The sequence below is a fragment of the Macrotis lagotis genome, chromosome X, assembly GCF_037893015.1.
Source record: "Macrotis lagotis isolate mMagLag1 chromosome X, bilby.v1.9.chrom.fasta, whole genome shotgun sequence".
Lineage (NCBI taxonomy): Eukaryota > Metazoa > Chordata > Mammalia > Peramelemorphia > Peramelidae > Macrotis > Macrotis lagotis.
In genome coordinates, this window is record NC_133666.1 from 392124727 (window position 1) to 392336408 (window position 211682).

The 211682-nt window shown below is 35.0% G+C and overlaps 2 protein-coding genes, 1 long non-coding RNA gene and 1 pseudogene across 10 annotated transcripts; 1 reads left to right on the forward strand and 3 right to left on the reverse strand.

The window, feature by feature from the left end:
* Nucleotides 1-7993: 7993 nt before the first annotated feature.
* LOC141497299 (uncharacterized) lies at nucleotides 7994-51109 on the reverse strand. 2 transcript variants are annotated; one of them, XR_012471283.1, is made up of 5 exons: nucleotides 50958-51109; nucleotides 44308-50067; nucleotides 32252-32374; nucleotides 31683-31853; nucleotides 7994-27418 (listed from the first exon to the last, which is right to left on the reverse strand). It is a non-coding gene; the product is annotated as an uncharacterized LOC141497299 (long non-coding RNA). The 2 variants fall into 2 exon arrangements; XR_012471284.1 differs by lacking the exon at nucleotides 44308-50067.
* Nucleotides 51110-77055: 25946 nt separating this feature from the next.
* Nucleotides 77056-144104, forward strand: SNX16 (sorting nexin 16). 7 transcript variants are annotated; one of them, XM_074204753.1, is made up of 9 exons: nucleotides 77304-77403; nucleotides 79315-79784; nucleotides 84853-84939; nucleotides 87713-87861; nucleotides 93827-93896; nucleotides 107091-107227; nucleotides 108896-109012; nucleotides 141317-141395; nucleotides 143940-144104. In XM_074204753.1, exons 1-9 carry the CDS (start codon nucleotides 77352-77354, stop codon nucleotides 144012-144014), a joined length of 1236 nt encoding a protein of 411 aa, XP_074060854.1. In that variant the 5' UTR covers nucleotides 77304-77351; the 3' UTR covers nucleotides 144015-144104. The 7 variants fall into 7 exon arrangements, 6 of the variants coding, with proteins under 6 accessions (XP_074060856.1, XP_074060853.1, XP_074060854.1 ...); XM_074204754.1 differs by lacking the exon at nucleotides 143940-144104 and adding an exon at nucleotides 142566-142784; XR_012472136.1 differs by lacking the exons at nucleotides 141317-141395; nucleotides 143940-144104 and adding exons at nucleotides 109784-109939; nucleotides 113630-113711 and having other exon boundaries at nucleotides 77305-77403.
* On the reverse strand, nucleotides 130394-131387 carry LOC141501089 (small ribosomal subunit protein eS4-like; annotated as a pseudogene).
* Nucleotides 144105-148149: 4045 nt separating the features above from the next.
* CHMP4C (charged multivesicular body protein 4C) lies at nucleotides 148150-199361 on the reverse strand. The gene is made up of 5 exons (XM_074207861.1): nucleotides 198958-199361; nucleotides 156647-156824; nucleotides 154431-154545; nucleotides 151475-151628; nucleotides 148150-151247 (listed from the first exon to the last, which is right to left on the reverse strand). Exons 1-5 carry the CDS (start codon nucleotides 199145-199147, stop codon nucleotides 151186-151188), a joined length of 699 nt encoding a protein of 232 aa, XP_074063962.1. The 5' UTR covers nucleotides 199148-199361; the 3' UTR covers nucleotides 148150-151185.
* Between the last annotated feature and the right edge of the window lie 12321 nt (nucleotides 199362-211682).

Here is a 211682-nt window from a genome sequence, read left to right on the forward strand (position 1 = left end):
TTAAAAGAGAAAAGGAAGGAAACTATATCCTCCTAAAAGGTACCATAGACAATAAAGTGATTTCAATACTGAATATATATATGCACCCAATAGGACACATCCATATTCTTAGAGGAGAAGCTGAAAGAACTACAGGAAGACATAGACAGCAAAACTCTACTAGTGGGAGACCTCAATCTCCCACTAACAGATCTAGAGAAATCAAATCATAAAATAAACAAGAAAGACGTTAAAGAGACAAATAGATTCTTAGAAAAACTAGATATGATAGAATTATGGAGGAAATTGAATGGGGATAGAAAGGAATATGCCTTTTTCTCTGCAGTACATGGCACTTATACAAAAATTGACCATGTACTAGGGTATAAAAACCTACTGACCAACTCAGAAAGGCAGAAATAATGAATACATCTTTCTCAGATCACAATACAATAAAAATCATATGCAATATTGGGCCAAGGAGATATAGACCCAGAACTAATTGGAAACTGAATAACTTCATTTTAAGGAATGAGTGGATCAAACAACAAATTATAGAAAGAATTAATTATTTTATCCTAGATAATAACAATAATGAAACAACATAACAAACCCAATGGGATTCACTCAAAGCAGCTGTCAGGGGATATATTGTATCTGTAAATGGTTATATGAATAAAATAAAGAGGAAAACAATTAACTAAATATGCAACTAAAAAATTAGAGAAAGAACAAATTAAAAATCTCCAATTAAACACCAAATTAGAAATTCTAAAAATTAAAGGAGAAATTAATAAAATTGAAAGCAAAAAAACTATTGAATTAATAAAAAAAAACCAAGAGTTGGTTTTATGAAAAAAACAATAAAATTGATAAACCTCTGGTCAATTTGATTTAAAAAAGAAGAAAACCAAATTGCTAGCATCATAAATGAAAAAAGTGAATTCTCCACCATTGAGGAGGAAATTAAAGTAATAATTCAGAATTATTTTGCCCAACTCTATGCCAATAAATTTGACAATCTAAGTGAAATGGATGAATATTTACAAAAATATAAATTACCCAGGTTAAATGAAGAGGATATTAAATACCTAAACAACCTGATCTCAGAAAAAGAAATTCAACAAGCCATCATTGAACTCCCTAAGAAAAAATCTCCAGGGCCTGATGGATTCACAAGTGAATTATACCAAACATTTAAGGAGCAATTGGTTCCAATTTTGTATAAACTCTTTGGAAAAATAGGGGAAGATAAAACTCTGCCTAACTCTTTCTATGAAACCAATATGGTGCTGATACCTAAACCAGAAAGATTTAAAACAGAGAAAGGAAATTATTGACCTATTTCCCTTATGAATATAGATGCAAAAATCTTAAATAAAATCTTAGCAAAATGATTACAACAAATTATCACTAGCATAATACATTTTGACCAAGTAGGACTCATCCCAGGAATGCAGGGTTGGTTCAATATTAGGAAAACTGTTGGTATAATTAATTATATCAACAACAAACCTATCAGAAATTATATGATTATATCAATAGATGCTGAAAAAGCTTTTGAAAAATACAGCACCCATTCCTACTAAAAATTCTAGAGAATATAGGAATAAATGGACTGTTCCTTAGAATAATAAGCAGTATCTATCTGAAACCATCAACAAGCATTATATTCAATGGGGAGAGGCTAGAGGCATTCCCAATAAGATTGGGGTGAAACAAGGATGCCCATTATCACCACTATTATTCAATATCATATTAGAAATGTTAGCTTCAGCAATTAGAGAAGAAAACAAAATTGAAGGAATTAGATTTGGGAAGGAAGAGACTACTGGAAACTATTGGAAACAATTAGCAATTTTAGCAAAGTTGCAGAATATAAAATAAGCCCTCATAAATCCCCAAATTTTCTATATATGACTAGCAAGATACAGCAGGAAGAGCTAGAAAGAGAAATCCCTTTCAAAGTAACCTCAGACAATATAAAATACCTAGGAGTCTATTTGCCAAGACAGACTCAGAAACTTTTTGAAAAAAATTATAAAACACTTCTCATACAAATTAAATCAGATTTAAATAACTGGGCAAACATCAATTGCTCACTGATAGGTAAAGCTAATATAATAAAATGACATTTTTATCAAAACTAAACTACCTGTTTAGTGCCCTACCAATCAAAATTCCAAAAACTTACTTTAATGACTTAGAAAAAGTTGTAAGTAAATTCATATGGAGAAATGAAAAGTCAAGAATTTCCAGGTATTTATGAAAAAATGTGCAAAAGAAAGTGTCTTCACCCTACCTGATCTAAAATTATATTAAGCATCAGTCATCAAAACTGTCTGGTTGGCTAAAAATAGAATGATGGACCAGTGGAACAGACTAGGTGCAATAAGCAGGAAACGATTATAGTAATCTGCTATTTGATAAACCCAAAGAGTCTAGCCATTGGGATAAAAACTTTCTCTTCAATAAAAACTGCTGGGAAAAATTGGAAGTTAGTATGGAAGAAACTTAGATTAGACCAACACCTTATACCCTATACCAAGATACGATACAAATGGATACAAGATTTAGACAGAAAAAACAATACTATAAGCAAACTAGAAGATTAAGGACTGGTTTACCTGTCAGATCTATGGAAGGGGAAGCAGTTTATGACTAAGGAAGAGGTGGAGAACATCACTAAAAACAAACTAGATGATTTTGATTACATTAAATTAAAAAGCTTTTGCACAGACAAAACCACTGTAACCAAGATCAAAAGAAATGTAGTAAACTGGGAAACAATCTTTACAACTAATGATTCTGACAAAGGACTCATTTCTAAAATATACAGAGAACTGAGTCACATTTTTAAAACAAAAAGCCATTCCCCAATTGACAAATGGTCAAAGGATATACAAAGGCAATTTACAGAGGAGGAAATCAAAGTGATTCATAGTCATATGAAAAATTGCTCTAAATCATTACTTATTAGAGAAATGCAAATTAAAGCTTCTCTCAGGTACCACCTCACACCTCTCAGACTGGCCAATATGACCAGAAAGGATAATGATCATTGTTGGAAGGTTTGTGGGAAATCTGGGACACTATTACATTGTTGGACGCATCCAACATTTCTGGAGAGAAATTTGGAACTACAACCAAAGGGCAACAAAAATGTGCATACCCTTTGATCCAGCAATACCGCTACTGGATCTATACCCTGAAGAGATGATGAAAAAATGGTAAAAACATCACTTGTTCAAAAATATTCATAGCACCCAGTATATGTATGTCATGGAACACTATTGTTCTATTAGAAACCAGGAGGGATGGGAATTCAGGGAAGCCTGGAGGGATTTGCATGAACTGATGCTGAGTGAGATGAGCAGAACCAGAAAAATACTATACACCCTAACAGCAACACGAAGGTGATGATCAACCTTGATGGACTCACTCATTCCATCAATGCAACAATCAGGGACAATTTGAGGCTCTCTGCAATGAAGAATACCATCTGTATCCAGAGAAAGAACTGAGGAGTTTGAACAAAAACCAAGGACTATTACTTTTAATTTAGAAAAAAAAACTGATATCCTATTGTCTGATCTTGCTATCTCTTATACTTTATGTTTCTTCCTTAAGGATATGATTTCTCTCATCACATTCAATAAAGATTTTATAAAAAATAATAAAAAAGAACAATGTTCTTTAATTCATTTCATTAAATGTTTTCATTAACTCTGAAAACATAAATTATTTAATTATTTCCAGGTGTATTTCAGTATCATTTTGAACCAAAGCAAGAATGGGCTATAACTAGCATAGTTACCAGGAACATCCACATCACTGAAGATGCAAATCCATAAAGGATCAAAGAAAGAACAAGAAGTAAGTATCATCATTATACCCTTAACACCTTTAAGTCACTAATCTAAACAAAAGTTCTAGATAGATAAACAGATAGATAGATATTTTATATAATTACATTATATATGTTAAACTTAAGCATAAAGTTGGATATGATGAAAGAATTGAATGTCTCGAGAAGCTCAATTCTCAATCATCCTCATCCTTGCATAAATGAACATGTCTTGACATTCCTTTCTCCCACAATTCCTTTAAAGCAGATTTTAATAGGAACTCATTTCAGAATCCATGGGGTGACCAAAATATCTTTGGCTTCATGTTTTAATGTGCATTGTCTAAGTATATAATAAAACATTACTCAAATATAGAAGGGATCTATAAAAAAGTCACAAACACATATCACAATTTTCTAACTTTGTCAATCAGTCTTAGGAAAATACCAGAGACAAAAGGTTAAATGATATTTCCAGACTGGCATAGCTAGCAAGTATCAGAAGTGGGATCTGAAGGGAGTTTACCTTAATCCATGAATGAAGATGTATACATTTTGCCATGCTACATTATACTAACCATAATCAACCACAAAAAAATACATTTTTTCCATTTTTCTTAACTCCTAAAATAATTTAAAATTAATTATTTTACATTTTCCTATACAGATTTTTTCATTTTATTACACTATTCATAAACATGCTTTTTAAATGTCCAAGTGTGTTTATAAATTGGTTTTTTTTCTGTTGAAGATTGATTGGTAAATAATGCAATATAAAAAATTCTATCTTCATATAAATGTTTCCTAAAATTTAATGTTAACAAAAACTTCCAATTATCAGAAATTATAATGAATTTAAATCATCAGCAAAATGATATTCATCCAAAAAGATTAAAAACCTTATGTCTGTTCTGTGAAAAAGATTAAATCTTTGGATATGCCTCTCTAAGTGGTGATATATTATCTTCCCTCAAAACTTGGTAAAAATGATATATTTTCTTCTGTCTTTGTATATCTCTGTAAATTATTTTATTCTTAAATGGACTCTCTAGTGTCTTTTAAGATTGTTTCAGTACTATTATTTTTTCTGTTCTCTTTGTAATCATAAATATTTGTAGCATTCAAAAGGATGAAATCATGGCACATTCTCAAAATCTAATGATAATTTCATTGTCCTCTATCCAGGTATGCTCTTTTTATTCGTTTAAAATGTTATGGTTTGTAAGGAAAAATTCTTCCTAAATAAAAATACAGATGCTTCAGTAATTTCATCATAGCTCTCTGAAATATATTTTAGTTATAAAAATAAATGAAAGAAGCTAGAAATTATAATGCAATTCTTTAATGAATGTATATACATATGTGTCTACTAACCAGATATACTCAGAATTTGTCTTTTATCTAAATATAAAGGAATATATCAAAGATAATTATGTATTTGCATCATCTTAATTTAAATTTCCCATTAAATAATTCTAACAATATCCTTTACAACTTATACTACATAATAAAATAGTACACTGAAGATAAAAAATCTCCCAAATTTTAATTTCTATAATTTAAACAGAGGAGTTAGCCCTTCTAATTGTGAAACTAGACCTTTAAATGAAACAACAAATCTGATAAACTGAATCATAAATTCAGACTTGAGTCATGTAGTTCATCCTGCTCACAGAGTAGAAGAAGAAGATAAGAGATTAAGCAACTTGCCCAAGGTCATAAATGTATTAAGCAGCAGAAGCATGTTTAGTATTTGGGTCCTCATACTTTGCTTTATACAACCCTACCTTTGATTTTCAATTTGAATGATGACTGGTGTCATTACATTCTATTATATCTCATCATGGATGATCACAAAAATATCTTCATGGAGTATATTTCCAATGTCACTAAATATTAACTGAATTATTTCTCCTCTAGCCTCAATATCTAACCCCTAAAAAGTGGGTTGAAAGATGTTTTATCATGTATACTCTCCCTCAAAAGATTTGTGAAAGTAATCTCCTCTCAGCACATGATATGCTTTAATCCAAGACCTTCATTTCCCTAACACTAAATTAGATGTGTGGTAAGTGGTGGTAGAATTGATATTGACTCCAGAATGGACGCCAGGTTCATGTGGAAGGATACATATATAGGTATCTAAGTTTATGCTTCTATCTAAAACTGTGTCTCAGTAACATAAGAGGTAGATTGCTGAACTTGGCTTTAGGAAGATAGAAGTTTGAATCCTAACCTAGAAATCTGTGTTAAATCTGAACAAATTGAGTAATCAATCAACAAGTATTTATTGAGTATGTACTTTGTGTCAGACACTGTGCTAGCAGCTGGGGAGAGATGTACAAAAAAAAAGAAATAATCCCACCTCATAAACAGTTTACATTTCAATGGAGGAGACAATTATATATGCATATATACACATATTTTTATATGTATCATATATTCAAATTTATACACATATATATCTACAGAATAAGGTTAACAAATACAAACATAACCAAAGTAGGTAAATGCAAGGTAGTTTGCAGGGAAGGCATTAGCAGATGGATGAATAAGGAAATATGAAGCTGTGCCTTAAAGAGAGAATGGCTATGAATGGAAATAAGAACTACCTTCTTAAACATGGAGAATGACCAGGGCAAAAGTACAAGAATGGGAGATGTGTTATGTGCAAGGACCAAAGAGGTCAGTTTAGCTAATGGCAAAGTGTAAAAGCAGAAGTGATGAAAAATGCCAAATTGACAGAATAGATTGGGGTCAAATTGTAAATGACTTTAAAAGCTAAATAGAAGAGTTTATATTTTAACCTAAAGACAATAAGAAAATTAGAATAAGAAATTGTAAAGGGAGTTACATGGTCAGAACAGTGTTTAAGGAAAATTAGTAACTCTACCAATTAATACCTGGATATAGGAGTGGTGAAAGGCTTAAGGCAGCAAAATAATTAAGAACAATAAGGAGGCTGTTGAAATACTCTAGGTGAGAGGTGATGAAGACCTGAATTAAGGCAATAGTTATGGGAGTGGAGAAAAGGGGGTAAGATATGAGAGATACTGTATGCTAGATAGAAAAAGGACAATTTAGCAACTGATTGAATGTATAGGTTAAGGACAAAGAAAAGTCCAAAATAATGCCAAGATTATGAACTTGTAAGACTGGTACTATTTTTGTCAGAAAGGGATGAATCTAAAAGAGAAGAGGAATGTGGAGGAATGATGGAATATATTGAATTCAATTTTGGATATGGTAAGCTTAAAATATATCTGGGACGTCCAGTTTGAAATGTCCATTAAGTCACTGGCCATCACTGAATATCAGGAATAGCCTGAGGATAGATGTATAGATCTGAAAATCATCTCCATAGAGATGATAATGTAACTGATAGGCACTGATGAGTTTACCAAGACAGAAAATATGGAGGAAAAAGAGAAGACAGAATGAAACAATGACTTACTCTCTTCAGACATATCATCATTTGTAAACATGGGATAACAATAGTGCACACACACACACAAACTCACACATACAGGTAATAAACTATAATATATAATCCTTAAAGCTCTTTACAAATTTTCACTATTATACATTGATATAGATATAATCATTTATCATATTGGTCATTCAGCAGATTTTGTTGTTGTATATTGTTGATGACCAGCAACTACATAATCAATAATATAATTGAAGCTCACTGAAAGCAGACACTTATATTTTTGTCTTTGTCTTCTAGGCTAGCATAATGCCTGATATAAAAAATATTTATTGATTGGTTTGTTGATTATATTTTCAAACCAGCTGAATACTACTATTTCCCCATTACAGGATTTTTGAAATGAATTTATTTTTTCTAGTCAAATTAAAAAATTATTTTTCAATTATTCAATTTATTTTAGTGACCTATTCTTTCCAACTCTTATCTACATAAATGAACATTGACCACAATGGTAAATCTACATATTGTTTTATGTTGGTTCTTGTAACTTTATTTTAATTTTCTATTTACTCACCAATTTTATAACTTTATGCATTTGCTCTAGGAATATATATATATATATATATATATATATATATGTGTGTGTGTGTGTGTGTATATATATACACATATATATATATATATATAATTCTTATCATGATAAATAAGTTTTTAGAGATTCTGACTGTGACAAAAGGCACCAAAAAAGAAAGGAAAAAATAGAAACTTCAAAGATCATATACAGTGCTCCAGATATATAAAAATCTAACAGAAATATAGAACTAAAAGTCATTTCCCAAAGTGGTCAAAAGATATGAACAAATACTTCTCAAAAGAATTCTCCAAAACAAAATAATAAGACAAATGCAGATCAAAAGAATACTAAGGTTTCACCTCATGCCCAGAAAATATGACAAGAGATGGAGAAGTTATGATAAGCATATAAATATTTTGTTGATCAAGCTATAAATTAGTACAACCATTCTGAAATTAAATTTTTTTATATTCTTTTTGCAAGCATTTATATCTCTCTCTTTCATACTACCCTCCCACCTAAACTATGAAATACAATATATCTTTAGATTAGCAAAACAAATTCCTACATTAAACATGTTCAAAAATATATGTCTCCTTGAAATCATTACTTCTCTAGCAGGAGATGAGTAGTATGTTTGGTCTTCAAGTCTCTGGACTTGTATTCTAAATGAGCATAAAAACATAAAAAAGAATATGAAATATTTAAAAATGAAAGAAATTTTGGAATTATGCAAATAAAGTAACTAAAAGTGCCATGCCCTTTGACATGGAGATTTACTCCTAGGCATATACCCAAAGAAGGAAATAACAACAATAACAGATCTTCACCAAAATATTTATAGCAATACATTTTGTAGTTTAAAAAAACAAAACCTGGAAACAAAGTAGATGTCTATCAACTAGGAAATGCCTAAACAAATCATTCAAACATAATGAAATAAAATTGTACAGAGATGATATGATAAATATAGAAAAGAATGGAGACATTTATATGAATTGATAAAAAATAAAATATGAACATACACAATTACTATAACAATGTAAGCTTAAAAATAATAGTGAATGCTAGAAAATATGGGAAATAAACATGGTTCCAAAGAAGAGATATGAGGAGATATTTGTCCCAACTTCTTTACAGAAGTTAGGTTCCATGAATGTAATATCTTATAAATGTGTTGATTAATTTCAACTAAATTTTTTTCCTTTTTTTCTTCATATTTTTCAAAAAAAATCTGGTTATAGGTGATGGTTCTCTAAGAGGGGAAGAAAAAAAGAATATAGAGGAAATTTAAATGTAAATGATAAAGATATCAATGAAAATTTATTTATATTTAAAATATTCTCAGCCTCAAAGAACCCTGTCACCCTTAGGATCCATAATATGAATGACAATTTCATTATGCAATTGCTCTGATAACTAAAGCTACTCAGATGAGAGCACAAGAGAGATGAGAGGCAGCCACTTAGTTTCAGGCAATTTGATAGCTGATAATAATCAGTCAAAAGGATTATGGTTTGTGGGCAGGACTCAGGAACCTGGATGAAATCAAAATGGTCCTACAGGAACTGGGTCATGGGATAGGCTAGCAATTTGCTGCATTAAGCACAGGGATCCAAGTCAGAGAACTTGGTAAGAGTTAGAAATCCCAGTTTCCACAATCAATGAAAAAGATCAGAGTGGGACAAGTAGCAAAGGTGAATATATACTTAAGCACTAAATTATGATACAGAGATGCTCACACATTGATCTTGCCATCAACTATGTGTTCTACTTCCATGATCAACAATTCTGAAATTCCTTTATCTGATCATAAACTCATACCATACCATCTCTCCTTATGACATTCAGTAAACCTGAATCCACTCTTTGTCTTAATCATAAATTCTGATCCTTCCATTCTATTTTCCCAGGCCATCATTCATCTTCTCACTTTACTTTCCTCCTTTCTTAATCTCAACACTTTAACCAGTTCAACTCTACACTATTCTCAACTTGCTTGCCCTGTCTCTTCTCACACTTAACAAAAACCCAATCATGTATTATTTTCATTATCTACCTCCTCCACTACCATTCACTTGCTATTCAGTGGAACTAGAAAAAAATCATTTAGTTGCACTGATTTTGGCCCCTATAAATTTGTTATCTAATTTAGTTAGATCCTCACTTCAGTAAGATAATACTTCTACTCTTCCTTAATTCATTATCCCCAAAGAGACTTTTCTAAACTTTGTTATAAACTCCACAGTTCTCCTTATCATCCTCTTCTTCTAATCTCTCAACTGAGGATCATAACTCATGCTTTATCAAGACTTCTTCTTTCTCTATATATCAGAATCCCTTGACATCTGGATCCTCTGTTCTTAATTCCGATCTCTAATAATGAGAAAGCCCTTTGATCCAACTCTCTCCCACCTTTTCTATCATCCCTTCTACTATTTGGAAAAGTCTCCTAATTTGTATTCCTGGATCAAATGTTTTCTTACTCCAATCTATTCTCTTCATAGATGTCAAAATGATTCTTCTAAAATACTGACCATGTGCCTCCACCACTCAGCAAATTCCAATAGTTCCCAATTAGCTCTAGAATGAAAAAGAAAGTCTACTTGATATTCAAATCTCCTCTCAACTTGATACCAACTTACTTTTTCAGATTTATCAAATATTACATTCCTTCATGCACTTCCAATAACCTACTTCATCTCCTTTCTTCATGTTTTTTTTAAGATCATTTCCCAACAAGCTGCATTTCTGGACTTCATGCTCTCCAAAATCTCATTTTGCAAAATGAAATCAAATTTGAAACACATCTTAGTAACTTCTGTCCCTAAGATCCCTCTGCAAATATGATTGAAGAGAGTAGAGGGTGAGTATTAGAGAGCTCCTCCCAGATCATCCACCATTTAAGAGGGTGCCTAGGACATTCACCTCATCATTTCATACTGAGGGACTGCAGGACTTCATTACAAATCTAAACCAAGGACATTCCTCCCCTCCTTCCCAACTCAAAGATTTTCAGCTTATTTTTAAGTATTTTCTCCCCCATGATCTTGTCAGTTCCTTGAAGAAAGAGACTATTTACAACTTACTTTGTATCTTTAACCTTCAGCATGATGCCTGGAAAAAAGGTAGGTACTTTATTAGTAATGAATTGGTTATTCTTCATTCCCGAAATGTTTTCACTCCTTATCTTCCTCTTAGAATCCAGAATTTCCTTCAAAATTCAGCTCAAGAAAAACCATCTGGGTGAAGACTTTCATAACTCTACACCTAATTGTATACTCTCCACCAAAAATTGCCTTGTACCTCTTTTGCATATATTTTTATTTATATATGTACATGTTTGCTCAACACCCTCCACATTAATATTTATGATCTTTAAGGGCAGATACTGTGTTGCTTTCATCTCTGTAACCCCCCCCCACCATCTTGACATTTAATACATGCTTGTTGACTAATTTACTAATTAATTGATTCTGGAAGTTATTGTACCTTTTTGCTATTCTCTAAGATCGTTCCCACTTTCATAGGGAGGAATGCTATTTATAGGTAAGAGGTAGGTAGTGTCAACTGAAGCTGTACCTTATTTGGAGATTCCATAATTATTTAATGAACAGCATAACTAGTCAAAGAGGGGAAAAAAGCAAGAGATAGTGAATGCATTGAGGAAGAGCTCAACATGAATAGACCTAGCAATCCACAAATCAAGGACCGTAGGTTTAAAGCTGGAATGGATATCAAGTAATCTGCTCCTAGTTCCTTGTTCTAAAATATTAAGAAATTAAAAATCAGAGAAATTAAGAAACTTATTCAATCAGGGTATGACCACTATCCCAATTCCATAAACTCAGAATATAGCTTGTGTATAGCTAATTATCACAGAAGTGAGTATGAGTCCTCAGAACTGGTATAAGAAGTCCAGATGAGACAACCTGTAGTTTACCCCCATAGAAAATGTAGAACACATAGGAGACCATAAAAAAATCACAACAATTCTTGCTATATTTTTTCCATGGGGTCCTATAATCCCTCCCAGAATCTTAGAGTCACCCTGTGGCTTGCACTCTAAAAAAAGTAATTTGGAAATCAGGAGAAACTTGCTATATTTTTTTCACTGATGGTTACTGTGTAGTCCCTCCATCTTATTTTTTCCTGTTCATTAATTCTCTCATATTCCTTTCACTCTATCCCTCCTCACAAGAGTTTTACTTCTGACCATCCCTTCTGTCAATTTACTCTCACTCCTATCAACATTCTCTTGTCTTATCCTTTTCCCCTACTTCCCTGTAAAATAAATTTCTATTACCATCTGAATGTGTATCTTCTGTAAAAGCTCTTTTCTGTATATTTTATGTTTTCCCATTCTACCTCTTCCTTCCCCCTTCTCCCAGTATATTCCTCTTTGTCAACACCATAATTTTATTTTTAGATATCTCATCATTTTTAATTATCATCACACCCTTTAATTTTTTTTAAATATTACAGATCATAGTCGACTCTTACCTGTAATCTCTATGTATACTATCTAACTGCCCTAATAATGAGAAAGTTCTTAAGAATTACAAGCATCAACCTTTTTAAGATCATTTCCCACCAAGCTGCATTTCTGGACTTCATGCTCTCCAAAATATCATTTTGCAAAATGAATGCAAAAAAAAAGAATGTAAACAGCTTAACCTTCTTGAATGCCTTATGATTTCTCTTTTCTCTTTACCTTTTTCTCCTCTTGAGTCCTCTACTTGAAAATATAATTTCTATTCTTCTCTGGTCTTATTATCAGGAATGCTTGAAAGTTCTCTCTTTAACTGAGTCAAATTTATTTAAAAAAAACTATTCCTCAATTGAGAAATGGGCAAAGTATATGCAAAGGCAATTTACAGATGAGGAACTCAAAGCTATCCATAATCATATAAAAAATTGCTCTAAACCATTATTGATTAGAGAAATGTAAATTAAAGCAGCTATGAGGTACCACCTCACACATATCAGACTGGCCAATATGACTAGAAAGAACAATGATCAATGTTGGAATAGAAGTGGGAAATCCGGGACACTAATACATTGTTGGTAGAGCTGTGAACTCATCCAACCTTTCTGGAGAGCAATTTGGAATTACACCCAAAGGGCAATAAAAATGGGCATATCCTTTGATCCAGTAATACCACTATTGGGTCTATACCCTGAAGAGATCATGAAAAAGGGTAAAAATATCACTTATACAAAAATATTCATAGCAGCTCTGTTTGTGGTGGCAAAGAATTGGAAATTGAGTGAATGTCCATCAATTGGGGAACGGCTGAAAAAATTGTGGTATATGTACATTATGGAGCAATATTGTTCTATTAGAAACCAGGAGGGATGGGAATTCAGAGAAACCTGGAAAGATCTGCATGAACTGATGCTGAGCAAGATCTGCAGAACCAGAAGAACACTGTATACCATAACAGCAACATGGGGTTGATGATCAATCTTAATGGACTTGCTCATTCCATCAGTGCAACAATCAGAAACAATTTTGGGATATCTGTGTTAGAGAATACCATCTGTATCCAGAGAAATAATTGAAGAGTTTGAAGAAAAAAACCAAGACTATTCATTACCTTTAATTTTTTTTAAAAAACTTAGGTAATTTTGCTATCTTTTTTTCCTTATGGATATGATTTCTCTCTCAACACATTTAATCTATGTAAGGGGTTAATAGACAGAGTACATGGCCATGAGGAGTTCATCCTGAGAGTCATGAGACTGGGGACAACAGGAATGTCCATACCAGAGTGCTCTGAACTCAGGAAGGAGCTCTGGCCCTTCTCTCTGTTTGTTCTCTGCCTTTCATCCTTATCTTGTTTAAGATTCTCAGGAAGGAGTTTTGGTCCTTATTCTCTCTGCCTTTCATCCTCATCCTGTTAAAGCCAGGATACACACCTTTTGTGGCATGCCCATTACTCTTTCACAGTGCCTGGAGATGAGGGATACTGATAACAGGGACTAGGCTTATATATACCCTTACTCAACTATGTGAGTTAGAGATGTAGAGATGTAGAGATGTAGTGTCCTGTTAATAAAACCTGTTACATATCTCTCCTGGTTGAACTCTCACTATTGAACATGCAGGTCCTGTCTGGCGGCACCACAATGACCTTGGAAAAAAGGTATGACCTGACTGCCCAAAAGGAAAAGTCAAAGGACTTTTCAAATCTAGATCAATGTATAGCATGGAAACAATGTAAAGACTATTAGACTGCCTTCTGTGGGGGGGGTTGGGGGAGGGAAGGAAGATTAGGGAAAAATTATAAAATTCAAAAATAAATAAATAAAAGGGAAAAGAAGAAAATTCTCTTTCATTAAATAGCCATTTTTTTACCCTGAGATTATACTCTGTTTTGCTGGATGGGTGATTCTTAGTTTTAATCCTAGTTACTCTGCCCTCTGGAATATCACATTCCAAGCCTTCCAATACTTTAATGTAGAATGTGCTCAATTTTGTGTTATCCTCACTATGACTTCTAGCTGCTTACAATATTTTCCCCTTCACCTGGGAGCTCTGAAATTTGGCCATAATATTCTTGGGAGTCTTTATTTTGGAATCTCTTTCAGGATTGGTAGATTCTTTCAATCTATTTTACCCTCATCTAGGATTTCAGGGCAGTTTTTCTTGCTTATTCTTGAAATATGATATCTAGGTTGTTTTTTAATCATGATTTTCAAGTATTCCAATAATTCTTGAATCACCTCATTGCAATCTGTTTCATAAGTCAATTGTTTTTCCAATAAACTTTCATAAATGATTTCATTTTGTTATTTTGCTTTATGTACCTTGATGTTTCATTAAGTCATTAGTTTCCACTTGCCCAAATATAATTTTTAAAGAATCATTTCCTTCAGTGAGCTTTTGTGCCTCCTCTTCCATTTGGTTAATTCTGCTTTTTAAGGAGTTCTCTTCAATGGATTTTTGTGCCCCTTTTATCATTTGGTTTATTGCTTTTTTAAGGTGTTATTTTATTCAGTGTTTTTTGTGCCTCCTTTAACAAATTAACTTTTTTTATAGTTTTCTTGTTTCATTTTCATTTCGTTTCTCAGTTTTTTCTCTACCTCTCTTATTTGATTTTTAAAATTCTTTTTGAGTTCTTCTAGGAATTCTTTTGGGAGCTGAGATTAATTCACATTTTTTGAGACTTTGATTGTAAATGTTTTGATTTTCTTGTCTTCTTCTGAGTTAGTATTTTAATTTTCCCCTATGATCACAGGAAATTTTTTGTTGGTTGTTTGTTCTTCCAGTCTATTTCTTGAAGTTTGACTTTACATTAAATATGGACTCTGCTTCCAGGTGAAAGGGGCACCATTCCAAGTTTCAGATTTTTTTTGCTGTTTTCAGAACTAGTTGTGGGGGTATGTAAGTTCTTACTTCTTCCAAGATGTATGCTCTGATTCTAAAGTTCCTATTCTCAATCTAATAGGAACTCACAGTCTAATAAGTTTTGTTCAACAAACAAAAAAAATGGTATAAGCAGCTATTAACAGAATAAATTGAGAATAGTCTCAGCTAAAATTAGGGAGGACTAGAAAAGGTGTCTTGAAGAAGGCAGGACTTTAGCTGAAACATAAATAATCATTATTCTACTGGTTTTTGTTCTGGTGGGTTAGTGACTACAAGTACTCTTTTCTCCCTAGAACTGTGACCTGGGCCCCCACTTCACTGTGGACACAGGCTCTGGTGCTAATGATCCTCCTCAACCTGGGACAATGACCTGGCCCCATGTATAGATAGTGCAACAGAGTCCCACATCCAGTGCCAGCAAAGAAATGCCTGTAATTTCCTTCTGATCAGTTGTCCAACCCTCTTACCATCTGTGGGCAGAGAACTCCAGTCACCCCCCAAGACCTGCTGCTGACTTTCTGGGGCACATCCTATACTAGACTGCATTCCACTTTCACCTCACCGTGATGCACCTTTTCTATCAATTTTCTAAATTTTCATGGTCTAGAAAAGTATTTCATTCTGCCCTTTTCCTGGTTCTTATTCTCCAGAACTCATTTTGAGGTGTTAATTTCTTTTTAGGTTTTTGCTAGGCAAATGGGGTTAAGTGGCTTGCCCAAGGCCACGCAGCAAGGTAATTATTAAATGTCTGAGGCCAGATTTGAACTCAGGTACTCCTGACTCCAGGGTCAGTGCTCTATCCACTGCGCCACCTAGCCACCCTTTGAGGTATTATTTTTAAATTGTTTGGAAGGGAATTTTGGGAAAGGTGAGGCGAGCCCCTGTTTATACTTCTCCATCTTGGCTCTACCCTCTACCCCAGGCATTGATTTTCAATGAATTTGTACCATATATATTTTAGATATAGCCTAAATTTTTTCCCCATAACATAAGGATGACACACCAGATAATTCAGTCCAATATTCTGCATCTTGCAGCAGTCCTGAAAGAGGATTAAAAGGAAATTTGATTTGGAGTAAGGAGACCTTACTCTGCCATTTACTTGCATGTTTGACTTTAGACAAGTCACTTAACTTTTTGGCCTCAGTTTCCTCATAGGCAAAATTAAGTAAGTACACCTTATAGCTCTACATTTATGACACTGTGATCATAGGCAAATGATTAAAAGGCACTGTATATAGTCTTGGACATGTCTAACTGCTCCCTAATATAATTAGCCCATGGATATGCCTAAGCCCTTTTAGACTCACTTTGTATTTTCAACAAAAGGAACCTCTCAGAGAAACAAATTCCATATATTTATTCTCTATTATTATACTGTCTGGTACTTATGGAAATGTTATTAACCTATCTACCACAAAAGACTAATATTTAATCTAATTATTTTTCTCAAAAAATGTGAGAACACAAAGACATTTTAGAACTATTAATTGGATATACACCCTATTCATTTCTCAGGTAATGTTTATTATTGTTGTTGAAAATGGTGAGATCTTATATAAGATTAACATATAACTTGCTAGACTGTATTTAGAGTTAATTAGTTGGCTTCAAAGTGTTTACATTGTAAAATTCATTATTTTTTAGTTTATACTACCTGACCCAGTCCTTATACTAAAAATAAAAAATAAATCTTTGATGTTTCCCTTTTCAATCCAATTTTTTTGAAATAAAGGTAAAAGTCTAAGGATATTTCTCTACCTTCAGCTATAAGTGCTGATGATGGGGTCTGGAGAAATAGTCAATGACAGGTCAAACTGAATGATAGAAAGTAGCAATACACTGCTAAGAAGGGGTGGGGGGGGTTGGGGGAGGAGGAAGACCTCACTTGTTTTTGTGTCATGTTTGATAGCCAGTTGGGCAAATATAGAAAGTATTGGTTGACAAGAATATATTATTATGTGAAAGCCATTAGAGCTGAAAGGAGGAAAATGTATACTTGAAAAAGGAAAAACTATTAATTGAACAGCTGACAAAGTCAGTGCAGTGTTAGCAATGGATATGTTCAGAAAAAGTACTGTCAGCAAAGTTATATAATCATTATGAAACGTTGGGGATTAGTCTTGATGATTTGATGACATATCACATCCCTTGCAGACTTCACCTCCCAAGCAAACATTCAATTTTCCTGAAGGTTAAGATGACCTGTGTCTGATGACTACGATAGAAAACAAGACTATGGGACTGTCAGTTGACAACTGACCACACAATTCTTATCTGTTATAGGAAAAATTCACTGAGGATACAGACAAGCAATATAGTATTAAGAGATTATTCAAAGGAGCAGAGTGTTTGATCTAACAGACCTATTTTTCAGGGAGGAAATTTATTAAAGCTTCATTATCAACAATAATAATAGCATTAAATATTTTTTGAATACCAATTTTGTTCAGGCCATTTTTTAGGAACTAGTTACATAAAAAGATATGAAATAATTGCTACTGTATACTATACATATCTTTATATGGATAGTCAAACAACGACAGTAAATGTCAATCAGTTATTCAATCAGCATTTATTAAGCTCCTTCTGAATGCCAGGTACTTCACTAAGCACCATGGATACAAAGGGGGGAAAAATAGTTCCTATTTTCAATCTAATAAGTTTTGTTCAACAAACAAAAAAATGGCATAAGCAGCTATTAACAGAATAAATTGAGAATAGCCTCAGGTAAAATAAGGGAAGACTAGAAAAGGTGTCTTGAAGAGGGCAGGACTTTAGCTGAAACCTAAAGAAACTAGGGAAACTAGGAGGAAGAGATAAGCAGAGAGTTCCAGGAACAGAGGACACCTTCGCTCAGTGTGAAGATGGAGTGTTCTATTGGAGGAATGGCAAAGAGGCCAGTATCAGCAAATTGCAGAATGGAGGGATAGAGGGGTTGGGGAGGGGGAGTTGGAGAGAAAACCAAAGTATAAGAAGATTAAAACAGATTAGGAAGCATTTTATATTTGATCCTGGCGGCAATCGGAACACACTGGAATTTAGTGCCTTATTTCTGATTCAATGATAGAACAAAAATGAAGTACTTGTATCTTAATATTTAACAAAGGACATTTACTTTACCCTAATTAAAAAAGTGAGCAGTTAGGTGGTGCAATGGATAATGTGCATGGTCTAAAGTCAGGAAGTTTCATCTTCCTGTGTTCTATTCTGGCTTCAGACACTTTTAAGCTATATGACCCTGAGTAAATTACTTAACCATTTTTGCCTCAATTCCTCATCTATAAAATGAGCTGGAAAAGGAAATGGCAAACCATTCCCCTTTGCCTAGAAAAGCCCTAAATAGGATCCTGAAGAGACAGACACACCTAAATAGGGTCCTGAAGAGACAGACACACACAAAAATAGGAGCACTTAACTTCTCTAATCAATAGCCAACTCATCTCCATCTGAAAACACACCTGACTCTAGGGCTGGTGCTCTATCATAATAGGTAATTAATGTAGTCTCAAGCACTCACCAGTCAAAGAGACAATGACTACATGTGGCTAGGACCGTTTATGCCCCTAGACCAGAAAAACTGTATGATGAAACAGGCCAGTAGGGTTGCATGGGTGGAGGAATCTGTGTCAGGGTCATTGGTTCTATAACATACCACACCTTGGTGGCAAGATACAAATGAGCTAAAGCATTGGTGTCAAACAGATAAAAACAAGGACCATTAATCTGTACAAAATAATCCCTATGTCTACATATTGTTTTAGTTTTAAAGGAGAATATAATTAATGTTTCATTATATTTTTATTTATTTTGTTATATATTTCCCAATTACCTTTAAATCTGATTCTAGTCATACTCAGAAGCATAGTGGACTGCATGCAGCCCAAGGGTAGTGTGTTTGACACCTATGTTCTAGTATCCTTTCACTATTTAGGGAAGTAGTAGGAGGGGAAAAAGAAGAAAGGAAGAAAAAACAAATAGAAACAAAATATGAATGTGGAATCTAGACCTTCCTTCCCCACTTTGCAATTTGGTTTTAAGATATAGTCCAGGAGTTCCATTTGAATCTTTATGGGCTTTATTAAAGTCTGGTTTTCCAGAGTTCTACTTCAAGAAATCATACATGAAACTATATGGAATAAAAGAGTTAATTGTCTTCAGATACCTACTAGCAATTAAATTCCAGGAAAGTCACTAGACCCCCATTTGCCTTAGTTTCTTCACCTACAAAATGAACTAAAGAGGAAAAAATGACAAACTTCTTTAGTATCTTTGCCAAGAAAACCCCAGATATGGTCAGGAAAAGTCAGATATGACTAAATAACAATAGGAGTGATTGAATTTCTCCTGTAATCATTTCAGTTTTCTGTGGGGCCCAACCATAGTTAGCTCTTTCTCCAGGTAGAGAGTCATTGTCCTCCCTTAGGGAGTAGGGTTAGGAAAAGCCAATCCAGAGCCAATTCCTCAGTCGGATTTTTTCTCCAGTATCATAGCTTCTAGATCAGAGATCTAACAGGTTCCCTGGTTCCCTAGGAATCTACCACCTCTAGGAAAGTTAGGAAGAAAGGAGTCTAGTTGGTCTTCATACTTCCAGTCTCAGTGGGTTCCTAGCTGGGGTCCCTCAGTCCTACTCCCACCAGCAAAGATACCTAAACAGCCATTAGTTCCACTGGCTGCCCTCAAAAGTTGAAGAGTTCTTTCTTTCTTTTTTTTAGATCTTTGCAAGGCAATGGGGTCAAGTGGCTTGCCCAAGGCCACACAGCAAGGTAATTATTAAGTATCTGAGGCCAGATTTGAACTCAGGTACTCCTGACTCCAGGGTCGATGCTCTATCCACTGCACCACCTAGCTTCCCAAGTTCTTTCTTTTGCTGCTGAATATAGACAATTTACTTTCTGAATGATTATACTGGCAGTCCAACTTTTGCTACATCATCAACAATCTTGTTCTTAGCACTTTCATTACCCTCCTGGGCAGCCTCTTCCACCACCTACCAATCTAATCCATCTGTTTGAATTGCTGACCATCCCATAGAGAGGGCTCCCCATGATCAGGAGAACTTTAGCCACAAAGTGTCAAAGAGTATTCTTCCATCAAGACATACCACAAGCCTCCATATTTGCTAGGGACTACCTCCAACTTAATCACACTGTAAGTAATGAAGTCATCTATCTCTCATGCCAACCTGCAAAGGCTATGTCAAATATTGTAGGCAGGACTCTAGTCTCTTCTTTCATGTTAAGATATTGGGAAAAAATTAAGTCATAAGTCACTCAACATTTAACAAAGTAAATTTACTTTCCCCTACTACAGCAAGGATATGCAACAAGGATACAATGGCAATTCCCTTCTTGGTACATGGCTAGCCTCATCTCCATCTGCAAAGGTATTTGGCTTGTTAATCATCAGGATATGATGACTCATTGGTCTTGGGCACCCATCAAATCCAAGAAGCAGTGACTATATGCTGCTGGAACTTTTTATATTCCCAAATCAAAAAACTGCATTAAAGAAGTTGGACCCAATCTGGCTGCATGGGGAAAGAATCTGAGTCAGGAAATGTGGAGAATGAAATGGAGTAGACTGAGATTGGAAATATAAAGACCAACTAGACTCATTTCTTCCTGACTTGCCTATTACAGTTAAAGGCATCACCATCCTCCTGGTCACCAGGACCATAAAAAGGGTGATAGCTATGTCTGAGGAGAGAAGTGTATATATGAGAGATGCTATAAAGTAGAAACAACGGAACTTGATAATCAAGTGGATATTGATGGGGAGGGGGTCAAAGACATTGAGGAGTCAAGGATGAAACCTAGGTTATGAGCCCACATGACTAGGAGGGTGATGATACTTTCAACAGTAATAGGGAAGTTAGAAAGAAGGGAGAATTGTGAGAAGGGGAAGAATTAAATTTTGGACGTGTCTATCACTAAGTTATCTATGGAACAAGCTGTTCAAGATTTTTTTAATTAGAATTTGAAAGAGAGAAGCAGCTAGGTGGTGCAGTGGATAGTGCACCGGCCCTGGAGTCAGGAGGACTGGAGTTCAAATTTTACCTCAGACACCTATTACCTGTGTGATCTTGAACAAGTACTTAACCCCATTGTCTGGTGGGGGGGGAAGAATTTGAAAGAGAGAGTGGGGCTAGAAAAATAGATCCTAGAATTATCTGCAGAGATGAAAACTGAAAACAGGGGATCTGATAAGATAATCAAGTGACAGTTTAGAGAGAAAAGAAAATAAGATTGAAGACAAAACCTTCAGGGTTCCCATGTTTAGCAGATGTAATTTGAATGAAGATCCAGTAAAGTAGCCAGGAAGTGGTCAGATAAATAGAAAAACTAAGAGAGAACATCATGAAAACCTGGAGAGAAGAGAATATAAAGAAGAGTGTGATTGACATGGGGAAAAGGCTGCCCTAAAAAGTCAAGAGGATTAAAAAATTAAGAAAAAGTAATTAGATTCGTCAATTAAGAGACAATTAGTAACTTTGGAGAGAGGAATTTTGCTTCACTGATCATATCAGAAGCCAAACTGAAGAGTTAAGAAAAGAATTAGAGGAAAGGAAGTGATGGCACCAATTGTGAATGTCCTTCTCAAGGAGTTTAGTTACAAAAAAAAATAAATGTAGGACTTTCAGGCAAGCATTCCTAATTTAAAAAAAAAGACCAGAACTATGTAGAAACTTTGAAGTGCAAACATGGGAGATAAGAGAAACCTAAAAAGGTAAACATAAAGGAGCAATCATAAGGACTAATAAAGGATAAATTGTTTGGAGATGACATATCTGTCCCCTGAATACCCTATCATCATCAAGGGTCATGGAGGGATAATAATTAGACATGAGAGCCTAGGAATGATTCCATTATATTTTGATGGTCTTAAAGGAAGAATGGAAAAAGAAGAAAAAAACACTATACAGGGGAACTAAGAGGACATAATCAGAGTATTCAAATAGAAGCCTACACAAAGGAAGAAGAAAGGGAAGGGGAATGGGTGACACTTGAATTATCTTCATTTGAGTCTATAAAAGAAGAAAAGAATGAATGAATTCATATACCCAGAAATATATTTCACTCAACAAGTAAATGGAAGAAAAGGGAAGAAGGGAGAGGGAAGAATAAGAGGAAGGCTAGATTAAGGGAAAGAATAGTCCTAAGCAAAATAAACTCTAAGAAAGTACAAAAATATTTATAGATTTTTTTTGCAGTGGTAAAGAATTAAAAACTGATGAGGTGTCCACCAATTGATCTCATAGTTGTTCAACTGGGTCTGACTCTTCATGATTGCATTTGGAGTTTTTGTTGCAAAGACACTGAAATAGTCTGCCATTTCTTCTCCAGATCATTTTACAGATGATGAAACTGAGGCAAATAGTGAATTGTCCAAGGTCAGATAGCTATTAAGTACCTGAGACCAGATTTGAACTAAGGTTTTCCTGACTCAAGGTCTGGCACTCCATTCACATGTGCCAACTAGTTGCCCTTGAAAACTCTCCTCCATCTCCCTTTTCTGCATTTACACTGGCTGTACCCCATGTCTGGGATGTACTCTCTCAACTATGACTTTTAAAAAATCCTATTTTTCTTCAAAGTTCTGCTCAGAAGTTGCCTTCTACATGAAGCCTTTCCTGATTCCCTCAGTTGCTAGTTTTTTTTTTTCCCACAAAATCACCTTGTATATCTATCATTATATTCCTATATGTGTGCATATGATCTTTATGATCTTTTCTGGCTTGATTGCAAATTCCTTGGAAACATGGATTGTATCATTTTTGTCTTTGTTTTATCTCCAGCACCTAACACAGTCAGCTAAAATCCAACTTCTATATGAAGCCTTTATTAATGCCTCTTAATTCTAGAGCCTTCTCTTTGTTGATTATTTCCTACTTATCCTGTGTACAGCTTGTTTGCACTTAGTTGCTTGCATGTTGTTATCCCCATTAGATTATGTGCTTCCTGAAGGAGGGAGTTGTCTTTTGCCTTTCTTCATACCCCCAACTTTTAGCACAGTTCCTTAAACATATGCTTAATAAATCTTCATTCCCTTACTGCTAAACAATAATATATGTTTAGGAACAGTTAAGAACAGTGAATAGAACACTGAGCTGGGGGCAAGGAGGATGGGAGTTTGAATCTAACCTCAGAAAGAATCTAACCTACTAACTGTGTAACCTTGGGCAAGTCACTTAACCCTGACTGCCTCATATCCAGGGTCATCTCCAGCTGCCTTGATTCATATATGGCCATGGGACCCAGATGTCTATGGAGGAGAAAACGACCCCCTCTTTTAAATTCAACCCATGTGTTTGTCATGGCATCACCTCCCTGATGTCATGATCTTCATCAAGAATGAAGGCTGAACATCATCATCATCATCAATATGTGCTTAATAAATACCTAGAAAATAATTGACCTAAAATTTCATCAATGGGAATAATCCCCCTACCACTGTAGAATGCAGCTGTGGCTGAAAAATTCTTTACCTGGAAGGCAATATGATGATGTCCTTCTAAACTTCAATAGACTGGTCCTTGGAAAACATATACATATATATATATATGTATATATATATATATATACATCAGTAGAAGTTTACTTAAAAATATGCATATATCACTAGAAGTTTACTTAAAAAAATCTATATTTGACTTTCTGCATCTTCTCTACTTATCCCTTCAAGTTAGCATTGCAAATCTTTCCTCTTTCACAGAACTTCTAGAAAAAGCTGCCTACACTTTCTCTTTTCTCATTACTTCACAGACTTTTGCAATCTAACTTCTCACTGCATTTCTCATTTAAAGCTGTTCTCTCCAACCTTAGCAATCATCTCCTAATTGCCAAAGTCAATGGCTTCATCCTCTTTTGATTTGTCTGAAGCATTTGACATTGTTAAACCACATCCTTAATTTCTCTGGGTTTTTGTAATATTATTCTCTCCTGGTTTTCCTCTTAGTCATTTGGACACTCTTTTTCAGACTCTTTAGAAGATCTTCATATGTGTCCTGACTAATATCAATGAGTGTACCCCAGGACTCTGTCCTATGTATTAAAACTTTACTCTCTCAATGATCTCATCTACTCCCATGGGTTTAAGCATCATCTCTATGCAAATGACTCCAAAACATATATCTAATCCTAACCTCTCTCCTGATTTCTGTTTCTATATCACCACATCATCAATTGCCTATTGAACATCTCCAACTGGAACTTTCCTAAGTATCCTAAACTCAACAAAATAGGCAAAGGATAGAGAGAGCCTAGAGTCAGGAAGGTCTGAATGAACATTTATTAGCTGTGTGACCTTAGCAAGTTACTTAACCTCTGTTTGCCCAAGTTTCCTCAATTATAAAATGGGAATAATAATAGCATCTACTTCTCAAGGTGATTGTGAGATCATAGTTGTAAAGTACTTCATATAGTGTATGGCAAATAGTTGTTCCTATTCTTCAACTGTTTTCTGTTCTTTCTGGTTCTCTTGACTCAGTCTGGGGTTTTCTTGTCAAGGATACTGGAGTGGTTTGCCATTTTCTTCTCCAACTCATTTCACAGATGAGGAAAATGAAGCAAACAGGGTTGTGTCTGGCCCAGAGTCATACAACAAGTAAGTCTCTGGGGTCAGGTCTTCCTGATCTATCTTGTGGTATTGAAAAAAGATTCAAGTTTCTGGGTAATTTAATGATTTTATTAATATTGTCAGCATTTTAATAAAAAGGATGGTTATTTGGCAGTCTCTTATGTCAAAGACTAAAAATCATGGTTATCAGGTTCACAGATTTATGTTTTTTTAAAAAGTAGGCATTTCTAAAGGGGGGAGAACCAACTAGATTTGGTTAACATATAAATGAAAAAATGAAAATTATGATGAAGACTTGGACCTGAACTTTGACTACATTTATGTCTTAAGTTACCTCAGGCAATCTATTCAAAGAATTTATCCCCACCCAAACCTGACTGCAACACAAGGGCTGCCCCACCTGGAAAATTAGCTCAACATTCAGAGACTAGTTTAGTTAAAATAAGGATAAAAGAAAAAGGGGAAATCTGAATCTCCCCAAATCATTTCTATCTACTACACTACCTAGATGTCCACCAATATAAAGTTTAGCTTTTATTATTAGCTATTATATCCAAAACAATTCATTGTCCTCCCCCCCTTCTCTTTTCTGATTTTTATTGAAGGCACTGCCATCTTTCCAGTCTCCCAGGTCTTCTCCCTGGGCCCTTAAATCCAATCAGTTACAAAAACTTATCAATTCAGGAGCTTGATTAGTTGGGAGGACCTGAGTTCCAATTAGAAGAACCTGAGTTCAAATCCAGACTCATACACTTAATTACCTAGCTGTGTGTCCTTGGGCAAGTCACTTAACCCCCATTTCCTTGCAAAAAAATTATCAATTCTCCCTAGATCATATCTCTCATGTCTCTTCTCTCCACTCACAGAACAACTACACTAGTTCAGACTTTCATCACTTCTCCCCACGTTATTCCTTTAGTCTCCTAACTTGTCTCCCTGCCTCTAGTCTCTTTCTTCTCTAATCCATTCTCCATTTACTATTGATGCACAGGTCTTAAAGGGTATAACCAACTCTGTCACTCTCCTCCTCAAGTTCTAGTGTTTTTGTATTAACTCCTTGATCAAATATCATCTTCTCCACTTGATATCAAAAGCAAAGTCCTTTACCATTGACCCCAGATTACCTTTGCTGTAATCTTACACATCACTCTCCTCAATACATTCTATCTTCCAGTCAGATTGGCTCACTCCCTCTTTCCCATGCAGACAGTCCATCTCAAATCTCTATACTTTGGCATAAACTATGCCCTATGCTTGTAATGTACTTCCTCTTTAACTCTGACTTATAAAATCCCTAAAGAAATTAGGCCCTTTTACTTGAACTGACTCTTTAAGCTCCCATCACAGTGCTCTGGGAAAAATTATTTAAAGTCTGGACTTGGTTCATTTCTAGGGTGTTTTCAGAAAGGAAGTGGTAGAAAAGTATTGAGTGTATATGCTTTATCAAGTATAGAAGAACTATTTCATCTACCCAAAAGAAATGTGTAGTACAAAGACTCACAAATAAAGATAAAATACTTAAAACAAGATAAGAATGACTTTTAACTACTGATACCCTAATCTGGAAGATTGAGATTTAAATCATCAAAATATAAAACATTTTATAAGACCCCTAAAGAAACATTTTTCATTTTTGTCTTGACTTTGTGCTATCCAAATAATTTTCTCCTGAGACATATTTTCTATTCATTTCTTCTTCCCTCCTATTTGATTCTCTGCCTGCATGGCTTTGGCTCCTCCTACTCATGAAACTGGATCAGAAACTGGACATGTGCTCTTGACAATAGACATTGTAGAATACAAAAAACTTCCCTGTCATCATCAAGCAGCTCAGACCAAGGGAAGTAGCATCTCTACACCTCCTGAATGTACAAAATTACCTCTAAGATAAGTCACATACATATTGAGGATTGCTATTCCATCAACTATACTGAAGAAAGAAATAAAAGAGGCAGTCAGGGGTTCAAGGCCCCCAGCTCAGGTTTGCCTATACAAGTGATTTTAGCTGCTACATACTTGAAATTTATCAGGGTTTTTTTCCTGAAGTAGGTGAAGGATGCCAATCCTATTTCCTATCTCTCTAGAGACATACTTAAATAATCCTTATGTATCTTCATGTGAGAGAGAGAAAAAGAGACAGAACCAAACAGAGAGAGGCAGAGGACCCACTGAGTCATTTAACATTCCTGCTCAGTGATAAATAATGGGATTGCTTTGTCATCCTGCATTACCTGGATGCATCAGTCATGAGCTTTTTCACCCAAAGCAGTCATAATGTAGGCTCAGAACACATGGTTTAAATTCTCAATTCCAATCCCTGGTACATTTTAGCAAAATGTTTTATTTTGTTTTATGTTATTGTCTTAAAACCAACTACTAGTACCTTTGCCTTTCTATCTGCAAAAACCTTGCATTTATTTTTTATGTGTAAGCAGCTGGTGGTCCAGGGGAAGTGGGCAGGCAAAACTGTCGATCATACTCCCAGTCAACAGACATATTGAGTATGGTTCATGGGATCTGCTTCCCTCATGCACTGCTCTTTCATCAGGGATGCAGCTTTCTTAGCAGCTCACTTCTGTCTTTGACAGACAAAGTTTGTGCTTCAAAACCCAGCATGACAAATGGCACTAACTGAAAAAAAACAGAGGTGAAAGGAATATGATTAAGTGTGCCCTTCAAAATCTGTTGTTCTTACAGCTCATGATTTACTATGGATTTTGAATCTTTTATCAGGCTTCAATAATAACTCCCCACTTTGTTTAATTGTTCTAAATAAGCCCCTGAGTTCACTCTAAAACAGTAATTTCATTTCTTTAAAACAAAGAACACTCTCTTCTACTTTATTTCTATAAACAACAACCAAGCCATAATACAACTTTGAATTTCTATTTAAATATTTTATTATCTTTCTGCTAATGTCCAGCAGAGTTCACTGTGGAAGACAGTTGGAATGAGGAGTATCCTTGCCCTTTGGATGAATTGAATTTCATTTCCACCCTACCCGGGGCTGGTTGAATATGACCTTATCTACAAATTTCTATTTCCCTCCTTCTCTCTTGCTATGGGGAATAGAGAAAAAAACAAAATACCAGTACCATGAGACTTATCAGCTCTTGAGAATTTCTCATGAGAATTTTAGAATAGAGCAGGGCATAGCTGATATTTGAATCATCCTTACCACCCCAGCTCAGGACTCCCTAAACTACTCCTACACTTCGGTTTCCCTGACTACAACTCAAAAGTCCTACTTATTATGGCAATCACTTCTTCCCTCCCACTTGATTCTCTGCCTGCATGGCTTTGGCTCCTCCTACCCATGATATTTTACCTCAAGTTCTGGATCTGAATAGCATGTTCCCCTGACCAATTCTGAAAGATCCCAGGAGTCTAGGGAATATACAGAAGGAGACTATCTCCCAGCAACCAATCTTATCTCCCTCTTCTTGTTCTATGTCCAAACCTTTCAGTAGAACAGCAAAGGGTGTGTTAGATATTATATATTTTTAATTAGATGATAGGCTATATATATAGATATATATGCATGTATGTATGTATATATATATATATATACAGAGAGAGAGAAAGAGAGAGAGAGAGAGAGAATCCTGTCTTTCTGTCTCTCAAATTCAATAAAGATCCTTGAGGACAGGCACCATTTCATTTTTATTTTTGTATCCTTAGTTCCTAGCACAATGACTGACAAAGAGTTGGTTCTTAATAGATGCTCATTGATCATTTGATTGATTGAGGGCAGTTTGCAATAGATATTGAGTAATCACTACAGAAATTCATGTGAGTATACCTTTATACATGCTGACTAATAACATTATAGATTATTAGCTTCCAAGTCTAAATTACCTACAAAACTCCTAATCTATTATTTTATCAAATTTTAGTTTCTATTGCCAACTACTCCAACTTTTTGCTTATAATTGTTGAAATGGTTCTCAAAAATGGGAAGCACCAATCAGTGATTTAGATTTCTAAACAATTCACATTTTACATTTTCTCAAATGTGAAACTAAGAAGCAAGAGTAATAGAGTTTAAAAATTATATCTGGCATACTTATTTGCATGGTCCAGTAACTAGCAGAAGGAAAATGGAAACTGAATGAAAGCTTTAGTAATTGTTTCTAACAATTTGACCCAGATAATTTGTGCATTCTCTCAGGGTTAAAACTGGGTGGCACCTCACCATATTCCAAACACACCCCATACCTCTTGCTCCTTATATATCTTTTTGAGAGGAAAAAAAATTGGAAATGTTCTTTTCCACAAATCATATATGAGGAAAGTAAATATAATATACTTTTACTTTAAATTATTAATTTTATACCTTTTCAGGTATAATATGGTTAATAGTTATGCATAAAATAAAATACAACCAGAAAAACTTTAAAAATATAATCTTCATCTTCTTCCTAGTGAATAGAATAGCCAAGACTTTTAATTGGATTCATCTCAAATATTCCTAAAACAAAGAATTTCCTTGAACCAACTGCATATTAAATCCATTTAGTAGGGAAAACATTTGATTTACACAATGTAAAATTATATGAGTCCTTATTCTCTGCTAAGTTAATTTATATCTAAGAGTGGGCCACAGGCTAATGCTAGAAAATAACTGAACAGTGTCTTCTCTATTGCTTCTGTAACATTCTGAGAAGAAAGATTAACTCTGCAGTGTATAATAAAAAAGTCACTTTTAAATCATCTATTCCAGCAGAAAGAAAAATGCTATTTTTCCTACTTATATCTTTCTCGTTATATAATGAGGTCATTATGGCAAGAAAATGATTCCTCAATCCAATTGCCTGAAATCTCTGTCATAATAATTTGATTTAGATTGTAAAGAAATAACTATAGCCTGACTTTTCAATTAATACCATTTTTTTTCACTTCCCAGTCGCTTCCCTCCCCATCATTTCTTCCAAAACTCATTACAAACCAAATAATTTTATTCAGTCTAAGCAACTTCTAAAAACACAACCAAAAGTCACACTATAATTGTCAAGTTTAACACTCCTCGTTATAGTTTTATTTGAACATGTCATACAATTCCATTGAAGAAGTGCCCAAGTCCCTCTTTTCTTTCAGTTGAAAAATGTGCTACAGAAATAAAAATAGATTTAGTGTAGTGAGGATACTGTTAGATTGAATTTTGTAAGACCCAAATGCATGTATAAAGCATGGCTAATGCCATGGGAAATTGGAAAACTAATCCCCCAATCTCATACATGCAAAGATGATAAAAGCTAAAGGATTTATCAGGTGCCTACTATTTGTCTGGTATTAGGTGCTGGAGATACAAAGATACAAAATGAAACATCCTACCCTTAAGTAGTTTGTATTCTTACAGAGAAGACAATGTACCTACATTAGGATAGCTAGGACATGTCCAAAGCAGCACAAGATTACCTTAGAAGGGAAAGCACTAGCAGCTGAGGATACTACCTACCTCCTTAAGAAGATGATGCTTGAGCTGAATCTTGAAGAAAGGCAATGACTCCAAGAGATAAAGTAAGGAAAGAAATAACTCCAGTATGACAACTCTTGCAAAAGTACAGAGATAGGACATCAAATCCAATTAATGAAAACCAACAAGTATATATGGCTGGAGGGAAGTGATATATTAAGGAGATGAGAGCTCAAAATGCCAAACTAAGAAGTCTATATTTGATCCTAGGATGATAAGAAGTCTTAGGGCTTTACTAATAGGTAAGAAGTATGATCAAATCATAGAAAATCATTTTGACAATTTTGTGGATGATGGGTTAGAATAGCAAGAGGCTTGAAGTAGAGAAACCAACTAGAAGATTATTTCACCAGATAAGAAGTGATTGGGCTCGATGAATAGAAGTAGAGAGGAGATTGAATGGATGGATGGATGGATGGATGACAGATAGATGGATGATGCATGGATTTTGTGGAGATAGAAAGGACAAGACTGCAATAAAAATGCCTAAAAGCATAAAACCAAGCATTGATCTCTGGGATATTTCACTATAATCCATTCCATCTTATCTCCAGCCAAATTTGATATCAGATCACTAATTACTGCTCTCAGACATCAATCAATCAGTTCCAAATCCATTGTACCATGATCTAGCCCATATAGTTCCATCTTTTCTACAAGAAAAAATAAGAGATGTTTTGCTATCTTTTTCCTAAAATCCAGATAAAGCATATCTACATTATTTCCCTAATCTACCAATTTAGTAACCATATTGAAAAGGAAAATAAATTAGTCTGGCTTTAACCCAGAAATACCACTAGTTGATCTGTTTCCAAAAATGATTAGAGAAAAAAGAAAAGAAGCTATATTTTCTAAAATATTTATAGCAATTTTCTTTGTGGTGGCAATGAAGTGGAAATTGTGGGGAATGCTCATTAATTGACTGAACAACTTGTGGTATATGATTGTAATGCGATAAGAAATTGTGGGTTCAATGATGTTAGAAAAACATGAATAGATTTGCATGAAATAATGAAAAGTGAAGTGATATTATATGTTTCTGATGTATTCTGGTTCATTGTAAACACCATTGTTTCTCTAAATGTTCATTAATCAGCTTTTTAATGATGCAGACTAGTATTTTCCAAGTAATTAAAGTCAAACTCAGTGGCCTCTAGTTTTCAAATCCAAGTCTCTCCCCACATTTGAAAATTGGGACTTCCAGGAAAGATGGCAGAAAGAAACCAGGCACTGGCTTAAACTCTCCTGGCTTTTCCTCAGAACTAACATGAACTAAGCCCCTTAACAGAATTTGGATAGAACTCATAGAAGAACTGGAAGAACATCACACAGCTAGGTGTCCCAAGGGAGCATAGGAGAACCAGGGATAGAGAGCAGAGAGCCAGGGCAGGGATGAAAGAGTGAGTCGGGGGAACTAACCTGTGAACAGTGGTGGAAGCTTTGCCTGTGTATGGGGCAGGGGGGATGAAAGAGCTCCATCATGGCAGTCAGACATCAATCCAATCATCTAGGCTTGTCTGGAATACCAGGGCCAAGAGCCCCCATGTTTTCAAAAAAATCCCCATGTTTCCAGTTGAGATCCCTCCATTCCTGTGGGAGAAAATGACTCTTACCAGTACAAACATAATAACAGACTCCCCCCCCCCCATCCCCCTTGGCACTGGTGTGAGTAGCAGATCTCCCTCCAGTGCTGAGTGAGAATTAAATAGATTAACTATATAGCCTAAGGACCCAGCCTACATTGTTCAAGGATAACCCAGATACTGCTGCCCCACCCTCTACCACCCCAGGACTAGGGAGAGGGCTACTAATAATGATCACAGACACTCTAAAGGAAGCTTCTGGCATCCCCTACTGGCCAGCCCACTTGGGGTTACTAAGTCTAGTGAGCAAAACCTCTGGGGACACAGACACCAGAAGTCTGTGAACAGCCCTCCCCAATACAAGATCCTAAGAAAATGCAAAACGTAGGGTGCATTGAATGTTACCTTGAAGACAAGGATTCTAACTCAGAGAGAACTAGAGCATCAGAGGAGAGTATGAATTGGTCTCCATCCCAGAAAGACTTCTTAAAAGAGATGAGAAAGGAGTTTAAAAATCAATTGGAAAAACTGTGAAAAGAAATGCAAGAGAAAATTAACACTTTACAAGAGAAAATTAACTTGCAAGAAGAAAACAAAAATACAATTGCACAAGTGCAAAAAAGAAAATAATACTCTCAAAACCATAGTTGGGCAAGTGGAAAACTCCTTCAAAAATAGCATTGATCAATTGAAAAGGAGTTGCAAAAGGTAAATGAAGAAAAATCTTCTCTTAAAAAAAGATTGGAATCTGTGGAAATTAATGACTTCATGAGACAACTAGAATCTAATAATCAAAACCAAAATATCAAAAAAATAGAAGAAAATGTAAAATACCTTATCGGTAAAACAGTTGAATTGGAGAATAGATCCAGAAGAGACAATTTAAGAATCACTAGCTCCCTGAAAACATTGAGGAGGGGAAAAAAAGCCTGGACTTCTGAAGGAGAATTGTCCTGATTTCATGGAGTCAGAGGGCAAAAGAGTTATTGAAAGAATATATCAGGGTGGCTAGGTGGTGCAGTGGATAGTGCACTGGCCCCGGAGTCAGGAGTACCTGAGTTCAAATCTGACCTCAGACACTTAATAATTACCTAGCTGTGTGGCCTTGGGCAAGCCACTTAATCCCATTTGACTTGCAAAAAAAAAGAAAGAAAGAAAGGAAAGAATATGTTGATCCCTTCCTGAAAGGGATCACAAAATGAAAGCACCAAGGAATATTGTGGCCAAACTCCAGAACTATCAGATAAAGAAGAAAATCCTGCAAGCAGCCAGAAGGAAACAATTTAAATATGAAGGAGCCACAAAGTAAGGATTACACAGGACCTGGCAACATCAACTTAGAGGGATCAAAGGGCCTGGAATATGATATTCCAAAGAGCAAGGGAGCTTTGAATTCAGTCAAGAATTCACTATCCAGCAAAACTGAGACTTCTCTTTGGAGGAAAAGATGGACATTTAATAAAATAGGAGACTTCCAACTTTTCCTGATGAAAAGACCAGAGCTAAATAGAAAATTTGAACCTCAAACAGAAGACTCAAGAAATACATGAAAAAGGTAAAAAAAGAGAAAAGAAAAAAACTTATCCAATAAGATGAAACTGGATATATCACCATCTAGGAGAACCATTCTCATAACTTCTGAGAATTGTAACTCTATTAGAGAGAATATTCTTAGCTAGAAGTGAAGGACACTCATGACTTGTCCATGTCTCTGATAGAATGATTTGAAAATAATATCTCCTTTAAAAGGGGAGATAGTAAAGAGACAGGAGGATGGAGGAGATTGAATGGGGTAAATTACATTACATGAAGAAGTGCAAAGAACCTATTGCAATAGAGGAGAAGAAGGGAGGAGGTGCCAATTGCCTGTATCTTATAAGATTTGGCTCAAAGAAGGATGAACACACACACACACACACACACACACACACACACACACACACACACACTCAGTTAAGTTTAGAAACTTCTCTTACCTATCACATATTAAGAGGGGAAAGGGAAAGGGGAGGAAAAAGAGGAACTCACAAGGCAGGGAAGGAAGAAAGGGTGAAGGGAGGGAAAGAAAGAGGAGGGGTTTGGATAAAAGTGGACAAACATGGTGAAGGAAGTGACAATTCAGAAGCAAAATACTGGAAAATGGGAATAAGAGGGAAATACAAACAGAGGGAAAATAGCATGGAAGGTATTGAAGAGTTAGCAAATAACTTTGAATGTGAATGAGATGAATTCTCCCATAAAACATAAATGAATAACAGAGTAGATTAAAAACCAGAATCCTACAATATGCTGCTTACAAGAAACTCATTTGAAGAAGAGATACATATAGAGTAAAGATAAAAGGTTGGAGCAGAATATATTTTGCTTCAGCTGAAAGTGAAAAAGGCAGGAGTAGCAATCCTTATCTCAAAGCAACTGCTGTAATAGAACTCATTAAAAGAGATAAGGAAGGAAACTATATCTTCTTAAAAGGTAACTTAGACAATGAAACAATTTCAATAACAAATATGTATGCACCAAGAGAGGAAAAGATGAATGAGTTACTTAAACCGCAAAACTCTACTGGTGGGAGATCTCAACTTCCCTCTCTCACATTTAACCATAAAATAAACAAGAAAGAAGTTAAGGAGGTAAATACAGTGTTAGAAAACCTTGACATGATAGACTTTTGGAGAAAATTGAATGGGGATAGAAAGGAATGTATACCTTTTTTTCTGCAGTACACAAAAAAATGATCAGATATTAGGGCAAAAAACCTCATAGTTAAATGCAGAAAGGCAGAAATAATGAATATTTCCTTTTCAGACCACAATATAATAAAAATCATGTGTAATAATGGGCCATGGAGAGATAGACCTAAAACTAATTGGAAATTAAATAACATCATTTTAAAGGATAAGTGGATCAAATAAAAATTATAGATAGAATTAATAATTTCCTCCTAGACAATGACAATAATGAGACAGCATACCAAAACTTATGGAATACAGCCAAAGCAGTTATTAGGGTATATATTATATCTCTAAATGCTTACATGAATAAAATAGAGAAAGAAGAAATCAATGAACTAACCATGAACTAAAAATAATAGAGAAAGAACAAATTAAAAACTCCCAATTAAATGCCAAATTAGAAATTCTAAAAATTAAAGGAGAAATTAATGAAACTGTAAGCAAGAAAACTTGAACTAATAAATAAAACCAAGAATTGGTTTAATAAAAAAACAATAAAAAAGATAAATTTTTGGTTAATTTGATTAAAAAAACAAAGAAGAAAACCAAATTTCTAGTATCATAAATGAAAAAGTGAACTCACCACCAATGAGGAAGAAATTAAAGTAATAATTCAGAACTATTTTGCCCAACTGTATGCCAATAAATTTAGTAATCTAAGTGAAATGGATGAATAATTACAAAAATATTAAGTTGCCCATGTTAAAGGAAAAGGAAATTAAATACCTTAATAACCCTATCTCAGAAAAAGAAATTCAACAACTCATCAATGAGTTCCCTAAGAAAAAAATCTCCAGGTTCAGATGAATTCACAAGTGAATTCTATCAAACATTTAAGGAATAATTGGTTCCAATTCTATATATAAACTCACTGGAAAAATAGGTGAAAATGGAACTCTACCTAATTCCTTTTATGACACCAATATGGTGCTGATACCCAAACCAGGAAGAGTCAAGACAAAGAAAATTATAGACCAACTTCCTTGATGAATATAGATGCACAAATCTTAAATAAAATCTTAGCAAAGCAATTACAGCAAGTTATCACTAAAATAATACTTCATAACCCAGAATGATTTGTTCCAGGAAGGCAGGGTTGGTTCAGCAACAGGAAAACTGTAGTATAATTGACTATCAATAACAAATCTAACAGGAATCATATGATTGTCTCAATAGATGCTGAAAAAGCCTTTGACAAAATACAGCACCCATTCCTACTAAAAAGACTAGAGAGATAGGAATAAATGGATCATTCCTCAGAATGATAAGCAATATCTATCTGAAACCATCAACAAGCATTATATGCAAACAAGATAAGGTAGAGGCATTCCCAATAAGATAAAGGGTGAAACACTACTATTCAATATTGTATTAGAAATGTTAGCAAAGCAGTAAGAAGAAAAAAGAAATTGAAGGAATTAGAATTGGGAAGGAAGAAACAAAAGTCTCTCTCTCTTTGCAGATGCCAATAGATAACTCAAAAAAATCATCTTTAAAAACTCCTGGAAACAATTAGCGATGTTAGTAAAGTCACAGGATATAAAATAAAATCACATAAATCCTCAGCATTTCTATATGTAAAAATGACAATTCTACCTAAATTAAACTACTTATTTAGTGATACCAATCAAACTTCCAAAAAATTACGTTAATGAGCTAGAAAAAAATTGTAGCTAAATTCATATGGGGAAACAAAAGTCAAGCATATCAAGGAATTTAATGAAAAAAGTGCAAAAGAAGGTGGCTTAGCCTTACCAGAGCTAAAATTATATTATAAAGCATCAGTTATCAAAACTGTCTAGTACTGCTAAGAAATGGAGTGGAATAGACTAGGTACAAAAGAGACAGCAGGAAATGATTATAGTAATCTGCTGTTTCATAAACCTAGAGTCCAGCTTCTGAGATAAGAACTCACTCTTTGATAAAAACTATTGGGAAAACTGGAAGTCAGTATAGCAGAAACTTGGATTAGACCAATATCTCATACCCTATACCAAGATAAGATCAAAATGGGTGCAGGATTTAGACATAAAAGACAATAATATAAGCAAACTAGGAGAAACAGGAATAGTTTATCTATCAGATCTATAGAAAGAGGAGCAGTTTATGACCAAGGAAGAGATAAAGAGCAACATAAAAAAGAAACTGGATTACTTTGATTACATTAAATTAAAAAAACTTTTGCACAAACAGAACCACTCTAACCAAGATCAAAAGAAATTGAGTAGTAAATTTAGAAACAATTTTTATAACTCTTTCTGAAAAAGGACTCATTTCTAAAATATAGAGAGAGAGAACTGAGTCAAATTTATAAAAAAAAAAAAAAAAGCCATGCCCCAATTGAGAAATGATCAAAGGCTATGCAAAGGCAATTTGTATATGAGGAAATCAAAGCTATCTATAGTCATATGAAAAATTGCCCTAAATCATTACTGATTAGAGAAGTGCAAATTAAAGCATCTCAGAGGTACAGCCTCATACCTCTCAGTTTGACCAATATGACCAGAAAGGACAATGGTCAATGTTGGAATGGATGTGGGAAATCTGGGACACTAATGCATTGTTGATAAAGCTGTGAACTGATCCAACCTTTCTGGAGAGCAATTTGGAATTGTGCCCAAGGGGCAATAAAAATGTGCATACCCTTTGATCCAGCAATACCTCTACTGGGTCTGTACCCTGAAGAGATCATGTACAAAAATATTCATAACGGCTCTGTTTGTAGTGGCAAAGAATTAGAAATCCAGGGGATGTCCATCAATTGGGGAATGGCTAAACAAATTGTGGTATATGTATGTGAATGGAATACTATTCCTCTATTAGAAATCAGGAGGAAAGGGATTTCAAAGAAGTTTGGAAAAAATTTGCATGAATTGATGCTGAGGAAGATGAGCAGAACCAGACACCCTAACAGCAACATGGGGGGTGATGATCAATCTTGATGGACTTGCTCACTCCATCGGTGCAATAACCAAGGACAATTTTTTGGGTATCTGTGATAGAGGGTACCATCCGTATCCAAAGAAAAAAACCTGGGGAGTCTAAACAAAGACCAAAGACTATTACCTTCAATTTTTAAAAAAATTGTCTTATGTTCTACATAATTTTGCTATCTCCACTATTTTATTTCTTCCTCAAGAAAATGTTTTTTTTTCCTCTCAACACATTCAATTTTGATCAATGCATAGCATGGAAAAAAATGTAAAGATGATCAGATTGACTTCTGGGGGGGAGGGGAAAGGAAGGGAGGGTGGAGAAAAAAATTGTTAAATTCAAAACCTTACAAAAATACTATTGTATATAATTGGAAAATAAATAAAATATTGATATAATAAAAACAAAAAAGAAAATTTGAATAACATTTGCCCTTCTACTTGGCACCTCTTCACTCTACTTGATCTTTCAAATATCACTGACAATGAAACTTCAAAGCAGATTCTATCATTATCAGGGACAGTTGTTCTTCATTCTCAAAGAGGATCAAAATGATATCACTATGTGGGAGTGAAGGTACAATGTGGCATGCATGTGAACTGAATTTGAATGAGTGTGAAATCACCAACCCCACTTTCTCCTTCAGAGCTATCTGGGTCCAGCTATGAATCAGGATGTCTGCAGATAGCCCTGGATATTAGGCAGTGTTAAGTGTCTTGTCCCAGGTCACACAATTAATACTGTGTGCTAGTAGTTGTCAGAGACCAGATTTGAACTCAACTTAAATTCTCATCTCCTGACTTCAGACTCAGCATTCTACCCACTGCACCATCTAGCTGTAGAGTGTAGTTTATTAGACCAGTACAAGCTTGGAATGAACATGGGTTGGGCACAAATAGTTTATAGGAATATTTGAGGTGGAGATGTCTCTAAATTTGCATATCTCACATTTCTTTTGAGCTACTACAATTCTGCTTTGCCCAAGCATCCTTTTTAAGTATTTTATCTCTTCCTCCTCTCTCCCCTCCCTGAGACAATAAACAATCAAATATAAGTAATAAATGTGTAATTAATTGTAACATTTTCATATTAGTTATTTTGTACACAACTCGATTAACAAAAGAAAATGAAAAATAGCATGCTTCAGTCTACATTCAAACAATATCAGTTTTTTCTTTGTCTTGGATCATTGTATTGCTAAGAATGACTTAGGTCATTCACAGTTCTTTATCAAACAATCTGGTTTTCATTGTGTATAATGTTCTCCTGGTTATGCTCAGTTCAACTCATATTAGTCTTTCCAGGTTTTTCCAAAATCATCTTGCTCATCGTTTCTTAAAGTACAATAACATTCCATTATAATCATACACCACAGTTTGTTTAACCATTCCTTCAATTTCCAGTTCTTAGCCACCACAAAAAAGGCAGCTATAATTTGAAAACATGGGTCTGTTTTCCATTTTTTAAGATTTCTTTAAGATACAGACTTAGCAGTGATATTACTGGATCAAAGGGTATCCAATTTTATAGTTCTTTTGGCATAGTTCCAAATCCAGAATAGTTGGATCAGTTCACAACTCCACCACTAGTGCAGAAGTGTCCCCAGTTTTCCTACATTCCCTCTAACTTCTAACATTTTTCCTTTTTTTGGTCACATTAATTAACCAAAGCATGAAGTGGTACTATACAGATCTTTTATTTTGCATTTCTCTAATGAATAGCAATTTAATGCTTTTTTTTTCCTATATGACTATAGCTTTATCTGAAAACTGCTTGTTCACACCTTTTGACCATTTTTCAAATAGGGAATGTCTTGTATTCTGTACATCCCCCAGAAAGTATACTCCCAAGGAAAAAACTTATCCATAGTATTTAAAACTTTTCCATTTTATGTATTTAACTGATGGTTCCACATATGAATGTTGCGGTGCTGGTTGGTACAGAATCTGCATTACTGGGTCAAAATGAACACAAACAGAAGAGAATCAATCTTCATTGCATCTCATATATTTGAGAAATGAAGCCTTAATCAGATATTCTTGTTGCAAAAAAAATTTCCAGTTTTCTGCTTTCCTTCTAATTTTGGTTACACTGGTTTTGAGCAAAAAAATTTTCTTAATTTTATATAATCAAAATTATTTTACATTTTATAATGCTCTCTGGTCCTAAAGTTTCCTTATCCATAAATCTGCCAGATAAACTATTCCTGTGCTCTTAATATGCTCATGAATCATGCTTTATATGTAAATCATATACCCATTTTGATCTTATCTTGGTATACAATGTGAGATGCTGGTATACAATGTGCCATACTGTTTTTCAGTTTTCTCAGTTTTTGTCAAATAATTCATTTTTATTTCTTCTTTTTTTTTAAGATTCCTTTTTTTTTGAAAGGCAATGGGGTTAAGTGGCTTTCCAAGGCCACACAGCTAGGTAATTATTAAGTATCTGAGGCTGGATTTGAACTCAGGTATTCCTGACTCCAGGACCGGTGCTCTATCCACTGCACCACCTAGCCGCCCCATTAGTTTCTATTTCAAAAGCTTGGATCTTTGTGTTTATCATAAAATTACTATGGTAATTTACTATAATGTAATTTGTATCTAATCTATTCCAGTAAAAGATTGTTTTTATTACTGTCATATAGTTTGACATCTGGTACAACTAGACCACCCTCTTTCCTTTTTTCATTCATTACCTTGATATACTTGAGCTTTTGTTCTTCCAGATATATTTTATTTTTCCTAGCTCTATAAATTTTTGAAAATTCTCAATGCCTATTCTAATTCCTTTCTTTTCTTATTAAGCACCATGCTTAATGTGCTACTGTCCTGTGCCATTGTCTTATAATCAATTACAAAGTTCTTCAGTGACCAGCCTTATATCACTTGCCTCTATACTCCATGTGAACTTTTGCTTTGTTCATGTAAGTTCTCCATAAAATAGAATCTTAGCCAACACATATTTGTCATTGGAGCAATGTGGCCAGCCCATCAGAATTGTACTCTCTGCAAGAGAGTTTGAATGTTTGGCAATTCAGCTCAAGAAAAGACTTCAGTGTCTAGTACTGGTTATCACAGGCATAAAACAAGATCAGCACAATAGCTCTGTAGACCTTCAGTTTAATAGTCAATCTATACTTCTCTCCCACACTTTACTTCTGAGTATCCTAAACACTGAGCTAGTAATGTATTCACCAATATGTACAACCCCTGGAAAGTATACTCCCAAGGAAAAAACTTATTCATAGTATTTAAAATTTTTCCATTTGTTCTAACTGATGGTTCCACATATCGATGTTGTGGTGCTGGTTGGTGGAAAATCTGCATTATTGAGTCAAAATTAGCACAAGCAGAAGAGAATCAATCTTCATTGCATCTCAGCTTCACAGGTTGCATTTAGTGCATGATCTAATATAGTATTCATGGATGCAGTTCATCTCAACCAAGCAACTAGAAGGGCAGTTTAAGTGTTCTCTTATTTATCAAGGGAAGAACTATCACCTTTTTTGTACTATGTTTCCCATCCAAAGTTTTTACCATTCAAAATTATGTTTTTATTAATAAGATGTGTACTTTTTCATTGATATCCATCATACTTAGAAAATTCTCCCTTGTCTTTACCTCCTGGATTCCATGGCTGCTTTCAAGACCCAGCTCAAATCTCCACTCAAAGACCAACAGTAGTCTTTCCCAGATGCCCTCAGTGTCTTCCTTCTGAGATTAATTCTCATTTACATTGGATATATACAGGTGGACAGGGGATAGAGTACTGGACTCCAGTCACAAAGATCTGGACAGAAACCTTTGAACAACATAAGACCAATTCTGGGTTTTGTTTATACTGGATAGATTACTTGGCTACTAGGCTGAGTTGGTTTCTTCTCCTGCACTTCTCTTTACCACAAAGAGTCTGACTATGAAATTATCTCCTTCTTTGAGCCACACTCTCTACATCTATCTTCAGTGCTCTCTGCTCTCATATAAATGTCTGCTGGTACTTTCTGTCCAGTGAGAGGTTCAATGGAGAGACAAGGTATATAAAAGGGTAAGTGTTCTAGCAGAGGAATAAAAAGAGACCAAAAACTTCAGAAGGAGATGGGGTAGGTTAAGGATTTGAGGTAGTGGATTCCAAATTAGAAATGAGATGTGTCTAACAATTGACAAGGGATGAGAACAGGGGATTAGTGGATACAAGGTTACAGCAGAAACTGTGGGGGGAATGGAGCAAAAATGGGAAAAAAAGAGAAAAGGTAAGGGACAGGAGATGGTAGTAGTGTTGTTATTTAGTTTTTTTAATAATGTCAACTGTGACTCCATTTTCTTGGCAAAGATACTGGAGTGGTTTGCCATTTTCTTCTCCAGTTCATTTTACAAATGAGGAAACTAAGGAAAACAGAACTAAATGACTAGTCCAGGGTCCCACAAGTATTAAGTGTTTGAGGCCAGATTTCTGACTCCCAACCTAGTACTCTATTCTCTACACTAGTTATTAAGAGGAACAAATTAGTTGTGAGAAGGGGCCCAGGGGATTTATCAGGGTCCACTAAACTGAACTTCCCAACTGAAAGTAACATGTATTTCTCTAATTGACGTAGCACAGTTTTTCATTTTTGAACTTTTACATTCCCCCTTGTATAATAGTTACAAATATCTTATAATGCCACTTATGAACTTGAAAACTTTTCAGAGGAAAGAACATTCTATTCATCTTTTTATCTTCTGCCATCACCATACTCCACCATCTCAATATGCTTCCACCCCTAGAACATGTACAGTGCCTTATACATACTATACAGTCAACAAATATTTGAAATGTATTGGGTAAGGTTAGCATCACCATCAGACAAAGCACTCTGGCTCTGACTTCAAAGAGAGACCAGATTAATCTTGGAGAGGGGAGTGGACAGAGAGAAAAAGGGAGTTTGTGGAGAGGGGTGTTTGCAACCTAAACTCAAATATGTGTCAGGTTTTTTTCACAATCCACAGCTGGTAAACCAAAATAGAAGCCCTAGAAAAATCTCTAAATAAAGTTTAAGCATGGCTCATGCCCTTTTTGAGAACGGTCCCTTCTCAAAAAAGTATTCACTGTTCAAAGTAGGTATCAAGTCTAGGAGTGCTATTTATTTCCTTCTATCACAAAAGAAATGTTTACAACACACAAAACTCATAGTACACATTAATAAATGCTTATAACACAAGCAATATCCTATCACACCTACTATGCTTTTCCAGGAAGTTTAAAAAACAAATTTTCATATGATTGTGAAGCAATGTTTCATATTCATCTCAGACTTGTATTGTCTGAGTAACTCTATAATTCTTCTGGCTAGCCATACATCCTTCAAGTTTGCCAGTGGTCATCTTCATCATTTCAGGAAACATATATCAGTGGGAAACTAGCACTCATAGTCTCTGGAAATTTCAGTCTCTCTAGTCATTGATTAATGTGGAAAAGTTCATTCTCAGGATTGTCCTTCTGGTTTCAAGGAAAGAAACAAAATAGAAGAGACAAGTCTGATACTGCTGTTAGGCAAGTCCATATTCTTGCTGTCATGTGTGTAAGTTGTAGGTGCCATGGATAGTCCAAAGGAAAACTGGTGCAAAAAAAAGGAAATCAAAAAGAGGGGATGGAACCTTTCTATAGATCTTATAGCTTCCTGAAAAGACTGTTTTGCCTGGTTCAGCCATCATTTATCTTCATACAACCTTCCAGTCCCAAGATCACATGGAAACCAATCAGTGTTTGCTATACCATCTCAGCAAAATGAGGTGACTGTCCCTCAACAAGGGGTCAATTCAAATGACTGTCCTGATAGAATCAGAATTCATTCAAGGTCAGCTCCATAGGTCCTTCCTAGACCTGTTATGACCAGATGAATCTGCAATGGCAAAGGAAATTTTAGCAGCAGTTGTTCTAAGTGTGATCATTCGTACATAAGGACTAATTTCATGTATATGCAAGTTAAAAACAGACTGTATTATAAAGTAGAAAGGACCTATCATTCAATCAAAGAAAACTTCCTTGAAGACCAAATATTCCAAAGACAACTCAATTAAGAAAGAAGAGATTGCTTAAGAGTACTCATAGATGCTTAGACAAGATAAAAAAGCTAACTATTTCAATGATTAGGGAACTTCAGTGATTGAACTATTTTAAAGGATTTATGTTAGCATCTGAGATTTTTTAATGTCTGAAAACATAAGCTAGGCATTTTAGAACAAATGTGAATTATTACAAATATTAACTCGTTAATGTGAAATTCAGTGTTGTTGCCACCAGATGGCTCTTTATAGTCTAATATACTGTCTACCATTTGAAACCTAGTTAAGAGTAAGTTCTATTGAAGTAAAACTATTAAAAAAATTAATAATAGTCAAAAAGTTGGTAAATCCTATTGAAAAATTCTCTTGTCAATAGTATAGAAATATAAAAGTAGTAAATTTATTCAAAAAATTTGGTCCCTAGAGAAAAGTGCCTCCCCAAACAACTGCCTAGGTTCTGTCACTACTTTCCTAACAGATTTGGAAGGATTTCTATTTTTACTTCTATAGTAATCCTTACCCAGATCTTCATAAAAGTGCAGAACACATCCCCTGCTTAAAAACAAATCATACACACACACACACACACACACACACACACACACACACACACACACACACACACACACACACACAAATTGTTTACATGTAGAAAAAAATAGTGAGGTTTAAACTATCATTTTAAAAGACAGATCATAAATGAAGTTACACATTCAACTTAAAACAATATTTCATCTGAGTCCCAGTTCACCTCTCAAGTAGGGCAGGCATCCCTATGGTCTTATTCTTTGACTTCCAGTCCTGTCTTCTTAGCTCACCCTTACAAGCTACCTCCAATCAAAAACTGTTTTTAGTTCCCAGGTCTCTAGAAATTCAAAATCCTTTTGTGTTAGAACTCAAGGAAAACATTAGCCTGAGGTCAAAATTGTTCTGAGTCCTGCCCATTCAAGTAAACCTTCTTAAAGCTGAACACACCTTGAATGAGATTCTGAGCACAAAGCTTGTTTTTCATGCTTTGTCACTTCAACTAGACACTTCTGTTCCTCTTTTAATAATTTTTTTGCGGGGGGGAGGGTAGGACTAGACTTATCATTCCCAGAGCCTCTTTGACCAGGGCTTTCTGACTTTTTCTCTCCTCATACTATTTCTCCCTTCGCCTATAAAGCCCATATCATTCTTCTCATCTCCTCTTGCCTTACTGGGCCAGCCCTTGAAATCACCTTACCATCATGACATCAGATCTGTGGCCTTTGTCAAGAAAGGGGCATTTTTTTTAACTACATCTAAAGCACAGTCAAAAAAATGCAGTTTTCAAAAGAACTATTTTTTATTATTTATTATTTATTTATTATTTAAAAATCTCAAAAATACATTTTTAAGACAAACTTTTTTTAAGACAATTTCATGTAATCCCTATTGGCAGTAAACTCCCAGGACATTGACAATACCAGTATGATTAAATTTCTCTTTTCTTGCAAAGAACACTATACTTCATTCCATCCTTAGGTTCTCTCCTCCAACTAGGGCTGTATATATATATATAATTAAAATACCTCTGTCAGTTGATTTTCTGGCAATAGAGCTGTTAGAAGAAAGATAACAAACATCCATGTTAATTTAGACCTTTTCAAAAACTGCTTGTCCCATCCATAACTAAAATCTATATTTTATTAATGCATTCAAATCATCCATGTATGTCTTTAATTTAAAATTCCTCAAAAATCTTAACACTTCCATATTAATTTTTAAAATTTGAGTCTTTATTTAAAAAATAATAAGATGTATTGAAAATATATTCTTACCAGAAATAACTGATATTCATTCAGAGGAGATTCTCATTAAAATTAGTTCTGGGTGATATTAAGGCAGGCAAGAAGAATTTACTAAATATTTACTAGCAGCTGGGACAGACTTCCTGGATGGAGTCAAGATAGTAGCAGAAAGCTAACAAGTATCTACTGGCATACAACAGCAAATTTTCAGCGTTGCAGGGGCCTTGGAATCCATTCAATCCACTCAGATTAACCATCTCAACAAGATTTTTAAAATGCTAAACAAATATATAATATCTTCAAATAAAGCTGATTATCTTATGGTAATGAATGGCTCCAGTGAAGTCAACCTCTTGAAAACAATTCTATGAAACTACCAAATAAATACTTTACCAAGCTAGAAAAAATTCATCTGGAGAAACAAAAAGGCAAGAATAGCAAGGGAACTGATGAAAAAAATGTAAAGGAAGGTGGCCTAGTTCTACCAGATCTCAAACTATACTATAAAGCAGCAGCATCAAAACTGCCTGGTACTGGTTAAGAAATAGAGTAATGGATCAGTGAATTAGGGAGGGTTCAAAAGAAACTGCAGTAAATGACTACAGCAATCTACTATTTGACAAACCCAAAGACATCAGCCTCTGGGATAAGAATCCACTACTTGACAAAAATTATTGGAAAAACTGGAAAATAATATGGCAAAAACTAGGCATAGATCCACATCTCACACTCTATACCAAAGTAAGGTCAAAATCGGCACAGGATTTAGACATAAAGATCAATACCATAAAATATTCTTTCTATCTGATCTATGGAAAAGGGATAAACTTATGACCAAACAAGAATTAGAGCACATTATAAACTGCAAAATGAATGATTTTGACTATATTAAATTAAAAAGGTTTTGCACTAATAAAATCAATCCTGCCAAAATTAGAAGAAAACTGGAAAGCTGGGAAACAATCTTCACAACCAGGAGTTCTGATAAAGGTCTCATTTCTAAAATATATAGAAAGAATTGCATCAAATTTATAAGGTCACAAGTCATTCCCCAGTTGATAAATGGTCAAAGGATATGAATAGACAGTTTTTAAATGAAGAAATTAAAGCTACATATAAGCATATGAAAAAATGCTCCAAATCACTATTGATTAGAGAAATGCAAATTAAAACAACAATGAAGTTTCATCCCACACCTATTAGATTAGCCCAGATGAGAAAAAGGTAAGATGATCAATGTTGGAGACATTATGGGAGGATTGGGACATTGATGCATTGCTGATGGAGTTGTGAAAGGATCCAACCTTTCTGGAGAGCAATATGGAACTATGTTCAAAGAGCAATAAAACTTTTCATACACTTTGACCCAGCAATTCCAATTCTAGGACTATTTCCAGAAGAAACTTTAAAAATGGGAAAAGTCCTACATATTCCAAAATATTCATAGAAGCTCTTTTTGTAGTGGTAAAGAATTGAGAATTGAGGGGAAATAGCTAAACAAGTATATGGTACATGAATACTATGGAATATTATTGTTCCATAAGAAAAAATAAATGGTCTGACTCTAGAGAAGCATGGAATGACTTACAGAATCTGATGCTGAGTGAAGGGAGTAAAGTCAAGAGAACAATTTACACATCATCATTATGAGATGAACAACCTTGATGGAAGCAACCCCTCTCTGCAGTCCAGAGAGCTAGGACAACAGTATTTGATAGATTATGGACTATATTATCCCCAACCAGAGAAAAAAAAACAAAACAAAATACACAGAAAAAAAAACACCCCTACCGAATCTGATGAACACTTTATAAAAATTATCTCACGTATCTCTTTCCCTTAATCCTAATTCCTCATGCCAAAAACTACTAATTTGTAAATTTAACAAAATATGTATGCAAAATGCTAACCTGACTGTTCCCAACTGGGGGGGGGGGGGGGAGGAAGGAAGGGTGTAAGGAAACTTTCTAACTTGGAAATATACATGTACAAGTGGATGAAAATAAATTTAAAAAAAAAAGAAAAAATAAGAAAACAATTCTTTGGGTTTATAAAATAAATCAGCTATACACACACACACACACACACACACACACACACACACACACAAACACACACACAACATACAGTTTTTAAAAACGAAACTGCTTAGTAAAGGCAAGTCATTCCCCTAAAGAATCTCTGAAGCATCAAGTATTGGATTGTATTGAAAGTATTAGGTATATATTTATTACTGGAAATAATTTCAAAAATTATTAGAAATATAGTTGTTTAAAATTTAGTCAAAAAGGAAAAAAGAAAACTACTTCAATTGTCCTTAAATTCAAAGAAATATATTTTTGATAGAAAGTAACAAAATATATTTTACTTACAACTGAATAAATTCATTAAAACAAAATCATCCTAACCTTTCCCACAGAGTTGATTCTTTTATGGTGGAATAAGTACAATGTGACTATACCAAAAACAATACCAAAAACAATAGCATTTTATGTCATGAATTTTTAAAATAACTAAGAATGCTAAAATACATTATCAAAAACTTGATTTTTGGACTATATGTCAGAAGAATAGGGTTCTAGTCCCAATCAGCCAACCACTTCTAGTAAATAAATGATAAAATATGTAAACTGAACATGTCACTTAGGTTAGAGGTCCTAAAACCAAAACCAATGGTCACTTTGGGACTATTTTGAAACCTCAAAATCGAAAACACAAAGCTAGATATTCAAGTCCCTCTTAGCTCTAAAATTCTATGATTCTTTTTTTTAAAAGATGCTTAATCCCATAGTTCATAATTCCAAGCCATAGTTACATCTCAAACTCAATATAATGAAGTTAGATCTCATTATCTAGCCTTTGAACTTGGAAGGTAACACCACTCTTTCAGGCACCCAAATTTTTCAGCCTCAGAATCATCCATGACTCCTCACTCTACATCATCCCACATTTCCAAACACCTATAGAACAAATTGAAGCAGTGTCCAAGAGAGACAGAATCTCAAGATCAGGAACCTCTACCCATTTAACAGATTTTTGTTTCTGCTAATTCACAACTCTCTACCATCAAAATAATCATTAAACATTTATTTTGTGTAAGGCACTGTGCAAGTTAATTGTTGTCCATTGTTCAGTCATGAACTCTTCATGGCCCAGGAATCTCAGCATGCCAAGCTTCTACCCTCCATTGCCTTTCAAAGTCTGCTCAAGTTTATGGACATTGTTTCCATGTTCTCATGACATTGAGCTCATCCTCTGCTGCTCCATTTTCCTTTTGCCTTCAACCTTTCCCACATCAGGATCTTTTCCTGTTCTGCCTTCTCATCCTGTGGTCAAGGTATTTGAACATCTTCAAAACTTGATTTTCCAGTGAATAGCATGAATTTCTTTTAGGTTTTGACTGCTGCCCAAGGCTCGGAAGTCTTTCCCAGCACCATAATTCAATTCTATCTTGGTTCCTCTCTAGTGCTGTCCCTAGTGCCCTGGCTACCACACATTCCCAATACATCATCCACAAACAGCAAGAAGTGTGACAGTGGTGGCACAAAACAAGGGCCTACCAGAAGTTGCCAAGTTTGGCCAGGTTTACTGGAATCCATCCCTTCTACTTAAATGCTAATAAACCAGTTAGCTACTTTTCATATTGCAATTGGCCTCTTTTGCCTCTAATGTCTCCCCCTTCCCCAACTATCCTCCAATTAAGTAATTTTCCTAAAGCAGAGATCTATGTCACTCCTCTGCTTGATAAACTCTAGTACTCATTTCCTCTGGCATCAAATATAATCAATTTAGTATCTAAAAATCTTGGCCCCTTTCTTGCTTTCTTGTTTTCAAGGCTCTTTTCATTACCTGCCTCCATACATTAATGCAATGAAGCCATATTCACCTGACTGTTCCTGTTTTTGCCCTGGCTGTTTTCCATTCCTGGAACACTACTTCTCATTTCAACCTCTTAGCACTGTTTTGCTTGACTGATACCAAGTGCTATAACTTTGTGAAATGAAGAGGTAACACTATTGGAGACAGAATAAACTAGGCTACAAACCTGAGAATTTGAGGCCAGGAACTAGTCTAGTCCAGAGTTTGTGTAGCCAGGCCCAATGGGAAATGAAATCTGGAAAGTGATCTTCAAGCTTTGAATTTCAGTCTAGCAATGAATTACCTGGGAGCTGAGACTTTTGTGTCTTACTAGGAAAGGAGCAGCATTATCATCAATGCCACATTTGAAGATAAAGGTGGTGGGGCAAATGTTTGGTAACATCTGTTGGACTTTTCCCCAGGACCTGAAGTGCTATATGGTAAAGTATACCCTGATTCTAATTTGTATTTTGACTCTTACTATATCTTTCAGTAAATATCTCTTTGTAAAAACTAATGTTAATTTGATATCAATAATGATGGAGAGATATTAGCTGATATTAATAGAACTGAGATAATAATCCTGGCAGGTAATATTAGGGAGAATCCAAGTTGACAGAGGCTCAGAACAATAGCATTAGAAAAATACCATGATATCTTTAGGTTACCTTTAGAGTCTGTGAGGAGCACCTGACCTTCTGTGGTTTGAGAAGATGAATACAAATAATTTTTCAGTCATTTCAATTGTGTCTGACTCTTCATGGCCCCACTTGAGGTTTTCTTGGCAAAGATCCTGGACTGCCATTTTCTTCTCTAGCTTTTATTACAGATGAGGAAACTGAGGCAAACAGTTAAGTGACTTGCCCAGGATCACACAAGGACTAAATGTGAGAGACAGATTTAAACTTGCATTACTGAATCCAGGCCTAGGGCTCTATCCACTGCACCACCTAGCATCATTAAGTATACAGCCTACAACTACAAAATTCTTCAAATTCTTTGACCCAGTGACATACCACTAGGATCATATCCTAAGAATCTTACTGACATAGGAATGGCTAAAAAAACTAGGGTATATAAATATAAAAGAGTATTTTGTTCTATTAAAAAAAAAGAAAGTGTGAATATACAAAAATATTAAGAAAACAAAAAATCTAAAATATTAACTACAAGTATTTAAATTATAACAATAATGGTAACATCAACAATATCCATTAAAAATTATGAAAACTGTCTAGGCAGAATCATGGAAACAAAAGTAATTTTGTAACTACCTTGTTAAACAAAAAAAACCATTTCTAAAACCATAATGAAAATGGTTTCACTTGAGTTTTTTATTTCTTGCTTGTATATTTGAATGTTTGTTGATAGTTTCCAAGTTTTTAATAAAAATATAAAATTTTTTAAAATAGGATTTATAAGAGGGGAAATGGGAAAAAAAGATGTGGGAAACCACATAAGTAAAAGTATGGAGGTAGGAAAAGATTATGTCTAGGGAAGAGAAAATAGGACGAATGGTATAGTTGAGGTTTTTTTAGAGGAGTAGGGCAAAATAAAGCTATCTTTAAGGGTATTATGACCCCTAAAGTTAGGGTTTAAGCAAATGATACCATAGTTTTCCTGAGTCTATTAAGTATTCTTTTTGAATGAACTCAAATCCATTAGTTTATCTATTTAGATACTTGCTTACAGCAGCTGAGTCAAGGTGGTGATTAGAATCAAAAAAGAACAAGCTCCTCACTAAAACTTAAACTAGATCTAGAAAACTCACCAGAACAAATCTTCATGAGGAAATCAAAACGAAAATCACAGAGTCATGTGTCCAGTCCAGCTCAGTAAAGACAGAGGTCTGCTGACACTGCAAGGTTGTATCAGGAGTGCAGTGGACAGAGAAATCCAGTACCCAAGAAAAGGTTATTTATTCACCAGATCAAGCAAAGGTCTCAGACCCTTACCAGGACATCCAGATAAACACATGGAGCAACTCAACAGGGGCAGGGATTTTATGGATCACTACCCACTTCTAGGTCATAGGTCAAGCATATATATTAAGAAGGCAATCTTCATCTAGTTGAGCTTAAGTGTTCCTGGGTGTAAGGAAGTCCTAAGCAGTGTACAAATAAAGATTCAGAAAGAAGCAGAGACAGAAGGGTTCTAGAATGACTAACTTCTGTGTTCTATCACTCTGAACTAACAGAGCTTCCCAACTGAGTGATAAGGGCTGCCATCCAAATTGTTTTTACATTTAAGTTTTGAGTTCCAAATTGTCCTTTTCTCTTTCTTCCTGCCTCACTGCAACATAAGAAATCTGATATAGGTTGTATATGTTCAGTCATGTATAATATATATTTTTGATGGGGAAAAAACTCAAGGCAATAGTTTCTCGAGATATTTTTTATCATGAGTCCTTTGGATCATTGCATTTCTGGGACTAGCCAAGTCATTCACAGTTAATTATTATACAATATTACTATTAAAAACTACATACAATGTTCTAATTCTGTTTATTATGTATCACTTCATATCCTTCCATGTTTTTCTGAAATCATCCTGCTTGTCATTTGTTATAACAATATAATATAATTTTCCATTACAATCATATGTCAAAACTTGTTAAGCTATTCTTCAATTGATGAACATCCCCTCAATTTCTAATTCTTTGCAATCTCTGGGATACAGACCCAATAGTGATTATTGCTTGTTCAAAGAATATGCAAAGTTTTATAGACCTGTGGACATAGTTCCAGACTGATTTCCAGAACTGGTAGAATCTGTTAACAATTCCATCAAAAGTGTACATTTTCCCCACAGTTTTCCCATATCCCTCCTACCTTTATCATTTTCCTTTTCTGTCATAATAGGTGGTAACTTGAGTTTTAATTTTCATTTCTCCAACATAAATTTAGAACATTTTTTAGCTAGCTTTGCATTTTTTAATCTGAAAACTTCCTCTTCATATTTTTTTACCATTTATCAATTCAGAAATGACTTATTTTATTATAAATTGACTCTGCTCTCTCTATAAAATTTTCTCCCAGTTATCAGAGATGCTTGCTATAAAAAATTTTTGCCAAGTTTCCTATTTTCCTTTTAATTTTGGTTGTCTAGGTAAATATTCCATGCTCTCCTAATTTGCTGATGGTATCCAATGTGAAAATCATGTACCCATTTTGAACTTATGCTGGCATTTAGTATATGATGTCGGTTTATACCTAGTTTCTGCCATACCATTTTCAGTTTTTCCAGCAGGTTTTGTCTCAAAGCAAAATACTTGATTACTATAGTCATTTACTACAATGTATTATAAACCTAATCTATTCCACTGATCCATCATTCTATTTTTAAGCCAGTACCAAAAAGTACAAGCAATATTTTATTGCTCAAAGGAACTTAAAGAACTAAAACCAGGGTGGGAAGCAGGTAAACCCTGATCACTTTGGTAGCACGGAAAGGATGGTAGGTCTCTATCCTAAGATGTCCCTGAAAGTAGGAATAGCACAAGTATGTACCTCAAGTATCAACAGAGCCCTCCCAGACCTTCTCTTAAAAAATACATTGAGCCAAGTCCTAACATTAAAGCAAAGTCAAAAAGTATACTTGAAGGATGAGCAAACCAAAAAAGATCTTAACACATACAACCCCACAAAAAGTGGTAAAACAGATGAATACTCAAGACACCAGCAGCCTAAATGAAGAAAATTACCCCAAAACATCTACAAGCTTAAAAAAACGCCAATGTGAGCACAAATTCAAGAGGGTATTTAATTAGGCATAAGACTTGGGTGTGGTTCTATTATGTCTTGATTTTAAGAGAAAAATGATACTTCAAGTTCTTCCAATTAGGAGTGGGACTTTAGCTCATGTCCTTCCTTGTAATGTTTTCCTCACCCTGAAAAATAAAACTTTTGTTTGATACCTGACTCTCCTGTCTCAAGCCTGCTCTATTTGGCTCTGGCCATTCCAAGGTAAGAGACTAGTTCCAGTTTGATTGACAGGATCAAGAGAGAGATCTCTAAAAGTAGTAACTCAAGTTTGAGTTAAGTGCATTCTGCAGATGAGAGATTGTCTTTGTATAGGCATGGAGAGAAAAGATGAAATATAGATTGTAGGCCAGGGTTTATTCAAACTAGTTCAATGAATCGGCTCATATTTAAAATGCAAAATGCTCTACAAAATTTGACTACAAAATTCATTTAAAAACTTTATTAATAAAAATAAAAAATTATTACTATAATTAAAAATAACACTGACTCAGATAAAAAACTACTCTCCTCTGCCTCTTTATTCAGCACAGAAATAAACAATGCCAGGTCAGAAAGGTATTCCATTCAAAAGACAAGTATTTACTGAAATAATCAAAATTTAAAAGTTCACTACCAAGATTGACAAAGGTGAAAGAATAGAAGAAATCAGTATAGTCCAGGTCCTTTTAACAACTACTACAACAAAGGAAGTACATAAAAACAAGTAATAATTAGATACATAATCAAGATGTACATGGAGAAGATTATATAAAAAAGGAGGAAAAGATTCCCTTTAAGAATCACTTGAATTTCACTTCTATCTGAACTGATCTGGTCTAAGGGGAGTAAACCAGACTCAAACATGTGAATACAAAAAAAAAACTTTAATATAGGAATACATTAAACTCAACAGAAAGAGAATGGAGAAAAAGGGAAACTATGAAGACTAAATGAGAGAGGGATAAGTGAAGCAAAATAAATTCAGAGACTAGATTTTGAAAAAGGATTTAAAAGAAGACAAAAATAGGTAAGAGCATGTGATTAAGGTTTGAGGGAGGTTAAGAGGGACAGAGGGACAAGGAAGTGTAAGCAGATTTCATCAAAGCTTTGATACTGACCATATTCCTCCTCATTATTTTTTTTTGTAAAGGAGAGCAGTAAACAAAAAGAAGGAAAAGAATAAAAGTATACTTAACAATCACAACAATAAGTATGATTGGAATAAACTTACTCACAAAATGGAAAAAGAAGAGAATAGATTAGAAAGAAGAATCTAATATGTTATTTACCAAAAAAAAAATTTACCCACAAATATGTCAAGGCAACAGCAAAAATAATAGATTTGCTTAAAAGATAAAAGAGAAACTACATTTTGCTGAAAGGTACCAAAGACAAAGTAATTTCAATATTTAATAACATATGTGCAGCAAATGGTATAGCGTCAAAATATTTAAAGGAACTAAACTATATATATGGAAAAATGATAGTAAATCTGTACGGGGGTATGGGGAAGAGGGGTATTCCCCAATGTTATCTCTTTCAGACATAGATAAATCTAACCAAACAGTAAAGAAAAAAGCTTAGCATCTAAATAGAATTTTAGAAAAACAAGAAGTGATAGATTACTGAAAAGATATAGAAAATAATATCCCTTGTCACTTCATGGGACAGTTACAAAAAAATTATCATTTACTAGGGCATAAGAAAAAAAAGTAAAAATATTAAATACATCCCTTACCACAATGCACTAAAATGGGGGGAGAGCACTGCAAAAAGGATTAAAAAGTAATTAGGGATAATTAACTCTAAAGAATTGGTCAAAGAACAACTCTTAATAATTTCACTAAAAATGACAAAAATGAGACAAGATACAAAATTTGGGAAGATAAATTGCCCTAATCCTTAGGGGAAATTTTATATTTATAAACATCAACAAAAAGACAAAAATAGATCTCAAATTGAGCATGTAATTTTTAAAAAATTAGACATTACAAATTTTTTAAAAACACTGAAATAGTAATATTAAAATTTAAATAATAAAATTTAAAAAGCAAAATAATGAATCAATAAAAATTAATTTTTTAGCAAGTAAATATGTGTGGGTATGAAACATTTGTATATACATCAATAACAGCATTTTAAAGATGACAGCTTTGAAAACCCTAAAAACTATTGCAAATAACTAACAATTTTAGAAAATTGATGAGGAAACCTAGCACCAACCTCAGAGGAACCAAGAATGAGCATATACTTTTAGAGATGGTCAATGAGGGAATTTGTTTTGCTTGAGTAAAAATATGGGTTACAAGGGTTTGTTTTTTTCTCTTTTTTTCAGTTCAGGAAGAAATGTGAGAGGACAAGAAACTAATGCATGTTAATCAAAAATAAAAGGAAATAAAATTGAAAGTTTTACGTTTAGTACTTCCAATGTTTTTGTGAGCTCATCAATGTTAGTATTCACTCTAGTGGCAAAATTATAATCCATCTATACCTTCTCATCCTACATAATATGATTTACTGTTATTAAAACAATACCAAAAGATAAAATAGAAGGTACCAAAATTATTAGTTTGCACCATTTGGAGATTTAAAGGGAAGGAAAATGTAAAATCCTCATAGGATAAAAAGACAAGGATGGACGATTTTTGGTCTACACCCTTAGAGAAAATTCACATAAGTGATGTAATAGCTCCATGGAAGTACAAAAACTGGTTATTTTTATTTTTACATCAGCTCATTAGAATTATTTATCATTGTAGCTGAAATATGAGTAAAATATCATTAATTTCATTTCAAAAGCAAGCAATAGTCACATTTTTTGTATTTTCAACCTTTCTTTTAAGAGTTGAGATAAGGAGATGAGAAACACGTGAATCTTCCTCTCATCAGACTTGTCTTAAAGTTAATTTACACACATACTCAGTTAACTTGAAAAACATCTTACCTTTCAAAAGGGGAAAAGGGGAGAAGAGGAGAGGGGGATGGAGACAGGGAGGGGGAGAAAAGGGGAAACTAATAGAAGGAAGGGAAGGGAAAAGAGAAAAAGTGAAAGGGGAGGGGTGGATATAGAAGGGCAAACACTAAAGGGGGTGGTATTCAAAAACAAAATACTGGGGAATATGGATAAAGGGGAAAAAGAGGAAAATACAAACAGAAGGAAGATAGCATAGAGGGCAATAAAGAGCTAGTAATTATAACTTTGAATGTGAATAGGATGAACTCTCCCTTAGTAAGCAAATAGCAGAGTAGATTAAAAACCAGAATCCTACAATATGCTGCTTACAAGAAATTCATTTGAAGCACAGAGATACATATAGAGTAAAGGCAAAAGAGTGGAGCAAAATATATTTTGCTTCAGCCAAAAAAGCAGGGCTAGCAATCCTTTTTTCAGACAAAGCAGCTTCAAAAAGAGATAGCTTTAAAAGAGATAAGGAAGGAAACTATATCCTCCTAAAAGGTACCATAGACAATAAAGTGATTTCATTACTGAATATGTATGGACCATATAGGATAGCACCCAAATTCTTAGAGAAGCTGAAAGAACTATAGGAAGACATAGACAACAAAACTTCACTAGTGGGAGACTTCAACCTCCCACTCTCAGATTTAGAAAAATCGAATCACAAAATAAACAATAAATTAAGGAGGTAAATGGATTGTTAGAAAAACTAGATATGATAGACTTATGGAGGAAATTGAATGGGGATAGAAAGGAATATACCTTTTTCTCGCAAGTATATGGCACTTATACAAAAATTGACCATGTATTAGGGCATAAAAAAAACTTAATGATCAACTGCAGAAAGGCAGAAATAGAAATAGTGAATACATCTTTCTCAGATCATAACACAATAAAAATTATATGCAATATTGGGCCAGGGAGATATAGACCCAGAACTAATATAGAAACTGAATAACCTCATTTTAAAGAATGAGTGGATCAAACAACAAATTATCGAAAGAATTAATTATTTTATCCTACATAATGACAATAATGAAACAACATACCAAAACCTATGGGATTCATTCAAAGCGGCTGTCAAGGGATCTATTATATATCTTTAAATGCTTACATGAATAAATTAAAGAAAGAGGAAATCAATTAACTAAATATGCAATTAAAAAACTTAACAAATTTAAGACCCCCAATTAAATGCCAAATTAGAAATTCTAAAAATTAAAAGAGAAATTAAGAAAAGCAAAAGCAAAAAAATTATTGAATTAATGAATAAAACAAAGAGTTAGTTTTCTGAAAAATCCAATAAAATTGATAAACCTCTGGTCAATGTAATTTAAAAAAAAAAGAAAGAAGGGACAGCTAGGTGGTGCAGTGGATAGAGCACTGGTCCTGGAGTCAGGAGTACCTGAGCTCAAATCCGGTCTCAGACACTTAATAATTACCTAGCTGTGTGGCCTTGGGCAAACCACTTAACCCCATTTGCCTTGCCAAAAAAAGGAAAGAAAGAAAGAAGAAAAACAAATTGCTAGTATTATAAATAAAAAAGGTGGACTCACCACCAATGAGGAAGAAATTAAGTAATAATTCAGAATTATTTTGCCCAACTCTATGCCAATAAATTTGACAATCTAAGTGAAATGGATGAATGTTTACAAAAATATAAGTTGCCCAGGTTAAATGAAGAGGAGATTAAATACCTAAACAACCCTATCTCTAAAAAAGAAATTCAACAAGCCATCATTGAACTCCCTAAGAAAAAATCTCCAGGGCCTGATGGATTCACAAGTGAATTCTACCAGACATTTAAGGGAACAATTGGTTCCAATTCCATATAAACTCTTTGGAAAAATAGGGAAGATGGAACTCTGCCTAACTCTTTCTATGAAACCAATATGGTGCTGATACCTAAACCAGGAAGAGTTAAAACAGAGAAAGAAAATTATAGACCTATCTCCCTGATGAATATAGATGCAAAAATCTTAGGACAATTACAAGTTAACACTAGGATAATACATTTTGACTAAGTAGGATTCATCCCAGGAATGCAGGGTTAGTTCAATATTAGGAAAACTGTTAGTATACTCAATCATATCAACAACAAACCTATCAGAAATTATATGATCATATCAATAGATGCTGAAAAAGCTTTTGACAAAATACAGCACCCATTCCTACTAAAAACACTAGAGAGTATAGGAATAAAAGGACTGTTCCTTAGAATAATAAGCAGTATCTATGTGAAACCATTAACAAGCATTATGTTCAATGGAGAGAAGCTAGAGGCCTTCCCAATAAGATCAGGGGTGAAACAAGGTTTCCCATTATCACCACTACTATTCAATATCATATTAGAAATGTTAGCTTCAGCAATTAAAAAGAAATTGGGGCGGCTAAGTGGCGTAGTGGATAAAGCACCAGCCTTGGAGTCAGGAGTACCTGAGTTCAAATCCGGTCTCAGACACTTAATAATTACCTAGCTGTGTGGCCTTGGGCAAGCCACTTAACCCCATTTGCCTTGCAAAAAAAACCTTAAAAAAAAAGAAAGAAATTGAAGGAATTAGAATTGGAAGGGAAGAGACAAAACTCACACTCTTTGTAGATGACATGATAGTATACCTGGAGAATCCCAAGAAATCATCCAAAAAACTACTGGAAACAATTAGCAATTTTACCAAAGTTGCAGGATATAAAATAAACTCTCATAAATCCTCAACTTTTCTATATATGACAAGCAAGATACAGTAGGAAGAGCTAAAAAGAGAAATCCCATTCAAAGTAACCTCAGACAATATAAAATACCTGGCAGTCTATTTGCGAAGGCAGACTTGGAAACTTTTTAAAAACAATTACAAAATACTTCTCACACAAATTAAATCAGATTTAAATAACTGGGCAAACATCAACTGCTCATGGATAGGTCAAGCTAATATAATAAAATGACAATTCTATCAAAACTAAACTACCTTTTAGTGCCCTACCAATCAAAATTCCAAAAACTTACTTTAATGAGTTAGAAAAAAGTCGTTTAAGTAAATTCATATGGAGAAATAAAAAGTCAAAAATTTCCAGGGATTTAATGAAAAAAAAGTGCAAAAGAAGGTGTCTTAGTCCTACCTGAACTAAAATTATAAAGCATCAGTCATCAAAACTGCCTGGTATTGGCTAAGAAATAGAATGGTGGACCAGTGGAATAGACTAGGTGCAAAGCAGGAAATGATTATAGTAATCTGCTGTTTGATAAACCCAAAGAGTCTAGTCATTGGGATAAAAACTCTCTCTTCAATAAAAAGTGCTGGGATTAGACCAACACCTCACACCCCTTACCAAGATAAGATCAAAATGGATACAGGATTTAGACAGAAAAAAACAATACTGTAAGCAGGACTAGTTTACCTGTCAGATCTATGGAAAGGGAAGCAGTTTATGACTAAGGAAGAGATGGAGAACATCACTAAAAACAAACTAGTTGATTTTGATTACATTAAATTAAAAAGCTTTTGCACAGACAAAACCACTGTAACCAAGATCAAAAGAAATGTAGTAAATTGGGAAACAATCTTTACAACTCATGTTTCTGACAAAGGACTCATTTCCAAAATATAAAGAGAATTGAGTCAAATTTAAAGAGAAAAAAGTCATTCCCCAATTAACAAATGGCCAAAGGATATGCAAAGGCAATATACAGAGGAAGAAATTAAAGCAACCCATAATCATATGAAAAATTTCTCTAAATCATTACTTATTAGAGAAATGCAAATTAAAGCTTCTCTCAGGTACCACCTCACACCTCTCAGACTGGCCAATATGACCAGAAAGGATAATGATCATTGTTGGAAGGGTTGTGGGAAATCTGGGATACTATTACATTGTTGGTGGAGCTGTGAACTCATCCAACCTTTCTGGAGAGCATTTTGGAACTATGCCCAAAGGGCAACAAAAATGTTTTGATCCAGAAATACCACTACTGGGTCTCTACCCTGAAGAGATGATGAAAAAGGGTAAAAACATCAATTGTACAAAAAATATTCATAGCAGCCTGGTTTGTGGTGGCAAAGAATTGGAAATCAAGTAAATGTCCTTCAATTGGGGAATGGCTTAATAAACTGTGCTATATGTATATCATGGTACACTATTGTTCTATTATAAACCAGGAGGGATGGGAATTCAGGGAAGCCTGGAGAGATTTGCATGAACTGATGCTGAGCGAGATGAGAACCAGAAAAACACTGGACACCCTAACAACAGCATGGGGGAGATGATCCACCTTGATGGACTCACTCATTCCACCAGTGCAACAATCAGGGACAATTTGGGGCTGTCTGCAATGGAGAATACCATCTGTATCCAGAGAAAAAACTGGAGTTTGAACAAAGACCAAGGACTATTAACTTTAATTTAGGGGGGAAAAAAACTGATATCTTAATGTCTGATCTTGCTATCTCTTATACTTTATGTTTTTCCTTAAGGATATGATTTCTTTCATCACATTCAGTTTGTATCAGTGTATGCCATGGAAAACAATATAAAGACTGGCAAATTGCCTTCTGTGGGGGGGTGGGGGAGGGAAGTAATATTAGGGGAAAATATAAAACTCAAAATAAAATCTTTCTAAAAAGAAGAGTTGAGACAAACTTTGAGGAGGAATAAGTTTGGCAACTAAAGACAACCTACATATTCAAATGTGAAAAAAATTACCTTGTATTAAAATTTGAAAAAAAAAAAGGAAATTCCATTTGGTTTCCAAGATATATATGAACAATTGATATTTGAGTATGTAGATACATGTATATGTGACTAACTACAAAATGCATAAAATATCTGGGAATAGATTCCAAAGTGCACAAAAGGCTTGCAAAGATTTAATTACAAAGTGTTCCTTAAAGAAATAAATAAATCAAATAGCTAGAAGAATATTCTTTGCTCATGGCTAGATTATGCCAATTTAATAAAAATTACTATAGCGCCAAATTTACACTTTTAATGCTATATCAATCAATTTATCAAGGGGACACTTTAAGAATTTAGCAACATAACAAAAATCATTTGGAAAAAATGCTCTAGACTATCAAGGAAAATGTTGCAAAAAAGCAGGGATGAAGGGGCGATAACAGCACATCCAAACCTCTGATTATATAAAGCAGCAGTCATCAAGACTATCTACCATCTGGTATTAGATTAAAAATACAAAGATAGGTCAATGTAACAGACTAGTTGATCAGGATTAAGAAACAACAGAACTCAATGATCCAGTGTTTAATAAAGTGGAAAAAATAAATTACCTAGGGAAAAACCCCTACTTGATACTACTGGCAGAAATTAGGTTTAGACCAACATCTCACACACTATATTCTAAAGGGATACATTTCCTTACTGTTTAAAGATAATAAAAATGTCTTATAACAGGTCATATGCCTCTCACAGCTACAGTGGGGAGATGTATCCTTAACAAAAATGAGGCAATTACATAAAATAAAATAACCAATTACTTAGTGAAATTGAAAAGTTTTGGCACAGACAAAATTAACACAACTAGGATAAAAAGTGAAATGACAAATGTTTAATATGTTTTAAGTATCATCCACATCACCTAAAAAAATCAAAAATGAATTTAGTGAAGTTGTTATATAAGGTACCATGATGTTGTTTGGCCCTCATTTTCTTTTTTTCTTTTTTTTTTAAGGTTTTTGCAAGGCAATGGGGTTAAGTGACTTGCCTAAGGCCACACAGCTAGATAATTATTAAGTGTCTGAGGCTGGATTTGAACTCAAGTACTCCTGACTCCAGGGCCGGTGCTCTATCTACTGCGCCACCTAGCAGCCCCTGGCCTTCATTTTCAAAGAGACCAATGATACCAGAAGATAATATCTTGACTTGTTCATTAATTAGTTTTAAGTGAGGCAGAGTTGTAGGCCTCTACTTCTCTTTTTCAGAGTCACTGAAGTCCAGTGGCAAGACAAGTAAAAACATCTGGTGATGGCCTGGGATGCAGTTTGATATAGGTTTCTAGTCTGACCAGTGTTCCACAATACATGCCTTAGCTGCCTTCATCGTCACTGGAAAAAATTCTTTCTCAACTAATAATAGGCTGAAGAGTCTTCACATGTTTGGAGTAGCCATCCTAACTCACCTAGGTTTGAAGCTTGTTGGTTACCCTCAATCTATTGAGATTGTTTAATGGGTTTGGGCCTACTACAGTTTCTTGTAGCCATAGGTGAGAGTTGAGCACCAGGTGGATAGTTTAGATGAGCAGCCCTGAAAAGAGTTTGCCTAGCCCTCACATGGAGGGCTGGAGTCATTCAACACTATCAAGATATCTTAAAACTTGTACATTTTGAACCTTTTGAACTTGAACCTTTGAACCTACATTTTGGCCTTAACACTGAAATTGTGGATTTCTTGAGCTTAGGAATGCTGAGCTACATGGGCCTTATGATTCTGTCTTGGCACTACATTCAGTATTACTAGAGTGAGCACAAAGGTGTGGGAAAGCAATCAGGTTGCCAAAGGAGGGTGTTAACATGAGCAGTATGGAAAATAGAGCAAGTCAAAACTCCCATGGTGATAAGTGGTTATACCAGTGAGAAGCTCATGTACTTCCACAACATGGGCAAAATAGGGAGATCTACTTTAAAATTAAAAATAAACAACAAAATGGAAATAACAAATAACTTACTGCATTGTTTTAAGTATCAAATGAATGAATGAAAATACATTTGTTAATTGCTTACTATGTTCCAACCTTTGTACTAAGGCACTAATATGTGTTATATATACTCTAATTGCTACTAGACCTCCAGGGCAGATGGACAGGTCTTAAGTCCTAAAGTATTGTGGTGGAGCAGATGGTGAGGCCCAGAAGATCTTAGATAAGTAGATAATAGTGCTCAACAACTTTTAGATCACAGAAGAAAGATAAGGTCAGGAAGATCTTGAGTGGCTGTTGTAGGACAGATGGTAATCTGTCTATTCTACCTCATCAAAAGGATTAAAGTTGATTGTCATCCTAGCTCCATTAGCAGTCAAGTCAAAGAGGAAAGGTTAAGTCACTTGTACCTATAGTAAAGTGCCTTTCCAGTTTTCAAGTACTACATAAAATTACATTAAAATATTCCATTCAAGCAAAATTCAATAACCTTTTCTTCACTCCACATTTTCCTTGACCTTTATACAGGATTTGATGCTATTGATGTTACCCCTTCCTGGGTGCTCTAATTTCCCTTGATTTCTGTAACACTATTCCCTCCTGGCTTTATTAATCTCTCCTCACTCACCAAGTTATCCTCCAAAGTTTCATCTTAGTGCCTCTTCTCTAAATTCTATCCCTTAAGTGATCTCATTCTATTCTTAATCACATTTACACAGATAATCCCCAAAATTCTCCCTTGAATTCCTCCCTCTCCATCTCCCTCCCAACTTCACTATTTCAACTAATACCACAAAATCACAGTATCTCAGTTTTGGAAAGAAGTCATATAGCTGAAAATCACCTCAATAATATGATATGTGTTGTATAATATCCTAAAGGATAAGATATCTTTTATTAGTTTTTATAAGAGGCATTTTCCCATCCCACTTCAATTGATATAGACAAAGGAGACTCAGAATATAATCACAAAATGTCAAGTATAAAGCAAGAGTAAAGTCATTTTTCTACCACCTTTAGATCAATGTATGAATAAATTTCTTAGTTTAATAAGGTGATCAAATTGATACAATAGGATTTGAAAGATAATCAAACTGCTATTTGGTCATTTGAATGAAGGCAACATAACACAAATCTAGTAATTGCCTTCAATCACATAGTCTAGGCTTGTGTTGTGGAGAAGATCCTTGTGCCTACATCAGAATGCCAACAAAGGGATTTTGTTCCTCCTCACTCCATTAGCCCCATCATCAGAATTATTGGATCAATTGGAGATACTATGGAGTATAGATATACTCTAGAAAAGCAAAATGGGTAAAGAGTCAACTTCAGAGAAAGTAATCCCTTTATTTAATTTTTTTTTAGATTTTTGCAAGGTAAATGGGGTTAAGTGGCTTGCCCAAGGCCACACAGCTAGGTAATTATTAAGTGTCTGAGACCGGATTTGAATCCAGGTACTCCTGACTCCAAGGCCGGTGCTTTATCCACTACACCACCTAGCTGCCCCTAAAAGTAATCCCTTTAAAGGAGAAATAAGATTTGGACTATGGAAGAGAAGATGGGCATACCTCACTTTACCGCACTTTGCTTTATTGCCCTTTGAAGATGTATGTTTTTTATATATTGAAGGTTTGTGATAACCCTGGGTCAAGCAAGTCCATTGGCATCATTTTTTCAACAGCATGTGTTCACATCATATCTCTGTCACATTCTGATAATTCTTACAGTATTTCAGACTCATTATTTTGCCTGTTTTGGTGATCTGGGATCAGTAATCTTTGATATTACTATTGTAATTGTTTTAGAGCACCATGAACCACATTCATATAAGGTATCACACTTAATAAAGGTGCTGTGTATTCTGACTGATTCTCCCTACAAACCATTCCCTGCTTTTCTCCCTCTTTTTAGGTCTCCCTATTCTCTGAGACAAAAACATTGAATAATATTACAAAGACTTAGCTAATAAAGCAGCAGCAGGATTTGAGAGGATTGACTTTAAATATGGAAGCTCTGTGGGTAACATTCAATCAAACATCACATGCTACAGAGAATGGATATGGCAAATTTCACTTATGTCTTATTTTAAGAAATTGCCACAGTCACCTCAAGCTTCAGTAACCACCACCCTGTGCAGTCAGCAGCCATCAACATCTAGGCAAGAGCTTTCACCAGCAAAAAGAGTATAATTTCCTAAAGGTTCAGATGAAAGTATTTTTAGCAACAATATTTCTAATTAAGGTTTTTAGACATACTCTTGCATGCATAATAGACTACAATATAGTATAAATATAATTTTTTCTGGGAAAGCAAAAATTTCATATGACTAGTCAGTCTTATTACAATATTTGCTTTATTATTATAGTCTTGAACCAAACATCCTATAACTCTGAAGTGTTCCTGTAGATACCAGGAGCCTTGCTGGCTAACCCAGCTAGCAAATATGCTGCACACAAGGTGGATAAATGAAGACACTTCACTTTCTTCATCTTTAAGATGGAGATACCTATTAATATCAATCTCACCAGGGTGTGTGAAGCTCAAATGAGATAATGTTCTTAAGTTGCCATATTTGGATCTAGAAGCAACTTTAGCAGTTATCTAGTCTAACCCTTCAACAGATTATTCACAAAAACATCACAAGAGTTAGGATTTGAACCCAAATCCTTGATTCTGAATCCAGCACTCTTTTATATACTAAGCATCTAGCAGAGCAAAGTTAGTGCTTAAATGCTTCTAAATTAAATGAAATTGAATCTATGAATATAACAATCTTATCAATCAAGGGGGGAAAATAATCTTGTTTCCCATGAGAAGGCATAAAAATTCAAAAATTTTCACACAAGTCCAATGGTTTTTTGGGGTTTTTTTGTTTTTGTTTTTTTTTTTTTTGGCAAGGCAATGGGGTTAAGTGGCTTGCCCAAGGCCACATAGCTAGGTAATTATTAAGTGTCTGAGGCCAGATTTGAACTCAGGGACTGCTGACTCCAGGGCCGGTGCTCTATCCACTGCACCACCTAGCTGCCCCAAGTCTAATGTTTTCATGAAAATAGCTTACTAAGAACAACCTTCTTTGCTGATTAATAGAATTTGTCAAAATAGTGACACGAAGTTTTGCCCAACTCCTCTTGCAGAATATTTTTAAATTTTTGGAGCAAAAACATTTGTTTTACAATTCCTTTACACTTCATGATGATGAAAATTTAGATTTAGCTTATATTATTATATGCAAATTATCAGTAACTTTTGATAAACTCAAAAATATTATCTTTGTGATAAATTTCTTCACTGAAGCACTGAAAGCTATAGAAATAGCAGGTTTATGGATATTAGAGCAGGAAAATGATAACAGCATATCTAAATCTTCTTAAATTCATGAGCAATATTTATCTCACTTTTCCATTGGGTATGAAAATTTGCATGTAGATTGTTATGTCCCTTTAAAAAAGGATATTCCCTTCACCAAGTTTGCAAAATTTTCCACTTCTTGTCCTTTATAGTTAAACTTTAACACTAAAATTAAGTACCTAGTACAACTCTGGTCAAGTGAGGTAATCTTTTAAAAAAAATAATACCTGATCATTTTACTCTTCCAATTATATCTCTCAGAAATTTTAAAAAAATATAAAATTCCCAAATTCTAACACAAATAATAATTTCCAATGACATTTTTAACATTTATCTTTCTTAAACTCCATGTTCATTTGCTACTCCCTGACTCAAAAAACTTCAAAACTTTCCAAGTTCTACCACATCAATCAATAACATTAATAAAAATAACAATAGCTAGTATTTCTAGAACACTTTAAGATTTGCAAAATGATTAACAAATATTAGCTCATTTTATCTTCATAATAACCCTGGAGAAGGAGGTGCCACATTATACCCACTTTACAGGTGAGGAAACTGAGACTGACAGAGATTAAGTGACTTGCCAAGTGTCTGAAGATGAATTTGAACTCAAATCTCCTGGACTCCAGGCTAGCTCTCTATTCATATACTATTTAGTCTGCTATGAGCCAGGCTCTATGCTCTACACAGCAGATAAAAGCTCTGTATTTAACAAGTATATGTTATATTAAGGAAGGCAACATGTACGTAATGAGGAGAGACTATCCATATCAATTCAATTGGCCTACTAACACTTTCTTTTTCTTTTCTTTTTTTTTTTAGGTTTTTGCAAGGCAAATGGGGTTAAGTGGCTTGCCAGTCACACAGCTAGGTAATTATTAAGTGTCTGAGACCAGATTTGAACCCAGGTACTCCTGACTCCAAGGCCAGTGCTTTATCCACCACCTAGCCGCCCCTGGCCTACTACACTTTCAAGATTCTATATCACCTGAGACCACCTTCCAAACTAACTTTGTCACTACTTTTCAGCAAAAAACTCTCTTTCTCCTTTACCCAGATTGGTCAAATTATCTTGTATACTTATATTTCTACTTCTGCATTGTTCCCCTTGTCAGGCATACACTGCAAATCAGTCAAGCCAGCTCAAGTAGTAACTAACTCTTCACAAAAACTTTCCTAACAATATCTTCATTCATTCAACAGATATATACAGGCTGTCTGCTTTGTGCAGCTAGATAAACTCAGGAAGACCTAAATTCAAATCTAGCCTCTAATGCTTATGTGTTACCCTGGACAAGTTACATAAACTTTTTGCCTCACTTCCTTCATCTGTAAAATGGGGATAAAAAGAGTACCTGCTTCCCAGGGTAGTTGTTAAGGTGCAAATGAGATCATTACAGAGCTCCTGGCACATAGTAAGCACCATATAAATGTTAGCTGCTATTATTACATTGTGATAACAGTACTACAGACATGTGTATAAGAAATGGTGTTGCCTAAATGGATGAGAGTAAAGAACTTTCAGATTGACTGGAGTGATGATCAGCACTCTTATGAAAACCTAAAGGGAAATAGGAGTCCTATACATGTCCTTGCTTTGCTCACTATTTTTAGTTATGCCTTAAATTGCATCCTTATGAAATATATAGATAAGATAAAGTTGTGAGAAGTAATCAATACAGAAATTTGATACAAAAAAGACCTCAAAAGGCTAAAACAGTAGACTTTTAAAGCAAACCAGATGAAATATAATAGGCATAAATCTATAGTCTTGCACTTTCATTCAAAAAAAATCAATTGTACAAAAGGAAAGATGAGAGAAACAGGAGAGTTCAATTGAACTTTATAGAATCAAAGAATCTTTGATTGAAAGGGATCCCAGAGATCATCTGATCCAACTGTCCTGAAAAAGTACCATGCTCTAAATATGCCCAATTAATGATTTTCTATTATTGATGTGAAGATAGTCAGAGAGAAAATTACTTCCTCTCCAGATACTTTGATTCATTTTTTGATAATTATAATTTTTAGGAAGTTTTTTTTTAGATCAGTCTGTAATCTGCTTCTATGTAAAACTTTACCCAGTATTCCTAGTTTCATTCTGTATAATCCAACAGAAAAGTCTGATCCTGTTGAATAAAAATTTGTCTTCCATGTGACAATTCATCAAATAATTGAAGATAACTAGAATGCCCCCCTTAAGACCTCTCTATTTTAGTCGATAGCTCAGTTACTTTAACAAACTCTTCTGTAACATGAATGCTATATATTCTATATGTTGGAGACATATCTCCTGATTGTCATAGTGTCTTCTGAACCCAGGATGCTGCAAATAGTATATCAGAGAGAGAGAGAGAGAGAGAGAGAGAGTTAAGTCTGAGGACAAAGAAATAGATCTCCATGGAGCCAGTCACAAGCATATAGAACTAGCAGTCCAATTAACATGTTCCATGTTTCCCCAAGGTGAAAATCACAGTCTCATCAGGGATTAGATAGGCTAAATCCCAGCCAATTTAATTCCTCTATTATACCATTGATGCCAAGTCTTTCACCATCTTGGTTGCCTTTGAGTGCTCTCCAGCTTATCAATGTCTTTCATAAAATATGATGTCCAGAATTGAAAACAATATTCCAGGTGTGATTTATTAGGACATAATACAATAAGGTTATTACTTCCTGGACACTTTGCCTCAAAGTATCCTAATTTGGGTTTTGGTTTTGGATAAGTTACACTACTGATTATAATAATGACCTTTAAATCTAAACCTCAAAATCTTGGTCAAATGAGCTGTTGTCTAGCCACTCCTCCTCTATCTTATCCTTGTAAAATTGATTTTTGAAATCCAAAGGAATCACAGTAGATTTGACCCAACACTCTGGTTTTTTAAGTATATTTCTTATTCTTTTAAGTACTTTTTGTTTCAAACAAACTTGTCTGAAATCTGTCACCTGTGCAGGACATTTCATCTCCTACTTCTGGACAGGGAATGTTTTGTGTCTTTACTCTCTGCCTCTTTGTAATGTCTACCTTCCTTCAAAGTTCAGCAAAGACTCCTCAATTAGACCTTTTCTTTTCCATAGTGCTCATTCCTTATTAATTTGAACATACTTCATAATTACTAAACTTATTTGTACCATCCCATGGCAAAGTTCGTTCCCTGAAGGTGGGGACTCTTTATAGTTATACATAGAGATATGCCTATATAGAAATTTACTCACTAGGAATTCACTATACCATCGTAATCACAGGTCAAGGACAAAAAAATAAATCACAGTATGTAATACAATTCCTTAAATATAGTAGGCCCTTAATGTCTTGAAATTGAATTTATTTTAATTTGGATCATGCTTGCCATTCAGTGTTTTTACCATCTAGTTGTGAATCAGTCACAAATCTAATACATATCCTATGTCTTTTTCCACATCATTGATTTTTTAAAAATAATAGAATAAGGTCAATGACCTATCTCTTGAATACTTCACAGGATACTTCCTTAATAAACCAGTGGCAGGAAATGTTCGACCTGCAGGCCATATGTGGCCTTCAAAATCATTTGGTTTGGTGCTGCCATGGCATCCACAGGAATTTTTCAGGGGTGAATTAAATGTTTGACCAAATAGAGCAGACTAATTTTAAGTTGATAAATTTGTCTGGCCTACAAATAATGTTATATCCAAATGATTCTTGGCGGAAAAGAAGTTCCCCACCCCTGTACTAAACTGACAAAAACCTGCTTTCTCACCTTTTCACTTTGCCTCCCCAAATAAATAAAAAGATTATCAACATGTAAGGTCATGAAAAGCATTTCAGCATTGGCAATGACAATTATTAATAACTGTTCTGGGTCTAGCAATTCTATCAGTTCCAAACTAATCTAGTTTGTTGTCTAATCCACTCTTTTCATATTTTATCATAAAAATAGACACACTTTTCCTAAAATTCCAATAAACTACAGCTTTCTGATCACTTATCAATCTGGTAATCTTGTTTTAAAAAAAAGGATAACTGTTGTCCTGGCACAATCTGTTTTTCATGAAATCATACTAAATCTTTGTGATCACTTCAGCCTGTTCCACATATTCACAAATCATTCTTTAAAGATGATTTTCTATAATTTTGCTAGAAATTAGAGTCAAACTTCTTCACTAGAGGCAAATAAATGGTTCAACGAATAGAGTGCTGAGCCTAGAGTCAGGAAGACTACATTGAAATCTGGCTTCAGACACTGTGTGACCCTGGGAATTACTTAACCTCTGCCTGCCTCAATTTCCTCAACTGTAAAATGGGGATAATAGCACTTCCTTCCCAGTATTGTTCTTAGGATCAAATGAGATAACAATTGTAGAACATTTAGCCTAGTGCCTGGCACAGAGTAGGTGTTTAGCATGTTTCCTCTCCTGATTGGTCTCCCAAATTTTTATCTCTTCAATTTTGTGAAAACTTGGATATTTTATTTTCTTCAAATCTTCCTATAAACTTTCTATTTCATCATCTTTCAATAACAACAAACAATAGTTCAAGAATCCCATATGCTAGGGTGGTTAGGTGGCACAATGGATAGAGCACTGGTCCTAGACTCAGGAGTACCTAAATTCAAATCCGGCCTCAAACACTTAATAATCACCTAGCTGTGTGGCCTTGGGCAAGCTGCTTAACCCCACTGCCTTGTTAAGGAAAAAAAAAAAGGAATCCCATATGCCACTTCTTTTAGCATCCAAGGACGCTTTTACTTGATCAGAGCCATTTGGTACTGGAGTTAAGTATCAACTCCTTTTAGACACTTTTCCTCTCCTTGGTCAGGAAAAAAACAAAAATTGAGTATTTTGCTTTTTCTCTAGTAATTATTCCATGGACTCAAATACTAGTCATGGGGCAGCTAGGTGGCGCAGTGGATAAAACACCGGCCCTGGAGTCAGGAGTACCTGGGTTCAAATCCAGTCTCAGACACTTAATAATTACTTAATAATTACCTAGCTGTGTAGCCTTGGGCAAGCTACTTAACCCCATTTGCCTTGCAAAAACCTAAAAAAAAAAAACCACTAGTCATATCCTAGATTCACATTATATTGCTGTTCATCAGTTGACCAATTCAAGACACCATTGACTACAGTAAATGAAGCCCTTCTATCCTCCACTATTCTTCTGAAGTCTGTCCAAGCTCATCTTCATTGCTTCCATAATACTAACCATCTTATTCATCTTTTTGTCTTTAATCTTTCCCAGCATCAGTTCTTTCCCAGTTAGTCCTGTCTTCTCATTATTTTGCCAAAACAAGCTTCAGCTTTTGCATTTCTTTCCAATGAATAGTCTGAATTAATTTAAGTATTGACTAATCAATCTCCTTGCTTCCCAATAGATTCAAAAGTCTTCTCCTGCACTACAATTCAAACACATTAATTCTACATTGCTTAGGTTTCCTTATAGACCATCCCTCATAACCATATATTGTTACTAGAAAAACCATTGATATGACTAGATGAACCTTTGTTGGCAAAGTGATGTCTGTCCTTTTTAGTATACTGCCCAGATTTGCCATAGCAAGTATCTTTTAATTTCATGGTTGCAGACACTGTTTGCAATGATTTTTATAATATAAAATCTGACACTGCTTTCATTTCTTCTCCTTCTATTTCCAGGGAGTGAAAGGACTTGCCATGATCTTATTTTTTTTTAATCTTAAACTTCAAGCTTTTCACATTCCCCTTTTTCACCTTCACCAACAAGTTTCTTAATTCTTTTACTTTCTACCACCAAGAATGGTATCATCTACATATCTGAGATTATTGATATTTCTACTGGCAACCTTAATTATACATTTGATTCAGCCAGTCTGGCATTTATGAGCTATGCTAAAAAAGGTGACAATATACAAATGTCACATTTCTTTCCCAATCCTAAACCAGTCAGTTGTTTCATGTTTGGCTCTTGACTGTTGCTTCTTAACCCACATATGGGTTCTTCAAGAGACTCTCATCTCTTTGAGGATTTGCCACCTTTTGTTGTGATCCACATAGTCAAAGATTTTAGTGTAGTCAATGAAGCAAAAGGTTTTGTTTTTGCTTCAACTTTCTTGCTTTCCCATAATCCAGGAAGTGTTAATTTGATCTCTAGTTCCTCTGCCTCTTTGAAAACCACCCTTCACTTCTAAGAATTCTTGGTTCAAATATTGTGGAAGCCTAGCTTGCAAAATCTTAAGCATAACTTCTTGATATGTGAAATGAGGGCAATTGTTTGGAATTTTGACATTGCCCTTCTTTAGAACTGGTTATGTAAACGGATCTTTCCCAATCCAGTGATCAGTACAGATTTTTCCCCATTTGCTGGCAAGTTGAGCACAACAACTTTAACAGCATCAACCTGAGAATTTTAAATATTTCAGCTGGAATTCTATCACTTTTGGTCTTATTATATAAAATAGGCTTAAAAAATGTTTTGTCTTTTAAGTTTCCTAGCTAGTTTTATACCATTGTTACAGGATTATGTCATACTTTTATTTATCTTCTGTAATTTGCTCTTCTATCTTCTGTAGATGGCTTTTGAAAAACTAGATTTATAAATTTCCTGTGTAACCACATTCTCTTTTAACAGCTGCCCCCTTTTCCTTATCAGAATTATTTTACTAACATTGATGTGAGATAGTGTTGTTGAGACAGGCTATCAATTCCCTTCTTCTGGCCTCTACTCTTTATGAACATCTATATTCTTTTCCTTTTCTAGCTCATTCTCTCTGGGGATAGTTTTCTCTCAAAGATAAATTCCTTATCTCAGTACCTCAGGCAAAACATGGTTTCTCTAGCAGTCAAGAGAAAAATAGGAAAATAAGTAGTAAAATACCCAGGCTTTTTTTGCATGTCCCATCTAGCTCACACCTCCTTCCACCATCACACACCCCCCCCCCCCCGCCCAAAATGCTCATTCCCAGAATAGCCAAGTTCATTTTTTCCTTGCTTTGGGAAGTTATGAAATATGATTAATTTTGCTTTGTTTGGTCTGAGCTCCCAGCTTGGATTTTCTCTGGCAAATTCTATACTACACTTATGAAATCTATTTCTTTTTCTCCTTCCAAACAATGCTGTTTCTCCCCATTCCCAGTGTTTCACCACCCCTCCTTTTTGGAGTCCATACTCTGAGTAATGAAACACATAGATCAGCAATGCATTGGTTAACCATAAAAAATGATTTTAAAACAAAAGTCCTACAGAAAGAAAACTTTCTTTATAAAATCAGAGAATGGGGAGCAAGTAAACCTCTACCCTTAGAAGAAACATTGGGGAAAGAAAAAGAGAAATAAGAACTTTATTCTTAGCTGTCTTTTAAGAGAAAAGTTATTTGTTCTATTTGACTATGGAATAGTCAAGTTTATCTAGTCCATTATCTTGATATCCCAGCCTTCTTTCAGGGCTCCCTATCTCTGGAATGGTCTTGTCTCACCTCCCAAAAAGGCAAGTAAATCACAATGTACCAGGAATAGTGACATTATCTGCTCATAGGCACTTGCTTTCTGGCCAGCTCATTCAAAAAGTTGCTTCTACCCTTTTTTTCTAACTCTTAAGGTTGGAGGATGATTTTTCAGTCAAAAACAGATATAATCAGTCCGAGGCAGAACTGCTTAAGGGCATAGGAAGGGAATGTTGGGAGATTCCATTTTGCCCAGAAGACATCTATATCCATCATGTCTCCTTGGAAAAATTTCCTTTAGTTTCTTGTCCTCCATGGGATATTCCCCTTATATAACATATATCCATGCCAACCAAAATATATTTACACTAAACGCTGTGAAATCTATTCTCCCCAAATCTAGAAAATATGTAAAATAATGCCCCACTTTTTTTTTCTCTTTTTCAATTATACATTTTTATTATAGGGGTAGCTCAGAGCCTGAAAAAGTTTGAGTCAAGTCATAAAGAAACCAGCACGATTCAGGGCAAGAACAATGCTCCCCCACCAAGTGTATCCACCCAGAGCTTTTTTTTCTTCATCCTGATCCCATTCATTTTCTTAGAAGACCAAATAAATTTTGTAGTAGAGAAAACTGAGGATAATGGGTAAATGTTGGTATTCAGACAGCCTTTGGTGGCTTATTGGAAGCCTCTAAAGTGATGCTGAATGAGTGCAATTAGACACCCTAATCTAGAATCAGATAAAGGGTATAGTCATAGATATAAGGTCTCCATGAACAGAAACTTTGGCACTGTTTATTTGGCAGGCTGTTTTATATTCCAAAGAGCTTGATGTCTGGGGGGGGAAAAAAACCAACTCCTTTCAGAGAATTAACAGCTATTATAGTCAAGTTCTGAAAACTGATAAATTATTCCTAGGGGGAAGAAATGCTACTAAGTATCTTTCCCCCTTAATTCTGTGTCTGAGGACCCAGTCTTTCAAAAAAAAAAAAAGGCTGCAATTTAAACCCCTGGTTTTATGCCAAGACAGACAGGAAAACCTGCTCATTCTTTTACAGAGAAAAGGCTGCATCTTAACCAAGGGTTTCAACTGAAACTAGAAGGGAGGAATAACATCCATCTAATGCCCAAGAAAACCACATCTGGAAGCACTGCTGGACCAAAAAAGCACAAATCCAACAGAAATCTGGAGAGTCTGTTAGGGAGTAACACAAGGCAGAGACTGCACCCCACACAAGACCAGGGAGGGAAGGGTCTGAAGAAGCATAATGATGACATCCTCAGAAGATGTCAGCACTCCTATCATATTGTATGGTTGTTGTCCCTCTTATCCTGTATACACACTGATCATGTTTTCCACAGGTGTACCCCTCCACACATGACCCTTCACCTATGTCTCTATTGTTATATTTATGAGTTAAGCCCCAAGTTTATGGTAGGATTACATTTATCACTTTTGCTAGTTCATCAAGTAAATTAATGGAAAAAGCATTTATTAAGTGCTTACTATATGCCAGGCATTATGCCACATGTTTGAAATAGTAATATTAAAAAGACAGTCCCTGCCTAAAGGAGCTCACATTCCAATTGAGCCATACAACCTCTCGACCCTAGTTCAGAAAGTTATTGGGAGGGAAGAGATTAATACACCCCTTCTAAGAATATTGATGAAGTTTTACTTTGGTCTGATATCATGGTTCTGCAAAAAGAATAGAGCTGGGGAGAGTGAAAGAGAGATAGTAAGAAGTGAGAAAGTACCTATCAAAAAGATGGCCAGGGTATAAAATGTGCACATTGCCTAAAATAGGAAAGATACTCATCAATTAGGACAGCAGAGTCCCAGGCTAGGAATTCTGGGGTAGAACTTTAAAGCATGGTTGTCTGGTCTGGTTGGCAAATGAAGCAACTCAGAAAGCAAGTGCTTCAATTAATTGCACCCTCTGGATGAAACTAGTAAAATGAACCCATTATTGGGGACTCTAAGTTATAGTGCAGACTTATAGAAGGCCTTGAATCTGGCTTAACTAGATGATGTACAATTTTGGGTTAACACTGAATGTTCTACTGGCTCTGCCTCCAAGTTGAAGAAGTTCCAGCAGGTGCTGTATTACACCTAGATGAAAAGTGTGAGTAAAGGAAATTCTGCCCCAGCTATAAATTCCTCCTTGTTGGTGAGGTTCAGAACCAGAAGAGAAATTCTCCTAATTAACCTCCCCACATTTTGAAGGATGAAATTATCATTAAGGCAAATAAAAAAAATTACTCTGCTTTTTGGCAGATTTTTTACTGACATCAATATAAAGTCCCCTCATCACTATTATCATCTTTCCCATCAGACATGTGAAATTGTTTTTTGAGCTCATCTATTTCTGTTTGGGAGATCTGTAGTACACTCCAGTGTTACATTTTCTTCTCCTTCCTTCACATGTTCATCATCATACTTCCTACCTCACTCAACCCCCTTTCTGGATTCCCTCGCCCACTTTATCCAATATTTTTTCCCTTCTGACTCTGGAACTATCCAATCCTTTCATGTACCTCAATACACAAAATCGCATGAATCTCCATGCCGTTAAATTTGTCTCTTCAAATCCAGTTCACTATGCCTCTTGGCCATATTTTGTGTGTGGGTTTATGAATGGCTTCTTTCTTGGATTTTGTCTCCTGTGAATTTGTAGATTTCTACTATTCTTTCTACACTTTAACAACTCTCTGCACCATCTGGCTTAGTAGTAGTTACAGGTAGGCCATCTTCCCCATACCCCTTCCTTCTCTATAGATCTGCAAGACTACGAGAAAATCTATTCTTTATCAGAACTTGTAAGGGGCGCTGCATTCGTGGCTGGCAGCCCGTCATTCCTATCAGCGGAGCCTTAATTCAGAAATCCATTCTGAATCCACCACCTTAAACACCTCCCGTTGAAGGTTTGCGACTTTACCCAGCTAAAAGCTATTCGAGGCTCACAACAGCCGCAGGAGTAGACGCTACAGAGATTACTCCCATTTTACAGATAAGGAAACAGGTTCAGGGGTGCTTAGAGACTTCTTCCATGGATGCGTGGCCTGTAAAGGTTGCCTATGGGATTCTCATAGCTTGAGGTGTGGCAAATCTACTCATTTCAATGGACGGCAATTTTGATAGGAAACAGCGATAATGTGCTTAACAAGCAAAGAGAGAGTTAACGTGGAGATGACCGTCACTTTCCTATTTCTTTCCACTCCCTCCATAAGTTAGAATGAATGAACATGGAGCATATACATATATATAAATATATATTATATATATGTGTGTGTGTGTGTGTGTGTGTGCGTGCTCCCGGACGGTCGCATCACCTCACACTCCATCTGTCCCAAACAAAGCTCGGCATCCCCGCCTCGGCTGTGGCTAGGGGGCCTCGGCCTGGCTCCTGCTGCCCTCACCCACACCCAGGTTAGGGGGTTCTCCCTCCACCCGTCTCTTCCCGCTCCCCCCCCCCCCCCCCCCGTCTTCATCTCCGGTGTGAAGCTTCTTGCCCTTAAGCTTCCGAATCCGCGGCGAGCCTTCCGGCGGGGTGGCGCGGCCGCCAAGGCCAGGGACCCCGCACAAGAGCGCCCGGGAGTCCTTATGGCACGTAGGTGGGGCACGAGGGCGAGTGCCGCGCTGCCGCGGGGCACCTTGGGAACTGTAGTCTTCCGGCGGCGGTTTGGGAGACGCGCTCTGCGCTCCCGGAGGCTCGCAGTCCCACAAACAAACGTAGTCGGGAGCCCCGCCCCGCGGACCTGGGGACGCCGCAGCGAGGGGCGGCCCGAGCGCCAGGGCTCCCTCCGGTGTCCCGCCCAGCCGGCCCCGGGGCTGCGGCGGCCCGAGAGGCCCGGAGCCGGAGGGCGGCGAGGCGCGGGCGCGGGGGGAGCCGGCCGAGGTCACGGGAGGTCGCGGGCGCCGCCGCCCCAGCGGCCGTTTAACGGTCGTGAGGAAGGAGCGGCGCGGCCCCTCGAGGTACGGAGCGGGACGGGCGGGGCGCGCGGGGCGCGCGGGGCCCGGCCTCGGCCCGGGACGGGCCCCGTGCCTACGGGGGGTGGCGGCGAGGGATGGCCCGACCTCGGGCCGCGGCTCCGCGGGGGCTGGGCCGCGGCTTCGCCGGTGAGATGGGGCAGCCCCGGGGGCGGGTCTCGGGGGAGACGGAGAGGAGCGGCCGGGCCGAGCGGGGGCAGGCGGGGCCGCGAGGGGCCGCTGCCCGGGGCTCTGGCGCCCCAACCCCCGCGACTGTAAGCCGCCCGCGGCCGCAGCCCGGCCTTGTCCGGCTGCGTCTGTGTGGGAGGGTGTTATGTAACCGGAACTGTGTCTTCTGTGTGTGTGTGTGTGTGTGCGCGTGTATATATGTATATATGTGTGTATGCACATATATATGTAACCGGAACTATGTCTTCTGTGTGTGTGTGTGTATATATGTATATGTGTGTGTATACACATATATATGTAACCGGAACTGTGTCTTCTGTGTGTGTGTGTATATATGTATATGTGTGTGTATACACATATATATGTAACCGGAACTATGTCTTCTGCGTGTGTGCGTGTATATATGTGTGTGTGCGTGTACATGTGTGTATATGTGTGTATATGTGCGTATATATATAACCGGAACTGTATCTTCTCTGTGTGTGTGCATGTATATATGTGTGTATATGTATGCGTGTATATATACACGTATATATGTAACCAGAACTGTGTCTTCTCTGTGTGTGTGCGTGTATGTGTGTATAGGTGTGTGTATGTATATGAGTGTATGTATATATGTGTATATACATATATGTAACCGGAACTGTGTCTTGTCTGTGTGTATGCATGTATATGTGTGTGTGCATGTGTGTGTGTGTGTGTGTGTGTGTGTGTGTGTGTGTGTATATATATATATATCCGGAACTGTATCTTCTCTGTGTGTGTGCATGTATATGTGTGTATATGTATGTGTGTGTGTGTATATATCCAGAACCGTGTCTTGTCTGTGTGCATGTATATGTGTGTGTGCATATGTGTGTATATATATGTGTGTATATATGCATATATATAACCAGAACTGTGTCTTGTCTATGTATGTGTGCATGTATACATGTGTGTGCATGTATGTGTGTATATATGTATGTATATAACCAGAACTGTATCGTGTGTGTGTGTGTGTGTGTGTGTGTGTGTGTGTGTGTAATAGATAGATGGATACATAGCTAGATATCTGGAACTGTATTTTGTCTGTGTGTGTATACATATATATAATATATATAATACATATATAACCACAACTGTATCTTGTCTGTGTGTATGTATGTATATGTGTGTGTATGTGTTGTGTGTGTATGTGTGTGTATAAAACTGGAACTGTATTTTGTTTTGTGTGTATATACATATATATATATACATAATACACATATATGTGTGTGTGTGTATAACTGGAACTGTATTTTGTCTTTGTGTGTGTGTGTGTGTATACATATATATATAACTAGAACTGTATTTTGTTTGTGTGTGTGTGTGTGTGTGTGTAAAACTGGAACTGTATTTTGTCTTTGTGTGTATATGTACATATATATTAAATGTTCCCAGGCACTCAAGAAAAGAAAAATAATGGAAATCATATATTCATGAAGTCCCTTCACTTTGGTACAAAACAAAAATCAGTGAAAAGAATTTATCATATTTAGTATAAAAGAATTTATATGCTGTTTCTCTCTGTGTTTATGTAAAGTTAAATCAGATAAAACTATCAGAAGCCTGGAATCAACAATTAAGCCCTAAAAAAGGGAAAAGGGAAAGTTATTAGTACTTGCTGTGAATTAAGATTTTTGTGGCTTGACTAATAGAGTAAGATCTTGAATTTATATAGCAAGGTGACCTTGAAGTCTTTCTGAGAACCAGGGAGGAGTTTCACAAGGCATAATCCCCTAATCAAACAATTGACTATAAGAATCAGGTGTGTTATTTTTCAGGAAATACAGATCTTCCCAAATTAGTGTTCACCTATTAATCATTTAATGTCTGATTTTTTATTATTTCTAGACTTTGAATTCTTGAGAAGAAAACAATGGCATCTATATTACTTTCTCTTTAATTGGGTGCGAGTTGATAGATTTGCTGCAGTATTCCTAAAAAGGATGGCAACTCCTTATGTCCCTGTGCCTATTCCTGTAGGAAATTCTTCTTCGAATTTTACTACAAACAGAAGCCAAAGAAGTTCTTCTTTTGGAAGTATTTCAACAAGTTCAAACTCTTCCAAAGGCCAACCAGAAGACTCCAATGTGGGTAGTTACAAAAAGACAACAATGCCAGATCAAATGGACAGCAACTCATCTAACTGTAGCAGTCCCCTTATTAGGACTAAATTTACAGGTATAGAATCTTCCATTGAATATTCTGCTAGGCCAGTAGAAAATGAAGAACAAAGTACAGAATCTGTGAACTGGGAAGAAAGACCCTCTACACCTACTATACTGGGTTATGAAGTGATGGAAGAAAGGGCTAAATTTACTGTAAGTATTGAGAATACTTGAGAAAACATATATTGGGGCACCAAAATCTCAAAAATAGTTTCATTAAACTATACCATTTTATTTCTTAGAAAGTTTATGTATAGGTATGGATTCAAGATGATAATTATTCCCTTGCTTTAAATGAATTACAAAATGATGCTATAATCAGTCTGTGCTTTTTGGAAATTAAATATTTATTGAATTTTCCAAAAGTGTAGTGTATATTCTTCTAAATGGAACTGATATTGTTAATTTTCTTTTGTTTGTTCTTGGTATAATTGAATACATTAAATCCATAATTTTACTAGTGTGGGTATTGTGTTGATTTGCACAAATCACACCATCTTCTTGCTTTATCATAATACATCTTTCCAAAAAGACTCAACATATTAGAAGCTTTCTTCTGGTTTAGTAATATTTCATGACTACCAGGAATGCACTCAAACTGTCAATCTGTTATCCCTCACTTTCACTATGGAATCAGCTACTTCTCTCTGGTCATATATATGAGAATAATTTTGATAACCCTACTAAATCTGATCAGTATCTGGTCAGCTAATTGTCGTTTAGTGTGTTTTAGTGGTTATACTAGTGGATGAAGTAAAATAGGATCAAGTTTGAGTGAGTTCTGATAGTAATGCTGTTATGATAAGAGTTATAATTAATAAACTATATTTATTTTGATGATAATATCCACGTATGGATGATTATAATTGTTATATTTATACTATAGAATTATTGTTTGTTATTTAGGCCTATTTTAACCAATGTTGGGATCCTACATGCAGGTCAGAAATGACATTGCTGCAATGTCTAGTTGCCATTCATGATTTTTTCTTGCCATTGGTCTTAATCCTCTCTTGCTATGAAAAAGACCCTGAAGTCTGAAGAACATTAGCTTAAATCAGTATTCAGACACTTATTAGCTGAGTGACCCTGGGAAAGTCACTTGACCCACTTTGCCTCAGTTCTTCATCTGTAAAAAAACTAGAAAAGGAAATGTGCTTGTTGAAGTGTTTAAAGTTTATTTTAATATTAGATAATATAAAGTCAGGTCATAAAGAGTTGGACACAGTTGAAAATGATTGACTATACACATTTCCAAAAAACTCTGTACTTGTTATCTAGAGACTTTCTATTTCCATCTCTTTAATTAATGTGGCCAAATAGTTTAGTTATTTTCCATTGTATAATGAAATCTCCCTCTGCCTCTCTGAGATGTTATAAAATAAAGTAGAGAGCATGCTTAAAGAGGAAGGCAGGGAGGAGAGAACTATAAAAGTTCTTCAGGCATTACAGAAGAAACTTACCTTTCATACACTTGAGTTGTACCACCAAAAATGTAGAGTAACAGGGCAGGGTATCCGGAATCAGGGCAGAGGAACCTTCTGTTTGATGAGACCTATCACATATGATTGTTGTGAAAACCAAATAAGATAATAAAGATAATACTTAGAGAAAAGTATAATTTAAATTTAAGATTATATTTTGTACTTCATTGACTGATCAATTTCTGTACTTCCTCTGGTGAAAAAAGTCTTATAAACTCTTCCTTTCCTATAAATCTTCTATCCAGTGTCTTGGAGACTTTTCTTCTGAGTAAATAATTAAGTTCCCTTAGTAGTATACCAACTGATTTGATCATTTGGAAAAGGATATCATATTTTGTTTATTAACAAATTAATGTTCATAGTCTTAAAAAGTTATTTTATCACTTTTAGTACCACTTAGCTGTCATCACTATAGGTTGAAGAGGGATACTTAGAACCTAGGATCCTTTCTATGCTACCAGATGTCATTTCTAATTAGGACTTATTATTAAACTTATATTTATATAAAAATGAAATAGCTCTGTAAACTAGAGGTAAAATGAAATGAAAGGATGAGATAAGGAATTGGAAATCATAAAATAATATCCCAATATTTTTACTTGTGAAGATTCTGACAAAGAAAGTATTTGAAGCTTTTGGTTTCATTTTTTCCCCTTTCTGTCCTCCAGGATGAGGTTCACTCCCATATTTCAGTTTTTGCTTTTGACTCTCCTTTGTGCCAATAGATTGGACATCTATCCTAGATCTCACCTTACTGGCGTCATCTCACTTAGTTTTTTTTATCTGAACTTTTAATATGAAGTTTGGTTTTTTAATATTTTGCTAACTGCATTTCAAAATAATTGATTTCCTTTGTAGTAATTTGTATTTTATTGAATGCACTTTAAAACATTCTGAAAGAGGTTCATGTTTTCCCACGCTGTCAAAGGTGAATAAAAGATTAAGAACTCTTGATCTGACTCTTTTGGCCCTTTCCCTTAAGCCTCTACCCATCCTTGACCTGAATCCAGGCTTTTCAGGAAAAAAAAGAGAGAATAAGTACTACAGTAAAGTGGGGTTAGATATGAGAGTAAGTCATTGAACAGGCCATTGTTGAGGAAGAGAAAAAAGCAGTGGAGGAAAAAAAATAGAAAACTTTTGATAACTTATTACTACAGATAACTAATAAAAAGCTATGGTAACTGATTTAAAATTTTGAATTAGCTTCAAGTAACATAAATAACATTTACTTGGTAAGGATTAAAAGACTTTTTTGCTACTCCAAATCCCATTATACTCATCCTACATTAGAAGATGTGAAAGAAATGGAAATATAAATCACTACAAGCCTTCTTTTGAGAAATGCTTTCAATTAGGATTTTAATTCTTTAGCAAATATATTTTACTGTAAAAATAACCCCAGGAATTGAAAAGTTGAAAATACCTGGTTCCTGTCCCCAAGAACCTCATAGTTTGACAGGGCAATCATCACCCAATGTAGTATGATAGAACCATAGACTCATAGTTTGGAGACACCTGGATTCCAAACCCACCTCTGGCACTGTAACCATTTGTAAATCACCTAGATTCTGGTTATTTCATTTGCTTGTTGAAATGTTTAAAATTTGTTTTAATATTAAATAATATAAAGGAGATCTGGAACTAGAAAATTCTACCTCATTATCTGGCTCCCATTTTAATTAAGTTCAGTGTTAGAAATTCAAAGGAATTTATACCAAATAATTTGGTGTAAGTTGCTTACACAGATGGGTGAACTGCTGTAGTGTTCTCAGTTTTCTGCCTCTGGTAGAGAATTTCTTCCTTCTGGTAGAGAATTGAATAGCCCTGAAGAAAGACTTCCATGACAAAATGTGGGAATAGTCAGTGTTTGGAAGGATTAATTGGTAAGACAGACATGCTAATAGTTGATAAAGTTGTGATTTAGCACAGGTGTTCTGGAAAGCAATTTGAAATTATACAAAGTGACATAACTATCTTTACTAGTGCTGTCAAATTCAAGTAGAAATGGTGGCCACGGGGCAGCTAAGTGGCATAGTGGATAAAGCACCGGCCCTGGAGTCAGGAGTACCTGGGTTCAAATCTGGTCTCAGACACTTAATAATTCCCTAGCTGTGTGGCCTTGGGCAAGCCACTTAACCCCGTTTGCCTTGCAAAAAAAAAATGGTGGCCACTAGTCTTTACATAATAGAATCCCTGCAGGTCGCACATTGACTTAGTTTTTGAATGTCATTCTATGTTTTATTGTATTTTTGTTTAAGTATTTTTCAATTATATTTTAATCTACTTAGACAGTTCTTAGGAGAGTTGCTGGTCCTTTGATCCAGAGATTCCACTTACGGGGCATATGGCACAAGGAAACAATTGAAAAAAGAAATTCTCCATATTAAACTAAAATATGTATAACATTTTTGTGGTAGCAAAGAAATGATAATAAAATAGATCCAATTAGAAACAGCTAAGTAAAATATGATGAAAATCAAAGCATAAAAAACTTCATGAACTGATTCAAAGTAATCAGATCCAAGAATATAATATATTCAAAACAATACGCTTTACATTTATATTGATGGAGATAATGTAAACAGAAAGACAACCATAATAATCAAAATGAATATTGAAAAATTATAAAGAACAAATATGACCCCAAAGAAGAAACAAAATTATGAAAGCACCTTCCTCTGTTTACAGAGGTGGAATGTCCATAGGTGTTGGACATTGCTTATGTTGGCAATATTTTTGATGTATTGATTAGTTTGGCTCATTTTTTCCTCCAATTTCTCTTTTCTTTAAAAAAATTATTAGAGGGGAGGATATGGGGGAAATCTAGATGTTATAAAAATTGAATGTAACAGTACAAATTTGTCTTTTAAAAGGAAAAAAGGGAACTCTTATGATGGAAGGGAAGATGCAAAGGGCTACCATTTGTATAGTTGTAATTTGTATCATTGTAAGATGACTGTAAATAAAGAATTCTCTGACAATAGATTTAGAGGACAAAATTTTCCTTTTATTCAAATAACATAATATTTTTAAACTTACTTTTTTGTTTAAAAGTTTTAAATAATAGTTTCTGAAATTGTAAATTTGATTTTTATTTTGTTGATGAAATATTTTGCAATTTGATTACTGAGTGACATAGATTTCTCCTTTGTAGGTTAAAAATATTAATTTCTTAAGTATACTTCCATTGTTTCTAAGGCTCCAGGTTTATTTTAAATATTGAAATGTTATTTGAAAACATAGGTGGTTGGAAAGTTTTGAAATTATATTGTTTCTTTCATAGCTGCTCCAAGCATCACTAGTTTTGGGGTTTTTTTAAATCATTAATTTAAATAATGCTGACCTACAATACTAGAGTTTGCTGTTATTAGCAACCTGGGGCTAAAGTGAGCTTAAATTTTCCCTTTTTTATTTTTTGCCCCTTTATTAGCTTATAGACAACACTTGAAGCAGTTAATGACTGACATAGAAATAATGCATCCATAGTGTCATACAATTTTAGAAATAGACTGTTTCCTCCAGGACTTTACTATAGATAACAAAACTAGAAAATTTTCCCAAAACTAAATAGTTTTAGACCTGAAACCAGTACTCACTTTTCCTCCTGTGTTGTACACCAAATTTTCTATTAATTTTAACAACTAAACCTTAGATTTAACATTTTATACTTTTGAAATATATGCTTTCATTAAATTTGTACTTGGAAATTTCATATCTGTGTACTATTTCACATGCAGGTATATAAAGTACTAATAAGAAGAAGCCCAGAAGAAAGCTGGGTAGTTTTCAGAAGATATACAGATTTCTCTAGGCTGAATGACAAAGTAAGTAAATTAAACTGGTGAATCACCTGAAACTTAGTTGTAACTTACTGTGACTTGTCTTAGAGTTGCATCTTTAGTTTACTTTTACATTTCTTTTTTAATGCTAATGAGCAAATTCAAGTGAGTCCTTTGCTATGGAAAATAAATGTTGGCTGCCTCAAATTTTGCAGAAGCTTCTTTTTGTCTTTATAATAAAATATATAGTATTTTTTTTAATGGGTTTGCAAGGCAAATGGAGTTAAGTGGCTTGCCCAAGGCCACACAGCTAGGTAATTATTAAGTGTCTGAGATCGGATTTGAACTCAGTTACTCCTGACTCTAAGGCCGGTGCTCTATCCACTGCACCACCTAGCCACCCCAATATAGTATTTTAACTTCTCATTATGTTTCCACTGGTTGCAGTTTAGCACCACTTCATTTTCACTAAATTTTGACAGTAGAGGCATACTAGAATTGTCTAAAATAAGCAATATAAGACCTGTTTGAATAACAGTTGGCTTTTTACTTACAGTCAAAAAAAGAGTATGAGTCTAAATTAGTTAGTGCCCAGAGCTAATGGAGACTGTAATCCTGAAAAATTTCCTCACCAATTGGAATGTCGAAGGTTGCTATAAGAAGTTGAAAGCAAGGCCCTTAGTTCATATACACTAACATATATTTGGTCAGAAACATTTTTTTTTCCTAATTCAGTTCTCTTTACTTACTCCCTGTTACACTTAAAAATTACTTGGAAGGTAACTTGGAAGATAGTAGAAAAATGCCTATCATCCAAACTTTTGGGTCACTTTAACCAGCTGGAAATTGTATTTTAGCTACCAGGAAGATCTTAATCATTGAATATGTCTTATTTCAGATGAATACTTATATCTCCTTCAAAATCTAAGACAAAAGATAGAATTTTGAAATTCAAATTATTTTAGAACATTTGAAGCACTCTGACTTAGAATCTTAACATTCCTTTCTGTATGTATTTTAGCACTGGTATTAAATAAGTTGTGAACTAAAGGAAATGTTTAGTATATCGGGAACATCATCTGTTCTGTGTGATGTTTCATTACATTTGTGAATTTCAGTAGTATTTTAAAGGCTCAAGTTTTGGAACTAGAATTTTGTCCTATTGAGGAAGGAACAAAATAATTTTTGTCATTACTAGAAATCTTAATATAAAATTGAAGATTTAATCCTAAACTTTCTTGCACAGTTGCAATAATTTTATAGTTATAACTTGATAAAACAGACCCATTTGAAAGCTATTTAATCTTTTTCATATTTATTGTCCATTTCCTTTCCATGGCTTACCCAGTATTAAATGTTTAACCCTTTATCTCTATCTGCAGAGTACCTTTAATCCTAAGCAAATTCAGATTTCAACAGAATCTTGAAGAAATTAGTATAATTTAAAAACAATAAAAACCACTTGTTTCCCTACCATAGACATACAATATTAGTGTTACCAGTTAGTTAAATAATAGGGAATCTTTCAACAGGATTGCCTATTTTTTTTTCTATTATAACATCATTTTGTCTGCGAGGGACTTTAAAGAACTCCATATAACTCATAGAGATTGGGGAATTCTTCTTTATTCTGCTGGCTGACAGATCAAAGGGTCAAACAACCTTTTTGTTCTTCTGTTTAAAAAATTAATCCACAGGTTTTCCTTAGTTCATGTGCCCAACACTGTTCTAGTCGCTTTAGAAGGTAAAGAACATTTATAAGACATGGCTCTTAGCTCCAAGAAACTTATTTTGTTGTAGAAATAATGCATTAACATAATGAGAAACAACAAATAAAATGAAAGCAAAGCAGGATGGGGTAGAATGACACAGGCTTTTATTTCTTATTTATTTTTTAGGTTTTTGCAAGGCAAATGGGGTTAAGTGGCTTGCCCAAGGCCACACAGCTAGGTAATTATTAAGTGTCTGAGGCCGGATTTGAACTCAGGTACTCCTGACTCCAGGGCCAATGCTCTATCCACTGAGCCACCTAGCCACCCACTGCGCTACCTAGCTGCCTAGACACAGACTTTTAAATACAAAGGAGCAGGAGGTCAACATAGAAAAGTTTAGAGGAAAGGAAGTTATGAATTCTACACTTAATATAAAGTACCAGCATATTTAAACTTTTTAGAATTGAGGTTAAAAAAAATCCTTATTCTGTTATTTTGTAACTAGTTTTATGATTCATTATGGAAACTTAAATGTATGCATTTTTCATACATTTCCTCAACATATTTGATCAAAATATAGAGGTCTAAAAATTTGGGAATATGCTGAGTATCAGTATTGACAGAAAATGACATAAATTGTCCAATATACAAAACTCAGCCTTTTTCAAGAGTTCATAGATTTAAAACTATAAGGGACCATAGAGATCACCCAGTCCATCCTCTCATTTTACAGATGAGGAAATCAAGGCCTGGGGAGTGTAAGATTTTTCTGATTTAATACATTTTCAGGGGTGAGATTTGAATTCCCATGTTCTCTGACTCCAGAACCAATACTCTTTCCTTTATATCATGTTCCTTATAAAATTTTCTTATATTATATATTCATATCTTTGTCTGATCTTGTTTTAAATTTTGCTTTCAAGAATTTTTACTTTGAAGTTCTTACTAACTTGAACCATTAATTACATTACCTAGGTGTAATAATGAGATTTGATAAGTTTTAATTCTGTAATTGAGCATATTTGATCTCATAGATTAATCCACATTTAAAGTCTTATTGAATACTTTTTAAATTCCTTTTTTTCTGGATTATGTTCTTTTTTCAGTTAAAAGAAATGTTTCCAGGCTTTCGACTGGCTCTTCCACCAAAACGCTGGTTCAAAGATAATTACAATGTTGATTTCTTAGAAGATAGACAGTTGGGACTTCAGGCATTCCTACAGAATTTAGTAGCTCACAAAGACATTGCTAACTGGTATGTAACTTCTTAAAGAAATAAAACTTATTAAAGAAATAAAACTTATCGGGACGGCTAGGTGGCGTGGTGGATAAAGCACCAGCCTTGGAGTCAGGAGTACCTGGGTTCAAATCCAGTCTCAAACACATTACCTAGCTGTGTGGCCTTGGGCAAGCCACTTAACCCCATTTGCCTTGGAAAAAAATAGAAAGAAAGAAAGTAAACTTATTAGAGGCATCATAATAGCCAGAAATACCTCAAAGGTTAAATGAAGGAGTTTTCAAAGTTTAAAAAAAAACTCTTTAAAAAAAGTATAGAATTTCAGTAGCCCAAGTATAATCATTATTTGTGTCAATGACGAAGAATTGCTTCCTTCTTTTGGGGAATGAATTTATCTATGAAAGCTGGAAAATAGAAAAGCAAAAATACAGCACTCTAAGAAATTGATTAAACTATGTAACATTTTTGACATGTAAATTCGTAATGGAAATTTGGATTACTGTTGTCCATAGAGACTTTGCTTCAGTATTTTAATAAAAATACTAAATGAAATTTTTTTTATGTATAAAAGAAGACTGAATACAAACTGTAAAAGTAAAGGGCATACTATTTGAGAGAACATAATTAGGTTTTTCATTTTCTCTGGACCTTTTAGTAAAGTTAATCATGCTTAATGTTATTGCAAGCCAAATACTCTAAAGTTTTGAGATAGAAAAATATAAAAATGGAAAATAATTTTGCAATAGTGAGGATTTTTTTTTAGGTTTGGTTTTTGTTTTTTTTTTTTTTTGGTTTCTTTTGCAAGGCAGTGGGGTTAAGTGGCTTGCCCAAGGCCACACAGCTATGTAATTATTAAGTGTCTGAGGCCAGATTTGAACTCAGGTACTCCTGACTCCAGGGCTGGTGCTCTTATCCACTACGCCATCTAGCTGCCCCAATAATGAGGATTTAGAAAAGGAGATTTATATATAATTTCTTAACTTCTGATCAATAATTTATTATGTAAAAATAGTTCTTGCCCTCAGGGAGCTTACAATTGAGCATGGAAATCAAGTTTCTGTATAAGTATAGACAATGTACAAACACAAGGAGCTAAACGAAACCTTGGAGAAGAAGGTACTAACATCTCTCTGTGGGGAACAAGAATAACTTCAGGCATGTAGTACTTGAGTCAAATCTTTAAGACAGCCAGAGATTCCAAGAGGTGGCAGTGATGAGGTAGACCATTTGAGGTATAGAAACAGAGGAGTTCACTGGAGATTAAGAGGAATTCTATACATTAATAAAATCACTCCTAGGCTCCTAAAAACCCTCCTCATCTCCCAAAATATCCAAGGAGATCTTAGTATTAGAATGTAAGGGAGAGATTTCAAAGAAAGAAATGGACAGAATTTGGCTGTTTGATAAAGGAATAAAGGTATTAGGCCCAAGCAATCAGAATAGTTGGTGGTACCCTGAAAGAACTGGGGAAAATATCTATGGTAGACACAAAATGTTACTTCTGATCCCAATTGTCAAATGAGACTACAGAAGCAACAACTATGAACTTAAAACAATTTTATACCATATAATTTTTTTGTTCATTGATCTCAAGGTAACAAACAACAAATCTTATTTTGCATCAGACCCTCAGTTAGGAATACATTCCAGTCTTTGGTAATGATAACTAATAATGTTAGGTAAAAGAAAACCTATTTTTCCTGATAGTTCTCTAGAGAAGAATTAGAAAGTGCTTGAGTTATCAAATTCCATCAGCAATCCCTGATTGCCCCCATTAGGGGAATTATTGTTCTGCAAGTAGATTATGAATCTCAGCATTACCCTGCTTATCATCAGAAAATTCATTGCCCTTCTTTTTAAATAGGAAAATACTTTAAAATAAACAAAAGGGATAAATTGCAGAGTAAAGACAAATCTTAAAGACTTTCAGGAGTCAATGTAAAAAGAGATGAACTTCACTCATAGGTTCCTTTCTCTATTGATTTATGAGATCATATTTAAAGAAGAGATCTTCTAAATTTAATTGTTTACCCTGTATCTTGACATACAATTTATCTCATTTGAATGCTAGGCCAAATTCTTATTCTTCCAGTAAGAAGTAGATTTGAGTCAGTTTCATTGCAAGGATTTTCAATACCTTTTATCTCTCTAGGGTATGAATATTTCCCTTAAGGAATACATATTTAGCTAGGCTTCCACTGCATATAACATTTTCTCCTTCTTTTCCCATCTCTCCCTTTCTTCTCTTTTTTATCCCCTCTATCTCCCCCCCCCCCCCAATTCCTCCTCTGGGCATCATGCTATCTATACTGGCTGTATACTCTCTCTTGTTTTTCCTAGGAACTTTCCATAACTCCTGGCTCTTGAGAGCTCTACACTCCATCCTGAACTTTATGCCCTTTTTATAATGACATGTTTTACTCTCTCTTTTTGTTTTTCCCTTCCATTGGCCTGAAATTATTTCACTGACTAACTTCTCTTATCATTCTAGGCTAGCATTAGAGCCCAGTTTCCCTAGAAAGTCCAGTGTTCTGGATAGCAAGCACCTTCATTTCTTGATCCACATTATATCATTCTTTTCCAATTGTCTTACTGTGTATAAATGGCTTTCTCAACTTTTTCAACTCCTAGGTTCCAAATTGGCTCTTCGTTCTCAATTAAATTTTTGTTTCTAGTCTGAGGGATGCCTGAGACATCTCAACTTTATACATCTTCTGAGAAATAAACCACTTTGAGCCTAGTGAATAATTTTCCACTTCACCAAGTTTTCTTAACCTCCAATGAGAGTGGTTTTTGAGTATTCTAGCATCATGATTTTATGTCACTGAAAAAATATCCTCTCTAAAAATAAAAATCAGAAGTACATATATGTATGTTTCTGTAAAGATAGAGAATAATAGGAAATTTCTACTAAAAATAAAAAAGAGTATTCTTTTTTTTTGTGGTTCCCTCCAACAGTATGCCAGTACATATTTTGTTATTTAAATGAAGTGTATAAATATTGACTGAATTAAAAAGGTTGATTTGTGCAATCCCTCTTTCCATATTGCCTTATTTTCCAGAATAGAGTTTAATTTTAGAACAGGGAATGATGGTTAATTATTAAAATGGCAGTAGTTAACATGGAAAAAAATCTTGAGTATATGGACCATATAGAGTTTTTTAATATCAGCATAACAGTAGATTATGACTTCATCATTTTTTTGAGTTTGAATGATTACAACATTGTTTACCCTCACATACTGTACACGCCAGTCAAACTGACCTACTTGCTGTTCTTATTACTTGACTCTTTGCACACATACTGTTCACGGTACCTGTAATGATTTCCCTCCTTTGCCTCTTGAAATTCTTCCAAGATTCAGCTTTTTTTGCACAATTCTTGATGCTTTCCCCCCTTCCATGAAAAAAAAAGTTACTTTATTTTATATTATGTGTGTCATGTGACTTAACTGATCATGTTGTTATTCCAATGAAATGTTACCCGAGGACAGGGTAACTCACTCTTTTAAGGACAATAGATTCTTATTAATGCTTGTTGGAAGTGATATCCAATAAAGGATCTTCCAGCCTCTAATAGAAGACCTCCAGTAAGTAAAAATCCACTGTTTTCCAAGTCATCCCATTATACTTCAGTATTGCACTATTAAACTCAAAACGAAATATAAAAAAACCAAGGTTTTCCCAATCTTAGTGGCTTCTCTGTTCAAAAACTGAGTTATTTATGCCTTTATAGACCTTTAAAGCGATTTGTAATCTGCTAGTAGTAGTTATATTTTCAGTGCTGCTACTTCTAATACATCATTAATTAATAAAAATGATAGCCCTAAAGAGAGACCTTCAGTATTTTGGATAAACTTTTTGTTGAGAATCTTATGTAAAAACATGGCCAAGATTCACCCAGTCTATCAATAAGCATTTGCCAGTCATTCTGCTAGACACCAGGATTACAAAAAAAAAAAATAGTCCTTGCCTTCAAAGAGCAGTATTATCTGCACAAATACAGGAGAGTACCTACATCAATAAGGTGATGGATCTGTTTTAAGTTTTGAATTAATGATGACTGCTGGCATCTGTAGCCTTCTGTCTTATAAAAAAACCTATCATTACATATATTACCATTTGAACAACTATTTGAAGTAGCCACTGCAAATATTTTCAAGGAAACTGTCAGGCAGATGATAAGTGATTTGGTAATGTATTTCCTTTATTAATAATGTTTCAATTACAGAATTTCTTTTAAAAGAAGATTTCTATTGAATTTAAACTTCATCAGACTTGATCATAGACTATTCTTCTAGAATCTTGGAATGAAAACTTGATGATGAACAGTTAAGACCCATTTTCCAATTAGATATTAATCAAAACTGAAAATAAGACAACTCTAGTGCAATTAAAGGGAAACTATTATTTGATTTCACATAATTCATTAGGATCCTATTTGAACCTTTTTTAACATTGGAGCTCTGATTTCATAGGCACAGGAAACTTTTTAGCTACCTAAGACATTTGACAGTGACCACCAAGTATTTTGATCAGTCCTTCATCAATAGAAACAATTTTAAGCATGTATTCCAAATAAGTGTTTACTTAATTTTAAATTATTATGTGCTGATAATTATAAAACATACACAAAAATAAAAATTCTAAAAGGAAGAATTAAAGATAAAATCATTTAAATCCTAGAATCAGTAAGAACACTTGGAGTTTAAGTAGGTGAATAAAACAGTCTCAGATCTATGTGGGAAGATGAGTTGGAATGGGGAGATAATAATTGAGGTATGGAGACTTAATTAGAAGACTATTATAGTTGTGTAGATATAAGAGCTACATAATCTGACTGTATGAGTAGAGAGAAGTGGACAGAGGCAAGAGATATATAGAGTATAAATTACAAGATTTGGTAACTACTGTAATTATGTGGAATGAGCAAGGTTGACACCAAGATTGGGAACCTGAGTGACTAAAAGCATTATGTTGCCCTCATCAGAAATAGGGAAGTTCAAAATAGGAGTGAACTTAAGAAAAAATATTATGTAAATCCTTCCCATGCATATTGCAATTTATCCATGTTTGTTTATGCTGTCCAACTCACTCTATCCTAAATTAAAAGAAGGGAGCCCCCTAGGAGCCAAAGCCCATCTTCTAAAAGAAGTCTGCCAATAAGCAAAGTTACCTATCATAAGCAAAGGAATCTGAAAGGTAAGGGTGAGAAATTTTCCAATGCTGCTTCCATAACTGCTATGGGGGTCTCTATAATATTAAGATTATAACTGGGCAATGCCAAGTACAAAAGTGGAGAGATCAGGTCATTGGACAGTGGAGGTATGGGTTAAGTGAAGGATTGTTGAGGGATAAGTGCATCAAGACCTCAAAATCAGGATAAATGGGTTCAAATTTTAACTCCTGACACTGACCGTTTCCCTAAGTAAGTCATTTAACCTCTCATTGCTCTAGGCCACTTTCTTTTAGATTATAAATTGCAGAACAGTTATTGAACTTGACTCATTGAAGGCATTTCTAGAGTAGGAACTCCCTTCACTAGTAAAACCCACAGGTCTGGACCAATCTTCTCTATAGTCCTTGGTTCAGCAAGCATTTCTGAATAGATTACTGTGCTTGGCACTAGGAACAATTACAAAGTTTAAATGAGAAGGATTGTCCCTATGGATGTGGAGTTTGTAGGGGGATAATTAAGATACAAATACAGATGATTCTCAAATATATTTATCAGATAATATATCTTGGTTACCAATATGTTCTATGTCTGGTTTAAGGAGGAAGGTTTTCATTTGTATAAATCTGCTTACTTTTTTAGGAATATATAGTATAAAAAGAATGATCTGAAATAAATTGCATTATGCCATGATACATTTGAGTGTGTGTATGTGTGGATAAATAAAATATGTTTGCTGCAAAGTCCATTTTTCTGTATGAATTTTAGAATACTCCATCTAATAAGTTTATCCTTTTCTTTGAAAAGCCTTGCAGTAAGAGAATTTCTTTGTCTTGATGATCCACCAGGTCCATTTGATAGCCTAGAAGAAAGCAGGGTAAGTATTGTATTATATGTCACATTGGGGGAAAAAACGAAAAATAAGAACACTGACCATATTGTCCTTAGACTAGTCTGAAAGAAATGTGCCAAAAAACAGAATATTTTGGCTTTTCATTCTTTTATTGTGGTGTTAGGTTTTCACAAAACAATTTATTGTTCAAGTCATTGGACTATCTCTTTTAAAGAACGTTCATAGATCTATTCAAGTATATAAAAGTGTGCACTTAAGTTCAAAGAATCAACTATACCAGATAAGGGGAGATGTAGCTAAATTGAAATTTATGATAAAAAATATAGGGGTTCTAGTAGCCTACAAGTATAATGAGCAAACTATGGAATACAAAGTCATTTGTTCTTGAAAAAACAAATTGAAAGAAATTGAACATCAGAAGCACAGGAAGGTAGTCCCTCTATCCTGATCATCCAATATATTTGCCACTCCATTCAGTGTAGTATATCCAGTTAATTCCCTAGCACTCAGTGTTTTCATGGAGAGATGTGGATGTTGTAGATAGGATTTTTATTTGGGTAGAGCAAGTAAGGTCCCTTCCATCTTAAAATTCTATGATTCTAAGTAGAAAATTAATAACAATTGACCAGATTTTTTTAAAGCATATGCAATGTGCTGAATTCTGTGCCTGTTCTCAAGGAACTTAAATTTTAATGGGAAAAACAAGTACAGCTATAAATATATGGAGCACAAATTCAAAATGGATAAATATAAAAAGTTAAATACAAGGAATTGTTAAATACATGGAATGCATAAATATAAAAAGTTAAATACACGGAATGGGGACACTAGCAATTGGGTTAGGTGCAAGAATCATTAATAGCTTTATGCAGAGGATGATGTTTGATCTACTTAAAGGGAAAAAGAAAACATTCTTTGAGGTAGAGATAAGGAAAAAATATATTTCAAGTATGGGAAGAGATGGCTAGTGCAAAGGTGTTGAAGAAGGCTCGTAAGTGAAAAACATTGAAGGACTGTATTTGAATCACAGAATATAGGACTAGCAATCATATACAGTGAGGCTAAAAAGATAAGTTAGGTTCAGACTACAAAAGATTTTTAAAACTAAACAAAGGAGTTTTTATTTCATTACAGAAGCAATAGGGAGTCACTACAATTAATTGTTTAGGGGGAGTCATGTGGTCAGATATGCACAGAAGGAAAACTACTTTTGTGACAGCATATGTAGAATAGATTGAAATTGTGAGAGACTAAGGCAAGGAAACCAATTAGAGGACTAATGAAATATACTAATGGAGACATGATGAGGACTTAAAACAATATGATAGCTGTGTGAGTGGAGTGAAGTTGGATATGGGAGATAATATGGAGATAGACATATTAAGATTTAACAAGTGATTGAACTTGGAACTGAAGTGCAATGAAGAGTCCAGGATAGCAAGATTACAATCTTGTGAGAGTGGAAAGATGGAGGAGCCAAGATGATGGAGTAAAGTTGCCCAGGCTCTCCTCTCCAAATACTTTTGAGGGGGGTTATTTTTTTTTAACAAGACGTTGGGGTAAGTGACTTGCCCAAGGTCACACAGCTAGGTAATTATTTAGTGTCTGAGGCTGGATGCTCTATCCACCACACCACCTAGCTGCTCCAAATACTTTTAAATAAGACTAAACAAATTCTAGAGTAGTAGAACTCACAAAAAAGATGGAGTAAAACAATTTTCCAGCCGAAGACAACATAGAAGGTTGACTTGCCAGCATAGACCCCAGTCCTAGAAAACCAGGCACAGGCAGCAGGGTGACAAATCCAGTGGTTTCTAGCCCTTTCAGCTCATAGACATCAAAGACAACTTAGAAAAGATCTGCCACAGCTGGGTGAGAATGGAGCACAGTCCAACATAAGCCTGGGCCTTGCAAACTAGAAGCAGGCCTTGGGAGCCATTGAATCAGCAACAGCTGTTTCCAAAACTCCCACCCATGGATGGTAAAGGAGTCAAACACTTCATCAGAAGGAGATTACAAGGTCTCTTTGCTAGCACTGAGCTTTGCCCATACTTGGATTCGGGTTACAGTCCCAGGGGAGAGAAGGAGCACTAGCATACCAGAGCTTGCTGGCTACAAGGGAGCTGAGACCATCCTCAGAGTTCCTAGGTTGCTAAAAAACAGAGTATAAGCCAGTAGAATAGTAAACACCTCTCCTTAGATCATACCACCTTGGAAGAACTGTACAAAACCCCAGAAGCTTGGGACAGTTTGCCCTACACCCTGAAAACAGAGCCCTACTTTAACAAAGAGTTACGATGAAGTCATAGACTGAAGAAATGAGCAAACAATAGAAAATTACTATGGTGACAAGGAAGATCAAAACACTCTCAAAGCTCTTACATCCAAAGCCTGAAAAGAAAATACAAATTGATCTCAAGTCAAGGAAAAGCAACAGGATTTTGAAAATCAAGAAAGAGAGATAGAGGCAAATTGGGAAGAGAAATGAGAGAATGATACAAGAAAATTATGAAAAACAAGTTAACATCTTGATTAAAGGGGCAGCCAGGCGGCATAGTGGATAGAGCACCAGCCCTGGAGTCAGGAGTACCTGAGTTCAAATCTGGCCTCAGACACTTAATACTTAGTTGTGTGGCCTTGGGCAAGTCACCCCAATGCCTTGCGAAAAAAAAACTAAAAAAAAATCTTGGTTAAAAAAACTACTGAAGAAAATATATCTAAAATTATACCTAATTATAAAAATATCTAAAATATACCAGATTAGGTCAAATGGTAAAAGATAACAAAAAGCCAATGAGGTAAAGAATGCCCTAAAAAAAGTAGATTTGACCAAAAATCAATCCTTAAAAACTGGTATTGGCCAAATGTAAAAAGAATTATAAAAGCTCACCGAAGAAAATCATTCTATAAAAATTAGAATTGAGCAAATGGAAGCTAATGACTTTATGAGAAATCAGGATATAATAAAAACAAACCAAAAAGAATGAAAAAACAGAAAACAATGGCCTGTTTTGTAAAGAAAGTGAGTTATCCACAATTGATCATACTATAGTACTACTGTTACTTTTACACAATACATTTCACTTTGTATCAGTTCACGCAAGTCTTTCCAAGTTTTTCTGAGACCATCCTATCCTGCTCGTCATTTTTTAATAGCAGAATGGATTCCATCATAATCATATACCATAATTTGTTTAGCCATTCTCAGACTGATGTGTATCCCTTTGATTCCCAATTCCTTGCCACCAGAAAAGAGCTATTATAAGTAATTGACCTGGAAAGTAGATTCAAGAGAAAGAATTTTTAAATTTTAAATTTTAAAATTTTAAAATTATTGGAAAGCTCTGAACAAAAGAAGAACCTATACATGTCTTTCAAAAAATTGAGGAAAACTGCCCTATATTCTAGAATCAGAGGATAAAATAGAAATTTAAGGAATCCACTGGTCAACTCCTGAAAGAGATTCTAAAATGAAAACTCCCAGGATTATTATAGCAAAATTCCAGAGCTCTCAGGTCAAGGAGAAAATATTGTAAACAGCCAGAAAGAAATAATTCAAGTAGCATGAAATAAGTCAGAGTAACACAAGATTAACAGCTTCTACATTAAAGCATCATAGTACTTGGAGTATAATATTCTGAAAGACAAAAAAGTCTGGATTATAACCAAGAATCAACTATCCAGTAAAATTGAGCACTCTGTCAGGGGAAAAGATGGGCATTTTGTGAAATAAAGACTTTGAAACTTGCCTGATTAAAAAACCAGAGCTCATAAGAAAATTTGATCTTTTTTTTTTGACAAGGCAATAGGGTTAAATGACTTGCCCAAGGTCACCAATTAAGTGCAATGAGGCAGGATTTGAACTCAGGTCCTCCTGACTCCAAGGCTAGTGCTCTAACCATTGTACTACCCTAGATGCCCCAAAATTTGATCTTTTAATTATAAGACTCTAAAGAAGTATATAAAGATAATCAGGAAAGGGAAATCAAAAGGGACCTAATGAAGTTGAATTCCTATATGTAAAGATGGTACTGTTAACTCATAACTTTCTCTTTATTAGAGCTGTAGAAAGAATATATATATAGACAGAAAGGGCACAGGTTTGCGTTGACTATGAAGAGATAATACCTAAAAACTTAAATCAAGTACTGAGAGAGGAATGTCCTGAAAGAAAAAGGGGGGGGGGTAGAATGAGGTAAATTATATCACAAAAAGAAACAAAAAGTTTTTACAGTAGAGAGGAAAAGGAGGGAGATAAGCAGGAATGAGTAAACCTTAATCTCATCAAAATTGACTCAAAGAAGGAATAACATACAAAAATCAATTGGGTATAGACCTCTATCTTACCATTGGGTAAGGAAAGAGGATAAGAAAAGGGATGGGAGGGGGAAGGTTTAGGGAGAGAATAGTCAAAAGCACAACATTTTTGAGGAGAGAAGAAAATAGAATAAACTGGGATGGGAGAAAATAGAATGGAGAAAATTACAGTTAGCAATAGTAACTTAAAAAATTTGAAGCACGTTTTTCTGATAAAGGTCTCGTTTCTCATGTAGAAAACTGAATCAAATTTATAAAAATAAAGAGCCATTCACTAGTTGATAAGTGATCAAAAGATATCAATCCTATCTGCAGTCATAAAAAATATTTCTAGCTCACTATACAAATTAAAACAATTTTGAGGTATTACCTTATACCTATTACATGGTATAATGTTGGAGGGGCCTTAAGGAAGATGAGACATTAATGTTCTGTTGGAGTTGTGAACTAACTCAACCATTCTATAGAGCAACTTGAAACTATGCTCAATGGCCTATAAAAAGCATGCATTCCCTTTAAATTAGCAATGCCACAACTAGGCCTCTATACCAATAGAGATGAAAAATAAAAAGGAAAAGGACCTATATATCCAAGGATATTTATGGTAGCTCTTTTCCAGTATCAAGGAACTGAAAATTGAGGTGATGCACATCAGTTTGGGAATGGTTGAACAAATTATGATATGTGATATGTGATATGTGATTATGATAAGTGGAATCTGTTCTGTAAGAAATATTGAGCAGGATGATCTCAGAAAAACCTGGAAATGGAATGATACAAAGTGAAATGTATTGTGTAGAAAGTTACAGCAGTATTGTAGTAGGATCAACTGTATATGGCTCATTTTTCTCAGAAATACAGTGACCCAGGACAACTCTGAAGGACTTAATGACAAAAAATGCAATTTGATCTGTGTTTTGTTTCACAACATGCTTATTGGGGAAATGTTTTGCATGACTATATATTTATAGCCTATATCAAATTGCTTGCTTTCTAAGTGGGGAGGTTGAGGGATGAGAAAGGAGGAAAGAAGAGAATTTGGAACTTAAAGTTTAAAAAACTAATATTAAAAATTATTTCTACTTGTAACTGGAGGAACATAAAATACAAATAAAAAATTCAAGAAAAGAAATAGAAGAGGCAAGGGGTAGCAAAAGAGAAAGATGATGGGTTTAAATTTGTATGCATTGAGCTTGTTAACTTCAAGACGTGGAAGTTTGAAATATCCAAAACACAGTTGGTGGCTTGAGATTGAAACTCGAGTATTTAGATCAGTAATACTGACAGTTTAGAGGAAAGAGTGGAGGGCATAGGACAGCAACTTGGAGAGTACTATCCACATTTAGAGAATGTGACTTGGATAATGAACCAGCAAAAGAGATTAAGAAAAGGCTAGACAATTGGTAGGAAAGAAGAGAGTAATAGTATTAGAACCCAGAAAGGTAAGAGTATTCAGGAGTCAGGGTGGTCAGAAGTGTTAGAGGCAACAGAGAGGTCAAGGATAAGAACTAAGAAAAGATCATCAGATTTGGTAACTTTGGAGAGAGAGCAGTTTCAGTGGAAACCAGAATGGAGAAGTGAAAGCAATGAGCATAGATAACTTTTTCTAGGAATTCAGTTTAAAATCGAAGGGAGCACCATCATCTCTCTCTTTGGAATTGCTAGTGTTCTTTATCAAAAGTCCTTCAGAGTTGGGGCGGGGGGTGAGGGGTTATGTTTGCTTTTACAACATAATTTTCATAATGTTTTTCAAGACTACATATTTTTAACCTATATCAAATAACTTGCTTTCTTAATGAAGGGGATTGGTATGAGGGAGGGGGAGAATTCAGAACCTGAGGATTTAAAAGTGAATGTTGAAACTTGTTTTTGCATGTAACCAGGAAAAAATAAAATATAAAATGTGAAAGGGAAAAAGCAAAGGGGAGTGCATATAGGATTGAGGAAGAATGAGTCCAGTAAAAGTTTGAGAATATGTTTTGTTTTTAAGGCAAAGGGAGACCTGGATGTCACCTTCTAATTAGGGAAGTGAAACACTTGTCAGTAATGGTGAAATCAAATGTTTGGCCATAGTTGTGTGAGATTGAAGTAAAGTGATAGGGGTAATTGGATTTAAGGAGACTGAAGAATTGGGAATTTGAAGGAGTCTGTGGATATTAGTTTACTAATATTAGTAAATATTGGGAAAAGAGGAAGGTATGGTGAGCCCAGTGCTAAATTTGAGAAAGGAAAGGAGACTGCCCTGGGGAGTGGTCTTTGCTAGGCATCATAATTCAGATTGGGTCTTATAAAAGGGGGAAGTAAATATCACTTTAAAAATAACAAAATTTTACTTAATTTCTCTTTTATATGCAGTATTTCCTGGTACCTATATAGGTACATAATAATGGACATTGATCACAACAATAAGTTTTAATTGCTTGTCCCTAGTGTGACTCAAGTTACTTTAACTGACGTCTGTCTCAGTGACACTTATCTTTAAACAATAGCTAGATTCTCAGAACAGATTTAGTAATAATAGAGTATCTGGGTAAGTTGCACATCTAAAATGGTCATTCACCTAATTGTAAATGCAACTCTTTTCTCAATGTTTTACATGTTTGAAATGGACTATACTTAATTGGTAGATGGCCCAGGTTGCTGTTCTACATCAGCTGCAGTGGATCACTTAGAGCCCCAGTATCTAACAAACAGCCTTTTTACTAAAACCTGTTCCAGTGCCCACAGGTTGCTTTCCAGGTAGTTACAAAGAAGCTTAGAAAGGTAAAAACAAATAAAAGCTGCTGGCAAGGAGGTGACTCCCTTCTAAGTGTTAAGAACAAACTGCCTTCATATTATTCTTGTCCAAACTATCCTGTCTCAGACTCCCCCACCCAAAAACAAAGTTAATTCCAATTGCCTCAGAACTTCCAGCATTCTGGGGTTGTGGGAGTGCTCACTTAGCCCTCCCAGTTCCACTAGTTTCTTGACCAAATAAGCAGGGGTTGGGTTTTTGGATGTTTTTGGTTTGGGGGTTTATACAGTAGAACTATTTATTTAAATTCATGAATTTGATATATTTTGCATTGTTATAAATTATCAAATTTTATTAGAAAAAGTTAGGAAGGCTCTTATAGCCAGCATTCTTAACATTGAGTTGTTGAACTTTAAATAATTTTTATAACTGTATTTCAATATATTTGATTTCTTTTAAAATTCCTATACTTTGCCTTATGCATTTAAAAAACTGTGTTCTGAGAAAGGGTCCATAGGCTTAATTCATAGGTCAAATGGGTCCTTGATGCAAAAGTTAAGAACTACTCTGCTCTAGAAGCCACCAATCTGTGCTCCTTCTCCTCTCTCTCTCTCTCTCTCTCTCTCTCTCTCTCTCTCCCCCCTTCCCTTTGCCCTCCCTTCTCTCTCCTCTCCTCTCCTCTTCTCTTCTCTCTCTCTCTCTCTATCTCCCCCCCATTTTAAATTTTTAGAGATGTTTCTGAAGACTCATGTTGTACTAGATTTCAGAATCCTTTATCTACTTTATGATAATGTGGAAATTGTCATGCAGACCATTGATTAATTGATTCTGTAATGCAGTTCCTAATGTGGCTGTTCAAAATTTTTCAATTCCCACACCATCCCCTTAACCCTGTTCTCTCAGCTGAGAATTTTGCCTCATACTTTAAAAAATTGAGAACATTGGCCATAAGCTCTGTTTTCCCATTCTCTGCATTTCAAAACTCCTTTCTTGTCATGTTCTCTTTTTTTTCTCTTCACTTTTACTCCAGTATCCCTGAAAAAAAAAGTCAATCTTCTTATGACCTAGACCAACACTATTTACTAAGACTTTCTTCCCTTTCTTTTTTCACTCCAATGTCTGCTTCTATTATTTCCTTTTTTACCCATCTCACATAAAGTGGTGGTCATTCCCTTTGCCAAGGCAAACTCCTCAGCATGCCCCTTTGGTCCATTCTTTCCCATCTTCTCCAGGAAATTTCTCTCTCCCCAATCATCAGTGTCTCCTTTGTCCACTGACTGCTTCCCTACTATACAAATCCACCCCCATCCCTGCCATCTTATAAACCTTTACTTGGTCCAACCATCCTCACTAGCTATGGTCTTATATATTTTTGCAATAAACATATCAAGATATTTGATAAAAAAAAAAAGCATTGAACTAAAAACTGTAGAATCTAAATGCAGAGCAAAGCATACTATGTTGAATTTTTTTAATTTCTTCTATGTTTTTTCCTTAATCATGGTCCCCCCACCTTGGTTCTAATTCTTCTTTTATGTGGAAATCAAAAGCTTGCAAAAACGATGAATGTAGAAAACTACCTTTATATGTAATTGGACAAAATAAATTTTAAATTTTTTTTTAAGTATTGATTTCCTTAGAGGTCATCTCCCTTTGAGAAAAATATCAAGTATCATCTATGTCAGTCATAGATAGCTTTTTTAAAAATTCCAAAATGAAGTTTAAACTTAACTAAAAGATCTTTGAAACTAATACTAACTGAAACTAACTTTTGAAAACTCCAAGAATCTTTCTTCTTATTCCTGTGTGCATGAATAAAATTAGACTTTCATAATGAACAATAACTTTATATAGAAATAATATGTTTAAGACTTATGTTTTCTTCTGAAGTTGTTTAGTAAGCTTAACTCTTTATAATAGCAGCTATTAATAGAAAATAAAGGTTTAACTTCAGTCCAGGGCAGATCACTTTTATTTCAAATTTCAAATTGGCAGAATACAAATTAATGAGATTTTGCTGTGTCATTTTATTTAATTTTGTAGAAAGACATTAAATTTAAGAAACTAGTTTTGGCAGGTTTTTGCACTTTAATATTGGCTACATAAGCAATTTTCTATTTTCATGAGAGTGTTACAGGTATTAATGTAGATTAAAAAATGTTTCCTAATTAAATATGGCCTTGAGATATTAGGGATAATAAATAGAATAGTATCTCTCTGTCTTAGACAATTATTTCTCTGTAATGATTTTGTTCCACTACTAATTCTATTGAAATAAATAAAAATCTTTGGTACCAAAAAATAGGCCATCCTTATACCTTCAGAGAGGTCTGCAAATATGGTTATATGTAACCTTGGCATCAATTTCTCTGCAAATGTATAAATACAACTCATTTTTGTAGCACTTTAAAGTTTGAGGAAAAAAGTCAGAAAAATATTACATTATTATTTATATGGTACCCTTCAAAAACCATTATAAGATACATGTGTATAATAGCTAGCATTAAATAGTGTTATACATTTGACTTGATTTGAGCACTCTGAGGAAAATGCTATTATCTCTATTGGACATATGAGGAATTTAAGACACAGAGATTTTATTTAGTAACTTGCCCAGCAACATTCAGCTAGTAAATATCTAAGGTGGGATTTGAACTTCCTGACTGTTAAGTCCTATGCTTTAATCCACTATACCACCTAACTACCATATGTGTGTGTGTGTTTGTGTGTGTATATGTGTGTGTGTGTATGTGTATGTGTCACATACAATCACTGTTTTTATTCTGCATCTTCATTTAATCAAAATGCAAAATAAATAGTGGTAAAATAATAACACAGTCAAGAGTAAATTTCTTCTCTCTCAAGTGACCACTCAATATATGAAACACATTACATTTTATCTCTAAATTCAGTTAACCATTAGTCATCTTCTGTAGCCTGTAATACCTAGTTGGGTAGCAGCCTTGTCTAGAATTGTTAGCTATAATTATTTATGATTTCCATTATGGTCAGTTCTGCTTTTGTTCTTTGTTAATAATTTCGGCTTCCAAGAAACTATGTTGGATTTTTCACATTGCAGAATATTCAGTAGTTTCAAGATTGTTCTGGTTTCTGAAACCTGGTGACTCAGCTTCCATGAGTAAAAACCCTATGTATGGTAACCCCTTTGGCAAGCAATGAAGTTGGAGTCCTAGCAATCTAAATTATAGAAGTAGGGCAGTCCAAATAAAAAGTAATGAGCATGGGCTTTATATCAGTTTGAATCCCTCTGTTAATGGAGCAATGTCCTCTATTCATTTGTAGGAATGAATTATTTGTAATCATTTCTTTTTATTAGGTTAGTCAAGTGTATAATAAATTTTATTTATGAACAGATCATCATTAGTACAGAATCACTGAAAGGGAATTTTCTTGAGGAACTTATTTGCATAGGTTCCATCTACTATCATTCTCTTAGCTCCTAAAGCAGATGTGTCCAATCTGCAGGGACCGGGTCTTCAGAATATCATTTGTTGTGGTGTTCATTAGTGGCGTGGGTTGCAACAAATTCATGAATGGGTATTGAATTCTGCATGTGGCCCTTGAGAGGTTTTTGTTGAATAGGGTGGCCCAGAAGAGCTAAAAGATTGGACATTCTGGTCATAAACCCACCATAATGAAACTGGTATTTCTAAAAGTTGCACCACATCATGATGATTTTTTTGCCTCTCGAAATAAGTATTTTTTAAACTATTTATATGTGTCAAACACTAGATTTGTTGCTAGGGTTACAAATATAGACAGTCCTTGCTCTCAGGAAACTATTTTGTAGGAAAGACTATAAGGGCATGGGGGTGGGAGGAAGTATTGAGGATATAATAAATGCAAAATAATGGGGAGAATATATATTATCAGTTGTAAAGAGAAAAACCTCCTTTAGAAGGTAGTCCTTGAGATGAATTTTGAAGGAAACTCAGAATTCTGAGAAATATGAGCTGCTTGGGGGTAAGGAGGTAGGGTGAAGAGTGATTAAAAGGTGGAGGGCATCCTATGCAAACAAGGAGATAGAATGACATTTATGAAGGATAATGAGATGAACAGCTTAGATGAACTATAGAATGTGTGAAGGGAAATAATGTATAACTAAACTGTAAGCTTAAGTAAGTTGTAGCTAGGTTGTGAATGGCTTTGATTGCCAAGCAGAGAAGTTAGTATTTCTACTAGTGATCTGAAGCCTCTGGATTTTGGGAAGCAACATAGTCATAATCTTTGATTTAGGAAAATATCTTCAGAAGCTGTATGGAGAATGGATTGAAGTAAAGAAAAATATTAGCAGGGAAATAAAATTGGAGGCTATTACAAGATGATAAAGCCTATCCCTTGGTGGTAAGCAAGAGGGGAAATAAACTTAATTGGCTATGACTTTAAAGTTTAAACCCAGGAAGAATGGTGGCAACTTGGAGAGAAATAAAGAAGTTTGGAAGAGGGACAGATTTTACTAGAAAGATAAAAAAAATCCAATAATTGTAAATTAAGTCCATTTTATTCCCAGTGTTAAATAATACATAAACATAAACAATTTCTGTTATCATTTTTCTACAAAATCAAAAACTGCCTTGGTGAATTTCAGGATAGAAAAGAAATCCTGGTTTTTAGGTTCCCATACTATAAAGAACAGTCTGTGTAGAGTGTAGGCTTGAAGAGCAAGGGACTTTAATCTTCATTTATACCATCGGTGCCCAATATCTTGTATACATAGGAATCATTTGAAAGGTGGTTGAACTGGCAGTTTAAAAGAAAATCAATCTGATAATAAATTTGTGAATTTGACTTAATAAATTTGTGAATTTGACTTACATTATTTTAGCGCAATTTTTTATTGGACCTTTTGAATAAAAACAAATTAGCAGTTGTGAACAACGAATTATCTGTGTTTTAAACATTCGTTTCTTGTCCAAAAGTCTCTCCCTCTAATCTGAGAGTAAAAATGTGAAAATCTGCCTTTCTTGGAGAACAGAAAACCTGTCCGATTATCTTTCTGATAGCAACTGTAAATCCCATAGACATCCCAGAGAGAAGAATTTCATGTTTGTTGAAAATCTCTGTAAGCTTCCTCAGTGATGATTACTGACTAGAGACTTGAGGGAGAAATCCTGTATTTAGGAAAGAGAACTGTAAATATACTGTGGCTTCATTGGCTGCTGCTAATCATCCTGTGAGCCTTTGAGGATTCCCTATACATATGTGTCCTAAGATCTCTGGGGGTTGGGAGGACAGGGACAGAAATGATTCAAATCCCACCTCCTACCCTCACCATGCATATGCATTTTGGCTAAAGAGCTTAGAAGATTTTTTTTTTAAGTCATTGATTGGTTGCCAGGCTCTGGGCTACATATTGTAGAAATAAAGTGAACAGTGAAGAAAACAAACTTACATTTATGGGGGGGGGGGGATAAGATGAATGCATCATTTAATAGGCTTATGTAGAACTATTAAACTTGTCTGTTAATCAAATCTCTGTACTTTCTTAAGATCAAACTCTGGGGGCTAGCATATGTAATTTAATTCTTTATTAAGTCTAAAACTCATATTTGATATTTGTCCACAGTTAACAGTAGAGGAAGATTCAAATAAAAAGAAACAGTTTATATGTATTCTGCTTCAGTATGATTTTATGAAAAATTATACATTTTTAGAAATATTTTGTAGCTAATATTTGAAAGATGAAAGTATGATATTTGAGTAAAATATTGGTTTGTAATAGGTTGTGTTCCTAGTTAAAAACTACGTTACCCACAAGATTAGTGACAAATTGCATATAACATAATAGGAAGAATATTGCAGTCAAGTAATTTTCCTTTCCAAGGAAAGAAACTTTATCTTGAAGATACTATAAACTGGGGTGTTTCAGATATAACTAGTATCAAGAATAGAACATATAATATATATACTTGGTATATAATGGCATATAATATATACCATTTAGCATGAAAGAGAGGAGAACATGTTGATTTCCCCTTATATATTTCCCTTGTTTTAATGGGGGGGGGGGGGGGTTGGTCAGACCAAAAACTGAATAAGTCTGGATTGCCTACTGTTTTTAAATTATCCACATTACTGGTTCTTCTCATTTTTGTATCTTATTAGACAGATTTATTTATCTCCTTTCCCAATCTTTTTTTTTTAAGGCTTTCTGTGAAACTCTAGAAGAAACAAACTATCGATTACAAAAAGAACTACTTGAACGACAAAAAGAAGTAGAATCACTGAAGAAATTGTTAAATGAGAAACAACTTTATATAGACTCTATAGAGAACAGAATTAGGTATGTTATAATGTCATGCATTGTTAGTTAATAGTATTTCTTTCTTTTTTTTTTTTTTTTTGCAAGGCAAATGGGGTTAAGTGGCTTGCCCAAGGCCACACGGCTAGGTAATTAATTATTAAGTGTCTGAGGCTGGATTTGAACCCAGGTACTCCTGACTCCAAGGCCGGTGCTTTATCCACTACGCCATCTAGCCTCCCCATTAATTAGTATTTCTAACGTTCTTTTTAAATTTCTCTTTGTAATAAATACTTATTTATGACTTGAAAAGATAAGCTTAAAAGTATATCTCCAGTTCTGAACATCATAGTTGGAGTAAATTTGCCAGGATGTGTATTCCCATTGTTGCTTACTTATTGGAACCTGTTATAAAGCAGGACTGTCCAACGTTACTTTTAAAAGTTTTCATTGAAACAATAGACAATATATTTTGATTCACCATTTTAGTGAGAGCTCTGCAGTAGCTGGGCTCCATTTACTAAAGCATTTAGTAAACCCACAGGGGGCTGTATAAAATAGCACTGTAGGCTGTATTTTGGACAGCCTGCTATAGAGTTTTTAAAATTCTAGATTTCCTTTAAATACTAAAAAGACTCTTGGGATGTTGCTTTTGATGGGGTATTTTGAGTGCAGTTTCTGCTATCCCTAGCTCCATGTAACTTCTCTTAGGCTTTTAAAAAATATTCCTTTTATTCTGAACTTGACAAAAATTTGCAAACATGGATTTATATGAAACAGTAAATTTCTATTATATTCATTTTGATTTTAAAGATTTTAAAGATATTTCACAAGTTAATTAACTGCCTAATTTATTATTGGTTCCTTCCTTCTTCCATATATTATGTAAAGTTTAATTGACACTCTTTTCTCCTTTTTTGTTGAACATCACTACCACTACATACTTTTCTCCTCTTTTCAAAACCCTCGGAAAAGAGGGGGGAAAATTCTCAAATGCCTATGGTTTTCTTGATAATGCTAATTATGGTTTAATAATCCATAAATTTCTATAATCATATAATGTCATACCTATTCAAGGTAAAGGGACAATTCTCAATGATTTTCACTAGAACATCTCCATTAATTTCAAAACCAAAATAAAAGAATTAAAGAGAAAAAAAATCTTTCCCTTGGGTTAATGGTCACAGTTAAATTTCTAGGAACCTTTGAAAAATATAAACATTCCTCCTCTACCCCAAACACACATTTTGTAAAATTACCATTTTAGCTTTATATAGCTGTACTCCATGATAATGGAAAAACTGAAGTCCTTTATTCTTGCAGTTCTTGGAATCTTGATGCTTTTTTTAAGCCCTAAGAGCTTAGAAAAGATACTAATATTTTACTACACTATTTTAAGAAATTGTAATTTTAAAAATGAGTAAATGGCATAATTTATTTTAAAAGGTTTCAATTCCAAATTAAGTTTTTCAATATACACATTCAGAAAATGACTCTTATTCTTAATAGAAAAAAATCTTGAGTGTGAAAAATATGGAATCCCATTTGAAACATAAAGGAGGATACATTTCATAATCATGTTTCTGTTTTTTAAACCTTTAGACAATTATTGCTGAAGATTATTATTTTTTGTTTTGCAACTGAAACTATAAGGACATTTTAAATATCAATAGAAATAAACTGGCTTTCATTGTCAACTTATTTTATTAGGTTATTGTCTTTAGAACATGAAGAAACTCTTAGAATTTCAGGAGAAGGTGAATGTATCAGAAAGATAGACTCTTCTGCAATTGAAGCAGATCAAGATACCTTGGGTGAAAAAAACAGGTATGTATATTCTATATAATATAACATGGCCTTACTAATTTGAAATTATTAAAGGGAGGTGATTATAAGTTGTAGAAGATGGTAGAATTCAACATTTTGTAAGAGTTTTCCAACAAGAACAGCAAATGGAGGACTGAAATGATGTACAGAGTGTAAGTGATATATGCCCTTATGCCAAGGCCATCTGACTGCAGCAGTCAAAATGAATGTTGGTTTCTCTCTTAGAAAACCTAAAGGGGATCTCCCCAGATTGACAAGGAAAATGAATTGTTCCCTTTAAAAAGAAAAATGGCTTTGAGGGGAAGAGAGTAGTCAGTCAGTTGGTTGACAAGCATTTATTTAGAATTTAGCATATGCGAGGCCCTGTACTAAGCATTGGGGATACCAGAGAGAGAGAGAGAGAGGAGAGAGAGAAGGAAAAGGCAGTTCTTGCTCTTCCAGAGATCACAATTTAATAGGGGAGACAACAAACAATTATATACAAATAAACTCTGTATAAGATAAATAACAAGGAATTAAGAGAGAGAGAGAGAGAGAGAGAGAGAGAGAGAGGAAAAGGACTGGAATTAAGATAGATTTGGGAAATGTTTCTATAAAAGATGGTATTTTATTTGGGACTTAGGGAAGTCAGTAGGCAGAGATGAGGGACAGCCACTGTTTGTTGAAGATTGTGGTGAGGAATAAGTTGTGAGAAAACTGAAAGGATAAAAAGAGGCTAGGTTATTAAAGGATTTGCATACCAAACAGAAAATTTTGTATTTGATCCTGAAGGTGCTGGGGAGAATCATTGCTTTGATTATGATTTGAGAATCATCAGGTTATAAACATGAATTGTATGAATCTCAAAGAAGAAATTACTGAACGATGGAAGTAGAAGGAGAACTTGCAAATATTACTAGGGAGCAAGGACCTGAAGAAGCAAAAGAGGTATCTTGATCTGTGTGTTAGGAGATTATAGGATACAAGTATATCATAAAGGAGAAACATTTGGATTTAAGTAGCAAAAATAAGTCTTCCCTCAAAAATAGGGAGCTGAACTTTCAGAAGTAGCAGTTGATTGTTCTCCAATGAATGCTGACTTATTTCTACAGGTGGTTATCAGATGAGAGATCATCCAGTAAGGGTCAGAAGAAGAAGAAATAAAAGTAGTGGTAGTTAGTGATACCCTGCTGGAGGGGTTTGCTGTGGTATTCCTTGATCTGATGATAGCCAAATAGTTACTGTCTTCCTGAAGCATGAATATAAGGTATAACTGAGTAATATCTCAAGATCTCTCAAGCCAGATGACTACTACTTATACTTTATTGGTTCTGACGGATATAAATGATGCTATTGCCAAATGAAATCTAGAAAATGTTAAAGATTATGTAGTTTTTGGAAAGAAACTTCAAATATACAAGTGTTTCTGAAAAGAGGAATAAAGATTCAGCAACAGTAATAACTGATATTGATAAAGTACTTTAAAATTTACAAAGCATTTTACACACATCTCATTTGCTCTTTGTATCTGCACTAAAGTAATAAGTCTGAGATCTGATGATCCCTGTGGGAGACTAAAGTAGGGTGGAAATATAGGTCATGGGGGGTGGCTAGGTGACACAGTGGATAGAGCACCAGCCCTGGAGTCAGGAGTACCTGAGTTCAAATCTGGTCTCAGACTCTTAATAATTACCTAGCTGTGTGGCCTTGGGCAAGCTGCTTAACCCCATTTGCCTTGCAAAAACCTAAAAAAAAGAAATATAGGTCATGGGAATTGAGGTTGATGAACTGGTAGGAAAAACCATTGTGTTCAAAAGGATATTAATGTTAATCTTAGAACATGAAGAAATACTTGAATTTCAATAGAAATTTCAATATGGAAAGCAGTTTTTGGAATGGAAAGAAAGACTTCAGATATTCATGTCCTTGAAAAAGAAAGAAGAGATGAGAGCCAATAGTTGGTAGCAACAAGGATTTGGAAAAATTGGTGGAGTGGACCAAAGGAAAGATTTGCTGAGTTATTAGAGCAGAAGAATCTGAAAAATATCTATGAAGTATAAAGAATAAGCCTACTTCTGATCCAGTGTGTCATGGATATAAAGAAGCAACTAGCACCAGCTCAAGATGCCAAAAATAAAATTTCTTGTAGAGAAAGTCATGGAAAGAGTATAAAAGGAAGAGATGCAGGGTGCAGGAGGGGAGGGGTCTTGTGTTATATCAATTGAGTGAAAGTTCTAGACAGCAAAATGGAAGGGGAAAACAAGAGAAAAAAGGACTGGGAAATTGGTAGTGCTAACCTGGAAAAGAATGAGAGTTCAGGGACAAGTGGCAATGAAAAGAGATTTCTGAGAATTCTGAATCAAGTTTTCCAGGGGAACAGGAAGTGGAAATTTGCTAGGCCAAAGGTAAGAGAAAGTATCAATTGATCAGGGGATGGAAGAATAAATGGATAATGGCTTTAGGAAGGTCATGTAGAAGAAGTCATTAATCCCAAGCATTATGCAGCTGGTCTAGCCAATTCATTCTTGTTTCTTCTCACTGATTGTATGATTATAGGCATGTCACTTTCCTTGAGTCCAGTTTTCTTCAAAATGAGGTCACCAGCCTGGATGATTGCTAATATCTCTTCTAGTTCTGTATCCAGTATTTAATATTTTTTTATTCTGTTAAGTAATTTAGAAATAGTGAAATTTCATGAATTTTGAATTTTTGATAATGTGAATGTAGCTGGTTTGACTTTAGGTTCCTTTTTTTTTTTTAAGATTTTTCAAGGCAGTGGGGTTAAGTGGCTTGCCCAAGGCCACATGGCTAGGTAATTACTAAGTGTCTGATGTCAGATTTGAACCCAGGTACTCCTGACTCCAAGGCCGGTGCTGTATCCACTGCGCCACCTAGCCACCCCTGGGTTCCTATTTTTTAATGGTTTTTAAAGCAAATTAATTGAGGATGAGAGGAATTGTATAGGCTGCTAAGGAGAATGCCAGCAGTACTTCTATAAATTCATTTACAGATAGCTAGCCATACCCTTACATATAAGCTGCTTTCAAATTGTGATTATTCATTAAGATAAGTAACTTAAATTTTAATAAGATAAAACTACACTAAGACTTTTTGAACATTATATCTGAAGAGCTGTACTCCAACAGCAGTCTTGGAAAAAGTTTGGTGATATTTAAAAAGTTTGAGAGACATAGTTTGTGGGTAATTTAGTCATTGTATTAATAATAGCATGGTCATTTGGCCATCTCTCTTAGACCAAAAGCCCTGCATGGTGATGGATCACAGTTTATATGCTCTTGGAAGAATGGATGTTCCTGAGGGTTGACAATGAAATCTGGTTAACAATTAATGAGAAAATGAATGTTAGAAGGAAAATCTTGGGGAGTATGTGACTTCAATCACCCAAATCTTGGTCATATCATCTATATCTGACACAAAGGAGACATAACATTTTCCCAGACCTGAATAAAAAAACACAATAAACAGGAATCCATTAGCCTAAATTTAGATTTTCTTTTTATTGTCTGATCAGATCTTGACCTGGGTAAATCTATGAGGAAGTAGAAAAGGGGGAAAAAAACCTTAGTTCTGATAGAATAATAAGTTATTTATGATTTTCTTTCTTTTTGGATCAGTAAATAGTTTTTTTCTGCAATAAGGAAAAAATTTTCTTAAAAATTTTTAAGCAAGTTTCTTAGCAAATATTTTTTCAAAAATAATAAGGTAAATACCAGCTCAATCTTTTCAGATTGTCATAAATTTTGCTTTGAAGGTATCCAAACAGACATGATTTTACTGTATTTTGGGCTGCAGAGAACATAAAGGTTATAACATTTTAATATTAATATCCATTATTTTTATTCTTTTGGGGGGTTTGGGTTTTTTTGTTTGTTTTTGGAAGGCAATTGGGGATTAAGTGACTTGCCCAAGGTCACACAGCTAAGTAAATATTAAGTGTCTTAGGCCATATTTGAACTCAGGTCCTCCTGACTCCAGGACTGGTGCTCTATCCACTGGTAGAATTGAAGAGAAGAGGATGGCAACCAGTATAGTCTGTAGAAGCTTTAGGAGCAGGGTCTGTCCAGCAGAATATTATCCTTCACGTGGTGATCACTAATTAAGAACTATAGTTCTTTTTCAGGCCAGATCTAGCTTGTAAATCATAGCCTTCCTATCACAAATATAACTCCAGATTAGAATTTAAGAATTAGAATTTGAGTTGGTTTTTAATTTTGGCTCAGACTTTTGTTAGTTTTATAAATCTGGACAAGTCACTTGCCTGTGTCATGTGAATTTTATAATAGCAGTCACCCAGCCTACTCCAGAAGAATTCTGAGGAGATAACATTGAGATATTAGAGAAGACAAGGTAATATTAATATTTTGGTGGCAATAATTAAAAAGTCTAAGAAAGTGCTTTGTGATAACTGGACAAATATGACTAGTTACTGTTAACTCAAGTTATTTTTACAGGTTAATAAACTTAAAAATTGCTTTCACAGCAGTGAATATGTGGTATAATTTTGTACTGTCTCTTAAATGTGGTAAATATTTTTTTGGACAGTTTCAATAAAAATTTTAAAAGTGATAAGAACATATTTTGAATTCATTCATTAGATAAGTTTTGCTATTGTTCTAGATCTGATAAGATTCCCAAGGTTGGCTGGAGTGATTGTGAACCTGAAAATTCAGTAACTGAAGTGGAGGTAGCTGAAGTGGCCTATGCTGCTGAAGAAGAGTAAGAAATCAGCATCAGCTGCCATAATCTTTGGAGATTTAGCAATTTGGACTGGATTATGTATTAGCAAAAACTTTTTTCTAAAATAGAACAGTAGCTGTAAAGCAAAAAGGATGCACATGTGAAATGTTTACATAAATAAAATCATAACTTATTGGCATAGGAAATATATTCAATGCTGCTTTTGATTTGCTTTTATCTAGTCTTTATATTTAATATATTAAAAAGGTCTGGTTAGGATTATATTAATCTAGACCCATATTCTTAAAATACTGTACATACATAATTATGATATTATTGCCAGTATGCTTTAAGCTATATGTGTATGTATATAACACACATATATAATCACCAATAATATTAGACAGGTGGAAATTTATTAATGTGTCAAGCATATTTATTTCTGTCTTATACATTCTTTTTAATTGGTTAAAATAAGTTAATGGAATTTTTTAAATAAAAGAACTATTTAAATTAAAACATTGATTTTTTAAGTACCTTAACTTTTTTAAATTTAATTTTATTTAGTGCACTAAAAAAAGAAATACTTTTAAATATCAAATTAAAAGTACCTGAAATAGTTATGATTGACTTTAGGGTTCTTGGAAGGGAAGTAGTAAAACGGTAATTATAAAACAATTAATACATTGCTATCTAGATATTTTATTTACACCCCTTATAATTCTGTATTGCATGTTTATTTTTCACTCAATGCTTTTTCTCTCATTCTTGAGCTGTAGATATGTTTGCCTTTTTTCCCCCAAATACTACCTCTTCTTGCTAATTAAGGTATGTTATTTTGAAAATGTATTGTAGATTACCTAAAAATAACTGATTTATAATCAAAAGAGAAAGCCATACTTTCTGCCTTGTTAATAACTAGGTTTGTTCCTGATTGCAGTGCATTTTTATTTCATTGTAGCTAAGATGTTTGAGTGCATTATAACCTGTTTTTTTCCAAAATGTATTTATTTAACCAAGTGATGCACTTTACAATAATTAAAACTCCTTTGTGCCAAGTTGATTTCATTAGAGAGAGGAGTTAGGAAAAAAAAGATTATGTAGTGCCTTTGATATTTAGCTATTTCAGAATTCTTAGAATTCTGTGGATTTAAGATTTATTTTGTCCCTCCCATTAGTTATTGGAAGTGCCTTTGTTTTCCCCCCAGTGAGAAGTTGTTAAATAGTTGTTGTCAATACTGTTTTGCTTAATGCTATTAATGCTGGCATGACTGTGCTGCAAAGTTTGAAAAACAAGTTAATGGATTGAGCTGTGTACATATATATCTATATATCTATATCTATATCTATATATATATATAGTTAGGTGTGTATTTTTTCTAGATAAATAAAGTTGTGACTCCATTTTTGTAACCTTTTATCATTTTCTCTCTGAAATAGATGGTTATTTCAAATTCTAATAACAAATATTTTCAAGAAATAAAATGGTGTTCATCTTTGACTTCAGTTAGAACATACTTGGGTTGTTCTCATTTAGAATTAATCTAATTTAAGTTTTTTGTGGGAAAAAAAACAAGCATTTATTAAGTTCCTTTTATCTTCAAGGCATAACAAAAATTAACAGGTTTCTTCAGATTGCCAAAATTCAAAGTGTTGACCCAGGAGAAGGAAGTTTGGTACAACACTTGACCCAGCAGGTCAAGAAGATTGTTGATATATCAGAGGACAGAAAGTGACAGATGAACCTGTTTGGTTCGATTTTTTGGTTTTTAATTTTTTTTTTTTTTGGTTTTTGCAAGGCAATGAGGTTAAGTGACTTGCCCCCATAGTTACACAGCTAAGTAAATATTATCTGAAGTCAGATTTGAACTCATGTCCTTCTGACTCCAGAGCTGCCACTAGCTGCCCCAAAGGGGCTTATTTTGATCAACTTGCATCTCCAAATCTTTCATCTTTTCTTTGGGTTATATGCTTTCTCTTGCCTATGAGCCTAGCTATCACTGTAATCACTGGCTGGGTCCACTATTCCTATCCAAACTCAGCTATACCACTTAGACCAATGGGCTTAGACTTCTGGATCTAAACTGTTGAATCAGCAAGTCATCCTTAACAAATTTTCAGTCACTTTATTTAATTTAAAGGATTTTGTTTTCATTTTCATTAATACAATCCTGTTTACTGATAGAATTTGATATGCTGTCTGAGAAAACAAATAGAGATGGGGCAGCTATCTTAAAACATTATTGAAGTGGGCTGCTAGGTGGCACAGTGGATAGAGCACCCTGAAGTCAGGAGTACCTGAGTTCAAATCCAACCTCAGGCACTTAATAATAGCCTAGCTGTGTGACCTTGGGCAAGTCACTTAAGCCCATTTGCCTTAAATAAATAAAAAAATTTAAAAAAATAAAATATTCTCTAAGTAAAGAGAAGTTTAAGGGTGGTAGAAGAACTGGAACTTTTCTTTAAAGATTAGAAGGGAAGATAATTCCTGAAACTGTAACAAACAATAGTATTTTATTCCACAAGTAGAAAAACTGTGATGCCATTAAAACCATCCCAAAACATTGTCTTTTTAAATGTGCTTAGTTAAGTAAATTCAAGTGTTTCTTTTTCCCTTTTAAATCTTTGTAGTCTTTTATATGATTGAAGGGGATCTCAAAAACAGTAGACACCTCAAGGAAGAACTATATTAAAGTAGTCTAACCAGCAAGCTGGTTAGGTGGTACAGTCCAAAGAATGCTAGTCCTAGAGGCAGGAAAACTCATCTGACCTCAGACACTAGCAATATGTAGCACTGTGACCCCTGGGCAAGTCACTTAATCCTGTTTGCCTCAGTTTTCTCATTTGTAAAAGGAAATGGAGAAGGAAAGGACATACAGTCAAGTGGACTGAACCAGTAGCAGCATATTTAAGACTTCCAGGGAAGATATTCTACAATCTTTTAACATATATCTAAAACTTTTTATAAGGGGATTTTCCTGAATATTATTATTCTCTGAAGAAAGGATAAGTATTATTGAAATGACTGTAGTGGAAGTTTAATCACTGAATCCAATCCTTAATTATATGTAATTTTGCCACTTATATGAAGCTAGGAACTCTGCTTCCAGTAAAGTCATGACCATTTAATCTGAGATATTGCTATAAGAGGAGAGCCTAGAATATGTGTTTCTATTAATATAGGATCTTTATTCTTTAATTTTCAATGAAGATAATTAATTTGGAAGCTGGTTTTGATGGTTGTCCTTATCTCAAAGTCCTTAAAGAGGACCAAAATGACACTTTGACAAAAAAGTTGCAGTGTGCCTTATTATGGCTAATCAGACCAGTCAGAATTAGGAATAGTCTACTATGGTCAGGCACAAATAGGCCATGTTAAACAGTTGGGGTGGAGTCTCTAAATCTGTGTATCTCACATTTCTTTTCAGCTATCACAATTCTGCTTTACTCATAAAACACAGCACTTTCTCTGATGAGGCCATGCTGTACTGGGTGGTCCTGTGTCAGTATCTCCCATGTCCCACAGTCAGTTCCAGGGTTGTATCACTTTTTCTGTCCACCATGTGAATACTTGCCCTGTGTGGGTTCTTCATAAAAAAGTCTTTTTGGCAAGCATACATTTGGCATTTGAACAATGTGGCCAGTCTATCAGAGTTGGACTCTAGGTAGAAGAGTTTGAATGGTTGGCAGTTTAATTCAAGAAAGTACCTCAGTGTCTGGTATCTTATCTCACCAAGTGATCTTCAGAATCTTCCTAAGACAATTCAAATGAAATTCATTCAAATGAAAGTTTCCTGGCATTGCACCTGTATACTGTCCAGATTTCACAGACATAGAACAATGAGGTCATCACAGCAGCTCTGTAGACTTTCAGTTTGGTAGTCAGCTTAATACATTACTCTTCTCTTTCATACCTTCCTTCATCTGACCCCTTCCTTTTGATCCTCCCAAACACTGAGCTAGCTCTGACAATGCATGGGTCAACCTCATTGTGTACATCCCTAGAAAGTATTCTACCAAGGTAAGTGAACTCATCCACAGTATATTCAGAACATCTCCATTTGCTATAAATATGAATGGTGTGATGCTGGCTGATGAAGTACCTGTGTTGGTGATATTAGACAAAAATTAGCACAAGCAGCAGAGAATCAATCCATCTTTGTTTCATCTCAGCTTCAGAGGCTCCATTGAGTGCATAATCATTTGCAAACAAAAAATCATGTACCAACACTCCCTGCACTTTAGTCTTGACTTACAACCTTTTCAAGTTGAAGAATTATCAAAGTATTGTAGCTGACCTTGATGCTGGTTTGTCCTCATTGAAGGCATTTGATAACATGGCTGAAAATATGTTTAAAAACATGGAAGCGAGTACAAAGCCTTGTTTCACTCCATTGGTGAGAGCAGGCAATCTTGCCATTATGAAATTGATGTACATCCTTATTAGCCACCTGAGACCCAGCAGTTCAAGAGATAAACTTAGTGATGGCTCTGAGTGATTGGGAACAACCATTGGGAGCCAGCCTTCAGTTATTGAGACAGTGACATATCTGAACTATACTTCCTTTGGATGTTAACTTGATGGGTCCAATGATACCTAAAAACTGAATTGTCTGAGCTCACTCACCCCACAGACCAAGGTAGTAAAGAATGTGAAGCAGAGGAGGAGGGGAAAAATGTTTGTACTTATTTCTGTATTATAAGTAAATATTCCTTTGTAAAAGCCAATTGATATTACTAGCTTAGAGTAAGACATTAGTCACTGAGGGCTAATAGAGGAATATGCCTAGAATGGAGGCTTGAGCCAATGACAGATAGCCTAACTTTTCATGGATACTAATAGAACCATAAAATGGAAAGTAAAGCCAGTCTTGCTTTTGAGAGAATGAGAGCAAAGAAAGCCTGTTCACTTCATTAAACTGACATATTGTGCTAAATTAGATATATCTGGAAAAAATCAAAGAAAAAATGCTGTAAGTTGCAGAACAAAGGCACTCCATTCCAGATTCATACAAATAATGTCCTTTAGACAGTAATTCTTAGTTTTTCCAAGTTAAGACAATGTATCACTGGTTCACAAAGTAACTTCTTAATCTGATTGACTTAGCAATTATGCAGATTTGCATAATTATATATATTATATATTATATAATTATATATAATATATTATATATAATTATATATATTATATTATATAATTATATATATATTAGATCATGCAATATATAACTAAGGGTTATAAAAAAACTTTAAGCCTATATTGAAAACAATGGGGAAAAAAATCAAAGAAAGCAAAGGACTATTTCTCAGAGTGATTAGGATAACTGATAAAAAAGGAAAAGTATTGCTATTTTGTTTCCGCCAGGGAAAAATGTTTGAACTTGAAAGAGAATAGGAAAAGAATATCCACTTATTAATTGCCTATTTTGTGCTAGGCACTGTGATAAGCACTTTACAAATTTTACAATAACCAAGTGAAGTAGGTAGTTTGGCTCCTATTTTAGAGCTGAGGAAGTTATAGGGTCACACAACTAATAAGTGTGATATTGGATTTGAATTCAGGTCTTCTTGACTCTAGATATGGCACTTTATTCATTGCACCACCAAGCTAAAGATAAAAAGTGTAGATTGAAATCCAATTGAAGAAAGCACCTACCTACTCTAGCTTCTGAAAATCATAGCTAATGAAAGAGGTGCTACAGGTCTGAAAATGAACAAACCTCCAGATTTTCAAAAGAGAAGAGGGCAATTTAGCTTGACATAATTCCTGGTAAAATTCTAGAATATATTATTAAAGGAATGGTTTCTGAGCACTTAAAAAAAAGAAACACAAAGAGTCAGAACAAGTTCACCAAGAACAGATTGTGCTAAACTTTTTTTTTTTTAGTTATTGACCTCATATCAGGAGCATGCTTTTAGACATAAGACTTAAAGCAAAACATTTGACAATGTTTCTTACACTTTTTTTGACTAGAAAATAGAGTTGGAACGGGAAGGGAAGGGAGGGAATAGAGCATCCCTGTCCAGAAGGAGCTTATGTTCCATAGGTGTGGAAGACTTAAAATACAGGTAAAGTAATGGTTTTGGGGAAAAATAACAAATATTATGCTCGTTTAAATAGTGTAGTTACAATATAAGCATAGTACTGCAGGCCTTTGTAAGGAAAAATCCTTTTATAGTCTGATGACTTTTTCAAGATACAAAACTATTCTTCCACTTCAGGAAAATAATTATACAATTCCAATGAAAGACCCAGAAGCCTGACAAACTGTTCTTAGACTACTAGAGTAAGAAGCAACTACAAGAACATCACAGCCCCTAATAGTTTCAGACCCTGAGATTTTCTCATTAAAAAATAAATTGAATGAAAGACAAGAAGTCTTAGATATTAATACCTTTAAAAGTATCTTTCCCTCAGAAACAAAGTAAAGATTTGAAATGACATTCTGACAAGATGATTAGCTCACCTTTGTCATTTAACATGTTGATATCAGATGCCTTTGATAATTTGTCATATTCATCTAAATCCAAGTGGACAGTTTCAGAAAAGTTCCACCCCCACCATGATGCCATTTCTAACCTGATTTTCTTGGGCTAAGCCATGGCACAGACATCCAATAATGAACATGTAATTGTTGAATTTTCTTCCTGCTTGTATTGAACCTTCAATTGGAAGAGTCCCAGAGACCTCTATCCCTGGATATCTGGATAATGAATTATTATACTCCTTTATGAAGCTATGATATTCAACTCTTTGCATCCTTTAAGTATAAATAGGCTTGTATATTTTGGCAAACATTTCACATGACCTAATATATCTACCCATAGCAAATAATCCTTTCACTTAAGAATGTTTGGGCTAAACATATTATGTTTCTCATTTAATGTTATACTAAATAACAGAAACTGGATTATCTTACCTGTGGGGGGGGGGGGGCGGTTAACAAAAGGAAATTAGCAGGTAGACAAATAACCTGCCCATGGGTATGTGAACTTTCCATGCAGTTGCATTTCTTTTTCCTTCCTGAACATTTTCTGATTTTGATCTGTCAGAATGGAGCACATTTTATTCTTTTTTCCTCTCCTTTGATGTGAATCACTAGACATCTTTTCTGTGGAACAGACCCCTTGGTTTACATTGGCAATCTATCTGGGACTCAGATCAAACACTTTAGAGAGCTTCTTAAAAAAAAATTCAGGGAAGACAAAAGATTACAAGTTCTTACCTATGATAATACCAAGGTGTTTTCACAGAACTCTGGGAAAATAAATGGCTTCTCTGACTAGGGATGCCAGTACAGGTCCACACATCTGGTCCACAAAAGCCTCATTTTTGTTAGATGGAAAGAGAATACTAACAATATAAAGTATCCAACAACAAAGCTTATTTTCCATGATTTTCCACTGAAGGGTGGAAAAGTTTACTTTTCTCATCTTTATTTGCTGTCTCATTTTTTGGGTCTCATTCTACATTCCCCAAAACAGTCAGTGCCTCTAAGACTTCCACCACCAAAGATTTGCCTTTGGAAAATTATTAACCCTGCATTGCTTATTGATCTGACAGACTCACCATAAAAACTCAAAGAATGTATTTGCACAGTTTCCTAAAGAATTGAAGCAAGACTCAGAGGTACATGACTGAATCTCTGTACTATGGTGACAGATGCTATGGAAATATGTGGATGAGACCAGGTGTTTCAGCTAATTGACTCCTAAGTTCTATATGCAATTAAATAGCTCTGAAGTTTGGGTGTATCTTTCCCTCTTCAGGAAACAAGAAAAAGTTCAGCCATTTTTCATTTCAATTTAACAATGCTTAATATTCTGAACACTTCCCTAGTGTTATCACCTTAGCAACTAGCCAAGAATGGATGGAGTAAGGTAAAAGGGTGAAGGTGGGAGGCTGAAACTAGAGATTAGAAAAGTCATGGTAATTAAAATAACTTCGTAGAGTTTTAAAAAATCTTTACAATGCTAAAAGATAAGCCTAAGTAGATAGTTGTTGACATCATTTTCATTAAAATCTTCTAAGAAAAGGCTGAATTCTTATTTGAGTGCTCTCTAAGATAGGCATAAAGTCTATGTGAGACAGGCAATCTAGCTATATGGACCATTTGCAAGTTAGTTCTCTGTAACCTGTAGAATAATTAGTTAAATGCATACATTTATCTTGAATATCTTGTATTACCTCATCAGTTAATGTCATCAGAAACTGCAAATGGAAAATAAACTGAACCAAGAATTCAGTTATAATAATATGAGTTGGGTTGCATTGGGATATCATTTAACTTTTTCAGTAATCTCAAATTGTCCCTTGAATCCAAAGCACACCTTTTTTTTATTTACTATCATTATCCCCTTTTAAAAAAAATTAATATTTTATTTGTTTTCCAACTCCATGCCAAGGTAGTTTTCATCAGTCTTTTTTTTTGCAAGGTTTTGAGTTTTACATTTTTCTCCCTCCCTGCCTCTCTTCTCTTCCCCTCCCCTGACAGAAAACATTCTTAATATAGGCTCTACCATATAATCATCAAAGCACATCTTTTAACAATAATTTCCCAGTAGTAATATGTGACTTCATATAATAGATCAGCACAATCTTAGAAAAATAAATGTGTTAGTGACTCAAAAGTCAGTGATGCATATTAGTAGGCCATGGCATATTACTTTTAAAAATATAGATTAAAAATATATCCGTTGTGTTTATTTCATCCTGATTTCCTCCTCTGTTGTTCTTCCTCTTTCCAGGGAGAATTTTAGAAAAGAAAAAAGAGAAATAGAAAAATTTGAGCTAAACTATTTAAAATGTTTACAAAATTTCACTTTATACATAATATTTTACATTCATGACCCTTCACCTCTGCAAAGGAAGAGAGATGGGTCTTTAATTCCTCTTGAAGTCCAAACTTGTTTATTCCCCTTTAATTTTGCCACATTCATTTTTTATAATTTTTTGGTGGTTGTTCTTTCCATTTACATTGATTTAGTCATTGCATATTAGTTTCCTGACTCTGCTGACTTTACATTGCATCAATCCAGAGGAGTCTTTCCATGCATCTGCATTCATCATGTTTTTGTTTCCTATAGCACAATAATTATTGCATTATATTCGTGTACTAGAACTTGTTTAACTATTCTCCAATCTATGGACATCTACTTCACAATTCTTTGCTAGCATAAAAAACTGTTGCCATAGATATGGTTGTATTGTCATTCAATCATTCCCATCCTGTCTGATTCTTCACGATCCCTTTTGGCAAAAATAAGGGAGAAGTTTGCTATTTCCTTCTTCAGCTTATTTTATAGATGAAGAAACTGAGGCAAATAGGTTAAGTGCCCAAGGTCATACAATTTGATGTTTGAGGCCAGATTTTAACTCAGGTTTTATCAATCCCAGGGTCAATACTACCCACCAAGTTGCCTTAAATATGGCTGTAGCATATTACTAATGTAGCTTAAGCATATTACTTACCTGTAAAAGTAATATAAAACAACTGGAAATGGAATTTGATCTATCATATAAGAGAGAAGAATAACAAATGGTCAACCTAAATTTTGTACTGGTGCCTTGTTACAAACAACATGGTCCAAAGGATTCCAGTGGTCTTACAAAGGTAGAGAACTCAAAATTAGCTTTATTTATACAGCCTTTATTTAAAAATGAAATGAGTTACAAGTTAACCTTTGCAAGGTGATCATACACAGCAGAAGCAGAGCCATATACAATGTTTAGAACACTAGTCCTGGAGTCAGGAGTACCTGAGTTCAAATCCAGCCTCAAAAACTTGATACCAATTGTGTGACCTTGGGCAAGTCTCTTAATCCCACTGTCATGTCAAAAAAAAAAAAAAGCAGAGCCACAGAACTCTGAATCTTGAAGATACAAAGTCTGCACTAGGAACTTGGGTCAATACAAGTCAGGATTTCTGTTAAAGCCAAGGATCTCAGTTTTAGGGGAACTTTAAATTCAAGTACCTAGACTATGCCAAGGCACTAGTGATATGTTCAGATCAAGGGAAGCCAGAATAGCACTCAGTCTACTGCTTGTACCTCCATAATAACTGGTATTCATAAAATGTTAAAGAATCAGAAAAACTTAATTTCATTATAGAAAATGCCAGACAGAAGTCATGCAGCAACAGGGTTTAATTTTTCAGTGGAAAAGACATTTTCCCTATACTGCATCATTTGATGATCTTGCCAGATTCACCATCACGATGCAGAGAACGTGTTTGCAAAAGTTATCTCCAAAGACAGATGTTAATGGTTCTTAGTTTCCTGAAGAATTGAAAACAAGACCCAGAAATACCTGGCAGAATCACTGTATTATGGTGACAGCTGCTGTAGAAATATATATACATGATCCCTGGTGTCTCATTCAGGTAATTGGTTCTTAATTGCATAATATCTATTGAGGCTTTATTCAAAAATATAAATGGATTATGACCATGGAATCTCAGAGTTAGAAGAGGCCTAAAAGGTCATATCTAAAGCTACTTGAACACAGTAGGGTAGAAAAATAGGAGCCTTGGAAAAGTGATCACTCCATTTTAGAATCCATAATCAAGAAGCAAAGGACATCAATAGATCAATCTGACATGTACCTAAATAATGGGAGAGCAGAATTCAAAGGATTCAGAAAAATAAAAGGGAAGATCCCAGGAACTAAAATTGAACAGGAATTTTGGTCCTAAAGGAAGAAGAAGAAACTTGAAAAGGAAGTTCTGAAAACAAAAAGAGAAGCAATTCTGATGCAAAAGGAAAAAAAAAGATTGACCAAAAATGAATTATATAGATAGATGCACAAGAAATTCAGCAATAAACCTAAAATTTTTAAAGATTCACACAAAGGCAGGATACTGAAAATAAATACAAAAGCATGATACATCCTGTTAGAAAACATCAGAATTATAAAAGCTTAAGTTGACCTGAAGCTGGTAAAGAAAGCTAAAAATTATACACACACACACACACACACACACACACATACATACATACATACATATATATATTCACTACCTGAATACTTCCACACTGTCTAACCTGCTGACATGCCTAGTTTAAAGCTCCAGCCCAGTAAAAATACAGTTAACCTTAAATTATTAAAGTCTTTAATTCTATTATTGTCACATATAAATAAGAGGCATACTTTAGTCTTTATTTGATAGACTTCACATGAAGGGGAACCTACTATCTCATGAGACTCTTAGTTCCAAACAGTGGCTCTGGGTATGTGGAATAGTGATAGTATATAACAGAGATAGGGAAGAGTTATTCAGCTCTAATTATGCTTCTGTTTTCTTTGCCAAGGGAGTGATCTTTGAATTCAAAAGGCCTTAATAAAGAATGGCTAATGAAGGCAAGATGCCTTAGATAAGTAGGAAGATAAAAATTCTGAAATGCTTCCTAAAGAGGTGCATCACCAAGCCCAATCTGGGTCTTGAAAAAAGATAGCAGATATGAAGGCTGAACCATTGACTGTGATCTTTGAAAAATCATGACAAAATTATTTAAGGTCTTCAAGCAGAGGTTGTAAAACCAATCTGAAGGCATGTCATAGACAGTATGAGTTGTACCTTGCCAGAAAATAATTGTGATTTTCATATTGATTAATATATATATGTGTGTGTGTGTGTGTGTGTGTGTAATGAATTTTTTAATAATAATTTAGTTTCTAGAGATTCTTTTCACAGGTAGAGACTGACCCTGGAAAAAGGTGAAAACAAAATAGCTAGATTAATTTACTTTAAATCATGACAAGTCATATAATCTTTTGCCTGGATTAAGTTAAGTGAGTAGATATAATCTGCATTGTACCTAAACAAAAATAATAATGTATGCCCAAGATGATAGAATCAATTTAGCTATTCCCACAGGACTTGAGGACACTTGTGTTGTCCTACTTGGATGGTCAGATCTATATTATAGTTGTATTGTCCCAAATGGGGAACATATCCTGGGAAGATCACATAAACCCAAGATTGTTCTATGATCTACTTTCTTCCTCCCTTCCCACTTGTAATCATGTCTATTTTCTCTACCTGAACTTTAGCAAGGTGAAGTTCCAAAGGAGGAGTAATCCCATGACTTGCAAATTGGTTCCTTGCAAAGAAAGTAATTAATATATCACTACTTGAATATAGTTCTAATTATTGGAAAGCTTCCTTCCACCAATAAATCCATGGGAGAGGAAAGGAAAAGGAAGAAGGAGGAAAAGTGAAAAAATTTATGTGGTAACTACTTTATTATATATTTAAAAGGAATAGCAAGTTGTACATAATAGATTTTCAGTTTCACGTGCAATCCTCTTTTTTAATTATATTTTATTATGAAAATGCTTGTTTTATTCCATAAATTAAAAATAAAATTTAAATTTTTAAAAATTCAAATCCACTTCTCCACTCCTAGCTCTTCCCCCATGGGACCAAAAATAACAAATTAATCTCTCTTCATTAAACATGAAAGTACAATGAAAATATGATCTTGGACAATTTGAATAATTTTGTTTTAATCAAAAGGAACAGAATAAGTCAATGGAGTATATTTGGGGTGGGAGAGGGAGAAGAGATAACATTTTAGAATAAAGTGTATTCATGGAGGAAATCTTAGGAAGTATAACAGGAAGGTATAGATGGTCACAGCTGATATAATTGTTGTATGTCCATCCTAGGTATTTGTGAGTAACCACAAAAGACCATTAGGATAACAGTCCTATGTGGAAAAAAGAAACATAAAAGTTTTTGTAATCAGAAAATGCTATAAATCACCTAAAATCTAGGTCCTAGACAAAAAAAGAAAAAAGTGGAGTTTGGTAGAAAGATCACAAACTTGACCCAGAAGCATGATCAGATAGTCATAGGAGATTTTAATTATCCAGACAGTTGCTGGAGTTCTTTGTGTCACAAATAGAAGATCTATCACTAAAGACTTGCCTTGGTGAGATTTTCATCATTGACAGTGAGGAAGGAACCAATAAGGAAAATTTCTATTCTAGGTCTGATTTTTTTAAGGCATGAAAATCTGGGGAGAAATGATTCAGTCTGAGAGTCTGTGATAAAAGAAAGGAAATCTATATACCATGACATACACCCTAGATTTTAGAAAAATAAAGTTCAAAAGATTTAGAGAAATTTAAAAATTATACAAAGCAGAGGGATGAATTATGAGAAGTAATATTCAGATAGGGAAATACCGGAGTTTCTAATTAGGGAAACCCAGTCTCATACAAAATAAAGAAAACAAAACAACCTATGTTGGTTGGTGAGTTTCCTGTGTATCCAAATTAATGTCTTCAAACAAATCCCATTTTTTTCCACCTCATTGGAATTGTTTTTCTTTGTGTCTTCAGAATTTCATTTTGGATTACTCTCTCTCCCATCCCATAGGTTGTTTTGTTTTCTTTATTTTGTATGAGACTGGGTTTCCCTAATTAGAAACTCCGGTATTTCCCTATCTGAATATTACTTCTCATAATTCCATCTCTCTATAATTCACCCCTGCTAAACCTCAAATCTCTTCACCTTAATTCTGTCTAAAGTTGTTTTGCTAGCTGAGACTTCACACTCTCCATTCTCAGTACAATAGTTAGCCTCTTAAATGCTATACAATTCTCTGTTCTCAATTCCTTCGCTCCTTTGTCCTTTTAATATCATTCATTCCTGGATTACTCATATCATTCATAGCCTCTACTCCTATTCAGGAGCTACTAAATATAGCTGGAGGAAGTCACTATATATTACAGAGTCCTATTATCCAATCTTAACTGAGCCTTCATTGCAAAAGAATAGTCTTTCTATTCTCTACCCTATATTTTTCTCTACATACTTTATATTTTCTTTACATACAGAAGCTGTTCTAAATCTTTGTTTTCCTACTCAGTCCTCAGAAGCTTCCCTCTCCCTTTCCATCTCAGCTTGGCTTTGACTTTACTGAAAAAAATGTGTAGTGTCCTATTTAAATGCCCTCTTTTGCCCTTCTTGTCATTTTAAAAATCCTTAATATTATATCCCATTCTTTCCTCCTTCCCCCCAATCTCTGATAAAGATATAGCTCTTTAATTTGTCAAGGTCAGTCCCTCTACATGTACCCTCACTCCCATCCCTTCCCATCTTGTCCAGTCCATTGCCCCCATAATCATTTCCTTTTCTCTCAAATCTTTAATCTCTCCCTAATAATTGCTTCTTTCCCTATCACCTTCAAATATACCCAAGTCTTCTCCAATTCATTATGCCTTACAGTCCCCTCAAGTTATAATCCTAACTCTCTTCTCTCAAACTTTATAAAGTTGTTTACAGTCACCATTTCTCTTTCCTTCTTTCTCACTCACTCCTCAGCCCTTTGCAAGCTATCTTCCAAATTCATCCTTCAACTGGAACTACTCTTTCCAAAGTGACCAGTGATCTAATTGCTAAATATAATGGTCTTATTTTATCCCTCAACGTGCTAAACCTATCTACTACCTTTAACAACTGACAATTCTTTTCTGATTACTTTATTCTTCATTCTGATTCTCCTTCTACCTATCAGAATATTCCTTTTAAATGTTTTTTTGTTAATCCATATTAGTCCCTATTGACCAATAGTGCTTGGCAACTTTCTCTATTAGGCACTTTCCTTTTCTCCCTCCATACACTCTTTTGGTAAAATCTTCAACTTCCATAGATTTAACTATCATTTCTTTATATATGATTCCCACATCTAAACAGCCAATTCCAGTCTCTCTCTCCCCTGAGCTTTAATAGCGCATCACAAATTATTGAACATTTCAAACAGGGTGTCCCAAAGACATCTCAGTATGTTTAAAACTGAACTCATTATCTTTTCCCAAAAATTCACTTCTCTTCCAAACTTTTGTTTTTTGTCAAAGGAACTAATTTATCTCTCACTCTTTTTCTTGCCACTTAGTCAACAAGTTGCCAAAACATCTCTTGCATCTGACTCTATATCTCTCTTCAGTCTCATTTCCCACTCCTAAATTAATCTTTCCTCTTAATCTTTCCTCAAGTCTCTCTCCACTTCATTTGAACCTCTACAGAGCTGCCAAAATAACTTTCCTTACCTATAGATCTAGATTAATTCAGATAGTTACTGTTGCCTCTAGAATAAAATATAATTCCTCCATTCAACTTTTAAAACCATTCATAATTTTACCTCAGTCTATCTTTCTAATCTCAGTGGACTTTAGTCACCTTCCTGCACTCTGTAACCTGACAGACTGACTTTTTCTATGTTGCTCAAATATTAGTCATACCCATCTCACTTCCACCTCATAAAATCATTATCTTCTTTCAAAATGCAGCTCGAGAAGCATCTTAAGTATGAAACTTCTAAGTTATTGCCTTACAATCCAAAATATCTTGTATTTAACTTCTTTTTATTTATTTGTATTTATTCTTTTTACTCTACATTTTTATATGTCTTCACTGTTCCCTCAGTTAGCATGTAAGCTCTTTGTAGGTATTCATTATATTTATATCCCCAGCATCTAACATGGTGCCTGACACATAGCAGGAACTTCATAAACACTTGATTGATTGGGAAAATGTGCAATGGATGATATCATAATGGGGAAGTAGCAGGATGAAAAATTGGATGGATGACCAAACTCAAACTTTGGTTGTTAATGATTCAATATTAATGTGTCAGGAAGTATCAGTTAAATGCCTCAGAGATCTGTGCTTGGAACTTTTAACAGTTCCATCAATGATGGGGAAAAAAAGCATAGATTGTATGTTTATCAAATGACACAAACTTGGGAGTGACCAATAGAATCACACTAGATGATAGAGTCAGAATCCAAAAGGACCTTGACAAACTAGAGCACTAGACTGACTTTAATAAGATGAAATTTAATAGGGATAAATATAAAGTCTTACACTTGGATGAGGAGGCATAATTAAACAGCACTTATTCTGAAAAAGATCTATATGTTTTAAAAACCTGGGTGCTCATCATGATGTAGTAATCAAAAGAGCAAATGCTACCATAAGTGAGAAATAGTATCCAAGAATTACAGTTATGATGCCATATATTCCACATTCATCAGACTTTATATGCAGCATTGTGTTTAGTTCTGAGTACTTACAGATTAAGGACACTGAAAAGCTGGACAATCAGGATGGTGAAAAGCCTTGAATTCATGTCATATGAGAATCAATTGAAAGAATTTAGCATGTTTTTCCTGGAGCAAAGAAGACTAAAGAGGATCATAATAGAGGTCTTTGAGTATTTGAAGGGCCACTCTCTGACCATTCTGCTGGTTCTATTAGAAGGAGTACATTTAGATTTGATGTCAGAGAGAACTTCCTAACAATTAGAAGTGTCTAAAAGTATAATGGGCCACCTTGAGAAAAGGTTGATTCCCCATCCTCCAAGATTTTTTTTGTTTGTTTTTTTCTTTTAAGTTTTATTAATATCTTTTGTTTTAACATCAGCCATTTTGCAATATTCCTCTCCCCATCCTCCAATCACAGTGAGATTTCCCATGTAACAAGTTAAGCAAAACCAATAGAGGTACATCTTCCACGTCATTTTATGCAACAGTCATACACAAAGTACTCTAATTCAAGGAAAGAAGAAAAAAAGCATTATGGCTTGTTCAATATTGCTTTATAAAAATGAGCTGTTTAAGATTCTTATTTTTTGGTGTAATTTATGTATTTGTAGGATAATCATTTTAAAAACTGAATTTAAAAACATTGAAAACCTACAAATTCTCTCATGATTTACAATCATTTAGCCACTGCTCTGCTTAGCTGCCAATCTCTTATCTCTCTCCTCAGCAATTGTAAGACGGATACCCTTTCCTCTGGGAAGAGAGATCCAAGGCTTATTACCTTTGCCAATAACAAAAATGTTTGAAAGCCTAGTGGCAAAACTATTGCCATTGGCATCTTTTACATGAACAACATCAAAAGAGCCACGATGTTTCTCCCTATTTGTAATCATACCAATTCGATGCAAGTTGGCTCCACCGGTCACCATACATAGGTGTCTAGTATCAAACTTAATGAAATCAGTGATTTTGCCAGCTTCTAAATCAATCTGAACTGTATCATTCACTTTGATGAGGGGATCTGGATAACAGATAGTGCAGGCATCATGGGTCACCAGATGGGGAATACCCTTTGTACCCACAAAGATTTTTCTCACTTTGCATAACTTATATTTAGCCTCCTCAGCTGTGATACGATGAACAGCAAAGCGTCCCTTTGTGTCATATACCAAACGGAAATGTTCCCCTGTCTTCTCAATGCTAATGACATCCATAAAACCATCAGGATATGTGATATCAGTGTGGACCTTGCCATCAATCTTGATGAATCGCTCCATGCAGATCTTCTTTACTTCATCTCCAGTAAGGGCATATGAGCCTGTTTCTCAGGAAGATGATGAGGGAGAGACATTCTCTCAACTTGTGGGGACCTGTAGATGGTCTTGGAGCAAATACTCCTGTTAACTTATCCAGCATCCAGTGCTTTGGAGCTGCTACACATTTCAGATGTTTCTTGGGACCACGAGCCATGGCTACACTAAATCTGGGATAAAGCAGGAAGTTTACTCGACTGCAGGTAGGGTCGGGGACTACTTAATGGCTGTGTTTGGCCACGTCACTTTAACCCTCTGGGCCTCGGTGCCTTCTCCAGAAGCACTACCGGCCGGTCCCAGGGCCGCGTGGCAAGAGGATCCTCCAAAATTTTTAACAGAGACTAGATTATCATTGGTTGGATTTATAGCAAGGATACTTATTTGTCCCTTCCAATTCTCAAATTCTTTGATTCTATGACCCTTACAACTCTTCAGATCCTCAAAGAAACATCTTCTATACTTATCCATCAAGTCGTATATTATCTGAGCTAATTATCTATGAATCCTTCAATCAATCTTCCTGTCATATGATTTTGAGACCCTTTGCCAACCTGATCACCTTTCTCTTGAAGCTTTTCAGCTTTGCAATGTCCTGATCAAGAACTGACTATAAAACTCTGCATTTGATCTAACCAAGGATAGCAGAATGATCATCTCCCTAATCCTGGACATTATACCTACCTTAATACTATCTGAGATCTCATTTGCTTTCTTATATGCCAGCTCACACCAGTAAATCATATTGAATTTTGGTGTCCTGACACTCCTAGTTCTTTTTTTTAAATGCAGTACTATACCACATTTATCCCTTGTACATGTGAAATTGATTTCTTAATCCTAAATATAAAACTTTACAGTTGTCCCCAGTAAACTTCATCTCAGAACATAAAAGTGTTCTAGGCTATGTATCAATCCTTTTTGGATCCTTAATATCATTTAAATCAATTTGATGAGTATCTGTATGGAGTACTTTCTGTGAAATAAGACACTATGCTAGACTTCTTTAAAAATAAAATTAAACAGACCTTGCTCTCGGAAAATTTACATTCTATCAGGGAAAAGCACCATGTACATAGATACAGAATATTTGATAAATAAATATAATGTAAATTCAAGGGAGATGTAAATATTAGCATTTGGAGTATCAGGGAAACCCTTAGCGGGGTAGTGAGAAGGCAAAGTGGATAGAGCACCAGCCCTGGAGTCAGGAGAACCTGAGTTAAAATTTGACCTCAGACACTTGATAATTCCCTAGCTATGTGACCTTGGGCACTAAATCCCATTGCCTCAAATAAATACAATTAAAAAAAAAGGAAAACCCCTAGGAAGGAGCACTTGGGCTGAGGATGGTTCAGAGGAATATATTTCACTTCAACAAGATAATCTGTGCTAAGGAGATGAATACATATTTGTATGTATAAGAAACAATAAGTAAATCAATTTTATTAGAATATAGAATGTATGGTATAGAGGACTGTAGTAAACTTGGAGCTAGACAATAAAGGACTTTCTTGCCAATAGAGGAATGTTTTTGTCTGCATGAATAGCATGAGAAACTGTCAAATGCTCGTTAAAAATCTAGGAAGACTATCTATGAAATTTTCTTGATTTTTTTTGTGTATAGTAACTGAAAGACAGTGCGTGTGTGTGTGTGTGTGTGTGAGAGAGAGAGAGAAAGATTGTGTGTGTGTGTGTGTGTGTGAGAGAGAGAGAGAGAGAAGGAGGAGAAGGAAAAAAGAAAGAATAAAGTCAATCTGCTGCAACCTATTTTTAAAGAAGCCATATTGGTCTTTGTGATGACTATTTCATTAACTATCCCTTTAATAACATATAACTCATACATATATAAGCCCTTCTCCCTCTTGGATTCTAGGGTTGCCTCTGAGGGGCATGTTTTTCCTATATTCTTTTTGCTCAAGTTCCCATTTCAGTATGTTTTCTCTAATTATATACATTACATACACTATACAATTAGTATCTTCCCCATATCACTGAAAAGTAGTTTGAAAAGTAATAGCCACTATTATTTAAAGCAAAGAAGAAAACATTTGGTTTATTGCTGAGCCAGATCCTGGCGTGCATACTAAAGTTCCCAGTAGAAACGGTTGTCCTATTTTCCTTTCTTTGACCATGAGGTGTAAAGATGATTGAATTCCAAAAGAATAGGGGAGGGGGAAGGGGGAAACCACTCTTCCCCCTCACGCCCAAAGTCCCAGCAGGCTTGCTCAGCTTTCTAAGACAATCCTTTGTTGAGGATAGGGCCTCCCTTTGTTTGTATCTTTTGTCCTTTGGTACATGATCTTATGAGAGTTGACAAGGTCAGGGTAGCAGAAGTCTAGTGATGGTGGTCCATGTTAGAGTTTGCCAGCAACAATGATGCACAAGTGTAAGCCCAAGGAATAACTTGCTTGATCCAGCCCATTAGTAAATCAACGTGGTAGCTGCGATGTAGTGCCTTACAGAAAGATCTAGACTAGGGCAGCTAGGTGGCATAGTGGATAAAGCACCGGCCTTGGAGTCAGGAGTACCTGGGTTCAAATCCGGTCTCAGACACTTAATAATTACCTAGCTGTGTGGCCTTGGGCAGGCCACTTAACTCCATTTGCCTTGCAAAAACCTAAGAAAATAAAAAATAAAAAAAGAAAGATCTAGACTAACTATACCCATTCAGAAGTTAACTTGTTTAGCCAAGTGCTTTGTAGAATCCAATTTAAGTTTGAGCCCAGTCTCTCTAAGACCCAAAGTGGTATAGAAGAGAATGTGTCCTCTTGGGGTGCTGTTTCTAGATTTATATTCTTCTTCTATAAAGAAATCAGCCTAAGTTTCTTCTAAATGAAAGCATTGTGGACTAGATTCCTTTTCAGTTATAAAGTGAATAAAATATCTGGATATAATAATTCTATAATAAGAGAAATTATTTCAAGATAATATAGTGATTATATAGAGTTAGGAATACTGACATGCTAACATTTAAAGAGTGTGTTCAATGAAAGAGGTCAAAACCAGGTGGGGAAATTCCAGCTTCCTCTTTCTAGACTATCTTTTCAACAAAGATTTTTTTGTTATTAGACATTGTTACATTTTTTAAAAAGTAAAACAAATGATTACAATTGAACTTCCAAAAACAGCAGGATTAAGCAACAAAGGGGAAGAAAGTTATTTTAGGAAGCTAAAATGGTTGCAGCTGAATAGTTAATTCTTGAGAATTTTTTCCAGGGATTTTCTTCTCTTGACTTTTTCTCACTTTCAACTGTCACTATTGATTTAATGTCTCCTCAAAACATAAAAAGCCAATATGAAGTCAGCACTTTGACACCTTGAATGTATGTTTAAGATATAAAATAGACACTTTAGTTTATCATTCTTTCAGTATCTCACAATCCACTTTTCCCCTTCTCAAGTATGTGTAGAATGAAAATTTCACAAACTTTAGGGTTTATGGGCCATTATCTCCTAATTTCTTCATCAGTGCTATTATAGAGATCAGATCTATTTACACATGCACATGCCTACATACTCCTTCACCACTACTACCACCACTAATAACAATCAAATAAATGGAATTTAATTTTGCAACATTGCCATAAGTAAATATAGCTCACTACTTGTATAGCTGTTTTCACTCACATCTGTTCCTTTTTTAGAAAAAGTCTCACTATTCATTGTGAATAGGAAAGAAAAAATCAGTTATGTCACATTTTTTATACTTTCTTTTGCAGCATGGATTGAATCCCATAGAATATATTTGGGGAAGGACCTGCAGTATCCCATAGAGTGTGGACTGAGTTGCCCTGGCCAATCAGGAAAACATGTTCTTACCTATGAAGGACTTGTCATTTTGGGACATGAAACAAACCATGGATGATCTGTTAGTCCCCAAAGGAAGGTACTTTGACTTCTGCCTTGCTCTCCTATCTACCCTCCAGAAGGCAACACAATGTAACTCTGGGACATCTGGTGAAAGATAGAGAGGAATGATTTTTTTCCACCCAGACAGCTTGGCAAATACCTGCATGTGGCAGTGAAAGAGGTTTGCTCAACTAGACAAGCTTAAACCTGGACTCTGGATATGTTCTAGTTTGTTTTTATTTGCCTGATCTTGGGATACTGAAGAGCAATACCAGATGAGTTTCTCTAGCCTTCCAGGCAGTCTTTGAAGTTCCAGAAGTCAAGAGATCCTGAGTCAATCAATTAACAACTATCAATAAGTATTTTTAAGAACTTTTGTGAGCTAAAAGCTGCAATAAAGTATAAGAAATGAATTTGTGAGCTAAGAGCTGCAATAAAGTATAAGAAATGAAACAGGACCTACTCATAAAAAGCTTATGTTCTAATAGAGGAAAAAAACAAGTATACATAAACACATATATGCTAACAAAACAAAGGAAATACAAATATATACAAAATAGTGACATTGTAGTTTAGTATGGAAGCAATAGTTGTTGGAGAAAGCAAGAAAGGCTTCACCTAGAAGATGGTTCTTGAGTCATATGATGAAAGAAGAAAGGGCCTTCATGAGGTAGAGGTAAGGAAGGAGTATATCCCAAGTATCTGGGATGGTGAGTGACAGACTGACTAACCAAGATAGGCTATGGAGGGTCATGTAGGACAAAGATAAAGGAGCTCAGTGAATATGGATCTCAGAGTGAGGAAGGAGGAGGAGGAGGAGAACAAGGCTCCCCCATGCCCCCCCACTAGAAAAATAGGTTGAGGCTAGACTGAAGAGGGCTTTAAAAGCTAAATAGAAGAATTTATATTCAACTACTGGAATCATATAATCAGGTCTGTGTGTGTAAAGAAAATTACTTTGGCAGCTATGTGAGGATGTACTGAATAGTCAGAGTTTTGAGATAGGGAGATCACTTCGAAGGCTACTGCAATAATCCAGGGTGAAAAGTAATTAGGACCTGAAGCAGTAGTGTACTGATAAATGTTGAACAACCCCATATCATTGAGTGGGTTGAGATTCAGATTCTATCTAAAAGACTAGGGTCTTGAAATCTCTGATCAGCAGGCATTGTGTATGGTTTGGTTGTAAATGACCTACCATGTCCCCTGGAATGTAAACTCATATGTATGCAAATTCCCATCACCTAACACAGGGCTTGGCAGATAAAAAACACTTAATAAATACTTGTTGACTGACTGATTAATATCATATGTGCTTTATATATGATTGCTGAATGATACAATAGCTCTTAATGTATGTATACTCAGCTGACTAACCTAGTAGGCACTTTAATAAATGCTTGTTGAAGGACATAATAGATTTTAATAAATACTTGCTGAAAAATTATCAACTATGATTCCAGAGGACCCATAATGAAGAATGTTTTCTCCCCTCCTCCTGACGTGTAGAATGAGACACACACACACAGTGCTGGACATAGATGATATGGAAATTTTTCTTTTTTTTGCTTAGCTATGATTATTTGTTGTAAGTGTTCTGTTTTTTTTTTAATCTCCCTCACTGTTGGGGGAGATGTGAGGAAGAAAAAACTAAGTGCTTGAAAATGAAAAATAATTACAAATAAAATTAATAATAAATGCTTATTGATTGACTAATTGATGTCTTTAAGAAGCAACTTCAAGGAGACTGGAGACTATACTGCTCTTCTAGCATAGACTGATTCAACATCACTAGTGTTCTTTGTTATCTTTGGAATCCAAGATAAGGACCTTGGAGAGGTATTTCTCTAATCCCATTAGAACTATGATTCTTCCAGTCTATGAAAGAGGAAAAGGGGAAGAAGGAAAGCCCAGAGAAAGAATCTTGTATAGATCAGATTAGAGAGGAAATTAAATGATGAAACAAGCCTTGGAATTCACTTTCCAAAGACCCTTGTGTCTCCCCTAACTAGAATCTTCTATTTCTTTCAGACTTACCCTCTTAGAATTTATACTTGAGGAATATATACATAGTTCTGATCCTCAGGAGATAAACATACTAATCAGCAGAGAAACTAAGAAAACCATTTTCCTAGCACTTTCTGGTTTTGTCCCTATGAGAATGGTAGCCAACTCGTTCCTTGTCCTATAAAATCTATAAGTCTCAGACACTGTGACGAGTTCTCAGATGACTGAGAAAAGTAACTGGTTTTAATTAACAAATTCTTAACATTAATATATCACTATGGAACAGGGAAGATGAATTTCCTCACTTAAACTCTGCTCCAACTTCTATGATGGCCAGATCTTTATATTATATAGTATATGTATATATATATATATATATATGTATATATATATATATATATAGAGAGAGAGAGAGAGAGAGAGAGAATTAATTTTTGACAATCGTTTCTTTTTTAGTCTCAAGGGTACGAGAGAGGCTAAATATGGACTCATACCGAATATCTTGTTTAAAAGTGGGGGAGGCTATTTAATTAGATATCTAGAAGATTCTGTCCAGGTTGCTGTCAAATGCTAAGAAAAACTGCACTTCATAATTCCCTTGTTGGTGTGAACCTCAAATGTTACACAATTTAATTCAATTTAAAAAAATGTGTTACTCACCTTTAACTTTCAAGCTATGTCCAAGGCCATAGGGATACAGAAATGAATAAAAGTTAGTACCTTTTCCTGGAATTTGTTATTGTTATTATTGTTGTTGTTGCTGTTTTCTGTGATACCATGACTTGCAAGTGAGTTGGATTTAAGTGAGGGAAGGATTCTGTAAAGGCTTCTCTGTAGTTACTTTATAGGCAATGTGACTTTCAATATATCTGTATGAACTTCTTATACCCAAAGATGGTAGTAGCAATCTGAAGAAGAATGTACTTTCCTTACCTAATAGATAGCATGTAAGATGGAAATGAGGAAGACATAGGTTCAAATTCTACCTCAGACACTTACTTGCTGTATAACCCTAGGCAAATAATAACATGTCTCAGTTTCCTCATTTGTAAAATTTAGTTAGAACCTATCTTTCAGGATTGCTGGGAAGATCAAATAAAATATTGAATATAATGACATATATAATCGCACATCTTCAAAGTTTAAATTGCTTTATAAATGTGACTGTATAAGAATCACAGCACCTGGAAATAATTTTATTGATCAGGAAAGGAGTTGGGAGAAGTATGTAGATGATCATGCCTGTGCATAGAGGTCATAGGAGTTAAAAGTTTGAAGGTCTAGAATATTAGAAGAGTTGGGGTGGAGAAAACTGTGAGCCAATTCTGAATTTATTGGTGAGAAGGAAAGGGGAATGAAGATTCATAGCTAATAGCAACAAGAATTTAGGCAATAGTTGTTGAGAGATCACAGAAAGTGGAAATCACTGTAAGAAATTGACTTCTCCCCCTGAGAAGTAGACCTGGGCTTCATAGCATGGGACAGGATCAGGTAGCTTTGAGGATATAGTGTCTTTAGGAGAAAGTGTTGATGGACCCCAGAAGACAGAAAGAAAGGTGAGCTATAGGACAAAGAGCAGTTTAACAACAGAAGACCAGAGCTAGGACTGAATTTACTTTAGTGGGATTAAGAAAGTACCATCCCACATACACCTCACTTCAACCTCTCCTGTGACATATTTGTAACTTGAGTTAATCCCTTTCCCTGTTATGTTGGTCCTAGCTCTCCTTGTCAGTCACTCATCCCCAGCTTAGTAAGAAAGACATATCATGTGCCAGGGATGCCTTCTTATGTTAAGAGAAATCGTATATAACAACCAGGAAAATACTCACCATGTGTCTTGACCATGGCTAAATAACTGATTAGCTAGTCATGCTTCTTCAAAGAAAACTTGAAACACTTCATTCACCTAAATGAGCCCAAGGCTGGGTTAAATGTTTAGAGTGGTTGACAATGAGGAAAAATGCTTGGTGTCCCCAGCTTCCTAAAGTCTCATACCACTAGCACTCTACCAGGTTGGTAGAGAAGAGATGCAAGTCCCCAGGATCTCATTTAAATCTTTCTATATCTTTGTAACCTGACTTGCTTGTGCCAAGATGCATGAGTGAGGCTTTGGAGATAAAAGCCAGCCTTCCAAATCATGAACTGTTTCAGAATCAGGTAATCCTGGCAGTCTGTCTTGTTCCCCCAGTTTGTGCTCCTTGATAAAATACCATTTTTCATTACTAAGGTTTTCAATTAATGAGATGCCCATTGCTATCAATTTCTCTTTAAAAAGTTCAATTTACAACTAAAATTTTAGTCAGTTTACTCTTCTTTTTTATACACTCACTATACAGTGAATTCAGAGCCCCACCTAGAGGACAACAGGGTCCTTTTACACTTAATAGATTTTTTTTAAAAAAATACACACACACACACACACACACACACACACACACACACACACAAACAGAGCCAGCAATGTCAGCTGTAACAAACTCAAGGTCCCCAAACCTGAGCTGTTATCATTTATATTTTATAGGTTTGGCTGACCTAAGGTAACTTTATTCCAAAGAGGCTTACCTTAAAGAGCTATTTCACTGCAGAATATTTGCTTCCTGAAGTGAGATGGATCCATATAGTTCCTTTGTGCTATTTATCTTCCAAATGAGTATTTCTTAAATGATGTTTTGCACTCCCCGAACCCCCCACCTCACTCCAGTTACTCACAGGATAACTGAAAATTTATTCTCATTTCATCTTTAGAGAAGCAAATAGGTTCTTGAGCAAGTATGGTAACTTGCATCACTTGGGAATCAAAAGAGTCATGAGATTTTAGAGTAAAAAGGAAACAACAATTATTTCATTCAACTCATTCATTTAAAAAATGAAGAAACTGAGGCTCAGAGAGATTAAATGACTTGCCTAAGGCCAGACTGGTAATAAGTGGCAGAATTGTGGCTGGAACCATGTCTTTTAACTCTGAGTGTTTGATTTAACTATTGAAGAGAGGCAACTTGACAAAAGAGAAAATAGACTGCAAATCTCAGCAATATTGCTAGTTATTCGTTTTTTTATCTTAAGAAAATCATTTAAAATCTCTGGGCCTCAGTTTTCTGTTCTATAAATTGAAAAAGTTGAAACTATGTGATCTCATTTGGATATAATTGCTGTTAGCCTATATTTAAAATTATAAACTTTTCAGTCTGTTGCTATACAATTGTGATTTGAATTTCTTTTACCTTTACTTTTGTACCTACATCTTATTCATCTTTTGTGTAAATTGAGGGATTCATCAATGGAAACCCAACTCTCATGAGTATGGGTGATGAGCTTAGCCAGATGTAATATCCCACAGAGACTTCAGAGCATGTGGCTGAGTTGGAATGGGGTGCACATTTGACTCTAAAGGGTACTATCAGGTCATAAACAATCCCTCTCTCCTGCCTGGCTACATTCAAGTGAGGAGTCAATAACTGCTATATAACTACATTCAAGGAGTCATGCTTTCATTGGCCAATCCCCTCGTTAAATTAAAATAAACAGAGTTGAAATAGATAAAATTTATGGTGCCTTCCTGTTCCATGATTCCATAGCAAGACAATTTTCTTGAGAAGGCATAAGTCTAGAAGGTTCTTAACTTTTTTAATGTCATGGACCCCTTTGGCAATCTGGTGAAGCCTAGGGGAACCCCTTTTTAAAATAATGTTTTAAAATTCATTTTAAAGAATTAATGATAAAATAGTTATGAATAATTTCTTTTAAAATAAGTTTATAGACTCTAGATTAAGAACCTCTAGTCTAGAGTAAGAAATTTTATGGATCACTTAACTAATAGAAAGAGGATTTAAAGCTGTAAAAGATGATATGGTTTTCCATATATAATCATTTTAGTGGGGCTGAGAGGTGGTGATGTATCAGGGGTGGGGCACTTTTATTCTGTCAATTACCATTTGGATATTTATTAATCATCCATGAGCTATATTTTGTTAAATATTTAATTCACTCCTAAAAAGCTCCTAGATTTATTTAAATTTGAGTCCCCTTCCTGCCCCACCCCCCTTCTTAGGCTGCCTTGGCAATAACAGAATAATACATCCAATGTCCTTGTCCCTGAAGTATATAGTGTGCTGGACCTAAAGTCAGAAAGACTCATTTTCCTGAATTCAAATTCAACCTTAGATACTTATTACCTGTGTGATCCTAGTCAAGTCACTTAGCCCTGTTTGCCTCAGGTTTCTTATCTGTAAGATGAGCTAGAAAAGGAAATGGTAAACCACTAAAGAACCTTTGTTGAGAAAACCCCAAATGAAGGGATCACAAAGAGTTGGTCATGACTGAAAAACAACTGAGACTAATAAGGTTTTCTCATTTCTCACTCAGTGCTACTCCAACAGACCCTTCTTAATTCTTCCCCTCTAGAGCTACAAAGAAGTTTTTTATTTGCAGTGGATGGCGCAAAGGAGCAGTGGCCACCAAGACTTTTCTGTTTTCAGTCCTTGTGAGTATGACTGAATGTGTGAGTAAAAGAAATAAGATGAGAAAAATGCCTTTAGAAAATCCTAAATATAATACAAATACCCAAAAGAAAATAAATAAGGTGTTGAGGCTGCCAACAGCCCTGTCAGCTAAGACCAATCTTTTGCTTTCTTGTTCATCCAACCTCATTTTGATCTCTTCTTTCTTTACCCTCTAACCTTCAGCCTATCCACATTCTAAATTAAGTTCTAGTTCACCACAGGGACATGACCACACACATACATAAACGCATCCTTTCTACTCTCCAAAAGGTGGTAGAAAGAAGGGGAATTCCTCTGAAACCTTCCCCTCACTATTGGAAAAACATGGTCTATCTGGAGAGGGATTGTGGGGTGAGGGAAGGGGTTACTTCCCTCCCCTTCTTTCCTGATTGGCTTTCTCAAAACTTTGCTCAAATTGTCTGTGATGTATCTGTGACTCTGTATCTTTTTTATCTGTAAACTCAGGTATTTGGATTCCCTTCCAAGGATAAAAATTGTAACCCATCTGACATCTTATGTAATTCTGGACCCTATATTCCCATAACTGCCATATAAAGTTCTAGATACTTTCCTTGCTTTCCAGAGGGTAACAGTGGATCCCTTCGACTGTCCTCTTGTTCCCAAAATGTGAACATGCCTTCTTTTCTGCTCAAATATTTGATGTAATTCTTTATTCTAGTTCTTTTAAGTCCCTTGTTTGTTAAATGCCAGAGTCTACAGAACCCACTATGTGTTGGTCCATTGTTTTTTATGTGATATTCATTTTTAATTCTTCAGATATTATAGTATTTCTTGCTTTGCATCCCTATAACAATACAATTGATATTGATATTTAAAAAGTCCTTTTTTCTGGAAGAAATCTGGAACCAGTAGAGGAGTGTTGCCATTTCCTGAAGACAATTTTCCTCCTGTTTAATGCTGAGTCCAACTCATTGGTCATGTATCTGTCTAAGATACACTTGGAGTCCCCAAAATTCTGGTTGACTAAAATTTAATACACTAAGACTTTTTGAGATGGCCTATTTAAACTGTTGGGCAAGCTCTATAAACTGATTAGCTAATCATATGTCACAATCTTAATCATGTATAATCAATCTTCTTCCACTTCTTTATTTTTCTTCCATGGATTACTATAAAATTCTTTTGAGAAGTTATGGATCACTTTTAGGAAACTGTACAGTGTTCCAGGGCTTTCTTCAAATTAGATATTACCACCTACAAACAGGAACATCTGGAAGACCCTGTTGGATTCTGCATTGACTCTCCTTTATCATAGTAGTGAATATCTTTGGCCCCTGTTTTATAACCTACCTCATATTTAAGATTATAAGGTAAACAAACAAATTTCGATCTGTAGTTAAATCTTTCAAGGAATCTTAAATACTTTTGATGTATGGATGGAAAGCATCATGTTACAATGTAGTATTTTCTCTATCAAATAATTAAGTAATTATATTATTAAATTAATTTATTATTTATTAATTAATTATTAATGTATTATTAAATTAAATAATTAAAATAATAAATAATGAATATAGTGGAATTGTATGTTCTCTATATCAGCAATATCAAACTCAACTAGAAACAGATACAAAAGGATCACTATTGGCTTCATATTGACTTAGAAAACCACATTAGCTATATTCTTTAGTATTTTCATTTATTAGGTTAAACATTTCCCATTTGCATCTTAATCTAGGTCCTGGGGTATTCAAGGAGCTGGGTTGATAGCAGCATCTTTGACATCTCTATTTTGTATTTTTAGTTAATAGTGAGATGGTAAAGATATAGTCCACTTTGTTATACCACTTATTAAGTGATTTTTTTTTAGTTTTGTTTTGCAAGGCAAATGGGGTTAAGTGGCTTGCCCAAAGCCACACAGCTAGGTAATTATCATTAAGCATCTGAGGCCGGATTTGAACTCAGGCACTCCTGACTTCAGGGCTGGTGCTCTATCCACTGCTCCACCTAGCTGCCCCTGTTATACCACTTATAAAAAGCCTACTATTCTATATTAATGTTCTCAACTCTCATTAAATATCATATAAATGGGAAAGTAAACATACATTCTGCAGTTGCTGATTAAAAGAAGCAAACTTTTTCAGTATTAAGTTTTTTATACTTTTGATAAGTGGTTATCATTCATATACCTTTTGTATTGGTCTTTTGAATTGGTCCCTCAATGCCATTTCTTCTAGATATTTTGCCTAATTCAGTCTTTCTTCACATCTCTTTCCATAACATACATGGAACCATGTGGTGACTAATATCCTCAAAAGTGAAAAATAGTTGTAAAAAACTTTGCATATATCTTCAGTTTTTCTTGTTTGCTCTCCTTCTATTTTCATTCTTAAACTCCATCAACATGTTTTTGATTAGTTGATTCTCTGACCAAGTTTTCTTTAAATTGACTTTACCCTTCATTGCCTATTTATTAGGCAATATTTTTCCAATAAATTATCTTCTCCAAAAGATTCTACAAACAAGTTTCTGTAATTCATAACTACCAGACTCACTTTTTCCAGGCCATACTTGAAATAGCAGATGAAGTCTCCAGAATGAGGCTATGCTTCTCCCTCAGAGTTCTAGAGGCAACATAGAGTAAGTACTTAAGGATTTTTTTCTAGAACAATTTCTCATTGGAAGGGCCCCCCATTCCAATGTATTACCCCCAATATCAGTTACCAGTTCTATTTCCTCAATATTAATGATTTCTAATTAGAATAAATTAGCTTCTAAAAAAAGAGATATTTTCTTAAAAATTATCACAAGAACTGAAGCATAACAAGCTTCCAAACTATGTTCTCATCTCATTAAATCTGGGCATGAAACAGCAATCAACCACCATTAGATTTTTAGTTGGCATTAATAACTTAACTCCATAAGTGCTTACATTTTAGGAGGCATATTATTTCCAAATGCTTAATTATTGTGTGGTTAAATCTTATGTTTGCCATAGGGATTTATTTTCTCAAAAAGGAAAGATTTTTCTTCCTGAGCATTCATTTTGGTGGATAATATGAAAATAAAAACAGTAATAGAAAACATGTAAATAGTGCTCATTTTGTGCCAAGTATTTTTTGAAATATTATCTCATTCAATTCTCACAATAACTCTGGGACATAGGTGCAATTATTATCCCCATTTTCTAGATTCAGATAGAGGTTACTTGCCCAAGGTCACACAGCCAGCAATTATCTAAGCCCAAATTTGAACCCAATTGTTCTTGACTTCAGATCCAAAGCTGCCCTACCTAACTGCTTCATAAATATACATATATGTGCAGATCTGTATATGAATGAGCAAATAGCAGAAAGAAAAATTGTTAGTTTAAGAGGACCAAAGGAGATTAAGAAGAATTTATAGAGCAATGAATGGGATAATGACCCTCAAAATCTATGGTCATTCAAAAAAATATGTTATTCAGTGCTCCTAGCTATGAATGCACAAATAGTACATGTTATATTAGATGACTTACATCTTTCATACCTTAAAAACCTTGTCTGGTATGCTGGAATTAAGATAAAGAAAATCCCCATGCCTTTTATAAGGGACTGTTACTCTTCTAGTATCACAAAACATTGTAGGGTAAATTGTAAATAAATTGAAATATTTGAGTAAATTGTAAATACTTAGTTGAGAAGAGTTTTAGGGAGTCACTTATAAACAGATTCTTGTTCCCTCTAAAACATCTGTAAAGCTCTCTCCCAAATAACAGCTCTATAATTCTTCCAATGGATTTCCTCTTTCCATAAAATGGAAACTTCTTGAGGGAAAGGACTCTCATTTTTAACGTTGTATATCTAACACCTGGCACATAATAGAAGTTTAATGAATGCTTGTTGATTGATAGCCTGATTAATGTAAATTCAGATGTTTTCTCCTGAAAAGGGAGTGTCAAAGGGATTTCTGTACAACATGAAAAAACTGTTCCAAAATCAGTCAAATGATGAACAAGTGAGTGCAAAGTAGGAGAAAGATTGACACTATTTTCAAAAGCAATACTCCATAGAACAAAGTTGCTCTCTGTGCTAAATAAAGGGAGGGAGGGTGATGTCAGGAGAGGAAGTACTGACACTTCATCAGACACTGAATCCATTTCATCCCCAGGGCTATGATGTACTGAAATGATGGGAGCTTGATTTAGCACAGTTTTCTATGGGCTATTTTTTAAATGGCAGCCTTCTTGCAAGGACGGCTAACTCTAACACATTCATCCAATTTGTTTTAATGGAGCACATACCCTTGTCCAGTCTAAAACATTTGCCACTTTAATTTCATATAATTAAGAGCCAAACTGTCTCAGTTCCAGCTCTTATCAAGATTAGAGAACTTGTATCTGAATGTCACCCTGTCACTAGCCAGTATGTCACATTGCAAAGATAAACTGAGCAAGAAAGCAGACTTCATTTATCTAATCATCTAGGAAGGAGTTTATTCATCTATAAAATGTAACTTTAAGGTAATTATATTGATACAATTTTTTAAACAACATATCAGTATTTATATTTAAAATTGAGCTTTTTTTTTCCCCCTTCAAAGTAAATACACTTATTGCAGTAATTCTTTGGAATTCTTTGTGAAGCCTATGGGATCATAGTTTTAGTTATAAGGGACCTGAAAGGCAATCAAGTACAAATTCCTCATTTTACAAATGAGAAAAGTGAGACCTAGAAGTAGCTTGCTCAGTCACACAGTAAGTATTTTGCTTGTTTGGGTCAGCTTCCCAATGGACCAATTTCTCTTTGGTACCAACCTATAAACTTTGCCTTCAGTCCCAGGACTTTCACTTTTCATTAATGTTGAAACTTCTTTATCAATAAACTTTACTTGAGGCACCAAGCCTCTAAGCATTCAGGATCCTCAAGTCCTCTTGAGGTCTTAGACTCAGAGATCTACCTCCACCCAGCTCCTAATTCTGCTTCCCCTTTGCATGCCATTGTTGTCATCCCCAAAACTGGATGATTAATCCTAACATCTGTTCTCTTCTCTTCTTCTATTCCCTTCCACACATTATCCAGACCACAAGTTTTTCTTTAAGTCAATCAATCAATAAACATTTACTAAGAACCTATGTGCCAGACATTTTGTTAAGTATTGGAGATATAAATATGAAAAGGAAGAAACAATCCCTGCCTTCAAAGAGCCTACAATCTAATGGGAAGAAGACAATGCACAAAAAGGATGGTTGAGTTCCTCCATGACCAGAGAGAACTTTCTGGCATTGAGGTGAAGGACAAATATGCTAAATGTAACCCAGCAAAGATTTAGTTGGGGAAGTAAGAAAAACTATGGAACATTTACAGAGCTGCTCCCAGTCAATACTGAAGGACTCTAGCACTTTAGGGATAAAGAAACTATCCCCTTATTGACCACTGAGTTGATTCTGTGTTTCTTTACTTTTTTTCCCTTTCTAGCTTTTCATTTAAGTGTCTACACATGAGTTTGACCTGAAAGAAAAATCGACGAGACACAGTCACTAGTCAATAGATTTTTTTACTTGCAATGTAAAGGAGGTGCACAAAGAGATAGGTTCTCGAGTTTTCATTGAACTTGATTTTCCTAGAAGATTTTTATACAGAAAAGTAACAAAATCAATGGAAATGCTGGTTGTATTCTGATTAACTCCACTAACAAGATACAAGAATACATAAAAGCAAATTCACAGCTGAGAAACATCTTTAAAAGAAATGGGTGATAAACAGTATTCACAAACTGAACAGGACATAGACCGTAGCTAATAAAGGCAATTAACTATTAAAAAAAAATTTGTTCTTTACTCAGGGTTAATTGCCTAAGACTCTCCTCATTGGTGGGAAAAATAACCACAGCATGCTGCATTAGTGCAGGCAGAATTGGTGGAGCCTGGGAAAATAAAGGTCTTCTTGCTTCTAACTCTGAGAACTTGTTTTCAGGCTCTCTTCAGAAAAAAAATCTCCTGGAGGGCAAGAAGAGCTTTGGGAGGAAGTCAACATGCTTTCAACATATCAATAAATCTGATTTCCAGCTTGCCTCCCTATAAGTTTTAGGGAATTTTCCATTGAGTGAGGTCCAGAACTCGTAAATTTGAGCGGAAATAGCTTGCTCCAAAGGGAGACCTCATTCACTCTGTGTAGTATCTGGTATTTCTAATCCATATAACTTCTCTCATTTGTTTACTTTTGCTTTGTATATATAGATTTATTTCCAATTAACTGCTTGTGAAGGTCTTAGTGTAAATGGCATTTGTTGAGAAGGTAGTCAAGCCTTCAGATCTTCCCTGTTAAATAATAGCAACCAAGAAAGTGACTTGAACTTAAAAATCATTTCTCTTGGACTAGAAATATTTCATGGAGTAGAAATATATAATTCTAACTTCCTATCCCCTTTAAGTAACAGCATTATGATTCCAGTCTCCTACTACCTCTAGTCAGGAGTCAAAGACTTCCTTGGAGTAAGCTAAGTGAGTTTCCAGAAATATCTCTTCACACATCCCTGGAAGTCACATTTAGAAAACCTATGTGGACATAAGCATAACCCATCTGGGTAACACACATATACAGTTCAAAAAGCATATAAAATATAGAGAAATTTCTTGGTTTTGTTCATATATATATATATATATATATATATATATATATATATATTATTATACTTTTTTTCAACTTTCTTATCAAACTCCAGGAGTCTTGATTTCTTGAAGCCAAAATAGAAGTACTTAGGCTAAAATTTAGCTAAACTTTATATTTATATTTAACTTTATATTTAGCTAAACTTTCTAGAGACTATGAATGATGGAAATGAGGATATGCAAATTTAGAAATGATACATCAAAAGATAATTAAAAAAGTAAATAAAACTACTCAGGTTCAGACTAGATTGTGGTTATCTTCTTGCCTATTCTATCTACCTACTTCTTTCTGGGTTTGGATCTGTGATCCCCTGTAGCTATAGTGAGATGATTTTTTTATGACCTCAAATTTCATCTTCTACCTCAAAATGTCCCTTTAATTTTAGATTTTCCTGCCTCATTTAGTCATTCTAAAAATTCAGACACATGGGGCTCCACTCTTTATTGCTCAGACAACTAAAAATGTTTTTGTCCCTCCACTTCAAAGAAGAGGAGCTAAAAATATCTATCATATATACTTACTTTTCCACACCTCAAATATAGAATAAACCACCACTCCAAAAATGCACAAGGTTGAACCTGCCAAGCTTGTAGACTTTTCATCAAAGCCTGTGACAGTTTCTGAATTTCCTTACTGATAGCAAACTCATTCTTTGAGGGAAAGTTTTATTGTTGTCATCTTCCTTGTTATTAGATATCACCTCTTGCCTGTCAGTGTGCTTGCTTTGATCAATGACCCCTACTTTATAATTTCTAATATTCAATACCGGAAAGGCACATTACCAGACTTAAAATTGTATGTCAAACAAGAATAAACAAATGTTGAGTCTGAGGGACTTTCCTACAATTAAAGTTTATGGCCCTTATGAAAGTTATTTCATCTTCCAAGAAATCTTTATTTCTAGGTAGCTGTTATTCCAATTGTTTGAGGTTGTTTAATTCAGGAAATAACAGAAAGACAGACAGATAGATAGACAGAGAGATGGATAGACAGACAATCAATAAACATATATTTTAATCAGTTATAATTTATCTCCCCAAGTTTGCTTTCTACAATATTACATTTTCCTTTTGAAAAAATAAGTATTCTTATTCATTTTCAAAATATTTTCTAAGTTCTCCCACTTCAAACATACATCCCTGCCATAATTTCAGAACCAGAATAGTTGGATTTGGAAAGATCTTAGAGAATCTTACTCTATCTATATTTCCCAGAATTGAGAACCAAAAATCTCAAAAACAGTGGAAAGGCAATATACTTCCTTGCTGGGTCTCTCTCTCTCTCTCTCTCTCTCTCTCTCTCTCTCTCTCTCTCTGTCTCTCTCTGTCCCTCTCTGTCTCTCTCTCTCTGTCTCTTTGTCTCTCTGTCTCTTGCTCTCGCTCTTGCTCTTGCTCTCTCTCTCTCTCGGGGTGCATTTGACCACTCCATGAGCAAGCTAGCAATAGCAACATACAGTGGTCTACCTTCTCCATGGAGACATCCTTGATCTCTCTGCTCAGTCAGCAACCTTCTCCTCTTCCAAGACTTAGAAAAAACTTTGCTCTGCTTTGTTGTTCAGTAGTTTTCATTGTGTCCAACTCTTCTTGACCCAACTTGAAGTTTTCTTGGTAAAGATACTGGAGTGGTTAGCCATTTCCTTTTCCAGCTCATTTTACAAATGAGGAAACTCAGGCAAACAGGGTTAAGTGATTTGCCCAGGGTTACACAGCTAGGATGTGTTTGAAGCTGGATTTGAAATCTTCCTGACTTTAGGCCTGACACTATATCTACTGCACTACCTAAATTCCTCATCTCTATAATAAGACTATAAATTTCATAAGATCAGGGACCACATTTTATTTAAATGTCATACGTTCCTATCTCTTAACACAGTGTTCTGTATATAGTGTTTACTAAATACCTTTTTTTTTAAAATGAAGCATAATGTATAATCTATATCAAATTGCTTGCTGACTTAGGGAAAGGGGAGAAAAGGGAGAGAGAGAAAATGTGGAACTCAAAATTTTACAAAAAATAAATATTGAAAACTATCTTTCCATGTAAATGGAAAAAATAAAATACAAAAATAAACAAAATAAATAAATGAAGCATAGTTGAAGGTTTCTAACTAATAGGTGAAAAAGAACCTTGTGTATTGTGAAATTTTTGTGAATGAGATGTTTTAGATTGCAGAATATCTGCCTATGTGCTAATGGGGGTAAAAGGGAGGAGAATTTTTTTTCAATGTTTGTAAGGATAAATTAAGTCATTGTGTCACACAAATATGAGGGGATATTATGCTCAATAATGTATTAATGATCCAACCACATCTAGAATGACATCACTTACTATGTTGTCTATAAAACATTAGCAATTTTTACAAATAAAAATATAAAGTTTAATATATTCTTTACACAAATTGTTTTTATTTATATAGATTTTTCTTTTCTTATATTTACAAGAACTATGTTATAAACCTAAAACCAATTTACAAGCATGAACCAAACAGGAAAGGACAATCACTAAACTGAGATACCAAAACATTAATGGTGCTCAAGTGGACTGTAAACATTAATGTAACTCCCCAATTACCTAAATCACACTCATGAGAACCTGGTCTAATAGTAGTCACTAGTAATGATTTCAACCACTTCAAACATGTACATTGCCTAATTTCAAACCTAAATGACATATTAAAAGTGAATTTAAATAATCTTTTGTTTCTAAACTAATAAAAACTCAAGCCTAATTAATATGTGGACTATATTGGAATTATATCTAAGACATATTCACTAATGCTTTTAATGATTGCTATACTTCAGACTTTTTTTAGCAGACACCTCAAATATATACATATGTATGTTACATATATATACCCATGCACAAATACAAACGGAATAGTAGAAATAAAACAATTTACTTGGCAGTCCTGATTACATTATTCTTACACCACTTGCAAATTGTTAAAAGACTTTTAAGTATGTGTAACCCTGCATGTCAAAGGATCATGAACAGAATTTTGTTTAAGTATGGCCTAAAACAATGACAGGCTTTCTGCCTATTTTTCCCCAAAATGGGGCCTCAATAAGTTGGGGGGTTTTATTTTTTATAATAATTAACTCTCTTCAAACCGTTTTATACATGTCCCATGGTTTGTGCTTATAATAATTATAGTGTGACCTTAAGAAGCCCAAGCTGCCAGCTGTTTTATGTCATCTTCATCTTCTTTCCTCCTGGAAGATGCTGTAATTTTAAAAAAAAGTATGTAAATCAGTGATTGATGAGCTGCTGTAAGAATCAAAAATCACATGTGTTCTAAAAAAGCTTTATTAGGTATTTAGGTACTTAGCAACATTGAGGTAATCTCCAAGTCCTTTACATTAAACTATGTTTAGTATGGATAGGATATGAGAAAGTTAGGTATGTCTTGGGGAGTCAATTAATCCCCAAGAGCTTATCTGGAAGCTTACCTGCTCGGGATCGATGTGAAGTGGATGGTACACTTGGCAGCCTACCAGGGTGAGCTGGCAAGGAAGAAGAGGGCACATTTGGAAGTCTGATATTTGTCATCTTCTTATTTAATTCCTCCTGCTCCAGTTCTTCAAGTTCTGCCATCAACTCATCCTGAACACAAGCAAAACAAAGAATGGCAGATTTAATGTCTCAAGACATGGCTTGGTGCATACACAATAAAAAGAACATCTGCTTTCTAAACTGATATGTGAAAATCCAATGAGGTGGAATTTTTATTTTAAAACTAAACTCTTCTTACAACACTGAGCAATAATTAAAAATGAATATTTTGGGGTTTTGCAAATGTGATGTGGTTAATCTTATGATACTTCAGTAAACAGCTATTCATATCATTCATAGTAGGAGAACACATAACCTCATTAGTTTCTAGAAAGAGTTTGCACCTGCCAGTTCATTCATTTAATGGATTACTTTTATCCTCCTATTTAGAAGAAACAATGCTAACAAATGCACAAGAATTTATTAAGTACCTACCATGTGCAGAAGCTGTGCTAAGTCCTAGGGATATGAAAAGAGGAAAAAGAGAGTCTGCTTTGGAACTCATAGGTAATTCAATGGATTCAAATCTTATTTCTGACACAGCAAAGTGACAAGGTTACTTCTCTCTGAGCTTCAATTTCTTTATTTGAAAAATGGATAGGGGCGGCTAGGTGGCGTAGTAGATAAAGCACCAGCCTTGGAGTCAGGAGTACCTGGGTTCAAATCCGGTCTCAGACACTTAATAATTACCTAGCCGTGTGGCCTTGGGCAAGCCACTTAACCCCATTTGCCTTGCAAAAAAAAAAAAAAAAACCTAAAAAAGAAAAAAGAAAAGAAAAATGGAGCTAATAATACATTCCCTACCCATCTCAGAAAGTTATTGTAAGGATAATAAATAAGCTCTATGAATGTTATCTATTATCTTCTGAAACTAATGACATCTCCATCCTCAGCACAATGTAAGTAGCACGTTGTTATTCTGATGAGTCTGTTGATTTAAACCATAGTAGCTAGAGCAAAGAGATGATGGTACAAAGTTTTATATGCCTAGAAAAAAAAATGTTGTCCAGCTATCCCCAAAGTTCATGTAGTTCTAAACATGGACTTCAGTTCAATGCAGTTTATTTCTTCTAGTACTGTTCAAGTTCAGAGTTTATTTCTTCTAGTATTGTCAAGATGACATGAAGTAATCCTAACACACTCCAAGATATAGGGATAACTCTTAGGTGTGCATGTGTGTCTCTATTGAAAGCATGAGATAACCAAGGAACTGTCATATTTGAATGGACACCTTTAGCAGTCTGGTGAACTATCCAGACCCCTTTCAGAATCATGTTTTCAAATATATAAAATAAAATGCAAGAAATTACAAAAGAAATCAATTATATTGAAATACAGTTATTAAAATATTTTAAAAGAAAATTCATGGGCTCCAGATTCAGAATTCTGCCTGATTATATAAATATAAGCCTGATTCAACTGTCATCAAAGAATTTCAGTGTCCTTGGGGATGCAAGATGTCCCAGCTCTAGTCCATTTGACCTGATTAAGTAGCTCCTTCTGAAATGTCCCTGATCTAGTCTGAAGCACATTGATTTCAGTCAAAATTTCAAACATATAAGTTTGCAAAAGATCACCTTTTGTTTAAAAAAGAATAAGATATAAAATGGTGTAGGCATTGGTGAAATATTATATTGGAGCTTAAATGTATGATGATTAGTGTTAAGAAGATCCTGAAGCTGACTACAAATATCATGTGGATGAACAACAAACAAGAAAAGTAAAGAAAAAAAAGCATAAAAGTCCCTATTCCTTACATCAAAATTTATTTAAATGCCTTAATGATCTATGACTTTGACAGTGTGGGCACACAACTCCTACCCAATACATCTACAATCTCTCTGTTCCTCCATCTATGGTCTTCTTTCCCTCCTCATGCCTACTTCTCTACTTTTTGGGCTTTCTTTAAGTCTCAGCTAAAGTCCTTCATTCAGCAAGAAGACTTTCTCAGTATTTTTCCTTAGTCTTAGAGCCTTCCCTCTGAGGTTACCTGGACTTTTGGAGCACAATAAAACACACACACACACACACACACACACACACACACACACACACATTTGGCATTGAAGTATATATGTGTGTATATCTATATGGAAGCATGTGTGTATCTCTGTGTCTGTGTGTATGTGTTTCTGCATAGACAAGGCAGTTAGTGGATAGAATACAGTATTTGCAGTCAGGAAGATTCCTCTTCCTGAGTTCAAATTCAACTGGCCAAGTCAATTAACACTCAGTTTTGTCATCTACAAAATGAACTGGAGAAGGAAATGGCAAAACACATCTTTGCCAAGAAAACTTTAAATGGGGTCATGAAGAGTTGGTCCCATTTTTTTCTTAAAAAAAATAAGTCTATAACAAATATATTAAACAGAGTATGGTATAAAAGACAAAGAGTCTACCTCAGAATCTATTAGATCTGGGCTCAATATTTGCCTCTGACATGTACTGCTGTGTTGATAAGCCACATCACTTAATGTTACTGACCATAGACAAGCAAGTCACTTAATATCATAGAGCTTTAGGAAATTCCCTAAGGCTATAAGTTGCAAAGTATATATCAATCTGTATTGGTAGCAGGAGATTCTTCACTCATACTTCTTTATACCAGTGATTTTAAGAGCCAAAATCTTAATTGGTTCTGTTTGCCAAAATGTATCTTTTTTCCTTTAAATAAAATACTCCCCAAGTCTAATTCAAAAAAGAAAATAAAAATTCATTGAATTGATTAATACTTCAAATAAGAAATCATTTGCATACTCTGGAAGATGAGAAGGTTTCAGATGATGGAACTTCTGAAGGTACTGACATTTACAGTGGATTCAGCTTTAATTTCTATTTTGTTGTATTACTAACCTCATCAAAGTCATCACCAAATCCAACTCGCTGAGAAAATGCTTCTGAGATTTCCTGGGCAATATCTTGCTGTTCTGTAATATCTTGCATCAGATCATCTATTTTGTTAATGTCCCTGAGGAAATAATTTTTATTGACATAGTTTGAGTTTTCAGTCTAAAATTAAGAATGTAAACATAGCTCCACATGAAGAATGAACTCACTTACCATAAAGTCTTTGATTTTTCACCAGTCTCTTGTAATCAGAGCATATGAAAAATGCTGATTTTTATAAAATCAACCTTTTTTAATATTTGCATTATAAAAGAAAAATTCTCCTAAATAGGTATATACTGCCCAAATAGCCTCTACATTTGGGGAATGAAAATATATGGGAATTTAAGAAGGGAAAAAAAAAGGAAGTTTCTTATAATAAAGATTATTTTGTAATTAAAACAAGGCAAGACACTCTACAGTTTGGTTGGGAAGAAAAAGGGGAGAAATTTAAATAAGAGTCATTCACAATAAGACATCATTTGGAGAATATAGTTTTTTGTAGGAATGTTACTATAGGTGACATAATAAGTGACAGTTCTTGGTAGTCATTTCCAGGAATTGGCCACTAATAGAAATATATGGGACAGAGCAAGAATGTCCTTTACAGATACTGATTACTCAAGGAACTTGGTTAATTGTCAGGCCTCTCAGTGGTCATTAATGTCATTGGCAAATTAACTATAGATGCTATAGAGACCAGCTTTATATCTATGATCCTGAATGAACTCAGCATTCATAATACAAGCATTCAAATGTCGACATTGCTAGGGTATAAAGTGGATCAAAATATTAAAGATAAAATGGTAAAAGTTTTCCAGTACCTAAGTTGGAAATTGGCAACCTGAAATCTCACAATTATCTGAATGCTATGGATCCTAAATTAATTCTATAGGACCCCAGATGTGAATCATGTACTTGGCAAACCTAAATAGGTCCAAGGATTTTTTTTAATCAACTAATTGTATATGGAAGGTAAATGATTATTCTTCTCATCCAAAAATTCTTAGTAAGCACACCCATATGAGTACTATTGTATTGGGATATGTCAATAGATACTGCTCTAATCTTCTAATGTAATAAATTAATTGCAGTAGTTCTAGTTTCTGGGGATGTTTTAAAATGTTTGGCAATAACCATGGAGAGAGTATGAGAGGTGAAGACATGAAGGGGCTAATATTTGACTCAGGAGATGAATTAAAATATAGAGGACAATCTGGAGAAATATTAAATGTGGACATTCTCAGGGAAGGAGTGGAAGCTAGTTGCCATCTATAATTACAATATTTAGCTTCTAATTATAGGATCTATTTTAGAATGGGATGATCAATGTTATGGGAGATGCTGACTTTGATAAATAAGTAGAATATTTTCTCTGTAGTTGTCAAACTGACAAATTAGACTGATAGTTAAGGAAATTGTCATGTCTAACCATGAACAGATCCAATCTTCACTTTTCTCTACCTTTTTCTTTCTTTGAGGTACCAGAAGTAACTTTATTAAAGTAGCTCATGCTCTGGATTCTCTCTAACCCTCTTCTCCAGCAAAACATTTTCTGAAAAACTTAAAGATAATCTTTAACTCATATCTTAGTATGAATTTAAATATATGTGCTATTGATTTCAATATTTAGATCTGAAAACTTAAATGTAATTTCAAAATATTTTCCTGTGCATTGGTCAGTAATTTCTTTCAACAAAAAAAGGTGAAGGAGAAGCAGAGAGTAGAATATTTTTGGCCTCTGAAATCATACCAAGCAATAGGCAACTTTCTAATTTAACCAGGTATTATAGGAGTCCTGAAAGCTATTTATCCCCCCCCATTCCCTCTTTTTTTTTAGGTTTTTTTGCAAGGTAAATGGGGTTAAGTGGCTTGCCCAAGGCCACACAGCTAGGTAATTATCACACAGCTAGGTAATTATTAAGTGTCTGAGACTGGATTTGAACCCAGGTACTCCTGACTCCAGGGCTGGTGCTTTATCCACTGCACCACCTAGCTGCCCCCATTCCCTCTTTATATAATATTCAATTCATGATATACTGAATTGGATTTATTGGAATAAATGTCAGATAACCTCAGTACAAAAGAAAAACATTCTGCTTAAAGTTAGTCACTTGTTCCTTTCTAAGAATAATTTCCAGAGGAAGAATTATTGACTGGGAAAGAAAATCAAAGCCACTCACATATTTTCATGAACTGCTTTCATAGCTTTTGCAGCAAAGCCCATGTTCCTTAACACTTCTGTGTTGGTATGGGAATTTTCCAGGGCTTCTCTCTGGAACTCAATGGTGGAAAGGGTGCCATCAATCTGAGTTAACTGTTTCTCAAATCTCTTTTTTCTCTTTAGTGCCTGTAATGCCGCTAGGTAAATAAGAAGTCAAGTTTAGAAAGCCAGAGACCAGTTCATCCATTCAACAACTATATTTTGAATACTTATCCAGTGATCAGCAAGGTGGATTCAGCAATCAGACTAGATGACATTTGAAAATAAAACTTGTCTTTTCTATCCTATCTCCCATTTCAAAAGAATAGGTATTAGAATTTTTTTATTTTGTTTGGTATAAAAGATTCTAAGATGAGGAATATACTTTACCAATTCAGGTCAAGACTCTCAAACTTAGGAGTTACCTAGAACACTGAAAGTGACATGAATTGCCCAGGGTCACAAAGTCACTGTATCAAAAGCAGGACTTAAATGGAGAGGCTGGCTCTCTATTCACTCTATCTGCTATGCCACTCATGGGATTCCTCCATTTCACTGGACCACAAATTTAGAGTTGCAAAGGAGCTTGGAGATCATCTAGTCCAACTCACTAATTTTACAGATGAGGAAATTGAGGTCCAGAGTGGTTAAGTGACTTCCCTCAAAACACAGAGGTATATAGCATTGCTGAGGTCCAAAGTCATATCCTATGACTTCAAATCCAGCACTCTTTGCACCACACTATGCTTCCTCTTTCTCCCCCTGCCTTCATTCATATTATTCTTTCAAAGACCTAGCAAATAAAAAAAGATGAAGAAGCAAATCTCTTTTCATATAAAAGACACAATGGAAAGAACCCTGCCTAACTCATATCATGGTTCCATCAATGGGGATACTTCCTCTGGTAATGCGTATCACAACCTTTCTTTGTCTTCAATCATCTGTCTTAAGTTGCTGTAACCAAAAAATGATGTTATCACCTAATGGCCAACATTCAGCTTCTCTGAAATTGGCTAGGCTAGTACTTAGACAACAGACATGCTTATAGAATTTGAATTTCACCCAACCTATAAATAAGAGTTTTCCAACAGGAGAGGCTACCAGAACTTGCACTCTGTTGGCCTAGCTTTTGAGAACCCAAGAATACTTCTATATTATGAAGAGGCATCTAATCAGAGATTTCATAAAGGTTGATTTTATACTACAATATGCCTTAGTTGCCCTTTCTTAGAATAACTAGAGCTATTCATAGAGAGTGCACTGTGGAGGAATATGTGTGAAAACAAGTAGAAACTGAATACCAAAGACTACAGTGAATTCCATAAAGGACTTGGGTGGTTTTGCTGCCAGCCCTTTAAAATGGTTACAATGGGTTTTCTACTGACCACTGGAGAAGGACGATAAATGAATGAATGAGAATTTGAAGAATAAAAATGAAGATACAATGAAAACAGAGTGTGTGAGCTAAATGAAAAGAAAAATAAGGGGCAGCTAGGGGCACAGTAGATAGAGCACCAGACTTGGAGTCAGGAGGACCTGAGTTCATATCCGGCCTCAGACACTTAATAATTACCTAGCTGTGTGACCTTGGACAAGTCACTTAACCCCAGTGCCTTGCAAAATAAAAATAAATAAAAATACAAAGTTATTCCAAAAAAAACCCCAATATTGCTATTATTTTTTTTAAAAAAGAGAAGAGAAAAATAATTTCCCTTCTAAGTCCAGTTACTTGATTTTTAAAAACCCATAGAGTTTCTTAGGTTTTCCAAGTATATGATTCAAATCTACGGACCTGTAGAGAATTTGAAGAAAATGTGGCCAGGATTAAAAATGGATTGAGGAATTTGCTGGGGGGAGGGTTAAAAATGGCCACAAGATTTGATTCTTCCCAGATCAGTCTGTCAACAAGTATTTATTAAATGCTTATTTTGTTTAAGACATTAGAGATAAAAAAAAAAAACAGGCCAAAATATGGATTCTGCATTCAAGAAGCTGCCATTCTGTAGTGGGAGAGAAAATGCAAACAACTGCATACAATCAGAATATAAATAGAATAAAATGGAAAGTAATTTCAAAGATAAGGTTGTAGATAAAGGAGCTGGGGAGAAGAGTTCTTGAATCTTGAAGAAAGTCAGAGGGAAAAGTACACTAGTTAATCAAGAAGCAGGAAAAACAGATGGTTGTTGCAATCCACCTAAGATTTTTTCACAGAAGAATTAGACTTGCCATTCTTAGACTGGCCAAGTTCTTCCTGACTCTGAGGTATGTCCTCTATCATGTTGCTTATCCATGTTGCAATTCTTAGACTTTCCTTAAATGTGACAAATAAAAATCTTTTGTTTTCATTACAGAAGAATGCCTCAGACCCATAATAGCTGTGTGATCCTGTGTCTCAATGGCCCTGGGCAGCTCTTTAAGATGAAAACTTGCTGAATAATTTTCATCTCTGTTGGGAGCCCTTTCTTCACTAGGACTTCCCTAAACCAAAAAAATTAGCCTTGATTTTTTTTTAAGGAAGATTATGTGGCTTAACTGAATCTATCTAAAACTAGCAACATGGAGAAGGATCAAAGATCATAGATTTTAGAGTCAGAAGGGACTTCAGCAGTCATGAAATCCTACCCCTTCATTTTACACATGAAAAAATTGAAGCACATCAAGACTAAGTACTCAGTCTTGTGACTTTTCCAGGGTCACTCTGTCTTGGGCAGAATTTGAGATTAGGTATTTTGGACTTCAAATGCAATGTCCTATCTTCTACCTCATGCTATAACAATGATAGTATCGTATATATAAAAGCATTTAGAATAATAACACCATTTATATAACACTTATTTAAGATTGACAAAGTACTTTACAAATACTATTTTATTCTCACAACAATGCTGGAAGATAGATGTTATTATTAATATTCCTATTTTATAGGTCAGAAAACAGGCAGTAGTAGTAGTAAGGATCTGAGGCTGACCTTGAATTCATGAATTCCTGACTCCAAATCCAGCACTCCATTGACCACCTGGGTGCTATTACAAGATGGACATTAGAATAGCACCTGACCCCCCCCCCCAACTGGGGCCGGGAAGAGCTATAACTAAGGATGGTCAATGGTCCTATTAAGAGGTGAAGTTTATGCCTCATTACACCAAGTTCTTTTCATTCCTCCCAAATTACTATTCCAGACAACAGAGTAATTAGGAAATGCTGAGGAGACCCAAGTGCTTTGTAGAGCTTTATGGGGTCTGACTCAGGGGCAATTATTCATCTATTTCTGATGTCAGGTACAAAGCAATTAAGTGAGACTGGTTGAAAGACAAAAGTTGTTAACCATGGAAGGTTCCAGGCAAAGAAGTTTGCAGCAAATTGAAAAGGTGTCTGGCAGGAGAAAGGGACATTTCAAAAGTGCAGATAATTTGTTGCAAGAAAAATTAGATGAGGGGCCGCTGGGTGGCATAAGGGATAGAGCACCAGCCCTGGAGTCAGAAGTACCTGAGTTCAAATCCTGTCTCAGACACTTAATAATTACCTAGCTGTGTGGCCTCGGGCAAGCCACTTAACCCTATTTGCCTTGCAAAACCCTTAAAAAAATTAGATGACCAAAATAAGAGGTTTCTAATTACCCTATGCAAGAAATAGCAATATTTTATTAAAAAAAAAAGGAAAAACTGCATCCCCCCAAAAAAGAAAAAAAAACTTTATAGGATGTGTTCTGAATTTCATTCAGACAAAGCCCAGACTCCTAGATCTTCTATATATTTATACAATAATTCATTGAGTCAAGAATGGATATACAAAATCACAAGATCTTAGCATTATAAAGGACCTTAGATGTCATCTATTTATCTAGTCTAACCTTCCACCCCATGTAAGAATTTTCTCTATAATAATTGAAATAGGATCATCTATCTTTTGTTTGAAACTAACAAGAAATCACAAAATATATGAAGATGCAAAAGTTTGTCTTGGAAGGTTCTTCCTTTGTCTTTTTAACCTTTCTTCTGACCACTTCCTTGAAGCTCTAATGCTGAGCCCTGGTTCCTGGGGTATTCCCCAACTATTCCACTCTGTTGAGATCTATCCTTGCCAATATTAAATGTTCCATGTCTGGACTCCTTTTGGACTCCCTTTGTACTATTAAAATTTAACTGAACTGTGTTTCATTCCCTCCAGACCTTGTTTCAAATAGGGATTACCTGGTTATTTAATAGAATATTAATAGTTCAAGGTGGTTTGATACATTAAATTCCTCAAATAACCAATTAGGAAGACAGTATCATATGGTGGAACAAGCCCTTGGTCTAGAGTCAGAGCTGTGACTTTCAGTAGTACCACTGTTTAACTTTGCCCAAGTTATTTAACTTCTCAGTCCCAGTGCCCTCATCTATAATGATACACTACCCACCTCAAAGATTCACTGCAAGGATCAAATGAAAAACTGTATGTATCTAGTGCTCTATATAAATGTTAGTTTTACTTAATACTTACATTTTTAACAACAGGCTGAAGTGTTTTAACTAATCAGATCAGTATTTCAGAGCTTTTAGGCTAGAAAGTTGATAACTGATTCTGAGACAAATGAACCGTTCCCAGAATCAGCATATTAGCTTGCACAAGCAGCTACCTACAAAGATTATATGTCAAGAAAACCTAGGTAAATATTCCCATAAACAAGAAGTTATCCCTGACTTAATGTTAGGAACCATTGTGTATAGGAGCACTGTAAATTATCTTCACCTGGTGTCCTTAAACAGCAGAGTCTTATCTTCCTAAGGGCCATAGCAATGGATTAGAGACTGGAAGGATATTTAAGCACTTGTATTCTGGTGAATAAATGGAGTGCTTGGAGATCTTGTCTTCCTTGTCTCCTGCCCCTCCAGTATTTGCCTGGGGAAGACTGAGGGAGTCCAGAAGTGGGACTCAACATTATAACATATAGAAAAATGTAATTTGGAATCTTTAAGACTTTGAAACTTCTCTGTAGGATACATCTAAAAATGTACAGCCAGTAATATAAAATGAACTGTAACTTCAGAAATTGAGACAATCTACAAAAGGTTAATCTTTAGAAAACAGAAGAGGGACTGAGAGTCATGAATGAAAACAGAATTGGAATGTTTAGGAGCATGTCAGTTTGAATTCACTTTTCTCTAGCAGAGAAAGCTAGAGAGAAAGAATGTATTTGAATGATACAAATATTCTGATTTGTTGCAAAGATGTACTCTATTATCAGAATCAACTGGAGCTTAAATGAGCTTCAAACTTTTTCATTTTCCCTTCTTCATAAATATTTGCCAGAGAACCTTTTGATAACTAAATTTCCATATATTCACCTGTGACATTTTGTGCCATTAGACCCTTGGTGCTCTGTAGTAATAGCATTGTTGTGTAGCTACAGAGTAGCCCATAGCTATAAGCTTCCTTTCTTCAGCCTACAGTAGGTAAGGCAGTGTGTAAAAGTAGCAATTATCTAGAAAAGGAAGGCAATGTGTATGTCCTCCACCAGGTGGTGCTCTCATGAGTTTGTGACAGCCCTCAGTCCCAAACCTAAAGTTAAAACAAGCCCTTGCTGCCCCTGTCCTTCATCACAAAGATGTTAAAAATCTCAAGGGTAACAGAAGGAGATTAGGGATTCTAAGGTTCAGTTGAGAAGGAAGAGAGCCTTAGAAGGACGGGCACAGCCAGTATAAAGACATGAAAGAGAAAAAAACGGAAAGGATTCTAGGAAGATGATGGAATAAGACATTGGCTTTCAAAGTGTGTCCAACAAATAAGATAAAATATCTTCTCAAAGTAAATTTTAAGCAGTAGAAATGATGCAGGGAAACCTGGACATGGGAGTGATGAGATTAGTTGGAGACAAACTTTTAAATCTTTTATTTGCATTGTAAAGAGAATCTTCCTTCATCCTTCCACACCTGAAGGCCTGACCTTCAACCTGATTTGGATTGTAATATTTTCGGGGGGGGGGGGGGGAGGTGGGCAGCCAGGGAGCTCAGAGCCTGGAAGATCACCCAAAAGAGACCCTCCCCAAAAGGCAAAATCTCCAATGAGGGACTTGGGTCATTCCCAGGTCACCACCCTCTCCCACGGCCTCTGGGAGAGAATTTAAGGAGATCAAGGAAGGGGCTCAACCTCTTTTATCTTCCAGTCTCCTGCTGAACCCTGTCCTATGCAATCAGCAATCCACATGGTCTTCTCTTTAAACTTTTTACTTTTCTATTACTTTCTTAAAATGTTGTAACTTCCTTTAATAAATCTCCATTTTCTTTCCAAAACCTGCATTCCCGAGTCTGAGTCGCAATTCACTGTGGGGCAGAACTGAACCCAAGAAACAAATCAGCAGCAACAAAAATAATTAAAAATCAGGGTAAAATTGTTGTCCTCCTAAAACAATTTGGAGTTTACCTTAGGAAAGACTTGATCACCCAAGTATTTGCAAACACCTCCAGAAGACTCTGCTGAGATCTTCAAATAATTGGGGGGGGGGGGGGGAGGAAGGGAGGCAGTTGGATCAGAAGGGGAGGAGAAAGGAGGGCAGACAGTTGGATCAGGAGGTAGCTCTAGCTCCAGGAACTATCATCCCATGGATTATGGGGACTGAACTACTGAGTAGGGGTAGATTGAAGGATGTCTGGGTCAATTTGGGCTGACCACATAATCCTGGGCTGTGGGTGAAAAGGAGCAAGTTCATCTCCTGTGAGCATAGTAGCAGAGAGAGGGGGACCCTGTTGGCTGTAGGCACTTATAGGAGAGAGCTGAAATTCCCAGTGGGGAAAAAAAAGAACCACAGGGAGCAAGAGTGTTTAAAGTAGATAGCACGGGTGAGGGCCCTAGCTATGGCTCAGGGTCAGAAGAGTGCCTAAGATCAAGTCCCTAGACAGTGCTTAGAAAACTATAGTTATAGAATATAACTACAATAATAAAATAATAAGCAAAGGAGAAAGAACTTAAGCATAAATAGCTACTGTAAGGATAAAGAAGAACTAGGTTCAAACTCAGAAGAGAATAAAGTTTAAAAAACCACTCCTACATCCTTTAATTTTTCCAATTATATGCTATGAAATTTTTTCAACATTCATCCATTTGCATATTTATAAGTTACACATTTTTCTACCACCTTTCCTTCCCAAACCCCTTAGCAGCAAACAGTCTGGTAATAGTTGTGCTTGTTCAATTGTGTTTAACATGCTTACAATAATAGTCATTTTGTGTATGAGGAATTAGTACTAAGGGAAAAGAAAGAAAATCATGGGATAGGAACAAAAAAAATAAGAGGAATTTTTTTAAAAATGAGCAAAATATCCATTCGGATTCTGTGGGGTTTTTTGTTTTCCTCTGCATGGATGGCATTGTCCATAAGATGTCTCCCACAGTTGTCCTAACTCTCTGAACTGCTAAGAGGAGCTGCATCCATTATAGCTGATAAACTCACAATGTTGTTGTTAATGTGTACAATGTTCTCTTTTTTCTGCTCCCTTCATTCAGTATCAGTTCATGTAATTCTTTCCTTGCTTCTCTGAAGTTCAACCATTCATTTCTTAGAGAACAACAGTATTCCATAACATTCATATACCATAACTTGTTCTGTCACTCTCCATTTGATGGGCATTCCCTCAATTTGCAAATCTTTATGTTATAAAAAAGGCTGTTAAAATATTTTGGAATATGTGGGATGTTCCCATTTTTTATGATTTCTTTTGGACATAGGCCTAGTATTGGTATTGCTAGGTCAAAGGATATGATCAGCTTTATGGCTCTTTGGGCACAGTTCCATATTGCCTTCAAGAATGGTTGGATCTAAAAAAAATAAAAAAATAAAAAAAAAGAATGGTTGGATCTATTCACAATTCTACCAACAATACAATAATGTCCCAGTACTCCTATAATCTCTCCCATATTGATCCTTTTCCCTTTTAGCTATCTTAATCAATCTGATAGGTGTGAAGTGGTACTTCATAGTCGTTTTAATTTGCATTTCTCTAATCAATAATAATTTGGAGCATTTTTTCATATGATTGTATAAAGCTTTAAATTCTTATGCTTGTTCATATCCATTGACCATTTTTCAATTGAGGAATGACTTGTAACCTTAAAAAATGATCAATTCTCTATGTATTTTAGAAATGAGACTTTTTATCAGAACCCCACTTGTGAAAATTGTTTCCCAGCATTCTGTTTCTCTTCCAATTTTGACTGCATTGATTTTATTAGGGCAAAACCTTTTTAATTTAATATCATCAAAATCATCCATTTTGCTGTTTATAATGTACTCTATTTCTTGTTTGGTCATAAATTTCTCCCCTTTCCATAGATACAACAGATAGCATATTTCTTGATCTGTTAATTGGTCTATGGTATGTCATTCCTACTTCAAAGAACAATGTCAAATGATCACCTTAGAAAATGAGCACCTTAGAAAAATCAAAGAGGTTGAGAAAAATTAGGGGAAAAAATAAGAACAATACAAGAGAATCAATAAAATTATGAGAAATCAATCAATTGGAAAAAGAGATTCAAAAACTCACAGAACAAAATAACTCCTTAAAAATCAGAATTGGACAAGGAGAAGATAGTAATGGTATGTTATAAAGAAATAATGGGGGGGGGCGTACAGATAAAAATAACTTTCACAAAAAAAAGAGTACATTTTCCCATATAAGAAATAAGCAGCATTAACCTTATTGAGTCACTCACAGTTGGGCTTTAATGTTTTTAATGTTTTTACCTTATGTTTCTCCTTGATTTTTATGACTCCATTGAGTTCTGACTTTTTTGTCACAAATACTTTAAAGTCATTCAGTTCATTAAATATCCATTTTTCCCCCATTCAGGATTATAGTCAACTTTGTTGGGTAAGTTATTTTTGGTTGCAAACTCAGCTCATTTACTCTTCAAATGTTCCAAGTCTGTTGCTTTTTTAATGTAGAAGATGCTAGATCTTGGGTTATCCTGACTGTAGGTCCCCAGTACTTAAATTTTTTTCTTGTTGTTAATAGTATTTTCTACTTCACCTGGGAGAATCAAAATATGGCTATGATGTTCCTGCGAATTTTCATCTTGAGATCTCTTTCAGATGATGATAGATGGATTTTTTCCTACTTCTATTTTTTACCTTCTCATTCTAGAACTTCATAATAATTTCTTGTGACATTATATCTAGACTCTTTTAAAAAAATCATACTTTTTAGGTAGTGCTGCAGTTGTTATATTGTCTCTCCTTGATCTGTTCTCTGGATCAGTTATTTTTCCTAATGTTTCATAGTCTTTTGATTTTGTTTTATCATTTCTGTTTTTTTAAGTTTTTTTCTTTTTGCAAGGCAAATGGGGTTAAGGGGCTTGCCCAAGGCCACACGGCTAGGTAATTATTAAGTGTCTGAGGTCGGATTTGAACCCAGGTATTCCTGACTCCAGGGCCAGTGCTTTATCCACTGTGCCACCTAGCCGCCCCCCATCTGTACTCTTAAGAATGTTATTACTTGGGTAGTTTGAAAGAGCATTTATAATTAAAAGACTTGGGATTGAGTTGAGTATAATGGAATGATTCCAAAAAATAAAATTGAATAGGGAGAGGTAAAATGGAGCAATTATCTCATCAAATGAAGCATTAATGAAAGAACTGTTACAATGGAAGCAGATGGGGTTGGGATCTGATACTGCTGGACTTATTTTCATTAAAGAGAGAATAATATATATCTAGAAGGGTATAAAAGTCTTATAAATTTAAAGTTATAAAAGGATGAGGAGACAAGAGAGGGATTTTTAGAAGAGTGCAAAAGAAGAAGTAAAAAGGTAAAGTAAGAGGATAAGGAAGGGATTCTCTTTTTTTTTGTTTGATTTTTGGAAGGTAATGGGGGTTAAGTGACTTGTCCAAGATCACACGGCTAGGTATGTTTGAGATCAAATTTGAACTCAAGTCCCCTTGACTTCAAGGTCTGTTTTCTATCCACTGCCACACCGAGCTGCCCCTAGGAAAGGATTCTTAAAAAGGGTTCAGATTAGAGAGGTAGTAGTTAGAAGTATGCCAGTACTAAAGACCAGCAAGAGTATATAAGGCAGGGGGTGGCTAGGTGAAGCAGTACATAGAGCACCAGCCTTGGAGTCAGGAGTACCTGGGTTCAAATCTGACCTCAGACACTTAATAATTACCTAGCCGTGTGGCCTTGGGCAAGCCACTTAACCCCATTGCCCTGAAAAATCTTTTAAAAAAAAAGAGTATATAAGGCAGTAAAAGGTAACAGTATTTTTCAAAAAATGTATATTGGGCCCAGGTTGCAAGGAGCTTTAAAATAGTTTATATTTGATCCTAAAAGTAATGGGAAGCCATTTGAGTAAGAAAGTGACATGGTCAGACCTACCAGTAAGGAAAATCACTGAAGTAGCTCTATAGAGGATAAACTGCAGTAGGACATAGATTTGAGGTATGGAGACTAAATTAGAGGCTACTATTAAAGTTCACATGAGAAATGATGAGGACCTGATCTAGAGTAAGAGCTATCCAGAAGGAGGGAGTATAACTTTGACGAATATTGTGGTGATAGATACATAAAATTTGACTAGAAGAGTAGTGTATGTCTAGGGGCAAATATAGTAAGTTTGGTTTTATGAATCCTTCTGAAATAGCATTAGTGATTCCATTTTGCCTTTATTCACCATTTTGTGAAATTAAGTCTTAAAGTCATGTGAGTTTGGAGAAGTCACAAGATTAACCCTCCCCCCCCAAGAGTTACCCAATTTAAAGAAGATCACACAACAACCCCCCTTTTCCTTCTCTCCTGAAATGAATTAAAAAAATCCAAGAGAGAGTTAATTGGTAATTAATAATCCATTTATTAATTAGGTTAGTCAACAATAAATAAATTTATGGTCAGTGGTTTCTCTAAGTAACCAAAGATGCTAAGGGAGACCCTGAAATGCTTTAAATCTTTTCTGAAAGAGGAATTCTCTGATAAAAAAAAATCAACCCTCATTTGTGGACATTAAATGAGGAGATAGGCTAAATGTCTTCAACTTTCCTTCTAAGAACATAACTTGGTTACAACTCTCAGAAGCTTCAAGATATCTGGGCAAGGGAACACCATCTCCACTGACCTCTCCTCTAGTTTTCTCCTTTTTGTGTTGAATTGTCCTAAACTCCAATATAGGAGACCAAGGATAAGAGGTTCCCCTTCCAAACAAAGGTTAACCCAGACTTAATTCTGTTTATACTCTAAACAGAAATTAAGTCTCCTAATTGTGTAGGGTCCCACCCAAATAACCAGAAGAAGCCTTGAGGGCTAGAAGCAAGTCTCCCATATTTTCAGAAGATGGATTTTAACAGAAATAAGTGGGAAAAGAGTGGATCACAAATTAATTAGTTCTTAAAAGGAAAGCATAATATTAATTCTCTCACTCCTTGTGTCTCCTGATTGTCTTCCAGTCCCCTCCAACAACCCTCATCTTTACCTCATTATCTCCCAATCCTGTCCTCCAATAAGAAACTAAGTGTTTTAACCCTTTCATCCATTTATTCACTCCCTGTAAACTACATGTTAAGTAGATAAAGGCAAAAGTTCTGGATTCTTGACCAAGAACTGTGAACCCAATCTATTTTGAAAGTTCCATGCATCACTAAATAAATCATTTTGAATGGATGTTACTCAGTTACTTTATTTTAGTGATCATTTCTCCTACCTTCTTTTTCCCACCAAAAAAATTCCTAATGTAGTTTGCTTCAGAGAGAAATGCACAGGTGTATTTTTTTTGGCACTAAAGGTATTACCTATCACTTCTTATGGGATACCATAAAAGGAATTCTCTTTGTTACATTAAAGAAGCTATGAACAATATGGGTAGTCCTTCCATTGGTAAAGATTGCCATCTTTTCATGCCTTCTCATCCTGTGCAACTTTTGTCCATATTCTCAAATATTCTCCATTGAAGTTCTGTCCAAAATCCCTGCCCCCCCATAAAAAACATAGACATTTGCTTTAGTGAGCACTTTGGAGACATTAAAAACATTATGGGGGGGGGGGGGGGGGTGGAGCCAAGATGGTGACAAGAAAGGATCAAGTCTTAGGTGCTCTCTGATAAAGCTCGTAAGCTAAGGACTCTAACTAAACTTTCCAGAGACAGAACCCACAGAGGGACCCAATGAGGCAGTTCTCCTATTCCAAGTAACCTGGAAAAGAGCAGAAAGGCTCTGCTCCCCTGGGTCAGAGGGGCAGCCCGCCAGAGGGGTAGCTGGGGGGAGCAAAAGAACTTTTCAGCCTCCAGGAGGCAGCCCCAGTGCTTACCCGGAGCCCAGCCCAGAAGCAGGTAAGCAGGAGCCCCCAGGGCATGAGCCCATTGAACCTAGGGAGGAGAGTGAAAAGAGAGAGACTGCAGAGCTCTATCCTCTGCCCCAGGAAGAGGACTCTGGGGCTCTGACCACATTCAGATCCTGATCACAGTCTAGCTCCCCCCCACCTCAGCCCCGTGGCAGAGAGGGGCACATATGGTCATTCACAGACCAGGAGGGAGTACAGAGACTCACACACTGAGACCCTTGTGGGAGTGTCCCAAAAGATCAGGAAGCACCCCCAAAACAGGCTCAGGCTGGGAAAAATGAGCAAGCAGAGAAAAAAGAGGAACACAATTGAGAAATATTTTGCAAATGAGCCCAAGAAGGATCAAAATACTCAGTCTGAAGATGAGGAAGCACAAGCTCCTACATCTAAAGACTCCAAGAAAAACAGAAATTGGGCTCAGGCTATGACAGAGATTAAAAAAGACTTTGAAAATCAAATGAGGGAGTTAGAAGAAAAACTGGGAAAAGAAATGAGAGAGATGCAGGAAAAACATGAAAATTAAGTCAGCAGCCCAGTCAAGGAAATCCAAAAAAATGCTGAAGAAAATAGCATGCTAAAAATCAGCTTAGGTCAAATGGATAAAACAGTTCAAAAAGTTATGGAGGAAAAGAATGCTTCAAAAAACAGAATGGGCCAAATGGGAAAAGAGATAAGAAAACTCTCTGAGGAGAACAAATCCTTCAAACAAAGAATAGAATTCAGGGAGATTGATGAATTTGCCAGAAATCAGGAATCAATACTTCAAAACCAAACAAATGAAAAATTAGAAGAAAATATGAAATATCTCATTGAAAAAACAACTGATATGGAAAACAGACTTAGGAAAGATAATTTAAAAATTATTGGAATACCTGAAAGTCATGATCAAGAAAAGAGCCTTCACATCGTTTTCAAAGAATTACTACAGGAAAATTGCTCTGATATCCTAGAAGCAGAGGGGAAAATAGAAATGGAGAGAATCCACTGATCCCCCCGAGAAAGAGATCCCAAAAAACCAACCCCTAGGAATATCATAGCCAAGTTCCAGAACTCCCAAGTCAAAGAGGAAATATTACAAGCAGTCAGAAGGACACTGTTCAAATATCGTGGAGCTTTCAGTCAGGATCACACAGGACTTAGCAGCAGCTACATTGGAAGCTCATAGGGCTTGGAATATAATATACCAGAAGGCAAAAGAGCTTGGAATGCAACCGAGAATCAACTACCCAGCAAGGCAGAATGTCCTCTTCCAGGGAAAAAAGATGGACTTTCAATGAACCGGGGAATTTCAAATGTTCCTGTTGGAATGGCCAGAGCTGAATAGAAGGTTTGATCTTCAGATACAGGACTCAGGTGAAGCATAGAGATTGGAGGAGAAGGGGAAAATAGGAGGGACTTGATGATGATGAACTGCATGTATTCCTGTATAGAAAAATGACACTGATAATACCCATATGAACCTTCCCAGTTAATAGAGCAGGTAGAGGGAGCTTTTATAGTTGAAGCACAGGAGAAAGCTGAATTCGAAGATAAAATATGGTATAAAAATGGAGTCAATAGAAAAAAAGGGAAATGTAATGGGAGAAAGAAAAAGGAGAGGAGGAATAGGCCAAGATATTTCATATAATAATATTTTTCTTTATTATAATGAGCTATTGCAATGATGTGGAAGAGGGGAAGGCAAGAGGGAATGAGGGGAAACTTCACTCTCATCAGAGGTGGCTAGGAGAGGAAACAGCATATATACTCAATGGGGTATAGGCATTTGGAGTAAGGAGAGTGGGGGATGTGAGTGATGGAGGAGAGGATGGACCATGGGGGGAGAGTGGTCAGATATAACACATTTTCTTTTTTACTTATTGCAAGGGGCTGGGATTGGATGGCCTGTCCAGGGCCACAGGGCCAAGTGGATTCTGGGCCTAAGGGGTGGTATGGGGGCTCGGGGCCTCTTGGCCCCAGGGCCAGGGATCTGTCTGCTGCACCACTCAGCTACCCTACAGCAGAGTCAGAGTGAAAGGAGAGAGAAAATATAGTACATGGTAGTGGAGAAATACCAAAGGAGGGAGTTGCGATCAGCAATGGCAACAGTGGAAAAATATGGTTGCCATGGACTTATCATAAAGAATGTGATCCACCCACAACAGAGTTGTTGGTGTTGGAACAAAGACTCAAGCACATTTTTTATTATTATTATTTTTTTTGGGGGGGGGTGCAGGGCAAATGGGGCTGGGTGGCCTGCCTGGGGCCACATAGCAGGGTGATGCTTGGGTGTCTGAGGCTGGATTTTGACCCGGGTGCTCCTGGCTCAAGGGCCAATGCTGTGTCCAGCACCCAGCCACCCCTACTATTATTACTATTTTATTTTATTTTGGGTCTTTTTTTTTCTTTTTTCTTTTTGGTTTTTGCAGGGCAGTGAGGTTCGGGTGGCTTGCATATCACACGTCTGGGTGATTGTTGGGTGTACGGGGCCAGATGTGGGCTCAGGTGATCGTGGCTCCAGGGCTGGTGCACCGTCCATTGCGCCACCTGGCCATACCTACAATTATTACTATTATTTTGTTTTTAATTTTAATTTTTTTTCTCTCCCCTTTACTTTATCGCTGAAGCAAGTCTATATTTATGGGGGGAGGGGGTATCTCATTTACTCTTAAACAAGAATATTTTGCTAATGTAAAAATAACATTAATTGTGCAAAATGAGAATAAATATTAAATAAAAAAATTTTAAAAATTTTAAAAAAATTTTAAAAAACATTATAGCCAAAGGACTTAGTTATAAATACATGTTCTGTAGTTTATGAATTGTTTGACTTTGGCAAGTCATTTATTCTCTCTGGGAATCAATTTCCTTATGTGTAAAATAAGAGGGATGGACAAGATGATCTCTAAGATATTTTCCAGCTCTACATCTATGACCTAGGGATAGCAATTCATTGTCCATCTTTAGTGACTATTAAAAAACATGTATGACATATATGTGAGTGTGCAATATATCTATAAACATACATATAAATATACATATAGATGGACAAGTACAGAATCCATCTAAGCACATATCAATATTTGGACAAAAGATATTATTAATCCATTTGATTTTTTTTCTGTGTAAATGGTGCTATTCAGTCATTTTTCAGTCCTATCCAATTCTTCATGACTCCATTTGGCACTTTTCTGGCAAAGGTACTAGAGTTGTTTGCCATTTCCTTCTCCAACTTATTTTACAAATGAAGAAATTGAGTTAAACAGATCAAATTATATGCCTAGAATCACATAACTAATAAGTGTTTAAGGTCAGATTTGGACTCAGAAAGATGAATTTTCTTGAGATTCACTGTACCACCTAGCTGCCTTTCCTATATAGATAAGTAGACTGAACTCCTTTGAAAGGAATTGAATTGGAATTCAGTAGATTCTACAATATCCCCGAACTTGATGCCATTAATATACTATTATCCACAAACAGAAGCACTTGACAATGCTTTTCCACTTGGATTATCTTTGACCAGTAGGTATCATCTCTTTGCTTTGTGCTTCCCCTGATAACAATAACTAAGGTTCTTTCTGTTGTCATATACATACATATTCCACTGTATTTTGTATGATTTAACATGGGAGACATCTTTTGAAGATCATCTAAATGCATCAATGCATCAATTTTTTAAATAATCAACAAACAATAGAAACAGTAGAATCATTCATCTTCTGTAACTTTCAGTCTAATGAGTGATTATAAAGATATAATCTGCTGTAGAACATAATTTGTGAAAACCTGTTCCCTATTTTCATTTAAAAATTTTCTCATTACATGTTTAGATTCTCGTAAAGATTTTAAATGAATGGGAAAGTAGGCAGAGGGGTTATAGCTACTGACAATTTCGCAGTCAGTTATTTTTTGGTAATAATAGCATCCATGACTTTTTCTAAATTTAATAACTTTTCCTCTTTCTGAGACTTTGAAAACTAATACTTCAAATCCCTTAAATTCATGTCACCTCTGGCCTTGGGCAAGCCACTTAACCCCATTTCCTTGCAAAAACCTAAAAAAGAAAAAAGAATAAATTCATGTCACCTCCAGGAAGGACCTCTTTCAAGTACACTTAGTCTACTGGATCTGTTCTTGTCTTTTCTTTTGTATTCTGGCTTCACTAGACAAGAACCTCAATTTAAAGTATAAGCAAATATTTCTAGGTCGACTAAAGATTTATTCTTAGCACCTCCCCTCCCTCATTCCCTTTTCATTAATTTACAACCTGCTGTATAATTGGAAGATGAACAAACAGCACTGAGAACTATTTTGTATTTCTTTGTTTCATGGATTGCCAAAACCAAAGAATTCATCACCAACAGATCAATCTACCAGCAAAGAGTTTATCAGTACTTAGCCAGGCTGTCTCTCAGAAAGTAAACATGACTGTTACTGGAATTCCAACATTTCCAGCATAGTAGAACCTTCTGGGGCTTCTACTCTGCTGGCATAGTCTTCAAGAATCCAAGATGAAACACCAAAGTATGACTTGAAAAGAAACAGGAATTTAATAGAATTTAATATTATGATATATCTATTTTAATGTAGACATAATAATATGAAAATAGGAATTAAATAATCTAAAATTTTTCTTCACATTTCAGATCTCCAGTTGAATATCATTCTTAAATGGAGGAAAAGACAATTATAAATATCTGTCACCTCCCAAAAATACAAACAAGTGGAATGTCCAAATTCTAGCCCCTCCCAGACTTGTCAAGCTGGTTAAGTGACTACAGAAGTTCTAAGCAATTATTTATTAACTGAAAGTTATTATAATTTTTCCCAGATTCTTTTCAACATTTTTTTCAAGACAATATAACTTTTTCCTAAGAAGGAAACTAAAATTACTTTCTGAATTTTAAGTACTTTGCAAACTATGCCACATTTAAATATATGTATTAATGAACAATGTACATCTAACATTTAAACCCTGAGAAGAAAAGATGAAAAAGTATTACTTAAGTATAGTTCCAACTTATATCATAATTCCTGCAAAAACTAACTTATGCACTTCATGACCCCATGTTGGGGTTTTCTTGGCAAAGATACTGGAATAGTTTGCCATTTCCTTCTCCACTCATTTTACAGAGGAGGAAATTGAGGCAAACCAGTAAAGGCTCACAGCCAATAAGTAAATCCTCACCACCTAACTGCCCTACAGAGAAAAGACAGAGAGTTTCTATCTTGAAAAGGATGAGTTTGAGATGTTTATCATACTTCCAGTTTGAAATTTATGAACTAATTCTTCATTAAGAGGAGGATAATGGATATAGGGCAGTGAATATCATTCTATGATACTGAATTTGCATGTATTGAATAGGCTTTATGCAGGGACTGTCTCTAGCTGGCCACACAAGTTGGTGGTAGGTAGGGGATACTACATAGAACAGGTCTATAACTTAATCTAAATACAGTTATTTCCTTGGAGAGAAAAGTCAGGGATGGGAATAATTGCTACTAGGCTACAACTTGCCTATGTTTTGGAAACATTTGCTGCACCTTTTCACACCTAGTAATTTGGGTGATTTGGGATCTTAGGACCTGGTTCCTTGCTGAAATAATGGCCAACAAAGAGGATTTTGTATTATTCATCTTTTAATTTTCCTCAATATCTAGACTGGATGTGTCATAATTCAATTCATCCCACAAACATTTATAAAGTGTTTGATATTGGTGCTAGATACTATGAATACGGTTTAAAAACAAAACAAAACAAAACCTACTCTCAATGCATTTATAATATAATTAGGTGAGTGCAGCATATAAACAGATAATTATAGGTCAGTATAAGATGAGAACAAAGAAGAAATACAGACAAAATACTCCAGAAAAAATTTGAGGAATTTGAGGAATCACTGAATATTTTTTTATGTAAGAAGTTCCACCTGAGCTTTACCAAGAAGGAAGAGAAAAATGTCAACAAGTAGAAATTTAGAGGGAGTGAAACTAGGCATGTAGTCTGTGTGAATGCACAGATTTACAAAAGCAGGTTTTTAGTAGCAATCCAGAGAACTTCTTAAGGGGAGCACTTCCTAGTTCAATTTGACTGTACTATAAATGAAGAAGAATCATATAAAATAAGAGTGGAAAGACAGGTTAAGACAAATTCCATAACATTTTCATAGTTTGCCTTTTGGAACTTGTATTTTATCTTTTAGGAAATAGAAAGGCTTTGAACTTTGTTGTTTTATTTTGTTTTTAATATGGGAACGAAATTATCAAATATGTGCAACAGAAAGCTTATTTTTGGAGCTGTGTGAAGGATAAACAGGAGATTAGACACAGGAAGAGCAGTTACAAAACTACTACCAAAAATAAATAAACAAAACAGGTTATACATTGTGTGATGTTCAACTAAGATGGACTAATCTTCTCTCAGCAATTCGGTGATCAAAGACAATTCTAAAAGACTTGTGATAAAAATGCCATCCACATCTAAAATAAAAACTATGAAGCCTGAATGAAGGACCAAGACATATATTTTTACTTTTTAAAACTTGTTTCATTTTTTTCATGTTTTTCCCTTTAGTTCTGATTCTTCTTTCACAACATGACTTATATAGAAATGTGGTAAATATAATTTTACATGTATAATCTATATCAGATTACTTGCTGCCATGGGGAGGGGGAGGGAAGAGAGGGATGTAGAAAACTAGGGAACTCAAAAACTTACAAAAAGATGAATGTTGAAAACTATCTTTATATGTAATTAAAAAATAAAAAAATAACATTCAAAAATGAACTAAAATAAAACAGATTATATATTATAAAAACTTGAATAAAGATGGTAAAAGTGTAAGTGGACAGGAGAGGAACAACATGAGCAATATAGGGAGGTAAATTTTAAAGGACTCAGGAACCAATTTGGATGTTGCAGTTTAAAGAAATGTCAAAGATAGGGGGCAGTTAGGTGGCGCAGTGGGTGGAGCATCGGCCCTGGAGTCAGGAGCACCTGAGTTCAAATCCAACCTCAGACACTTAATAATTACCTAGCTGTGTGGCCTTGGGCAAGCCACTTAACCTCATTTGCCTTGCAAAACAAACAAACAAACAAATAAATAAAACAAATGTCAAAGATGACAAAGTTGTGTGATTGGCAGGACAATTTATCCTTAACTAAAAAGGAAAGGTAGGAGAAGCAAGGTTAGGAGATAGGATGGTGATATCAGCTTTGGACGTGTTGAGTTTGAGGTGGTGGTAGGAAATACAAATAGAAACCTTTATCAGACCATTGGAAATATTCAACAGGAAGACTGAAGCTATTGGGACTGAATATATTGATTAGGGATTTGTTTATCTAGAGGTCATTGAATCTATGGGAGTGGATGAAGCATCAAGTGAGAAAGTATAAAGGGAAAAAGACAAAGTAAACCCACACTTGGATATTGGGAAGGAGATAATGAATTAGTGAACCTGATTAAGGTAAAGTTGAATAAACAAAAGGATTAGAAGGGAATAATATAAAAGTCAAGGGAAGAGAGAGAGTATGAAGTAGAAATGGGTAATTAACACTGTTAATTGCTATTTTTAAAATGAAATACCTAGGTTGGAATCCTGTTATTTACTACCCATTGTAACCTTAGGAAAATCATTTAATTATTCAGGATCTCAAGTTTTCTCATCTATAAAATCTGGACATTAAACAAGATGATCACTAAGATCTAGTTAAACAATCATCTGGTTACTCTATTATTTAATAATTAACTGATGAAGCTGCTTTTAGAACCATTGGTGACCTTTTAGACAGGTTTCAGTACAGTAGTGGAGTTAGAAACAAGACTGCAGGGGTAAATATATTGCTCTTGAGGAAGTGTATTTTTTTAGTATAAACTTTTAAGAAATTTAACTGTAAAAAATTCATTAGATTATAAACTCTTCAAAGGCAGGGTCTAATTTTTTTTTCTCTTTTTTGTATCTCTAGCACTTAGTACAGCATCTGACAAAGTGGGTACAATGAATGTTTATTGATTAATTAAAAAAAGCAAAAGAGATATAGGTTAAAAAGTTGAGGAGGATGAAAGACCAAGATAAGGTTTGTTTTGTTTTGCTTTTTTTAGAATTTGGGAGATCTGGCCTAGTTTATAGTAAAAGAAGAGAAAATAAGTGAGAACTTAGGGACTTTGAATTAAAGGAGTATGGGAGATGAGGGAACTCATGATAGATAGCCTTAATTTCCTCATTTAAAAGAAAGGGAGGGGTATCCGAGACTGGATTGGTAATGGGCATGAAGACAACAAAAAAGAAGACTGTCAGAGATGAAGAAAAAAATCAATGGGAAGCATTGAGAGTCCAGGTGAATTTTGATAGCATGAATTTGTAGCACATATAAGCTGGAGATTTTATGGTTTCCCCCATATTTGAAGGTTCAGGACTAGAAGCACATGGACAATGATTGGAGTGATCTGATATTGCTAATCCACAGGAGAAGAAGGGGGAAAGGATGAGGGGGTATAGAATTCAAGGATGGAGAAGAGAATCCAATAGAAAATAAAATTCTTTAGGCAAGAACTGTTTCATTTTTGTCTTTGTATCCCAAAGACCTCACTAATTTTTTGTTTGTTTACAAGACACATGATTTTTGTCAGTGTGGTAAATCCTGAGGAAATTCTCCCTATGTAGATTGATAGTTTCTCTTCAACCTGTAGTTTAAGAGAGCTGCTTAGTGCAAAGTAGTCCAAAACACTTCCAGGTACCTCTGAAGCCAGATTAAAATGCAATTGGAAAATATTTAACAAAATAAATAAAATATAATGTTAATATTGAGGGCACCTACATGACCCAGTGGATAGAGTTTCAAGCCTAGAGTCATTATGACCTGAATTCAAATTTGGCCTCATACACTTACTAGCTCTGTGATGCTGGGTAAATCAATTAACCTTATTCGCTTCAGTTTCTTCACTGGCAAAATGAGATGGAGAAAGAAATAACTGCTCTATTATCATCACTAAAGAAAATCCCAAATGGGGTCGCAGAATTGAACACAATTGAAAAACAGGTGAATAACAACAATGTTAATATAAGGTTTTCTAATACAATATGCAGCCCACAAGGGTCCTTAGGCATGGTTTTATGACCCCCATTTTTATTTCAGTTTGATGCTACTGACCTAGTGGACTGAGTAGATTAAGGATTTTTGTCAGTGAGAAGCAAGTGTTAGAGGCTCAACATGAACCCATTCCTTACTGACTCCAAAGTCAGCTCTGTCTCCCTCATGCCATGCTGCTTCTCATAATAGTACATAATACTTGGTACATAACAGAGGTTAAAGAAATGTTTGATGATTGATTAACTTTTTTTGTGGAAGTAGCTATCTACAGAGTCAGGATTGTGAAGAGAGGGAAGTAAAGCTGGAAAATGAGTGATAGACTGAGATAAGTGTGGGATAAAGGGACTGATGTTTGCAATATGATGCATAGAAAGATTCAGGAGGAGTGAGGTAGAAAGACAAATAGACAAACAAAAGATTTTTAACAGAGAAGTAAATTTCAGTTATTTCAAAGTTCAGGGTCAGAAGTAAGGCAATGGTTATGTCTATGGATGTTAAGGAGGAGTGATGACAGTATAGAGAAAATTGATGAACTAGGAGTTCAAGGCATCAAAAGAATTATTGACTAAAGGACTAAAGGCATCAAGATAAGGACAAGGATAGGAGGAAAGCAAAACTATGAGGCAGATGCTGCAATCAACAAAGATGAAAAGAAAAGTAGATATCAGAGACAGAGATACAGACAGAATAATATAATTGGATGGCATGAACTTGAAAAAAGTAAAAGCTACTAAGTCATAGTGGTCAAGCAAAGCTCTAAGAGAGCAACAAGAAAAATACTGACTCCTTGCCCTTGTAAATTGAGATGGGACATGAGCCAAAGTGTAACCAACATTTCAAGAAAGTAGTAAGGAATCTTCATTTAATTGAATTATTAAAAATGGATGTGATTTCTCCAGAGGAAAGCCACATTTCAATTAATAACAGCTTGAGAATGAATAAAAATGAATAAATGCATGAGCATATGTGGATGGTGTGCTGTCTTTCATATATGAAGTTGATATTACTGACCCATTTAGCAGTATGGGACATACTTTGAATTGTTTTCCCAGCAGTAACAAGAAATCAATTTTGAAACCCTTCCTGGAGTTGTATTCATCAGAGACATCTAACCACCTAATTATGCACCTCTCTTAATGTGACTAAGAAGGAAATTTCAAAAGGGGATGTAATTCAAGCTGTCTGCTTGGTATACTAAAATCTTCCAATCTCTCATCCAGGATATTTTCTAGAGTGTTATTGGTCAGAGACAAGGGTTTTCTTGTTTAAACAAAGGGCACACTGTCTTAGCAAGAGTGCAGGGAAGCCTAGACTCCATGTCTCATCATGTAACAGCAGAGGTATGTGTGTGTGTGTGTGTGTGTGTGTGTGTGTGTGTGTGTGTGTTTCTTAACTTCTGAGAATGGTAGAGAGAACAATGGCCTTTATATACTGGTGCCACAAGAAACAAATCACTCTTTATAGTGATTCACTGTAGACGATTGCTGTAACTTAAGCTACAAAAACACATTACCTATGTGCACTAAGGGCTATTAGAATGGTAAGTCTTAAAATGCTTTCAGTATGATGTTGTTCTATCATGATAGTGGGGTTAAATAAAGACAACCAAGGTTTGTTGCAAACAGCTTATTTAAAAATCTAACATTGATTCAGGTTCCTTGCTCAGATAACAAGATTTGCCTCTCCTGGAACTCAAAGGACTTGCTGTCAGTTTATTTTGCATTTGTGATCTTATGAGTGTTATAAATATTAAATCCATTAGTTTTATCATTGGTAGGATAAACTGGGAACAATCATAAAGACAAAGTTTTTTTTAATTGAATTTGAATTTGAAATGCAAAATATCATTATTTATCTATAACTATGATAACTGAATCATCTATAAAAGAATAGATACCTAGTCCAGATTTGCTACAAACTAGCTGTGTGAACTTGAAACTACTATGAATTTTGATGCCATTAATAGTAAAATGGTCCTTCTGAACTCTCTCTGAGGCAACTAATTGAAACACTGGATAATTGGGATTGGAGTCTGGAATCCTTGAGTTCAAATCCTGAAAGAGACACTTCCAAATTCTATGACCTTAGACAAGTCACTTGATATCATTTAGACTTTCCCTCTCTCTAAAATGAAGATCAGCTATTGTGAGGATCAAATGAGATAATTATCTATAAAGCACTTTGAAGACTCCAAAGTGCTATGTAAAAATTTGTTTTCATTTTATTACTATCATCTAAAAAGTGTGTGACTAGAGGAAATACCCAAAAATGATGGTCCCTAAAGAGTTCATATAATAGGACATTAAGATTATTATCTTCATCTGTTTATTTTTTCAAAAATATTCAAAAGTTATCAAGGCTATGCTGTTTCATTTGAAGATCTTTAATACAAACAAATTACAAAATTGCAGCATTGGAAGGTACCTTAATGTTTATTTAGTCCAACCCATACCTGAAAGAGAATCCATACTATAACATGACTAACAAGTAGTAATCCAGTGCTGGCTTTAAGGCCTTCAATGAGGGAGGAACTATACCCTCCCAAAGTTAGCTTATTCAACTTTTTGATATCTTTGATTATTAAGTTTTTCGTAATATCAAGTCTAAATTTGCCTCTTTTAACTTCAACTTATTATCCTGGTCCCACTTTTTCAAGGTCAAAGAGAATATGTCTAATTGTTCCTCAATGTGACAGCCCTTCAAATGCCTAAATATGGCTATTATGTTCTTCCTGTATCTCCATTTCCTTCAATCAAATTTTCAAAGAACAGAGACTCATGTCATCCTGTTTTTCAATCTTTGTTCTTACCAAGCATCATGTTTGCTAGCTTTTTTCTTACCCATATTTATACTTTTATCTCCTCTTTACATGAATTAAATGGCAATATGATATAATGGATATGGTGTGTCATGTGGAAGGAATGGCTTTAAACCAGTCAAAACTAGATTATGGCAAATACTAACTGTATGATCATGGAGAATTCACTTAATCTCTCAGTGCCCTCAGCCAGCTCTCTAAAATAATAACCGCAAAGGATTTCTCAATTTCATCTCAGCAGTAGAGAAAGTTTCCACATTGGGAATTCTCACTGATCGACTCCCACATCGACCAACAAAAATCTTTTGAGTTTATAATAACAATTTAGTTATCTTAATCTCAGTTAATTTCCTAAATAAACAGTTTTCGTTTCATAATTTATAAAAAATGTATTTGCCCAGGGCAGCTAGGTGGCGTAGTGATAAAACACTGGCCTTGGAGTCAGGAGTGCCTGGGTTCAAATCCGGTCTCAGACACTTAATAATTGTCTAGCTGTGTGGCCTTGGGCAAGCCACTTAACCCCATTTGCCTTGCAAAAACCTAAAAAACAAAAAAAAAGTATTTGCCCATGATTGAATATATTATTTCTGTAATATTGAAGGCAAATTTAGACTTGATATCATGAAAAATATAATATAGATGTCCGAAAGTTGAATAAGGAGCATTCTTAACAATGTCATCCCTTTGTTAGAATCTACATTTTTATGACATTCTTGAGTTTTTAAAAAAGTTTATTTGTGGGGCAGCTAGGTGACACAGTGGATAGAGCACCAGTACCTGAGTTCAAATCCTGCCTCAGACACTTAATAATTACCTAGCTGTGTGGCCTTGGGCAAGCCACTTAACCCCATTTGCCTTGCAAAAATCTAAAAAACAAAAAAAAAAGTTTATTTGTGCAAGCCATTCAACAAGTGTGTAATGAGTTCCTATTATAGAAGTATCTTAGAATGCTGGGCATCTCAGATACTGAAAGAACAAAAAGGTACTGGATAGCAGTTGCTGGCACAATGGAAGACATGAGTTCAAATCCACCTCAGTCACTTGCTAACTACATGACACTGAGCAAGCTACTTAAATCTTTGTCCCCTCAGTTTCTTCAACTGTAATATGTAAAAAACAACAGCTCCATCTCCCAGTGTTGTTTTGAGGACAAAGGGAGATAAGTTTTGCAAAGTGCCTCACAAATCGTAAAATGCTACATGAATAACAAGCTACGATTTAGAATTCTTGATGTCAAAGAATTTACAGTCTCATTGGAAGACAAGAGATGACATAGTTAAATGATGATTCAAAGCACTTGTTTCTTCTTCCATTTTTCTATCACCCAAATTCACTAAAAGGTGATTAATGGTGTTGGTTTTATTGAATAAATAGTGAATTTTCCTTCTAAGTTGTTTGCACTCAGTCAACAGAGAGTAAATTCCTTGAGGTGCTAAAGGATCTAGTAAGAATTATTAGTAGCTAGATTAATTTAATCAGTTCCACTTTTTTTAAAAGTATATCAGTTATATATATATATATATATATATATATATATATATACATATATATATATGTATTAGTTTTTTGAATTTTTCACTACTCAACAAGTTGTTCCACTGGTTCCCTTGAAGTTAGTCCATTAATAAGGCTACATAAATTTCAGTGGCTATCACCTCCAGGCTTAAATGCAAAATCCTCTGTTTAGCATTTAAAGTCAATATAACTCAAATAACTTGTCCCCATTCCCTTCTACCACCCTTAAACTTCTCTTTACTTAGAGAATATTTTATTTTTTTAAAATTTTTTATTTATTTAAGGCAAATGGGCTTAAGTGACTTGCCCAAGGCCACACAGCTAGGTAATTATTAAGTGTCTGAGGTCAGATTTGAACTCAGGTACTCCTGACTCCAGGGCTGGCACTCTATCCACTGTGCCACCTAGACTCCCCTCTACTTATGTTTGAAGCCATTATACTAAATGATGTCTAAGATCTCCTAAAACTTTAAAATTCATTGATTCTAAAACTGATCAAGGAAAAGACTATGGTCAGATGACCATGACAACCTGGAATCCTACCTCCCAATAAATTTTTAAAAGATTTGCAATTATTTTTTTTAATAAATGTATTTTTCCCTAACTGCATGCAAAGATAAGTTTTCAACATTCATTTTTTATAAGGTTTTGAGTTCCGCATTTTTCTCTCTCCCTTCTTTCCCTCTCCTCTTCCCTTAGATTACAGTAAGTAATCTAATATAGGTTATACATGTATAAACATGTTTAAAATATTTTCATATTAATCATGTTGTGAAAGAAGAATCAGAAAATGGAAAAAACCATGAGAAAGAAAAACAAAAAAATTTAAAATGAAAAATAATATGCTTTATTCTATATTCATATCCCATAATTCCTTCTCCGGATGTGGACAGTATTTACATTACAAATCCTTTAGAATAATTCTTAAAAAGTAATTTTAACTGGAAAAACCTGGAGAATTATACTTGATCTCAGATTCAGAATGTGACTAAAAAATCAAAAAAGGAAAAGTCTGTATGACCTACATGCTAAAAAATGTTTATGATATGATAAAAGTTGGAAACCTTACATGGACAAGTAAGGCAAAACCTGCTTGATGTAGCTAACATAAAGACAAGCTTTGTATTAAATCAAGTCCTGTGTCATAACTCAAAGGTTTGTTGACTTACAATTTGTAGAAGGAGTAAAACAATAGTGCAAATATCCTAGCCCTCATAGAAAAGCCTTTTGATAAACTCTGTCTTATTAAAAAAGAAACACCCATTTGGATTGTATAGGACAAAGTACATATTTGAAGACAAAATAATTTTAAAGATTCATTTAGAAACTTTAAAATGATTACCTGAATCTTCATTGTAATTCAAGTTTTACTGAGCCATACATTTTCCAAAGTGTCAGCCAATTGTTTAAATGTATCATTTCACAGCTCCAATTTGATATTGAAAAAATCTAACTGGAGGTATAAATCTTGCTTCTGTTGCAATGGGAAATTTTGCTGAATTTTATATTTTACATTAAGCCATTAACTTTAAAAGCAGAGGATTCCAATCTTCTCCAGAACTGCTGCTGCTGCTTCTTTCCTTCCTAGTTTCCTTCCTTTCTTTTTTCTTCCCTCTTTACTTCTTCTTTCCACCTTCCTTTTTTCTTTCACCTCTCTCCTTCCTTTCCTTATCTTTCCTTTCTTCCTTCCATTTCTTCTTCTTAGCTTTCGCCTTCCTTTTCTTCCTTTCTTCCTTCCTCTTTCTCATTTTTCTTCACTTTTATTCCATAAATAATGCATACTTCCATTATTCTCAGACCAACAGCATATTTTAAGTCAAAGAATTCTATGGCTAATTTCATTGGGAAATGAAGCATTAGAACCCATAGTTGAGAACCTAAAATTTTTAACTATCATTTTTGCCACTCATATGAGATGAAAGTTCTGTACTCTTATGTGGAATTTAAGTCAGTAAATGAATGAATCAACCTATTTTAATTTCTCTTTAATTTTGCTTTTTTTAAGAAAGTAGTAATTCAGGTGAGGTCTTTTGCCTTTCTACTAATAAACCCACCTCAATCCACTGACATTTCAACTGTACATCTTTGCACTGTTCTTACTCTAAATGGAGATGACTATCTCTCTACATTTCTTATCTCAATTCTAGACTGCCATTCCCAGGATCCCAGCACCTCTCCCAAGACCTTGCCTCATGCCATTGTCACATCCTTCACTCTCACCTTGGCTTATTCCCAAGGTTTTTAGGGATGGAGAAAGGAGTCCATACCCTGAAAAATTCAGATATATTGTCAGGGAAAAAGATGAAGTTCAATTGCCAAATACATGACTGAAGAGTTACATAAAAAAGGTAAATGAAAAAAGGGGACTGAAAAAACAAAACTGTTTTAAACAAATGTTGGTCCCTAAAAGGGAAGATATAACAATTTTAACTCATTAAAACTTTACTTCTCTAAGGATAATTAGAGGGTAGAATAAATGGAAGAGAATGAACCTAAGGGATATAGGTTTAATTGAGTCTTGTCCCTCAATTGAAGAGGGATCACATCACTATGTTTGAGATAAAAATGCCCGAAAAAAGCAGGAGTGTCAACTTTAACTTAATATCTCATTACACTCAGATTGGCTTAAATCATAAGGTGCTAAGCACTTTGTTTAATGAGGACATCATAAACTGCAAGGACCTGAGACAGTGTCTCTATTCCATTACAAACATTTGTAAAGTTTTCAGTGAGACCTCCAGAGCCTCCCAGTACTTAGAGATCTTCAAGATAACTTTCAGTTAATTAGATCAGGATGCTTCCCTTAATAAGGGGTTAAATGTGGGGGGGGGGGGGGTAAAGTGGGAGAGACAAAGGGCCTTGGTTCACTTGATAAGATGTTAAATACCCTGGGTGGGGAGGGGGGGGAAGGTAAAATGGGAAAGAAAATGGCGGTGGGGGGGATGACAAATAGTTCAAGAAATGATATGACTTTGGAGGATATTCTGGCTTCGGAAGAGGCTTGTATGTACTTGAAAGATACTTGAAAAGGGGGTAAAGTAAAAAAATGACTATAATTATAAATTGACTCAAATTGAGTCAAATGCTGCTTATCAAACAATCAAGTAAACAATCTGTGATGATATCAAAATAACAACAGGAGCTTATCAAGTATATTAGAGCACCAAGGGAAGAGGCACAAAGATTTATAATTTTAGAGGGGGAAAAAAAGGGAGAATCTGAATGCTGGATAAATTCTGTTCAATAGATTTAGCCCAGTGAGGAATTAAGATACATTCCCATTTTGGTTTAAAAATCTAACTTAATCTACATGGAAGGGGGGGGAGGGGGAACTGGAAAGATAAGGGAAGAAGGAACTGATAAAAGGGAAGGGAAGGTATAAGTGAAAATAAATTGAAATTGAAATTTTTAAAAATAAATTAAAGGGGAAAGGTAAAATTTTGGTGAGGAGGAATAAGAGAAAAAGAAAGAGATAAATATAAATGGACTAAAATAGCATAGAGGGAAATACAGAATTAGTAATCTTAACTGTAAATGTGAATGGGGATGAACTGTCCCATTAAAAAGGAAATGGATAGCAAAATGGTTTAAAAACCAGAATCCTACAATAAGTTGTTTACAAGAAACACAATTGAGTTAGAAAGATACACACAGGCAAAAGGTAAAAGGTTGGAGCAAAACATATTATGCCTCATCTGAAGTAAAAAAAACTGGGGTAGCTATTCTAATCTCAGACAAAGTAAAAGCAAAAATCAATCACAATTAAAGGGATAAGGAAGGAAACTACATCTTCTTAAAAGGCACCATTGGAAATGAAGCTATATCATTACTAAACATGTATGCCCCTAGTGGGATAGCTTCCAGATTCCTGGAGGAAAAGTTGAATGAATTACATGGAGAAATAGACAGCAAAACTTTAATAATGGGAGACATCAACTTCCCTCCCTCAGAACTAGATAAATGTAACAATAAAATGAACAAGAAGAAAGTTAAGAAGATGAATGAAATCTTAGAAAACTTAGATATATGATAGACCTCTGGAGAAAATGTAATGGGGACAGAAAAGAATATACCTTTTACTTGGCAGTACATGTAACCTTCACCAAAACTGACACTAGGGCACAAAAACCTTAAAATCAAATGCAGAAAGGCAGAAATAATAAATACACACCTCTCAGATCATGATACAATAAAAATTACATGTAATAAAGGGTCAGAGAAAGATAAATCAAGAACTAATTGGAAATTAAATAACTATCTTAAATAATTGGTGGATCAAATAGCAAATAATAAAAATAATCAATAATTATAACCAAGAAAATTATAATAATGAGACATCATACCATAATTTATTTGATGCAGCCAAGGTAGTTTTGAGGGGAAACTAAATCTTTAACTGCCTACATGAATAAAACAGACAAAGAGGAGATGAGTGAATTGGGTATACAACTAAAAAAGCTAGAAAAAGAACAAATTAAACATTCCCCAATTAAATACCAAATTAGAAATTCTGAAAAATCAAGGGAGAGATTAATAAAATAGAAGGCAAAAAACATTAATCTCATAAAAAGTTGGCTTTATGAAACAGCCAATAAAATAGACAAACCTCTGGTTGATCTGATTGAAAAAAAAGAGAGAGAAGATAAGCAAATAACTAGTATCAAAAATGAAAAGGGTGAACTAACCACCAATGAGGAAGAGATTAAAGAGATAATTAGGAGCTACTTTGCCAAACTGTATGCCAATAAATTGGACAACTTGAGTGAAATGGATGAATATTTACATAAATACAAACTTCCCAGAGTAGCAGAAAAGGAAATAAATTACTTAAATAACCCCATAACTCCCTAAGAAAAAGTCTCCAGGTCTAGATGGATTTATAAGTGAATTCTACCAAACATTTAAGGAACAATTAATTCCTATTCTACATAAACGATTTTAAAAAATAGAAGAGGAAGGAGTTCTACCAAATCCCTTTTATGACATGAACATGGTGCTGATATCTAAACCAAGAAGAACCAAAACAGACCAAGAAAATTATAGACCAATCATCCTAATGAATATTGATGCAAAAATCTTAAATAAAATTTTAGCAATGAGACTATAGCAAGTTAATACCAGGATAATACACCATGATCAGCTTGTATTTATACCAGGCAGGAAGGTTGGTTCAACATTAGGAAAACAATCAACATAATTAAACATATCAACAATAAAACCAACAGAAACCATATGATTATCTCAAAAGATGCTGAAAAAAAGCCTTTGATAGAATACAACATCCATTCCTATTAAAAACACTAGAAAGTATTAGGAGTAAATGGAGTTTTCCTTAAAATAATAAATAACATCTATCTAAAACCAGCAACAAATATTATATTTAATGGGAATAAGCTCAGAACATTTCCAATGATTCAGGATGTCCACTATCACCATTATTATTCAATATAGTATTAGAAACACTAGCACTAGCAATAAGAGAAGAAAAATTGAAAGAATCAGAATAGGCAATGAGGAAGCAAAACTTTCACTCTTTGTGGCTGATATGATGATATACCTAGAGAACCCAAGAAAATCATCTAAAAAACTCCTTGAAACAATTACAAATTCAGCAAAGTAGCAGGATATAAAATAAACCCTCATAAATAATCAGCATTTCTATATGCGAACCTCAAAGGCCAAGAGATAGAAAGAGAAATTCCATTTAAAATAAATGTAGATAACATTAAATACTTGGGAATCTACCTTCCAAGAAAAAACTCAGAAATTATATGAACACAATTATAAAGCTCTCCTCATCCAAATAAAGCCAGTTCTAAATAATTGGGAAAATGTCAAATGCTCGTGATTAGGTCGAGCTAATAAAATAAAAATGACAATTATACCCAAATTAAATTACTTATTCAGTGCCATACCAATCAAACTACCAAATAAATACTTTACTGAGTTTGAAAAAATAGTAACACAATTCATCTGAAGTACCATAAGGGCAAGAATAGCAAGGGAACTGATGAAAAAAAATGTCAAGGAAGGAGGCCTGGCTCTACCAGATCTAAAACTATACTGTAAAGCAGCAGTCATCACAACTGCCTGGTACTGGCTAGGAAATAGAGTAATGGATCAGTGGATTAGGACAGTTCAAAAGAAAATGCAATAAACAACTACAGCAATCTACTATTTGACAAACCCAAAGGCATTAGCCTCTGGGATAAGAACTATCTGACAAAAATTGTTGAAAAAACTGGAAAATAATATGGCAAAAACTATGCATAGATCTACATCTCACACCCTACACCAAAATAAGGTAAAAATGGGTACAGGATTTAGACATAAAGAGTGATACCATAGATAAATTAATAGACCAAAAAATATTCTATCTGATCTATGGAAAAGGGATAAATTTATGACCAAACAAGAATTAGAGCACATTATAAACTGCAAAATGAATGATTTTGACTATATTAAAGTTTTTTTACACTAATAAAAGCAATGCTGCCAAAATTAGAGGAAAAGTGGAAAGCTGTGAAACAATCTTCACAACCAGGAGTTCTGATAAAGGTCTCATTTCTAAAATATATAGAAAACAGCACTAAATTTAAAAGATCACAAGTCATTCCCCAATTGATAATGGTCAAAGGATATGAACAGACAGGTTTGAAATGAAGAAATCATATATAAATATATGAAAAATTGCTCCATATCACTGCTAATTAGAGAAATTCAGATTAAAACAACAATGAAGTATCATCTCACACCTATTAGATTAACCCAGATGATGAAAAAGGGAAGATGATCAATGTTGGAGAGGTTGTGGGAGGATTGGGACATTGATGCATTGCTGGTGGAATTGTGAATAGATCCAACCTTTCTGGAGAGCAATATGGAACCATGCCCAAAGAGCAATAAAACTGTTCATAGCCTTTGACCCAGCAATTCTAATTCTAGGACTATATCCAGAAGAAATTGTAATGAAATGGAAAAAGTCCTACATGTTCCAAAATATTCATAGCAGCCCTTTTTGTAGTGGCAAAGAATTGGAAATTGAGGGGATGCCCATCAACTGGGGAATGGCTAAATAAGTTATGGTACATGAATACTATGGAATATTATTGTTCTTTAAGAAATAGCATGGAATGACTTACAGGATCTGATGCTGAGTGAAGGGAGTAAAGCCAAAAGAACAATTTACACATCAACATTATGAGATGAACAGCCTTGATGGAAGCAATACCTCTCAGCAGTCCAGAGAGCTAGGACAACTGTATGTGACAGATTATGGACTATATTACTCCCAACAAAAGGAAGAAGAATAAAACAAAATACACAGAAAAAAACCACCCGTAACAAATCTGATGAACTTTATAAAAATTATCTCTCATATATCTCTTTCCCTTAATCCTAATTCCTCATGCCAAAAACTACTAATTTGTAAACATGTTTAACAAAATATGTATGTAAAAACGCTACCTGTTACCAACTGAGGGGAGGGGGGTGGGAAGGAAGGGTGAAGGGAAATTTTGTAACTTGGAAATATACACATACAAATGGTTGAAAATAAATTTTTTAAAAAAAGAAAATTAATAATAAAAGACCTTGAAAATGGGGGGGGGGTAGTCCAATGGTAATCAATTGTAAGTTTGTCATAGATTTTAAAGGATGGACTATCAAAGGGACAAGTTTCCCTTTAAGTCAGGGAAACTTACACCAGACCAAGGTTGGCTACATTGAATAAATTAATCATCTAGCACCTAAAGCACCTACCATGTGGCAGGTGTGATAATCACTGGGAATACAACTACAAAAACAAATCAGTCTCTCCACTTAGGGAGCCTATTAGGAGAAACAAATACATATATAAGTACATAGGAAATATATAAACCATTCCATTGTATCTGCCCTAGGTGCTGGAATTCCTAACTTCAGCTCTAGTTTTGAGTTATTTCACTGCTTGTTAACACCTCTGACAGAATTTGTTGGGAAAAGCAGATAAAATTTAAATCACTGCTATTTGCTAAAACAATGGATATGCTGAGGCAGATGTCTGAAACAGTCTATAATTGAGGGTCTTTTTAGACTTGCCTGTTTACTTTAATTATCCATAATAATCTCATCCTCCAACTGCTGTAGTTGATCAAGCTCAGGCTCATGCTTGTCATAGGCATGGATATATAGATACTGGTCATGAGAAGGTTGATCAAAGGGTGATTAATTTTTCCAGTTCCAGAAACTAAAGAGATTATAGGCATAGAAAGAGATTGTGATTCATATTGTTGCTCCATAAATTTGGGTTTTTGTGTCCTACATTTTAAAATAATCAAAATTAATAGTATGGCTTAATAGTATAGCGCTTTGGTTAGAGTAATGGGTCTGGAGTCAGGAAGACTTGAGAACAAATCTGTATGCAGATACTTACTAGCTATGTAACCCTGAACAAGTTACTTAACCTTAACCACTGTTTACCTCAGTTTCCTTTTCTGTAAAATGAGGGTCATAGTAGCACCTATCTCCAAGGGTTATTATGAGAATCAAATGAGATGATATTTGTCAAGATCTCAGGTCATAGTAAGTGTCCGGAAACACTTTGATGAAAACATTGATGAAAATAGGTACACATGAAATACTGAAGCACAGATATGAATGAGACATAAATCAGAATGTAGTTCCTGCCCCTTCCAGGGAAGTGTGATAACTAAGGAACCACCACTCTCTTTGCTTCCTTGCCAGTATTTTCATAGCTAACCAAATACTTTTCTTTATTCTTTTATCACTATACTTTTTTGCAAATAATCTGTGGAAGTACAAGCTTTTACTTTACAAATAACTAAACATAAAGCCGTTAAGTTTTTCAGAAAAGTACTAGAAATATTAAACCAATCACTTAATAAGTATGTATTAAACACTTACTACATGCTAATAAATGAGCTAAAAACACTGAATATGAAAAGTAAAATCAAGAACAGTCCCAAAATTCAAAGAGTTTATGTTCAAATGGGAGAAAGGGAAATAATAACATATGTAAAAAGGTAAAATATATGCATACATATATATATAATGTATATACCATTGGGGACATATCTACTTTGTTCTCCTATCTGCAGAAAGGGCATTTTATTTTGAAATGGAAATGTCAGCTGTCCAGATTATCAGAAATAGAATTTATACTTACATATATAGATACTGAATAGAAAAATCATATAAAATTCAACTATGAAGATGTATAGAAAAGTTTGAGAAAACATAATTTGTTGCATACTACTCTCATTTAAATAACAATAATGAAGATTACAATAGCTAACATTTACAGCACTTACTATGTCCTGAGAACTTGACAAATATCATTTCATTGATTCTCACAATAACCCTGGGAGGTAGGTGCTATGTAAATGATCCCCATCTTACAGAAAAGGAAACTAACAAACAATGGTTAAGTAACTTGTTCAGGGTTACATAGCTATTAAGTGTCTGCAAACAGATTTGTTCTCAGGTCTTCCTAACTTCAGACCCATTACTCTAACCAATGTCCTACCTAAGTACCTCCATACTATTAATTCTGATTATTTTAAAATGTAGGACATAAAAAACCCAAATCTGTGAAGGAACAAATACCACTATTCAAAATCAGAAAGAATATTAAGGGAAGGAAGCCATAGAGATTCTGTTTCTAAAAACAGACCAATACAATGACCTGTCCAAAATGACTCTTCATCTAAGTATAGAGATGATCCTGGATTGCTAAAAGCTATGTTTATTTGGCAACTCCTACCAACATGGAAAGGGTTTGAATATGCCTGTATATTTGTCAAATTGTCATTGAATCCCAGTCTAATTCAGGTGATGCAGGGGATAGAGCACTGGTCTTGGAGTCAGGAGGACTGAAGTTCAAATTTAGCCTCGGATATTTGTCACTTACTAGTTGTGTGACCTTGGGCAAGCCACTTCACCTTGACTGCCTAGCATTCAGGGTCATCTTCAACCATCTGGATTCCTATCTGACCAATGGATTCAGATAGCTCTAGAGGAGAAATCGAGGCTAGTAACAGCACAGCACAGCCTTACTCAAATCCAGTTCATGTGCTTGTTATGGCATCACTTCCCCAGATGACATGGTCTTCTTCAAGAATGAAGGACAAAGGGCAGCCAGGTGGTGAAGTGGATAGAGCACTGGCCTGGAGTCAGGAGGACCTGAGTTCAAATTCCACCTCAGACACATAATAATTACCTAGCTGTGTGGCCTTTGGCAAATCACTTAACTCCACTGCCTTGAAAAAACAAACAAACAGAATGAAAGACAAACTACAACAATTCAGAGGAGTTTATAAGTGAAATGCTTATCACTGAGTAAAGTTTTTTCAGTTTCAGCAAAGCAAAAGAATTATCTCTTAAGACAAAAAAAGTTTGTAAACTATATTACTGAGGAAATTTTAGTCTTAAAAGCCTCATCTCATTGTGTCTTCTTTAGTATGGCAACTGTTTTGTGTAGCTTTAATATTGCTAAGAAATGGTGATGATTGAATCATCATCTTTAAAATAGCTATCTTCCATTTTCCTGAGTTGACACCTTGTTTCAACAAAGTGTATTCTCATCTTTATCTTTTCTTCTAAACTGATATTTAATGTGTTTGTTGCTCTAACTAGTCAAAGATCTGTATTTACACTTTTTTTTTTCTTGTTATGTCTTTATCCATTTTTCTGCTCTGGTATTAAATTTGTTCTTTGTTCTAACAGTTAATAAACCAAATGCATAAACAGCTGATTCATATCACCTCCATAACCAGCCATATCTCTCTGTTAAAAGTGATCAATTTTTTTGTTATTCAGTCTCCAGAACCTTCTGACTCTCAAGTAGGAAGCATTCATGATGGAAGGATACAAGATTTCTGAGTAGTTTTTGCCTTTATCTTTTTTCACTTGCTGTTCCCAAATTATATTTTCCTATGGATTATTCACTACTCTTTCCTGGGTCAATTTGCTCTGGAATTACTGAGTGTCTAGGTCTTTGCTAAATTAGTTTGGAGAATTTTTTGATTTTCTCATAGAATTTCCCTACATCTTGATACCACTCAGGAGATATTTGTGTTGAACTGAATGCTTACCACTATGAGCAATGAAATGACAAAGTGTTCTTAATAGTATAATAGAACATTAGATTTGGAGACAGATCTGATTTGACAAGTGTGATTTTTGACAAGTCTTTTGACCTTCCCTGATTCTCAATTTTCTCATCTATAAAATGAAGAAGTTGGACTAAATCATCCCTAAGGTGCCTTTCTGCTAATAGTGTCTTTTTTTTTTCAGATTTTTGCAAGGCAAACGAGGTTAAGTGGCTTGCCCAAGGCCACACAGCTAGGTAATTATTAAGTGTCTGAGACCGGATTTGAACCCAGGTACTCCTGACTCCAGGGCCGATGCTTTATCCACTGCTCCACCTAGCCACCCCCTAATAGTGTCTTAAACTATTTCTTATTGTCTTAAAAAAATATATATATATATATGTATGTATACATATATATATATATATATAATGAAAACAAATATTTATGTCTTACTGGCACATTTACAGTGAGAAAGTCTATAAAAAATAAAATAATAAAAAATAATAAAAATGTTTGATTCCTCCAGTTGTGAAGCAACTTGTTGATCATTGCCCAAAGATGGCATATTAAGATTATCAAAATTAAATTAATGTCCATAGATTATCTAAGACCTATTTAATCTGAACAATCTCTATCCCCTTTTCTGATATCACACCAGCTTTTATATGGAAACAAAAGGTTGCATAGGACTGGTGATAGTTTTAAGCTTTTCTGTCAATTTTATAGGTTGCTGTGGGCAAACAATCATTAGCTTCTGTCTACCCATCAGCTTCTGGTGGTGAATCTTTCTATGCTTACCCAGAATGACTTCACATATCACAAGACTTGTAATTTAGGAGGGCATGTGTTCTGCTGGCAAAAGTTATAAGAACCTTAGGATCATTTCCATGCCTGATGATGCATTATAGCAAGATTTTAACAAGAAGAATTATTATTACATAGGAGCCAAAAAATAAAATTAATTTTGGGACACATAAATATGAACACCAGAATAATCCATTTCAGAATACCTGTGGAATATTCTCTCTAATTCTGGAATTCATGCTTTAAGGAAAATGACAATGCAAAAATGACCAGGATAGAGAAAACTACAGGATTTATATCCTCTGGAGACTTTTTTTTCAAGGAGTATTATTTGAAAAAGTGAGGATTTAGGCAATTCATGTTAGACTTCAAATCAAGAGATAACTGAGTGCAAATTATTTTGTAAAATAGGTTATAACATAGTACCTACCTCACAAGTGTGATAAGAAAAACACTATATAGTTACTATAATGATAATAATAATAATAATAATAATAATAAACATTTATATTACATTTATGTACAGGCACTGTTCTAAGTGTTTTCCAATTATTTTCTCCATAACAATTCTGAGAGGCAGTTGCTATTATTATCTCCATTTTACAGAGAAGGAAACTAAAGCAAACAAAGGTTGAGTAACTTGCTTGAAGCTATATAGTTAGTATATATATCTGAGGTCACATTTGAACTCAGGTCTTCCTGACTCAAGGTCAGGTCACTGTCATCTAGCTGCCTGCTTTCAAATATTACTAAAACCATTTAATAATAGTATTGCCACAAAACAGCACTTTGAAATTAGGGTAATTGTGTATAGAGATGTCCACAATGGAATATCCCCTGTTACTAGTGGTGTTTAGGAAGGCATTGTGTGGTCAAGGGGATTGCTATTTTGGGAAGTCAGACATTCCACCTCTATTTCTAAGTACTTAAAGATATGACTCATAAGGGAGCATATCCATCCTCTCTACAGAAGATAAAATAGCACATGTTGCTGTCACTGGCATCTCAAATGACAATGTGCAGAAAAAGTAAAAGATTATTTAACACTAGAAGTTTGCCATTGCCACCAAATAGCTGACCCAGATGAAAGGAAAGGAAGTTTTTTTGGTTTGTGTGTTTTCAGTATCATATCAAAAATCAACCCTAAGGGAATCTTTGACCACCTGAAATTCTTGAAAAGATTAATAAAACTTATTCCCACTTATCCTTTTCACATAGAGCAATCTTTTTAATACAACAGGGAATAACATAGCACAGTATAGCTGGTTGATTAAATAAAAATTACATGTAGGGCTTAGTGATATTAGGTTTGTATTCCAAAAGAGATGAAAAACAAAATGGAAAAGGATCTAGATGTGCAAAAAATATTTATAGCAGCTCTTTTCTGGGGGCAAAGAATTGGAAATTGAGGTGATGTTCATCACTTGAGAAATGGCTGAACAAACTGTGGTATGTGATTGGAATACTATTAGGTTCTAAGAAATGATGAGCAGGATGCTCTCAGAAAACCTGGAAAGGTTACATGAGCTGATGAAAAGTAAAAGGTGCTGATGTGTTGTGTACAAAATAACATCAATACTATATGATGATCAGCTGTGAGTGACAGCTATTATTCTCAGCAATACAATGGTCCAAGATAATTAAAGGACTTAGGATGAAAAATGCCATACACCCCAGAAAAAGAACTGATAGTATCTGAATATAAATTAAAGCATATTTTTTTAATTTTATTTTTCTTAGTGGCTTGGGGGGAGTGGAATGTCTATATTTACTTTCACAATATGATTATTATAGGAATGTTTTGCTTGACTGCCTATGCATAACTTGTATTGAATTGCTTGCCTTCTCAATGGAGTCAGGAAGGAGGGAGGGAAGGAGAGAATTTGGAACTCACAGTTTTAAAAATGAATGTTAAAATTGTTTTTACATGTAACTGGGAAAATGAAATACTAAATAAATATTTTTAAAAGAATGCATTGTACCTATTCCGAATGCTCTATTTCTTCCCTTATCTCATTCTAATAGAATGTCTCACAAAGACCCTCTTATGCTAGTCATAGCAACACATAGTTAAAGTTCCCCTGATCTGAAGGTGAAGATCTTTGGCAGATACCTTATTAGCATGAATATGAGCCATTGGAGACAGTATGGTACAATGAAAGGAGTGTTATTTCTGTGTCAAGGGACCTGGATTCAAATTCTAACTCTGATGCTTACTCTTTGTGACTTTACTCAATCACTTACTATCTCAAGACCCTGTTTTCTCATCCATAAAATAAAGGTTGAACAAGATGGTCTCTTAAGTCTCTGGAGCTATGATCCTATGACAACTGGAGAAGACTAGAATGACTAAGTCAGCAATTTACCATTGAAGAAGCAAAAGAAAATTTTGGTAATATCAAATATAGAATAGAATATCCTAGAATTTTAGGATATATGAATAGATAGTTATACATATATGTATAAAAAATCTCATTATAATTTGCACTGTCCTATCACATATGACTATTCTGCCTAGTAAAGAGAGGAAAAAAGACCAGAATGGTGACAGCTTTGGAATTAATGTCTTATGAAGATGATTTGAAAGGATTTGGGATATTTGAAAAAGAGAAGAGCACCTATTATGCAATAAAAACTAAAAGTGGGGGGTGGCTAGGTGGCACAGTGGATACAACACTGGCCTTGGAGTCAGGAGTACCTGAGTTCAAATCCAGCCTCAGACACTTAATAATTACCTAGCCGTGTGGCTTTGGGCAAGCCACTTAACCCCATTGCCTTGCAAAAACTAAAAAAAACAACTAAAAAAATGATTTCAAAAGCCATAGTCTTTGCTTTTGAAGGCCTTATAATCACCACCTCTTCAACATAAAAAGCTTTTCAATAATTTAGCTGCTTAGAGATTTGTAAAGAGACAGAAAAAGTTTGTATGAGTAAGGGATAGGAGAGAAATGGATATTTTAGGAACCCATAAAAGCAATAACTGGATTAATACAGGGCAACTAGGTGGCACAGTGGATAGAGTACCATATCTGGAGTCAGGAAGATTCATCTTCCTGAGTTCAAATGTGGCCTTCAAATACTTACTGTGCAACCCTGGGCATGTCACTTAACCCTGTTTGCCTTAGTTTCTTCATCTGTAAAATGAACTAGAAAAGGTAATGGCAAACAACTCCAGTATCTTTGCCAAGAAAATCTCAAATGGGGTCACAATGAATAGGACATGACTGAATGACTGAACAACGTATCAATATAGTTGTTAATTTTTTTTTTAGGTTTTTGCAAGGCAAATGGGGTTAAGTGGCTTGCTCAAGGCCACAGGGCTAGGTAATTATTAAGTGTCTGAGGCCAGATTTGAACTCAGGTACTGGTGCTCTATCCATTGCGCCTCCTAGCTGCCCCCAGTTGTTAATTATTAATATTCAGATGATACATGAAAATAGCATATAAGCACCAAAAGAATGCATATTAAAGCATCAATCCTTCAGATAGTCATCACTTAATACTGATACATTGTTTTTTTTCCTAATAGGTTAAGATGAAACTCTTCCTTTTGAATTTACGGCTTTAATACCTGTCAGTAAATACTTTCATATACAAAAATAAAATAGAAACCAACATTAGAAATGCTATATATGCACTATAATATTGTGACAGCATGAGGGTGAAAATAGCAAATCATGGAAGAAATGAAGTTTGACCTTAGTGCATATTCCAGTTCTTATTGCTAGACAAGACTGGGTAATAGTTATACAGAAACTTCTGATGTGATTAGCAAATTCCTGTGAGAAGGCACAGTGTTTTCAGGTCTGACTCTATGGGAAAAAACTTATTCTCCTCCTCCCCCCCCAACAATAACAAGACTTATATGTGACTAAGGGATGCAAGCATGAGAATGCAAACATTAATAGTTTGATGGTGAGAACAGAATGATATATTACCAGCTCTGTTTCCCGTCCTGCCAGTGCCAAAAAAACAGGAATCCAGTAGTTCTAGCTGTCTTGATATACAAAAGTTATGTTACTTATATGGGTCAAGTAATTTAATTTTTCTGTGCTAATTTGCCACATTTTAAGAAGTATCAAAAATTAATGAAATTTTAAAATCAGTTTTACATAGTCATAAAACCCACTGTTCTTACCCCTGATAAACAATTTAGTTTATGTGCCTTGAAATAGATATGGTTACAAAATTATACTAAAAAAGAATATACATTTTTATAAGTCATAGTATAATTAAGACTCAAAGTAACAAAATTCTGAATTTAAAAAAATAGGATGAACAGAAAACATTTGAAATCCATCACTTCTGGATAAGATCTTAACTATAGAAAAGTTGGTTTTGGAAGATGGGAAGCAGCTGCATGGGACACATGAAAATTCTCACTAAAATATATGCAACATGGGTTGCATGTTTGTATACAATTCCTTCTATGGCGTAACACAAATACAAGAAAATACATAATTGCATACATTATACATACATTCTGCTCCTTCTTGGCAGAAATTGTTTTTTTACAGTAGGGGAGTCAGAAGTATCTAGAGAGGGGGGTTAAATAAACTTGTGGCTTGCTCCGGCCTTGGGTTCTGGGCTCTGGACCCTGGCGCTTGGGGCTTGAAGTCCAGAGGTAAAAGAGCTGGTAGGAATGAGGCCAGGTTGCTGCCACGGAGGGATGGGACTCAGTCCTACCTCGCTTATTGCGTGTCCCGTGCTTCTTGGCCAGGGCGAGCTCCCTCTCGATCCTCATTTCCAAGTACTCTTGTTTCTTGCCCAGCATCTCCTCAGTTTCCCGTAGCCGGGCCAAAGCCTCCTGGGGGCTGGGAGCAGCCTTCCCTTTGGAGGAGTTTCCCCCTTTGAAAAACTTGCCCAACTTGCTCATAGTGGCGTCTTTTGGGGAACCCAAGGCACCGAAAGAGACGGGGAGAGGAGGAAGGGAGAGACCCGGCAACCCCGGGGCCACACCTGGAGGACAGGTGAAAGATAAACCCGCTCGGCGCCAGTCGATGCAGTCTGAACTTCTACAAAACAAGTGTCCGGGAGAGGAGTGACACACACTCTCCGGCACTTCCTGACCATCCGATCCTGGGCCCCGCCCCGGCCAGACTGCGGGGCAGGCTACCTGAGCTGGGCTGGGGAGAGCGAAGGACGAGAGAGGAGAGCTTGGGAAGCCTGCCCTACCTCTTCCGTTTGAGCCCCGGAGGGAGACAGGTGGTGAAGAGCCTCGAAAGAGAGTGAAGCAGCATACTAGGGACTCTGAACCCCTTCCCTCAGAGGCGCATCCCAGGAACTGGGAATGAAGTCTGTAGAAGACCCCGAAAGGGCTGGGCAGGGCAGGGCAGGGCAGGGCAGGGCAGGTCTACCTGCTTGTACACACGATCAAGGTTCTGGCGTGCATGAATAGCTCTGTCTTCCTTCTGAGATGACCTTATTTACACCTTTTATGTACATAGCATGTATGTTGTTTCCCTCATTAGATTGTGAAGTCCATAACAACAGGGTACTGGTTCCCCCCTACCCTTTCTTTGTATCCCCACCCAGTGCTTAGCACACAGTAAATAATAAATGTATGTTGATTGACTGACACTCACCCCTTCCTGACAGCATATTGCAAAGATTAAGAATCAGAAGACCTGGTTTCAAAAACATCACACATATTGTGTGACCCGCGGCAAGTCACTTAACCTTTCAGGCTTTCAGTTCCCTTAACTATGTTTGGGTAGATGGTTCTTAGATGCTTTTATCTCCAAATCTATGATTCCACCAAAGATGCAGATGCAAGTGGTTCTGTGTATTTATGAAAGCTCAGTTTTTTTGCCTCTATTCTCAGTTCTGCGTGTGTGTATGTTGGTGCACGTGTGTGCACACCCCCATACCTCAGGAACAAGCTTAAACTGTATAGAGTGAAGTTCTGCATTGCCTTAGAAGCATAAATGAATTCTGTAAGAAAACCCTTGTTAACATTGATTTAGAATGGGATGGCTGTATGTTTTCCTAGTGGCAGGACTTTGGAAAATATTTAGTTGACTTCATAAGGATTCTTAAACTTTCTGTGTAATCCTATCTAAAAAAAGCCTGCAAATCTCTTGCCGGCTGAAGTTGGGTCTATTTTCCATCTATTATATACATACAAGTATTAAGAAGGGATAGAAAATCCTAGTAAGGAAGAAATGTTATTTTGCTCTTACTCAATATCTGATTCCCATCATCATAGCCACAAGCAATGTTTGGTAACATGAAAGGCAAATTAACAGATAAGGAAGTGGTCCCAGAAAAATTAAGTGACTTGTCCATTGTCACAGAACTAAGTAATATATGATCTGAGATTCATAGTATAATAGATGTGGCAAAAGAAGGAGCCTGGCAAGCCATGTACTACAACCACTTCATTTTCAAGATAAGGAAACTGAAGCCCAAATAAACAAACATAAAAGAACTCCACCCTTCAAACTGAAATGAAGTTGCACTAGAAAGCATGTTTAGATAGTTTAAGAAAACTTGATGCTATCCCATGGATTATCTATAAATTATCAATCTAGTCAATAAAGAGTAGATTTACAGAAATTGGAGCCTGTGAACTCCTTGACCATTCCACTTACTTTGATCCAGGATGTACTTTGTAAGACCTATTTTTTTTATTGGTGGTCTAGTAGAATCCCAGATCAACTAGGGGCAATGTCTACATTAGGAACAGATTCAGATTTACTATGTTTGAGGAGAACTTCTTGAATATCCCACAAATGGATGAGAAGTCATAGCAACCAGGGGTTATGAGTTAGCCCATTGTGCAGTCTAAGTATGATCCCACTTTCCCCTAGACTCTGAATGTATTTGAGGAAGAATTTGTCACTCATTTTGGAGGGAAATGTTTCATAATAACTTATTAATATAGAGGCAGCTAGGTTGTACAGTGGTTAGATCACTGGCCCTGGAGTTAGGAGTACCTGAGTTCAAATTCAGCCTTAGACAATAATGACCTAGCTGTTAGGAGTACTTGAGTACAAATCCAGGCTTAGACACTTAATAATTACCTAGCTGTGTGGCCTTGGGCAAGCCACTTAACCCCATTTGCCTTGCAAAAAAAAAACTAAAAAAAATATTCTCACTAAAATACTTTTCTGATCATTTTACTCTACTAAGTAAAAAATTTTCAATGATTTTGCATTGCTAGGCAATAGGATTAATTGGACAAAGTATAATCTCTAGATCCTGACATTTAAGGCTTTCTATGAATTGCCTCCAACATACATTTACAGTTTTGTTTCACATTCCCTGATCTTTATTCCATTATTTTTTCTGCTCTTCCCTCTTCCATTAATATACCTTTAAAAAATTTTCAAAACATTTACCCTAGATCAGTCTTTTTTGCACTTATATTATTTTCCCTTACATCAGTTTTTATATGCCTTTATCCCATTTGAATTATAAGACTCAAGACAAGGATTTTTTTGGTTATCTACCTTAAATTCCATTTTCTAGCATGGTGCTATATATATAGGTTAGGCATTCTAAAAATGTTTTTATAATTAAATGTGTTGTTTGATTTATGCATTTTTAAACATTGAAACAAAGGGGTTAGAATCATAAGGAAACATGGCAAGCATCTCATCCAAATTTTTTATTTTACAGATGAGAAAATTGAGGCCCACACAAGTTGTCACTTTATCAAGGAAACATAAGTAGTGTTGATATAAACTAATAACAAATATAAATTTTGGCAGCTTTTTTTCTCTCTCTAATAGTAAATATGAATCTCCCCTTTGTATCAAGGATCACTGGACATCTGGGGTGGGGGCAAGATTCACATGTTTTGTGGAGGTGTTTAATATAATTGATAAGGCCCAAAGGTTTTCAGTTGGGAAGGGATGCTCCTCCTGGCCTAATGGAATGTCTGAAATGAAGCTCCATCCTGAGTTGAAGACCACTCCCTTGATAAACAAGCCTGAAGCACCTTTTTTAGATCCCACTTTCTGATAGTGGAATTATAGATAATTCTATTTTGGGGGTCTGGTTTTCTAGGTGGGCCCCCACACATGCATGTATAATCAGCAAGTTCAGAAAAATTTAATCATTATATATGTTAATGTAATTCTGCCTATTCTTTCTTGAGACCAAACTCTAAAGGCTCACATTTGTCCTTTATTCAGACAAACTCTGGAGGTTAATACCATGTTTAATTTAATTCTTTATTAAGACCAAACTCATGGAGGTTGACAGTGGTAAGTAGTAGGTCAATACTTTGAATCCAGACCTTCTGATTTCAGTACCTTTTCCTCTATACCATAATGTGAGTATGGTTAGCCTCAAATAATCTTTGTAGCCTTGAGGCCTAGTAGAGTACTGGCACATATTTTAAATAAAAGTAATTTGAATTTAATTCAATTCTCCTTAACCACCTATAGAATTTATTTAATTTTTAATATGAATATCCTACCTTGAATAATTTTCTTAAAAGCTTATATATTTTAAAGTCTGTCTTCTCAACTGTAATATAAGTTCCTTAAGAGCAGGGAGTATCATTTATTTCTTTATCTCTCTAGCCTTGTCCCAAACTGCTACCTCACTAGGCACAAAGGAGCCACTTAATAAATACTTGTTGGATTAAATATTTCAGGAGAGGTTATAAGGCAACCTTGTTAGAAGCATTAAAAAAAATCATGGGTTCGTGGATTTAAAAGGAGCTACATCAGGAATTAAAATATTTCTTAATAGATCATTATGAGGGTGGCTAGGTGGCGTAGTGGATAAAGCACTGGCCTTGGAGTCAGGAGTACCTGGGTTCAAATCCAGTCTCAGACACTTAATAATTACCTAGCTGTGTGGCCTTGGGCAAGCCACTTAACCCCATTTGCCTTGCAAAAAACCTAAAAAAAATAGATCATTATGGAAGACAAAGTAGGGCCAGATTAAATAAAAGTTAAAGCATTAAAAGTTTGTCACTTGAAAATCAATTGTAAATAAAGATGAGAAAGATCTATGAAATTAAAATTAAAATTCACTCCAGCCTTCTCATATATAAGCACTAACAGACAAAAGATCATACTTGCAAGTTAGTGAACAAACCAAATATATTTCATTGCTATCCCAGTAATGGAGGTGTAGAAAATAAACATTCTTTTTTTAAATCTAGTGATTTACAGACTAAAAATGTCCCATTAATCTTCATTCAACAGTATAAACCACAAATGTGGTTTCATAAAGAATTCTCAGCAGCCAGTATATTTTTGAATTTCTAATCTCAATTGATTTCAGCTAATAAGGAGGCTATTGTTTAGAAGAATGATCATTCTTGGTTTGATTTAGCATAGTTAAGATGGCAGGGAAATTGGTAAATTATAGATCTAATAAGAGACAACAGAAGTCAGCCTAATTGATACATTTATGCTGCCCCTTGAAATTGCATCCATTTTTAGAATGTCAAATGAACTCTAACCAAGTGAAGAAGAATCGTTCTTTAAGCATGCCACAGGATAATCATCTAATAGTGATTTATCAAGCAGCTAAACATGTATGGGCACATTCTTCAGGCATACATTTTTAGTATATAACTAGGCACATAACTGATCACCATGATGGGGAAAGAGGCAACAATTTTGGGGAAATAGCTATACAGCAATAAAGCATGACAAATTAAAATTATTTTGCAAATAGAAAAAAAGTGTTCATTGCTTTGACCCATATTAAATACTTAACATGAATCTGAATATCCATTATGTTTTTCCTACATATGCTACATATAAGCTTAATAATAAGTCAAAGGATCTACTTTCAGTGATAAAAATAATAAAAACTTCTACGTTACTTTTTTGTTGTTGCTACTACTGCTATTGTTGTGTTCAGTCATGTTCAACTCTTTGTGATCCCATTTGAGGTTTTCTTGACAAACATCCTAGAGTGGTTTGTCATTTCCTCCTCCAGCTCATTTTTCAGACGAACTGAGGCAAATAGGGTTAAGGTATTTGCCCATGGTCACATAGATGTTAAGTATTTGAGACCAGATTTGAATTTGTGAAAATGTCTTCCTGACTTTAGGCCTGGCACTCTATCCACTGTGCCACGTCGGTGCCACATTCTATTAATTGTATAACCCTAATTGTTAGGAAGCTCTTCCTTATAAAAGACAAACATAATTGCAATTTCTTCACCCTAATCTCTAGGACCAAGCAAAAAAAAGTCAAATTCTTTCATGTGGTAGTCCTTCAAATACTTGTAAGCGAGTTATATCCTTTGCAAGTATTCTTAGTTCCAGGCTAAATGTCCTGATTCTCATATGGCAAAGAAGCAGAGTTTAGAATAATATCTTGAATATGTTGTGGTTCAGTTGTATCTGACTCTTCATGACCTCATGGACCATACCACTCCAATCGCATCCATGAATTTTCTTGGCAAAGATGCTAGAATGGTTTTCCATTTCCTTCTCCAGTGGATTAAAGCAGAGGTGATTTGCCCAGGCTCACATAGCTAATAAGTGTCTGAGACCAACTTTGATCTCAGATCTTCCTGACTCTAATGGTTTATCCACTGAGTCACCCACCTGCCTCCAATCTAAAAATTTGTAGATACTTAATAAATGCTTGTTGATTTTTTAATTATTGGTGCAATGAAAAAGTGCTGGATTTTGGATTAGTGGACTCATTTGAATCCCAGCTTTGCCACTTATACTCTTGGAAAAGTCAGTTAACATATATAGACCTCAATTTCTTCACTTGCAAATAGAGAGGAATTAGATTAGATCTATACCTGTTTTAAGTCTTATGATTGATTCCCTTCTAAATCTTCTCTAGGCTAAACTTTTCAATAGTCTTTTAAAAATGGGTAGCTTAATGAATGTAATGTTTCTAATGAGGTCTGACTAATTATTACAAGTATCTTAGTGAAAAGTGATGAGTCTCTAAACTACAATCAAAATGAAAAGAAGAAGAAAAATAGGAGAGATGCTCTGGAAACAGATTTAGAAGAAAAGAAAGAATAATGATAACTTTGATCTTTTAAGCCTGAGTGACTGGGATCACAATCAGAAACAGAGAAAGTAGAACAAAAATCAGGGAGTACTACAAGGAAAAAGCCATGTATTAGAAGAGAAGGAAAGGAAGGTAATAAACATATGTCAGGTACTATGCTAAGTACTTTACAGATATTATCTCATTTAATTGATTCTTAAAACAATGCTTTGAGGTAGATATTATTATTCACATTTTATAGCTGAGAAAATTGAGGCAAACATGTATCAAGTGATTTGCCCAGGATCACATAGCTAGTAAAGCTTGATCTCAGATTTGAATTCAGATCCTCCTGACTCCAGTGATCTATCCATTGTGCCACTTAATTGAATCTTAGAAATCAGAGAGCTTGGGTTCAAATCTCACCTATACTACTTACTGACTGACCTTGAACAAGTCATTGAATCTCTTTATGTCTCAGTTTACCTATCTATAAAATGAAGGGATTGGACTAGATATAAGGTCTAAGGACCCTTCTAGCTTCAAATCTATAATCCCAAGTAGAATGTGTGATAATGTTGAGTTTGAGATATCAAACAAATCCAGGTGAAAGTATCTATCAGGGAGCTGGAAATTTGTACTAGAGATCAGAGGAGAGATTGGTACAAAGGATAGAGATTTGGAAGTCTTCTGCATAAAATTATACTTGGTTAAGTTTGCCCCATCACAAAGAGGAGAGAGAAAAGAGACCACCCATACTAATGGAATAGGATATATGGAAGAAGAAATAAAGTTGGAGAGGGCGGGGTGGAGCAATGTCACAGATGCTAAGGAATGATGACAAATTTTACTGAAGAAAGGTTTAGAATGGGAGTTTAGGAAAAGCCCTCAGATTTGGAAATTAAAGTCGTTAGTGACCTTGAAAACAGTAGTTTAGTGGTGATAGGAACAGAAGTCAAGTTGTAGTGTAATGAGGAAACACAACCAGAGAATCTAGACTATCATGGGTCTGGAAAGGATATTATTATCATCTATTACAATTCTTTTTATAAATGAAGAAACTGAGGTCCAGAAAGGCTATGTAACTTGCCCAATGTCACACAGCTAAAAGAAATGGCAGAGTTAGAATTTGAACTATAGTTGCCCTGTTTCAAATCTGGCAAAATCCTTTACTTCAGAAGGGAAAGGGAGATGTAAAATGAGAACTTATGCTGTCAATAGGGTTAAGGAAAAGATTTTTTTTAATCAAGAGACACTCATAGTCTAAGTAAATTACTACCCTGTTTTCTCAAGTATAAACTTGTCCAAAAAATTACTCTTTTTATTTGCCTCTTGTGCAGAGGACTGCCCAGAACTCAAGTGGCCTCATTTGTGAAATATTTGAGTTAGAAGGGACCCAAAAGGTTATATAGGTTAACTCCATTTTATAAATGAAGAAACTGAAGCCCAGAATGGTTAAAGAATGTGATCCAGAGCAGAACCAGAAAAACACTGTACACCTTAACAGCAACATGCAGATGATGATCAACCTTTATGGACATGCTCATTTCATAAGTGCAACAATCAGGGACAATTTTGGGCTATCTGCAATGGAGAATATGATCTGTATCCAGATAAAAAGCCATAGAGAGTTTGAACAAAGTCCAAGGATTATTCCCTTTAATTTAGGAAAAAAACTGGTATCTTATTGTCTGATCTTGTTATCTCTTATACTTTATGTTTCTTTCTTAAGTATATGATTTCTCTCTCATCACACTCAATTTGGATCAATGAAAGCATGGAAACAATGTAGAGACTGACAAATTACTTTCTGGGGGTAGTAGAGGGAGGGAAGTAAGATGGGGGAAAAATTGTAAAACTCAAAATAAATAAAATCTTTTTATAAAAAAAAAAAGAATGTGATCCAAACCACACAAGACACTATGAGAATAAGCTATATTGACTTGGATTACTTGAATTTCTCAGAGGCTTCATAGGAAGAAGCTAAGTTGCTCTCTATTCTATTCTCTACATGAATGATTTTCTCTCAGACTAGTATGGGACTTGAGTTCCTACCAGGAGGATAGATCTTCTACTATTTCTTGCCTAGAACACTGAGTTTAGAAATGAAAACAATGTCTCTAGTGATAGAGACATCAACATAGTGTCCCTATGGACTGCAAATAAATCACTGATATGTGTTCATGAGTCTTGGGATGGATCTCTTTGTTACATAATAGTATCTTTTTATCCAGCAACCTGGATGCTGTGCTCTTTTTAGAATACAATAACAAATTAGATTTGGTACTTTTACTTTCAATGGCTACAGTTTATTCAAAGATACATAATTAAAACAAGGATACTTTTTGTATAGATGTTCTCATAGCAGCTTCTCAGAGTTTGGTTGATATGCAACAACCTCGCAGTATCTTTAGACCCTCTCAAAACGTAAATATCTTAAACCCCATCGCAGATGCTTACAAAAGGTGGGGCTATATCAAGGTCGGAGAAGTATTAGGAGCTTGGCACAGAGGTCTTTTTATAAGTCTACATTATCTGTCCCTTAGCAAAGCCTAATTGTATGGATGCAGCTATTGTAGTTAGTGGGGCCAGTTGCATATTTTGAGGATTAAACTATTCTGTCAAATTTTCAATAATAATTCTATATGACCTTGAATTTCATGGAGAGGTTTATTTAATTGGATCACTCAGCTGAAATCACTGAGAGTAATCTGAATCTTTCTTCCATAGCCTAGACACCCCAATACCCTCTTTTAGATCTTTTAGAATACCCTTAAAATGTAGTTAGGTCATTAAATGCTTACAAATGTAGCCTCTTACATTGCAGCTCAAGTCATGAATTTTAAAGTTTTGAATACCATAATCAGGAAAACATAGTATTTTCACCTTAGGTGATGAATGATTTATTCTAATTATTTTATGAATTAAAGCATTTTCTGTCCTCTTTAAAAATGTCCTATAAATGTTTATTAATTTATCTTGCTCTTTCATAAAAAATAAACTTTGAATCTCATGAGATAGAATAGAAAATAGACTCAGCTACACAATATTGGTTTTATCTATATTTCCTAACACTTCATTTAGCACCAATTTTGAAATCAGAGAGATATAAAGCCTCTAAATGTACTGCATATAATACCCACCATTATCTCAATTTCACAGAAATTTCTATAATTGGTATTACTGAACCAATTTAGAATCTAAAAAATCACAGTTATGATGTTGTGCTTTAGCATGACTGCCAAAGATACCAAAGCAGGTTAGAATATTTTTATGCTTCATTTCAGTTTTTAAAAAATCATGATAAAATAATCATGAATAGAAGACAGGAGATTAAATGACCAACTGGAAGATTCTTACTGATTTAACCAAGTCTACTAAACACTACAGGAAATTTTGCAAACTAAAAATAATTACATAAAGGAAAGGGAAAACTTCAAAATAACTAAATTCCAAGAGACCTAAAGCAACTAAACCCTTACAGAATGTCTTGTATTATATGGGAAGATCAATAGATTTTTCTAATTATGTGATATCAGTTGATATCCCTCCTCTAAAGTCTTATTCTATTCTCATTCTTCATTTAGAAATGGAATTAGAGAATTTAGAGTCCTTAGAGATTTTGCCAAAGGAGCAGTCTTTAAAACAAAGTCTTGATGATAGACCTAGGATCTTATATGTGTGGACCAGCCTAATCTTTCTCAGAGACTCATCTCCTAAGGCACAGATCTGATCATATCACTGCTCTATGCAATAAACTGTGTGGAAAATTTCTGTTGAAGTCCTCTCTGGGTTAAAGAAGTGTTTATGCCAAGAAAAAACCTTACATTCCAAGGAACCCAGAACATCCTGCTTTTGTAATAAGACTGTTTTGCTAACTGAGGCACAACATCATGACCACGAAAGCTTTATTACTCTTTCTATTCCTAGTCAAAATAAGTTATATGAGGTCACTAGGACCCAGTCACTCCACCATTTGGTGAGAGACATATTTTGAAAATATTACATTCCTTTCTTTGAGTCTGTTGCTAGGATAGATTTCCACAAATAGATTGTACCTCCCCCCCCAAAAAAAATCCAGCTAATGGGTTGAAGGGGAAGGTTAGGGAGAAAGGGGGAGTGTTTGAAATTATAGTTTGAAATTATATAAACCAAATTTGTGTGCTTTCAAGGTAGCTGACTTGAGATGAAAACTTTTCTTTGTTCAGAGCATTTCTGAAGATTTTATTAGTGTATTTTTTTTTAATCACACACACTCCCAATTGTCTACAGGATCAAATACAAAATCATCTGTTTGGTTCTTCATTACCTAATCCCCTCAACTTTTCCAATTTATGTTTTCTTCCCTACCATGTACTCTGATTCATGGGCAGGAGCCTCCTTATTGTTCCATGCACCAGAAACTAATCTTAGGTCTAGGCATTTTCTGTCTACTGACCTACCTGACTTCAATTCCCAATTAAAATCCTATCTTTTACTGGAAACCTTCTTCAATCTTCTTAATTCTTAATTATTTCCTATTTATCCTATATGTAGCTTGCTTTGTATATACTTTTTTGCATTTTCTTTCCACCATTAGATTATAAACTCCTTGAAAGGAAATTTTTCTTGTCTCTTTTGTATCCCTGTCACTTAGCACAGTGCTTAGCATTTAGTAGGCACTTAATGTTTACTGAATGACAGATTAAGATACACTCACACAGTCTAAGGCACCAAGGGAAAAAGCAAGTGAATGATGTACATGGTCTTGATCAGACCACATCTGGCTAATTATCTTCAGTTCTGAGCATCACACTTTATTTATTTATTTTTAGGTTTTTGCAAGGCAAATGGGGTTAAGTGACTCACCCAAGGCCACACAGCTAGGTAATTATTAAGTGTCTGAGACCGGATTTGAACCCAGCTACTCCTGACTCCAGGGTTGGTGCTTTATCCACTGCACCACTTAGCCACCCCTGAGTATCACACTTTAAAAAGAACAATGATAAGTTGTAGAGAGGAGGACAATGAGGATGGTAAAGTCCCTCAACTCCATGTCATGTGAGAATTGGAATTAGAAGATCATAACCTAGAGAAGAGAAATCTGAAAGAAATGAAGGAAATGGCATTGTCTTCAAAGTATTTGAAAACTGTGAGATACTATTTTTGGTCTCTTTGACTTCAGAAAGCAAATCTAGAATAAATTGGAAAGAAGTAAAATCAGTCCAGACATAAGGAAAAATTTCCTAACAATGAGAGCCATCTAAAAGTGGAAGTTAGGATGTAATTGGTTTCCCCTAACAAGAAATCTTCAAAGACTAGATGACCACTAGGGTCTGCTTTAGTGGGAATTTTTGTTGTTTGGATTGGATCAAATCAATCTATCAATCAACAAGCATTTTGTTACCAACAAATGGCAATTTTTGGCATTTCACTTGTTTGACCAACTTGGTACTGACTTTACATTTATTAAAAATCCTTTTAGATGCCCCGACTTGAGGGGGCAGCTAGGTGGCACAGTGAATAGAGCACGGGCCCTGGAGTCAAGAGTATCTGAGTTCAAATCTGGCCTCAGACACTCGCCTAGCTGCATGGCCTTGGGCAAGCCACTTAACCCCACTGCCTTGCATACCCTGACTTAGTTCTTTTATGTTGTTGTTCTCTCATTCAGTCATGTCCAATTCTTTGTAACCCTTTGAACCACTGTCCATAGGGTTTTCTTGGCAAAGATACTCAAATGGTTTGCCATTTCCTTCTCCGATTTTATGCAAAAAAGGGGTTAAGTGACTTGGTCAAAGTCACAAAACTGGTAAATATCTGAGGTCTGATTTGCTTTCTGGTATTTCTGACTCTAGGTCCAATGTTCCATATTCACTGTGCTATCTAAAGTTTCTTTATCCCTTTGGTCTAATTGAAATAGAAATTGAAATACAGTGAAAGGCACAAATCAAGAAACATTCCTATATTTCCTATGCATCTATGATATTTTGCCAAAAAAAGGTCAAATTTAGTAACATTTTTATTTGAATAACTTAAATAACAAGATTTCTCAGGAAGTTTGAATTGAGAAGACTCTAGAAAGGTGAAGAGTAATAGGAATAAAGGAATAAATGAAAAGGCCTGGACACAATCAACTATATATATATATATATATATATATTGAATTGAGTAGTAGTTATACTAGTTATCTGAAAAGGACAAGGGGGCTTTAGTGAACTGCAAGCTCATATTAATCAATTCTGTGAAGTGGAAACCCTGAAATGACTATTTTAGGCTTTAGTACTGTTATACTCTGTCCAAGTCAGACATTTGCCTTGGGTTTTGTGTTAAGATTAAGGTGCCACATTTTAGGAAGGGTACTGATAAGCTTGAGTGAATATAGAGAGATAAGGATAGGAACTGAACCTGTGATTTCAAGGGAACTTTCAAATGAGGAAATTCCCTCTACCAGTGCAGGTCAGCCTCTTTCTTGCAACTTAACTTTAGAGTTGTCTCCTA

Coding starts and splice junctions, on each gene's coding strand:
- SNX16 (XM_074204752.1), top strand. CDS start 77,352: ATGGCCCGACCTCGGGCCGCGGCTCCGCGGGGGCTGGGCCGCGGCTTC. Junction 84,940..87,712: donor TCTCTAGGCTGAATGACAAA/GTAAGTAAATTA, acceptor TTCTTTTTTCAG/TTAAAAGAAATGTTTCCAGG. Junction 107,228..108,895: donor TCTATAGAGAACAGAATTAG/GTATGTTATAAT, acceptor TTATTTTATTAG/GTTATTGTCTTTAGAACATG.
- CHMP4C (XM_074207861.1), bottom strand. CDS start 199,147: ATGAGCAAGTTGGGCAAGTTTTTCAAAGGGGGAAACTCCTCCAAAGGG. Junction 151,629..154,430: donor TTGGTGATGACTTTGATGAG/GTTAGTAATACA, acceptor GCTTGTGTTCAG/GATGAGTTGATGGCAGAACT. Junction 151,248..151,474: donor TTCACATCGATCCCGAGCAG/GTAAGCTTCCAG, acceptor TTAAAATTACAG/CATCTTCCAGGAGGAAAGAA.